The sequence below is a fragment of the Manihot esculenta genome, chromosome 17 (assembly GCF_001659605.2).
Source record: "Manihot esculenta cultivar AM560-2 chromosome 17, M.esculenta_v8, whole genome shotgun sequence".
NCBI lineage: Eukaryota > Viridiplantae > Streptophyta > Magnoliopsida > Malpighiales > Euphorbiaceae > Manihot > Manihot esculenta.
The window spans coordinates 32,712,547-32,957,591 of NC_035177.2; the positions used below are offsets into that span (position 1 = coordinate 32,712,547).

Below are 245,045 nucleotides of genomic sequence, written 5' to 3' on the forward strand. Positions count from 1 at the left end.
CTGTATCTACCTCATATATTCAAGTCACTGATTCCAAAAGAAGTGTAGTGAAATTTGCTTTGAGAGGTAAAGAGAAAAGCCAATCTTAAATTTAATTCACAAAAACAAGAAATTCAATCAATTTCATTAGTTACTTAGTTGTGTGCCTACGACAGCTTAAGAAAGAAATCAAATCTCAACTGTTTTCTACCAAGTCTATCCTTGCCACATTCTAAAAATGGCAATGGACTTTGAGGGATTTTTCTTCTTTGGAGTACAGTTTTTTATTTTACATGCAACATAAGCAACAAAATTCCAAGCACATACCGTTGGAGTTCTTCATCACGCACTCACTCAGAAGTTGTGGTGGTAAGAATAAAAGCATTTCCATTTCAAGTCTCTGTATTTTGTTTAAGGAATTGGAGATCCTTCATTTGCAACTTTACAGCTTCTTTTGGCAAGTTCTTTGGCTCTGGAACCTTGACTTCATCAGTACCTTCAGCCACTTTCTTCGCCTTGTCTTTGACAATTCTTTGTATTTCTGGCTGCTCAACCGATGGAAAAACAGCACTCAGCATGAGACACAGCAATTCCTCATCTTCCTTTTCTATAGGATTCCTCCCGAAGCAGCAAACATAAATTGCTTCAAGTGCCTTCTCAGCTCGTACATCCATGGGGATGCTGGGGGTTTCAATATTTAATTTTGCTCGTTTCTAAAACATGAAATCATTATCAGCAAGACTCTAGCCAATAACAACATTCAACCTAAGACTTAAGAGTAAATCAAAATACCAAGCATAACTAAAGCCCAGAACCTCATTCATGAAGAACTAATTCACAGCCATGATTATGTGCTCCACTAGTAAGAAGGAAAATCCAAGTCTATCAATAGGCATGAGTTCTATGACTTACAAAACTAGATGGTACTGAATACTTTATCAGCCCTTAATCAATGCACTTCAGGCTGTAGCATACATTCTGTCCACTAATTTGTATGCTTTAACACAATCTTAAGTGCAGTTGCATTTATGGTCATCGTACTGGGATATATGCTTGTATCACCAGCATTTGACAATCTAAATACACGGCAAGAACTGAATGCAACTAATTCCTTAGGTTTCCATAAATCCTGCGGTTCACTGATTGTTATTTTAGAACCCTGATTGCAGAGAGAGAAAGGTTAAGACAGTAAGATTATCTATGAACAGCCACTCTTGAATTCATTGCAGATCAAACTTTTAGCCTTAACTTGGCTTACACAATTGCCTCCTTTAGTTGCTAAGAAATTTGTTACTCCAATCCTACATCCAATTAGAAAGTCTAAGAAATTTGTTAGTATGCTTTCCTACGCTTTGCAGATGATAGAACTTTTACTTCATGAGGCCTCAATCTTATAAGTAGGTTCACGTATGAAATCAAAACACATGAAATAAATGAATACAATTTGAGTTAGAAACTAAATCTTGGTAGATCACATGAAGCTGCTCCTGTAATTGAAATCTCATTGTGAGAAGAAAGTTAGCACTTTCAGATGCCATTCGAAGGAAGAATTGAATTGTTTGCCATCTTGAATTCATGGAAGTCAAAAACAAGAGAAACTAAACAGGATTATGAAAGATTTCCAACCTCTTTTGCCTCATTCATCAATGAAATGAAATTCTCCTCTTCAAATTCAATATCATTTGATATCCGAAGCCTTGCTACCCCCTCTAAAATCTCTTCAGATTTGAGAAGACCAGCACCAACAGCTGCTAGCCAACAGCACAATAGAACATACAAAGGATCCCCTGCCTACCCAGAAACAAAATTTCAAGAACTTAATTCCAAACTAGCAGACATTAAAATAACAAATACAATCAACAAAATTACAATAAAAGCAGAAACATAATTCAGCAACTCAAGGATAACTACAACTTAACCCTCCAAATAGTGATAATAAATTTGATTGTACATAGAAGCTTCGGCCATCAATGGCACAATCAACGAGTCATACAGTTTTAATCCCAACTAAATTGTATTGTAACACAAGAAATCAGACTTACTTTGCCTCGCCGATCCTGGAACTCATAAAAAGCTCTAGAATCATTGACAGTGCACTTCTTGCCCACTCTCCTCCTAAACTCTGCGAAATCAATGGTATCAGCACCAACACCGCCTTCATCGCTGAAAATTCTAGCTATAAGGCCAACTACAGGTAGAGAACCAATGACTTTGTTGGCAAAACTGGAAATGGAGTTGGGTTTCTCCATGTAAGCTGTAACAGAAACGAACCCATTATAGTTGTGCACTTTTTGTCTAGTGGGTCTTCTGCAATTAGTGTAGATTTGATGGAAATGGTGCAAAAATGGTGAAATTTGGTTGCAGGAAGTGAAGGTTTGGGGGTGGAGATATGGTGTCACAAGACTCACAACCACCATGGCTGTGAAATTTGGTAGTTTATGTATTATGAGATATTGGCCTTACATTTATATACGTTCTTATCCGCTGAGGAAACGTCATGTGCTTTTTTTTTTTTTTCCCCTTCTCCAAAAATCTTCATACATTGATTTAAAAAAAAAAAAAAAAACTTTCCATGGCCCCAATACACCAGCAAGAGAATATGGGCCTGCCTACACCCACAGTTTTCAATAGATAACAAAAAAAAGGAAAAAAAAAAAAAAAAAGGAACTCACTATTACATTCTATTTGGAACGAAGTTTTTAAGCTAATGAAATTTTTTTTAAGGTTTTTAAAATCTTGAACTATCCTATATCCACTAGTTTTATTCTCATTTAAAACAGGAAAATTATGAGAGAGAAAAATTATTATTATTAAAATAAAATTCTATCTTTTTTTTTCTTTGCTTTTTATAAATTTTGAGAGTTTTCTTGTTATTCTTAAAAATAACTAGCATTTTAGTTTATGCGTTTCATTTTTCTCTACCGGTGTATGTGTTTAAATGTTCACTAGATTCAATGAGCAATTTCAAATCAAGATTTAGAATTTTTTTGGTTCAAAATAGTTTAATTCTTAGGAATATATTTTCAGGAAAGTTATTTAATAGAAAAAATGATTTATATATGTTTAGTTGGTATGTTAAATTCCTGAAAAATAAAGATATATTCATGAAAAGTAAATATAAAAATAAAAAAATATTTATAAATTTTCATCTGTATACTCAATCATAAAAAGAAATTAAAAGGAAGGATAGAATGAAAAATAGAGGAAGTAACTTAAAATTACTTGGGTGTTGAATTGAGAAATTCACTTTCCTTATAAAGGGAATGAAAGAGAAAAACTTATAAAGGGAATGAAAGAGAAAAAGAATTTGTATACGGCTAGCTTGATATTATACAATTATTTAAGCATAAAAATAGATAAAAAATTATAATTATTAAAAAAATTAAGAATTTTGATGTGAAAAAAAATAATATGAGTCAATTTAATCCTAATAAAAGATTTCGAGGTAGAGTTTAAATATAAAACACCTTTAAAATTTAAGAAATTATTTCATTAATTGATTTATAAAAAAATTTATAATTTTTATATTAATTTTAATCGTTAAATATTATAAAAAATTTTAAAATATTTTTAATAAGAGAAAACTAATTAGTAATATTTTATATAGAAAAACTAATAATCTTTTTAAAATTACGGGGACTAAATAATAAAATAACTAACAATCATAATTACTAAATAAATAAATTAATAATTTTTTTAAAATTTTAAAAGTACTTTGACATATTTTTTAAAATTAAATGATTGATTAATGAATTTTTCATCATGGAGATTAAAAATTAAATATAGACTAACTCAGATTTTCTTGATCAAGTTGGTAGGAGTATTGTTTTTTTTTTTTTTTTTTTATTTCAGGCCTATACTATTTTTGGGAAGGCTTTGTCTTCTACTTTACAAATTGTTTTGTTTTACCTTTTGAAAAAGTCAAATTAGAGTAATATTGACATCTCGAACCGTATCACTACTTTTGATAGTTTATATTTCTGTAAGTAACAAATTACTGTGAGTTATGCCGTATTGTTTTCTCCTATGATTCTATTGTTGTTTGCATAAAATTTGATTTGTTTGATTTATATCGAAAGTCTTTTTTTTTATGTTTATTTTATATGTATGTTTGTTATATTTTTTGTAGTTGACCACCATCTTGTTAACAGTAATTGATTGTGTCCGTTTAATATTTTATAATAGTAGTAGGTATATGCCTCATAGGAATCGATGTTACGACAATACTAACAAAACATGTATTTTTAAATGTACCAATTTAGAGTGGATGGTTTGATCATGTAGATTTAAGTATGTTATTGATGGCTAGTATCAATTTTTTTCATAACCTTATTGCGTTCAATCGGTGATATAGCAATAGTGATGGATACGTGGCTCCATTTTGAATTGAATGGTTTAATTTTGTGCGTGTAGGTGTATAATTTGATTTGGTATGATCAAATTTGAATTGGACTTTTGGCTTATATATTTACCTTGTACTTTTTATGTTTTACCTGTTTAGTATGGGTCTCCGCAAAGTAATATTGCAGTTTAAGAAAGCTCAAAATTTGTGAAAGAAATATTGTGGTTTAAAAAAGAATATGATTGACTTGACAACAGAATCACGATGTAACTGTTTGCAGTACCGACCATGGACTGCGCAGATGCATAGATAAGAGAGGCTGAGGACTTGGGAGTCGTTTATCCATGTGCCCACATGCCTCGTCTCCATCTCAAATTTTCTTTTTTACTTAGATTCTTGCTTTGATTTTTGACGTACTTGTCTTAATCTATAAATCCCATAAACTAATTTAAGATTTATCTATTCATTTATAATAGTTTTTAAATTTATAAATACAGTTTATAAATTAAAAAAATAAATTAAAATTTTAATTTTTTATTTTGATATTTATAAATATTAAATTTATACATTATTTAAAATAAATTATTTATTATATTATTTTTATTTAATTTAAAAATATTATCATATATTTTATTTAACATTCTTTTAATAATTTTAATAATAAATATGTAACAGCCCGGCCCTTTCACCGGCACTGTCATCGTTCACGGCTCAGGGCTATCCTTCGCCTGGCCTCGTGCCACCTCGGGCTTTCCACTGGCGTCGTGAACAGCTTTTAACATCCATTCACCCTCACAGGTTCCTGGCAGGATTTGTCCCCTTGGTTCTTGCATCGCATCTTTTCCCAAGTGGATTTGGCCCAAATTTCCCTTTGGAAATTAGGTCGCCTCCCCACTACTCGAACCCTTGACCTCCCATTTTAAGGGAATAGTCTGGTGAGAGTGAATACCAATTGTTCCATCACCAGACTATTCCCTTAAAGTGGGAGGTCAATGGTTCGAGTAGTGGGAGGCGACCTAATTTCCAAAGGGAAATTTGGGCCAAATCCACTTGGGGAAGGATGCGATGCAAGAACCCAAGGGGACAAATCCTGCCAGGAACCCGTGAGGGTGAATGGATGTTAAAAGCTGTTCACGACGCCAGTGGAAAGCCCGAGGTGGCACGAGGTCAGGCGAGGGATAGTCCTGAGCCGTGAACGGTGACAGTGCCGGTGAAAGGGCCGGGCTGTTACAAAATATATTTAAAAATTAATTATTGACATATTTTTTATCAAACAAATTATATTATATTACATTACTCCAACTCACACCAAACTAGTAAATCCATCCAAACTAGTAAATTCATCGACTGATACAACTGTGAATTCGATGGTAATAAATATTTTAAAAAAAATTTAGCTATTGTATTAGTAACATTATTTACTTGATGGAAAATCTACTGAAGTGAAATATGTGGGATGCAATAGCAAATATCAAAAGTAAATGTAATCGAAACCATGGTTTTATGTAATACCCGGCTAGACTCCGGTATCGGAATTCCTACCGTCCGGTGGAATTTCGGGTGTCGGAGACCTCTAGAAGGGTAAAACCATGTTTTCATGAAATGTTTTAATGTTTTTGATGATTTTAAGTAAAGAGAAAATGAGTTTTTGAATGAAAACACCCTTGGAGGAAACTCAGGTTCGGCCGCCGAAACTCAAAGTTCGGCCGCCGAACATGCATGCTTTTCGGGTGAGCCTTAGGCTCCCGAAGGCATAAGTGAGGGAAGCCCAGGTTCGGCCGCCGAACCTCAAGTTCAGCCGCCGAACATGGCATGCATGCGGGGGCACGTTCGGCTCCCGAATGTGGCCTGGCCAGCCACTATAAAAGAGCCCCTTAGCCGAAATGGGCGAGCTTTCTCCTCATTTTCGGCCAAGGTGAGCCCTTCCGCCGTTCCTCACCAATCCTTGAGTTTCTCCTTCAAATCTTTCGAGATTTTCACAAGTTTTTGCTTTGTTTTGAAGATTTTCGAGTTTAAAGCAAGTTTTGGAGCTTTGAGGTTCAAGAACTCAAAAATCTCCCACCTCCGAGTTTAGGACGTCTCTCTCTCGATCTTCAAGAGGTAAGAGCCGATCTTAAACTCATTTCATGTTTAAAGTAAGTTTTATGCAAGATCTATGGGGTAGAATGCATGTTTAGCTCATAGTTAGGTTTTTGAGTTAATGTTATGTTTTGAGCAATGTATGTTGGATTTGTGTTGTTGTTGTGTGTTGTAGTTGGGGTTTAAGTTAGTTTGAAGCCCCTAGGAGCCAATGTATGTATATTTGCATGTTTTGAATGAGCTAAATGCATGATTGGAAGTTTTGGAGGCAAATGTGCATAAAGGAGCCAAGTTTCTGCCCTTTGGCAGAAACCAGGTTCGGCAGCCGAAGGAACTTTCGGCCGCCGAACATGGCTTGGGAGGCAGGCCTTTCGGCTGCCGAAGTTGCCCCCGAAAAGAGACTTTTGTCTCTGTCTGGGACTTTCGGCCGCCGAAGGTGCCGCCGAACCTGCCTGGGTTTCGGCTCTGGAGGGACTTTCGGCCGCCGAAGGTGCCGCCGAACCTGCCCTGTTCTGCCTTCCTTTGCATGTTTTTGCATGATTGTTTTGAGGTGTTTTAGGGGATTTTTGGGGGATGTTTGTAGAGTTATGTTCTAGTTGTTTGGTCCCTCATTTGAGTCCACCTGTGTAGGTTCGGACCCGAGGAACCGAGGACCCCAGCAGTGAGTTAGCTGCATCAGTCTTTGTCAGAGCTAGCCAGAGGTGAGTAGAATAAATCTTATGTTTTTAAAGCAAATGAATTATACAGTTGAGCATGTTCATGCATCATGAATGCCATGTGATGAAATAGGTTGTTTGCATTAGAATCCATGAATATGTTGCATTGCATTTATGATGTTGATGTGGATTGGTTATTGGATGACCCTTTAGTCCTCATATGATACGATGATGCTACGGCATGGTATGGTATGGAAGTCCAGGTTGTACCCATTCTACGTCCCTGGCACTATGTAAGAGAAAGACCAGGTTGTACCCATTCTACGTCCCTGGCACATTGGTATGCATGATATGTTATGATTAAGAGAAAGACCGGTTGTACCCATTCTACGTCCCGGCACTTTGGAATGTAGAGGACTATTGGTGACAATACCATCCGAGATGTGATTTGTTGTGATGTATTGCATTACATGATGGCATGAGATTTAAATGTTTTCTATTATTCTGCTCACTGGGCTCTAGTAGCTCACCCCTTTTCCCTAATCCCCCAGGATTGCAGGTACGGGCTAGACAGAGAAGTCAAGAAGAGTAAAGTCTTGTAATTGTAATAGTTAGAAAGTGGACATGAAAAATTGTAAAGTTGAATAGTCATGTTATGTATAATGATATTGAGGATTTGAAGTTGTGCTTGACCCTATAGATGTTGTTATCCCTTTTAATACATGGTCTTAGACATTTACTGATGATTATGTTTAACCAACTCAACTTATGATGTATCGCCCATGGGGCATTTATGAGATCCCACAGAGGGGTCAAGTTTATGATTATGGTTATGTTCAGTGCATGCACAGGTTGAGTTTGGCGTATGATAGAATGTATGAAAGAAAAATTTTAATTTTTATGTATGTTGTTGATCATGTATGGGATTAAACAGGTTTACAGGTTACATGTCAGGCTTGCTACGGGTCCCGGCGGCCTTAAGCCGATCTGGATCCTAGCGCCGGTAGCGGTCCGATTTTTGGGTCGTTACAGAATGATATCAGAGCCCTAGGTTCATATGGTCGGACCTAGAGTGTCGGGCTCATAGAGGTTATAGAAGGTCAAGCACAATAGGAAGATCATGTCCACTAGGATAGGATGTGGAGTCCTGTCTTGTTTGATGATGTGAAATACCATGATTATATGCATGTGCGTTGATGATATGTGATGTATGTGATGAGGGTTCATGTGTGCCCACATGAACCATATGATGCTAATGTTTGCTTGTTATGTGCTGCCTTTCAGAAATCAGGATGAGAGGAACTCGTCGATCTGCACGATTGACTGGAGTGCCACCTGAGGATGAGGGCACGAGCGTCCGTCCTCCTACATTGCCTAGGGCAATGTCTAGTAGGTCTAACAGAGAAAGAGCAGTAAGAGACCCTAGAAGGTCTTTGGATCTGGGTAGAAGCAGATCAGTCAGAGGAACAGTTCAGGAAGGAATGTCAGAAGGCATGGGGGATGATATGGATGTAGAGCAGAGGAGGGATGGCAGTTTGGGAGTTAGTATGTCAGAAGAGGGAATGGGAGAGTCCCAAGGAGGCACTTAGGCCTCGGGATTTGTTCAGCCACCCCACTACCCACACTTCTCACAAAATCCCGGGTATTCGATGGGAGGTACATCGGATTACCCTAGCTTCACCCCTTATCCCACACAGATGCCATACCCACCCTACTACCCACCATATTCACAATACCCAATGTATCCACCTCCACCTTACTATCCAAATCCAGCAAACCCTACCTCAGAAAATGTTGCACCACCTCCTCCTCCAGCAGAATCAGCAGCCCCAGCTACTCAACCTCCTAGACCTAGCTCAGCCAGTGGGAGCAAGGTCAAGATGACCGACTACATGAAGTTGGGTGCTCCCCAGTATGAAAAAGGGGATGACCCATTTGTGTATCTTGAAAGGGTTAAGGTGATCACAGACGAGATTGGGGCTGATGACAGTAGAGCCATTCAGATGGCTGGGTTCACTCTTAAGTGTAAGAAGGCGCGAGAGTGGTTCAAGAATTATGTGAACCCGAGAGTAGACAGCATGTCTTGGGAGGAGTTTGCAAACGAGTTTGCAGGATGGGCGTTCCCAGATAGTTCAAGGGAGCTGAAGATGATAGAGTTTGAGCAGTTGAGGCAGACCGAGGATATGGGTGTAGAGGAGTTCACAGACAGATTCTTGGAGTTGTTGCCATTTGCAGGGCAAAACCTTGACACGGATCAGAAAAGATCAAGGAGGTATATCATGAAACTCCACTCTAGATATTCCTCCTTGATCCAGTTAGCAGATAGGGAGAGCTTCCACGCCATAGTGAATATGGCCCGGAAAATGGAGGCCAGTGCCATCGTTCAGGGAACAGTTAAGCAGTCAGTGGCACAGCCTTCTGGTTCCAAGACCCCAGGCTCTTCTTCTTTCAGTGCAACAGCTTCAGGTAGCAAAAAGTGGAGTAACACCACTAGGAAGCCCAAGAAAAACAAGTTTTGGAACAAGGTCAAGTCTAGTCTGGGACTAGGGAGTGGCTCAAGCTCTGGCGCGGATAATGCAGTTTGTGCAAAGTGTGGTAGGCTACACAGGGGAGTTTGTCGGGCTGGGACAGCAGCCTGCTTCAGATGCGGGCAAGAGGGACACATGGCTCGGGAGTGTCCTAGGACAGCTTTTGGAGCACAGTCTCAGCAGACAGCTTCAGGTAGTGTAGCTCAGCCAGCAGCTCCAGCCATGACTCAGGCTAGTGGCAGAGGCAGAGGGAGAGGGGCAGCCTCTTCTTCAGCGGGTTTCAGAGGTGAAGGTCCATCAGCTCCAGCACGGATCTTCACAATGACTCAGCAGGAGGCAGATGCATCTAACACTGTGGTGGCAGGTAATTTAGTCATTGGTTGTTCAGATGTGTATGCCTTGATGGACCCTGGTGCATCTCATTCTTTTATTGCTCCGAGAGCCGTTCAGAGGTTGGGGTTGATGATCTCTGAGTTAGAGTGTCCTCTCTGGGTCAGTGGACCTAAGTGTGATCCATCAGTGGCAGAGTCAGTCTGCCAGTGCAGTCCAGTCTTTGTTGAGGGAAGATGCTTGTCCGCCGACCTGGTGGTTCTAGATTTGACAAATTTTGACGTCATTCTAGGGATGGACTGGTTATCTACCCATGGTGCTACCTTGGACTGCAGGGACAAGGTAGTCAGGTTCAGAGGTCAGGATGGATCAGAGGTTGTCTTTAGGGGAGACAGGAGGGGTACACCTAGAGGTCTGATATCAGCTCTTCAGGCTCATAGGTTGCTTAGGAAGGGATGTCAGGGGTATTTGGCTCATGTGAGAGAGCTTAGCAGTCAGGTTAGAGAGCCCGCCTCGGTGCCAGTGGTTAGAGAGTTTCTAGACGTCTTCCCAGACGAGCTGCCAGGTTTACCACCTGCCAGGGAGATAGAGTTCGAGATAGAATTGATGCCTGGAACCCGACCGATCTCTATCCCTCCCTACAGGATGGCTCCAGCCGAGTTGAAGGAATTGAAAGAACAGTTGCAAGAGTTGGTAGAAAAGGGCTTCATCCGACCGAGCACCTCACCTTGGGGTGCACCAGTCTTGTTTGTCAGAAAGAAGGATGGATCCCTTAGGCTTTGTATCGACTACAGGCAGTTGAACAAAGTCACTACCAAGAATAAGTACCTGTTGCCTAGGATCGACGATCTATTCGACCAGCTAGCCGGAGCAGGTTGTTTCTCCAAAATAGATCTGAGATCGGGGTACCATCAGCTAAGGATAAGGGATAAGGATGTGCCGAAGACAGCCTTCAGGACCAGATATGGGCATTTTGAGTTCCTTGTAATGCCGTTCGGGTTAACCAACGCCCCTGCAACATTCATGGATCTCATGAACAGAGTGTTTAGCCAGTACCTGGATCACTTCGTTATTGTCTTCATAGATGATATCTTGGTGTATTCCAGGAGTGCAGAGGAGCATGCCCATCATCTGAGGTTGGTTCTGCAGACCTTGAGGGAACATGGCTTGTATGCCAAGTTCTCTAAGTGTGAGTTCTGGCTGAGGAGCATTTCGTTCTTGGGGCATGTAGTGTCAGAGAATGGGATTGAGGTGGACCCCAAGAAGACAGAAACTGTGGCTAACTGGCCTAGAACCACTTCAGTGACGGAGATCAGGAGTTTCTTGGGTTTGGCAGGTTACTACAGGAGGTTCGTTCAGGACTTCTCGAAAATAGCAGCTCCTCTGACCAGACTAACCAGGAAGAATCAGAAGTTTCTGTGGACCGACCAATGCGAAGAGAGTTTTGAAGAGCTTAAGAAGAGATTGACTTCAGCACCAGTGTTAGCTCTGCCAACTAGTGATGAGGACTTTACAGTCTTTTGTGATGCGTCCCGTGTGGGACTGGGTTGTGTGCTGATGCAGAATGAGAGGGTGATTGCTTATGTGTAACGACCCGAAAATCGGACCGCTACCGGCGCTAGGATCCAGATCGGCTTAAGGCCGCCGGGACCCGTAGCAAGCCTGACATATACCCTGTAAACCTGTATAATCCCATACATGATCCACAACATACATAAAAATTAAAACTTTTCTTTCCATGAACACCAACCAAACTCAACCTGTGCATAAACATTAACATAACATTGATCCCTCTGTGGGATCTCATCAGTGTCCCCAATGGGTGACATAGCATACGTTGAGTTGGTTTACATAAACATCATAAAAAAATCTCTAAGATCATGTATTAGAAGGGATACAACAATCTATGGTTAAGCACACCACTAACATCCATATACATCATCTCATTACATAACTATACTGTACTTTTACATTACAATTTGATCATGTCCATTGCTAGCTATTACATAAGCATGACTTCTTTACTCTATCCGGACTCCCGCACTATAGTGTACCTGCAAGCCTGGGGGTAAAGGGAGAGGGGTGAGCTAAAAGCCCAGTGAGCTGAACTATAAAACATTTTAACACTATGCTTTAATGAAATGCATCATAACACAGACAATTCACATAAAGGTTGGGTGAACTTGTCACCAATTAGTCCAAGCTAACATGGTGCCAGGCCGTAGCATGGGGTCCTGGTCTTCCTGTCATACATACATTACTTACCATTATTCCAGGGCCTCCTCTGGGCTCCTGGTCTTCGAGTCCACAATCGTGCCAGGCCGTAGAATGGGGTCCTGGTCTTCCTGTCATGGACTAATTGGGTCATCCAACATTCACCCACATCAACAACACATGATGCAATGCGGCATATTCGTGAAACTAATGCAATCACCCTATTGCATAATCATGATGCATGAAACATGATAAAACATTTAATTTAAAAGATTAAGTTTAGTTCCACTCACCTCTGGCTGACTCTGACAACACCGAAGCAGCTGACCTCACTGCTGGGGTCCTCGGTTCCTCGGGTCCGAACCTACACAGGTGGACTCAAATGAGGGACCAAACATACTTGAACATAACTCTAAAATACTCCCCAAAAACCCCCTAAAACATCCTGAAAACATCACATAAAAACATGCAAGAAATGGCTGAACAGGGCACTTTCGGCGGCAGGTTCGGCGGCCGAAAGTCCCTCCAGAGCCGAAAGTCAGGTAGGTTCGGCGGCACCTTCGGCGGCCGAACCTCCCAGACAGATCCGAAAGTCTTCTTTCGGGGGCAAGCTTCGGCAGCCGAATGCTGCCTCCACAAGGGGGTTCGGCGGCCGAAACTCCCTTCGGCGGCCGAACCTGGTTTCTGCCAGAAGGGCAGAAACTTGGTTCACATGAACCCCTTGCCTCCCAAAACCTCAAATCATGCATAAATCTCAACCAAAACATGCATACAAGTTCCTAGGGGTCTCAAACAGTCATATACCCCAACTACAACACTTCAAACACACACAATCAACACACATTGTTCAAAACATCAATATTAACCCATAACTCAACATATAACCTAACATGCATTTCTACCCATAGATCTTGCATAAAACTTATTTAAAAACACATAAGGAGCTTAAGATCGGCTCTTACCTCTTGAAGATCGAGAGGGAGACGACCTAAACTTGGAGATCCACGAAAATGAGCTCCTGAGTTCCCAAAGCTCCAAAACTTGGTTTAAATGCTCAAAACTTACAATGTGAGTTTAAAACTCAAGAAAAATGGAAGAGATTTGGAGGAAGAACACAAGAGTTGCAAAGGGAAGGTCGGAAGCTTGCTGTGGCCGAAAATGGGAGAAAACTCGCCCATTTCGGCTAAGTGCCCCTTTTATAGGTGGCTGGCCAGGCCACGTTCGGGGGCCGAATGCGCTTCCGCATCCATGCAATGTTCGGCGGCCGAACTTGACTTTCGGCGGCCGAAACTGGACTTCCCTAACTCATGCTTTCGGGGGCCTAACGTGCCTCCAAAACGCATGCATGTTCGGCGGCCGAACTTGACTTTCGGCGGCCGAACCTGGGTTTTCCTCCAAGGACTTTTCATGCAAAAACTCATTTAATTTCATACTTAAAATCATAAAACACATTAAAACATTTTTATAAAACATGATTCTACCCTTCTAGAGGTCTCCGGCATCCGAGATTCCACCGGACGGTAGGAATTCCGATACCGGAGTCTAGCCGGGTATTACATTATGCTTCTAGGCAGCTGAAGAAGCATGAGTTGAATTACCCCACGCATGACCTAGAGATGGCAGCAGTAATCTTTGCACTCAAGATGTGGAGGCACTACCTCTATGGGGTAAGATGTGAGATCTTTACAGATCATAAGAGCCTGCAGTACATCCTGAGTCAAAGAGATTTGAACTTGAGATAGAGGAGATGGGTAGAGCTGCTGAGTGACTATGATTGCAAGATTCAATATCATCCGGGTAAGGCGAATGTCATGGCAGACGCCCTAAGCCGGAAGTCACTAGGCAGTCTATCCCACATCACGACAGAGAGGAGATCAGTGGTGAAGGAGTTTTACAAGCTCATTGATGAAGGTTTACAGTTGGAGTTGTCTGGTACTGGTGCTTTAGTGGCCCAGATGAGAGTGACACCTGTGTTTCTGGAGCAGGTGGCTCAGAAACAGCATGAGGACCCAGAGTTAGTGAAGATTGCCAGGACTGTTCAGTCAGGCAAGGATAGTGAGTTCAGATTTGACAGTAAGGGGATCCTCCGCTATGGGAGTCGGTTGTGTGTACCAGATGACATAGGACTAAAAGGAGACATTATGAGGGAGGCTCATAATGCAAGATACAACGTTCACCCCGGAGCCACCAAGATGTATCAAGATTTGAAGAAGGTTTATTGGTGGCCAGCGATGAAAAAAAGAAGTGGCACAGTTTGTGTCCGCCTGCGAAGTATGTCAGAGGGTGAAGCTGGAACATCAGAAGCCGGCTGGAATGCTTAACCCGCTACCTATTCCAGAATGGAAATGGGAGAATATAGCTATGGACTTCGTAGTGGGGTTACCGGCGGCGTCCAACAGATTGGACTCCATATGGGTGATTGTGGACAGACTCACCAAATCTGCTCACTTCATCCCTGTCAGGAGTGGCTACTCTATGGACAAGTTGGCGCAGATATATGTGGATGAGATCGTTAGGCTGCATGGGGTTCCTGTTTCAATAGTGTCTGATAGAGGGCCCCAGTTCACCTCCAGGTTTTGGCGGAGTCTGCAGAATGCCATGGGTACCAGGTTGGATTTCAGTACTGCCTTCCACCCCCAGACGGACGGACAGTCCGAAAGGACCATCCAGACTATCGAGGATATGCTTAGAATGTGTGTGCTGGACTTTGGCGGTTCTTGGAGGCAGCATCTACCTTTGGTGGAGTTTGCCTACAATAACAGCCATCATGCTAGCATCGGGATGGCTCCATATGAAGCTTTGTACGGAAGGAAGTGCAGGTCACCTGTTTGCTGGGAGGAAGTTGGAGAGAAGGCCTTGGCAAGGCCTGAGCTAGTAGAGATCACCAGCAGGGTGGTACCCATAATCAGAGAGAGAATCAAGACTGCTGCAAGCAGACAGAAGAGTTATGCAGATGAGAGTGACACTTGTGTTTCTGGAGCAGGTGGCTCAGAAACAGCATGAGGACCCAGAGTTAGTGAAGATTGCCAGGACTATTCAGTCAGGCAAGGATAGTGAGTTCAGATTTGACAGTAAGGGGATCCTCCGCTATGGGAGTCGGTTGTGTGTACCAGATGACATAGGACTAAAAGGAGACATTATGAGGGAGGCTCATAATGCAAGATACAGCGTTCACCCCGGAGCCACCAAGATGTATCAAGATTTGAAGAAGGTTTATTGGTGGCCAGCGATGAAGAAAGAAGTGGCACAGTTTGTGTCCGCCTGCGAAGTATGTCAGAGGGTGAAGCTGGAACATCAGAAGCCGGCTGGAATGCTTAACCCGCTACCTATTCCAGAATGGAAATGGGAGAATATAGCTATGGACTTTGTAACGACCCGAAAATCGGACCGCTACCGGCGCTAGGATCCGGGTCGGCTTAAGGCCGCCAAGACCCGTAGCAAGCCTGACATACATCCTGAAAACCTGTTTAATCCCATACATGATCAACAACATACATAAAAATTTAAAACTTTTCTTTTATACACCCAACTCAACATGAGCATGCACTGTACATAGCCATAATCATAATCATGACCCCTCTGTGGGATCCCATCAATGCCCCAATGGGCGATACATCATAAGATGAGTTGGCTTACATGAACATTATAAAACATCTTTGATCATGTATTAAAAGGGATACCTCATACATAAAGTCAAGCACAATCTCTAATCCTCAATATCATTACATGACTGAAACTGTACTTTTACATAACATTAATACATTTATCATGTCCACACTATCTATTACATACACAAGACTTCATTACTCTTGTAAACCTCCTGGTCTACCCTGTACCTGCAATCCTGGGGAAAATTTGGGAGAGGGGTGAGCTACTAGAGCCCAGTGAGCAGAATAATAAAACATTTAAAAACATATGATAATATGGAATGCATCACATCACAGCTAATCACATCAAGGATGAACCTGTCACCAATAGCCCTCTACATGGTCCAGCTGTGCCAGAACGTAAATTGGGTCCTGGTCTTTCCCTTACATATCATAACATAACAGTGTCCAACTGTGCCAGAACGTAGAATGGGTCCTGGTCTTTCCCTTATATAGTGCCAGCGAACGTAGAATGGGTCCCACTGGTCTTACATTCCGTACCGTACATATCACATCGTCATATCATAGGTTGAGGGCTATGGATCATCCAACATTCATCCACATCAACATTTAAAATATGCAATGCAACATATTCGTGAATTCTACTGCAAGCAACCTAATTCATCACATGGCATTCATGATGCATGATCATGCTCAATCCTTGCAATTGATTTGCTTAAAAACATAAAGGGTTATTCCACTCACCTCTGGATAGCTCTGACCAGACACTGGGGCAACAGACTCACTGCTGGGGTCCTCGGTTCCTCGGGTCCGAACCTACACAGGTGGACTCAAATGAGGGACCAAACATACATGAACAAAACTCTAAACTATTCCCCAAAACCCCCTAAAACATCATGGAATAACCATAGAAAAACATGCAAGAAAGGGCTGGACAGGGCACTTTCGGCGGCAGGTTCGGCGGCCGAAAGTCCCTCCAGAGCCGAAAGTCAGGCAGGTTCGGCGGCACCTTCGGCGGCCGAAACTCCCAGACAGAGGCAAAACTCATGCATGTTCGGCGGCACTTTCGGCGGCCGAAACTCCCAGACAGAGACGAAAGTCTCCTTTCGGGGGCAAGCTTCGGCAGCCGAAGGCTGCCTCCACAAGCACGTTCGGCGGCCGAAAGTTCCTTCGGCTGCCGAACCTGGTTTCTCCCAGAATGGCAGAAACTCAGCTCCCTTATGCATTTATGCCTCCACTCTCATCCAAGCATGCATAAACCTATTCTACAACACTCATACACAAGCATACAAGTTCCTAGGGGCATCAACTAACTAAAACCCCATCTAAAACACATCAAACATACATTTGCAAGCCACATTGTTCAAAATCACATCAAAAACCCATAAGCTCAACATAAGCTACACATGCATTTTCTACCCCATGAACTTGCATAAAACTTGCTTAAAACATAAAGTAAGCTAGAGATCGACTCTTACCTCTTGAAGATCGAGGGTAGAGGCGATCTAACTTGGAGTTGGAAGAGATTTGAGTTCTTGAACCTCAAAGCTCTAAAACTTGCTCAAAACTCGGAAATCTTCAAAACAAGATGAAAACTAGTGAAAAACTCGAAAGATCTGAAGGAAAAGACTCAAGATCGGTGAGGGGGTGGCGGAGAACTCACCTTGGCCGGAAATGGGGAAAAAGCTCGCCCGTTTTCGGCTAAGGGACCTTTTTATAGTGGCTGGCCAGGCCACGTTCGGGGGCCGAACGTGCCTCCGCATGCATGCAATGTTCGACGGCCGAACTTGAGGTTCGGCGGCCGAACCTGGACTTTCCTCACTTATGTGTTCGGGGGCCTAAAGGCGCTCCCGAAGGCATGCACGTTCGGCGGCCGAACTTGAGGTTCGGCGGCCGAACCTGAGTTTTCCTTCAAGGTTGTTTTTATGCAAAAACTCATTTCCTCTTTACTTAAAATCATCAAAACCTTAAAACATTTTATGAAAACATGGTTCTACCCTACTAGAGGCTTCCGACATCCGAGATTCCACCGGACGGTAGGAATTCCGATACCGGAGTCTAGCCGGGTATTACATTCTCCCCCCCTTAAGAACATTCGTCCTCGAATGTTCCTCAACTAGCACATAGCATGGCATAAAACATAACATACATACATACATAGCACATAAACACATAGAGATCTAACCTTAAAAGAGATGAGGGTACTGCTGGAGCATAGACTCCCGTGTCTCCCAAGTGCATTCCTCCAAATTGTGGTGGTTCCACAGGACTTTCACCATCGGGATTTCCTTGTTTCTTAGCTTTCTGATCTGGGTGTCTATGATCCGTACTGACTGTTCAACATAGGTGAGATCCTCTCGGACCTCCACATCAGGCTCACTATGAACCTTGCTCGGATCTGACACAAACTTTCTCAACATTGAAACATGGAAAACTGGATGGATCCTTTCCATTGAAGCAGGTAAATCCAGCTTGTACGACACATTCCCAATCTTTTGCAAGATTTCAAAGGGTCCGATGTATCGTGGGGCTAGTTTACCTTTCTTCCCAAAGCGAACCACTCCCTTCATAGGAGACACCTTGAGCAATACGAGATCCCCCTCCTGAAACTCGACCTGCCTTCTACGGATGTCTGCATAACTCTTCTGTCTGTTTGCAGCAGTCTTGATCCTTTCTCTGATTATGGGTACTACCCTGCTGGTAATCTCTACTAGCTCAGGCCCTGCCAAGGCCTTTTCCCCAACTTCTTCCCAGCAAACAAGTGACCTGCACTTCCTCCCATACAAAGCTTCATATGGAGCCATCCCGATGCTAGCATGATGGCTGTTATTGTAGGCAAACTCCACCAAAGGTAGATGCTGCCTCCAAGAACTGCCAAAGTCCAGCACACACATCCTGAGCATATCCTCTATGGTCTGGATGGTCCTTTCTGACTGTCCGTCCGTCTGTGGATGGAAAGCAGTGCTAAAATCCAACCTGGTACCCATGGCGTTCTGCAGACTCCGCCAAAATTTGGAGGTCAACTGGGGCCCTCTATCTGACACTATCGAAACAGGAACCCCATGCAACCTGACGATCTCATCAACATACACCTGCGCCAACTTGTCCACAGAATATCCACTCCTGACAGGGATGAAGTGAGCAGATTTGGTGAGTCTGTCCACAATCACCCATATGGAGTCCAATCTGTTGGACGCCGCCGGTAACCCCACTACGAAGTCCATAGCTATATTTTCCATTTCCATTCTGGAATAGGTAGCGGGTTAAGCATTCCAGCCGGCTTCTGATGTTCCAGCTTCACCCTCTGACACACTTCGCAGGCTGACACAAACTGTGCCACTTCTTTCTTCATAGCTGGCCACCAATAAACCTTCTTTAGATCTTGATACATCTTGGTGGCTCCGGGGTGAACGCTGTATCTTGCATTATGAGCCTCTCTCATAATGTCTCCTTTTAGCCCTATGTCGTCTGGTACACATAGTCTGCTCCCATAGCGGAGGATCCCCTTGCTGTCGAATCTGAACTCACTATCATTGCCTGACTGAACAGTCCTGGCAATCTTCACTAACTCCGGGTCCTCATGTTGTTTCTGAGCCACCTGCTCCAGAAACACGGGTGCCACTCTCATCTGGGCCACCAAGGCACCTGTACCAGACAACTCCATCTGTAGACCTTTCTCAATGAGCTTGTAAAACTCCTTCACCACTGGCCTCCTCTCTGCCGATATGTGGGATAAACTGCCGAGTGATTTCCGGCTTAAGGCGTCTGCCACAACGTTCGCTTTACCCGGATGGTACAGAATCTTGCAATCATAGTCACTCAGCAGCTCCACCCATCTTCTCTGTCTCAGGTTCAAATCTCTTTGACTCAGGATGTACTGTAGGCTCTTATGATCCGTGAAGATCTCACATTTAACCCCATAGAGATAGTGCCTCCACATCTTGAGTGCGAAGATTACTGCTGCCATCCCCAGGTCATGTGTGGGGTAATTCAACTCATGCTTCTTCAACTGCCTAGAAGCATAAGCAATCACCCTCTCATTCTGCATTAGTACGCAACCCAGTCCCACACGGGACGCATCACAAAAGACTGTAAAGTCTTCATCACTGGATGGCAAAGCTAATACTGGTGCTGAAGTCAACCTCTTCTTAAGCTCTTCAAAACTCTCTTCGCACTGGTCGGTCCACACAAACTTCTGATTCTTCCTGGTTAGTCTGGTCAGAGGAGTTGCAATCTTCGAGAAGTCCTGAACGAACCTCCTGTAGTAACCTGCCAAACCCAAGAAACTCCTGATTTCTGTCACTGAAGTGGGTCTAGGCCAGTTAGCCACAGCTTCTACCTTCTTGGGGTCTACCTCTATTCCATTCTCTGACACAACATGCCCCAAGAATGAAATGCTCCTCAGCCAGAATTCACACTTAGAGAACTTGGCATACAAGCCATGTTCCCTCAAGGTCTGCAGAACCGACCTCAGATGATAGGCATGCTCCTCTGCATTCCTAGAATACACTAAGATATCATCTATGAAGACAATAACAAAGTGATCCAGGTATTGGCTAAACACTCTGTTCATGAGATCCATGAATGCTGCAGGGGCGTTGGTTAACCCGAACGGCATTACAAGGAACTCAAAATGCCCATATCTGGTCCTGAAAGCTGTCTTTGGCACGTCTTCTTCTCTTATCCTCAGCTGATGGTACCCAGATCTCAGATCTATTTTGGAGAAACAACCCGCTCCGGCTAGCTGGTCGAATAGATCTTCGATCCTTGGCAGAGGGTACCTATTCTTGGTAGTGACTTTGTTCAACTGCCTGTAGTCGATACAAAGTCCAAGGGATCCATCCTTCTTTCTCACAAACAAGACCGGAGCACCCCAAGGTGAGGTACTCTGTCGGATGAAGCCCTTTCTACCAGCTCCTGCAATTGCTCTTTCAACTCCTTCAACTCGGCTGGGGCCATCCTGTAGGGAGGGATAGAGATCGGTCTAGTTCCAGGCATCAACTCTATCTCGAACTCTATCTCCCTAGCAGGTGGTAAACCTGGAAGCTCGTCTGGAAAAACATCCTGAAATTCTCTGACAACTGGCACTGAGGCTGGCTCCCTGACCTGACTGTCTAGCTCTCTCACATGAGCCAAATACCCCTGACATCCCTTCCTAAGCAACCTGTGAGCCTGAAGAGCTGATATCAGACCTCTAGGTGTGCCCTTCTTGTCTCTTCTGAAGACGACCTCTGACCCGTTCTGATCTCTGAACTTGACTACCTTGTCTCTGCAGTCCAAGGTAGCACCATGGGTAGATAGCCAATCCATCCCTAGAATGACGTCGAAGTCTGTCAAATCTAGAACCACAAGGTCGGCGGAGAGGCATCTTCCCTCAACAAAAACTCGACTGCACTGGCAGACTGACACTGCCACTGACGGGTCACACTTGGGTCCACTGACCCATAGGGGACACTCTAACCCAGAGACTATTAGACCCAACCTCTCGACGGCTCTCGGAGCAATAAATGAATGAGATGCACCCGGGTCCATTAATGCATACACATCAGAACACCCAATGACGAGATTACCTGACACCACGGTGTTGGATATGTTAGCCTCCTGCTGAGTCATGGTGAAGATCCTGGCTGGAGCTGATGGACCTTCACCTCGGGAACCAGAAGAAGAGGCTGCCCCTCTCCCTCTACCTCTGCCACTGCCCTGAGTTGTGGCTGGAGTTGCTGGCTGTGCCACACTACCAGAAGCTGTCTGCTGGGGTTGGCCCATAAAAGGTGCTCTAGGACACTCCCGAGCCATGTATCCCTCCTGTCCACATCTAAAACATGTATTAGTCCCAGCTCGACACACTCCCCTGTGCGGCCTCCCACACCTTTGGCATTCTGTACCATCTGAGCCTGAGCTCGAGCCACCGCCAAATCCCAGACCGGACTTCAGCTTATTCCAAAACTTATTCTTCTTCGGCTTCTTGGTGGTGTTATCCCACCTCTTCTTACTTGAGCTCTGAGAAGAGAGACCTGGCCCTCCTCTGCCTGGGGTCTTAACCCCTGAAGACTGGGTCACTGACTGCTTCACTGACCCCTCAACTATGGCACTCGCCTCCATCCTTCGAGCCATATCCACCACAGTGTGGAAACCTTCTCTCTCAACTGACTGAATCAACGAGGAGTACCTAGAATGCAGCTTCATAACATATCTCTTGGCTTTCTTCGTATCTGTATCTAGAGCTTGCCCTGAAAAAGGCAATAGCTCCAAGAATTTATCCGTGAACTCCTCTACACTCATGTGCTCTGTCTGCCTCAGTTGCTCAAACTCAATCATTTTCAGTTCTCTGGAACTGTCTGGAAAAGCCCATCCAGCGAACTCATTCGCAAATTCCTCCCATGTCATGCCGTCTAGTCTCGGGTCCACAAAACACTTGAACTATTCCCGTGCCTTCTTGCACTTTAAAGTGAACCCTGCCATCTGAATGGCCCTGCTGTCATTTGCCCCTAGCTCATCAGTTATTGTCTTCACCACTCTCAGGTACTCAAAGGGGTCATCCCCTGACTTGTATTTGGGAGCATCCAGCTTAAGGTAATCTGTCATCTTTACTTTGCTCCCATCGACTGAGCTAGGTCTAGGAGGTTGAGTAACTGGGGCTGCTGGTTCTGTGGGTGGTGGAAGTGGGGGTGCAGCATTCCCCGAGGTGGGGTTTGCCGGGTTAGGATAGAAGGGTGAGGGTGGATAAGCTGGGTATTGTGTATAAGGTGGATAGAAAGGTGGATAAGGCATGTAGGTAGGGTAGGGGTTAAAGCTGGAGTAATCCGATGTGCCTCCCATCGGATACCCTGAACCCTGTGGAAAGGGTGGATAATGGGGTGGAAAACCATACCCCGAGGCCTGAACGCCTCCCTGAGACTCCCCTGTCCCTTCTTCCTCCATGCTCACATCCAGGTTCCCATCCCTCCTCTGATCCTCTCCCATAACCTCCCTCACATCTGAAGAACTTCTTCCTCTATCAGTCCCCCTTCTACTAGCATCAAAAGACCTTCTAGGGTCCCTCGACACTCTTTCTCTGTTGGCTCTACAAGACATTGCCCTAGGCAATGTAGGAGGACGGGCGCTCGTGCCCTCATCCTCAGGTGGTACTCTAGTCAATCTTGCCGATCGACGGGTTCCTCTCATCCTGTTTTCTGAAAAAGCAGTACACATCATACAAACATTAGCATCATATGGTTCATGTGGGCACACATGAACCCTCATCACATATACATCATTCATATCATAGCATCAATGCACATGTATATAATCATGGCATTTCACATCATCATACAAGACAGGACTCCACATCCTATCCTAGTGGACATGATCTTCCTATTGTGCTTGACCTTCTAGAACATCTATGAGCCCGACACTCTAGGTCCGATCCTATGAACCTAGGGCTCTGATACCATTCTGTAACGACCCGAAAATCGGACCGCTACCGGCGCTAGGATCCGGGTCGGCTTAAGGCCGCCAAGACCCGTAGCAAGCCTGACATACATCCTGAAAACCTGTTTAATCCCATACATGATCAACAACATACATAAAAATTTAAAAATTTTCTTTTATACACCCAACTCAACCTGAGCATGCACTGTACATAGCCATAATCATAATCATGACCCCTCTGTGGGATCCCATCAATGCCCCAATGGGCGTGATCAAGCATAAATTAGCCGCATTTTTATTATCCTTTTTATTGCTTATTTACACATTTTTTAGTTTAATTTATGGTTTTTATCTTGTTTTTACAGAAAAGGAAGAAATTGAAAAATTGGAGAAAAAGTGCAGAAAATTGACAGAAAAGTGATTGGGTCAGTGATTTGCCCAAAACACTCAAATCACCGGGCAAATCACTTTGACAGCAGAAACCTGGAGGCAACAGGCAGAAGTGATATGGGCAGTGATTTGCCCAAGACACTCGAAGACACTGGCCAAATCACTCGCAGAAGACAGAGAGCAGAAAACTGGACTGACTCACAGAAAAGTGATTGGGTCAGTGATTTGCCCAATCACTTGAAGAAACTGGTCAAATCACCGGGCAAATCACTTTGACAGCAGAAACTGACAGCAGAGCGGGAAATTGGACAGAAAACAGAAATCCGAATTTTCAGATGTCCAAATCCAACCCAATCACTACCAACATAAAACCAAGAGCCACGAAAGAGCTTCTCATCCAAGGAATTCCAATTGCAATTAAATTCAACATCAAAAGAGGAGTCAAACACCAAATCAAAAAGGGATTTCAAAACCCTAGATAGATAGAATTCTTCAGCTATAAAAGGAGAGCCTCCAAACCAGCAAAGGATCATCTGGTCAGCAACTCAACACCATCTCTCAGTACCAGAAACTCTGCAGAAATTCTCTTTTCTTCTTTTCATCTTTTCTTTGTGTATTTTGTCCACCATGAGTGGCTAATTTCCTTCCTTTTCTAGTTGAAGTTGAGAATATTCAGATTTGTGATGAATTGGGAGGTTTAATACTCCATTGTTGAACTCTTGTTTGTTTCAATATTTATGCAAACTGATCTTTTCCATAATTATTACTTTACTTTTAGAATCAATAAGGGCCCATTGCTTTTAAATTGCTTAAGTAATATTGTTTGAATGATTTAGGTCCGTAATTGATTAGGTTGTTCAAATACACATTTAATCAAGTTGCATAATCTAAACTTGACCACGCGGTTGGCAAGGATAGAATTGGGTTTTTCTAAGTCTTAATGCAGTCAATAGTTGTTCGATGCTACAATGCCCCAATGACGTTCCTTGGCAACTTGTTGATTAGTGTTTGATTAGTGAACGTTTCCTAATCAAACTAGAACTAAGGAAGAATTTGGATTGTGAGAAGCGTCTTCCACAACCAAAACTGATTTATTGAAATCAAATAGGAGTCTTTAATAATCAATGATCAATTCTGAACAAACTGAATTAGACTCACACTTCAGCTAGAATCTCTTTCTCATTGAAATTCTCATCTATTTAAATTATTGCTTTCTTTTGCTATTTAATTTTAATCATCAAATCAAAACCCCCCTCTTTTAATTACTTGTTATTTACTTGACCTAGTCATTATTAGGAAAATCATTGGTGTCAATTCCCTGTGGTTCGACCCTATTGCCACTATCTACAAGTTTATTGTTGATTGTTTAATAGGTTTATTTTTTACGGTTTCGACAACCGCCTATCAGGGCGATACATCATAAGATGAGTTGGCTTACATGAACATTATAAAACATCTTTGATCATGTATTAAAAGGGATACCTCATACATAAAGTCAAGCACAATCTCTAATCCTCAATATCATTACATGACTGAAACTGTACTTTTACATAACATTAATACATTTATCATGTCCACACTATCTATTACATACACAAGACTTCATTACTCTTGTAAACCTCCTGGTCTACCCTGTACCTGCAATCCTGGGGAAAATTTGGGAGAGGGGTGAGCTACTAGAGCCCAGTGAGCAGAATAATAAAACATTTAAAAACATATGATAACATGGAATGCATCACATCACAGCTAATCACATCAAGGATGAACCTGTCACCAATAGCCCTCTACATGGTCCAACTGTGCCAGAACGTAGAATGGGTCCTGGTCTTTCCCTTACATATCATAACATAATAGTGTCCAACTGTGCCAGAACGTAGAATGGGTCCTGGTCTTTCCCTTACATAGTGCCAGCGAACGTAGAATGGGTCCCACTGGTCTTACATTCCGTACCGTACATATCACATTGTCATATCATAGGTCGAGGGCTATGGATCATCCAACATTCATCCACATCAACATTTAAAATATGCAATGCAACATATTCGTGAATTCTAATGCAAGCAACCTAATTCATCACATGGAATTCATGATGCATGATCATGCTCAATCCTTGCAATTGATTTGCTTAAAAACATAAAAGGGTTATTCCACTCACCTCTGGATAGCTCTGACCAGACACTGGGGCAACAGACTCACTGCTGGGGTCCTCGGTTCCTCGGGTCCGAACCTACACAGGTGGACTCAAATGAGGGACCAAACATACATGAACAAAACTCTAAACTATTCCCCAAAACCCCCTAAAACATCATGGAATAATCATAGAAAAACATGCAAGAAAGGGCTGGACAGGGCACTTTCGGCGGCAGGTTCGGCGGCCGAAAGTCCCTCCAGAGCCGAAAGTCAGGCAGGTTCGGCGGCACCTTCGGCGGTCGAAACTCCCAGACAGAGGCGAAACTCATGCATGTTCGGCGGCACTTTCGGCGGCCGAAACTCCCAGACAGAGACGAAAGTCTCCTTTCGGGGGCAAGCTTCGGCAGCCGAAGGCTGCCTCCACAAGCACGTTCGGCGGCCGAAAGTTCCTTCGGCTACCGAACCTGGTTTCTCCCAGAATGGCAGAAACTCAGCTCCCTTATGCATTTATGCCTCCACTCTCATCCAAGCATGCATAAACCTATTCTACAACACTCATACACAAGCATACAAGTTCCTAGGGGCATCAACTAACTAAAACCCCATCTAAAACACATCAAACTTACATTTGCAAGCCACATTGTTCAAAATCACATCAAAAACCCATAAGCTCAACATAAGCTACACATGCATTTTCTACCCCATGAACTTGCATAAAACTTGCTTAAAACATAAAGTAAGCTAGAGATCGACTCTTACCTCTTGAAGATCGAGGGTAGAGGCGATCTAACTTGGAGTTGGAAGAGATTTGAGTTCTTGAACCTCAAAGCTCCAAAACTTGCTCAAAACTCGAAAATCTTCAAAACAAGATGAAAACTAGTGAAAAACTCGAAAGATCTGAAGGAAAAGACTCAAGATCGGTGAGGGGGTGGCGGAGAACTCACCTTGGCTGGAAATAGGGAAAAAGCTCGCCCGTTTTCGGCTAAGGGACCCTTTTATAGTGGCTGGCCAGGCCACGTTCGGGGGCCGAACATGCCTCCGCATGCATGCCATGTTCGGCGGCCGAACTTGAGGTTCGACGGCCGAACCTTGACTTTCCTCACTTATGCTTTCGGGGGCCTAAAGGCGCTCCCGAAGGCATGCACGTTCGGCGGCCGAACCTGAGTTTTCCTTCAAGGTTGTTTTTATGCAAAAACTCATTTCCTCTTTACTTAAAATCATCAAAACCTTAAAACATTTTATGAAAACATGGTTCTACCCTACTAGAGGCTTCCGACATCCGAGATTTCACCGGACGATAGGAATTCCGATACCGGAGTCTAGCCGGGTATTACAGTTTACAGTTGGAGTTGTCTGGTACCGGTGCTTTAGTGGCCCAGATGAGAGTGACACCTGTGTTTCTGGAGCAGGTGGCTCAGAAACAGCATGAGGACCCAGAGTTAGTGAAGATTGCCAGGACTGTTCAGTCAGGCAAGGATAGTGAGTTCAGATGTGACAGTAAGGGGATCCTCCGCTATGGGAGTCGGTTGTGTGTACCAGATGACATAGGACTAAAAGGAGACATTATGAGGGAGGCTCATAATGCAAGATACAGCGTTCACCCCGGAGCCACCAAGATGTATCAAGATTTGAAGAAGGTTTATTGGTTGCCAGCGATGAAGAAAGAAGTGGCACAGTTTGTGTCCGCCTGCGAAGTATGTCAGAGGCTGAAGCTGGAACATCAGAAGCCGGCTGGAATGCTTAACCCGCTACCTATTCCAGAATGGAAATGGGAGAATATAGCTATGGACTTCGTAGTGGGGTTACCGGCGGCGTCCAATAGATTGGACTCCATATGGGTGATTGTGGACAGACTCACCAAATCTGCTCACTTCATCCTTGTCAGGAGTGGCTACTCTGTGGACAAGTTGGCGCAGGTATATGTGGATGAGATCATCAGGCTGCATGGGGTTCTTGTCTCAATAGTGTCAGATAGAGGGCCCCAGTTCACCTCCAGGTTTTGGCGGAGTCTGCAGAATGCCATGGGTACCAGGTTGGATTTCAGTACTGCCTTCCACCCCCAGACGGACGGACAGTCCGAAAGGACCATCCAGACTATCGAGGATATGCTTAGAATGTGTGTGCTGGACTTTGGCGGTTCTTGGAGGTAGCATCTACCTTTGGTGGAGTTTGCCTACAATAACAGCCATCATGCTAGCATCGGGATGGCTCCATATGAAGCTTTGTACGGAAGGAAGTGCAGGTCACCTGTTTGCTGGGAGGAAGTTGGAGAGAAGGCCTTGGCAGGGCCTGAGCTAGTAGAGATCACCAGCAGGGTGGTACCCATAATCAGAGAGAGAATCAAGACTGCTGCAAGCAGACAGAAGAGTTATGCAGACATCCGCAGAAGACAGGTAGAGTTTCAGGAGGGGGATCTAGTATTGCTCAAGGTGTCTCCAATGAAAGGAGTGGTTCGGTTCGGAAGGAAAGGTAAACTGGCTCCACGGTACATCGGACCCTTTGAAATCTTACAGAAGATTGGGAATGTGTCGTACAAGCTAGATTTGCCTGCTTCAATGGCAAGAATCCATCCGGTTTTCCATGTTTCAATGTTGAGGAAATTTGTGTCAGATCCGGGCAAGGTTCTTAGTGAGCCTGATGTGGAGATCCAAGAGGATCTCACCTATGTTGAGCAGCCAGTGCGGATAATAGACACCCAGATCAGAAAGCTAAGAAACAAGGAAATCCCGATGGTGAAAGTCCTTTGGAACCACCACAATTTGGAAGAATGCACTTGGGAGACACGGGAGTCCATGCTCCAGCAATACCCTTATCTTTTCTAAGGTTAGTTCTTATATGTTTCATGTGTGTTATGTGTATGTTGTGATGACTCTATGCATGTGCTAGTTGAGGAACATTCGGGGACGAATGTTCTTAAGGGGGGGAGAATGTAATACCCGGCTAGACTCCGGTATCGGAATTCCTACCGTCCGGTGGAATTTCGGGTGTCGGAGACCTCTAAAAGGGTAAAACCATGTTTTCATGAAATGTTTTAATGTTTTTGATGATTTTAAGTAAAGATGAAATGAGTTTTTGAATGAAAACACCCTTGGAGGAAACTCAGGTTCGGCCGCCGAAACTCAAAGTTCGGCCGCCGAACATGCATGCTTTTCGGGTGAGCCTTAGGCCCCCGAAGGCATAAGTGAGGGAAGCCCAGGTTCGGCCGCCGAACCTCAAGTTCGGCCGCCGAACATGGCATGCATGCGGGGGCACGTTCGGCTCCCGAATGTGGCCTGGCCAGCCACTATAAAAGAGCCCCTTAACCGAAATGGGCGAGCTTTCTCCCCATTTTCGGCCAAGGTGAGCCCTTCCGCCGTTCCTCACCAATCCTTGAGTTTCTCCTTCAAATCTTTCGAGATTTTCACAAGTTTTTGCTTTGTTTTGAAGATTTTCGAGTTTAAAGCAAGTTTTGGAGCTTTGAGGTTCAAGAACTCAAAAATCTCCCACCTCCGAGTTTAGGACGTCTCTCTCTCGATCTTCAAGAGGTAAGAGCCGATCTTAAGCTCATTTCATGTTTAAAGTAAGTTTTATGCAAGATCTATGGGGTAGAATGCATGTTTTGCTCATAGTTAGGTTTTTGAGTTAATGTTATGTTTTGAGCAATGTATGTTGGATTTGTGTTGTTGTTGTGTGTTGTAGTTGGGGTTTAAGTTAGTTTGAAGCCCCTAGGAGCCAATGTATGTATATTTGCATGTTTTGAATGAGCTAAATGCATGATTGGAAGTTTTGGAGGCAAATGTGCATAAAGGAGCCAAGTTTCTGCCCTTTGGCAGAAACCAGGTTCGGCAGCCGAAGGAACTTTCGGCCGCCGAACATGGCTTGGGAGGCAGGCCTTTCGGCTGCCGAAGTTGCCCCCGAAAAGAGACTTTCGTCTCTGTCTGGGACTTTCGGCCGCCGAACCTGCCTGGGTTTCGGCTCTGGAGGGACTTTCGGCCGCCGAAGGTGCCGCCGAACCTGCCCTGTTCTGCCTTCCTTTGCATGTTTTTGCATGATTGTTTTGAGGTGTTTTAGGGGATTTTTGGGGGATGTTTGTAGAGTTATGTTCTAGTTGTTTGGTCCCTCATTTGAGTCCACCTGTGTAGGTTCGGACCCGAGGAACCGAGGACCCCAGCAGTGAGTTAGTTGCATCAGTCTTTGTCAGAGCTAGCCAGAGGTGAGTAGAATAAATCTTATGTTTTTAAAGCAAATGAATTATACAGTTGAGCATGTTCATGCATCATGAATGTCATGTGATGAAATAGGTTGTTTGCATTAGAATCCACGAATATGTTGCATTGCATTTATGATGTTGATGTGGATTGGTTATTGGATGACCCTTTAGTCCTCATATGATACGATGATGCTACGGCATGGTATGGTATGGAAGTCCAGGTTGTACCCATTCTACGTCCCTGGCACTATGTAAGAGAAAGACCAGGTTGTACCCATTCTACGTCCCTGGCACATTGGTATGCATGATATGTTATGATTAAGAGAAAGACCGGTTGTACCCATTCTACGTCCCGGCACTTTGGAATATAGAGGACTATTGGTGACAATACCATCCGAGATGTGATTTGTTGTGATGTGTTGCATTACATGATGGCATGAGATTTAAATGTTTTCTATTATTCTGCTCACTGGGCTCTAGTAGCTCACCCCTTTTCCCTAATCCCCCAGGATTGCAGGTACGGGCTAGACAGAGAAGTCAAGAAGAGTAAAGTCTTGTAATTGTAATAGTTAGAAAGTGGACATGAAAAATTGTAAAGTTGAATAGTCATGTTATGTATAATGATATTGAGGATTTGAAGTTGTGCTTGACCCTATAGATGTTGTTATCCCTTTTAATACATGATCTTAGACGTTTACTGATGATTATGTTTAACCAACTCAACTTATGATGTATCGCCCATGGGGCATTTATGAGATCCCACAGAGGGGTCAAGTTTATGATTATGGTTATGTTCAGTGCATGCACAGGTTGAGTTTGGCGTATGATAGAATGTATGAAAGAAAAGTTTTAATTTTTATGTATGTTGTTGATCATGTATGGGATTAAACAGGTTTACAGGTTACATGTCAGGCTTGCTACGGGTCCCGGCGGCCTTAAGCCGATCTGGATCCTAGCGCCGGTAGCGGTCCGATTTTCGGGTCGTTACAACTACAAATGGCAAATTGTGAGAGCAAACATTCTATATGCTGAAAGTCCAAGTTAAGTGAATCGCTGCTAGCATAACACGTGCTTCCCCACCAGAACTAAGGAACACCAAACTCGCATAACAATACTATGCACAATCCTACCTGAACTATCTGAAGCCACTACAGTAATAGCAGCAGGCGAAAATTGATTCTTTTATACTACATCACAATTAAGTTTCATACATCCTACAGCGAGAGAACACCAAGTTGCTAGTGAACAAGGCCTAGATGGATGAGGGGGAGGATCAACAAAAACACAACTCTGTTGTAACAGGCCAAAATTAATGGAGATACAATGTGACGTAGGGACTTAATCGAGCTTTATAAGTTAAAAAACACTCTTATTTCTTTCCTTCCAGATATGCCATAAGGTAAGTGTAACTAAAGTGATACCTCGGGCCTTTCGTGTCCAACTGAAATCTTATGAGTAATGTCTCCCACCATATTGTAACACCAGGAAATCCCACAAGATCAGACTTATAACCACATGGATCAATATGCCAGACCGCACGAGTATGTGGACATCAAAAGAAAATATGTCCTAATGTTTTAGACGAAGACTGACAGATATAACATTCAGAGTCATGTAATATATCTGTTATAAATACTCAAAGCGAGTAAGAGAGAGAAAGAAGAAAGTGAAGAGTAGAGAAAGAAGGAAGAGAAAGGACTTTCATCGAAAACAAGGAGAAGTGATGAATACTCTTTGGGAAGAAAATGATTGAAAGAAGAAAGTGAATTTGATTATGAAAGTCTCAACTAAGGTTATTGGTTGGATATAAGGTGTTTTTGGGTTGATGAAGAAAGTGGATTTATTGGTTACCATACATTAAGTATTGCCTATTAGTCATATTTTTTTTTAATTTTCATTATCTCTTGCTGGTGTGAGTTTCAGCCGCTGATTTTCGTGGTTTCTTGGTACCACACTATTGCTTCAGTACGGATTTTAGTACAATAGACTCCATGACATTGTTTTAGCAAGGGTTGGTTTCAGATGATGTCATGGTGGGTGGTCAAAGCTTGTGAGTCAGTCTTGGGATAGGCAGCGTTCAAGTGGTATACGTCAGTCTTTTCTCTTTGCTGCACATGGTTTGCTATTTCGTATTCCTTGATACAAATTGTTGGTCTTTTATCTCTTTCACCTTTCCCCTTTTTCTTTTCCTTTCGCTTTTCGTGAGAATTACAGTACCAATCTCTTGCATTTTGTACCATGACTTCCTTCATTTGGAATTATCAAGGCATTGGTCAATCCTTCATAGTAAACCTCTCAAAGAATTTTTATATAAATATAGACCAACTATATTCTTCCTCATAGAGTCTAAGAATCAGCGTACATACATGCAACGTTTACAACATCAATGTGGATATCCCTTTTCTATTTTTGTGGATCTGGTGAGAACTGCTGGGGTTTGTCACTGTGGTGGAATGACTTACTTTTGTTGGAACCATGATTTCTTTCCCAACATTTTGTAGATTGTCATGTAAAACTAGTTAATATAAACTTGCAATGAAAGATGACTTTTGTATATGGCTACCCTAATAGAAGCAACAGGGCTTTTTTATGGAATGATTTACTATGTCTTTGAGGCTCTCATGACATTCCATGGTGTTGTATTGATAATTTTAATGCGGTATGGTGCCAATAAGACAAACTTGGTGGCAACAAGGTCCCATTTTCTCAAGTAATGGGTTTTAATAATTTTATTCAATCATGTGCTCTAATGGAGTTAGAATGGAAAGGTTCTGCTTATACTTGGTTTAATAAGCGCTTTGGCAATTCAATAGCGTCTTAATCGTGCTTTAGTCTCTATTGAGTAGTTGGAATGCTTTTCTCGAGCTTAGATTATTCATGAATCCATGCTTGAATCAGACCATTGTCCTCTACTTCTATTGCTTGATTCTTCTCCTAGCAACAATAAGTTTTTATTTTGCTTTGAATAAAAGTGATTACAACATTCTCAGTTTGCAAATTGATAAGTTGCAAAACTCACCACTTTTTCCATATTAAATTTCATGATTTGCTACGACTTTGATGAAAATAATTGATTTTTACTTGGAATTTGATTTTGGACAGGTTTTTATCAGAATTGAGGAAAGAAACAAATGTGCTTCAGAATGCCTGGATGGTTCTATGTCGTGGTTCACCTATGCTCTCCTTTATGCGTCACCTGCAGTCTTATTGATCCACACTTAGTTGTTGGCATCGAGTTGCTTTTATGGGTGATATTGGGAGAACGCATCATCTTCAACAACAACTAGAAGATTTTCACACTACTCCTTTTGATTCTTCAAATGCAAATCTAGAGAATCTATTGGTGACCCTGCTTCATGATCTTTGGCAGCGAGATGAAGTGCATTAGAGGTAGCGTTTTCATGTGCAATGGCTTCAAGAAGGGGATCACAATACTCGTTTCTTTCATATATCAGCAATTCAATAAAGACAACACAATCACATTGATCGTCTTCAATTGGCTTCAGGATGCTGGGTGGAAAGTGATAATGATATTCAAAATCTAATTCAAAATTTTTTTTGAGATCTTTATCAGGCAAGGCCATTGCAGGGCTGTGATCAGGTTGTGTCTCTGATTCCTACTTTTGTCGTATTAATGCTTAATGAGGCTTTGTTGGCGCATCTTTCTATGATGAGGTAAAGGCGACAGTTTTTCAATTAGGTGCTAATAGAGCTCCAAGTCCTAATGGATTCTCTAGCTTATTTTATCAGCATAATTGGGACTTGATGGGTCCATCTTTGTGCAATGCTGTTCGCAGTTTCTATGAGAATGGTTTCTTGTTAAAGGAGCTAAATAGAACTAGTATTATTTTGATTTCGAGATGTCATAATCCGATTAACATTCACCAATTTTTCCCTATCAGTTTATACAACTTTGTTTATAAAGTCATTTTCAAGACTATAGTTAATCGATTGAAGCCATGGATGCATTCTTTAATTCCTAATGGTCGGAGTGTTTTTATTCCTATTTAGGCTATTTAGGATAATATTGTGATTGCTCATGAGGTTTTTCATTACTTAAAGACTTCTTCTAGTCTCCTGCACTCTATGGGTCTCAAATTGGATATGTATAAAGCATACAATCATGTTGATTGGGGTTTTTTATATTTAGTCTTGTACTGTGAGTTTTTCTATTCTAGTTAATGGTGTTCCTATTCTTTTTCGCTCTTCTAGAAGACCTAAGCAAGGGGATCCTATTTTCCCGTATCTTTTCTTGTTTGTTTGTCAAGCGCTTTCCTACTTACGCTCTCTCGGCATGTTCCATCATTGATATTTTATTTACAGATGATACTCTTTTGTTTACTCGTGCAATAAGACAGGAGGTAGATAATTTGTTGTATATCCTTCAGTCTTATGCTATGACTTCAGATCAATCGATTAATCTACATAAGTCTCATATTTTGTTTAGTAAACACACACATTCTAGTCTTAAACATGAGCTTCTTTATAAGTTTCACATGCAAGAATTGCTACATTCCAATCGCTATTTGGGTCTACTTGTGCTCTTAAGACGTTCTAAATAGCAGGCATTATCGATTGTGGAGGCTAGGATCTGCTAAAAAACTCAGGCCTGAAAACAGAAACTTATATCACCAGCAGGTCGTGCTATAATGGTTAGCTCAATTTTTATATACTATTCCCAATTACTCAATGACTATTTTTTAGTATCTCAAATAATTTTCAACAAAACTTAATAGTCTACCATCAAATTTTTGGTGGGCGGAGATGAGGAAGTTAGAAAAATTCATAGGATAAATTGGTAAAAATTCTATCAATCAAAGTTTTATGGCAAATTAGGGTTCAAAGATTTTAAAATTTTCAATCTTGCGATTTTTCTATAATTCCTTTCGTTTATGAGCAAAAGTTTTAAAAAGATTATATTTTTTATGATATTTTTTCTGACAGTTCGGGTGATAGGCACCAAAACTCGTGGATTTGATAAAGTTTATTAGCTGCAACATTAGTTCTTGAAATAGAGACTTACTTGAATATTGGAATAATAGAAATACTTTTATTTGGTTGAAGCCGTGAATACCCAGATTGGATGATTTTAAATTGCATTTGTTCAATTGATATTACACCCAAATACATTGAAGAGCATATGGTCCTTTTAGGTTCCTCTCAAATTGAAAAATTTCCTTTCGTTTCTTTTGCTTAAAAATATATAATTAATTAAAATTTTACGAGGTTACAAAGACTCAAATAATTTACAAGTATTTAGCTAATTTTCACATGTTCAGCCAAATATTCTCTTACTCGTCAACCATAAGGGTGGAGAGAGACGATGGCTTGATTATATATTTGTATTTTAATATTTTTCATCATAATTAAAATTGAGTCCGTATAAAACATGGATTTAGCCTTATTTTATTCCATCATTGTAATGGTAATGATAATGTACATAACATCACCATCATCATCTGAATACCATCGCCATCACAAGTATATAGAAATAGCTACGCGTTGAGGAGAAGAAACAGCAGCATCCCACTTGAAAGTCTAAAATGCTTGTGTACCGCCATTAGTCTACTACAACAGAAACAGAACCCATAAGTCCACAGGTAGTTACTCTTTGTCTTCTTTGTCCTCTGTAATTGTACAACACCCACAGACACATTTGCGCCCAGAAAGGAAGTCTTTTGCTTATTGTTTGCACTAGAAAAGGAAACTTTTCACAAAGAGATGAAGGAGAAGAGTGAAAATGGTGGCGGATATGTGAGAGCAGATCAGATAGATCTGAAGAGCTTGGATGAGCAGCTTCAGAGACATCTAAGTAGAGCATGGACTATGGAGAAGAACAAGAAAGATGGAGAAGAAGGAGAAGCAGCAGTGCAAAGACAGCTAAACGACACCGTAACAAGGCAAGAATGGGAGATTTGCCCATCTAAGCTCATCATCAAAGGTGTTATAGCTCGTGGCACCTTTGGCACCGTTCACCGTGGCATTTATGACGGCCAAGATGTTGCTGGTATGTTCTCACGCTATTCCTTTGGGATTTTTTTTCCCTTTGTTTTCCAATTTACCCATTTGTGAATTGTTCATCTTTTCGTGCACACACATCGATTATGCATGCAACATCTTGCTTATTTCAATTTTGTTTTTTTACTGATATATGGAAACCCATTTTGGGAGCAAAGATGTTCTATGAAATGCCACATAGATTTGCATTTGTCATGATGTTAGAAATTTGAACCTTGGCTCTTTTGGGCTTTACCATGATCAGTTTTACCATTAATTGAACTTCCTAAGGCATAGTTTTGCTTGTGTTTTTCTAATATTAAAAAACTGCATTGCTTTACTGTTTCTCAAAGATAATAAGAACCTTGCAGTTATACAATTGTTAATGTTTATCTTTATATAATTTCTTTACATTTTCTCTAGTCACTGAGTGGTTTTTCCTAGTTTTTCTTCATTCCTTTCTTAAAATTTCTGTTCAGAATTTCTATCTAGCAGGTGCTGAGCGGTAAGGATGGAAAATTTATTTATGTTAGCTATCTCATAGTTGGGGAAGTAAAAGATATGATAATTTTCTCCTCAAAAAATTAAGCCTAAATAATTACTTAGTTGAAGCGAGTTTTTCATGCATAAAGGAAAAGGTTTCCTTTAAAAAATTATTTTCTTCAGCTGATGATTACTGTTTTATGTTTATAAATCATGAAGTAGTTGGTGATTGACCCTTATTGATCTAGCCTTGCAAAATCTGTGATTTCACGAGATTGATGAGTTGGAAGTTAGCTGCAGCAAAGCCAGAGATGCTTTTCTTTTTATCTCAACTTTCATTTGTCCAATCTAATCACTTAATTGCTCTCATATTTGCATGTCACTTTCTGGAAATAACAATTTTGGGAAGTGAGAAAAGTCGCCTGAAATGATATTGACTCATCTCCTGTGTATCTATCTATAAGCTTCCAAGTGGATGCTCATCTCAACCCCCAAAAATAAGCCTTCCACATTTTTTTTGGGATAATACAATCTAATCGCCACACTAATGTTTTAATTGCTTACTTTTAAGTTTATGTACGTTCTGTGGTTTTTCGTTTAGTAATCAGCATAATCTAATTTCTAAAAAAATGTTACTTCTTATGAATTGTAGTTTCTTTTAGCTATGTAAATATTATTTCTCTCTTTGCAACAAAATGAATCTGGAATCGATCCTAAACCCCGTTTCCCTGTTTTATATTTTTCGATATCTAGTGTAGATTAAATTTTTGTTTCTTTCTCAATCTCAGTTAAACTTCTTGATTGGGGGGAGGAGGGTCACAGTTCAGCAGCTGAAATAGCTTCACTTATAGCAGCTTTTACACAAGAAGTTGCTGTGTGGCACAAGCTCGATCATCCTAATGTAACTAAGGTAAAATTTGATGTTATGACTATTCTTTTCTCTCCTTCATGTGATGTCTCATCATTTTTACTCAACAAGATTTCAAATTTAGAAGTTAAAATGACTATAGCATACACATTTTCCAAGCCATAACTTTTGTACTATCTTACAACTTTCCTTGAGTGTTAGAAGATGCATGTGAACAGTCACCTTTAAGCTGTTATGCTATGAAATAATTAAAAGATGCAACTTTTTCTATCATTTATTGTCTCAAGGTTAACATTTACTATTGCTTTTCATGGGGGAAATGAACATATAATTTTTATACAGATAAAGTACTACCTCCGTTCTATAATATCTGTTATTTAAGGTTTATTCACCCAAACCAATAAGACTAATTAATAGCATTAATTTTAAAAAAGTTTATAATAATTTATTTAAAATACCCATTAGATGGTAATGCTTTTTCATATATAAATATTAATTAACTTGAAGGCTAGTAAGAATATATATGGAAAATAAAAATTAATGTTACCTTGAAATTCTCAAAGTGACAGATAATTTTGGACAAAAAAATTCTTTAAAACGACAATTATTGTGGGACGGAGATAGTATCAAATAATCTAGTAATTTCCTCGTTTAGTACTTGTGAGACTGCTTGTATACTTAATTTGGTATTTCTGCAGAAAATATTAAAAATATTAACTGATCTTTTTACTGGTCTTTATGTTGAGGAGTGAAACAACATTGAATTTAAATATTGCACAATTTCCATGTGACATCTCTAAAAGTGGAGTTCCTGTTAAATTTTGTCCTATGTTTCCTATAAGTTAGCATTTAGCATCTTCAATATGTTGAACTTTATGTTTCAGTGTTCAGCTCTCAATCTTATCTTCTTGTTAGTAATTATGACATATCCTTTTCCAGTTTATCGGGGCGACAATGGGATCATCAGAGTTGAACATACAAACTGAGAATGGTCATATCAACATGCCAAGTAATGTTTGTTGTGTTGTTGTTGAATATTGTCCTGGGGGTGCTTTGAAATCTTACCTCATAAAGAACAGGAGAAGGAAGCTGGCATTTAAAGTGGTTATTCAATTGGCACTAGATCTTGCACGAGGGTCAAATTCTCATGCCCCATCTGTATTTTATGTGATTTTCAAATCTGCTCAATTTAAAACTTATTTTCGTGAATGTTTCCAATTTTGTCTTTGAAATTGAAATACAATATAACTTGAGCATATTGAAAATGCTGTCTGGATTTATTGTAGGTTGAGCTATCTCCATTCTAAGAAGATTGTCCACAGAGATGTTAAAACAGAAAATATGCTTCTGGACAAGACACGTACAGTGAAAATAGCCGACTTTGGTGTTGCTCGGCTGGAAGCATCAAATCCTAATGACATGACTGGAGAGACTGGAACACTTGGATACATGGCACCTGAGGTATGCAACTTATGAATTGCTTTGCCAGCAGCATGCACGGCACTCAAAGAGGATAGTATGATGTTGTCACTTATTTTGGTAGTTGCTAAAAATTGATAGTCTCAGCAGCGTCTGCAGCATATTGCCTGTGAAGTTTGACATTTATCTTAATTTTCATGGATGCTTCATATTACATTGACACCAAATATTTCCTGAATGAAAACTAATGTTTCATCAGGCTACTTTCAAAAACAATAGGAAAAGAAAAGACATGCAGATTCAAACTCTACAGGAATTTTTAAGAAACTTTTAAGATGCCATTTGGTTTCCTGTAAGCTTTGAGCACATCTTTTTGTTGTTTTGCTGTGTGTAACTTGTAGTTGCAACAGGTTCTCAATGGCAGCCCATATAATCGAAAATGTGATGTCTATAGTTTTGGAATTTGCCTGTGGGAGATATACTGTTGTGACATGCCATATCCAGACCTCAGTTTCTCAGAAGTGACATCTGCTGTTGTCCGACAGGTAAAGGAGTATTTCAACTGTTGTTCTTTTGTAGCAGAAAACAAAATGGCAGTAATAACTATACTTGCCATAATCATTATAACATCCATTTTCTGTGACAAGAAGCTAAAAGAAAGAAAACAAACTTGTATGTGAAACATCAGAATCTGAGGCCAGAAATACCCCGTTGTTGTCCAAGCTCTCTCGCCAACGTAATGAAACGATGCTGGGATGCAAATCCTGACAAGCGGCCTGAGATGGAGGAAGTTGTGTCCATGTTAGCGGCAATCAACACCTCCAAGGGTGGAGGTATGATCCCTGTTGATGAAGCTCAAGGTTGTCTCTGTTTCCGCAGGCACCGAGGGCCGTAAATGCTGTTTCCAGGATTGTGGAGGCAGTGGGTTCTAAGGTTGGAATTGGTATCTTATTCATTCAAGGACACATGGGGTTTAAAAGCCTGTGTTCATAGTAAAGCTGCGGAGGCTATAGGCTAAGAGGAGCCCTGCAGCGACTGTTTCTTTATGGACAAAGCATCCTGTAAAGCCCTTCCTTCTTAATACCTTGTTCTTACTCTGTTTATGCTCTTATTTGACAGGCCATGAATAGGATGAAGTGGGCCAACAGACAACCTTTTCTGTAGGATGAGCCTTAATATTAAATTAATCTAATCATCATATTAATGCTTACAAGTAGAGACATGAACAGTTGAATTGTGGGAAAACTCTTACTGAGATGTGGTGCTGGCCAATGTCTGCACCTTCTTGAGTAAGAACCTTTTTTTCTAAAGGTTTTGTTAAATTTGGATCAGTCTAATTCAATCTAAAAGCCAGTTGAAGAGAGAAGAGTGGATTTAAGACTTTTGTAGAGACAAATTACTCCTATTGTATTGTAAACTAACGTGAGATTTTAATACACTTTTTAGGTTTAGGATTAAATTGGAGCATGGATAATTTAGATTAAGTTTAAATCGCTCTAAAAAGTCGAAAGGGTGTCCAATACCTTATAAAGGGTAAACTAATATGAAATTCAATAGGTCTCTCCGCTACTTGATAGTTTAGTAATGGAGACTATTTGTGATATCTTCGAGTAGTTTCAGTACTTTATCCTTGATTGAAAGAGCATATCCTAACAATGAGCCTGTGTTCTTAATGGGTGGTCCAGATTTTTTTTTTTTTTTTTTGGGATCTATGTCAATCGGTACTCATATTTAGGATTCAAATTGCAGGACTAACCCCAGACGCAGTACTAGACTAATCCAATGAAGGGTTGATGGGTTGAGCGTCGAATGGTAGAAACTGGACCAACTCAAACATGAATTTCATACGTCATTCGGGAATAAATTCTTTAAAAAATTGTTATTTTATGAACTAATTTATACACTAAAATTTAGATAAATTATATAACAAAGAAAAAATCTCTTATGGCTTCGCTACTTGACCTTCTTTCTATTGTTTAGGAGTGGTCGTGTAGTAACAACCACAAAATTAGATGAAAAATAATTCTTACCTGCATCAAACTTTACTTCCATCTAATAAGATTTTATTATTTTAAATTTAGTCGTAGTTATGATGTTATATATTGAATACGCGTAAAAATTACTCTAAGACAGCAGATCATATCTCTTTGCGTTTGAGATGCAAAGCAATATCATGTACCACCTTTTTTCAGAGGCCATCATGACTCGGGTCTTAACGACAATGCAATTGACGAAGAGAATCTAGAGGTTGCCATTGTCTATGGAATTCTTGTTTATGTTTAGTCATTTTAAAAGAGGAGTACTTTAAGATATATGGTATCTTATGCCAGATTTGATCGGTGCCTTTTGTTTTTGTGGCACTCCATCACTGCCAGAAGGCTGGAAAATAAAAATCTTCTTTCCTCCATTGCTCTCGATAGATTCAACTCATTGAGAGTATTATGGGGGTGTGAATTTGTTAAATGGAAGGAGGTTTGAAGATGTTGAATACAAATATATGGGAAATTATAATATATTCTATAATTTCTCGTAGAGACGTTGCTTACTTTGTGACTTTTGCTGTTGCTCGCTCTTACCATTAATAATTATGCCAAAACAAACAAAAATTTAATACATTCAGAAAGCTTGAAGTCGTTGAGTTGAATTATCCTTAACAGAATAAGGCCTAAATATAGTGGTAGCCCAAATTTTTTCTTGCGAATCAGGCACAACAAAATCAAGGTGCACGGGGAAACAAGTAATAAAGAAACCTTGAAATCAAAGATGATGAAGGACTTGAAGCACCCATCATCGAATGATCCATCCAGTTATTTGTCTAACATAGACAACAAAATGGAGAAAATTGTTTAGTAGTTAAAAATTATTAAGTGAGTTCCATAATAAATATAATATAACTTATACCTTAATAACATATAAAAATTATAATATTATTTTAATTAAAAAACGAATCCTATCAAAAAATATTCTCGTGTTTCTCCAAAATTTGATAAGGCAAAAGAGCTGCTTTTTTTTTTAGTTGGCATACCTGCTTAAAGGGGCATTTCTATATCTGTAATAGAACATCTGAAACCTCTTCCTCTCCTCTCTCCTTCTCCGCAACTCTTACAAAATAAGCCTTCACTCAATAATTTCTTACATTTAATTTAAGCTTAGAAAGGTCTTCACTAGAAATATTTCAGTAGACCACTAGTCCATTTTCTCCCTTTTGTAGATTTTCATTTTTAAATTACACATTGTTGAACTCATATAATGGATAAAGAGAAAAATTCATCATCATAGTTGAAAACAAAAGTAAAGGGAAAAAAATCTACGATATGAAAAGACAAAAAAGAAATAACAAATGACAAGAAACAAGAAACATTTAAAAAATAAATAAATAGAATATGTAAAAAGAACTTAATAATAAATAAATAAATAGAATATGTAAAAAGAACTTAATAAGTGCGTACGCCATAACCTCTCAAAAGTAATTGTGATAGATTAGAAACTCACCAACAGATTGCATTCAAGAGATTATAAAGTAAACAATTTGTGAGAAACAAGAATGTTTAATAAAAATTAATATTTATAATACTCGTTAATATTAATATAAAAAAACCTCTCAAAATATTAAATATGGTAACTTATTTATAGACGACATTCAAAATATTACAGAGTAATAAATTTAAAACTAATAAAATTAGAGAAATATAAATTTGAAAATACTAACAAAATCTAATAAAAATAGAAAAAGAAAAGACAGATAATCAAATAAAAAAACAAAATCTTCCCAATTTTTAGTAATCTTTCATGATTGTTGACCCGTCAAACTTCATCTTCATGAATAAGTTGGGATCAATTTGTAAAATAATTATTCATTTTTATGGTTGCTATTCTAAATATATCTCTACTTTGGAGAATTTTGATACTCAAACATACCAATTTGACTATTTAATTTATATGGTGTAGAGGATAAACTCCATTATTGTGCTGTTATTATTTAGTTATTATTTAAACTTATCATGTGTTGTATTGTTGTGATTCTATTTTACTTATTTTTATTAGTTTGTTACTATATATATTTTATATAAGTCTTGACTTATCGCCATTTTAATATAACACACTGTTCATCGAACTCTACATGATATCAGAGACATACTAATCTAATCATAGCCGCTACTTCAAATATGCTCAAAATCTCTTTGTTACTTCTCTTCATTCTTTTTCAATCAAGCTCACTAGTGAAAACTATCTTATTTGGAAAACTCATGTCTTACCTCTTATTAACTATCAAAATTCTCAGGTACACCTCCAAAAATAATACCTGATCTCAGTAAAACTACAAAAATCATTTCTAATCCTGATTATCTATCCTGGTTTCAGAAAGATCAAATGCTTCTTTGTTGGCTTCTCTCCTCCCTCTCTTAGGAGGTATTTTCCTATGTTACCGGTATGAAATCCTCTTATGAGGTTTGGAGTGCTCTTGCCAATGGCTTTGCCTCCATATCCCATAATAGGAATCTTCAATTGAATATTGAGTTGCAAGAATTGAAAAAGAATGATCTTTCAGTCTCACAATACTTACAATGTGCCAAATCCCTTGTTGATGAATTGGCTTCGGTTGGTCGTACCATGAACCCTGCTGAATTTAATGCTATTATGTATCGAAACATAGGAAGTAAATATCATAGTATCATTACTTCTCTCAACATACGCCTTAAGCCTGTTTCCTTTAATGAATTGCATACTCACCTCCTTGCTAATGAAATTTTACTTAAAAGTAGCCTATGATATTTACTTAAAAGTACCCTATGACATGAAAGATAATGTAATGTAAAGTATTGTGTAATGATGTATATTGAGGTTTAGTATTGTGCTTGACCCTAGTATGTATAGTTAATCCCTTTGCACATGATCTATGAAATGTTTTTAGTATGTCTTATGTAAACCAAGCTTAATGTATGATATGTTACCCCATTGGAGCATTTGATGAGGGCTTCAGTGTGGGGTTTTATGTTTATGAGTTTATGCATGCACAGATTAAGCTTGGTGAATGAAAGAAAAAGTTTAAAGTTTTATGTATATGTATGATCATGCATGGGATTTAACAGGTATACAGGAGGTATATTAGGCTTGCTACGAGTCCCGGCGGCCTTAAACCGATCTAGATCCTAGTGCCGGTAGTGGTCCAGTTTTTGGGTCGTTACATCTATACTCATTAACAAAATAGGATTATCGAGCGAAAAAATAGACATATTGGTCTTTAGGCTACTCTTTGTCGTTCGGCACCCTAGAAGATAGTGTTCTTCTATTAGGTGAATCAATGATATTTTTAGGGGTATGGAACTCCTGGTGACATTACCAGCAACTCTCGTTTTAGACATCGAGTCTCTCAAAAGCCAGAAAAACTTAAAGGAGCTTTACATGCCATCCGACTATCCCTCTAGCTCAGATTTAGTCCCTTCCCTAGCTGTTACTTATGGTTCCTTGTGAAAAAAGAGAAATGAATAATACTTAAGATATATCAATCATAAGTCAATCCTATACAAGAGAGGCTATTCACACTAAGCCTATATCACGTGCAATGCACGGTTCAAAAAAGAAAATAACACAAGGGTCCTTAAAGAATTCAAGCTAAAATAATATAGTCCTAACAATAAACATTTACAAAATAACACTTAAAACAATACAACTCAGTTAATCAGGTCGTCAGGTCGGTCATCATCCACCTGGTTTTGACTGGAGACATGTGCAGTGCACAGGAAGCTTTTCTAAAGTTGCTCTCGAATAATATGGCAGTCAATGTCTATATGATTAGTCCTTTTATGAAAAATAAGATTTGCTGCAATTTGGAGAGCTGCTTTGTTGTCGCAGTGAAGCTGGACTGGAAAATCAAGTGGAATATGAAAATCTTGCAAAATATTGAAATCTAAAGTAATTCACAAATAGTAGCAGCCATGGCTCTATACTGAGCCTCAGCAGAGGACTTAGATACTGTTGACTATTTTTTGGTTTTTTAGGGAACCAATGAGGAACTAAGAAAGATGCCACACCCTGTAAGACATTTTCTAGAGAAATAATAGGATGTCCAATCTGAATCACAATATATTGTGATTTGAAAATTGCATTGAATAGGAAAATAGAGACCAGTAGTAATAGTAGCTTTCAAGTATCTCAAAACATGCATAGCTGCCTCCTCATGAGGCTTTCTTAGAGCAAATACAAACTAACTCAAATGCTGGGCAACATAATTTATGTCAGGCCTAGTGAGATTAACATATAAGAGTCTGCTAATCAATTTTCAATATACATCAGGCTCAGATAGTGGGTCACCAAGATCAAGTGATAAATGCAACCCTCTAGGTAAAGGAAAAGATACTGGTTTATAATACAATATACCAGCATCTTTCAATAAATCTGTAATAAATTTAGATTGACTAAGAACCTTGGCCTGATCAGACCTGGCTACTTCAAGTCCCAGAAAATATTGAGATGCTCCAAGTCCTTTATGGTGAATTTATCATATAAAGCAGTTTTAATATGAGAGACATCATTAATTGAAGTATCAGTAATGATAACATCATCTACATAAACCAAGAGAGTCGTGAAAGAATCTGTAGAAGTTTTGACAAACAAACAGTGATCATGGCAGGATTGTGAAAATCCCAAAGATATGAAAAAACCAATAAACTCTATATTCCATTGTCTTAAGGCTTGTTTCAAGCCATAAAGGGATTTTTTAAGTAGAAAAACTTGTCCACGAAGGGCCTCATGATAACTTTGAGGGGATAACATGTAAACCTGCTCATTTAAATAACCATGAAGGAAAGCATTGTTAATATCAAGTTGAAAAATAGGCCATTATTTTGTAGCGGCTAAGGCAATAAGAATTCTGACAGTGGTAGGTTTGGCAACAAGTGCAAACCTGTTTTTATAATCCAAATCCCCATTTTGATTATAACCTTTGGCAACTAAACGTGTCTTATATGTTTTAATCCCACTATTGAATTTCTATTTTATTTTATAAACCCATTTACTCCCAATAGCCTTTTTTCCTTTAAATAAATAAGTAATTACCCAGATACCATTCCTTTCTAGAGCTAGCAGCTCTTGCTGCATAGCTGTAACCCACTGAGCATCAAGTGATGCTATGCATAAGTGGATGGCTCAAGGATAGTAGCCATATTATGGACAAAAGATTGATGTTATGGGTTAAAACAATATTTAAAGTGGGCCGTGATAGCAAAACTAACAAAGTCTTGTAGCCAATCATGTTTATTTCTAACTCTAATGGACCTCTTGACCTGTACAGGAGAATGTGACTGTGATATATGAGAAGGTGAGGTGGATTAAATACTTTGATTTCTTGCTATGATAGGATTAGAGATATTAGTTAATTTATCATCTATGTCAGGTTCAGAAATAGAAAAAGGAAGCACAAAAGAAGATTATATGATTTTAGTGTTTGCATAAGGAAATATGTCCTCACATAAAAGAATATCCCTACTAACCAGGATGATGCCAATCTGTAAATCATATAGCTTATATGCTTTATGTATCCCTGCATACCCTATCATAACAACCTTAATTGATCTTGAGTCAAATTTATTTTTATGGGGACCAATTTAAGTTGCAAACATAGGCAACCAAACTTTTTTAGGTGAGTGTAATCAGGTTTTCTTCTAAAAAGTCTTTTACAAGGACTTTTCCAATTAAAACCTGCTATAGGCATTTTGTTTATAAGATAAATGGCAGTCAAAACACATGTGTAACGACCCCGAAATGGACCGTCACCGGCGCTAGGATTCAGGTCGGCTTAAGGCCGCCAGAACCCGTAGCAAGCCTGCTATACTCTCTGTGTACCTGTAAAACTCATACATGATCATACATTTTCTGTGAAAATAAGACTCTGACCCAAGGCTTAACCTGTGCATGCACTATCTCTGTACTCTGTACTCATGTACTCTGTACTCTGTATCCCTGACTAGAGCTTGCTCTAGATGGGTTCACTCATACCTGTTAAGCCTGGTTTGTACATACAGGAGAAACATATATACAGATACAGATCATGTACAAAACATACATCACTAGGTCAAGCAACAACTATTACATCTCTTTAATGTCCACTCTAAGCTATTACAGATCTCTTTACTTTTCCTGTACTCTGCTGGACTGTCCCTGTACACTGTACACTGAACCTGCAAAACTGGGGTTAAGGGAGTGGGATGAGCTCTATAGCCCAGTGAGTAGAATAATAAAATCAGTCATAACATATGATCTCATGGAATGCGTCATAACACAGACAAGCCACATCAAGAGTAAACCTGTCACCACATAGCCTCAGTAACTTCCGTGCCAGGGCGTAGAATCGAGCACCTGGTCTTCCTGTCATATATGTATATGTGTATACAACCTCTGTACTTACCATTGCCAGGGCGTAGTCAAAGGCTCCTGGTCTTTACTATACCTGCCAGGGCGTAGTCAAAGGCTCCTGGTCTTAACTCAGAGACTATTGGATCATTCAGCATTTACTCACACCAACAATTAACAATGCAATAAATACCATTAATAACCTAAGCATGCATCTCCTTCCTTTATCCCCATAAAACCTTCAGAAAACATAGAACAAGGTCCAGATCTTCCCTTACCTCTGTAAACAGATGCACGTACTAAACAAGGGAACTTCTCTTCGTCAAACTCTCAAAACCTCAAAAACGTAGCTTGAGAGAACTCAACTTTCAACACCTTTGCAAACACCTCAACCTTCTGTGTGATCAACCAAAACATGTACAGATGAGTCATAAGAGACGTGGCCTATTCCATGGCAAGAATCTAAGGCCAACATCTGTCAAAAGACATGACTCAGCTGGCTGGCCAGCTCACCTTCGGCTGCCCAATCGCATGCAAAACCATGCAACATTCGGGGGCCGAACTTACACTTCGGAAGCCAAACCTTGAGCACTTTCGGCGGCCGAACTTACCTTCGGCGGCCGAACTTGGCTCATCTGCCTTAGGTCATGTCAACTCAAAACTCACTTCCATTAATCTGAACACATCAACACAAATCACACTACTTAGTAAAACATAAATAGAATTCCGACACCCCGGATTCCACCAGACAACAGGAATTCCGGTGCCGGACTCTAGCCGGGTATTACAACATGCAGACCAAAAGCTTTTTGGCAAATTGCCTTGAAGACTCAAGGCCCTTCCAGCATGAAGGAGATGTCTATGTTTCCTCTCCACCACTCCATTCTGTTGTGGAGTATAAGGACAAGATCTTTGGTGAATAATGCTATTATTTTCAAATAGTTTCTAGCATTCTTTGCTTAAAAATTCATGACCATTATTCGTTCTTATAATTTTAACTCTAGTATTAAACTGAGTTCTTATTAACTTTAAGAATTTAGACAAGGAATGTGTGTTTTTACCTTAAAAATTGCATCATATAGGTTTAAGTAGCCCTAGTATGATAATATATAATAATAAGGAAGTACCTTGCTCCAGTAAATGATTCCTCTTTATAAGGCTCCCAAATGTCCACATGGATTAAATCAAAAGATTTTGAACTTATATTACGACTCATAGGCAAAGGAAGCCTGGGTTGTTTTTCTAAATGGTAAAGTTTACACTATAAATATTCTGAACTACTATAGTTGACCCCACTTATATGTCTTAGTTTATCAACAGAAATGTGTCCAAGTCTCTCATGAACATCCATAAGACTAAGCATGCTAACAGATTTATATGTAACAATCTCAAGGATTTATTTATTGATATTGCAAACAAAAAGCATAGTATTTGCAAAGCATTGAATAGAAGGAACAATATGTAGCATGCTAGACAAAGTATTATGAACCTTAGTAACATCAAAGTTCCTGTGATTCATCTTATATAAACCACCATCTTCTTTTCCTACAGCAATCACTCTCTTAGTTAGAGGGTCTCGTATGATATGATGATGAGAGTGAAAAAACAGAATGATTGAGTGATCCTTAATAAGCTTACTTACAGACAATAAGTTACAGTTAAACTCTGAAATGTACAACACATCTCTCAAAACAATAGAATCACATAAAGGAATGGAACCAGAATGTGTAACCTTTGCTACATTTCCATTTGGTAAGTAAATAGATATAGGACTTGAAAGTTTAGTCAAGCAATTAAACATATATTTATTTGGTGATATATGATCAATGGTACCAGTGTCTAATATCCAAGTGATGTTATAATGCATTCTATTATACCAATGATTAGAGTTATGATTACCAGCAAGGGTATATGAGGCCGAGTTGAGACTCCCATCTGATTTTGAATTCAAGTTCACTGTAGTGTCTGTTAAAGCTGCCTTTCCTTTCACTAGTCTTGAGACCTCTTGTTGAAGAGTGTTCAAAGCTGCACTAATCTCATCAATCCTATTAGTGTTATGTTTCATGTCAATAGGACTATCCTTCTCATGCTCATGACCTTCAGACATAGCCACAAGTCTCTAGCCAATATTTCTACCTTTATCCTGCCTTGCAGATTGTCTTGCATCCTTGGTTTTGTTCTTAAACTAATTAGGATACCCTATTAGTTTGAGGCAAGCATCTCTAACATGACCATCCATCTTACAATAGCTGCAATGTCTCTTATTGGGATCATATTTCTTTTGTTTGCCTTGTTGTGATTGTCCCTATGTCTAATTAAATAACACTAAGGTTTCAACAGATTCTGGATTTCTTTTACCCATTACCTCCTTTTGAGATTCATGTTTGAGGGTATTGCCTTGTTTTTAGATGGCAAGGGATCAAAACTAAAATTTGATCTCTCACAGAATCAAAATTCTCATTCAGTCCCATCAAAAACTGCATAAGTCTATTCCTATTGTTCATATCATCAATGGCCTTGGACGCTCTATAAGAATATGGTCTTTTCAGATGGGTGAAGTAAACTGAAATGGGAGAATTTTCTTGAGAAATGAGGGAGATCTGTCTATGTAATTCATAGATGTGAGAATCATTACTCTCCCCAAACCTCTTTATAATCTCACACCATAATTCTCTCGAAGAAATCATATATATGAAACCATCTACGAGATTCTTCGAGATCGATATCGAGTTCAAGATCTAAGATGTAACCATATAGTCACATCTCTCCACTGTTCATAGAACTCATTATCTTTATTTGGCATCAGAATGATGCCATTGATAAAACCTAACTTCTGTTTGGCTACTAACGATATTCACATAGCTTTATTCCAAGATCTGAAGTTTCTACTCCTATCAAAGAAGCTCAGACCAGAATCATACCTAAATGATTAAATGACTGTAAGCAGAACGACATGTTACTTATCTATTCCTGATCTGGACACCTTAGTTTCTATGTAGGCACTGGATATGTCATTCCTCCGTTTTTTTAAGATCTGGCTAAACAGATTGAGAGAAAAATGTCGCAGCTTTCGCTGAACCCTAACCCTAGAAATTCGCCCGCTCTGGTTCCATGTGAAGAAAGAGAAATGAATAGTACTTCAAATATATTGATCATAAATCAGTCCTATATAAGAGAGGCCATTTATACTAAGCCTATCTACGTGCAATGTACAGTCTATAAAAGAAAATAACACAAGAGTCCATCAAGAATTCAAGCTAAACTAATCTGGTCCTAACAAAGTATATTTACAAAATAGCACTTAAAATAATACAATTAAGTTAATCAGGTTGTTAAGTTGATCATTAGACATATTCTTCTACATTCCTTTTTTATTCTAGCCGTTCAAATGTTAAATTCTATAGCTCAAGTTTGCTGTTGCATGTCTTTGATTCCTCCTTCTACTCTTCAATTTGCGCTCAAAAGCTTTTGGTGCTTCAATGGATAGGAGATATGGACAGTTTTCGCTACTTTCAACTCCTTCTTGTGCTTGTTTTTAGTTATTCCTAAAGTTTTTTCAGCTAGTTAGCTTAGTGAGAAGGGGCGACAATGACAACAGAGAGCAATGTTGTTATGTCCATACCCTAGGATTTGTGTCTTGGGCCTTAGACTTTGTATGTTTTGGTTTGGATTTCAAAGTTTTTTTTTAGACTTTGATAAGGCTTATTTGTGCCTATTTTAATAGATTTTTTTATCTTTTATAAAATAATTTAATATTTTTATATTTTAAATTATTTTATAAAATATAAAAAGATAACTAGAATAATTATTTTTTTGACGATGAAGAATAATAATTTGAAATGTGGCGACTTTAAGCACTTTATTAAACTAAGTGGAAAGATGAAACCATTTTGAGGCTAAGCTTAGCTCTCTCTCAAATAGACAGATAGTCATAATATTCAGAGCATTAGCTAAAAGGAAAAAAGAGAAAGAAACACTGTATCTTATTCTTCCTTTCCCTCTCTGTCTTTTAACAACCACGCATTCCACATTTCATATCTCCATGCCTTTCAATTTGTTCCTCACTTCCCCCACTACCTTATTCCCAAAAAAAAATATATATATATATAAACTCCACTACCTTATTTGTATCATTTATTAAAATTTTATATTTCAATTTAAATTTATCTTGAATTATCATTAAAAAGTCAAATATAATTACTATTTATCAAGATTTTAGAATGTAAATTATACTTTTTTTAGTTTATTTAGTAGTATTTATTAGGAGTTTAGAGTATAAATTGCACCCTTTTTAGTTTGTTTAGTATTATTTGACTTTTTAATGATAATATAAAATAAATTTAAATTAAAATATAAAATTTAATACATACTTTTGACCTGATATATAGCTTAGATTGTCCTTCTAGCCAAATTGATTTAATTATCATTTTCTTTTTTTTAAAAACAATTATTTATTAATTTACGAATATATCTCAATTTAGTAGACAACAACAGAGTATAAATTTTTATTAATTTTCTAATACACACTTATTAAATATGTATTGAAAATTTAAAAAAAAGGTTTATTAGTTTAAAAATCATTTAACAATATAAATTATTTGTTGAATTTCAATGCAACGATATATATAAATAAAGCGTACATTAAAAAAAGTGTAAATAAAAATTTATATTAATTATATTTTTTAATTCATATTAAAATAAAAATAAATATGTTCTTAGAACTAGGACCGAGCAGTATTCGGTTCAAATCGAAAAAACCGATCGAACCGAATCGATTTGAAAATTTAGTTCGGTTTTTTATATATTTCGGTTCGGTTTTTAATTTTAAAAATTTCGGTTATTTCGATTCGGTTCGGTTTTGATCAGAAAAAAACCGAAAAAATCGAACCGAACCGATTAGTGAAAAATAATATGTTTTTTCAATAATATAGAGAAATTAAATCATATTAAAATTAAAATATTTTAATTAAATTTTAAAATACTAAAAATAAAATGTAAAAAATAAAAAAATTATTAAAAATCGAAACCGATTAAACCGAACCGAATCGAACCGAATCAGATCGGTTCGATTCGATTCGGTTTCTGACCAAAATCGGTTCGATTCAGTTTTCATAAACATATAAATTTCGGTTTTCGATTTATTCGGTTCGATTTGGTTTTACACCGAACCGACCGAATGCTCACCCCTACTTAGAACTCCAAAAAGAATTAGAATGACTGTTCATATTTATTGAGAAATACTAAATAAACGATTATATGAATTGGGATTTTGAGTAGAAAAATTTTATTGATCCGTAAAAATTAGCCTAATTTTGGGAAATGTGATCGATCATATTTCTTTGGAAACTGGGAATAACGCCATAGACTAAAAGATGGAGCCCAAACCAAAAAGCTTACTCCTAATCATCCAAATAAAAGGGGAGTTGTAAATAATGTATATAGTGACTCATTTATCTATTACAAAACCTTTTTTATATTTTATTTATTTTTCTATTTGATTTATTTATTATTTATACTCTTATTTTAAAATTTACTTTCCTTTTCTTTTTTATCTATTCTAAATTATATATGATTTTATAAAATGGTATTTATTTGTTAGTTCTCATATACTCTTGTTTAACATGCATTTAAAAAATATAATTTATTAAAAGTGAGTAATATTTGATTTAAATTAAAAAAATCGATCGAATTAAATTAATTTAAAATTTTAGTTTGATTTTTTATTTATTTTGATTAAGCTTAATTTTAATAAAAAAAACAAAAAATTAAATCGACTGATTAATGATAATAATATATTATTTTTAATGATACAGAAAAATTAGATCATAATTAAAATTAAAATATTTTAATTAAATTTTAAAATATTAAAAATAAATTATAAAAAATAATAAATCTATTAGAAAATTCAACCAATCGAATCGAATCGAACTGAATTAAATCAATTTAATTTGATTTGATTTCTATCTAAAATCAATTCGATTTAATTTGATTTTAAATCGAACTTACCAAATCGTTAATCTATGATTTATTAGTTACATAAATAGTTTATATAAAATAAAATATTTAATTAATTTTATATTAACTATATTTACATAACTGATATAAAATTAGAATTATTAAACTTATATTTACGAAACTCTCTATGAAAGTATTAATTATTAAAATATTATTTATTTTTCAAGTGTCATATTAAAAAAATTCCTTTATTTTCCATAACTTTACCCTTATCTATTATTAATTTAAATACATTTTATCTCTCAATCAATTATTAATTTTTAAAAATTAAAAACATAAGCAATACTGCAATTTACTTTTTTTTTTTATAACAGGCACTACAATTGTTACTAGTTAATTATTAATATTTTTTTTATAAAAATAAAATTATTTTATTTTTTTCTATTTTTTGTTGCACGCATATCCACTCAAGCCACTAAGCAGTAATGTCACAATTTTATTAAGCATCCTAATATGCCTAGCTTTTCCAAAAAGTTACAAAGACTAGAACAAAGGTAAAGCTGAAAATTTCCATTTCGTATATAGTCACAAGATACCACCATAGGCCATAGCTGGCCTCGTACCTTGCCTTGGCACCCAAGAAAATAAATTCAAAATCTTTCTTAAAGTAAATATTCTTCTTCTTTTTCTGAAAATATTCAATATTATTAATAAAAAATATGTCCTAAATAACAAGGCATTTGGCTATCTTATAAGAGTCAAGCATTGGGAAAAAATCACCTAAACTATCACAATATTTTTTTTAAGTAAATAGTAGGATTCTCCTTGTCCGTACCAATTCTGAATCGACTGTCTAATATTTCGGATCCCTCAGCCGGCTCACAACAATCCTTTTTGTTGCTCTATTGATAATAAAAAATAATATAAATTTATAAATGAGTGTTAAAATGAGTGATTTAATATTTTTAAAAAATTAAAAATTTAATTACTATGAATGAAATAAATATTCATTTTCCTCTTTAATAGTCCGATTCACAAATAAAATGATCCTAATTTTATATAAACTTTATAAGCACTTTACCACTAATATAAAATCCAAAAAAACCAACCATTAGCAAGTTTAACTATACACTATAAAAGAATTGAAAATGTAGTTAAAGAGTTTTTATTGATAAATAATCGGTAATACCAACCATTAGCAAGTTTAACTATACACTAAAAAAATTGAAAATGTAGTTAAATAGATTTTATTGATAAATAATCAGTAACTTCATGGTTGAAAAATGATCAATAATTTATTTTAATAATTATTTTTTTATAATTTAATTGGTAAATTTTATTATTATTATTTATTTTTTTAGTGATATATTATTAATTTTTTTATTTTTATTTATAACGTAGTGGTCTTAGTAGACATTTCTTTTTAAAAAAAAGAACATTACTAATTCAAATGAATGTGGTGGAGAATCTGCTACAAATTTTAAAAAATAAAGATATGATGATCTGACAAGGTTTTACACTGAAAGTGGAAAGAAGATTATTCTAATTAATATGCCCAAAGATGATTGGAAAAAGATGAGTGCATGTAATATAATATAATAAAAGTGTGTGGTGGGAGAGAGAGAGAGAGAGAGAAGGCCAAGAGATGTTTGTTTCCTTGATTCCAATTTTTCTTTGAATGAGAAGTGATGCTTAGCCAAAAAGAATAAAAACATTGATTTAAAATCTTCTCTCTCAAAAAAATATTCTTCAGAGCTTCTTATCTTTTGGGAAGAAACTCAAACTTAAACCCATCCCTTCTTCAGATGGCAAAGTCCATTTCTTAAAATTAATTAATTAATTATTTTTTTGTATTTTTTATGGATGATGATACATATTCCCACATTGGCAACCATTGGTGGCCAACTGGCCAACACATGAAAAGTGGATATAATATATATTTACAATTGAAACTTAGATCTCCAATTTTAATGATGTACGATTTTTTTTTTGAGAAAATTCAAAGGACAATTCATTAATTTTTTAGCACTTCAAGGTTTAGTCTGGTGGAAACTGCATCCTGTAACCTTGAAAGATCTAAGGTTTGACTCCCCCAATCCCCTATTTCAAAAAAAAAAATCATTAATTTTTTAATTTAAAAAAAATATATTAAAACATACTTCACATTTTAAAAAATTTACTAATTAATTTTTTTATAATTTTTCATTAAATATTTTATTATTTAGTTTTTATAATTTTACAAAAATAATAATAATTCTTAATTTTTTTCAAAATAATAGATAATTTTAGATAAAATAATTTTTAAAATGAAACATAAAATTAAATGGATAATGGCTTTTTAATATAACAATTAAAAGTATTGAAATAAAATTTTAGTTAACAAAATAATTTCCTATTATAGTGTATTTAAAAAAATTAGCAAATTTATTATTTTAATTATATTTTTAATCTATGTAAAATTGAAACACATCTTGTATTTAATAATCATATAAATATAAATGATATGAATTTGCAGAATGAAAGTGATGTAGTATAAAAGTTTTATATTAGTTATATAAAAATAAATTGCAGTATAAAAGTGATGTAACACAACAATCATACAAAGTTAGTTATGAGTTCTCATCATAAAATTGGGTCACGCGGTAAAAATCTAATTAGGCAATATGTTTATGGAAAGAAAGACCCGGACACCATAGCCCTTAGTTCTTTATTGAGGCTCACCCTCTCCTCGACAGGGTGAGACTATACAGAAAGTTATCGTTAGAGAGTACAATCTAGTAGATTTCCATTACACCTATAATTGCGGGATCCCATATCTACTAACTAGTGCTAATGGGATTTTCAATAGATTTGGTAACCAATTCCATATGCTTACAGTATAAAAGCTTATGAGCATAGAGATAAATGTACGATTCTTACACAATTATTCTTGAGTTTAAAACCTCTTATTATACTCGCCCTTTTCTTTTTTTTACTGACTTGAGCGCCGGAGTGGCTGTTATAGGTGCCAATCACCTCGCTTTCTTTTTCTTGCAGATTGACCAATCACAACACAACTCCGTTTCAGTCACATCATTTGGTTCCATTTTCAGGATACTCCATTGGATTATCTTTGTTCAATTAATCTTAGAAATCTGTCTTTTATTTTCTCCTAAAAAGAAATCTTTTTCCTTTTCCATTCTCTAAAATGGCTGACAATTCACAAGCTGTTGCTAAGACTGCTGCCAACAAGGGCGTAATCATTTTCTCCACTCTTGGTAGTGGACAAAACACACCCTCAATGGTCAGTGAGGTTGATTTGAGTAATGTAAATAATAAGCAGATGCTCCAATACATAAAAAGACTACGAGCCACTCTTGAGTAGTATAAAGTTCGAGAGAAAGCCTCCTTCATGGCTCATAGGATAAGGGAGGAAGTTTATATCGACACCCCAATGACTCAGACAGAGGCAATCCAAACACAGTCCAAGAGGAAGGCCAAGCTGGAGGAAGAGAATTCGTCAGACGAGACTTCAAAGGATGCTAACTGGAAGCTAATACAGACTGTGTAAAGGTACTAGAAAGAGTAAGAGGAAGACTATGGGCTAGATGATGCCTCACCTTAGAAGAGATCTTAGCAGAGACTTTTCTTACCAAGTTTAAACTTTCATGTTTGGACAAATATGATGGAATAACAGATTCCAAGAGTCAGCTGGAGATCTTTAGAACAACAATGCAGCTTTAAGATGTCAACGATTTTATGTTGTGCCTAGCTTTTTTCATCAACACTCACAAGTTTGGCTCAAAACTAATACCGACATCTGAGCCAAGGTTCAATTTAAAACTTTACAAAATTTGCTATATTGTTTAAATCTAGGTTTATTACTTGTATATCTCTTAAAAAGTCTTCTGACTTGCAAAAGATCCGCTAAGTAGCGGGCGAGTCTTTAAAAAGTTTTATCTCACGGTATAATGCAGAAGCAATATAGTTGGAGGAATTAAATAATGAGATAGCATGTGAAGCATTGAAGAAAGAAACATGCAATATTAAGTTTATGAATTCTCTAATCAAGAACCCAGCTGCTACATACCAACAGCTAATGGACAAAACCCAAAAGTATATCAAGCTGAATGATGAGGTCCAAGTGTTGAGAGGACAAGTAGCTAGGCCAGATTAAGACTCAATAGTCAAATAAGCAAAGCTATGAAAGTGAAAGGATTTATCCAATGTCATAGAATAGGAGTGACCGAGGTAAATTTAGAAACTATACTCCATTAAATAACTCACGAATACACATACTTATGTGGATAAGGAAAAAGGGCAAAGAGATCAAATGGCCCGCCCAGCTTAATTCAGACAAAACAGGCATACGAGACAAAAAAAGGTATTACCGATTTCATGAAGATCATGGGCACACTATAGAAGAATGCAGGCAACTGAAGGATGAGATTGAAAGACTCATTAGAGATGGAACCCTGAGGAGGTTCACTATAAAAGATAGAGATGGAACCCTGAGGAGGTTTACTATAAAAGATAGAGATGGAACCCTGAGGAGGTTCACTATAAAAGATAGAGAAGAAAAGAGGACAGAACCTGAGGTAAAAGCGCGGCTGAATTTTGATAAAAATGAACCCATAGGGGTAATTCATGTAATTGTAAGAGGACCAAGCTACAAAAAGAGCTACAGAGATAGAATGTCATAGATATTGAGCTCTTGAATCCAACCTCGAGTCTTTAAGTAAAGAGTATGGTAAAAATGAGAATACCGAGACTAGTAAGTTGGATGAGAACTGAAAGGGACCCTAAGGTTCCCGAGATTATTCGTTCTCACGCTTATGAGTTGGTCGAGTAAGATGGCAGAGTCATTTTTTACTCTGGAGAAGTTTGTAATTTATGGAAATATGGGTGTTCTTTTGCTAGAGAATGTTGGGAGAGTTTTGGAGTTCAGCTCGGGTCTATTTTGTGTAATAGCCTTGTTGAGTTGGTTGTTTATCTCTTTCAATTGTCGGATAGTATGAAGAATCATGTGGTGTGTATTTTGTGATTTTTATGTTTTTTTTTTCATAATGTTCGAATCTTTTGATCTCAGAATCATACATCATTTGATTTGATTAGACATGTTGATTCTTTTTTTAAGTAATTGGGAGCAAGCTCAAAAAGTTCCTTAAAGAATTATGACTCAATAAGTTAGATAATGGAGAAAACCAGAGGGGACCACTTGAAGTGTAATATAGATGCTTATGTATTGCATAATGTGAGTAAAACGTCGTATGGAACAATTGTTTAGAATTCTCAAAAGATGTTTGTAGCAGGTCTGACTAGTTATTTTGAGTATATTGTAGATTTCACTTTAGCAAAAACTGTATGATTGTGGGAAGTGTTATCTTGGCTGAAAGATCAAAATTGAACCCTTGTTGATATTAAGATGGATTCTAAGTTTTGTTTTTCTACACTGCAGTCAATGGAGGTTATTGCACACATATTCTCTTATTAAAACTAGATTGGAATATGAGTTGGATTCGGCGAAAAACTAATATGACTGCTCATAGCTTTGTTAAAATAGTTGTATTATATGCTAGTCATCTATTTTGGTTTGAGCCTCCGAACTCTATTTTTGATATAATTCAATCTGAGATATGTAATTAATATGATATGCTAAATTTTAAAAAAAATAGCCAAATGTATACTTACACATTTATATTTTAATATTTTTATGTATCAGTAATTCAACTTTAATTGTTATCTAATAGATATATGAATTTTAAAAAAAATTATTTTTAAACTCAACTCCATCAAAATATATAATTTTTAAATTGTGTTTAAAAGTAATTTTTTTTAAAGTTTAAGTGTTTAAAAAATAATAATTATTTTAAATTTAAGTATTTAATAATAATAGTTTTTAAACTTTAGTTGTTTATTAGATCAAAATTAAAATTGAAATATATAATAAATAAAAATATTAAAATTCAGGTGTTCAAACATACCTTTAGCAAAAAATTAATTATTTTATGGTTAATAAATTTTACATAATTTAAATGAAAAAAATAATATTTTTATTATAAATCATGATAAAAATCTTAATTGTATAAAGATCATGTGAGATAACAATAAATTAAAATTCAACTGTAAAAAATAGTAAATAAAATTTTAATTATAAATTTAAAATAAAATAGTATATAGGAAATAAAAATTAATGTATATGTGGATTCCTAATATCTATTATTTTGATAGACAAACAGATTCAGAGAACGAGTATTGAAAGCTCTGATGAATTGACGATGATTATATTTTTTTAATCAAAATCTATTTAGACCCACTTAATTTATATTTGAAAGTGATCAATTAGATTTAAGCCATTACCTAAATTACTCTCCAAGAAAAATCTCAAATTTAACTTCCGTCAGATATGATTGTACTATAAAAATTATGTTTGAAAATAACTTTTTGAAAATAAGATATGATATGTTTCGCGCTTAACTAAAAAATTTTAAAATCACACCTTATTTACCATAATTTAAAAATTTTTCAATCTAACTCACCTACCTGTTTTCAAGAATAATGATTTGAGATTGAAAATCAGCAGAGGAGGACACTTAATAATAATTCAATTTTTAAAAAAATTAATTGATTTAATTAAAGATAAATATTAAAAATAAATAAAAATTAATAAATCGAAACATAGAGTTCAAAGAAATTAAAGTAATTTAATGAGGCAAAAATAATGATTTTTGTAAATTAAAAAATATTTTAAATTTAAATTAAATCAAAATATTTTTAATAGCTGTGACATTCTTATGATACATCTATTAGATTGGACATTAATATCTTTTTGCAGATGTATCAAATACGAATAAATATATAGTTGATTAATAAATTTTATTTATTATAAGTGTTTTATCAATTTAATTTATCGCAATTATCGGCCCAGGCCTAGCCCATAATAAAAAAAAAAAGAAAAAAAAGGGAAGCATTAAAAGCTGGTTTCGGGAAGGTCCCGAAACCACAGTAACCCTCCTCCTTCTCCACGACGGAACAGAGCAGCCCTCTGTTATAAAAAAAAAAAAAAAAATTCCTTCTCTTTTAACCAAATCTCCTCCCCTCAACCCATAAACTTCTAAAATCCTTCAGCTAGATCCTGATTAAACCTATATTCTGCTTAAAATTTCAATAATTTCTGCCAGAAGCTTCAAAATTTGTTTATATGTATAAATATCAGAAAAAGTTCTGTCAGTTTTTCGAGTCATATCAGTCTCTACAGTTTGGAGATTGGGTGTGACAGCATTTTTATTTATAGTTTCAGAAATATATAAAAAAATGACTGATCGATAAAAAGTCAATATTTAATTTTAATTTTTTAGATCGTATCGAATCTGTATCGAAATAAATTTTAGTCAATTTAAAAATATCGATCAAATTATACACAAATATTTTATACTTTTTATATCTTATAAAATAACTATCTATATTCCTCGAGAATTCCATCAAAAGCAAATTGCCGAGAACAAAAAATCAATTTTAAAATATTAGAATCAATGTATATTACTGTAAGCGGATGTTACACGGTCAAACATTGTCCCTAATTACAGTGCGATTAAAGGAGTATTAAAATCCTTTCATACACTGAGGGGTTGATGGTGGATGCACGTCAGTTTTTTTTTTTTTTTTTAATTAAAAAAAAAAAGTCTACTATCTAAGTGGCCACATTGATTGTGGGTTGCTTGCTTGTGCAAAGCTCTTGAAGGGTCAGTTTTGATTATTTTAATTTAATTTGATGGAAACATTAATTATTTATTATTAATTAAATGGTCCACATCCCATAAAAATATTATACCAAATAAAGTATATAATATAATTAAGTTCAATCTATTTTAGCTTAGCTGTTATTTGTTTTATATTCATATTATAAAATTGAAATATATATTTTGAATATGCTTTAATTTTCAATAATAAATAAATAGATATTATTATATGTGTCATATAAAAAATAGACTCATTAATTTTCCCTTATAACTTTTTTTTCTAAAATAATAATTTATTTATTAGCTTAGAAATATACCTAATAAATTAAACATTTAAACTAAAATTTTCAATTCCATTCAATTTGTTCGGCTATGCTCTTAAAACTCCGTTAAAGCTGTATACGTCCATTCTCACCCTCGGCGCACGTTAGTGAACCTCACACTAAAGTCCAACTACGCCAAAAATCACCAAAAACACCTTGCTTTTTTAAATAAAAAAATCCATTATAAAAGGGCATTTCCGTCATCCAGAGTGCCCCCCACCAATATAAAATGCCATCGACTTGAATTGTTGGACTTTTATTTGCAAAAACCACCTCCATGCAACACCACCTACTTTAAACATCTCTAGCTTTCTTTCTCTCCGGAATCCAAAACTTTCCGGTGATTACTTTACTCGAGTGTTCAGTCATTTAGTGGTCACATCACCATTTCTATGGAGATTTGATGAATTTTCTTGGACCATTATTGTTAATTCCTTTTAGCTCTCTCTTTCTCTCGGTAAGGAAAAACTGATCTAGCTGGGGAATTTTGATCTTGGCATGATGGGATTTTGCATCTGTCCACTGGAGACTCCGGCGAGGTTGCTTTGGACTACCAGCTTCTTTCGCCACAAACTGATGCTTTTCTAATTTACCTTGTATACCTACATATATAACCTATATATAAACACACGCAAGCGTTCTGTTAGTTTTCTTTTGTGTCCCACTCACCGGTGAAATTTCGATTGCAAAAGTTGCCGGCAAGCATTCCGATAGTGAAGATGGAGTCTGGACGGCTTTTCTTTAATCCCTCTGGTTGCAGCGGGAACATGTTATTCCTTGGGAATCTCGATCCTGTTTTCCGAGGTAAATAATAGTATATCCCTTCTAATATCTTACTGTTTGGTTACTGAGAATCGAAAGGAAAGGAAAGGAAAGGAAAAGAAAAGGATATGGTTGACTTTTTTTTCCTTTTGTTCTTTGTTAAAAGTTTAGTGGAAGGTGTAATTAAACTGTGGTCTCAAGTTTGATAAAAACAAATTAAAGTTTTATTAAGCTGATTTTAATAATTAATTAACGTACTTGTTTTAATTTATGATGATGTAAATAGGTCCAAGATCATCAATGTTGAACCTGGAAGATACCTCCAGGAAGAGACCATTTTTCATGAGCTCGCCGGAGGACTTGTTCGACGAAGAATATTATGAAGAACAGTTGCCGGAGAAGAAGCGCCGCCTCACTCAGGAGCAGGTAAAATTAATACTATGTGCCAAGAGTTGAGAATAATACTCCATTCCACACAAAAGTAGATCTACTTTATCCTCTTCAAATTTATCTCTCTTTTTTTTTTTAGATAGCTTGTTTATTAGTTTATAAATTAGTAAAAGTTTATTAGATTTGAAAATAATTTAATAAGAGAATATATTGAATTCTTTTGGGATTTGGCATATCCATGGATGCTTCTACTGAAATATCCAATCTTATAGCCTTATCAGAATCAAATTCCCTTTCATTTCTTGTGAAGGGGAAGTCTCTCCAGAGTTTCTTCAAAGAATCAAAATGATACTAAAACCTAAATGTATATATTAAATTAAATAATAATACTATTACTGTTCTTTATTCCTTAATTTTTATTTTTTATTTTTCACCTAGATAGCTAGTTCAAAGATCAATACGAAATGAGATGCCAAACATCGGGGGAATTTTCTTTCTTTCTTTCTTTCTTATTTTTTTAAATGTAATGAATCAAAAAGGGTAGTAAAGCTATTGGAAGTTGATGTGTAATATAATTAAAATGGTTGGTTTTGAAGGTGGATCTGCTGGAGAAGAGTTTTGAGGCAGAGAACAAGCTGGAGCCTGATCGAAAGACTCAGCTGGCCAAGAAGCTGGGATTACAGCCCAGGCAAGTGGCTGTGTGGTTCCAGAACCGCAGGGCTCGATGGAAGACCAAGCAACTTGAGAGAGACTATGATCTTCTCAAAGCTTCTTATGATTCCCTTCTCTCTGATTACGATGCTGCTGTTAAGCAAAATGAAAGGCTTAAATCTGAGGTATATATACCTTTTGCTTTCACATCTCTTTTAAAGAATACATAAGATTCATGTCTACATCCAAAGATTGAAATTCAACATATTACAGTACAATTTAATGCAATTCGATAAACCAAAAGAATAGTTAGTTGGTAATTTTCTTTCAAATGTTAGAATGTGTAATCGAAAACAACTCATTTAGTTGTTTAAAAGAATAAAAAAGTGGTGATGAGATCGCGGATGTCTTTCTCATTGCATAACTCCAAATCAATTTGGAGTCCTATCGCATAAAGGTGGGTCATTCATTGAGATTCTGTCACAATAAAATAAAAAAAAAAAACACCTGTGTCTCAAACTCAGATCTCTCTAGTATGTGTCTCAAACTCGAGATCTCTCTAAGTCTGAATATGATATTCAATACCATTGACTAAAGTTTCATGGAGAAAAATGTAATCTTCACTAGTTGCTTTCTCCAAATATGCATATGGACCCTTTCTTTTCATAAAGGGAAAGATCAACAGCAAAATTTTGGATGAAACTGCAGGTCGTTTCTTTGACTGAGAAGCTGGAAGCCAAAGACATGACCGGAGAACCGCAGCAAAAATCCGACTCCCTTACGGCAGATATAGCCAGCGGATTTAGCCCTCAAATGGGTGTGAAGGCTGAGGACCACCTGAGTTCAGGAAGCACTAGAAGTGCAGTGGTGGATGAAGGCAGTCCACAGCTTTTGGACAGTGAGGATTCATTCTTTGAGAATAATAACTGTGGAGAATGTATAATCGGAGGCCCTGTTGATTTTCTGCAATCAGAAGAGGATGATGGAGGGAGCGATGACGGCCGAAGCTACTTCTCCGATGTGTTTGTGACGGCCGGAGAGCAGCAGGAGGATGAACAGCCCTTGGAATGGTGGGTGTGGTCATAACAAGGAGCTTCATTAAACTTCACATTTTAATATTGCACCGAGATAGTTGTAATGCTATATTTCCAGGAGCTGCCAACTTGGAATACATTATTATATACAGTATGGGTGAGAACTGAGAAGGATTAAATTAATGAATAAAAATTTCAGGTGTTGAATTATTCAGGTGACCATCAAGTGTATGATCAAGCAGAAAATTTCTATAAGATGTTAAATATTCAAGCTCATGGGTAGTTGAAATTTCCAGAGAAAATGGAAAATTTCTATTAGATAATTGCAAGAGATCAGGAAAATAGCCATGGTGGACCTCAAGTGTCCACTCACCTACAACACTTCACATGTGGCATTATGTGCTTCAACCTCCACATCACAAACCACTTATAATTTGTAATTTTAATTTATTACATATAAATTTGTCCTGTTCTGTTATTCCCACTATCCCACTTTCTCTCTCTTTCTTGTCTTTTCCTTCCATCACCCTGTCATAGCTGATGTATCCCCTCTTTGACAAATTCTCCATTATAAGAAAATTTTATATAAATTCGATCCATTACATATTCAAGCGAATTTTATCTGATTTTTTAATTAAAAATATTTAAAAAATTCAGTTATGGTGAATAGTGAACCGAATATAAATAAATATTTTTTCATATATATGTTATATATATAACCAAATACAACATTAGAGGAACCAATGACAGCTTTGCAATATAAGAACTATTAGTAAGATGGATGAACATGATTAGGACACAGAATTTTTGTATTCGATTTCCAGAAAAATTAATCTTAGGAAAGGAAAATATAGAGAGGAAATATAATATCAATGGCGAAACTGAATTTTTCTTCTCATATTTAGATATGGAGTTAAAAATATGGGAGGAAAATTGTTTTGAAACGATTAAATTATCACTGCATCCCTATATTTTTAAGAAGGGACTATAAAAATATGGTTTATATTAGCCATTTTAAATATTTTTCTCCTATTTTCTTTTTAAATTGGAGAGAAAATAATAGGGATTTATATTTGTTATTTTACTCTCTATTTTGCTTTCCTCAATTTTCCCTCAAACCAAACATGATAAAGGAGAAAAATGTTGATTTTTTTTCTTTAGAAAAAAATCTTACATGGTCCATCTCCATATATATATATATATATATATATATATATATATATATATATATATATATATATATAGGTTGAATATTTCTTAAATTGTGATGTGATACAGATGACTGCTGGATTTTCTCACCCCGGTCTGGGGTCAGACCCACGACACCAGCCCATCATCTAGAGGCTCTCAAGTCTCATCACATGCATCAAGTCCGGTCCATTCAGTCTGGAGATCGGACTCCCATCAATCTCCTCAATCAGATCGGCCTAGCCCTTTGGGCCCGATGAATAAAATCCTCTCTGGGTCCAGCCCATATCATATCATCCGGTCCGGTCCAGAATCAGGAAGAAGACCTACTCATCCTTCACTTGGGACCACCCGTACGCGCGTCCGGGAGAATCAGGGGCTGTTACGTATGGGGCAGCGATTTGATTTCCTCGTACGTCCATATCAACGTGACAGGGACAAGTGGCCCAATGACATACATTCTATTACACGTCACTAGAGGACAAAAGAAAACATATAAAAGGAGAAATATTCTCCTCTAGGTCTAAACTTTTTCCAGTTTTACAGAACCCATTGTAAAATCCTATTTTCTGGATCTCAGATCATAAATTGGCGCCGTCTGTGGGAACGAAGGAGATCTTTTCATCACCGGAGTTCCACTCTAAATAAGCCCACTGAGATCCACAATGGCTAACCACAACGAAAACAACGTCATTCCAAATGACCTGAGCTCTGCCCAAGAGGGGCAGCAGTTCCCCTTTTCCAGTCCCACAACTCCAAACAATCAACCACTCATTCCTTTCAACCCCTTGCCAAGCTTGGCAGGGAATGCTTCTGCCGCTACCTTGTCCAACCAGGACCTCCAAACCATCGCCCTCCAACTACAAAACACCGCCCACTGGCTGAGGCAGATGATGCAACAACGGGGCCTTAACACCCCAGCAAACGTATTGCCAGTGGTAGAAGAGCCCCAGACCAATGAACCTCAACCTACCCACAACCATCCCCAAACAGTTAGCCATGAAACTGGAGAAAGGGAGAGAAGAGCTGGGGAAGAGAAAGAACCGGAGGCCAGGGTTCTTGGAAGGAGAATGAGAGAGATGATTGAGAACGATGGGGCCGACAGTTATTCTGCCGAAACAACCAAGTGGACGAGAAGCGAAGCGGAAGAGGAGGAATACCGTCAGAAGAAGAAACCCAGGCATGAAGATGGGAGTGTAGACCAAAAGCTGCAAAAGATGAGAGAACAGCTCTTGGCTGAGCTAGAAACGAGGGAGCAGAACCAGACTCTCTTGCCCACCTCTTCACCCTTCTCGAAGTGGGTGCAGCAGGAGACTGTTCCCAAGAAGTTTATGATGCCGCCTATGGCCGCGTACGACGGAGCGGAGAACCCCCGGGAGCACGTCTTGAACTATAAGACTTTCATGGAGCTGCAGACCCTTTCAGATGCCTTGATGTGCAAGGTATTCCCTACGACGCTCTCGGGGCCAGCACGGGCGTGGTTCAACAGCCTTGAGGCCGGAAGTATCAGCAGCTTTGAAGATCTGGCCACTCGCTTCATCAGCCGATTTATCGCCGGGGTGCCCGCAGATAGGAAGACGAGCTACCTGGAGATGATCAGGCAGAAGAGAGATGAATCGCTCAAGGAGTACGTCGCCCGTTTCAATACGGAGGCCTTACAGATCCCCGAGCTCGATGAGGGAAGGGCGGTGGAAGCCATGCAGAAGGGGACGACCTCTGCCGAGTTCTTTGGCTCATTAAGCAGGAAGCCTCCGACCTCACTGGCCGAGCTGATGAAGCGGGCTGAAAAATACATAAGGCAGGATGATGCCTTGGTGACAAGCAGGTTCGCCAGGGGAGCGACAGATAAGGAGAAAGCACCAGAGGAGGGGAGGTCGGAGAAGTACGAGAAAAAGCATGGCAAGAGGCCTGAGCCTTCCAGATAACCCTGGGAGCGAAGGGACCAAAGACCTCTCCCTCCTCGGGTCTCAGAACAGAGGTCACTCCCTCTGTGGGTTCCAGAGAAACCGACCCCTCTTAATGCCTCTAAAGCCAAAGTGTTCATGGCCATCCAGGATAAGGAGTTCCTCCAATGGCCCAGGCCGATGAAAACGGGAGCAAACCAGCGAGATCCTGATAAATATTGTCAGTACCATCGCACGCACGGCCACGATACTAATAACTGCTTCCAGTTGATTGCTGAGTCGAGAGGCTGATAAAGAGGGGACACATCAAGAACTTTATAAAGAAACCGGAAGAACAAAGGCCTCAGCCGAACCCAGCAGGGCAGACACTCAAGAGAATGGGAGCAAGGCCATTGAATGACGGGTCCAGTGGAACCATCAACATGATCGTTGGAGGAACAAAAGGTTGAACAAGCTGGAGAGGTACTTTCCTTAGAATATTTGTGAAAAGAAATTCTTGTATTATGAAAACATGAAATAACACCGTCTTATAATAATGCAATGGTTATCTCTATTATTGTGAGTATTAACTCTCTCAGGAAAAGAAAAGAACAGATATCAGAAGACCTCCTTGAGACAGAGAGACCTCCTGGAGGTAGAAGACCAGGATCTCGTCAGATCTCCTGGAGCAAAAATAGCCGGCGGGATCCCCAAGATCTCCCTGGAGCAAAAACGGCCAGGATCTCGTAAGATCTCCTGGAGCAAAAACGGCCAGGATCTCATAAGATCTCCTGGAGCAAAAACGGCCAGGATCTCGTCAGATCTCCTGCAGCAAAAACAGCCGGCGGGATCCCCAAGATCTCCTCGGAACAAAAACGGCTAGGATCTCGTAAGATCTCCTGGAGCAAAAACGGCCGGCGGGATCCCCAAGATCTCTCCGGAGCAAAAACGGCCAGGATCTCGTCAGATCTCCTAGAGCAAAAACGGCCGGCGAGATCCCCAAGATCTCCTCGGAGCAAAAACGGCCAGGATCTCGTAAGATCTCCTAGAGCAAAAACGGCCAGTGTAACGACCCGAAAATCGGACCGCTACCGGCGCTAGGATCCAGATCGGCTTAAGGCCGCCGGGACCCGTAGCAAGCCTAACATCTAACCTGTAAACCTGTATAATCCCATACATGATCAACAACATACATAAAAAAAATTAAAACTTTTCTTTCCATTCATACACCAACTCAACCTGCGCATGCACTATACATAACATAATCATAACATTGATCCCTCTGTGGGATCTCATCAGTGCCCCCAATGGGTGACATAACATATGCTGAGTTGGTTTACATAAACATCATAAAAATCTCTAAGATCATGTATAAAAAGGGATAGCAACAATCTATAGTCAAGCACACCTCTAACATCCATAAACATCATCTCATTACGTATCTAAACTGTACTTTTACATTACATCAAAATTATTTATCATGTCCACACTAACTAATACATAACCCAAACTTCATTACTCTATCCGGACTCCTGCTCTATCCTGTACCTGCAAGCCTGGGGTAAAAGGGAGAGGGGTGAGCTAAAAGCCCAGTGAGTAGAACTATAAAACATATTAACACTATGCTCCATGAAATGCATCATAACACAGACAATTCACATAAGGGTTGGGTGAACTTGTCACCAATTAGTCCAAGCTAACTCTGTGCCAGGCCGTAGCATGGGGTCCTGGTCTTCCTGTCATAACATACATTACTTACCATTGCCCCAGGGCCTCCTCTGGGCTCCTGGTCTTCGAGTCCTATAACCATGCCAGGCCGTAAAATGGGGTCCTGGTCTTTCCTTACTCTGTGCCAGGCCGTAGAATGGGGTCCTGGTCTTCCTGTCATGGACTAATTGGGTCATCCAATATTCACCCACATCAACAACAATCGATGCAATGCGGCATATTCGTGAAAACTAATGCAATCATCCTATTGCATAATCATGATGCATGAAACATGATAAAACATTTAACTTCTCAATTTAAAAGATTAAGCTTGGTTCCACTCACCTCTGGCTGACTCTGACAACACCGAAGCAGCTAAACTCACTGCTGGGGTCCTCGATTTCTCGGGTCCGAACCTACACAGGTGGACTCAAATGAGGGACCAAACACACCTGAACATAACTATAAACTACTCCCCAAAAACCCCCCTAAAACATCATGAAACAACCATAGAAAAACATGCAAAGAAGGCCTGGACAGGGCACTTTCGGCGGCAGGTTCGGCGGCCGAAAGTCCCTCCAGAGCCGAAAGTCAGACAGGTTCGGCGGCACTTTCGGCGGCCGAAACTGCCAGACAGAGACGAAAGTCTCCTTTCGGGGGCAGGCTTCGGCAGCTGAAAGGCTTGCCTCCCTAGCCATGTTCGGCGGCCGAAAGTCCTTCGGCTGCCGAACCTGGTTTCTGCCAAAGGGCAGAAACTTGGCTCCTCCTGCCCATTTCGCCTCCAAACCTTCCAAACATGCATCAAACCTATTCTACAACATACAAACACAAGCATACATGTTCCTAGGGGCCTTAAACCATCATAAACCCCATCTACAACACATCAAGCATTCACATTGATCATGAACATACATTTTTACCCATAACCATAACCTAAACATGCATTCTAACCCATAGATCTACTTAAAACTTACTTTAAACATGCAATGAGCTTAAGATCGGCTCTTACCTCTTGAAGATCGAGAGGGAGACGACCTAAAACTCGGAGGTGAGAGAGATTGGGTTCTTGAACCTCCAAGCTCCAAAACTTTGCTCAAAAGCTCAAATCTTCAAAACAAAGTTAAAACAAGTGAAAATCTTGAAAGGTCTAGAGGAAAAACATCAAAGATTGGTGAGGAACGGCGGAGAGCTCACCTTGGCCGAAAATGGGGAAAAAGCTCGCCCGTTTTCGGCTAAGGGACCCTTTTATAGTGGCTGGCCAGGCCACGTTCGGGGGCCGAATGTGCCTCCGCATGCATGCCATGTTCGGCGGCCGAACTTGAGGTTCGGCGGCCGAACCTGGACTTCCCTTACTTATGCCTTCGGGGGCCTAAGGCACACCCGAAATGTATGCATGTTCGGCGGCCGAACTTTGAGTTTCAGCGGCCGAACCTGAGTTTTCCTCCAATGTTGTTTTCATGCAAAAACTCATTTTCTTTTTACTTAAAACCATGAAAAACATTAAAACATTTTATGAAAACATGATTCTACCCTACTAGAGGCTTCCGACATTCGAGATTCCACCGGACGGTAGGAATTTCGATATCGGAGTCTAGCTGGGTATTACATTCTCCCCCCCTTAAGAACATTCGTCCCCGAATGTTCCTCAACTAGTACATGCATAGAATCATCACATCATACACATAAGACACATAGAGACTAACCTTAAAAGAGATGAGGATATTGCCGGAGCATAGACTCCCGTGTCTCCCAAGTGCACTCTTCCAGATTGTGGTGGTTCCAAAGGACCTTCACCATCGGGATTTCCTTGTTCCTTAGCTTCCTGATCTGGGTGTCTAGGATCCGTACTGGCTGCTCAACATAGGTGAGATCCTCTTGGATCTCCACATCAGGCTCACTAAGAACCTTGCTCGGATCAGACACGAACTTCCTCAACATTGAAACATGGAAAACCGGATGGATTCTTTCCATTGAAGCAGGTAAATCCAGCTTGTACGACACATTCCCAATCTTTTGCAAGACTTCAAAGGGTCCGATGTATCGTGGAGCTAGTTTATCTTTCTTTCCGAACCGAACCACTCCTTTCATTGGAGACACCTTGAGCAATACCAGATCCCCCTCCTGAAACTCCACTTGCCTTCTGCGGATGTCTGCATAACTCTTCTGTCTGCTTGCAGCAGTCTTGATCCTTTCTCTGATTATGGGTACCACTCTGCTGGTGATTTCTACTAGCTCAGGCCCTGCTAGGGCCTTTTCTCCAATTTCTTCCCAGCAAACAGGTGATCTGCACTTCCTTCCATATAAAGCTTCATATGGAGCCATCCCGATGCTAGCATGATGGCTGTTATTGTAGGCAAACTCCACCAAAGGTAGATGCTGCCTCCAAGAACCGCCAAAGTCCAGCACACACATTCATAGCATATCTTCTATGGTCTGGATGGTCCTCTCTGACTGTCCGTCTGTCTGTGGATGGAAAGCAGTGCTAAAATCCAACCTGGTACCCATGGCATCCTGCAGACTCCGCCAAAACCTGGAGGTGAACTGGGGCCCTCTATCTGACACTATAGAAACAGGAACCCCATACAGTCTTACAATCTCATCAACATACACCTGCGCCAACTTGTCCACAGAATAGCCACTCCTGACAGGGATGAAGTGAGCAGATTTGGTGAGTCTGTCCACAATCACCCATATGGAGTCCAATCTGTTGGACGTCGCCGGTAACCCCACTACGAAGTCCATAGCTATATTCTCCCATTTCCACTCTGGAATAGGTAGCGGGTTAAGCATTCCAGCCGGCTTCTGATGTTCCAGCTTCACCCTCTGACACACTTCGCAGGCTGACACAAACTGTGCCACTTCTCTCTTCATAGCTGGCCACCAATAAGCCTTTTTCAAATCTTGATACATCTTGGTGGCTCCGGGGTGAACGCTGTATCTTGCATTATGAGCCTCTCTCATAATGTCTCCTTTTAGCCCTATGTCATCTGGTACACATAAACGACTCCCATAGCGGAGGATCCCCTTGTTGTCGAATTTGAACTCGCTGTCTTTGCCCGACTGAACAGTCCTGGCAATCTTTACTAACTCTGGGTCCTCATGCTGTTTCTGAGCCACTTGCTCCAGAAACACAGGTGTCACTCTCATCTGGGCCACTAAAGCACCTGTACCAGACAACTCCAACTGTAGACCTTCGTCAAAGAGCTTGTAAAACTCCTTCACCACCGGTCTCCTCTCTGCCGTGATGTGGGATAGACTGCCTAGTGACTTCCGGCTTAGGGCGTCTGCCACGACATTCGCCTTACCCGGATGATACTGAATCTTGCAATCATAGTCACTCAGTAGTTCTACCCATCTCCTCTGTCTCAAGTTCAAATCTCTTTGACTCAGGATGTACTGCAGGCTTTTATGATCTGTGAAGATCTCACATTTTACCCCATAGAGGTAGTGCCTCAACATCTTGAGTGCAAAGATTACTGCTGCCATCTCAAGGTCATGTGTGGGGTAATTCAACTCATGCTTCTTTAGCTGCCTAGAAGCATAAGCAATCACCCTCTCATTCTGCATTAGTACACAACCCAGTCCCACACGGGACGCATCACAAAAGACTGTAAAGTCTGCATCACTAGATGACAGAGCTAACACTGGTGCTGAAGTCAACCTCTTCTTAAGCTCTTCAAAACTCTCTTCGCACTGGTCAGTCCACATGAACTTCTGATTCTTCCTGGTCAGTCTGGTCAGAAGAGCTGCTATTTTCGAGAAGTCCTGAACGAACCTCCTATAGTAACCTGCCAAACCCAAGAAACTCCTAATCTCCGTCACTGAAGTGGGTCTAGGCCAGTTAGCCACAGCTTCTACCTTCTTGGGGTCCACCTCTATCCCGTTCTCTGACACTACATGCCCCAAGAATGAAATGCTCCTCAGCCAGAACTCACACTTGGAGAACTTGGCATACAAGCCATGTTCCCTCAAGGTCTGTAGAACCAACCTCAGATGATGGGCATGCTCCTCTACATTCCTGGAATACACTAGGATATCATCTATGAAGACGATAACAAAATGATCCAAGTACTGGCTAAACACTCTGTTCATGAGATCCATGAATGCTGCAGGGGCGTTGGTTAACCCGAACGGCATCACAAGGAACTCAAAATGCCCATATCTGGTCCTGAAAGCTGTCTTTGGCACATCTTCTTCTCTGATCCTCAGCTGATGATACCCAGATCTCAGATCTATTTTGGAGAAACATCCCGCTCCTGCTAGCTGATCGAATAGATCGTCGATCCTTGGCAATGGGTACTTGTTCTTGGTAGTGACCTTGTTCAACTGCCTGTAGTCGATACAAAGTCTAAGGGATCCATCCTTCTTTCTCACAAACAAAACTGGAGCACCCCAGGGTGAGGTACTCGGTCGGATGAAGCCCTTGTCTACCAGCTCCTGTAACTACTCCTTCAACTCTTTCAATTCTGCTGGCGCCATCCTGTAGGGAGGGATAGAGATCGGTCGGGTTCCAGGCATCAGTTCTATCTCGAACTCTATCTCCCTAGCAGGTGGTAAACCTGGCAGCTCGTCTGGGAACACATCTAAGAACTCTCTAACCACTGGCACCGAGGCGGGCTCTCTAACCTGACTGCTAAGCTCTCTTACATGAGCCAAATACCCCTGACATCCCCTCCTGAGCAACCTACGAGCCTGAAGAGCTTATATCAGACCTCTTGGTGTACCCCTCCTGTCTCCTCTGAAGACAACCTCAGACCCATCCTGACCTCTGAACCTGACTACCTTGTCCCTGCAGTCCAAGGTAGCACCATGGGTAGATAACCAGTCCATCCCTAGAATGACGTCAAAATCTGTCAAATCTAGAACCACTAGGTCGACGGACAAGCATCTTCCCTCAACAAACACAGGACTACACTGGCAGACTGACTCTGCCACTGATGGGTCACACTTGGGTCCACTGACCCAGAGAGGACACTCTAACCCAGAAGTCATCAGACCCAACCTCTCGACGGCTCTCGGAGCAATAAAAGAATGAGATGCACCAGGGTCCATCAAAGCATACACATCTGAACAACCAATGACTAAGTTACCTGCCACCACGGTGTTAGATGCATCTGCCTCCTGCTGTGTCATTGTGAAGATCCGTGCTGGAGCTGATGGACCTTCACCTCTGAAACCCGCTGAAGAAGAGGCTGCCCCTCTCCCTCTGCCTCTGCCACTGGCCTGAGTCATGGCTGGAGCTGCTGGCTGTGCTACACTGCCTGAAGCTGTCTGCTGGGGCTGAGCCATCGGGACTGCTCTTGGACATTCTCGAGCCATATGCCCCTCCTGACCACATCTAAAACAGGCGTTCGTCCCAAACCGACATACTCCCTTGTGTGGCTTACCACACCTCGCACAGACTGCATTATCTGCACCAGAGCTTGAGCCACTCCCAAATCCCAGACTGGACTTGACTTTGCTCCAAAACTTGTTCTTCTTACCCTTGGGTTTACCCCATCTCTTACTGCCTGAAGCTGCTGCACTCAGGGTAGAGGGATCTAACTTTCCCCCACCCGGAGTTTTAGGACCAGAAGACTGTGCCACTGTCTGCTTAACTGTCCCCTGAATGATGGCACTGGCCTCCATTTTCCTGGCCATATCTACTATGGCATGGAAGCTCTCCCTGTCCACTGACTGAATCAAGGAGGAATACCTGGAGTGAAGTTTCATGACACACCTCCTTGACTTCTTCGAATCTGTATCCAAACTCTGCCCAGCAAAAGGCAACAGCTCCAAGAATCTGTCGGTGTACTCCTCTACACTCATATCCTCTGTCTACCTCAACTGTTCAAACTCTATCATCTTCAGCTCCCTTGAACTATCGGGAAAAGCCCATCCTGCAAACTCGTTTGCAAACTCTTCCCAAGACAAGCTTTCCACCCTCGGGCTCACATAACTCTTAAACCACTCTCGGGCTTTCTTGCATTTCAATGTGAACCCAGCCATCTGAATGGCTCTACTGTCATCTGCCCCTAACTCCTCTGTAATAGTCTTGACCCTCTCAAGATACACAAACGGGTCATCACCTGACTCAAATTGGGGAGCACCCAGCTTCATGTATTCAGTCATCTTGACCTTGCTCCCACTGGCTGAGCTAGGTCTCGAAGGTTGAGTAACTGGGGCTGCTGGTTCTGTAGGTGGTGGAGGTGGTGTAACATTTTCTGAGGCAGGGTTTGCTGGATTTGGATAGTAAGGTGGGGGTGGATACATTGGGTATTGTGAATATGGTGGGTAGTATGGTGGGTATGGCATCTGTGTGGGATAAGGGGTGAAGCTAGGGTAATCCGATGTGCCTCCCATCGAATACCCAGGGTTTTGTGAGAAAGGTGGGTAGTAAGGTGGCTGAACAAATCCCGAGGCCTAAGTGCCTCCTTGGGATTCTCCCATTCCCTCTTCTGACATGCTAACTCCCAAACTGCCATCCCTCCTCTGCTCTACATCCATATCATCCCCCATACCTTCTGACGCTCCTCCCTGAACTGTTCCTCTGACTGATCTGCTCCTACCCAGATCCAGAGACCTTCTAGGGTCTCTTACTGCTCTTTCTCTGCTAGACCTACTAGACATTGCCCTAGGCAATGCTGGAGGACGGGCGCTCGTGCCCTCATCCTCAGGTGGTACTCCAGTCAATCTTGCTGATCGACGAGTTCCTCTCATCCTGTTTTCTGAAAAACAGTGCACATCACATAAACATTAGCATCATATGGTTCATGTGGGCACACATGAACCAGCATCACACATCATAGCATATCATTAATGCACATGCATATAATCATGGCATTTCTCATCATCATGCAAGACAGGACTCCACATCCTATCCTAGTGGACATGATCTTCCTATTGTGCTTGACCTTCTAACACAACTATGAGCCCGACACTTCTAGGTCCGACCATATGAACCTAGGGCTCTGATACCATTCTGTAACGACCCGAAAATCGGACCGCTACCGGCGCTAAGATCCAGATCGGCTTAAGGCCGCCGGGACCCGTAGCAAGCCTGACATCTAACTTGTAAACCTGTATAATCCCATACATGATCAACAACATACATAAAAAAAATTAAAACTTTTCTTTCCATTCATACACCAACTCAACCTGCGCATGCACTATACATAACATAATCATAACATTGATCCCTCTGTGGGATCTCATCAGTGCCCCCAATGGGTGACATAACATATGCTGAGTTGGTTTACATAAACATCATAAAAATCTCTAAGATCATGTATAAAAAGGGATAACAACAATCTATGGTCAAGCACACCTCTAACATCCATAAACATCATCTCATTACGTATCTAAACTGTACTTTTACATTACATCAAAATTATTTATCATGTCCACACTAACTAATACATAACCCAAACTTCATTACTCTATCCGGACTCCTGCTCTATCCTGTACCTGCAAGCCTGTGGTAAAAGGGAGAGGGTGAGCTAAAAGCCCAGTGAGTAGAACTATAAAACATATTAACACTATGCTCCATGAAATGCATCATAATACAGACAATTCACATAAGGGTTGGGTGAACTTGTCACCAATTAGTCCAAGCTAACTCTGTGCCAGGCCGTAGCATGGGGTTCTGGTCTTCCTGTCATAACATACATTACTTACCATTGCCCCAGGGCCTCCTCTGGGCTCCTGGTCTTCGAGTCCTATAACCATGCCAGGCCGTAGAATGGGGTCCTGGTCTTTCCTTACTTTGTGCCAGGCCGTAGAATGGGGTCCTGGTCTTCCTGTCATGGACTAATTGGGTCATCCAATATTCACCCACATCAACAACAATCGATGCAATGCGGCATATTCGTGAAAACTAATGCAATCATCCTATTGCATAATCATGATGCATGAAACATGATAAAACATTTAACTTCTCAATTTAAAAGATTAAGCTTGGTTCCACTCACCTCTGGCTGACTCTGACAACACCGAAGCAGCTGAACTCACTGCTGGGGTCCTCGGTTCCTCGGGTCCGAACCTACACAGGTGGACTCAAATGAGGGACCAAACACACCTGAACATAACTATAAACTACTCCCCCAAAACCCCTAAAACATCATGAAACAACCATAGAAAAACATGCAAAGAAGGCCTGGACAGGGCACTTTCGGCGGCAAGTTCGGCGGCCGAAAGTCCCTCCAGAGCCGAAAGTCAGACAGGTTCGGCGGCACTTTCGGCGGCCGAAACTGCCAGACAGAGACGAAAGTCTCCTTTCGGGGGCAGGCTTCGGCAGCCGAAAGGCTTGCCTCCCCAGCCATGTTCGGCGGCCGAAAGTCCTTCGGCTGCCGAACCTGGTTTCTGCCAAAGGGCAGAAACTTGGCTCCTCTTGCCCATTTCGCCTCCAAACCTTCCAAACATGCATCAAACCTATTCTACAATATACAAACACAAGCATACATGTTCCTAGGGGCCTCAAACCATCATAAACCCCATCTACAACACATCAAGCATTCACATTGATCATGAACATACATTTTTACCCATAAACATAACCATAACCTAAACATGCATTCTAACCCATAGATCTACTTAAAACTTACTTTAAACATGCAATGAGCTTAAGATCGGCTCTTACCTCTTGAAGATCGAGAGGGAGACGACCTAAAACTCGGAGGTGGGAGAGATTGGGTTCTTGAACCTCCAAGCTCCAAAACTTTGCTCAAAAGCTCAAATCTTCAAAACAAAGTTAAAACAAGTGAAAATCTTGAAAGGTCTAGAGGAAAAACATCAAAGATTGGTGAGGAACGGCGGAGAGCTCACCTTGGCCGAAAATGGGGAAAAAGCTCGCCCATTTTCGGCTAAGGGACCCTTTTATAGTGGCTGGCCAGGCCACGTTCGGGGGCCGAATGTAACTCCGCATGCATGCCATGTTCGGCGGCCGAACTTGAGGTTCGGCGGCCGAACCTGGACTTCCCTCACTTATGCCTTCGGGGGCCTAAGGCACACCCGAAATGCATCCATGTTCGGCGGCCGAACTTTGAGTTTCGGCGGCCGAACCTAAGTTTTCCTCCAATGCTGTTTTCATGCAAAAACTCATTTTCTTTTTACTTAAAACCATGAAAAACATTAAAACATTTTATGAAAACATGATTCTATCCTACTAGAGGCTTCCGACATTCGAGATTCCACCAGACGGTAGGAATTCTGATACCGGAGTCTAGCTGGGTATTACAGCCAGGATCTTGTCAGATCTCCTGGAGCAAAAATGGCCAGGATCTCGTAAGATCTCCTGAAGCAAAAACGGCCGACGGGATCTCCAAGGTCTCCCCGGAGCAAAAAATGGCCAGGAGGCCTGAAACACAGCCCGTATAAGGCTCGTCAAGAAAACAAGAAATTAAGTATTGACTTCACAGTGAGGAAGATGAAATTCCGAACTCCCGAGCTCGTCACACAAATAGCGCAAAAGCTGTAGCACAAAAGCCTAAGCAAAGGACAAAAATCCGAGCTCCCTAATCCGCCGAATGGACGACAAAAGCAAGAGATCCGGCCCACAGCTCGGATTAACTCACAGTAAACAAACACTCAGCAAAAATGACCCTGAAAAAAAAAAAAAAACACTCCCCATCCCAGTGGAGCATACAGCCCAGACCGCACCTACTGACAAAGGATCACCTCAAGAGGGACCAGATATCCGAGCTCATTACCAGACAGAGAGGTAAAATCGTCTAAAATAAAGCAGCGCCATTCCAAATGAAGTCTAGGGATTTACCCCTCACCACTCATGTAATAAATGTTGAGGAGGTAAAGGGGGCAACTTGAGGAGAAATCCAAGGGCATGAGCAGATGAGACCCCAGCTTCAGCTCTTATCAAATCAGAATTAAAGGCAAAAAGGCCAGCCCTGCTCATCACCTTAAAGGTACATGATCTGACTTATTATTATTATTAAACAAAGGTTGTATGCCCGAGCTCATAGTAACGAAGTAATAAGAGAAAAATAAGGATGTCCTTACAAGAATCATAAAAATTCGTAGATCGAGAGTCCAGCCCACTGTTAAAAATAGAGCTCACGGGTACGGCTAGTCCAGCTCGGAAAGAGCTTACAGATAAGAATGCCTTAGTAAAATAGATAAATTTATAAGTCAGAGACTAAGTCTCTTACTAAGTTTTCAGCCCTGATTAACTAAGGGGCAAGAAATGAAAGACGATGTAGTCAATTCCTTACAAGATTTATTAAACACCTCCTAAATGTTTTATTCGCCAATCTTCAAAATTAAACAAATTAGATTGATTAGACAGAATAAGTAGCCCGGTGAGGAAGTAAGAACAGCTCAAATATGAATAAAGCCAGAGAAATAAATAACAAAATAACTCAAAATACTAAACACAAAAATTAAATTTCATTAAAAGGAAAAGTAATTACAACCTACTTTACAGTCTGCTCTACTGAAGGAAAAACAGTCCTTAAAGGACTTACATGTCTAGGGGTATGAACATCTACATTACCTTCTGTACTATCTACATTTACATTATCTACATTACTGTCTATGGGAGGCCCAACACCTTCTGGCTCAGACCCCCCAATGCCCACAAAAGGCACGACCTCTAGCCCCCGAGACCCAGCATCTCCATCTCCCAGCTCGGCGCCTGCCTCAGAAGGCCCAGCTGCAGTACGAGGAGCTCCTTTGGGCAAAGGTCTATCATCCTCCCCATAAAGCACCTCCTCGCCATCAGAGTCTTCCTCGGCAGCTCGGAGTTCAGCCAACGGAGTAGAGGGGGCGTATCTGGCTGTCCTTAGGCCCCGATTGTACCCAGAGACGAACATGCGGAAGCCCTTATTCCATACGGCAATTTTCATTTCATCAGAGCCTTTGAATTTCGCAAGTCGCTTCTCACAGACCTCAGCTATCTTGGCTTTAAATTCAGAAGAACTTCTATAATCCTGGAGGTGAGCTTCACAGGCCTGCTGGATCTCCTTCTTCAGCTCGGGGGACTCCTTATACTCCTTTAGACACTTCTCGACCTCCAGCTGGACCCTGTCCTCAGCCAATTTGACCTCTTCAAGCAGAGCTAAGCACCTCATCTCTAGGGCTTTGACTTGTTGGCAGAGTTGCTGATTCTGAAGTTTGGACTCCTCTGCCGCCAAAGTCAAGCCCTTAACACTATTAGCTTGCTTGCTCAGCTCCTGCTTCAAGACCACAACCCGAGCTACGGCTTCACTCTTTTGAGCCAGCACGGCATCGAATTTTACCTTCAGCTGCTCATGCTGGCGCTGGACCTCCTCCTTCTGGCTCACGGCCTCGTCCCTCTCATGCAGAGCATCCATTGCGGAGGACAGATGCTTTAGAACTTCCTCACAACGGACCTCTGCTGCAACTGCCCTCTCGTCAGACTCTTTAAGAACCCTCCGGGCGTGAGATAACTCTGCCTCTAGGGACTTGGCATGCTCATGGGCTGCGGCCAGATTACCCCGGGCATCACTGGTGGTAGACAGATTTTCCTCTAAACGGGCCTCCTCAACCCGGCGATCCACAGACTCCTGGAGAGAGTGGTCACGAGCGTCCACCTCCATGAAGAGGCCCATCACCTAGCGCAAAAAGAAAAAGCTGTCATAACAAAGAAACAAAGAAAATTAGAATACGAGCAGAAACCAGAACGAACGACTTACCATCAGGAGCATCTCCCTGATCGTATCTCCCAGCTCCCCCCGAGGTCGAGAACGGAACGCTGCCTGCTCCCTGGTAGAACTAGCTAGAAGACCAGTGAGAGCAAGCAAGTGTGGGTCTGAAGCCTCTGTGGCGCCACCAAACATTCGCTCCTTGATAATTTCAGCGACAACACTTGCGGGAGACTGGTGGGTGATGTCCTCTGCGTTCAAAATGTCGTTGTCAGGAGCAGACAACAAGGGTATCACAGGAACATCCTTCTTCTTCTCAAGAGGAGGGAGAGCTGGAGCTGATCCCTTGGAAGCCCTGGATTTCTTCCGAGCAGGAGCTGGGATCGACACTTCGGAGAGGGCAGGACGCTTGTCCCCAGCCTTCTCTGTGACACCTCCATTACTGGCAAGGCCAGATCCAACCTCATCAGGAGCAGGGGCATCTCCGGTAGGGGCCTCCTCAACATCTTCGTCTACAAGAATAACCTCTTTTCTTTTTCCTGGAGCTTCCTCTTCAGTAATGGAGACCTCAAGTCCCACAGCAGAAGCATCCACAGGAGGAAGGATAGGGTCCGTCCTCATCAGCCCGGTTTCCTCAGCCACTTCAGAAATAACTCTTGGAGCCTCTTCCGTCCTCTCACTAGAAGAGCGTCGAGGCTGGGGGGCTTGAGAAGACTGGTGAGCCGAGCTCGATCTGCTGCGGATAGAGGGCCGAGACGACTTGCTACGTCGGGAACTCGGTCTAGGAGCCTGAGAAGATGCTGGGGGAGGAGGAGGTCGAGTAACCGACCTGGAAGAAATAGCCTCGGCTACTCTTTGAGTAGCCTCCTTCACAGATTGCCCAGCTAAGAGAGCATCCAGAGCAGCGTCCATGCTCTCCCGGGACAGTATAAGGTTCTTCGGAGGCTTGATCTGGTCCATTTTCACGTCGGAAGCTGCAAAAGTCCAAAATCAATACAAAGTAAGATAACAAGCCATACAGATTACAAAGGCAAAATGACACAGCTAAGTGGAGTAAAGTACCCGCGTCTCTAATATCACGAAGATTAGACATAAACATACACTTCTCGACATCATACTTCTTTTCAACAGAAGTCAGTCGAATAAACCCGACCTGCTCAGTAAGGCTCAGCTGGGGCAGGTCATTGCAGTTCAGTGAAACATCCTCCCAGGAGAGTTCTAGGTCCCAGATGAGCCCGAACTCCTTCTTGAGCTTCACTACTGCAAAGCCCTCCATCCAGCCCTTTATTGAGTCTTTATGACCCGAAAAGATTGAAAGCCCCCCCGAGGGGAAAAATAATAAAAAACCTGGATTGCTCTGACTAATCAGAAGAAATAAACAAATAAATGCACCGTAGGTGTGAACCCCCAGCTCAGACATACAGATTCAAAGGAGGACATGAACAGAATGGAATTGGAAACTAGCATCCGACGAGTTATCCTGAAGTACCGGAAGACCTCGGTAAAGAAAGGAGAAAAGGGGAAGGTTAAGCCAAACTCCCTCTGTTTAGCGAAAAAGACCAGGCTAAGATCCTTTTGGGGATCGATTAGGTCGGAGGGAGGAGGATCAGGAAGAACGATCCTCTCGTTCGGGTAGGGGGCCCGAATACGAAAGAGAGGGGTATCTAAATACTCCCTAGAGAAGAAATTTTTTAGGGCAGATGGAGTGACATTAGACTCTACTCTAAGAACGTCGGGAAGTTTTGGGCTATCCATGGAAGGACAAAGAGGAGAGCGTACCTTGAAAGTGGCTGGGGCAGAAGGACGATGTAGGCAAATCGCGCAGAAGATAGAAGAGAGCAAAGGTTTTGAGAAGACAGAGAGAATTTGAAATTTGAAACAGTGATGAGACGAAGAGATGTTCTGAGTAGACTTGTCCTTTAGGCTGCACGGTCATTATTACTCTCGGTATTTACCCCCTCATCAGCCAGACAATAACTGATGAGAGGGTAAAGGGGCAATTGATGATCGCTGGATTTCCTCACCCCGGTCTGGGGCCAGGCCCACGACACCAGCCCATCATCTAGAGGCCCTCAAGCCTCATCACATGTATCAAGTCCGGTCCACTCAGTCTGGAGATCGGACTCCCATCAATCTCCTCAATCAGGCCGGCCTAGCCCTTTGGGCCCGATGAATAAAATCCTCTCTGGGTCCAGCCCATATCATATCATCCGGTCCGGCCCAGAATCAAGAAGAAGACCTACTCATCCTTCACTTGGGACCACCCGTACGCGCGTCCGGGAGAATCAGGGGCCGTTACGCATGGGGTAGCGATTTGATTTCCTCGTACGTCCATATCAACGTGACAGGTACAGGTGGCCCAATGACATACATTATGTTACACGTCACTAGCGGACAAAAGAAAACATATAAAAGGAGAAATACTCTCCTCTAGACCTAAACTTTTTTCAGTTTTACAGAATCCATTGTAAAACCCTATTTTCTAGATCTCAGATCATCAGATACTTTTAAAATTATTATTTTTATTATAAATAAAATTATATTTATTAAAAAAGTCAAAATCCAAGACAATATAAAACAACTTAATCTTACAGAGTCCGGCTAGTCCAAAAGAAAGAAAACAAATACAAAACCCAAACTAACAGCTCGGCCCACAACAGGGAATGTCTATATCCAACAACCCATTCATGGGTAGAGATCCAAAAAGGGATCCGATTATCAAAGTTGAGAATTTGGCATCCATAACGTCTCACGGCCGCTTTCTGTCTTAGGACATTGATAATGGGGCAAGAGAGAAAATCAATATGAGGTCGGAAACTATTTTCTCTGAAAAAGTATCTCTAAGAAGAAAAGGTATAGAAAGCAAGGAGTAGTATTAGAATAAACCAAGAGCCAATGAGTAAAGGAAGAGAACACAAATGACAATACCGGGCAAAGTTGAGCCGAGGTGTAATTACGGTCAGCATACAGAACTCTTTTACATCTTTGATTCTTGAGATATTGAATGACCGATAAATCCACCGGTAACGTTCCAAGTGATATGTGTTACTGAAAAGAGAAAAATCTCTCTTCAGCCCAAAATTATATGTCTTTTGAATAAGAGACAAAACATTAAAAATACTACTAATTGAAAATATTGAGACACAAAACAATAAAGGTCCTATTAATTACAAATATATATGGAAAGTTAAAATTTCTTTAATTTCATCTGCTAATTTTTAGCTGTGAATTTTCAAATATTATTTTATTTTTTAATCATATATTATTTAGCAGGGAGAATATTTTTATTTAAAAAATAAAAAGAAATATTGAAGATGTTGAATCCACTATTTACCTATGAATCACTGATTCCTAAATTGATGGAACTTAACTGGATAGGATTAGATTTAGATTATTTCTCTAATTAAGTTAGGGTATTTCAAAAAAAAAAATTAAATAAAGTTTCTAAGCTTTCCAAATCTAAATAAATCATTACCTCATAAAATATTATTTTTAGTAATAATTTCTTTTACAATTTTACATATTATTTTTTTAGAAAATTAAATAAAATATAAAATTCAAGAATAAAAAATTAATTAATTGTAAAAAAAATTATTGTTAAAAATAAAATTTATTGACTCAAAAAATTATTTTAAAGTTTCATTTGATAAAAAAAATTAAATTGAAATTTGTTAAAATTTTTGATAAAAAAATGTTGAGAGGCTTATTTATTTATTTATTTTTATTGTATTTCAATTATACTTTCAGAAAATTAATTTTTTTTTGTTAAGGGTATGGAGAATTGAGGTATTCAATACACTTACCGTCTTATGAGGCTAGAAAATTAAAATTATTAAATAAAGGTTATTTTTTATTTTTTTAAATATTTAAATTATTTGTAATTAATTTCATTAATAGTCTTAATTTGTCATAAAATAAAGTTTTGTATTTCAAAGTTCAAACCTCTCCTTTTCATCGCGCTGGAGCGTCATTTCAAAAATCAAACAGTGGCAGTCTCGATATTAACTAAAAATCCAAGGGTAATAATCACTAAGACTTAAAATAAAATTAAATCCTAAAAAACAGCGGAGACGGGGACGGTCAATCACGTGTGAGTATCACGTGGTTGCCGGCCTAGGTCGGGAATTATCAGTCTCGCAGCGACGTCGTTTCGTTTGCTACTGAGGTCTCTCTCTTCTCCTTTCTGTCGCCAGTTACCCATTTCCATCCAATTTTCTCACTCTACTGTTCTCGTTTCTCTCTCTAAAAATCTTATAAGTCTCCCCATTTTCACTCTCCCACAAACAACACTGCCGACGACTGCTTCACCGATCCTTTGCTCTCTCTCGCTCTCTCTCGCTCTTCTTTGGTACATACTCTCTATCTCTACTTTGTTTTTATACTGTGTGTATTTGGAATTATCTGTTAAAATTTCTATTTCAGCTTTCAGAAACCTGATCTGTATGGAGAGATCTTGCTATTTGATGAGATTTTTCTTTCTGCATTTCTTTTTCCTTTTCCCATTTGTTTGGCTTTTTTAAGCGAATTAGTAGAATATAGATCGTTGTTTTGGTTAGTTTTTTTTTTTTTTTCTTTCCCCTTTGTTTCTTGAAGTGATTTGCTTAATCAATTGAGCTGCGCCGTTTTAATTTCAGTGTGGATTTGACTAAAGGTTGTTAATTTCGGGGTTACCATTTCTGACATATAAATAATAATTGGGGGAAAAAGAGAAAAGAGCTAGGATCAGGTCTTATATTTTGGCTGTAGTAACTCATGCTTGGGGTTTGAAAATGTAGTCACTTTTTTTGTTACCCTTTTTTGGATTGATTGAGTTTGCAGTTTTTTGGACAATTTTGATCTGCATCTGTAAACTTATTATAATGTATGTGTAGTAGTTAGTAATTGATGCTGGCGTGCTTGATTTGAAGTTAAAAGGGAAGTTTGGTGTCGGTGTTTCAGCATGAATGGCTAAAAGGATTTTTCTTCTTGGTTTCTTCTAGTATTTGAGGTTGAGAAGAATAGAAAAGAGGACTGGTGGTTGTGGCTATGATATATTGTTATCATATTTTTTGCAAGTCTTGGCTAAATTTTTGCTAAATACGTTTTAAACCCTGCAGTGTATTGAACAGATAAGGGAACTGATGATTTTGTGACTTAAAATTAAGGGGCATTTGATTTTTCAATTATTGTTGCTTCATGCACCACAAGGATATCTGTACTAGTGATGGGATAATGATTGGAAAAAAAAAAAAAGGAAGTGCTTCAGAAACTTTTTTGTTTTTACTTGGGTGGTTATAACTTTATGCTGGCCAATTTATGTGTTCAGTACATCTCATGTGACAGACTTTGCTGAAACACTTTTTTCTGTTTCAGGCTTTTGTCCCAACAATGATGTCGGGGAATGCTCTTAGAGACCTAAATACACTACCTGGTTCTGAGAGGAAGAATGAAACCTCTGGTAAAGGAAATTTTGCCAAACCTTACTGTGAGAACAGTGATAAAAATGTCGAAAAATGGGAGAGAAATAACTCTGCCTTATTGGTTTCAACAACTGTTAATGGAGATGGAACTGCAAATTCTGGAGCGGAGATTGGTAATGCAGAGATGGAATATATCGAGTCTGAGAATTTGAGTGATGTAGAAGATGTTGATACCAGTGTAAAGGTTAGTATGTTGGACTTAACATTTTAGATGTCATATTTTTTTTTGTTTCTGAGGCACCTATAGCCCTTCATTTCTTTTTATGTGCATTTATTTCTTGTTCAATGTTTCAGACACTCTTGGCTGGACTAGACTCTAAAGATTGGGTTGTGGTTTGTGAATCACTGAACAATGTACGTCGGTTATCCATATTTCACAAGGAAGCATTGCTGGATATGCTGTGAGTCTCAAAATTATTACTTGATCTAATTAATAGGGCACTGGTGTTCAAACAAATTTATCCCTCCTTTTTCTTCTCAATAATGGATCCTTTCTTATGATCAAATGCAACAAACAGGGGGGATGTGATACCACTCATTGTCAAGTCATTGAAGAATCCAAGAAGTGCAGTTTGTAAAACTGCAATTATGACTTCTGCTGACTTTTTCAGTGCTTATAATGATCAGTTAATTGATTCATTGGATCCTCTGGTACTTTCTTTCAACAATAGTTTCTACCTCATTTTTTTGAGTTAGTCCTTTTTTACATTGTTTTTGCCCCATTTGAACTGATGTGTTTCTCATTTTTTCTAAAAAATGTGGTTTCATGATGCAGCTTGTGCAACTTCTCCTTAAATCTTCACAAGATAAACGATTTGTATGTGAGGCAGCTGAGAGAGCTCTGGTGGCAATGACTACTTGGGTTTCCCCTATACTGTTGTTACCAAAATTACAGCCATATTTTAAAAATAGGAATCCTCGAATTCGAGCTAAGGCGTCAATGTGTTTTTCTCGAAGTGTACCACGACTGGTAGGAAGATGAATTTTAATGGGATCATGTCCTTTTCAGTTTGATTATTGATGTTAATTGGTAGTTTCATTCCTTCTCTTTTTCCTCGCCTCCATAATGAGAGTACATCTTAAACCTTCCATTATTTCAACTGCCTTTCCTCTTTGCATTTCTAATTTCTTATGATATTTCTTCCTTTGATGTTGCCAATAAGATACCAACTTATCTATTGTGACTTGAGAATTTGACAGTACTGTATTGTTTATTTGACATTTTTAAACAAATCATGTTTTTTAGAGTTCTTAATCGGCATCCAGGTATTATTATTTTACTATTTTGATTAGAGCTGCTATTCCTTGTCTGTCTCTGATGATACCAGCAACCATATTGCATACGGCTAGTATTTTGGCAATTAAGATGCATAACCGACTTCATGCTTTTACATGTACATTTGTCCTTTCTGCTGTGAGAAGAAATGATTGCTCCTTAATCATGTGTAGGCATTGTGGAAAAGAAAAGGTTTCCATCTAAGGATTTGTTTGGATTCGTATACTTGCACTATATTTAAATTGGATTGCTTTTATTTAGTTGCCTTTATGTGCACTTGTTTGGTTGTTCCTCATTTATGCCCTTGATCATTTAATCATGTTTGTATCAACAGGGTGTTGAAGGGATTAAATCATATGGGATTGACAAATTGATCCTAGTAGCTTCGTCACAGCTCAGTGACCAACTTCCTGAATCCAGGGAGGCTGCTAGAGCTCTCCTTTTGGAGCTGCAAACTGTGTATGAGAAGTCACATGACCTCACACCAAAAGTATCTGAGCATTCAGAGCTGAGTTCTTGGGAGCATTTCTGTCAGTCAAAGCTCTCCCCTTTAAGTGCACAAGCCGTGCTTCGTGTAACCAATATCGCTCGGGAGGGTCTTGTTCTGGGTTCCTGACGGAAGTTATATAGAGCATATTTGAGTTTTAGTGAGTACGGTCTTTCTTTTACTCGCATATATGATCTCCAGTGAGCCAGAGTTTATAATTTGCTTTTGATTTTGGTTCATCAATATTGTCCTGTAAATACCATGAAACATTGAGATGTCTGAATTGCGGTCGAACAGGTAGTTGAATTGGATTATTCTTTGCAGATGGGTTACTGTTGACCATTAATTTCTTTAATACAGCTACGAATTTGTGCAGATTAGTTCTAAAAATTATTGCAATGCATTTTTCCTTCTTTGCCCTGATTTATCCATTTAGCCAAGAGAAATGAGAAAAAAAAAAAAAAAAAAGAAAAATGTAGTAAGGATGAAATCCTACAACCTAATCCGTTATTTGAAATTGAGATGTGGCTTTTGATATCTGATTAATGATGAGCATGTTAATTTCAGAGATGTTTCTACTTTGAACGTGTTCTGTTACTTTTCTAGGAAGTTCTTTTGACTTTTCCTATTTTCAGGTTTTTCTTTCTCAAGTTCTATTTTCAGTTTCAGTGCCCGTGAAGTGCTTGTTTTAATTTGTAAAGTGGTAAGATGTTTGGAAAATATGCGTCCGTTTGTTTGCGAAAGTAATTTAAATAAAATAAATTATTTTTAATTATTTAGTTTTAATTTAGAAAATAGAAGAATTTAATATAAATTATAATAATCAAAAGTAGAAAATAATTTAATTTTTTAAAACAAAAGTAAGTATTTTTTTAAAAATATGATTTAATTTTTTATATTTTTCATTGATAATTTTATTGAGTGTTCTAAATATTATAAAATTTTATAAATATTTTACATGAGTTTTTTAGGTTATAGATACTAAAAAAAATGAGCTATTCATTTGGTTACTTATAAACATAGTGTTTACTGTTTATAAGTTGATTTGGTTAATTGTTTTATCATATTATTCTATTTAATTTTAAAATATATTTGTCATTTTAATAATACCTATATCTATAAGCACTGCAACACCATACTTAATATATTTTTATTAATTTTAATAACCAATATGTTCATAAACTATTTATTATTTAAAATTATTAAAAGGGATCTGATGGGATAATTAAAAATAAAGATGACAAAATGGTTGAACTAGAAAAGCTGTAAAATGATATTGTTTAAGTAGATTTAAAGGAAGTGATGAAAGAATAAGCAAGATTTGAAAGTATAACAATGGTGGGTAAGATGTGATTAAGATGCTAATTATGGTGGGTAAGACAAAGATGGTTGGATCCACTTGTTTTTAATTCCATCTCACCTTCTCAATTAATAGCTTTCTCATCAAATTAAAGGACACGTGTCTAATTTCCATTGGGCCTCTCTCTTTTTTTTTTTTTTAAAGGCTTTGACCAAATCTCTAGAACAGATTTTATATTTAGAATAAAACTATTTGCTTCAAAGATTGTTTTATTATTTAGGGTAATTTATAATTTAGTTTTTAAATTTAATAAAACTCATTATCATTTTATTAAATTTATTGTTAATAAAAAGTTAACTCAAATTAAAAGATTAAATTATTATAAATATTATTAAAATTAAAAAAACAAATAATTATAAAAAATAAAATGTAAAAGGCTAATTAAATCGTTATATTCTAATATTAAATTTTATCATATTAAAATTTTAAAAATTAAATAATTTTTTATTAAAATAATAGAGATTAAACCGTATATTCTGTTAAATTTTAGAGATCACATAATAAATTATCTAATTATTTATATTTATTTTTTTATTTGAAAAATAAGTTAAAATGTCCTTAAAACATTTATGTTACATTTGATTAATATGTAATGCAATATAATATAATTAAATTTTCTATTAAATTACAATAAAAATTTTGATTATATTATATTAGATTATGGTGTGTTTGTTCTGTTTATAAAATAGTTTTTTACCTAATTTTTTTAGCCCATTTGATAATCTAAATGAATTAAATTATCATTTTGCTTATGAGTTATTATATTATTATTATTATTAATTTATTTCCTTTCCTCTCATTTTCCCTAGTTTTCATTTCTCTCCTTTTCCTCCCTTCCCTCCATTCCTAGTTTTTGTCTTTCTCTCAGTCTTCCTTCTCATTTCCTTTTTCTTTTTCTAGTACATTAGCAAACTCCATCAACATCAATACTAATACAATAAATTCAATAAGAAAAATAAAAATTACATTGATTTTGTTTTGAAGGATGATTAATTGGAATTTATCAATGGCAAAGAGAAAGATAAAAATAAAAGAGAGGACTAGATTGAAAGAGAGAAAGAGAGAAAGATAAAGGAGAGAGAAAAAATAAAATTGAATTGGGAGGGGATAATGAGATGAAAAATGCACAAAACTATTTGTTGAAATAATCTTATAATATTAGACAAATGCACTTTTAATTGCACTATTCGATAAAGGAAGAGAAAAAAATATAAGAATTTTAATATGGTCCGACTGTAATGTCCATATAAACTGTAATGTTTATATTTAAAAAGTTTTAGTTAACTGTATATTTCATTAATTATAAAAATATATTTATATAAGGATTTTAGAGACAAAATAAGAAAAGAATTATAACACTAATAAATGACTAATATAATCATATACAAAATAGACTTATTCCTCTTCACCCTCCCTCAAGTGCAACTAATGTAGCATATACGTTCAACTTATCTCATAACTCACAAAACTGAGGCTTGAGCAATGATTTAGTTAACACATCAGCCACTTGATCATGAGAAGAAATGTGGCGAACTTGCAACAACCTTTATTTAATCCAATCACGAACAAAATGAAAGTCAATCTCCATGTGCTTGATGCGGGTGTGTAGAACTGGATTAGCTGTGATATAAGTAGTGCTAATATTATAACACCAAAGGACTAGAGTAGAGGAAATAGGCAAGTGAAGTTCTTTGAAAAAATTCTAAACCCAAAGTAACTCGGATATCACCGTTGCTAAGGCTCTATATTCAGCCTCAGTGGACGATCGAGAAACTAAACACTGCTTCTTCAAAGACCAATAAATCAACGCAACACAAATCCATAAAAGATGGCATAACTTGTGGTGGACTTGTGATCATCCACATCACCTGCCCAATCAGCATCACAATAGCCATGTAGAGTATGAGTGGTGTGAGAAGGAAAGAAGAGCCAGTTTGTGCCAACAACGTTCACGCTAATTAGAAATAAGTTTCCAAGTGCCATTAGAAATAAGAGCATAATACTCCTTGGACATGGTCTCACGCTAATTAGCATGCTTGACAGCTTGAGCATAAGTAGTATGCTCCAAAGCAAAAGACACAAAAGCATTGAAGGACTAGATATGCTTTGGCTTGAGATTACTAGTTTGTGCTCTTGTCACCATGGGATGAGTACGACTAGATGGGGAAGAAGGTTGGCTCTTAGCAGGAACAGAGCCACGGTCAGAATAAGTGGATGCATCAAATTCAACAAGTAAACCAAGGCCTTTGCCATAAGAAGCAGGTGTAAATGACTTAGAAGGCAGAGAGGACGATGGCAAGGATGTGTGGAGAGAAGATGGAGTAGTATCTGAAGTGAGAGGAGGTGATGCTGATTATGGTATATTAGCCATGGGCATAGGTATGTTAGTTGTAGGCATGGGTATGTTAGCCGTGGGCACGGGTAAAGTAGGTGTGGGCACATGTAAGTCAGGCATGGGCACGAATAAGGCAGGCATGGACACGAGTAAGGGAAAACTGATTATCAATGAGAAGTTAGCCATGGATTTGGAAGTGGAAGTCACATTACGTTAAAAAGGGAAAACAACTTCATAAAAAAGAACATGACAGGAGATAAAAAAAAATTATTCAAGGAATGATCAAAGCACTTATAACCCTTATGAGTACGACTATAACTCAAGAAAACACATGGTTTTGATTGAGGTTTTAATTTAATCTTTAATTTAGTCTTTAAACAAGCAAAGATACGAAGAATACTATAATCAGGCTTGGTGGTAAACAAAACCTCATAGGGAGTGAGATGATTCAACCGCAAAGTTAGCAAGCAGTTAATGAGATAGACAGCAGTGTCAAAGGCATTGGTCCAAAAGTGGGTAGGAACAGGAGAATGATATAATAATGCATGATCAGTTTCAGAAATATGGCAATGTTTTTGTTCAGCACAACCATTTTGTTCCCGTGTGTAAGGGCAGGAAATGTGCTGAGTAATGCCATGTGTGTGCACATAAGAAGTTAAGGCTTGAAATTCTGCATCCCAATCAACCTGAAATTGTTGAATTGACCGACAAAAATACTTTTCAACTAGAGTACAAAATTGATGAAAAATATCCAACACATCATATTTTTATTTGAGAAAATAGATCAAAGTATACTTACTAAAATAATTAAAGAACACCACATAATAATGAAAACTATTAATAGATATAATATGAGTAGGGCCCCAAACATCTAAACAAATTAAGTCCAAAGGACCAGTAGTATGAAAACCTAAAATTGAAAAAGGTAAGTTATGAATTTTGCTGATAGCACAAGCCTAACATCGACTTTTATTAAACTCAGAAACAACACTAGAAGACATTATTTTCTTAACAGTAACAAAAGAGGCATGTCCAAACGTGCATGCCATGTTTCTAAAGAAGCAATTTTAGAATAGAAAGAAGTCTTTAACAAAACACTAAAAGGCGACTGAAGAGAAGGTTGTATCCGAGCAAGAGAGGACTTCTCGGCAATAGGGAGAACATAGAGACCAGCTTCATTCAGGCCTTGATAGAGTATAGCCTTCGTTGCCAAATCCTTCACAAGAAATAAGTCAGGAAAGAATTCCATACAAACATTGTTAGATTTCATAAAAAAACTAATTGATAATAAATTTTGTGTAGTGATGGGCACGTGTAAGATATTATCCAAAAGAAAACAATGATTAGAAATAGACAAATTAGGCTTTTCAATATAAGAGATAGGTAAATGAGAGCCATTACTAAGTGTCACTTCTTCAGGTCCTTGATATTTATAATGAATAGCAAGGTTATCAAGATTGGTAGTAAGGTGGTGCGAGGTTCCACTATCCATAATCCATGACTGATTTTGTTGAGGGATAGTGCAAGCTAAATTGAAAACAAGACGAGTAATACAATTGTAATTATCTGCCTTTGAAAAAGGACACACCCGCAACACATGACCCATACCTCTACAATTATAACATGTTATACTTGAGGCATCCACTAAACTTGGCTGGATTGCAGTGGTATATGCTGGCGGAATAGGTAAATGTGGTAGAGCAGAGGAGGAAAAATAAGGACCAGAAGTAGAAGAAGAGACTAGACCTCTGCCGTACCCACCATTTTGTCCGCAACCTCTGTCGTGCCCACGGGTAAAGGGCTGAGGTTGACCATAAAAATCTGTAAGAGCGATAACAGTAGGCTTATCTAATTGTAATTGGTGTTCCTCATTAAGAAGCATACCATACAATGTTTTATAAGAAATATCCTCTTGTTGTGCTTCAAGAGCTTATGTAAAGGGTCGATATGTAGGTCCAAGACCGACTTTAATGAATTCGATCAAATCATCATTTGAAATAGAATGTTGTAATGCAACAAGTTTATCAGAATATCATAAAAGGTTTTAGTTAACCGTATATTTCATTAATCACAAAAGTGTATTTATACAAGGATTTTAGAGACAAAGTAGGAAAAAAATTGTAACACTAATAAATGACTAATACAATCCTATACAAAATAAACTTATTCCCCTTTAGTATTCATGGTAAGATAGAGATGAAGTTTTAGAGATATATATAATCTCTCAGAACCCTCAAAACACTAATGCTAGTGTGCAAGGCAGAAAAAATTCAATCATTTATACCTCTCTATTCATCAACATTGATTCTCATTTTTTTATCTAATTTAGGTTGTAGTGCGTGAAATTTTTTAAGTCGAATCACAATTCGCTCCATAAAAAAATATATATCTAAAAGTCAAGCCACATAATTAACTATTCTTCTCCTTGGCTTGAATTATCTTTAGCATCAACAATCATCTTATAAACTCTATCTTGCTAAAATACCCTTACAAGGGCACTACTAAGTACCATTGATACTAACCAAATCAAGGAAATTCCTAAACTTGTTAATAGGAATGCTTAGATCATCATATCTATCAGATTATATGTGTAGAGATATTATGCGTAACTATTGTATCCTATAATACGTCTCAAATAGTGTTTGATATCAATATATTTTATTCTTTCATAGTACATTTGATTTTTATGAGACGAATTACACTCTGACTGAAACAGTCCGGCCCAAATAACTTTTGGACCTACTTTTCTCTTTGCCCAAAATGGTTAACCCAAGTTATTTAATAGTTTCGTGTTAGCTATTATATACAATTCGGAATTGCCGTAATTTTTCGATGTGGGACGCGGTGCAAACAGGCAGCTGTTTCTTACACTCTCCCCTGCTAAATTTGTGACGTCCTCGTCGCAACTGAATCGAATACAATTGCTAATCAGGACCGGACCCTTGGATATTGTGGTTCGCTAGTACCTCGGGCGACTTCACCTCGTCTCTCACGGGTAGCCATTTCCTCGCAAGTCCACTAGCTCCGCACAATTTGTTTGACCCAGGGTGAGCTCTGATACCAATTGAAACAGACAGGCCCAAATAACTTTTGGACCCACTTTCCCCTTAGCCCAAAATGGTTAACCCAAGTTATTTAATTGTTTCGTGTTAACTATTATATATAATTTGAAATTGCAGTAATTTTCCGGTGTGGGATGCGGTGCAAATAGGTAGCTCAAGCAGGCAACTGTTTTTTACACTGAATATCATGAAGTAGTATCAATTTGTTCTGTATCAATCCAAGGTCATTTACCAAACTCTGTAACCATTAAACTTCTTTTACCGCTTTTGTTAGAGTTATGTATTCAACCTCTGTAGTAGATAAAATAAACACTATTAATATATCATGTAGGGTCTAATTATAAAGAATAAAAAATGTCATTTAGGCTGTCATTTATACACAATCACACTTTTCCTAAATTTATCTTTCGATTTGAATAAAATTTCTTCAAAATTTGAATTTTTAATTTGAGGTGTCAAAATCATAACTTTAGGATTAAAACACAAAAATGCGCATAAAGGTGGAAATTTTTAGTGAAGGCCTTTATTTTATTGTAAATGAAGATAGTTATTTTGTGTTGTTAGCACTATAAGGACAAAGTATAAATAAAGCTTAGTATTGTTGATACGACGTCGACCTAATGAAGTTAGTAACTTTTTATGCCGCTTGTAATTTTGTTCATAAGTGCAAAGTGTTGAAATAGACGCACTTAGTTTCCCCAAAGATGCTCAAGCATTGAATGCAATAAGCGTGAAAAGTATGAAAGCATATGTAAAAAGTTAAAGAAAGTGGAAGGAGGGAAGAAAATGGATGGAGATAAAAGTTATTATCTATTAATTATTATTTTAAAAATTTTAAAATAGTATTAATTATTAATAAATTTTAAAATTTATTAATAAAAAAATGATTTATTCTTTTGAAAAGAGAGTTATATTTTATTAATATCTATATATATATAAATTTATTAATAAATTTTATTTTTTAAATTAAATTAAATAATAAAAAATAAATTATTTTATTAGAAAATATTTTTTAAATATAAATTATTTTCATGGAAAAACGGAGGCTAATTTTTAAAAAAAATCCAAATTTTATGTGTGTGGGGCAGTGTACTGAAAATAATTAGTTTAACAGTGTTGTGCAATTTAAATGGGAGGAATTGTTGCAACTTAACATAAACATTATTACCAGTTGTCCTGTCATTAAATTCGTGTATGTCGTTGTCTGGGAAGCTGTGTGGGATTATTTAGTGATAAATAAAATATTATAATTCTATAATTTTTATAAGATATTTCAATTTAATAGAAAAGCGTAATATTTTCAAATTTTTTTTATAAATTTTTAGACATAGCAAGGGGGAAAATCTCTGCTCATATTACATCTCTGCCATTAAAAAATATATATATATAATCATTTAGTTTGGGAAGAAAAGAAATAAAGCATGTTGCTGTAATTTCAAACTGCATATTAATATTATTCATGTTGAAAACACCACACCATTCATTTTGCGATTACAAGGGCAAAAAGGAGAAAGCCTCTCTATCACTCTTTATATATATATATATATATAACTTTAAAAAAATTAATTAATAATTTAAAAGCCAATAAAATTATCAAAAATTATAAAAAACTAAATTTATTTAAAATTTAACTCAATAAAAATTTAATTTATTTTTTAAATAAATTAATTTTAATTTTAATTTTTAATGAATAAACTAAAACTTTATTTTAATTTATTTTCTAAATAGATTAATTTAGATTCTAATTTTTAATAAATAAACTAAAATTATACGAATTTATTGATGTTTAATTTTTTTTTTCAATTATTATGTTTAATTCATTAGGTGTTATGAATTTAATTACGTATTTAATAGATTGTAGTTCGTGAATATATTTATTTAATTAAAATTATTTAATTTTAATTTATTATTTACAATATAAAATTTATTAGAGATTTATCTATATCCTATTTAAAATTTAATTTAATAAAATTTCAATTTATATTTGAATTAGACTAAATTTAATTTTATTAATATTCGATTGGATTATGAAAAAGATAATCTCAAACATATTTTGACAATCTAACCCCAACTTGGGTAGGCTAAGTTGGTTTACACCTTAGAAAAGCACATAGGAACTCTTACTCTTGCAATCATATTGTTGTCTCCACCTATGAATTCTTGTTCTTTCTTACCCACTCCATCATAAAAGATTAACCAAACCCCTAATCAGAATCGTCAAATATTCCTTTGAACCAATCGTAATTCTTTCATAAAATATGTACAACACATATCCCATCTTCTTTTTATTACCATAATCTCCAAATCTTTCTCCTCCAGATTCCAGATCCACCAGCTTAAAGATTCTGTTTTGAGAAGGTTAATAATTTCTGGGCTAGTCTGAGATTCTGGGGTTGGGGATGAGAATCAAAAGCTCAACACAAGGAAGATTGTAATGAGCAGCAAGGATATTGGGCTAGCAACAGAGATTATAATCATGGCTATTGTCATATCTGTGATACTATTATTTGTGGGAATTGGGTTGTTGGTTTTAATACATGCTTGTGTTGTTGGAAGAAGTTTCAGAAACAATTCTGCAGCTGAGAGAGGAAGCCCTGAGAGAAGAATCAATATGTCTCAAGATGATCTGGAGAAGCTTCCAAGCTATGATTTTATAGCAAAAAGCAAAGGAAGTAGCCCAGTTGATTGTGCAGTTTGCTTGGAAAACTTCAAGGTTGGTGAAAAGTGCAGGCTGTTGCCAATCTGCAAGCACAGTTTCCATGCTCATTGTGTAGATGAATGGCTTGTGAAGATACCCATCTGCCCAATTTGCAGAACCAGTGCTGCTGATTCAAAAAAATCAAGACCAGGGCATGCAATTGGAGAAGAGAGTAGCCATTTTAGTGATACAAGCATTGACATGAGAGGGAGTCTCACAACAGACAGTAGCCATTTCAGTGATGTGAGCTTTGAATTCAGGGAAGGCCAGGCTCAGGTATCATCAGCAATCATTAGCAATGAAACTCCATTGGAGTTGAGGCAAAGCCAGGGAGAAAGTATCCAATCAACAACTAATACTCCATCTTCATCACTTGATTCCACTTCTGAATCTGCTCTATGATATTTTTGGAATACTAATTTTAAAATAATATACTTTTTCATAAGTGGGATTTTATTATAGCTTTTTGTTCTTGTTCCTTGTTTTTATTGTATCAGAATGGAACCTTGTTTTGTGTTTGGTAGATGTAAGTTGATGGGTTGCTGTTCTTTTCATTGTAATGAAGGTACAGTATGGTTGGTTGAAGGCTGCTTGATATTTCTTGGTAAAGATTGGATAATGATGAAGTTGTCATCTCCTTATTTCTTCCTTTACAAGATCTTGTTTTCATACTCAATTGAAGCTAAGGAGTTCACTACAAGAAATATTGAAATCAGCCATAAAAAATTTTATCTCAAAAATAATATGTAATTGTTATATATTACTGTTATAAAATTATAATTATCGATATTTTATAATAAAGTTATGATTGATATTAAAAAAATTAAAATAATAATAAATATTACTGTTAAAAAGGATATTTTACCATTAATCATAATTTTTATCATTATTATATTTTTTATATATCACTAATTCTCGTATGTTAGTCAATATAATTATAAAATTAAAATCAATATAAAAATTTATATTTTGTTACTAATTATAATATTTATTATTGTTCCATACTAAGCTATACTAAAAAAAAATTGAAAAACTCATTTTTCATATTTGATTGTATGAGAAAATATGAGAAAATATAAAAGAAAAGAAGCTTTAGAAATTTTTTTTATTGATTTAGAATGAAATAAAAATAATATTATAATGCAAATCTAATAAACTAAAAAAATAAATAAAAATGAATAGGTATAATTTTTTATAATTAATTATTTAAATTTATAAATTTTATATTTAAAGTATAAATATCAAGGTCACATTCATTTTAAAAAATATATATTTAAATGGAGTTTTATTCATTCCATGTATCTCAATCATAAAATGGAAAAAAGATAAACACACAAATAAAAATGAATCCTAAAAGAATTATTAGATAATTAAAAATATGGTTGTTTTCAAGAAAAAAAAAAATTGATGAGGGGGCTGAGGTAATCCTGGGCTATCTTCATCATAATGGAACCACATATTAAGTACAATTCAACTCAACCAATGGGATTTCGAAACTTCTAGTGGGCCCTAACCGGTGCATAATCAATTTTTAATGCCACTTTAACTAAAATCATATTTAAATTTATTTATCTTTATAATTTTTTTATATATATTATTTTATTTTTAAAATTCAATATTTTAATATTTATAATTTCATTTTGATATTGAAAGCCCATCAATTTATATTTAAATATAATATATTCTTTTAACACTCACCTACCTAATCTGATTAGGTAATAAATAAATCTGAGTAAACTCCCTTGATTTCCGTTTTATTTAAAAAAATGTGTTCTTTTATTCAACAATAATATTTGAGTAAATATGGAACAAATATATAATTTTATTGATTCTTTTAAATAGATAATATAATTTTATTTCATTATTTTTAATAAAATAAAATTAATTTTTACACAAAATATAATTCATGCAATCATTTTAAAACTCTATTTAAATTTTCATTAGAAAAATTCAATTTAATTTTTTAAAAAATAAATAAAATCATAGAAGATTGCACATGATAATAATAATAATAATAGTAATAAAACTACCAAAATAGGGCATAAGCCACATAATGTTGTAAATAATGACATGGGCTATGGATTTATTATGGACTAAAAATCTGCCGGTTATGTCCTCGTCAGTAACTTAGCAACGGATTCATATAACTGTTAGTTAAAGTTAGCAATAGAGTTAACGATGAAGAAGTTGCATCAATAGTTGCGATATAGTAATTTTCATTGTAGTGACATTAATAATCTTGTTGTTATCTTTACTAATTTGATTTTTTATTTGTTATGTTATGGCTATAAAATTATCAAAGCAATCTGTCAATGCATAAATCAATTTCAATATTTTAACCAACATATTTAAAATGTATATATTAATAAAATTAAAAATATTTCATATAATTATTCAACGTTTATAAAAGTCTTATCATTTTGCACAATATATTAATATGTACTGATAAATTAAGATTTAGTAGGGTCGCCAGATACTGACACCTAGACTAATGTTTGATTTGATGGGTAGACCTGATTAATTTTATGAGGATTGAATACCTTTGAGATTTCATATATGTCCCTCTATACTCGATCTTAAGGAGACCCTTCCGACGTTCAAGTAAAATCTTAGGACTTTTTGAGTGATATCTTAATGGAAAGTGATACACAATTGAAATAAGAAAATTGAAAATAGAAAGAGAAAGAGAAAGCTATGGAGAGAAAAAGAGAGGTTGCTTCTAAGAATATGTGTAAGAGTGTGAGAGGGAGAGAGATTCACCCTCCCTTCTTTGAGTTAGATCAATGGTATATACACCAATTGATCATTCTGATAACCCTTGTATTATATATCATCGGACTAGATAAGGTTATCCTCTTATAAGTGTATCAGACGACTTATTAATGATGGACAATTGGTTAATAAATGTGGAGCCAGCTAATCCATGCCAATTTTTATCGTGGGCATCACGTCAATCTATTTTTTCACACACGCATTTATGACTTTGATGATGTACCAAAAGGACATCCAATGTATAGGAGGTCGACATCCTTCCCTAGTCTCATTAGGTCGTGCTTGGCTCATCCGATCTGTACCACAATGGGGTTCCCTTGGTCACTCAAGTTTGTAGTGTTCATATTTAACTCCTGTTTGTGGCACAAGTTTTAAAGAGATCTACTCATCTATTTCAGACTTTGGTAAGGTCAGAGGTATTGGTGGTTTGATCCTCATACCTCATAGGTTGGGCTTTCTATTGTCTAGTCAGACGGGATGGTAAGGCTGACATGACTCTTTTGAATCCTGTATACATGAGTCATGATCCTAATGAGACATGTTATTTATATGTCATTAGATGTCCTTTCACTTATTCAAGGGTTATTTATGATGGTTGGAGGAGCGAATTTAATCTTACAAGCTGTTACAGATAGTTTTCGACGCATTTCCCTCCAAGAAACACACCTTCACTGTCATCGGTTCTCAAACAGGCGCCATTAAATGAAGGTAATGATTATCAGGGGGTTTTCGAAGAATCGTCACCCGAGATCCTTTAAGGAAATTTGAATTTTGAATTCTTCGGCCTATAAAAGCATTCTCCTGAATGCTTTAGTATACTTTGGCATTTTAACTTTGTCTTTCTGCTTCAAACTCTCTCCTTCTTTTATTTTCTTTACTGGGATTCTCTGCTATAGGTACATCTCTTTCTGCCATGACTCCTATTGAGTTTCCTCTAGTCGAGAGGCTCCCTTCTAATGTTACTTCTAGCGACTTTTGTCGGGCTATTTGTAAAGAACTTTTATCTGACCCTTCTTATTATATTCGAGCTCCTTGCTCTACCGAGCAGATCTCACTCTTTTCTTCTCCTCCTCCTGCTGGTCTTGAGGATGCTCAAAACGGGAAGAATATAGTTTTCTTCCTGAAACAGTTTGAGTACGGGCTGTCTTTTCCTCTTTCTCATTTTTTCATTGGGTTTTTAGGTTTTATAGGGTCTCTCCTAGGATGTTAACTCCTACTTCTGTCTTGTTCATGAGAGCCTTTGAGGCAGTGTGTTGGGACTGGGATTTTAGGCCATCTGTCAGCCTATTCAGGTCTTTCTTTAGGATTACTAAATCGAATAATGGATTTTGGAGTTTCAGTGGTCAGATAGATTTTTCCTTTTTTATTGATCATAAAGACTCCACTCATCACTGGATAGAGAGTTTTGCCATTGTCCATTTAAGGGGAGGGTAGGAGTGGGGTTTTGATACTTCTTAGACAGACGTTAATCCCTCTTGCAATGCGTTTCCTAGTTTTTCAGAGTGGGACCAGCTATACTTTGCTGGGCTAGCCTCTCTTTCCTTCAAATATGACATTTTCAAGTGTCTTGAGCTCCCTCCTGGGAATGATTGTTGTGCTGCTGATACTTATTGCTTTGATTTTTGTCTTTCTAGTTCTCTTTTTCTTGATTGAGACTTATTTTTTGGGTTTTGCAGCTTTTGTCATTCCAATGGGAGAGACTTCAATGCCCAGAAATTTCACATTGTCTAGGGATTCTATCAAGTAGGCAATCGAGCAGTTCACTCGACGAAAGACTATTGAGGTCGTTCACAAGGCGTTGGGACTTGACTCTCATCAAAAGGAAGACATGCTTCCATTGGCGATTGTGGGACTACATTCTAAAGGGGTCACTAAAAAGGGAGCTATTGGGTCTATAGACGAAGTAGGTGCCTTAGAGACTGCTCAGAACAACTCTTATAGTTCCACTGGGACCTCCTGCTGCCTAGTGCTCCCATCCAATCACTCCTCAGAGGAGGAGGAAGGAGCTAATCTTGTTAGGAAAAACTCTTGAGTTTCATCTTAAAGGTCTGACCCTTCTCCTCCTCAGAAGAAAAGGAGAAAGTTAGTCAAGGAGAGCCAACTGCGTGGGCCTCAAGCCGGGGAGGCCACCTCGGGTGATCATAGGAGAGGTGCTCCTAATATGGTAAAGGGAGGTAAGGAGGGCTTGTCTGCTAGTGTCAGCATAAAGTTGCCCCAAGCTCTTATTCCTCACGAGTCAATGGTCGCTTATACTCTAAATCAAGAGTCAACGCTTACTTCTATTGCGGAGCTTTTTCGTAACCACATTTTTTTGTCTTCTCCGGGTATCTTCGATCCTCGGCTCCTAGGGACCTTTTGCTATCTGGTCAAGTCCACTGCTCAGTCAAAAGCTAGCAGCTAGAAGCCTATTGAAAAGCTTTTTGCTGATTCCAAAAGACAAGTTCTCCTGGTATCTTCTTTATTTGTCTGTTTTCTTGGCTTTTATTTTTATTATCATGCTAATTGTTTATTTATGTTTGTAGGTCCTCATTACCCTTGTCGAGTTCAAAGAAAAGATGAAGGGTGCCCAAGAGGTTGCTCGTGCTGAAGTTGAGAGGGTTAAGTAAGAGAAGGCTGCTTGTGTTGTCGCATTGCTAAAAGGGGAACATGAGGCTGAGGTGAGTAGATTGAATGAATTACTTGACCATATTCACCTTCAGAATGACTGGGTTGCTCAATTAGAGAGCCAATTAGTTGAAGAGCGGTATGAGGTGACAGCTCAGTTGTCCTATGTCCAAGTTGATGCGGAGTTGAAAATTGAAGGTTTGCTCTCACGGACTATTCATCTTGAGGGTGAGCTTGTGAAGATATTCGAAGATTTAAAGCAGGCTTATCATCACTTGGAAAGGTCTCGGGAGGATGCTCGCACTAGGGGTGAGCATTCGGTCGGTTCGGTTCAAAATCGAATCGAACCGAATAAACCAAAAACCGAAATTTTAGTGTTTATAAAAATTGAACCGAACCGATTTTGGTCAGAAACCAAATTGAACCGAACCGGTCTGATTCGGTTTGATCGATTTCGATTTTTAATAATTTTTTATTTTTTACACTTTATTTTTAATATTTTAAAATTTAATTAAAATATTTTAATCTTAATATGATTTAATTTCTCTATATTATTGAAAAAATATATTATTATCACGGTTTGGTTCAGTTTTTTCAGTTTTTTTCTGATCAAAACCGAACCGAACCGAAATAACCGAAATTTCTGAAATTAAAAATCGAACCGAACCGAAATGTATAAAAAACCGAACCAAATTTTTAAATCGATTCGTTTCGATCGGTTTTTTCGGTTTGAACCGAATACTGCTCACCTCTAGCTCGCACTAGTGAGGGTATAAAGAACCAGTATAAGCTGGAAGTGATCAAGCTTTCTACTCATTGCAAAGAGTATGAGGTAGCTATAGTGGATATGGGTAAGAAACATAAGGCATCGTCAAGACTATATATCAAAAATATTTGCAGTTTGATGAGCACAAGTCCAAGATTGTCAATTTTGCCATTCATTTTTATGCCAGCGCCTATAATTTGATGCTAAAGGCTGAGTGTGATGAGCCAAGCAAGCCTCTTAGTACTTTTCGACTGGCTAAGTGCAATTCTGGTGGTGAGGACGTACAGTATGGCTATGACGATTTGCCAATTGAGAAGCCTGGTAAACTCCTATCTTGATGACCTCTTCCTTCAAGACTCCCGTCTCTTCTTTTGAAGGTGCCCTAGAGAAAGATAATGATCCAGCTGGTTAGATGATTGTCAATTCTACTGGTTTAGAGGTTGTAAATGTCCAAATTTCTACTTTGAGAGATATTATTATTGCAGACTCGACTGTTGAGGCTGCTCGTGCCATCTCTAGGTTAAGCCTAATTTGACTGGTGAACTTGCTTCCTTTGAGAAAGATCAAGAGTAATTATTTATAAATATGTGGTGGGTTTATTTTTGTCTTGTCTTTATTAGTGCATATTTTTCTTGTAACTCGCAAAATTTTTTTATTAATGAAGAATTTAAATTTTATTTTTTGATTGTTATTTAATTGCTTATAATATTTATTTTTTTATTTTTATTGAATTTTAATTTCTTATTGAACATATTCAGCTCTATCGTTTATACAAAATCTTTATGCCTCATTAAATTGATAAGTTATTTATAGCATATTAAAATAACGATATTTAAAATTCAGATAGCAACAAACTAACTATTTAATACAGATCATAATAAAAACTTTTATAAATCAGTATGGAATAAAGTGTATCTACTGCTCAATAACCGTCAAATAATTTATAATTTACTAAACAATATACTCTTATTTATTATTGTCATACACTTACTTTATATTTTTTTCATATTATTATCCGTTAATTATATATTTTTATTATTTAAATATAATATTATCAAAATTAAAAAACTATTAAAATACTTTTTATAATTTTACGAATATTTTTATTTTAGTATTAATTGAACTTTAATAAATTAAATAATTTTGTTTAAATTTTAAACGTATTATTTATCTAAACCTTATTTCATCTTTCCAATTTTACTATTTGTATATTTTCACCTATCCCTCACACACACACACACACGTATTACTACTATTTACATATTTTCTTTATTTAAGTAGTAAATTATTATTTTTATTCACTAATTTTAATTTATAATATTTGTCATATTTTAATACTATATTATTTTTAAATTTAGATTATAATTATTAATTTTATTAACTAAATTAACAATAATAATTAAACAAATTACTTAATATTATAAGTATGTAAAAGAAAGTATAAGTATGTGGGTATTTTGAAGAAAAATCAATTTATGAGGGTATCTCCTGGGTTTCATCATAAGGGGGCCACCTACCGTTATATTTCAACTGAGATACCACTGGGATTTTGAGAACGTCTATTGGGCCCAAATCAAATCTCTATTATAGTAAACGAGTAATTTCTCAGCCAATTAATTAAAATTATTTAATTAAAATCAGGTAGATTTTATATTTAAATTTATGTTAATAATTTTTTAAGTTTGTAAATTTCCTAGTTTAAGTAAAAAATTTTAATAGAAAATAGTATAATTTGGAGTAAATTATACTTTAAAATTTTATACTTAATTGTTTTTAGAGATTTTTACACTTTCTCAAAAGTACTACTTTTTAAATTTACTTAATTTCAAGAAATTTATAAAATATTTTATAATATATAAATCCACTATTATAATTTTATTTTATTTTATTTTATTTTTAAAAAATTTTATAAAATATTTTTAATATATTTAAAATGATTATAATTGAAAAATTAATAAAAAAATTATATTTTTAAATATATGTGAAAAATAAAGTAAATAAAAATTATGAGATGAAAAGAGTAATATTTTTAAAAAATTATATATAATATATTTTTAATATTATTATTGTTTAAATATTAACATTATTATTTTATGTTAAAATTTTAAAATTATTTATTATTTTAAAATAAATATAAAAATATTTTAATTTTATATAAAAATAATCATTTTTATTTGAAATAGAATCAAAATAAAAAATCAAAATCAAAGTGTAGCGAATCGTACTAAAATTATTTAAAATTAAACAGAAATTAAAATTAAAATTTAATTTTAAATCTAGTTTGTAAAATTATATAAAACAAATTGAAAAGTTAATTTGGATTCCGATTTAATTCGGATTTTTAGTTAAAATTATAGCAAAATGAATCTTGTTAGAATTTTATGACCATGATGACAATTTATTGACTCGGTTTTGCTATTCTGTCTAGAAATTTCTTTTTTAAATGTATAAGTTAATTTGTATATTTAATTAATAAAAATTAAAATATTATATTAATATGTAAATTTTATTTTTTTTATAAGATTTACGTATCCAATTTAGATTGAATGAGCTTACACACCTAAAAGCATGCAAAAATTTCCTCCAATAACGTGTTCTCCAATGCCGACGAAATGGAGCCTCAAGTCAAGACACAGTAACAAGCCATTATTGAGTGAGAATTTTCATCTTGAGTCAGTTTCACATGTATAATGTGACAGAGAAATTCTTGTACATACTTTCATATATATATATATTTATTTAATATAAAAATAATATATTATTTAAAATTAAAAATAATATTATTTAAAATATAATAAAATTTATATATTAATATAATATTTTAATTTTTGTAAAGTTTGACGGTAAATAACTAAATCACAAACATAAATAATTAGACTTTTAAGTGATAATCTTATTGAAACTAAACTTGGCCTTTAATAGTCTTACAAGTACTAGAGAAAAGATAACAAACCATAAATCAAATAGAACTGTTACTCATAAAATCTATAACTAAAAGATTTAACGGTCAAAAAAATATATTTTTATTCAACCATCCTTGACTAAATCAAACACCTCTAACACTTCCTCTCTTGAATTTATTTTTCTTTGTCCAGAATTACTTCAAATATGCAGCACTTTACATGCCAAATTTTTTATGCAATATCTGAAATGCTTTCAACTCGAGAGATTTTATCGATAAATCAGTAAGTTGATTTTTAGTACCACAAAACAACAAATTAACAGTTCCTTTTTAGTAAGATCTCTAAGAAAATGAAATCTTACTCTTATGTGTTTGGAGCCACCATATAAAACTAGATTGTTGGACAGCTTAATAGTTGAAGCATTATCACACATTAGCTTTGTTCCTTCTGTTTGTGAATAACCAATCTCTTTGAGTATCCTCCTCATCCAAATGGCTTGGCACGCACACGCTACAACATCAACAAACTCTGCATCTATAGTCAATAAAGTGACTATAGACTGCTTTCGAGATGACCAAGCTATTGCTCCACCACTCATCATAAACACGTAGGCACCTAAAGTAATCTTGCTATCTTTCATGTCACATGCATAGTCACTATCACTAAAACCAACCAAATCACTAACTCCTCCCTTCATGTAGAACACACCATAATTCATAGTACTTTTCAAATACCTTAAGACCCTTTTTGCTACTACAAAGCGACATTGTGTAGGAGATGCCATAAAATGACTAATTAGACTCACAACAAACATGAGATCAGGACAAGTGGTTGTGAGATACATCAGATTTCCCACTATTTGTTTGTACAAAGTTGCATCCACTTCTATGCCATTTTCATCTTTGCCAATCTTTTGACCTGGAATAATTGGATTACATGTAGCATTGTAATTTTCTATCTCAAATCGTTTTAAGACCTCAGCTGCATACTTCATTTGACATATAAAAATCTGATCCTAAGTCAGTCATATCAAACTCATTCTTCATAGAACATTTGAATTCTTTTAATAATTCTTCATCATCTCCAGTAAATAAAAGATCATCAACATAAATACTCACAATAAGAATTTTACCTCTCTTCTTCTTAATAAAGAGTGTTTGCTCACTGGAACTACGTTCAAATCCTTCTTTGATGAAGTACGACTCTATTCGACTAAACCAAGTCCTAAGTGCTTGTTTTAATCTGTTCACTTCCCTTTTTCTCATAGCCTTTCGATTGTTCTACGAAAACATCTTCATTTCAACTCCCCATGTGGAGATGTCGATTTGACATCTAATTGATGGAGTTTCCAGCCTTTTTGAGCCTTAAAAACTATGATCATCCTCAAAATATCCATTATGGCCATAGGTGCAAATACTTCAGTGTAATCAATTCTATGCTCTTGTGTGTAGCCTTTCACCACCAATCTCGCCTTGTATTTATCAACTTCTCCAAGTTCATTGAGCTTAGTTTTATAAATCCACTTTACTCCAGTTTTCTCAGCACCAGTAGAGAGAACTACCAAGCGCCATGTTTGATTTTTTTTTTTCAATGGATATGATTTCTTCATCCATGGCCAATCTCCATTTTAGCCTTTTGACAGCTTTCTCGAAATTTATAGGATCCGAAACCATAAAAAATGCCATATTTGCTTCTTCATCCTCTTCAGACAAACCTTTACCGGAAACATAATTTGCTGACCACACAAGTGGACGTCGATTTCTGCCCTCTCTTATAGCCAAATCTAGTGTGACCACTCCTGGAGAATTAATTTCAGCATTTGTTTCACTTTCTAAAATAGCAGCTGGTTCCTCTGTAATTTCTCTGCCATCTACGTTCTTTTCAATATCAATAATATATCCCTAGTCTAATTCTGTTTCATCTTCAAAATTTTTCCAATCTCATTTATGATCTTCTTCGAAACCACATCAGGATCAAGCATTCTATACCCTTTCAATTCGCTACTAACACCAAATAGACACAACAACTTACACTTTTATCTTCAAATTTTTTTCTTTTTGCATCTGGAATGTGAACATGCCCTACACATTCAAAAACTCAAAAATAATCAATTGTCAGTTTCTCTCTACTCCAAGCCTCTTCTGGTGTCATATCTTTTACTGCAAGTGGAAGTGATCAATTCAAGAGGTGAATTGTCTACCGAACTGCTTCTGGCCAGAAACTCTTAGATACTTTCTTCTCTATTAGCATAGCTCTTACCAAGTTCATCACTATACGATTTTTGTGTTTGGCTACTCTATTTTGCTGTGGAGTATAAGCAGTGATCAGTTGCCTCTTCACTCCATGCTCCTCATCTTATTGGAGACCGTCATCACTCGTGCAAAATAATCAGAGATGGTTTCATCATTCTTCATTTCTAAAACCTCAAACTCTCTTCTTAATACATTAAGAAGTGATTTCTTCACTTTTTTATTTTCACTAAACCTTTGTTTCATTGAATCCCAAACAATTTTGGATGTGCGTCGGTCCAAGATTTGTTCAAAAATAGTGCGATCAATTGCCTGGAAAAGGTAATGTTTGACTTGATGATCTTTAGTTCTAGCATCATCAAGTTGTGCTTGTTGTGCCTCAGTAAGGTTTGTCCCTTCTATTGGTTCCAAAAAAATGTTTTCCACCAAGCTCCATAGACCCTTTACTCAGAGCAAATTTTTCATCAATCCACTCCGATGATCATAGTGAAAATCGAAGTGAGGAATCTTTGTTAAAGATTTGTCATCATTCATACTCTCAATCTGTGTTTACTCTCTATGTTCATTCTGTCTGTTTGATCACTAGAAGATTACGACTTCCTTTTCTACAAAGCCCAGCGGAGGCTCTGATATCAATTATGAAGTTTAACAGTGAATAACTAAATCACAAACATAAACAATTGAGCTTTTAAGTGATAATCTTATTGAAACCGAACTTGACTTTTAGCAGCTTTACAAGTACAGAAGGAAAGATAACAAACCATAAATCACATAAAAGATAAAATCTATAACTAAAAGATCTAACCGTCTCAAAAGAAACATAACTTTATTCAATTGTCCTTCACTAAATCAAACAACTCTAATAATTTTAAATAATTAAATGTAAATCCATACCAAAATTTTCCGGCTACACAACACAATTCCAGCAACAATGCACATGCAATCACAATCGCACAGCACAAAAGGAAATAAGTGACCCATGAAAAAAAAAATCAATTACAATCGGTAATATTTTCATAATTAAAAATTATGATTTTACATTATTATCCAAATTTTTAAAAATTATATGGATTATAAATATTTTTACAATTATAAATACACAATTATATTTTAACTATTTGCGATTAAAAAATTTAGACGCTATAAATAAATAATCTATACTTTCATAACCATTATTTTGGTCACTTTTTTTTTATAAATAATAAGTTCAACATATATATTTAAATTTGTTTGAATTTCATAATTTACACAATCCAAACATATAATTATTAATTGTATATAATATAAAGCAAGAAAATACTAAACATAATAAAAATATTTCCATAAATATATATAGCATTTACAAAATAATTATTATCAATATTTGCTCAAAATACAACCAATCCCATACAAAATCATAAAAACAAAATATACTAGTCAATCGTCATTTGTTACTGAGACACGTCCATGGGCGTAAGACTGTTTAGCCTATATACTAGTCAATTAAATTGGAGGTGGGAAGAAGTCTCTTGTCACAATTGGTTTGTCCTTTATCCTCCTATATATTAATAATTAATTTCTTTAATATCTACTATTAAATTTGGATAAGGTCTAATTCATCCCAAATATTAGCTCAAATGTGAAGAGTGCCTATGATCCATACAACCGATATGGGATTCAACACACCCCCTCACGCTCAGAATTTTTACTGGTGCGTGACACATTTATGGGGCGCCCAACATCGAACGGAGAGGCTGTGATACCATTTGAGTCAGGCCTAACTCACCCCAAAAGTTAGCTCAAAAGGGAGGAGTACCTATGACCCATATAAGGGGTACATTATCCCTTTCCAAAACCGATGTGAGATTCAACATCTAAAGTTAAAAATAGTGAAAATTCAATTAGTTTTGATTAAAATTAATAAATTAAAAATAAAATTTAAATATTTATAAAAATTAAATTAAATTAAATAAAATTTAAATAAAAATTAATTTAAATCAAATTAATTTAATTTAATTTAATTGATTAAATTTTTTATTTTTATTTAATAATATATTATTATTATTAAGTGATTTGATTTAATTTTATTAATTTTTTAATTAAAATTAAATTGAATTAAAATAATTAAAATATTTAAAAATAAAAATTAAATTGAATTAAAAAAATAAAAAATTAAATTAAAATTTTAAATTAATTTAATTTGATTGATTTTTTTATTTAAAATATTGTTAATGTAAATTTACATCCATTAATTTTTATTGATGTATTATTTATTGATAGTACATATATAAACATTGTTTTCCAAAAAAGAAAATTTGTGGATTAGAGAGCTCATCGACTCATGATCACTCGCTGCCTGATACGGAAGAATTCAAAGCAATGTTAACCACGTATACCTAGCAAGCCAGCAACGTTAACCACGAATTCAAAGTTTTAACCTCGAATTCAAAGCAATATAGTTTTTTTTTTTTTCTGAATAATGAATTTATAAGATTAGAGAGGTCTCAAATTTTATTTTTTAATTCCTTATTCTCATTTTAAAAGAAAAATCTCACAAATCATAAGTAAACTATAAATAGCAAAAGAAATTTATAATCTCTATATAAAATTTGAATTTTTAAATTGTTGAAATTATATGGGAATTACGTGCTTTTAATTTAGTGATTACCTAACTTTTAAGTTGAAAGTTGATAAAATTTTGTTCAATTCTAGAAAGAGGAAGCTGGAATGAACTTTCCCACCGCATCGTGTGACTACAGGTTTACAATATATATATTTTATAATAGATACAAAAGAATATCTTAAACCATAGAAAGAGAGAAGATACGCTATTTGTTTGAACTAATCAATGTTCATATAAAAAATATATAAAATAAATGAATTTTTAAAATCTAATTAATTAATTAAGAATAAATAAACTGTAAATAAAATAATTATCGAATGCATTTAGATAAATTCTTCATGCATTTAAATATTAAACATACAAATCAATTTATATATTTGAGTACCGGTAAGAATTTTATTAATTTTTTAATTATATTTATATTGAATATATTAAATTTTATTAAGTATTAAAAAATATTTTAAGAAATTTTTTAAAAGTAAAATAAAATAAAATTATAATACTTAATTTATATATATTATAGCGTAAAAAAAATATAGAATAATTTTAAGAAAAAAAAAAATTTGTGGACCGAGTGTAAAATTTCTTTCTATAAATGCCATTTCTAAGACTTTCTCGAGATATCATAACCTTTTCTTCATTAAAGCTATATTGTCGATTATGGAGGACTCCAAGCAACAATATCACGTGGTTATATTCCCTTTCATGTCCAAAGGCCACACCATCCCACTCCTACACTTGGCCCACCTTCTCCTCCGCCGTGGCATCGCCGTTACTGTCTTTACTACTCCGGCCAACCATCCTTTCACTGCTAAATTTCTTTCCAATACCACTGCCTCTATTATTGATATTCCTTTCCCTGAAAACGTGCCTGAAATTCCTTCAGGCATCGAAAGCACAGACAAACTACCCTCCATATCAGTGTTTCATCAGTTTGCTCTTGCCACTGAACGCATGCAGCCGGACTTTGAACGGGCACTAGAAAGTTTCCCGGTCGTCAACTTCATGGTGTTTGATGGCTTTCTCTGGTGGGTTGCAGATTCTGCTGCGAAGTTTGGTATTCAAAGGTTGTTCTTTCTTGGTATGTCCAATTACGCCTCTTGCGTGTCTAGAGCAGTGGCAGAGAGTAAGGTCTTGTTTGGGCCTCAGTTAGATGACGAGTTAATCAATGTGAGTAAGTTTCCATGGATTAACGTCACAAAAAATGATTTTGAGTCACCGTTCAGAGACCCTGAACCAAAAGGTCCCCCATTTGAGCTCCTGCTGAAGTCAATGATAGCAGCATCAATAAGTAACGGCTTTATATCCAATAGCTTCTACGAACTGGAGCCTGTTTTCGTCGATTACTTGAACAACCGCAGTAAGCAAAAGACTTGGTGTGTTGGGCCCTTGTGCCTAGCCAGTACACCAAGAGTTGAAACTGAACTCCTCAACGAACCGAGTTGGATTCAGTGGCTTGATCAAAAGCTAAAGCAAGGAAGCTCAGTCTTATACGTAGCTTTTGGGTCTCAGGCGGAGATATCAGCAGAGCAGCTCAAGGAGATAACAATTGCGTTGGAAGAATCCAGAGTAAACTTCTTGTGGGTTATAAGGAAACAAGAATCAGAATTGGGAGAAGGGTTTGAAGAGAGGGTGAAGGAAAGAGGAATTGTAGTGAGAGAATGGGTGGACCAAATGGAGATATTGATGCACCCAAGTATACAAGGGTTCTTGAGCCACTGTGGATGGAACTCGGTGTTAGAGAGCATATGTGCAGGAGTGCCAATTCTTGCATGGCCCATGATGGCGGAGCAGCACATAAACGCGAGAATGGTGAGGGAGGAGATAAAAATAGGTTTAAGAGTAGAAACCTGTAATGGGTCAGTGAGAGGGTTCGTGAAATGGGAAGGTTTAGAGAAGATGGTGAAGGAGTTGATGGAAGGAGAGATGGGGAAGAAGGTAAGAAACAAGGTGAGTGAATTTGCAGAGATGGCTAAGAAAGCTATGAAGGAAGGGACAGGCTCATCCTGGCGCACGTTAGACATGCTCCTTGAGGAGTTTTGTCGTGCAAAGATGACCTGAATGAAAGAAAACTCTTCCAGACTCTGTTTAATTATATGCATCCAAAACAAAATGATATGAAAGATTAAATTAGGTTTGATTTACATGTGTATGCAGTTGATATATAGCTGGTTTGTGTCTTCAAATCACCAAAAACTGGACACCCCTTCCCTTTTAATGAATACACTTTTTCTTCCTCATCCTACCATGAAACCCCATATTATAATAATACAAGGATAGATTCGATTAAGTGTGAGTTTAAAATAATTGCAAATTTAAATATTTTTCAAAGTAATTATATATTATTAAATAATTAAAAAAATTAAAAATTTAATATAATAATAAATATGTCTAAATAAATATAAAAAATCTTAAATTTTATCGATTCCGTTTCAAAAGAAAAATTTAGAAAAAAGAAAATGTAATCATATCATTCTAAGACTAAGACGCATAAGCCTGGCTCAGGAAAGAAGTATCGGACAAAAACAGAAAGAAAGAAAAAATGAGTATCAAAGTTGCATTTGATCTCGTCAACATTTTTTATAATTAGTATTATATATTTATGTGCATGTAGGAAGAAAAATACAAATAACCTCTCAATTGTTTCATGAAAGATATTTTTAGTTAAAGAAGTAGTAAAAGGGAAAGGAAAGAGAAGAAGAAGAGAGCAAGGGGGAAGAAGGAGGTTTTGGTTTTTTTCATTCTAATTTTATCCCTCGTTGTCGTTTTTTGGTTTTGGTTCTTTCTGCTGATTGCTTAGTTTCTGTTTTTGGCATTTTTCTCTGCGCAGAAATTTTTTTCTTTGTTTTGCATTCTTTTTTTTTTTTTTGTTTTCGTCTCTATCCTTTCCGGCTCGCCCTCGCTGGGGACGAGATGGTTGTCTTTTGTTGCTTTGTGGGTTTGTGTTCAGGTCGGCACGGATCTGCGAGGGAGTTATTTGCTGGAACCGGAGGGTGCTCTGATCTTTATCGGAAACTTGAGGAAGGGCTTCTGATTGCATCTCGACGGCATATTGGGACCGCACTGATGTGTCCAGTGGTATTGCTCCCGTTGGCTGTTTCCGGCTAGGCTTTACCGCGACTCTCTGGTTGTGTTTGATTGGAGTTTTGATGATTGTTCTTGGGGTCTCTGTTCTTGCATGTCTTCTTTGCTTCTGTTTCTGCTTGTTTTGTTGTGATTGCTTTGTGTTTGGCTCTGTTTCTCGATTGTTCGTGATTCGCTTGCCATGCTTTGTGATGCTGTGGTGTGCGACAGTGCTGCGGTGATGGAGTCGGTGTTTGCTTGCGCTGGTGGTGTCTATAGAGTCAGTGTAGGGTCTTCTTCTGGGTTGCTGTTGATTTGATTTTGTCGTCTTTTAGATTTGGGTTTGTTTCGGTTGTCTTTTGATCTACTTTTTTTATTTGTTTCTTTCAGTGTGGGCCCCAGAATAATTTATGTATCCTCCCTTAGCTCTTTTCCAAGCTTTATAAAATACAAACTCTATTATATTAATTAAAAAAAAATTTTAATATTTTTTACATGGCATTTGAGATTCTGGTCAAAAGAAACATTAAACTATTTAAAAAAAATGATTTTGTCTTTTAATATATTTTATATAAAAAATTTCTATATTAAAATTTTTTAATAAATTTTATGTTTTTTAAATTAAATTAAATAATAAAAATAAATTTTATGCTTTTTTATCAAAACTCAATTATTATTATTATTAGAATAATATTTAAATCGTTTGATTTTATATTTTTAATTAATAATTTATGTAAAAATTATTTTTAATTAATAATTTTTATTTTTTTAAAATAAAATATATCAAAAAAAATTTATAAATATTATGATAGAAATGATATATTTTTATATTTAATTATTTATTTCTAAGGATGACATTTATCTTTTCTAGGCTTGATGTTGAGATTTCCCCTCTGACGCATTCAATCTTGAGCATGGGAGTCCCTTTTATGTCTTAGAAAGGTTGAAGAGAAGGTGGGTAATGAGTATCCAACAAACTCAAAATCATTGATATTAATTTCTAAATTTTCTCAAATTTTATAATATATTTTAATAGATTCAGTCTGATTTGGTACTAAAAAAATATACCATTGCCATTCTATTAAATATATGCTTATAATATAAATATTATTTAAATTTTTGCAATGATCAATCAATCATTTTGGGTATATGGTACTTTGAAGCTCGAAAGTTAGCCATATTATAGTTTCAATTACTAAAATAACTAATCATTTTGCACTATACCAAAATTGATATATTGAGATTTAAAATATTATTTTTAAAAAATATATTTATTTATTTAAAGACAAATAAATATTTATCTTATTTAATTATTGTTCTTTAAATATAATTAATGAATTTAATTTTTAAAGAAAAATATTATTAGAGGCAAATGTATTTATCTGTAAAAGTAATTTGTTGAAACAAAAATATAACTTAAATGAATTATTGTAAACTTATGTAAGAATATAGTTTTTTTTTAATATTTTTTTAAAGTTAAAACCAATTGAATTTTTTTTCATTCTAAATATAAAAATTATTAAAAAAGAAATCACTTAAATTAAATTTTTACTAAATTTTTAATTCTAAACAGATAAAAAAAATGAAGGATAAGAAAGAATGCTGTCTAAATGTCCTTGTAATAATACCTAAATTTTAATAATCGTAACGATTAGATATAAATTAATCATGATGTGCTGTCAAAAAAAAAAGTCAGAAATAGTTGTCTTTATTGCTATTTAACTATATTCTAAAATTTCGTAAAGTTATAAAATTATTTTTATATTAGGTTTAGAAATGGATTAAAGGCAGCTAAATAAATTAATTAAATTGAATTTTTATAAAATATTTTATTTTAAATCGAATAATATGTTTATAAATAATAAAATTTTTAAAAATTTAAAAATTAAAAACAAATTAAAATTACATTGTTATCCGTTTAAAATCCTTAATTTTCTAAATTGTTTGGCTTAAAAAACTTTGAATTTAAAGATGGTTTCTTATGTTCATACGTAAAGAGTTTAATGACCGCAGAGTTTCACCACCTCAGTATGAAATCAAGCCCACAATGATAGCGCTAACACAAGATTCACGAAATTTCTCAAGCGGACCGGGGCCAGACCATTCGATCTCGAGATCGGATTTTCTTTAAGCCTCAGTCTCTTCATTCCAAGTTCGGCCATGAGACTCAGTAGAAGAGGGGACAATCGGCCCAGTCTCCTAACAGTCCTGTTTATATGCGTGTCGAAAAGAATTAAATGACCGTTTAACATGGAATAGATGTCTGACGCTTTCGTACGTACGTATCCGTATGTCAGGTAGACCAGTAGTTACAAGTCCATTAGACGTCACTAGCAGATAAAAGAAAAATAAATAAAAGGAGATGAACATTCTCTTCCCAAATCAAACTTGGTAAATTCTACTTTTTCTGGATTTCAGACATCAGAGTTTATTTTAATTTTAATTTTATTATAATATAATTATTGTTTAATTTTTTAAATAATATTTTTATATTGATTTTAGTCACATACATATTTTTATTAGTAGTTTAGTAATAATATTCTTAGTGATTATATTTTATAATATACTTACATTATTTTTTGGTTTATTTACTTTTATTAGAAACTTTATTTTAATAATATTAGTAACAATATTTTTAATAGATTTTTTATTAGTAATTTTTTTATTTGTACTTCTTTAAAAAATTATTTTTGAATGATCTAATCATCGTTAGAAACTGAAAATTCGGTTTTTGCTTTATTGTATAGTTTCATAGTTGATATTTATTTTTGTTTTCAATTTTCTGTAATAGCTTTATTATTATTATTATTATTATTATTATTTTGGGGGTGAATTCAACGTTGTTTCGGTCTTCTCCCTTTTTATTTTTTAAAAAAGAACTTGTGATTCATCTCACTGGCCTATCTGTTCTTAGGAATTTAATCTCTTCAATTTCGATTTTAATTAATAATTAAAATGATAATTTATTAATAAAATAAAAATTTTAACACTAAATTATTTATCATTTAAAAAATACAAAAAATACTATGAGTTTATTAGTTTTTTATTTTATATTTTATAAATTAATTTATATTAAAATAAAATTTTATAATATTATATTATTAATAAATAATTAAAATCTCTGAATACTATTAAAAAATAATAATATAAAAATATATTATGAGATATTATATTAATAATTATAATATTTAGATATTAAATAAGGGGTTTTATTTTAAAATAAAATAAAATTTTAAAATTTTGTTTATTATTTTTTATTTATTTTTAATAAAAAATAAAAAAATTATTTTATTGATAAAGAAAAAAATATTTTAATAAATTTTTAAAAATATAAGAATTGATTTGATAATAATAATAATAATAATATTTAAAGATTAAATTGTAATTTTTTTAAATAAAAGTTATTAATAAAAAATATATTTAAATATGCATAATATTAATTAAATTCGGAATATTTTCCGCGTGCTAAGCAGAATATAAAGACTTAGTTTGCTAAACCTACAATAACCAACCAACTAGATGGCGACTAATGCATCTTGTGATTTCCAACACCATGTCATTTTGTTCCCCTTTATGTCCAAAGGCCACGCCATCCCCATTCTCCACCTAGCCCGCCTCCTGCTCCGCCGCTGCATTGCAGTCACCATCTTCACTACTCCGGCAAACTACCCTTTCATTGCTAAGTCTCTTACTGCCACCACCGCCGCCCGTATCATTGTGCTACAGTTTCCTCACAATGTCCGTGGAATACCTTGTGGCGTTGAGAGCACCGATAAGCTTCCATCCATGTCTCTTTTTCCTTCATTTGCCCTTGCCACTAAGCTCTTGCAACCAGAATTTGAGCGCGCCGTTGAGACTCTTCACCATGTTAATTTCATGGTATCTGATGGTTTCCTGTGGTGGACTTTAGAGTCTGCGAAGAAGTTTGGGTTTCCAAGGTTGGTGTTCTATGGTATGTGTAATTACTCTATCTGCGTGTCAAGAGCTGTGCGTGAGGATGGGCTTCTTTTTGATCCACAGTCTTTAGCTGAAGAGATGATCACAGTGACTCGGTTTCCATGGATTAAGGTAACTAGAAGGGACTTTGAGCAACCCTTCGCAGAAGCTGAGCAAAAAGCTAAATTCGAGTTCATGAAGGATACAGTGGCAGCATCAAAAAGTAGTTATGGTTATATAGTCAATAGCTTCTATGAGCTTGAAACAGTTTTTGTTGATTTCTTCAACCTTCATAGTGGACCAAAGGCGTGGTGTGTTGGCCCCCTTTGCTTAGCTGAGCCACTGAAGAGCACTGATTCTTCAGCTCATGAGAAACCCACTTGGTTTCAATGGTTAGATAAAAAACTGGAGCAGAAAAGATCAGTTCTCTATGTTGCGTTTGGGACTCAAGCAGAGATTTCACCAGACCAACTCAGAGAGATAGCAATTGGGTTGGAGAATTCAAAGGCAAACTTCTTTTGGGTGATGAGAAACAAAGAATCAGAATTAGGTGATGGATTTGAAGAGAGGATTAAAGACAGAGGAATAGTAGTAAGTGATTGGGTTGATCAAAGGGAGATATTGGAGCATCAGAGTGTAAAAGGGTTTCTGAGCCATTGTGGATGGAACTCAGTCTTGGAAAGCATATGCGCCGGAGTGCCAATTCTTGCATGGCCGATGATGGCGGAGCAACCATTGAATGCAAGAATGGTGGTGGAGGAAATAAAAGTAGGTTTAAGAGTAGAGACATGTGGAGGTCTTGTGAAGAGGGAGGAGTTGACGAAGATTGTGACGGAGTTGATGGAGGGGGAAAGGGGAAAAGAGGTGATGAAGAAGGTGAAGGAATATGCAGAGCAGGCCAGGAAGGCAGTGGAGGAAGGAATTGGGTCTTCCTGGCGCACGTTAGACATGCTCATAGATGAGACGTGCAGAAAATAGCATCAAATCGGACAATATACAATGGTGTACGTTGAAGATTCTGTCTGTATTAAAGTTTGTGGTGGTCATTTTCGCATATATTTTATAGTATAGAGGAAAACGAAATTTTATTTAGCATAAGCAGTCTTTCTGTGTTACAAGCATCCAATGATATGTGGGAACAATTGCCGACTGAAGCACGCTTCTGGAAAGAAGATTTAAGACTTCTTTTTCTTGTATTATTAATTATTACATTTAAGAGTTTTAAGATGGAATAATACTGATTCTTTTTTTTAATTAAAAATTTTGAAATTGAATTTTAATATAAAAAAGTTTAAATTTGATTTGATAGTTCAGGGCACCAATACAAATCATCAATAGTTCCATCTACAGAGAGCATTAATGATTTGGTCATTGTATTGTTTGATTTTATTAGAATTTAACTTTTAAATTTTAATTTTAAGTGTATATTTTCTATTTGCTTAATTTTGATTTTATTAGAATTTAACTTTTAATTTTTTAATTTTGAGTATATACTTTCTATTTGCTTAATTTTGAGTATTTAATTTGATTTGAAAATATTATTTATTGATATTGTTGATTTGTATTTTGATTTTAAGTTATTAATAAAAAGCTAGAAGATTTTTCAGTTTTACTATAAATGGCACTCAGGCTTCATATTCAGTTTTATTGTAATGAGTGAGATATTTGTTATTGCCATGGCTATGGCATAGTCATGGCTTGAAAGGGTTCACTGAGAAAGAAGCTATTGCAATAGATTTTGGTAAAAAGTTAGATATTGTTGTTCTGATGGATTTGCTTTTTCAAAGATATTTAGTATTATGTTATTGTTTCTGTGATGGATTTTGGCAATATGTTATCATTAGAACTCTGGTAGTTTTCTACTGACCGGTGATTTTGATTTAGTGGACGAAATTGACTAATGGTTGCAATGGTAATTTTAAATTTTAAAAAGTTTCTTCTTTAACTAAATTTTTAACAAAAAAAAAGTTAAAAATAAATTGAAGAACTGTATAGTTAACAAATATAAAATAAGGAATGTTTTAATTAATTTTTAAAAATATGAGAATAAATTTATACATAATAATAATACCTAAAAATCAAATTATAAATATTCTTATATTTAATTATAATTTTATTAATAAAATATTTTTTTTGAATCAAATAAAATATTATTTATAAGCATTGTTTTATAATTTTATTAATAGTATTAATTCTATAATCATTATTTATTAAAATAAGTTTTATTTATTATTTTTAAGCCAAAAAGTTATTATTATTTTTTATTTATATAATTAATTAATAATATAAAAGAATTTTTTATTTTATTACAGTTAATTTATTTATTACTAATAACCGATCTAATATTTCTGATTTCAGTTATATTCAAATTTTTTTTTTAATTTTAATTCAATTTGAGAATCGATAAAATTTTGACTAGTTAGTATTTTAACCCTATATATAACTTGTTGACCTTCTCTGGAATGTAAAAATGGTTTCATTCTCATATTTATTTATAATATAAAATTATAATTATTAGTAGAAAAATTTACTATCTAATCTCAATAATTTAATAAAATTAACTATTTAATTTTTTTATTTGCAATCTAAAAAAATAAGGACTAAATAATTATTATTTTAAAATTATAAAGACTAAATGATTATATCTTAAAATTATAAATCTAATTAGAAATAAAAACATTTTAATCATTTCTAATGGCAAATGCAGGAATTTTATTCAAAGAGATCCATTCTAAAATTACTTATTAACAAAAAGTTTAAATCAGTAGACTATTTACTAATTAAATAAAATTTGAAAGACTACATAATAATTTTACCCCTAATTTTTCTAAATTTATATTAATTTTCACGTCTAAAGTAATACTATTTGGACAAAAATTTTAAACAAACAAATTGTTAAATTAATTTAATAAGATATTAAAGATTATATTCTAATTTATTATTAGCTTTTCTGAATTCAAGTAAATTTTCACGTCAAAAATTGTAACTAATTGAAAATTTCTTAATTTATTATATAAGAATTAAAGTTGACTGTAAATATAAATTATTGAATTTTTCATAAAAAAAATGTTTTTATATTTTTATATTTATAAAAAACAAAATTTATAACTATGTTCCTCTAGAATATATTTAATGGAATAATAACTTTGAAAATATGTACCGTGTTAAAATGAGAAATCCGTTTATTTTTTTTGTATAGATTTAAAAATAAAAAATAAAAACCCTAAATGCAGGAGAAATGGGTTGGATTCTATTTTATCTAGAAGACTATTAAGTGAAATACACACTTGGATATTTAATTTTTAAGAATTGAATTAATCAATTTTTAATTTCAAAGAAACAAAGTTAATCTTTTTAATTATGTTTAAATACCTTGTCATTTAAGTTGAATAACTTTTTATTTTCTATTTTTTAGATAAAATGACATTTTAATATCTTATCTTTGGTTTTCTTATAAATTAAAATCTACTTTTATCTAAAAATATATTGACTAAAATATTATTTAAACATACAATATTTTAATGATAAGGAAGTAATAAAATTAAAGAGTTAAATTGTAATTTATGTTTAAAATAAAGAAAAAATATTTAATTGTAAATTTTATTAAAAATTAAGTGCCTAATGTAATTTACATTTTAAGACTATACTTCTATTTTTTGAAAATTTCGGAGAGAACAATTAATTTTTAAAAATTTTAGAGGGATCCCAACCTTTTCAAAATTTTGAAGTAGGCTCAAATTTCTTTTGAAATTACAGGGCCAGGGCGCTTTGCCCTTGCTATGGCTCCGTCATTACACGTGGCTTACTTAAATAAATAGAATAACTAAATAGTTAATAATTTAAAAAATCTAAAAAATTTCACTATTATAAAGACTAAAACCTGGTCCAACAAGAATTGGGGTATTCTATGGACCCATATCATGGACCCGTCGTGGTGGTGGTCGATTGTAAGCAATAGTGGTGGAGGGATCATCAGGTCAAGGGCGCTATGCGGACTAGAACTAAGAATACAAAAGGTCATTCTCGATTCTACTCACTGGGCATTGTGAATTGAATTAACTACGAGAGTTTATAAGAAATCACTTATGAAATTAGCAAGTTTACAACACCAGCAACATATTGAATCAATCTATAGCATAAAAAAAAAAAAAACCTCCATTGATGTCGAACGAGTCAATTTTGGGATTCTCAGTGGCAGCCTTGGGTTTCTTTTCCATTATCTGAAGTTCTTAAAAATCTCTTCCAAAAAAAAGAAATGGGAATGAGCTTCAATTAAGCTGTTAATAGCACAAAAAGCTATCGATGGAGGAATGCAATAACAAGGAGAACTAAGCAGAGAAAATTTACACTCGATCCACACGAAATGAGAAGAAACCGGAATCGCCTATTCGCAAACCTGTATCAGCCAAGAGACCAAAGGAAGAAGGTTTCTTGTGGTTCCATGTTAGCGAGATTGCCTATTTCAATTTATATAGTGAGGGAGCATTGGCCAAACGACCCGCCCAATTTTTTACAGCCCGTTCAGTGCCACAGAGGCAAATATTAGAAAAGCCTCAATGCTCCTCAAGAAATTTAACTTACTTTTAATTTTTTTATAAATTAATTTAAGAGTTTCAATTTGAATTGAATTTTTTACACAAAAATAAAAAAATTTGAACTACATTTTTTTTTATTTCGTAGTTTAACTTAAAATTTTAGAAGTTCAGGTCTATTTATTTATGAAAAAAAATATTCAGGTAAATGAAAACATTGAGGCTGTCAATTGAAGAACTACAAGACAAAGAAAGCAGCCTGATTATCTAGCGGATTATGAAGTTCAAATGAATCAATTTTCTGTTCCATCTTATTTCTTCATGGAAGATTCATCTGAACTGAAATCCTACAGTGAAATCAAAGGGATTCCTGAGTGGGAAGAAGCAATGCAAGAAGAAATTTCAGCCTTAAGCAAAAACTGCATATGGGAGCTTGTATCAAAATCAAAGGATGCTGAATTAGTCACCTGTAAATGGGTTTACAGATTAAAAGAAAAAGGCTGATGGTAAAATTAATAGATTCAAAGCTCGTCTTGTAGCTCGTGGGTTCTCTAAAAAATATGGTCAAGAATATGACGAGACATTCAGCCCCAATAAAAAATAAATAAATATTTTCCTCATAGAAAACTCTGATAATCTTGATTTATGTTATAATAATCTGCAGTCTACATGATTATGAGTCAAAAGTAATAGGATTTTTTATTTGGAGCTCTAGTGCCGAGCATTATCCTGCTAAGCAGTTCCTCTCGACTCCTAGTCTGTGTTTGGGCTTGAGAATTTTTTCACTTTCAGACTCAAAGCCGCTAGCATTTATTTAATAGGGGTGAGCATTCGGTCGGTTCGGTTCAAAACCGAACCGAACAGAATAAACCGAAAATCGAAATTTTAGATTTTATGAAAACCGAACCGAACCGATTTTGGTCAGAAACCGAATCGAACCGAACCGGTCTGATTCGATTCGGTTCGGTTTGATCGGTTTCGATTTTTAATATTTTTTTAATTTTTTACACTTTAGTGTTTTAAAATTTAATTAAAATATTTTAATTTTAATATAATTTAATTTCTCTATAAAACATATTATTATTCCTAATCGGTTCGGTTCGGTTTTTTCGGTTTTTTTTTTATCAAAACCGAACCGAACCGAAATAACCAAAATTTCTGAAATTTAAAATCGAACCGAACCGAAATGTATAAAAAACCGAACCAAATTTTTAAATCGATTCGATTCGGTCGGTTTTTTCGGTTCGAACCGAATTCTGCTCACCCCTAGCTAGCATAGAATAAATTAACGAATATTATTGAAAAAAAGATATGTTCAACCTGCAAAATTATAACTTACTATGTTTCTGCATTGGCCGGCAACATAGAGAGAGAGACAGACAGACAAGTGTGGCCGACGATTTATTTTCTTGATTTGACGATGCAGCCAAAACCCATTTTTCTAATCGTTGTTTATAATCATATTTATGCTAAATAACAACATCAACAACTACGAACTTTCTTTCCTCTAACTCTGTAATATGTTTTTAGTGCAAACAGTTCGTGGGGTTTGTCTTAAGTGAGACATGTTCTTCTTTCCGACCCAAAGCCTGTTTTCTTTAAACATTCTCTGTGCTGTAGTAGTCTTACATGCAATGGTTAAGCTTCTCAGTTTACACAGGACTCATGTCTGCATGTTCATTATGATGATTACTGTTAAAATTTCAGTTTCTCAGCCTTCTCCAAGTGTCTGCAGCCTTGATTTGCCGTCTTCATTGCCTGATTCTGACACAACTTGCACAGGGAGAGATTGGGGTGGGTTCCTGTCAGAAAATTGTTGTGGATCATCATTTCCTGCTTACCTCTTTGCTCTGAGTCAGAGGGCAAATCGAACAGGACTCATATTCCTGAATTCTGATGAGCAAAGGAGTTGCCTGGCAAAAATGGAGAAATCTGAACCGGATGTTTTGAGTTGTGGGATTGACAAGCTTACAAGTGGAGGTGGAGGCTGTTCTGACATCTCTGTTGCTAATGCTACACATAGGTTAGGTAGAAATCTGAAAAGTTTAACTCAAAATTGCAAATTTGAAGGTTCTGAAGAAGAGTTTGATCAATTCTGCATTTCCTGTGTAAGGAGTTGGCAGGAAATTGGACAGGAGCATTCCATTTCCTCCAATGGAACTGATGTCTGCAGATTTGCAGTGCTGATATCACTAACAAGTACTAGGATCCATGATGAATCTTATATCCATAGAGTTTACAAATGCCTGGAGAATCAAAAGAATCAAAATAACAACATTGGTGATATTGGTAAGTAGCTTAGATGAAACTCAAATTGTTCCACAGGATCATGATTTTCGATTTCATTTAAGATTTGCTTCAATTTGTCAGATGCAGCAGAATCTGCAGAACCAGAAGTCAAAAAGAAGCACAAAATTAGTACAGGTATTTCAGTTTCAGTCTTACATTTTAGGGTAAATTATTATCAAGTCCTTTAGTTTTTATGAAATTAACTATTTTGTCCCTATTTCAAAATTACTCAATTAAAACTTGCCTTATATTTTATAAAATCCAACTCTTTAGTATTTATGTTAAAAAAATCCATTAGCTGCCTCAAATTATTTAAACTATTTAGTCTCTGTAGTTTTAAATATTCATACTATTTAGTCTCTCTGATCAAAACTAAAATAAATTGACTAATAGTTTCTTTGACAAAAAGACTAAATAGTTTGATTTACAAAATATAGGAGATGTTTTCATTAACTGATTTTGAAATAAGAATAAACCAGTTAATTTTTTAAAAACCTAGGGACTGAAAAGTAATTCTCCCTATATTTTAAATTAGCAAATATCCTCAAGCTCCAAGGAATGTCTGATGTTCTTTCTGACCATGGACCATTATTTACCTGGAAACAGGCATCTGGATCCTAACTGGGTGCTTCATTGTTGCTGCTGTGATACTTATAACTATTGCCACCAAGTTTTCCAGAAGATGTCATAAATCAAAAAAGCCACTCAAAAACAATGGTTAGACCCAAAAAAATTTCATTCCCAGATGAACAATAATGCCTTTTGCATGAAAATATTCTCATTCTGCAAATTCAATTGGCAGCCTTTATGAACCTGCAACTAAAGGAGTCTTCTTTTCCAAAATTTCCACTGAAGGAGGTGTATTATGCCACAAGTAATCTAAGTGACAATAATCTCATTGGTGAAGGAACTGCAGGTGAGCTTCAAAATGCAACATAGGCTCATTACCTTAATATCTTCCTTTAACAAAGGATCTGCAGAAAATTTGCTCATACTATCATTACGAATCAGGAGAACCCACACTGCTATATTTTAGGGTTTATACAACGGTTCCGTAACAGTAATTATAAAATTGTTTCCTTAAATACTACTAAGCCAACAGTTTGACAGTAATTTAAAATTGTTATAAAGAAAATTCAATTTTTCACTACAAATAATAATATATTTTAATAAATATTTTATTTTATATTTAATAAAATTATAATTTTAGTCGTGCAAAAATACAAATAAACTACTAAAGCAGACGCAGCGGATTTCAAACTATTACTGTTGATTTATAGTTATAATTTAAATATATAAGGCAATAAAAACCAACCTTTTTTGTAGTAGTGCCAATAAAATCAAGAGTGTAAATGATCCCGTCTTTCATCACAGCCACCATTAGAGAATGTTACACAGCCGTAATGAAGGAGGTAGTGAGTAATATTAGTAGAAAGTATCACTGAACAAGTCTTCTTAATGTGGCAGGAAAGGTATATAAAGGAATACTGTCAAATAATCAGCATGTTGCAATTAAGCACATCATCAATGATGGAAATGCAGAAACTGTTGTCCGGGAAGTCACGAGCTTATCACACATAACGCATCCGAACCTTGTGGCTTTGCTGGGTTACTGTATAAGAGAAGATGAGTGTTTCCTTATCTATGAGTTTTGTCCTAATGGAAATCTATCTGAGTGGATATTTGGTATTCCCTTCTGCATATCAATTTTTTGCTCTAGTTTCTGGTTTATTCAATCAGTTCTGATTAATGGAAATTTGCTTAACAACAGGGAAGGATAAGTTTCTATCTTGGATTCAACGGCTTGAGATTGCAGTTGACAGTGCTCGCGGTCTGCAGTTTCTCCATTCATACTCAGAAGGCTGCATTGTTCACCGCGATATCAAGGTCTGTCTCAAGAATCTAATTCTCGTCCTGGTTCATCACCATGCAGTATCTCCTATAATTGTGACAAGCATGGTGTTTAGTTTTTTTTAGAACATTTCTCCTGGATACACAAATTCTACGAAATGTTAGCTTTTTCGTGTTCGTGTGGAGTGCTAAAACTACTTGATCTGCACTAAAGTAACTTCTGCAGATTGGATAGAACCTAGCAAGTCAGCCTTATCTAGAAACTATGCCCACATTTATATCCCTTAGAAGTTGATAAATAAATAACATCTTGAAAGAACATACTCGAGTTCATAATGGTTCGTGCAAGCAGATCTATTTGCATACTATGCTCTGCATGGTTAGATTTTTGCCTTAACTCAGCAAGCACTCTTCAGACAGTTTCACCCAGAAAATTAAGAGCTCTCTATTTTCTGACAGCTCCAAACATTTTTCCGTTTTGCAGCCAACGAACATTCTCCTAGGTCCAAATTTTGATGCAAAGCTCTCAGACTTTGGGTTGTCTAAGGTAATCAACCAGGGTGAGACCTATGCAAGCTCAGAAGTAAGAGGAACATTCGGTTACGTCGATCCTGAATACAAAAGTAACCGCCAAGTCAATTCGTCCGGCGATGTTTACAGCTTTGGCATAGTACTTCTGCAAATCCTCTCAGGGAGGAAGGTTATAAATATGAATCTGAATAAACCAATGCCATTGGATAAAATGGTCAGGACCATCATTCATCATTGTTTCTTCATTCTAGATTAATTTTTGAACAATGCTTTTAATTTGTTTCTGCTTCCCAGGCAAAATGCCTTACTAGAGGAGGCAGCATAATAGACTTTGCAGATCCTAAGCTGGATGGAGAGTACTCAGCAGAAGCTTTTGTTCTTACATTTGAACTGGCACTGTCATGCACTGCACTTCAACAACAACGACCATCGATGGATCGGGTTGTTGCGCAATTAGAAGAAGCCCTTAATGCATCAACAAGGGCAAAAGCCTCTACTCCTGAAGCTACACCTATTCGGCTATTGATTTCGTAGTGGAAGTTTCTTTAAATTTTCAGATACTTGTAAGAATGCTTTGTAAAAGCATTCAAGTAGTTTATCTGTTACAATAAACTTGACGGATAAGGCGATTTTTTATAGTTTATCCATCAATTTTTTATAGTTCTACATCTACGAACCAACCTTGTATATTAAACAAATCGTTTTTTTCGCTCAGTGCCAGCAATTCTACTATTATTAGTGAACAGTAATGGAATATTTGGATCAGCTAAAAGCCTAAAACATAGTACTATTCTCTTCTTGTGGATAGTCCCACAACTACAGTTGATTCAAAATTTCATTCTTCCATGAATATAACTGTTTGAATGCATTACTATAGTGTCAAAGCGCACTGCTTCGAAAAGTGCGCTGGGTTTAAATGAATACTCAGATCTCAGACTTAAAATGGATGATAATAAGCTGAGGCTTGCAGAATTGAAGTTAGTGCTCTGCCCCTGAGATGCTGAAAGATATTACCAGAGATACATGGTTTTGGAATCAAATGGACAGACATGATAGATGTGAAGAGACTAACACTAAATCATTATAACAGGATCAGCAAATCAAGAAAATACACCATGGCAATCAACCATAACGAAGGCAACAAATCAGCCTGCAAAGGAAAAAGAACTTCGGCAGAACATTTAAGCTGAAGACAAGATATTGACATTTAAAACACTAATTTGCTTTATTAAATAGAATGTCAAGCTTTATGACATGGATGTTCATCTTAAATGATGTGAAATAGAAAGCTAGAAGTAAGAAGATATTACAACCATGCTGGGTTTTTCAAAGCAAACACAACAGCCTTAGTCTGCAAGTAGTTGCTGAGGCTGTAAATGCCCTTTTCTCTGCCCAGGCCGCTCATCTTGTATCCACCAAAAGGAATTGCAGCATCAAAAATATCATAGCAGTTAATCCATACTGATCCAACTCGTAATGCACGAGTTAAGAAGTTGGCAGTGTCTATGTTCTGAGTGAAAACTCCAGCTGCCAGTCCATAGCGAGAAGCATTTGCCCTTCTAACCACTTCGTCAAGATCCCTATCACATGAATTAACCATTAACCAAGGTTGGTTAAAAGGAAATAAAACTCTCATGATTCAAAAGCACAGTCACAGTATAATTCAGGTTTTGGGGGTTTTTCCAATTATATATTATGACTTTGAGTAGCCCATTTCTATGTTTGCCTTACATTTCAACAAAATGATAGCATGAACATATGAAAGCCTGAACTCGAAAAGCTTCTGAAACAATATCACTAACTTATGAACCGAATAAATAAAACCAGAAGCATAAGATACAATTACAAAAACATGCTAAGTTCAAGATGCATTAGACTATTAGCCTGACAATTTATGGCTTACTTGTACTTTAAGATGGACTGTACTGGGCCAAAGATCTCATCCTGTGCTATCAACATGTCATCCTGATTACCAAGGGTCAAAATCATATTAGTTGTATTGTTCAGCTGTTAATTGCTGCATCAGAAAGGATAAAAACAGTACCTTAACGTTTGAAAAAACAGTTGGCTGAAGATAATAGCCCTTAGAGCCACATCTATCACCCCCAATTTCAAGCGTAGCACCACTTTCAATACCAGACCTTATATACGAAAGGATCTTCTGAAATTGTTGCTCATCAATCTAAATTATTGACAGAGATAGATAACAGTATAAGTATCATTATCTCAGACATGATGAAATATTCGGCACTTGTCAAGGCATATGTTAGGACATGATTGTCAAATGCAACAATAAAAAGGGATTTTTTTAGAGGAAAACAAAAATAGACTGCAAGTGGAAATCATAAAATGAATAAATTATGAGAAATAAGAACTTGTTGATTCTTTTTCCTTCGAACAAATTTTTATTTTGGCTCTTAACAGGTAGGATGGTATTTGGCAGGAATTGAGAATCATGAGGTAATGTGATATGGTGGGAGTATTGGTTACCTGAGGACCTTGTTGAACCCCCTTCTGAAAAGGATCTCCAACTACACGTTTTGAAGCACAGGCCTTTGCTTTCTCTACAAATTCATCATACACGCGTTCATGTACAAAAGTTCGAGACCCAGCACAACAACATTGACCCTGCAAAGTATAACTATTAGTACCAAGGTACAACAAAATATCGTTCACGACGCCTGGCTATTAATTCTATAGTTGTCGATGCACGAAACCTGGTTAAAGAACAAGGCCAAATGTGCAAGCTCTGCAGCTTGATCAACGTCAGCATCCTCACACACAATAAAAGGAGATTTTCCTCCAAGTTCTAAAGTCACTGACTTGAGATTACTCTTTGCAGCCATTTCAAGTATTTTCTGACCAGTCCTAGTTGATCCAGTGAACGCAAGCTGTGAAGAGAGTTAAAGCCTGTCATCATGCAGTAGTAGCCCACTTATGCAGGTAACGGAAGGGAAGTACTAAAAGGCAGTATTGTTTTTAAGCAATTTTGCATAATGGGATCGCAAGTAACTCAGATATGATTGATTACCAATCATTGATCTTGAGGTTGAGTCAAATTATGTTAAAATATTTAAGGAAGAGCTCTAGTCAACTCAGTGTTTGATTCATAAAAGTAATTCGATGTTTGAAAATCACCTTGTCGACATCCATGTGATTACAGAGAGCTTCACCAGCAGGAATACAGCCAGGGACCACACTTACAACCCCAGGAGGAAGCCCAGCCTGTATTACAAAATAAATTTAACTACTGATTGACAACTTTGAAAAGTATCTGGATGTGAGTACAAATAACTATGGGAGAACAATATAAGATATGTTCTGGGGATATATGCTTATGACAAGACATTTTACGTTAAAAATTATCATATGGAACATATTTCACCTCATACAGCAGGCTTGTCACATATAGAGCAGATAATGGTGTTTGCGATGCTGTCTTCAGGACAACCGTATTAGCACATGCTAATGCAGGGCCGATTTTCCAAGAATACATTAGAAGAGGAAAATTCCATGGAATGATCTGTCCTGCAACACCAATAGGTTCATGCAAGGTCTGCACATGGTGTGGTCCATCACCTGGAATTGTGAGACCATGAATCTTGTCTGCCCAACCTAGAGTACATCAAAGGAGTCTTAGAATGCTAAACCCCTTCAAAAAAATGGGAATTATAAACACATATAAGCATATAAGAAGTTGATATAGATTTATATTTTCCACCTACCAGCATAATATCGGATCTTACGTACCAACATTGGTACTTCAACATTTGCAACTTGGTCATAAGGCTTTCCACTATCCCATGTTTCAAGTGCTGAAACTTTATCCAAGTTTTTTTCAATCAAATCAGCAAATCGCAACAGGATGCATGATCGTTCCTGAATATGTTTAAAAGCTAAATATCAGGCAAAAGTTTCTACATAACATAAATCCCCAACATTCAATATCTCCTTCCTATTGATCCAATGAAATGCTAGAGGCATGAACAGCCAATATGTCACATTCTTACATAAGCAGTCATTCTCGGCCATGGTCCTTCATCAAATGCTTTGCGAGCAGCTGAAACTGCCCGGTTTATGTCTTCAGTATCAGCTTCAGCGACATAGGCTATTACGTTTCCTGTCCTAGGATCCAATGTTGAATATGTTTTCCCTGAACACACAGAAATTTTCACAAATAAGTTTCATGCATTGATTTCACTAAAACAACTATTTTCATCAGGATGCTCATTAAACTCCTTAACAGCTAGAAGATTTATAATCAATATATCAAAGGATATTTAGGAGACCAACCTGATGCTGCATCAACGAATTTCCCATCAATTAGAAGCTGGTTGTACTCTATCTTAACAGAAGGATTGATGGGTTTCTCAATTGAAGCAGATGTAGTAAACCTATTGATGCCTCTTCCCCAGACGGAACATAGACCTGAAAATCAAGATTACCCAATTTCTCAGTGAATATTCCATCTGAGAAACAAGAATTCTGCATATACTCCAACAATTAAAGACAATGTATATCAGTTTTTCAATATGGCAAATTCAAATCCCCAAGACTCTGTTTGATAGTAAAATTAGCATTCAATTTGCTTCAACTAGAGAGGGATAGAAAGCAGCCATCTTTACAAAATAACAATGCATGTAAGAAAATCCCATGGGATCATGATCACAGATGTAGATTTTGAAGACATGAATATGCATGCATATACACACTTTTACACGTAATAGTCACATGATGGCTATTGCCAATGGCAGATCAAAGCAATAACACATAGAGACATGAGAGGACGAAGAAGAGGTTACCGAAAGAACTTGAAGAAGAAGAAGTAAAGGGGGAAGAGAGGGAGAGAAGAAATGAGAGCTTTCGAGAAGCCATGATTATACTGTCACACAGAGGATGTGCTTGAAGATTTATATCTTAACCTCTTTTATCTTTTTTTTAGGAGACTGCTTCTATTTATAATATACTTATATACTTAATTTACAATAATATTTCATCCCTTCCATCAAAAAATAATTTTTTTATTAACTTTTTAATTATATTATTTTTAAAATCATTAAATTTTATTAAATATTAAAAATATTTTTAAAAAATAAAAATAAAATAAAATTATAATAATTAATTTATATTTTATTACAGTATAAAAAAATCAACATTAATTTTAACATAATTAAAAAATAAAAAAATAAAATTTAATACAATTCATCCTTACTTTTTTTAATCATAAATAAATTTAGTTTTTATAATTTTAATATTTATAATTTCTTTAATTACAGATTAAAAGTAAAAAATAAAATTAAAAACAAAAATAAAAATGAAAAAGGCATCATCCAAATTATTCGGAATGTAAGTAATTTTGGTTTTGTTTCCCCTTTTCTGTCCACAAGATAACGTCCCCTCTCTTTTTTCCTTCTCGGTCTCCCCCCTCTAATTGTATAGATTACGCAGATGACTATTTCAACCAATCTCCTCAGGATTAGGAACCCAAATCCTGCTTTTGCCCCAACGCCCCCCGGGGATTCCTTGTCCTACCAATCCATAATATACTAGAATTTAAATAAATTTATTCTAAATTCAATTAAAAATTATTTTTCTGTCAAAATAAATAAATAAGAACATAATCTGATTAAAAATATAAACTACTTTGTAAATTAATAAAATTTGAAATAAATATGTTAAATTCATGAAATTAGAAAAGAAATATATAAATAAGCATGCTCAATCCAAGTGATGCCCCACTTGATTGTTGAGATAAAATATGGATTAAGTTGACAAATAAGATATATGGAAATAAATTAAGTATTTTGAACCATCTTTCCTAATTAAGATATTATTTTATTCATGGATATAGATACTAAAATGAACCAAATTAATTTCTATTAAAGAAATGGGAGAATTCCTCTTTTCTATGGTAACTCAAATTCCATTTAAAAAGATTAAAAATCAAATACCATTACACAAGAATACACTCACCTGTTTTTAGCTAGAAATGCCTTGGATTTGTATTCTATACTAGCACCAACGGCAGTAATAATGCAATTTTTTTTAATAAATTACCCTTTATGTTCAAAATTTTAGTTTATTTCGGTAATTATATTTTTAAAATTTAATATTTAAATATTTTTATAATCAGTTTATCCAAATTAAAAATTATTCTATTTTTAATTCTATTAGTCAATGAGTCAAGACGAGAACAAACATTTTAAATATCTAAAAAAAATATTTATATGAATACATAAATTACTGTTAATACGGATGAAATACTATAATTTGAATAAATTATATTTTATTTCCTGATATTTTCATGTAATTAACAGATTAATTTTTATATTTTTAAAATTAAAATTTTAAATTTCTTCGTATTTAATACATTTAAAATTATAATTATCCTATTTATTATATACATTAATTTAAAATTAATGGCTAATCAAACTTTTAAAAATATAATTTTTTTCTTAAAATACTTTTTATAAAATTTTATAATATGCTCAAAACTGTTTTGGGTGTTTCACTCTGAGCCTGGTGCTCCCTATTTTATAATCTTTCGGCACTTCACTCTGAATAGCGCTTTCTTAAGAAGCGCCAAGTTCTCCCTATAAAATTCCCACTCCGACCCTTAATCCTCCCTTCCCTTATTCAAATTAATTAAAAAAGCGTCAAATTCTCCCTATAAAATTCCCACTCCGGTCCTCAATCCTCCCTCTTCCATTCTACCTCCCTCTCCTCATTCTAATTAAATTTTCTAACTCTCTCATTTATTTTAATCTCACAATTTCATATTCAATTTTCTAAAGTAAATTATTTAGTTGAATAATATTTAACTAAGTAATACAATTATTGTCTTATATTTTAATTAATTTTTTACTATATTTAGAAGTAATTAATTTTTATATTAGCTAATTTTTTTTAATAAAATTTTATTATTTTTTTATTAACGGATAACAACTATTTATATCATACCCAAAATATTAAGAGATAAGTTTACAAAAATAGAGTTAAAAAAATATGAAAAAAAGTATACGAGTTAAGAATAGAAAGCCGCAGAAATTTATTTCAACACGCTTAATGATTGAATTATTATTTGAAATAAATTATTTGTTTTAGTTATAATGTACGAGACAAATAAATGATTGATGCATTACTCGAAACAGTCCCACTAAGTTATTTTAAAATTTTAAGCACTATTTAGATAAAATTTGAGGCAAAATTCAAAATAAAAAATAATTTTAATTTATTAATTACTTATTTTTGTATATATGAAAATTTGCATCGTATATGTAAAATAGCCTTTTCCTATAAAAAAAAATATTCTAAAAGAGAAAAATAAAAATTAAAAAGTACGTAATGAGTAAAACTAGTATAATTTTGATAATAATATTATTTTTATAGGTGAAGGAGGCTGTAGAAATTATGAGTTAAATATTTTTTTATTATTTAGAGCAAAGGAGGGGAATAATATACATTTTGGCTAAATTAGATTTGGGAAATACAAGAAAAGAAAATAAAAAAAAATTAAATATATTATTGAGTTAAAAAATTAGAACTTGTTATATATAATCTTTTTATTGTGCCTTCTATTATACTCTTTTATTTATGTTTATAAAATAATTAATATTATAAGTTAATAAAAATTTTGTATATTAATTAAAAATAATTTTTAGTAAGTTAACTAAATTTTTTTAATTTTTAGTTATTTATTTAAATATATTATAAAATAAAAAAGATTTTCATTTAAATAATTTAATAAGTTAATAAGTTAATGAATTTTTTTAATTTTATAATAATTAAAATAAAATAAAAAATATTTTGTAGATAAAATGTTTAAATTTTTTATGGTAATTATAAATAATATTAGAAGTTGACAAAATTTATTTTTATTTATTTATTTGAATTTTGAAATAAAAATATTTAGTAGATAAAATATTTAAAATTTTTATATATTAATTATAAAAAATATAAAATTTTAGAGTCTACGCTGTGCCACTTATACTCTTCACGGCAAAGAATCTGCTATGAAAAGTGATAGAGAATCTCTACCATAAGTAGAAGACCAAGCATGGCAATACTCATAGTGACACCAAGTTTGCCATGAAGAGACTTTTTCATGGCAAAAATAATTATTTTTCACCTTTTAAATTTATGTCCGTACAAAATAATAAATTTTACCTTTTTACATTATTTTATCTATACAGTTTATATGTGAGTCATACTTTAATGATGTGGTAGATAATATATTAGATTATTGTCAAAAAAAATAATTATGGCGATCGGTTGCCACTTATTTATTTTCATATTATAGATTGGCATCACCTTGATAGAGTACTGCGACAGTTTGGATTAACTCAATCTATTCCACCATCACGTCAAACAAATGATATGTATAGAATAAAATTAATATTTTTAGCTACAATTGGATGACCGAACATCAACACAGAGTTGCTATTTGGAAATCTAGGCACCAACGAATAGCTGGCAATATTCTTCTAACTCAACTTTTACATTTCATTCACAATATATAGAATGGTATAGACGGATTACACGTCAATGCGCATCTTAAAAGGTGCATCAATTGGAGCACTAATAACATTATATTTCTTTATTTATTATAAAAATTATTAAAATATTTATATCTTTTTATTATTATCTTAATAAATATATTTTATAAAAGGATGGTTTGAAAAACTGCTATTTACGAACGAGTGAAGTTCGTTACCGGACCATGGATAAGATTGAAAGTATAGTTAATTTAATGTTTGATCACATTTTTCAAATACCACCTCTATGACTAGTCTCACCTTTTCAAATTCCAACCAATTCCAGATGATGTACATGACGCGCTCTTAGCCTTTAGGAACACTCTAAGATATTGTCGTCAAAGTATCAAGCTTTTAAGGGAGATGAAGATTCCACGACCTAAACCAAATCTCTTATGTGACGCAAATACAATCACTAATTATATTCCATCCATATGACTCATACATAGAATTGAGCCAATCTTCACTCATGCCCAATTATGGAGATGATTATTATTAGAATCAGAATGGACGCCAGGACATTCTTCTACACCTTATCAGTCATTTACTCCAACTCTTTACAATTACGATCAAACTGAAGGAGAAGACATGGCTAGCATGTCATTCGACTTCTTCTCTCTTATACATACACATATTCTATCAAAGTCTATTTTTCTTGTATTTCCCGACAATCACCGGATAATCTCTCGAGTCAACTTAACTTATTTTCTTTAGATTTTTCTGAGTTGTTTTCTTCAACCCCTTATTAGGGATTTTGGCTTTGCAATTAAGGATCTAGTTGTTGGAGAGAGTTCAAGTTATCGATCTCAATTTTCTGATTTAAATCTATTTATAGCAGACGATGATATTAAAAATTTTGAGAAGAATTAATGGGATTTGCAATTAAGGATCTAGTTGTTGGAGAGAGTTCAAGTTATCGATCTCAATTTTCTGATTTAAATTTATTTATAGCAGACGATGATATTAAAAATTTTGAGAAGAATTAATGGGATTTGCAATTATTAAAAATTTTGAGAAGAATTAATGGGAGTCATCATTTAATGAATGTTGTTACAATACAAGGTGCTCTTAAGAGAGGAGACCACGACAGTGTATTACGAATGGTAACCTATATGGTCATCCTTGAAGGTCATCTAGAATATTTTTATTATTAATTTTACATAATCAAATTTAATTATTCTTACTATTATTATTATTTTTTAAATTAAATTTAATAAAATTATTATTTTGATTATTATTCTCATTATAAATATTTACTCAAAAGTGAATGAAAAGTTATGAGATAATTGATAAATTAAAAAAATTAAATTATAAATAAAATAAATAAAATACTTTTAATAAAATCTTTTCAATATTTTAAAAGTTTTTGTTAAATTAAAATTTTAATAAATATAAATAACTCATGGACTTATGGTTAATAATATATTAAAACTTGTGGGATGTTAGTAAATTTTAAAACTTGTGGGATGTTAGTAAATTTTAAGTTTAATAACAATTAAAAATATTAAAGTTGTAAATTTATATTTAAAAATTTTATAAAATCAATTATAAAATTTATAAGAGGTGGCTGATAGTCGATAAGCTTGGAGCTTATCTAATAAGCGCTAGGCTTACTTTAAGAAAAAACAAAAAACACAAATCAATTTGGCGCTCTTACGAAGAGCGAGCACTAGGGCGCGCCAAGTAGGAAATTTGCACGCACGACGATCAAGTCCCCAATTGATAAACACTTTTCTCTTGACTCTAAATTGACAAAATTTCTTCTCAATCTCAAATTGGCAAGAAGTCCTTTTTTTTTTTTCTCTCTCTCACCACCGCCACCATCTCTATTAGAAAAATTCTTAAGTGAATCCAATAAATATCAAAGTTGGATTCCATCTATTTTTCATAGAAGGATCCATTTGTCCAGTGTCGAGGACTGAATCTAGACAAATATTTCATATCTATTGAATTAGGAAATGCAACTATCAATGCTAGTCTATACATACATATGAATTAGAATAAATATTATACAAGTTCCTAACGATTTTTCTCATTAGTTCATCTTTACAATTTCATCTTCTTCTTATTATTATAATTATTATTTTATTTTACTAACTAAACATCTTCTTTGTGTACAGAGAAATCAGGCTCAACAGGTTTAAACAACTGGGGCATCTTTAATCTGGAAGCAGAATCAACCTGGTCTTTCTGTTGAGTCCCTCTTCTAGTATTTGCAGCAAATTTTGAAGCCAAAATTGTGGCTCCTAGATGCTGAACATTGTTTGCGTCGTCAGTTGATAACCTCTCATTACTTTCGTTCTCATAATCTCCATCTGCTAGCTCATTATAGTAGTAGTACTCTTCCTCTGGGATTGAAATATAAGCGAGGCTCTCTCGTGCAGCCAACTCTTTTGCCATCTTTCTTTTCTGATACCTTCTATAAATAGATTGAATCAAGCAAGCTGCCCATGTCCTCCACTGATGAGAATAGTACCTAAAGGCATGCTGTAGCTTCTTGCTTTGAAGTCTCTTGAATTGTTGTGCAACAAATTTAAGGTCTTCAGCTTGAAGGGCAAAAGCTTCGACTTCAGAAAGAGCTCTGACAGTCCGAGTTGAAGAAGGAAGGTTTGCACTAGGATTGGGCATTAGGGCCCATGTCAATAATTCCTCACCGCAGAAGTCACCAGGTCTAAGGGTGATAGAGTTAAAGAATCCAGATCTTCCTCCATCAGTCGTTGAGCTCTCCAATTGTCCTCTAATTATAAACAGCATCTCATTTACGGGATCACCTTCTTGAAATATGTAGGTTCCCTGAGTACTCAAAGAAGACACAAGGCGTTCACATATGGCATCAAGTAGCTGTTCATCCATTTGTGAGAAGAATTGGACCTGTGAAATGGAAGAATGAAAATATGGATTTAAGAACGATTTTTAGAAAATAAAAGACAATCTATCCGTGCTGCCTGGTCTCTAATAATCCTTGGTATTTAAATAAATCACTACTTCTTATCCATATTAAAATATATTTTGTATTTCACAAAATTGAAATTTTTAATTTTTTTATCAAAAAAGTTATTAGTCAATTTATTTTAATTTTAGTCATATCAAATTATATGAATATTTAAAATTACAAGACTAAATAATAAGTTTAATTAAAATAATATAAATTAAATAATATAAATATTCAAGACAATATAAATATTTAAGGCGGTTAACCTATTTGAGATAGAGGAAATAAAATGTTGGATTTTGCAAAATTTAAAAACTTTAAATAGGGACTGATTAATAAATTTTTTAAGAATTCACGGATTTAATAGTAATTATCCTATAAACTAACCCAGAGAATAATGTCATGTCAAAGTTCAGAATGAGGACTACATACGAAGTTGCCATGTATTTGTCACAATTGAAACCTCAATGGGGCTCGGGCAGCAATATGATATGCCTCTCAATTGCAAAGAAGCAAGTTTTAGGTTGACAAACATGCATCTTTGCACTTATGGAGATGTCAATTATCATGAGAAATATTTGCAGATGATTCACGCAGCTATGTCAGGTGGATTATTCTTTAAATACTAAATCGCCAATAGAAAAAGAAACAGGGAGATAACATACACGACGAACAAGGTTCAGACGTAAATGTTGCTGAATTTCTCGTCGAAGATCCAATGGCAATGAACGCAATATAGACTCTTCATGAACACCTCTTGTAGCAAGCCATTTGTACTGAACAAACCGACGTACACGTTCCTGCAAATCTGGAGGTAATTGGCGATGCCTCATCCACTCCTCTGTATCTCTTCGCTTAATCCTCCACTCTTCAACTCTCACCGTCATAGATTGCAAATTAGTCTTCATGAAAGGGAACCAAAAAATAATTATCAATTCCATTATACGCAACCATTTTCATTTGTAACAGTAATCTATCAGCAAAAATATTTAGATACTCAAAAACATATCAAAAAACAAATTGCGGTTATTGTCCTTGTAGTGAAGAAAAATGAATAATTGAACACAAGAACCCTTAAAAACTTGAACTAATCTTAGAACCTTTATAAGCTGGAAACTAACCTTCTCTGAAAATGTAATAAAAATCTTCACATAGACAAATGAAGAAATTCAAAGCTTCTATTATTCTTTTCTGCTTTTCATTGGCAGCACAAATAAATTATAAAGATCTTCTTGAATAACTTCAAACCATAATAGCATGTAACATAAAATTGAACTGATGTGGAGTAAAGCCAGAATTTTTAAATAAAGTTCCATACATTCTCCTAAAACATGCCAGCTTCATTGCTATTATAATTATGAGAGAAATCCAGTGGTGCACTCTTTTTTATGGTTGAACAATGGCATTTGGACTAGGGTTGTGTATGATTTGTGAGGGTTCCGAATCAAACTGAAAATCATATCCAACTATACTGAAATTCAAAAAAAAATTGATATTATAGAAATTGGACCGTACAAAATCAAACTTATTTAAGTATTTAATTTTGATTTTAGTTCTTTATTCGGTACCATATAAAATCGAATCGATCTATACAAAAGAACCAATTTTATTTATATACAATTCTTAATGATTTTAATGATATTATAATTTTATTATAAAGTTTAATGATATGTTTTATATATTGGATAATTTCCATATAATCTTATACATGCAATAAACTATATGAAATAAAAATTATATTTTTTCACCAAAATTGTATGGTCCTATATAAAGAATTCAAATTTAATTTTATTTAAATAAAATATAATAGAAAACTATAAATAAGTAGAGGTATAAACCAATTAAGCTGAGCTATTGGAAACTCGAGTTCATTGCATAGGTGTATATATACATATACTCTTTTCAACTACTTTTATATTTAATATTATCTAATTATTTATATAATTTAAATATGCATGTTCTCTCTAATTATTAAATAGTTATTAATAATATCGTAAAGTAACTGTATATTCTAAATAATGATTAAAAATTTCTAACTATATAATTTAGCTAAATTAGTTAGTTAAAGTATGTTCAATCTAAATGCATCTCCTTATTAATAGGGTCTATAATAATAGAATATAAATTTATAAAATCATCCATGAGTGTATAAATTATTTTATAGTTTTTAATTATATGAGTAAATTATATATGTTTTTGGATATTAATTGCATATTAGTTACAATATAATATTTTGTTGACATTAATATTATTTTATTGTTTTAAATAACATTGTTATTATTTCTATTTTTATTTTGATTTTAAAATAAACATAATTGTAATTTTATATACAATAACTAAAATTAAAATTAAAATTAAAACTCAAATTAAAATTAAAATAGAACCTAAATAAAAAATAAAACCAAATCGAAATTTGGTTTCTAAGTTCGATTCTTAAAAATTGAATAACCAAAAGTTTGGTTCTGGTTCTGGTTCCAGTTCATAGCTAGAACTGTACCAAAACTGCAATATGAAAACCTTCAGTTGATTGAATCAATCACAGAAACAGGCTACATAGAACATTTGAATACAGCTTTGTCAAAAGCCATTATGTGACTGCTACCTTTCTTAATTGAAGAGCATTCTAGACAAATTCAGTCATCCAGATGCCCACACACTTCACAATCATATTCTCGGTGATCTAGTGCTAAAAAGTGTTAAGAGTGACAGATATCTATCAGAGATTGTAGAAGAAATGGAGAAGAACTAGAAGAGTAAGAAGAGGAAGAATAGACTGAGAGAGAAAGAGCTGTATTATTCTAGCTAATTGCTAATTCTGAAATGAATTTCAAGGTTAACTATCCTGAGATTTATAGCTGATCTTAGTTACTAACTGACAAGTGAGCTACAGCTATAATAGACAATTATAACAGAATCAGCTGCTCTTGTAGCACACCAGCTTCCCACCAACTATTCTCTTCTAGAACTTACTTCCTTCCAGAACTTTCACTGCTATTCTCTTTATACTTTATTCCTATATTTCTCTATTACATGTAACATAAGTCATTGAAATAGAGGGTTATTGATGGGCCTCTCCATATTATCACCAAGTCCCCTGGAATCCACTAGCCATTACATGGATGGCATAAAATAGAATGGAAGAGCAACTCCCTAGCTGTTCAACCATTTCCATGTTTTTTAATTTCCTCATCATGGAATACACATGGGATCCATCGGAGGAATAATCATTCAGGATGAACATTCAAAGATATATGTTTCTCGATAACAGACATGTTTTTCCAACAGCACCTTCTCGTATTCCTGTGGTCCTTGATCCGATACCAATTGATTCATTCCATACAATCATTTTAATACCTTAGCGTTTGCATTAATAAATTCCTGAAACAATTTTAAATATATATATAATTGGGGTCTTTATGGTATTGTTGTTAAGAAAAGCACTTCTAAGTTCTAAATATGAGTTGAGTTAAAGATTATTAAAGAAAACAATTTACAATTAAATTCAATAAGCTTTAGTCATAAAAATACTAAAGTAATGAAGCAACTTTGTCTAAACTGTTTTTTCAAGAACATCTAAAATGGTTTTTTTGTGCTAATGGCAGAAAATCATACATTTGATTCTTGTCACCAGGGGGACTTAAAATTTTCAAATTCATACTCAAAGGTACATCCAGAAACTCAAATGAGTGAGAGAGAGGGAGAGATGCAAACCATCGATCATTTAATATTTCAGGTGCTAATTACTTTTCTATTTCTTGTAGATGCGCGTGGCAAACAAGTCCATACATGACTACCGAGTACTACAGTAACATAATAATTAAATTAAGGTTGTACCAGCATATACCTGCATGTTGCCAATCAACTGTGCTGAAAGAACTAAACCAAGAATACATGTAACTATGCAGAAAATGTTCTCACCAAGAAATGTGCTTGTCTCCAAAGTTTGTGCATATGAACTGCCAAGAGAATAAGAAAGATGTTTTAACATGAATAAGAAAAACAAAATCATAAGAACAATTAGCAAGTAGCATGCAATTATCACTTATGAGGATTAAAAAATGATTGAATAAGTGGAACTTTTACATGGGAGTAAATTTGCCAAGGATAATCTACAGTAGGATGTTTACACAAATAATTTTGACTCATTAGCAATTTCCATACAATAGCAAACTTGCATTATTGAAATTAAAACTCCATATTTAAACTTCGTAATCTTTTGGATTTGAAATTAAAACTAAGCAGCGTGATTTTGCAAGTAATAAATCTTAATTCATGTGAATGACCATCAGCTCTAACAATGTCACGGAAAATAAGATATAGAATTCTCAATCCTTAATGCATTCTGTGAGCAGAAGACTCCTATTTTCTGTTTTCTTGACAGAGTAGCGGATACAAATCTCAAGGGATACAATTAACTACGAGTCGCCAAATCTAATTCATGTATACGAATACTAGATCTATTCAAGATCTATATTGAACTACTCTTTTGTTCATATATTAAAATTAAACTTGCTATAACTGTCCCTTGCTTACTCTCAAATTTTAATGCCTGACTGGCAACCTATATAACCTTAGATCGTAAATAATCTTATATAACCTCCTAACCTCATCCGGTGCATTTGACTTATGAAGCATCCCATGGTAGCAGAAGTATCAAAGCAGCATTACCACAGAGGAAGTTAAAATATATGGTAAACTGTGTAGGTGCATGTAGGACTACTTGCAACTAAGTGAGATATCTAGCATAAAAATAAACTTAGAAAGTTAACAATTGAGAATTTATTTCAAAGTATAGTTGTTTACAAAATTATTAAGGCCAAATTTATATACAGAACAAGTTATCAACTACACAGCAAAATGGCAGTTTCTGAATCTCATACCTTAAATTTCTTAAGCCCCACCAAAGACAATACAAGTACTTATGAATAAACGGTGAGGTAGCAACATCATTTGTAAAAGCACCAGCAAATATTCCAAAATGAAATAAAATGTTGCTGTCTTTTGGGTCACAATTAGCAGCAACACTAGTGACATTCCGCCAGTATTGACGTTCAAATCTTCCCAAACTGCTACAATCTAGAAAAGGCTTAATGCAACCTATAGTTCCTGACTTATCCTCCTTGAGACACTCTGACTTCCAGCAGTAGAATTGCCGCGCCAGCGACAACAGGTACCATGAAGCTCCTAAAGTCTGCTATGCAGTAAATATTGATAACCATTTAGGTTTTAGTAAATAAACAAGGAGAGTAAGCTTAAGAGAAAAAAGGGGTGACCTGATGCTTACATGACTGGCAAGCATGTAAAGGAGGAGATTGTAACCAGCTCCTGCCCAAGCAGTTTTGGCAACAAAGCCAGTAGTTTTTACAATACGTTGATGCAAAGGGAAGATAAGAAAAATTCTGGGAATATATTGAATAAGAACCATGAGAGAAAGTGCATTATTGGCATGATCAGCACTGTTATCTCTTGTGGCTGGAATGACTATCCAAACGACAATCTGCAAGGAAAAGTTCTAAAATCAGTTAAACCTGAAAATTGTAAAGTATCATTTGTAGAGTTGAAACAAGATTCGATAAAGCCTTTTCTCTAATCTCTGCTAACTGCGAACCGTTTAAAGCTAACAACAATATGCCCTAGTAAAGCATTTAATCCAAGACAATAACCACACCATCCTGATCTCCAAAAGAAAAATAAAGAAAATAAAGGGGAAAAATATCTAAATTCCATCAATTCAAAAGGAGTACATATCTCATGGCTACTAATCTGCACTTTGAAAAATTTTAATTTTACATCAATTGAGCCCTGATTAATTTTCCATATCCGTATTCTTCAATTACAAATTACAGCTGATTCTTTGTCTCAATCGTCAGTCCCGTTCTGATTAGGCCAATCAAATCTTAATATTCTCAAATTAAGCTTACCTGAGGAAGCGGAAGCGTAGCTGCCAGATCGATAACGAAATCGGACTTGAGATAACGCCTGGCAATTTCCCTAGCGTCCATGACGAGTTCACCCCGTCCAAAAATCCTAGAATTCGGAGCAACAAAAGCTGTACGGAACTTCATGAGCATGTGCAGCAAGAAGAACATGTCAGCAATGGACCTAAAAAAGGTGATCAGGACAGCGAGATGATTGTCGTTGCTCAAACAGACGCCGTCCGTACCGACATAGGGGAGGAAGAAAAAGAGAGGATCGATGAAGAGAGCAATAATGGAGGTTATGAGGAAGACATAGTTCCAATAGTTGACAATGTCGCTGTCCGGATCGAGGATCTGGTAGCGCCATAGAATATGGAGAGGGTGATCGTCTGCTGCGACGCTTGAGGCAGAGAACGACTGACTGACGAGGTTTTCGCCGAGGCGCTGGAACTGGCGGAACTGGGAACCTGGGTAGGATATGAGTCTATTCATCTTCCATGACGGAGTTGGGGGCGGAATTAGGATTCCGAGGGAAGAAGAAAGAGAAGCAAAGCAACTCGAAGGAAACGAAAATGATAATTCGGAGGTGAAGAAACAGGAGAAAAATCGTTGGAGAGAGAGAGAGAGGGAGGATGAGGAGGAGGAAGCAGGGTTGAATGATGGTGGTTATGGTTTCGCGCGAAAGTGGAGAACTGACGTGGTTTCCGGAGAGAAGTTAGGGACGCGGGAAAAAATAAATAAATTAAAAAAGTATTTAAATTTATATTTTATTTTTTATTTTTTAATAACTTTATTATATTATAATAATTTTATAATATATTTATTTTCAATAATCAAATATATTTTAATTTAGAGTTTTTAATTATAAACGGGCTATTGTAGAAAATACAATAAACACTTTATTTAAATAAATTAAAAGAAAATACTTAAGTAGATACGGTCTATATTAATTCAAAATCACATCAAAATACATTTTATATGAACAGATGTACTTATTGGATTCATAATGATAAAAAAAATAATTAAAAATATATAAAGCACATCATATAATAAAATATTTCTCTTTATTTAAGGAGGTATATAAAAAATTCTATTTGCTCAAAAAATTTAAATTTTATGGATTTTCATATTTAAATTTAAATTTTTTATTTTTAAATTTATTATAATTATAATAATTTTTTAAATTAATTTTAATCATATTTAAATTAATTCACATGACATACTATTATTTTTATTATATAAATAATTTTAATTAAATTTTAATTAAAATCTTAAATTTCTAATTACTTAAAATTTTCAATTAATTTTTTTATTTAAATATGAGAGAATTTAATTATATAATTTAAGAATTTTATATAATTAGAGTTTAGAATTTTAATTAAAATTTAATTTTAGTTAATTAAATTATTTATGTAGTAAAAATAATAATATATAATGTATCGTAAGTTAATTTAAATATGATTAAAATTAATTTAAAAAATTATTATAAGATAGAGATTTTTTTATTTAAAATTAAAAATTTAATCTATAAATATAAAAAACTGTAAAATTATTGTTTTTTTAATAAATAGGCCAAACAAAAATTATTTATGTTATTTGATTTTAGTATATGTTCATAAACAAAAATTATGGAAAAAATTTCATCAACAATTGGAGATTGTCACATGGACTAATATAAATATTGTACTTTTCTACCCATGGCAACGTGTTGTGAGAATTTAGAAGAATAGATTAAAATTAAGATTTCACAGTTCTGAAATATTATATCTTTTTTTATTTTTTTTTGTTCAATATGAACTTTTATTTCTAGATAGACCATATAGTCAAATTAGATAAATCTTATGAACTGAACAAATTTAACTTGCATATTAATATTTATATCCTTACTTAACGCTGTCTTATTAGTTAACAAGAGAAAACTCGTCAGGAGCGTTTGTAGTCCAACGGTTAGGATAATTGCCTTCCAAGCAATAGACCCGGGTTCGACTCCCGGCAAACGCAAGCTTTTTCTTTTTATTTTTTGGCCAACGCTGTTGCTTGTTGACGTTCATGGGCCTCTTCGTTTTGCAGATACATCAGCTCCGCTTAATCATAATTGAAGTCGTCATCAGAATTGTTAGTAGTAATGCTTTCTTTTATTATTTGTTTTTATTTTAGCCAAATTTTGTTGAAAAATAGTTTCACACGCCGTGACGTTGTAATATTTACACTTAATAAGGTGAACATAACATTTATATTAAAAAAATAAATACAATATTTATATTTAAAGAATAAAAGTATTTACTGATGTGTATTTACACTTAATGAAAGCGAAATTTAAAGATATTTAACAATTTAATAAGTTTAAATTTAATATAATTTAATCAAAATTAATAATAATTAATTTCTTAATTTTTTTTAAATATGAAATTAAATTTAGCCGTATATGAAAAATAAGCTCACATTTAATCTATTTTCATTTAAAAATTAAAATTTTGACGCCAGCCCTTACTTCAATTAGATCCTTCATTATTCATATAATCTCATTGAAGAAGATATGAAATTCCTGAAATGGATAATTAAAAATTATTTAATTAAGTCAAATAACCTTAATTTTTTCTATTTAATTATGAGAATTTTCCTTTTTTTTTTCCTCAAACTAACGAGTTTACTATAATAGTAAACACATTATATTTCAGAAATTAGTTAAGTGTTACAGTAAACACATTATATTTCAGAAATTAGTTAAGTGTTTCATGCCGACGGCCACCGGAGAAGAAAGCCGATCCATAATGTTTTTATTCTAATATTGTTATGAAACTACTATAAATTCTATATTATTATAGTGCCAAATTCACTTACCGTCAATATCTCTAGTTGAAATCAACCATAACAGGCACTCCGCCTACAACACCTTCAAATCCAATAAATGAACTCACCAGAAAACAAATCGAACCCAAATATCAAACGGCACAAAACTATACATTCAGATCGAAGAGAACAACCGAAATCATGGCTGCCTCAAATTCCCTACTTTATTTTTTTTTTCCTTTTCTTTATTCATCACAAAGAATTCAATAAAACGGAATTGTACATTTTAAGATTCCAAAATTATATATATATATATATATATAAAAAAAAAACAAAGGACTAAGTCACAAAATAATCAATCAAACATTAATTAGTAGTGGGAAGTGGTCACCCACCAAAATAAATAAGTAAATAAAAATTAAAAGAAAGCATGATTTATACAAAGCCAATTGAGTCTATCAGTCACTGCCACCTTCTTCTGCTTCTGTTTCTAAAAGCCACTTGTATTCTTCCTCTCCACATTAATGGCTTCTGTCATAATCACTCTTCTCCTCTTATCTCATCTTTGCTCTGACTTATAATTATTATTTTAGTTTCTGTCAAGGACTTGGCTGTTTATATATATATATATATATGTGATAATTAATGAAATTTCTATTTTAAAGAAAAATATTCAATTTTTTAGAAAGTCTTTTATTATATTTTAAATTTTTCATAATATTTTTAAATGTTTTATGCATAAATTTACAAATATTTTTTATTTTAACATTGTAACTTAAATGGTTTTTTTATGAAAAAAAAAGTCTTTTTAAAAAAATTTCCATGAAAAACAGTTATTATATAAAATTTATTTAAAAAAAAAAAAACAAGCTTAAGTAACTTTTTGCTTATGGAGTTTCTTTCCTGTGTGTGCATATTCACGTACACATCGGAGTGATCAGTATTCGATTCAAAATTGAAAAAATCGATTGAACCAAATCAATTTGAAAATTTAATTCAGTTTTTTATATATTTTGATTCGGTTCAGTTTTTAATTTCAGAAATTTAAGTTTGGTTCGGTTTTGATTAGAAAAAAATTAAAAAAATTGAACCGAACCGATTAGTGATAATAATATATTTTTTCAATAATATAAAGAAATTAAATCATATTAAGATTAAAATATTTTAATTAAATTTTAAAATATTAAAAAAGTGTAAAAAATAAAAAAATTATTAAAAATCGAAACCGGTCAAATCAAACCAAATCGAATCGAATCAAACTGATTCGGTTCGATTCAATTTCTGATCAAAATCAATTCGATTTTCATAAACACTAAAATTTTAATTTTTGATTTATTCAGTTCGGTTCAATTTTAAACCGAACCGACCGAATGCTCACCCTACCGGCACACATAAACCTGACTAAGGTGGGAATGGGACAAGAACCAATAACTTAAATTGAACTAAAATCAGATAGACATCAATTATTAATTTTAATTATCATCGAATTAATTTGACAAAAATCAAATCTGAAACCGGCAAGTTCAATTTCAAGTGAAAATTAAAAATTTTCATTTAAAGGAAAAGAAAAGATATATATTTTTTAAGAAATCATTGTTTTTTGTCAACTTAATTGAAGTAGGATTAAAATTGGAATAGCAAATTTAACATAAAAAATAATTTAAATAAATTCTTATAAAATTTTTTAAGAATTTAACTTTTTTAAATGAAATCTTTTCATTTTAAATAAGAGAATTATTAGAAAAAAAATTAATTAAATTGAATTTTTATAAATTTTTTAATTTAAAAAAAAGTTAAAAGTTTATAGAAATTAATTCAAGTTGATACTTTCCATTAACCGAAACCAGTGGTTTTAGATTAGTTTAAGATTTTGTTTGTTTAATAAATTTTTTTTTTTTAAGAGAATGCTTTTTATATTTTTTGATATTTAAAATATACATAAAAATTAATTAATGAAAATATTTTTTATATTTTAAAAATCATATCAAAATTTCTACATATAAATTTATTTATATATTTTATTTTTAAATTAAAATTAAATAATGTAAAATAAATCATTCTATTAGAAAATATTTTTTATAAAAAATATTTTTAAATATAAAATATTTTTCATAAATGACCGGAGCTAAAAATTAAAATTTATCTAATTGCAATCTGTTTATTTCAAAAAAATATTTTTTTTTATCTTTTTTCTTACATTTGAAATATTTAAGAAAATATTTTTCTAATCAAACTTAAAATTAAGTTATTTTAAAAGAAAATATTTTTTCTCAAAAGAATTTTTTTAAAACAAAATAATACTGCTACAAATAAATTTATTAATATTTTTTATTTTTCAAATTATAATAAAGTAATGAAAGATAAATTATGTTGGTTAGAAACTAATATGTTGTACATAACACTTTTCACAAAAAAACTATTTTTAAAATATAATTTCTTCTACAAATAAAATAGAGACTTAATTAAATATAAAAAGACTGACACGTGTTCAAAAGGTGGTAAATTACTTAAGAGCCGAAGACGGATTGCATGGGTCCATAGATTGGTCTATACATTAATGAGCAACAAGACAATGACAAATATTTAGTTCATATAAGGTCATCTAACATTCTCAATTTAAGGAAATGTTTGATAGATTTTAAATATTCTTATTGAATCATGAGAATTTTGAGTTGGAAACCATAATTATGAAATTCAATGATTTATTTTTTTTATTTATCTTAAATTATATGCCATTTTTAATTTTAATATTCCCTTATTTAATATAAAAATAAATTAAAATTAATTAGTCCTGGGAATTAGAAAATCTATGAGAAATTAGAAGTAAGCTTATATTTAGAGAGGAAATATTAATTTAAATTTGCATTTAGTTTGAAATGGGCAAACTAAAATGATATGTAAAAAACTGAAATTTATTTTTTAAGTTGATAAATTAATTTGAATTTTAAAAATAAATAAAATAATTTAATTTTAAATAATTTATAATTCAAAATAATATATAATTTAATGTAGCTTCTGTTATAGACAATTAAACCCACTTTAACTATCCTTAAGTTTCCGCTATATCTATTCTTTACATGGAAATTTTGTGCTATAAATACTGATGTAATATTATTTTAAAATGTCTTATTTAACTATTTAAAATAATTTATTTAATTATTTAATATTCATCCAGTCATAAATGAGACAACAACAAAGTTTATCCTGTTATAAATGAGTCAATTAAAAAATTTATCCAATTATAAATAATTTTAAAAAATATACATTATGATTTGAATATTTATAAATCTAACTATTATATAATATATATTATATAATTTAGAATGTGGACAACCGTCTAAATATAAATATTAATCGGAACTAATTAAATATATAAAAGATATGTTGAATTAATTTAGAAGATAATTACAATATATTAAATTGATATGCTATTAATTATGAGTTTGGCTTGAATATTCTAATCTATGTTGATTATGGCTATAAGTTGGTATGGTTGAGGTGAAATGGCATGATTTGGAAAAACATGAGGGAGGCTGCAACGGTGAGTTGTGGTGCAAAGGAGATTGAACCATAGGAGAAAGGCGGTTATTCTAGACTTTTTTATAAATAATTCTAGAAATTGCTTTAAGTTTGTTAAAAAAATGTTGACCTGTGTGTGAATTGTAAGTATGAAGAAAAGAAAAGAAAATCTAAAGTATCCCTTAATTTCTTATCAAAATCTAAATAAAATCAATTCAATTTTTTTAAACAAATAAATCTCCAAAATTTACCTTTAGGGTAAAATAAATTATAATTTAATAAAATATTAATTTTTAATAATAAAATATTATTTTTAGTTTAAAATATTAAATTTTAATATTTTAATTAAAATAAAAATTAAAAAAATATATAAAAATAGTAAATAATTCTAATATAATAAAAATGATATTTTATTATTAAAAAATAATATTTTATTAGATTATAACTTAATTGACATAAAAATAAATTTAATAATTTATTTGATAAAAAAATTGAATTGAGCTTCGATTAAAAGTTGAAGTGCTAATTTAAACACTTACTAAGAAAAAATCATTAACAAAAATACTGCCTTTTTAATTAGCCTGATTTGATTTTACCATTCCAATTTCATGCTTATCTATGGAAATCTTGTTAATTATCACTAGCTTCAGTTATGAATATCACTATCAATTTCTCTCCTTAACTTTTTTTTTTTTTTTAAAGCAAATTTCTCTCCTTAACTTTAAAATTAGTTATGCATAATTAATTCATTTTTGTTGTTATTTTTATCCAAAATTGGTAATAAATATTTTTTATTTTTATTAAATTTAAATATATTAATACATTAAATATATTAATAGAAATTAAATAAATATAAAAATATAAAATTAAATATATATATTAACCTATTATATATTAAATTAGTATGTCATTTATTTATTTATTTGTATTATATGATTATGCATTGTTAGCCATTGTGGTGTAGTGCTGTGAAAATGGCTATGTCAGATTTTCTGAGTCTTCCTTTTCCTGTGGTCCATGGTTCACTATAAAGAAGCAGAATAGTGCATTGCTCGGTTAACAGACCTCTCTCTCTCTCTCTTCTCTCTCCCTGTGTTTGTATCCTTTCTCTATCAGAGTAAGCCAAAGATGCTCTATCTAGAATCAAGAACAACCCAAAAACCATACCTAACATCATCATCTCTCTCTCTCTAAAACACAGCCATAATATTATATAGATTCTATATCTGCAATTTCAAGAGTTATTCTGTAGAATAATATTCTTTTGTTGTGTTTCATTTTTCTTCTTGGTTTTTATACATATAATTGGCGGGTCACTTTCATTGAGACTTCCATTGGACCTTAAAATTGTTATTATTATTTTTTCTGGTAATTAATCTTTTTTTATTTGTTTTTGCTTCGACTTGCTTGAACTGGGGAGGGTGTTAATTCATATGGGTACTTGTTATTTTGCTTCAAAAATGGAACTTCACTAGCTTCTGAAAAGATTAGAGCAGCCTGTAATGGATCTTGAAGGCGTGCTTCACGACAGCCCAATCAAGGTACGACATGTGGCTGTTGTTAATTGTTTGCTCAGGTTTTTTGTTCATGTTCTTCTTTCTGTCTTTTGCAGAGAGATTCATGGAAGACTGTGTTAACTTTGGCGTATCAGAGTTTAGGTGTTGTTTATGGAGATTTGAGCACTTCTCCATTGTATGTTTACAAAAGCACTTTCGCAGAGGACATTCAGCATTCGGAGACCAACGAGGAGATTTTTGGGGTCTTGTCTTTCGTATTTTGGACATTGACGCTAATCCCACTTGTTAAATATGTGTTTATTGTGCTTAGAGCCGATGATAATGGTGAAGGTGGCACTTTTGCTTTGTATTCATTGCTTTGCCGCCATGCCAGGGTTAGCTCCTTACCCAATTGCCAGCTCGCAGATGAGGAGCTATCAGAATACAAGAAAGATGGGTCTGTGACTGTGTCCAGTGACAAGAGGGTTCATGGGTCTAGTCTGAAATCAACTTTGGAGAAGTGTAGAGTATTGCAAAGGGTATTGCTTGTTTTGGCTTTGATTGGGACTTGTATGGTGTTTGGAGACGGAGTCCTTACTCCTGCAATTTCTGGTATTTGTTGTTATGGTTTTTGGGTTTAATTTAATATTTAAAAATTTTAAATTTTAAATATGAGAATTCTTTGGTTCTTTTCTATTCTGCAGTTTTTTCAGCTGTGTCTGGGCTGGAGCTATCAATGTCAAAAGAGCAGCATCAGTGTAAGTTCCTGATATTGAGGCCACTTACTTTATTACATACCAAGAATAACTGCTCTTTTTGGAACTTTAGATGATGATTTATTCATATATAGAAGAAACTAGTGTATAATTTGAACTGCAACTGTGACTTTTAGTCATTTCTGTCTTCATTCAGTATTTGTATCCATAAGCAAATGTGTAAATCTGTTCGTTTCGGTTTTTTCGGTTTTTTTTTTACAGAATTTACCAAACTTATACATTCATTAATGGTCATACTGAATAAATTCTCATATTCTATATGGCTGGTTTTCTCGGTTGGCCTGCCTTAAAAATCTTAGGACCACTTTTCTGGTTTCTTTTTATATGTCATGAAGACGAGTAACCAAGGGAAGCAGATCACTGTTAGAGATTAGTACCTTAGTGGAAGCAGATTACTCTCAGAGATTAGTACCTTAACTTTAACGTAACATCCTAAAAATTGCATGAAACTTTGAAATTTTCAAAGCTTTATGTCTGCCTCACTTTGTAAGGGGCAGATGTGAAACTGAGGAAAAAGAAAACAAATTCTAATAGCTGCATGAATTATTGTGGGTCCCTGCATAGTATAATCAAGACAAACCTCCTGTTTTAATCAAACTCATATCATTATCAAGCTAATGAAAATGTAATTATTTTTTAAGCATGGAAGATCAAGTTGATAACATCATTGTTTTTATATGAAGTTAGCGTGCAATGAAGGGCCAAGAAAAGAAGCCCACAAGATTAGAAGATTAAGGATATAAAGATACGCCTTTTAAAAATAGTGTAGGTTCAGTTTGGATAAGGTAATCAATAGGGGAAACCATTATAGAATAATCTGCAATTAGCTTAATTCATGTATGATCAAATTCTCTGATGGTGTCAAATAGAGTTGGTAGTAAGACTGCACACCCTCCATGAGATATGCATAATCATAAAAATAGTCCCATCAAACCTTAGCCCTCTGGTTGTTTTGAAAGCATTGTAGAGTGGATATGAAATCATCATTATTTTTAATATGACTTAATGCAACTGGTTTGGTCCAGTCCTTTCTTTTAACTATGGATTTCTGAGGACATACCTAATAAACTCATAATCCCATTTTCTGGAATTTGAACTAGTGGTTTCCCGTCAAGAGTGCTTTTTCATTAATTGTGCTGACCCTACATCCTTTAATTGGAAGATTTTGCAATTTGTGGGGAACAAGCAGCCACTATGGTTTATATTGCTTTACCAATTTAACTTTAAAAGGTCAATTGATGATGTAATACGCTTTCACTATGCATACTGCTCACTGATCTTGCTTTGCTCTATTTCTTCTAGAATCCCCTTGGAGTATGATATTTTCATTTATATGTCTTTTTTCCTGGGTGTATGTATGCTACTGACAGATCTAACTTGCTACTATGCTTATTTACTTCAAGACATTTCTGCACTTCACATTCAAAACATTCTTTAATTTTCTTCCTGTTTCCCTGAATTATATTCAGCTTTCGTTAGCTCATTAATTATGCCAATACTTCAAGGTTAATGAGGCATTTAATTCAAGAGAGCAATATATATTTCCTTTATAAATAGGCATCGACTTAGTACGAGCTTGGTATTATAGAGTTTATTGATTCTGCAGATGTTGAACTCCCAGTTGTTTGTGCTATACTTGTATTTTTGTTTGCCCTCCAACATTATGGAACCCACCGGGTAGGGTTCCTCTTCGCACCTGTTGTGATTACATGGCTATTATGCATAAGTGCTATTGGCGTGTACAATATTTGGCAGTGGAATCCCCATGTTTACCAAGCACTGTCCCCATACTACATGTACAAGTTTTTGAAGAAGACCCAGAAGGGAGGTTGGATGTCCTTGGGTGGGATTTTGCTATGCATAACAGGTACAAGCTCATGTGACTATGTCCTCTACTATTTATCTAGTGTGTTAAATATCCCATATTCTGTGTCTTTCTAATGCAGAGTTTTTATATCTTATAGGCTCAGAAGCTATGTTTGCTGATCTTGGGCACTTCTCACAGTTGTCAATCAAGGTGACTGATCCAATTGTTGTATCTTAGTTTCAAGCAATTACATGTAGAAACATCGCAAAAACGTTTTCTAAAATCAATTGCATAGAATAGCTATCTCCGTATGCGTTCCAATAAAGATGTTGATGCTTGTTCTTCTGATCTGCAATAATTTAACTTGCACATTAATCAAGTAAACATCTTTTCGTGAGGATAGGCATCTTTAGGTACAGGATGTAACGTGTAGTCAAATTCCTGTAGCTAGTAATTTTGAGTGGACGTATCCCTTATTGCAGTAGTGAAAAAGGCACTGGCATGATTAAGTAAGGGGAGTACTATTGAATTCAAAAAGAAAATTTCTCAACTGAAATAGACGATGCCCACTACTTTCGCCTTTCATAATAGGCGTTAATAGCATAGTTGTCAAATCGAGATTTGAATCAAGAATCGAAATCTTTACTTTATGAATCGAGAATCAAATTGAATAAAATCCTAAGATTTAATAAAAAATTCTAAAAATTAATTAAAAATAATATATATTCTAAAAAAAAGTAAAAAAAATCTTGTAATGACATGTTTTGATAAATATATAACTCTCATTTATGTAATTAGAAATATTCTTTATAATAGAATAATGTGTGTTTTCTATGTTATATAAGTTTATGTTATAAATTATGAACTTTGAAATTTCGGACAATATTTATCATTATACATATGCTAAAACTCTCATCTAAATTTGATCAAATAATTAAATAGTAAAAAGAGATAGTATCATAACTTGACAATAATAATTAGTTAAGAATATTAACTAAAAAGAAAAAGGGAAAAGAAAGAAGAGGGAGAGGGAAAAGAATGAGTAGTGGTAAAAATTGCCAAAGGAAGGTTTTATGAACACTTTTTATGGCAAAGATAAATGAGACCTTAAATTTTAAAAATATAAGGTGTAACAAATCTTTTATAAATAGTTGATTGAATCAGTTGAAGACTCGGTCAATTCATATTAATTCACTTGATTTACTATTGATTCTTTCAATTTAGTCACAATTCATGTGCATTTGCAATTTACCTTATATATTTGAATTGCTAGGATATAGAATTAAATCGAGAATCATAATATTCAAATAAAAAATCCTAAGATTGAGGTACATTTAAGATTAGCCCTATAGATTTGAATCGAGAATCGTAAGATTCTGACAACTGGGATTAATAGTATCTCATATGCAGCTGATTTACCTGCTTGGTAAAGTTGTCTCACTTATGTTACTCATATTAGTATATGTATTTTTGTTAAAGAAATAATTTCTCATGCAGAACTCATGACAATTTGCAACTCCTCTAACATAACTTCACTTTCTGCAGATTGCTTTCACCTTTGCTGTTTACCCTTCCTTGATCCTTGCATATATGGGACAAGCTGCTTATCTTTCCAAGCATCATACCATTGAAAGTGACTATAGGATTGGTTTCTATGTATCTGTACCTGGTAAGTTTTCAGTGTCATTGTTTTTGAAAGGGCACTCCACTCAATCTTCCTAAACTATAATGCAGCCAACAGTATTCTCATTGTTTCAGAGAAAATAAGATGGCCAGTTCTGGCAATAGCCATTCTTGCGGCAGTGGTAGGAAGTCAAGCCATCATTACTGGAACTTTTTCAATAATCAAACAGTGTTCAGCTCTTGGTTGCTTTCCAAAAGTCAAAATTGTTCATACCTCATCGAAAATACACGGACAGATTTACATCCCAGAGGTCAACTGGATATTAATGCTGTTATGTTTGGCTGTTACCATTGGTTTCAGAAACACTAAACACATGGCAAATGCAGCAGGTATCATTCACATACTCATCTTCTAAAAATCTTTGAAACTGGTTGAAATAATGAATGGAAATCTCTGATCATAGCTGCACTTACAGCATTGTTTTCTAAACTCTGACAGGTTTAGCTGTTATAACTGTAATGCTGGTAACAACCTGCCTAATGTCTCTGGTCATGGTCTTATGCTGGCACAAAAATGTCTTTCTAGCAATTTGTTTTATATTCTTCTTTGGCTCCATTGAAGCTCTCTACTTCTCAGCATCCCTTATCAAGTTCCTTGAAGGGGCGTGGGTAACTGTTGCCCTGTCATTTATCTTCCTAGTTGTCATGTATGTTTGGCACTATGGAACGCTCAAGAAATATGAAGCTGACCTTCAAAATAAGGTCTCAATCAACTGGCTCCTCAGTGTAGGTCCCACTCTTGGGATCGTAAGAGTTCCAGGAATTGGCCTCATACGTACCGAGCTCGTCACTGGGATCCCAGCTATATTCTTTCACTTTGTTACCAACCTTCCTGCTTTCCACCAGGTAGTAGTCTTCCTCTGCATAAAATCTGTACCAGTGCCTCATGTTAGGCCAGAGGAAAGGTTCCTGGTGGGAAGAGTCGGTCCAAAGGAGTACCGATTGTACAGATGCATAGCACGATATGGTTACCGCGACGTTCACAAGGACGACGTGGAGTTTGAGAAAGATCTTGTTTGCAGTATTGCAGAATTTATCAGGTCAGAAAAGGCTGAATATAATATCGGAATAGAAGATTTCGAAGAGGATGGAAAATTGACAGTTGTTGGGACTTTATCATCAAATTTCCAAGGTGTTAAACTGTGTGAAGATGAAGCATATTCTTCTGAAATGATAGGCTCTTCAGAGATGAGGGAGATAGAGTCCCCCAAAAGGAGACGAAAGAGAGTGAGGTTTGTTGTGCCAGAGAGTCCACAGATTGACATGGATGTGCAGGAGGAGTTACAGGAATTAATGGAAGCAAGAGAAACAGGAATGGCATTTATACTGGGGCATTCATATGTGAGGACAAAGAGAGGATCAAGTTGGATGAAGAAAATAGTGATTAATTATGGGTATGATTTCTTGAGAAAAAATTCTAGGGGACCAACTTATGCTTTGAGCATGCCTCATGCATCAACGCTAGAGGTAGGGATGGTCTACTTTGTCTAGTTTAGTAATGGTCTGCATCTGGTCTATTATTAACCAAAAAGTAAGTGGATTTTTCATAAAAAAATAAAACAAGTCCATTTACTTGTATCTTGTGAGCCGGACGCAGACAAAAGTTTCTTGTAGATTAGCAATCAAAAACATTTTGCAACCTTTCTGGGTATTGTATAGCTGAGTTTGTTGTTTTTCCTAATACCATCTAATCTGGTATTTTTTATCAGTAGAGCTCCTAGGCATGCAAATCAAGGCAACCTAGAGTCGCAGATATATGGGATTTATAGAGAAATAATTGAATATACTTGAAATCATGATTTAAATTATTAGAGATTTCCTAGTTGGTTCAAGAGATGGCTTTGTGACGATATTCCTATAAAAATGGGCAGGCAGATGAGCATGAACAGTTCGGCCTTTGCTTTTAATGTATGGCATAGGCCTTCTTGTAATGGGCCTGGTTGGATTCGCAGGTCTCGACTCGTTGGAATATCTTTTCCTATAATTAATTGCTAATTAGATAAGGAAATTTCTATTTGTACTTGATTTTGCTTTATTATAAAAAATAAATTAACATTATATATTTTTGTACTGTAAATTTACAGAAAGTTTGATTTTTCAAATATATAAATATATATTTATATTAAATTAGTAATAATGTTATTAATTAAAAATGTTTTATTCTGTTATTTATTAAATAAATTTTATCTTTTATATTTTAAAGCGTTATTTTTTAAAATATATATCATTTTATAAATTTGAAAAAATTAACATAAACTATAAAATTTTGTAAAGTTTGATTAGTTTTTAATAATAAAATAAGTACTACCTTATTTTTAATAAAGTAATTATAGACAAAGTTACTGACTTAATTAATTTAAGTTGGTGCTGAACAAATTATTTTTAAAAAGGTTAAATTACATGAGAGTTTCTATTGTTAGTTAGGCTTCATCCGTTTCGTATAAAATATTTTTTAGTTTTTTAACATTTTAAGTAATTATAAAATTTAATCAACAAAAAAATATATTTTTATAAAAAAAATTAAATTACTTTCAAAAAATAATATTTTTCAACCTTTAAAAATTTTATTAACATCTTTATATATAAATTTATTAATATATTTTATTTTTAAATTAAAATTACAATGAAACATAAATTATATTATCAAAAAATATTTTTTAAAAAAATACATAAAATAGTTTTATGATATAATTATTTTTTATAAATAAATAACGGTTTTAAATTAAACAGTCTAGTGGTAAGTTTATTCGAGTAAATAGATATCAGATTTTACTTTTTAATTTTTAATTTTTATTTAAAAAAAAAAATTAAAATGAATTAAGCTTACTTTATTGCAAAACTAGATTAAGGGAATGAGTTGTGAAAAGTGGCAAATTACGCATCCACATTATTTATTTTAGTTTTTTTAATAAAATAATTGAGAAGTGAGACTTCAACTTAGTTTATCATATCTATACACCTTATCCATTCAAATAGGCGAAACTAGGCAATATTATTTATTTTATTTAAAAAAAATTATTATTTAATTTATGAGAAAATTTATTAATTAATTGTTTGATTTTAAAAAATATATTAAAATATTTTTAATATTTTAAAAAATTTATTAATTAATTTTTTTATTAATTTAACTATAAATATTTTATTATTTAGTCTTTATAATTTTAAAAAATTATTAGTTGGTATTTCAAATTTTTAAAAATTTAATTAATTAATCTCTATATATCATAAATATTTTATATTTTTTTTATAATATTTAACGGTTAAAATTAATAAAAAAATTAATTAGTAAATTTTTTAAAATATTAACAGTATTTTAATATATTTTTTTAAAATAAAAAAATTAATTAGTAAATTTTTTTATACTATTCAAATTATATAATAATTTTTTGATATAATTTAGTTTTTTTAAATTTTAACGTAACTTAATTCTATTGGTTTGGTTCAATCAATAGGGCATGCTTCATTATCCTTAAAACATTTAGTAAATTTAAAAATAAATAAATTGAATAATAATTTCTAATATGGACAAAGATTTTACTTTTTGACTATTTGAAAAACTAATTGAATTGATTAAATGTATTGTTTATATTGAAAATTACATTAACAACTCTCCATCTTAAACTATGTAGATTCAATATGATAAAACGAAAAAAATTTATTAATTAACTTTTTAATTTTAAAAAATATATTAAAATATTTTTACTATTTCAAAAATTTTTCTAATTAATTCATCTATTAATTTTAACCGTTAAATATTATAAAAAAATTTATAATATTCCTAATACGGAGAGTTTTAACCGTTAAATATTATAAAAAAATTTAAAATATTCCTAATACGGAGAGTTTAATTAGTAAATTTTTTAAAAATATGAGAAATTAATTAATAAAGTTTTTTAAAATTATAGAAATTAAATAATAAAATACTTAATAAAAAAATAACAAAAAAAATTAATTAATAAATTTTTTAAAACGTTAAAAATATTTTAATGCATATTTTAAAAAAAATCAAAAGACTAATTAATAAATTTTATAAGAATTAAATAATAATTTTTTGTATACATAAAACTTGTTTTTATCATTGAACGTTGTTATATATTAAAATTGTGTCATATTCAAAACTCAATAATTAATCAAAACTAAGATTTAAACTGCTTTGTTATAATTATATTAAGAGTTAAAACATTACAATAAATATTACAACTAATAGTAAAAAAAATTACAGTGATATGAATTTATTATTATAAAAAATTAATATATAATTATTAGTGATTATATATAAAAAATATAACAATAATGATATTTATAAATATTAATAAAAAATTCTTCTATAATAATAATATTTATGGATTATAATTTTATTACGAAATATATATTACCATAATTTTATAACTGTAATGCACAATAATTTTATATTGCTATCATTAATTTATAGTAGCAAATTTTAAATTTTTTACTTCAAAAATTTTTGCTACTAACTTAAACATTTCTTATAATAAAACTGCATAATATAATTAAATTAATAGGAAAAATAAAAAGTTATAATTAATTTAATTTTATTGTTGAATGTATATTTATATATCCAAGTAGTTTATCAAGGCATATAAAATAATTTATATACTTAACCATCATATAGCAATATCTATATTTATAAAATATCTGTTATATGTTTTTACTATTTTAATTAATTATATATAAATTTTTTAAAAAATTATTATTTAATTTCTATGATATAAAGAAATTTACTATTTAGTCTTTTAATTTTAAAAAATATATTTGAAAAAATCTATTAATTAGTCCTTTTTTAATTTTATCATTAAATATTGTATTATTTAGTCTCTATAATTTTTTAAAAAAATTTAATAATTGATCCATCATATTTTTATAAAATTTACATATGAAGGTTATTTTAAATTTTTTGTAATAGTTAATAATTAAAATTAATGGTAAAATTAATTAATAAATTTTTTAAAATATTAAAAATATTTTAATATATTAAAAAAAAAACAGAAGAATCAACGAGTTAAATAGTAACTTTTTTAAAATTTTTAAGAAGATAATCATTTTTTTATGCAAGGCACTTGTCCCAAGGAAAAGGAGACGAAATGGAAGATATTATTGTAAATGTAGAGATGGCCAAAGCTTGTAGGCTTCTTTGTCATCTATTTTTCCATGAAGCTTGAAAGATACTGTGGGCAATGCATGGCGGACGGCACAGCCCTCAATAACTCTTTGGACTACGTTGAGATAGAGAGAGATCCAATGCCAATGAACCTCTTTTTCTTTTCTTTTTCATAAACCCAAAAAAATATAAAATTCATTCACAATCTCTTCATTTTTCATTTATAATGACAAATAGAGAAAATTATTATTAGCGATTTAATCTCTTCTGTTAATTATAGGAAATAAATACTTATTATTTTAAATTTGTAGAATTTAAATAGTTATATTTTAAAGTTAAAAATATTAAATTAAAAATAAGAATATTATAATTATTTTATACATACTGACACTTAAGTAAAGAAATATTTAATAATTTAAAAAGATATAAATTATATAATATATTTTTTTAAAGTAAAAAAATTAAATAGTTAATTTTATTAAGTTACAAGGACTAAATATCAGCATGTAAAAAAAAAAGTTAATATTGAATAATGATATAATCTAATTTTATTATTGTAATAATAATAATAATAATAATCTTTTGATATAATGCAATTTTCAACATTGGCATGAGTTCCCAAGTCTAAAAGTGCAATCTTGATGATGATAATGATCATGAAGTTGAAGAAAAGAAATATAAGGAAAAAATTAAAAAAAAAAGCAAAAATTACAGATTAATATGAGTAATGATTGTGATTAGGCAGCGTGAGCAAAACGTTTGAAGCTAAATCCCTCTTTTTTCGTAAAAGAGAAAATTCAAAGGAAAAAGTATAACAATAATTTTCTAAATATTTTAAATATTAAAAAATATATATATATTTTTAAAAAGCAGAGTCTAGATTTTTTTTTTTTTTTTTTGGGAAAACTATCATATAATAGTTAGGATTTGAGGTGTAAACTAATATCATTTTTTCATAAATTTATTTTAATTTTTAATAAAAATAATAAATCTAAATTAAGGTTTTAAAAATAATGTAAAATTGCATTATACTGCTAATTAACAATCTGGTTAAGTACATTTCGAAAATTTATATCAAGATACTTTAAAATTTTTTTAAAAACAAATTGAAATTTTTTATAATTGAATTCTTAACCTTATACATTAGGAAATAGTATTTAATTAATGAAGTATTAATCGAATAATCATTTTGGCTCGTTAATTCTAAAAAAATTTATAAATTTATAGTCGGATGAGCGCCATAATTTTTATGAATACGGAAGTTTTGAGTATAAATTTATAATCGACTTTTTAATAAACGGTTTAAAATTAATTCATAAATTTTAAAAATTAAACAGAACTATATTGTCTATTGATTTATGATGTTTGTTGAATAAATTTGTAATGTTTTGATATGTTTTATTTATTTTGATTTCGATTGTCTGATATCTAAAATTTACTGATTTGATTAATTTAAATTCTGTATTAAGTAGATCATTAAAGTATAAAATATTCCTCTTAAATTTTAAAGTTTAAATTTAAAATTTTTGAAAGCTGGATTCGCGCCATTCTATTTCACTTTTCCCTGTATATTAATAAATTCAATTGTTATATTAATTTTTACTTAAAATAACAATAATTCTTATCGAGAGACCAATCACAAGAGTGAAATTTCATCTGTGAAAAATATTTTTAAAAAAATTATGTTTTATTGTTTATTATAATATTAAAAAAATAAAAAATGTTAAAAATTAAATTATACAAATTTCAGTAGCGTTAATAAAATTTTTAAAATTTAAAATGTGAAAAATTTTATAATACAAAATTCATTAAGTTAGATTCCCATATAAACCTTAGTATGCTATTGGACATATAATTATTATAATGAATATTTTTATTAAAAATAATTTAATTTTCTTTAGATCAGAAGAATAATTTTTATTGAATAATTATCTGAATGTTAAAATATTAAAAGTATAAAAAGTGTTTTTTTTAATAAACAGAGCTGCTTATTAATTAAATTTCTTATAATTTATTCAAAATTTAATTAGATAAAAATTTAATTTGATTTGATTTATTTAAAATTAAATTTAAATTTAAACTCATTTATTAAATGAACTAATTTTAAATTTATAAATATTTAATTTATTAATATTTGTGAGTCTGTTTATTTATAAATAAGTAAACTATAAAAAAATTTATTAGTTAGTATTTTAATTTTAAAAAATATATTAAAATATTATTAAAATTTTAAAAATTTTACTAATTAATTTTTTTAATTTATTTTAACTATTAAATATTATAAAAAAATTTAAAATTGCCTAATTTTTTTTAAAAAAAATTTTAAAAACGTTTGAATGTATTTTACTTATATTCAACTTGTGAGCTATTACTTCTAAAGTTTAATAATTAATTAAAAAAAATTATTCCATTTAATCGACTTTTTTTAAAAAAACTAAATAGAATTGAATAAAATATTTATTTTAAAAAAATCAAACTAAATTATTAAAAAAAATTAAAAATAAAAATTTAAGTTAAATTGATTAGGTAAATTTTTGGGTTTGAATGAATTTCCCCTAATTCTTATCGAAACAGTATATTTTCATGAAAAAATTACTAATGATTATGATATGTGAAAATTTATTATTTAGTTTTTTTATTTTAAAAAAATATGTTTTTAATATTTTTAAAAATATATTAATTATTTTTTTTATATTTTTAATTTTAAGTGTTGCAAATAAAAATATTTTCGATATAAAAATATTAGTCAGTAAACTTATTGATAATTTAATATATTTTTAAAAATAATAAATTAATCACTAAATAATTTCTTATACCAAAAGAGTTAAATAATAAACATTAAAATAATTAATAATTTTTTAAAAAATTTTAAAAATATTTTAATATTTTTTAAAATTAAAAAGCAATTAATAATTTTTTTCATATTATAATAATTAAATAATAATTTTTAAAATCAAATTATAATTTTGAAAATAATTTGATGTAATCAATAAAGTTAGGGTAGATGCTGGCTTTTTTTTTAAAAAAAAAAAAAATCTGTATACTTAAAAGGTTGAATTCTTAATTCTATAATTATAGAAAATAATTATGATATCATTGAATTAGAGTTGATAGATTATATTTATTATTTTTACACAAAATTACCTGTAAAAAATAAAAAAAATGTAAAAGTTATTCTCTCTGAAGCCTCAAATACCCATAAATTAAGAAAATGTTTTTCACTAATTATGATGTAAAAGAAGAAAGGAAAAGTGACAAACTAGAACAGTGGGGCCTTCTTCTCAACTGGGTATATAATAATGCAAAGCTTAAATCTTCACATTTGATCAATCTCTCCTTCTTTCAGCTACATCAATTGAGAAACAAAGAAACCAACAATGTGCAAGAATTGGGTTGTTTTTGCATTCATCTTTCTAGTCCTCCTCAGCGGCTTCTCTTCAGCTTCAGCCACACCACCTGCAAGTAAGCATAAGCTCACATTTAACTCTTTTTCCTTCTTTTTCTCGGCATTTTTGCTCACTTCTCTGCTTCTATTCACTTATTTTGTTTCATTTCTTTGTTGCATTTAAACGTATATGCAGAAATCGTAAGTGGGGTTGTCTCCAATGTCGTCTCTGTACTTGTTAAGTGGCTCTTGTCACTCAAATCCAACAGTAAAACAGGTAGACTTAGGACATTCTTAAAACCCTCATTTTGTTATTTTTCCTCTGTTTTTGAGGTTGTTTATATGTAATGGAGCTTATGGATATGTATTATTTCAGCTGTCTCTAGCCGTTCGATGGTGAAATTTGAAAGTGGATATACAGTTGAGACAGTGTTTGATGGAAGTAAGCTTGGGATTGAGCCATATTCTGTTGAGTTATCTCCCAGTGGAGAGCTACTGGTTTTGGATTCTGAAAATAGTAACATTTACAAGATTTCAACACCATTATCTAGATGTAAGTTGATTTTTGCCATGGTTGCTTTCAGAGATGTTCTTGATTGAACTTTGTTAAAAATGTATACAGTAAAATCTCAAGGTACTTAGCTTCATAGTTGGGATTTCTTTTCGTTGATTACTTTTCTTTTCTAATCAGGTGGCTGATTCCAAATTTATGATCTAAAGGGTAGAGAAATAAAGAAAATTCCATGTGTTTGATATGCTTTTGTTAGCCACAAGTCTCCACTTTTTGAAGTACATTAGTGCTTTTAGTTTTGTTTCTGACTAACCAATTCTATCTTTTTGGAGATCTTCACCCTTTTTTTTTTCAATTATGAAGCCCTACATTCTCACTTGACTGAGCAACCTTGCTAATCACTCTTAGTCCTTTACCTTCTTTTTGCATAAATCTTAAACTTCAAGATTAGTATGTAATTCTAGTTTCTTCAAGAAGCTTAAGGCTGTAATTAGTTTCAACAATGAGATCCCAATACCACTTTTTGCTTTTCAAGGTTAATGATTCTTTGTTCAACTTTCAAAATAATAGGTTAGATTCTTTTTGTTTTCCTCAGACAACTGATAAATATCCAGATGCTCAGATTCTTCCTCTTTGATCTTTTGCTTTTTCTTGGAGGATCTCAATCAAATCATGTGGTAGAGGTGGAACATATAATTTTTTATTATTTACTGAGATGGCTTGATGAAATGCAGATAGCCGGCCCAAGCTGATCGCTGGATCTTCTGAAGGGTACTCGGGACATGTAGATGGGAGACTAAGAGAAGCAAGAATGAACCACCCGAAAGGTCTTACGGTGGATGACCGAGGAAACATATATATAGCAGACACAATGAACATGGCTATCAGAAAGATAAGTGATGAAGGTATCTTCATGGATCTGAGTATATAGGAACTTTTGTTTTCACTGACTTTGCTTTTTGGAAATTTTATCAGCTATTCTAACAACTTAATCTATCATTATGCAGGGGTTACAACTATTGCAGGTGGAAAATGGACTCGTGGAGGTGGTCATGTTGATGTTCCAAGTAAAGATGTGAAGTTTTCAAATGATTTTGATGTGGTTTATATTGGAAGTATCTGCTCTCTTTTGGTTATAGATCGAGGAAACCAGGCGATTCGAGAGATTCAACTCCATGATGAAGATTGTAGCTATCAATATGATGGTAGTTTCCATTTAGGTATAACTAAATTTGCCTAACTTTCATCCACAGTTTATGCTTTGTTTCATATGATCATGAAATCTATATAATATGTCTCGGTCATTGCAGGAATAGCAGTGCTTGTTGCTGCTGCATTCTTCGGCTACATGCTAGCATTGCTGCAGCGTCGGGTTCAAGCATTGTTTTCTTCCAATGATGTAAGCAAATACTTCTTCTAGTCAATTTGATAAGTAAAGGCAATGCCAATTCTCCTGTTTTGTCGAGAATGTACAGAAGATCAGACAATTTTGATTTATGAAATTATTCCACTTAAAATGAGGGATTTTTTTTTCTGAATTCTTGTGATCAAAGAAGCATGTTGTTATTACCTTATTCTTTCTAAAGCTTACGATTATTTACATTCTCAGTATCTTCCCACAATGTGATAGTCAAAAGAGTTTCAATTGCCTTGTCTTTTTATTCTTTTGTAGGATTCAAGAGCTTATATAAAGAAAGGTACACCAATGCCACCATACCAAAGGCCTCCGAAATCAGTAAGGCCTCCGTTGATTCCAAATGAAGGTGAACTTGAGAAACCAGACGAGGGCTTTTTTGGTTCACTCGGGAGGCTTGTCCTCAACACTGGATCAACTGTAGGTGAAATATTGGGGGGATTATTTTCAGGCTTCAGAAGCAAGCCCCTTCACTACCAGTTTCAGCAGCAGTACCAGCACCATTTACAACATTCAAATGCATGGCCGATGCAAGAAAGTTTTGTGATTCCAGACGAAGATGAACCACCATCAATTGAAACCAGGACCCCTACACCAAAGAGAACCTATCCATTTATCACCAAGGACATGGAGAAGCACCAGCAATTCAAGCACAACCATAGTTACCATAGTGGATGGGATGCTGAGTATCACCAACAGAAAAAACAACAACAGCAACAGCAAATGCACATGCAAATGCAGATGCAGATGCAGATGCAGCGACACCAGCAGCAGCAGCAACAGCAGCATCATCATAGGCACTATACATCCAACCCCAAAACATACTATGAAAAAGGCTGCGAGACCAATGAGATTGTGTTTGGAGCTGTTCAAGAACAGGATGGTCGGCGTGAAGCTGTGGTGATAAAAGCTGTTGACTACGGAGATCCTAGATATAATCACCATAATATTCGACCTCGATTCAACTATGTTGGTTACGCTCATGGGTACTAATCATCTATTATATACATGACTAGAGGGGAAAACAAAAGAATATTTTCACCATTACGTTTGCCTTATGAAGATGAGCATGGAAAATACATCCAGGAAGAAGTCTTCTACTGTTTTTCTATATTTAATTTGTTTATTAATTTTTTAATCTCTTCCTTTTTACTGTTTCATTTCTCAGTAGAGCTGTTAGTACTGTATTACAAAGTTTGCTTGTAGTAGAAGAAATATGAAGAACATATCTTCTACAGTATGAAGATAGTCAGATAGCTAGCTATTAATGTTTATAGCTTTTATGGATGATTTTGGTTCTTAAAATAAGAATTAAAGCAGGGGTGTTCAAGTTCAGAAACCGCTCAAGTAAAAGCAAATCCGCTTTTGTAAAATACACACTGTGAACAAAGAACAGAAGCAAATCCGCTTTTGTAAAATACACACTGTGAACAAAGAACAGAACCATGTTCGATGAAATTAAATAAGCATAGGAATTCTGGCCTGAAAAATTCCTATCCTTATTTAATTTCATCAAACATAGTTCTATTATTTGTTTACAGTGTGTATTTTATGAAATGGATGGAGCAAATACTCCTCAGTGGACTGATTTGGTGCAAATAGTATTTAGTTTCAGATCAGTGGGCAGGAGATACTTGTGAATATATCAAAAAAGAAAAAGAAATAAGCATAAACGTAAAGTCTTGAATTGGGATGATCTTATGTAATGCAGAACTTAAGGGTGATGATGAGATGTTTTCACCAACATATTTGCATGTCCATAGGAATTGGGATGATCTTAGGAATTGGGATGATATTGCTTCCGGAGTTAAATTACCAAAAGACAATGTACAGAAATGTGACCTCCATCTGTAGATTATACAGCTATGCTAGTGCCAGAATCAAGGATGAATTGTATCGTAGCAAGCTCATCCGCAATCTTCTTTAAACAATGTTCTATTGACCTGTTAATATCAGAAGAAATCTTTTTAGCCCATGCGTGGATTATTGGATCCTAGTGGCACAACCACCTAGGAAGGATTTGGATCAAATTCAGAAATTTTTAAATACTGCAGATATTATAATATAAGTGTGAAAAACTTTCAAGCAGCTGGAATAGCTCAGTTGGTTAGAGAGTGTGGCTGTTAACCACAAGGTCGGAGGTTCAAGCCCTCCTTCTAGCGGTTTATTTATACTGTTACTGTTTTCTAATAAATGTTGCACTTTTTCAATTTAGAAAAAAAAAATCACTGATATGTAATAATATATGCTTATTTGCATACTTTTAATTTAATTACTTATAAACATGGTTTCCATCTACAGTATACAATTTTTTATGACTAAATTTTTGGAATAAAAACAGAAATTAATTATAAAATAATAACTTATTCACCAAAACATTATGTAATTGAATTTTAAAAAAAATACTATGAGTAAAAAATTATTGTTCTTGTCACGCTAAAAATAAAAGAAAACAAAAGAAATAGAATTGGAGAAAATTTTAAATTTACTTATGTGCATTACAAAAGAGTAAATTCCATTTTAGTTTTTATGGTTAAGTGAAATTTAAATATTAGTCTTTATATTTTTTAAAATCAGCTTTTTAGTCCTTCAAATTTTAGAAAATCAATAAAGCTCAATGTGAAAATGTGGTCAAGTCATTGTTGTTATATAAGCTCTATTTAAAATCAATGTAATGTACTCAAACTATACCCGGTTTGTTTGATAAAAAATATTTGAATAAATTATATTTTAGTATCTGAATTTTAATATAATTAATAGATAAATCTCTATATTTTTAAATTTAATTACTTAAATCATTTTATAATCAGTTCATTCAAATTAAAAGTCACTCCATAGTGTAGAAATGTCTTTATTATCTTTTTAAATAGATAAACTGCACGTAATCATTAAATTTTAATATAATTAATAGATTGATTCCTATATTTTAAAAAACGTACACTTGAATTCCTCTACAATTAATCTGTCCTCATCTATTATAATTTAAATATTTTTATCCTTCATTTTTTATTCGAAAGAACACTTAAGTCTCAATTAATTTTTATTTATAATATCTCATTATTTTAACACTTTCGTTCTTCAATTTTCATTCATTAAAATATTTCAATATTTACGATTTCAAAATTTTTAGAAAATACATACAACTTCAACTAGTAGTACCAAATAACCTTTAAATAGGTCGTCTATTTTTATAAAAAATATTTTAAGAAGATATTATACTTTTAAAAAAAATTTGACAATTTACTAATTTTGAATTAATATTTATAACGGATCGAAGAACTGTAATTTTAAACGGATTAAATATAAATGAATTTATGGATTTAGTTTTAAAAATATAAGAATTAATATATCAATTACGCTATAATTTAAAGATTTATACAATATAAAATTATTTATCTATATTAAAAAGAATTTAATTATTTATGAGAGTATTTTAGGTATTTAAAATTTTTATTCTCTTTTTTGACCAGTTTACAAATAGAATTATGAATAAATAACTTTTAATTTGGATAAATTAATTATATATAAAGATTTAAGTGTTTAATTTTAAAAATATATAGATGGAATCATTTTCACATTTTCTAATATTTAAAAATTTAATCAATAAATAATATTTTTTTAATTAAAAAAATAAATATTATAAAAAATTATATTTTTTTTTCAGTAAGTCGATGAAACGAAATGATTATTTTGTTAAGAAGCTATTAAGAAACATGAAACTTCTAATTAATGGTTAATTAATAGAAATTTATGTAGTGGAATGATTATTTTGTTAGATGAAAATTAAATTTAAATATTAATTTATTATTAAAAATTTAATAAAAAACTATTCTATGATTTTATCAAACATAAGTACTGTAAATTAACCATTTTTTAATATTAAATTGAAAATATATAAATATATAGTTTTAATACATGGGATGTTAAAGGTTGGCAATCTAAAATATATATAACTAACATTAATTTGTATTTCTTTGACTACCACTTCCCTATTCAATATTAATTATGCAAGATCCCACCTTCACTCAATATATATATTCTCTTTTTGAAAGGATTGGGTGGCAATTTTAGACATGATTTATAAACATGATACCAAAACTACATCTAAAATTAAGGGTTACAATTTAAAAATTAAGGATTACGGTTGTAACATGGATTAAAAAAATGTAAGAAATGTATATGGATTCATTTAGAAACTATAAAATAATTTGAATTAACTATTTTGAATTAAGTAGCCGAATTCAAAAGTTATTTGAATTAGTTTAATTTAAATTATTATAATAGTTAAATTTATTCGTGTTCGTGTCATCATTTATAAATTCGATTTGATAGATTTATAATAAATTTTTTTATTTGTGTCACATGTAGATTATGTTTTGTTATTCTTGTCACATGTAAATTTACGATGGACTGATTCATTTTGACCTATTAATTTATAAATATATAAATATTAATTTTTTTATAAATTATTTTTATTTTATTTATTAAAAATTTATTTCATATTATATTATTTTATAAATTTTTGTTAAAATATTAATTTATTAAATATTAAACTCTCACATTTTAATATTAAATAATTAAACTTTGTATTTTAATATATTATTAAATTTATCTAACGTTAAAAATAAATATGTAAATTTTACATAATATACTGTTTAAAAATATTAAATTTATATTAAAATAAGTAATATTGAATTGTTAAATTTATAAAATGGTATTAAATCGTGTTAATGGATTGGATTGTGTTTTGTCAAATCAACACAATTAAATAAATTATATTATATCGTGTAATACATATAATAAAATAATAATGTTAATTTTTAAATTTTTGACACAATTTATTAATCGTATTTGTATTTGTCAACCTTCAATTGTATCCATGTTAAATTTATATTGATACTAACATGATTTGCGAATTCCAATTCTAGATAAAAAGTCGTCCCTTGAAAATTTTAAAATTATTTAAACATATTTATGTAATTTTTTTTAAAATATAAAAAATTACTATTAAATTCTTGTATATTTAGAAAATTTACTAATTTACATACAAGTCATTATTTAATTTATCTTACATTGCTTTTGTTTTTTTTTTTTTCCTTTTTTTAAGATTCCTTTTATTTTAAAAATTAAATATAAAATTTTAATAATATTGTATTTATTAATTAAGTTATTATACACTTAATTCAGTAATTAATTTCATTAATTTATCTAATAATTATGTCAGAAAATGAGAATGTTGATGAAAGGTGAATTCATATAGAATTTGAACTAAATTTCATGTTTGGCAGCGTGGAAATTTGAAGTGCAAAAATTATACAGCAATAAGTTAAAGTAATCTAAATTGAACAGTACCATGAAGTGCATACGTGTGAAAGCAGTCCACAGGCACGAATTTTTTTCAAGGATCTATTTTAAAAAATTGTTGGAGAAAAAAAATTTAAATTAATAAATTATTTTATTAATTGAAAAATCTTTAATTATTATATTATAGTTCCTAGTAACTTTAATGAATTTTATTAATTGAAAATTTTATTTCATAACTGTCGATCCAAAATTTCTCATCCAAATTGTCAGGTAAATCAATTTAAACCGTCTTTATATAAAAGTTGACTTTATTTGATTTTATTTTTTTTTAAATGAAAATTGAAAGAGTGATTTAACTCTAAAATAATTGTCGATATATATATATTTTTATATTTTTAAAAATGATAGGTCTAAATTTGACCAGTTTATCAAAATATAATTATGAAATTAAGAATGATTATATATTATTCTCAATCATACTCAAATCCTGGTGGTTGGTTACTGATATCCATGCTAGATCCTAGGCTGATGCTGTTGCACTTCATTATACTGCCATGAGGTTTTTGTTTTTTTTTGTCTCTGTAAAGCTACTAGACAACTGGATTTTAGTCCAAAGTATGATTAAAAAGATATTTCTCATACTAGAGGGATTAGATAGTAAATTTCCCACTCACTTGGGGTGTAGAACTATCTTCTCAAACTTGCCGCTGCCATTGACAAATATCAAGTTTTAATTACTTAATGCGGATTAATTAAGGAGGAAAGAGAGAGGGGAGGGGGTAAGTTTTCAACATGACCACATGGGTAGAGGAAAAAACGTATTGACCCCACACAATTTGCTGCTACAGCCAAGATTTCAATCACAGGTCTCATTCAGAAGACTGAAAAATTATGTGATGGTGCTCTCATGGATCCCACCTTCACTACTGCCCCAACTGCCCAAACCCAAAACCTCAACAACAAGATTCAGAACACATAATCCCAAAATCACTATGCATCAATCCAGGAAGAAATCAAAGAACAAAGAACAAAGGATGACAAAAACAAAACATCAAAAACACCCATCATCCAATGATTCAAACGGGCGAATATGAACATTTGAGTGAGAAAATTTTTCTAATGCTTAGCAAATAAATGGAGATTATGAGAATATCCCATCTTATGCTTGTCTTGTTTACTATGAACAAAGGTTGACATTTAAAATGATTCCATGCAAAAGGTAACACTAATGAGAAGAAGCAAGTCAAGGATGAGTGAAAAGGATACAATTATCTTTTAGCATTTCAGAATTTACTTTCCAGCAGCATTTTTGTAGCTGGAAAATTAGACATTTCCATTCAGAAATCAAGATATCAAAGCATTCATATTGCCAACTTGCATTCCAATGTATGGAAACTTGTCCTCCACTCCAATAATTAAATTCTATGGATTAACCTTCTCTCGTGAATATCCAACAAACAAATGATTGCTAATGTGCTCAGAGCGTTGGCAAAATAATCAAATCTGTTCAAAAGGTCAATACATAATCAATGACATGTGTTCTTTTAGAGAACATAGGACATAATCATCATCCATCCAAATTCGAAATATAAAAGGACCAACCACAAGATCAATCTCCAGAACATTAAGGTCACCTACAGTTACCCTATTTGGTTAATCTATATAACAAGAAAAAGTCTCTTGAAATTTGGTTTTGAATCAACCAAATTTCAATATACAAGCAACACATCAACAATATACCACAACCAATCATCACGATATTTGAATTAGCATCCCAAAAAAATTATCAAAATGAAAAAGCATAACAAGATTTCATTAATGGATTAAAGACCAACAAGGACCATGAAATGAAATACCTTTCAATTTTCTTGTGTTCTAACCATCCATGGCAATTCCCTGTTAAGTGAAGAAGGCATATCCATCTGAGTATCTGAGGATCCCAAAAACTTGCCCTTTTTAGACCAAAGCCATATCTTAGATACAGAGAAGCTCTCACGTTTGGTTCCACTACTAATCTTCTTTCCCTCCAAATCCCCATCAACTGAAAGATCCCCATTTCGTTTTTCGAGCTTAGCATCACGGCCATGCTGGTCAGTGCCTAAGGGAACCCTGAGGTCTGAATCACCAAGCACATACTGATAAGAACCCATTGAAAAACATCTTCTTGCATCTAAATTACTGCTGCTAGTCTCTCCTCCTGCCTCCCCTGTTCCATCATTCGGCCTCCTGAATTTACCAAGTCTCACAGGTAAAACACCCTTTTCAACAACAGACTCTTCAATTTCCACAGTTTTTTGCCTAGAAGAGAACCCATTTTCTCCATTACTAGGGCATCCATCATATTCTCTTAAATCATAAAAATCAAACATTGGATTTTCGATGGAAAATCCAGGAGCAAAAAGAGTCCCTCTACAAAGAGGGCATGTGGAGTTAGATAACAGCCAAGTATCTATGCAATTGATGTGAAAAGCATGGCTGCACATAGGAAGCAATCTCAGCTTGTCTTTCTCAGAAAACTCGCATAAACAAACAGCACAATCAAATGGCTCTTTCAGACCTACAATCTCTCTGTACTGGAAAACAGGAAGAGCATCAATAAAGGCCTGATCCAGACCAGAATCGTGGAGATGGAAAAGCTGCTGTAGTTGTCTTTGAAGAGCATCTGGTCCAGAGACGTCAGGGTATCTATTAGATTGAGACGAAGCCGACGAAGATGGGTGTTTTATAAGGAACCTAACAAGCAAGTGGAGCAAACCAGAGATGAAAAACAGTACTGCAAGAATCACTATAATGAAAAGAACTGCAGCGCTAATTCTTGTACTAGAAGACGGCGGTGATGAAGATGAAGGGGTTGATCCTTTATGAAAATTAGTAGCATATGGAGACATTGAAGAAGGAGAAAGAGGCGGCGAATATGTCAAGTAACCATGTTTTTGCTTGATTTGATACTGAATCCATGACATCCTCATATGGGTATGCTCCATAAGCCATCTATTTTCTCTTCTCTCTGACATCCCACAGATCATATGGGAACACCCAGAAACCGTATATTCTCTTCCAGCACAAAGATCAAACACCAATCCGACTCATTTACATATCAACGATTCCTTCCACAGAATTAAAAACCCAATACAACCCACAATTCCTTTTTCCTTCCCCTTCACTCAAATTTGAGAGCTAAAATTTTTTACATGAGAGGGTAGTAATAGTAAGTGGGGTCTGGTTCTAACCTGATTCTTGAGAGAAAGAATCCACCATAAATGAATATTTTAAGCAAACACTTGAAAATGGAAGATACCCTTAAACCAGATAAATAAATCGTTCAGAGATAGAAGCAGAGATCTTCCATGAGTCATTTAAATAGCAAGAAAAGAAGAGGAAAGTGAAAAATAGAAATGGGTTTTATCTGATTCTCCCTCAAAAAGTCGCTCTCTTTCTCTGTCCGAAGTTTCTGGTGGAAGCGAAAGCGAAGACAGAAGAGTGGCAACAGCAGTAGTTTCCAAAGTGAGGTAAAGAATGCCAAAAAGAGGAACTGGAAGTGACCCCACGTGCCTGTGAAGTGCGTGAAAGTCACGTTGGTCAACCATAAGCGACAAAAGTGCAATTATACTATTTGAGTACTAATTTATCAAGTAAATCCCTAATTCCATCATACAAAATGACGAATTTCCCAAAAAAAAAAAAAAAAAATCAATATGTCAGTATTCTGTTCTATAAATGCAAATTTTTTTTATCAGTAAAATATTTACATTATAAGAATGCAAATGTAGCTTATAAATGTAGAAATTAACATTTTAAGCTAATTGAATATGATTTTTTCTTTTACTCTTTCAGATATTATGATTGTTATTATTGCTATTATAATTCTACGATTCTAATTATTTAATTTTTTATTTAAATTTATATATTAATAAACTTTTTTACTTATAGCTTATTTTATATATTTATTTATTAATTATTATTGTATTTAAAAGTGCGCATATAAAACTATATGTAATTAGTATAACTAAGTACATAACTTACCCTTTCATTTTTTTATAAAAAATTAATTTACCTCTTCAACTTATTTTTATTTTATTTACTTTATTTCAATTTTCAAATAATATATAGTTTTTTTTTCTTGTCAAAAAATAAATTGATAAATATTTTCCTCTTCCTGGTCCATGATAGATCTGGTTTTCTTATGGGTCCCTTCTTGCTGGGCTCCCTGATGGATCTCTCCATGTTCTTCCTGGTGAAAGGACCTGTAAATAAGAAAGAATGGTCAGGGGCCTACCGGGTGTGCCCCGGCAGAGGCCCTCCGACGCTCAAGTCAGATTTTATGGCTCAGAGTAGTATATTTAGGCAAGGGTTACAGTAAGAATAAAAATGGTGTCCAGGAAGGAAAAGGAAGAAGAAGAGATATCCCCCCTGCGTGGCTTCTACCGTGATATATATATCTGTCTCTCTGCCACAATGCTAGCTGTCTTCTGTCGCCTAGCTCCGTATGTACGGATGTGTCAGGCGCCTGCTCCATTCGTAATGGCCATTAATTCTCCTCTGATACGTATGATTCTCCTCTGATACGCATGCGGAAGGACCTACCAGCGGGGCATCTTGGTCATTTTCCCCTTTCCGGGCTGGGTTGAATGGTAGGGCTGAAGTTGAGCCTGGTGAGGGCCTGATTACTGGGCCGAGAGGTTTGGGCCGGCTTGATTGAGGGGTCTAGGCGGAGTCCGGCCCTGTGACTGAGCGGGCTGGACCTGACTCTCGAGGGGAATATTGAAGCCTTCGGATCATGGACTGTTTTCGTGGGCCTGGCCTTTAGGCCGGGGTGAAGAAATCCAGCAGTCATCAATTGCCCCTTTATCTCCTCAGCAGTTATTCCATGACTGGTGAGGGGATAAATTTTTAATTTCTATTCATGACCGTGTTGGTCTGAGAACTGCTCTTGTCAAAAGTACCATTTCTTTGCCTTTTTATTATTTTTGTCTCTTTACTTTGGTATTTGAATGTATGGCGTTATGGGAATGTGTGTTCGATGACAAATGATATTTCACCTCGGCATGTACCTCATCATTATTCACAATGTCTTCTGGTTTTGTCAACTTTACTTATTTGTTGGATCAGGCCGGCTCTACTGGGTCTTTGCTGGTTGAACCGATCCGGGCTAAGAGCTCGGAGTCTGGTTAAGCTTCTAACTTGCGAGTTTTTCTTATTCTCATGAGGGCATTTCTGTTTTTGGCTCGCGATCTCGTCATTGTCGCGAGCTCAGGAATATAATACCTTGTTCCTCTTGAGATATCCTTCCGGTAATCGGTGTGGTTTGAGCTGTAAGCTCCACTGGGATAGAGTACTCGTTCTTTTGTTTTTTTCCTGTTACGAGTTCATCCGAGCTGGGAGCTCGGTTCTTTGCTTTTCGTTTAGGCTTTTGTGCCTATAGCCTGTGACGGTGTCTATATCGCGAGCTCCGAAGTTCAGAATTTCACTTTCTTTACTTTGGTGCCCCGAGCTCTTTTGTGAAGTCGGACTTAATTTCTTACTTTCTTGTCGAGCCTTATTCGGGCTGTGTTTCAGTCTGACTGTTCATTTGTTTGGTTTTAACTTTTCTTTTATAGGCTTATAGCCTTGCCGGTCCAGATGTGGGGCCCCTCCAGGCTTCCGGGAAGGTCGACCTTGAATTGCAGGGGTCGGACTATCTGTTTTTGGATTTGACCGTCTTGCCTTCTTGATTCTTTATCTGAGCGTTTGGACTCTCGTGTATGTTTTTTGCCCCCGAGTATTTATGGGCTGTCTGCTCTCGAGCCTTTTGCGGGCTCTTTGTTGCCCGGACCTCTCTCTAGGTCAGCTGAATTGGTTTAGTGTGAGCAGTCAATTCTCGAGTTCGGTGCCTCTTATGATTGCCCCTGATTCTCTGTTTTGGCTTTGTATTTTGGTATGTAGTTTGCTTAGGAATCGCCTTGCCTTAATTTGGTCTGCCTATTGGGTTTACCAGTACTGCGCTCGTTTTCTTGAGATTGGCATGATGTTTTGGTACTTTTGGCTGTTGTGTGAGATCAAAGTCTCTCTACCTGATGACTTGAGCTCCTTTGGGAGGTCGGAGTTTAGCTTTTTCATTTATGGTCCCGTGCTCCAATCTTTTATGTGAGATCAGAACTATGTTCTTTATGAGTTGTTTTTGCTTGTTGCACCGGATGATCTTGATTCTGGCTATTTTTGCTCCGGGAGATCTTTGAGATCTTTGCTGGTCTTCTACCTCAGTGAGGTCTTCTGCCTCATTGAGGTCTTCTGCCACTTTGAGGTCTTCTGCCTCTTTGAGGTCTTCTGCCTCATTGAGGTCTTCTGCCTCATTGAGGTCTTCTGCCTCATTGAGGTCTTCTGCCTCATTGAGGTCTTCTGCCTCTTTAGAGGTCTTCTGCCTCATTGAGGTCTTCTGCCTCATTGAGGTCTTCTTTTGCTATGACCTCAATGAGGTCTTCTTTTGTCAAGACCTTATTGAGGTCTTCCTTGTCAAGACCTTATTGAGGTCTTCTCTTGTCAAGACCTTATTGAGGTCTTCCTTGTCAAGACCTTATTGAGGTCTTCTCTTGTCAGGACCTCAGTGAGGTCTTCTTTTGTCAAGACCTTATTGAGGTCTTCCTTGTCAAGACCTTATTGAGGTCTTCCTTTGCTAGGACCTCAGTGAGGTCTTCTTTTGTCAAAACCTTATTGAGGTCTTCCTTGTCAAGACCTTATTGAGGTCTTCTCTTGTCAAGACCTTATTGAGGTCTTCCTTGTCAAGACCTTATTGAGGTCTTCCTTTGCTAGGACCTCAGTGAGGTCTTCTTTTGTCAAGACCTTATTGAGGTCTTCTCTGTCAAGACCTTATTGAGGTCTTCTCTTGTCAGGACCTCAGTGAGGTCTTCTTTTGTCAAGACCTTATTGAGGTCTTCTTTTGTCAAGACCTTATTGAGGTCTTCCTTTGCTAGGACCTCAGTGAGGTCTTCTTATGTCAAGACCTTATTGAGGTCTTCCTTTGCTAGGACCTCAGTGAGGTCTTCTTTTGTCATGAGATCTTTGGGAATCCTGGTCTTTGTTGCTCCGGGAGATCTTGGAGATCTTCGCCGGCTATTTTTGTTTTGTTTTCCCGAGAGTTCTAAGGGATCTCGGTCTTCTTTATTTTCCTGGGAGTTCTAGGGGATCCCGGTCTTGTTTGGTTACCCGGGAGTTCTTAGGGGATCCCGGAGTCTTCTTTGGTTACCCGGGAGTTCTTAGGGGATCTCGGTCTTGTTTGGTTACCCGGGAGTTCTTAGGGGATCCCGGTCTTGTTTGTTTACCCGGGAGTTCTTAGGGGATCCCGGAGTCTTCTTTGGTTACCCGGGAGTTCTTAGGGGATCCCGGTCTTGTTTGGTTACCCGGGAGTTCCTAGGGGATCCCGGAGTCTTCTTTGTAATTCGGGCTCTATGGCCTTACTGTCGCTTCGTCATCTCAGCTGGTTTTGTGCCTAACTGAGGTCTTGTTTATTTTTCTGCAAAATAAGAGCTTGCACAGAGCACATATAACAAGGATGCTCGTTGTTAATTCAATGATATTCATCAATTAATAATATGTCGCACATGTCACTTGATTTCATTTTTCAGATGCATGCAGGTATTAACTCATGCAATTTTAGAGATGCAGCGAACAATACTTTTGCATGTGTATATCTCCAGGATTTTTCAATCTATAAAATATAAGCCACTATCAGGATATCCGAACTCATAGAGTCATAGAGGTATATTAAACTTAGTCTTACTATTTACATGCGAAGCATGCCATTTGGGTCCTGGAGCATATATATCATGGGCATTTAAAATAATAATTAAAGTTATGCTGTTATTGTTTTATTGATCTATTTATTTGCTGAGTAATATATTAATTATTTTACATTTATCTTGTTTTATTTTTATCTAAATATTATTAATTTTAAAAACTAAAATAGTAATTCTTCGTTCTATGGGATCGTACCTCTGTGTCCTCGAGGAACCATGATCGTGGGGTCAAAGCGTGATTGACGTCTGATCCGTTCTTCGGAAGTGGTCATGGCTGTAGAGGATTGTTCTCGGTTGGGATTTCCTAGCTGGGGCGGTCCCATGATTGTTTGACAGATATTACCATCATTGAATTTGGTGGTCAAATCTTTCAGACCACAAAACAAACCTTAGCCTTTGCGGGGCCCAAATTGCTCTTCTCCCAATTTTCGCAGTCAACTCACATGAGTCTTGGTTCTCTGTTCATCGACAGAGATCCGGAGTTGTTCTCTATCCTTCTCTCTCTCTCGAGAGCCGGGAATCTTCTACAATTTCCCTTCTTCCATGGCCACGACGTCATTTGGGACCCTGCCCCTAGCTCATGGCAGCAAAATAACTTCTTTCGATTGGGCCTTGCGCAGGAAGTCGACCATCCTTACCCAGTTCACGGCAATCGATTCTCTCTTGGCGATTTCGCCAACTCTTGCAGCCACGGGAGTCACTGATTTCTCAGGGATGCAAATTTATAAACATGGTCGGAAATAAATAGAGAGGCGACGACAGCGGTAACCCCAGTGCGGTGCATGTGAAGCCAATCCCTCTTAAGAATCCTGGCCGTAGGAATCGAGGGTGGGTCGAGAGGCGGAAGAGAGTTCTTATTAGCGGAGGACAGAAGGAGAGAGATCTCAGTGATGTCAAGCAAGACGAGGGTGTTGCTTGGGGGGCTGCTCAGAGAAGAGATGGGTGGTGATGAGAGAATGGTACTCCGGACATCAAATTCGAAGGACTCGTGCCCTGGAGCGCTGGTGACGCCGGTCATCCCAAGATCGATGGCGGCGAAATCGGCAGTCCCGACATTGTTCTTTTCCGTGCCGACCTACAAGGTCGGATTGCCACCTGGTCATGCCGCGCCGACCTACAAGGTCGGATTGCTACCTGGTCATGCCGCGCCGACCTACAAGGTCAGATTGCTACCTGGTCATGCCGACCTCACTTCTTGGAGCTCAACCAGACAGGCGACTTCCTCATCAGATCGATGCATCTTCTGTCCATTAGCCCATTTCCGCGCCGCGCCGACCTCACTTCTTGGAGCTCGATCAGACTAGCAACTTCCTCCTCAGGTCGGCGCGTCTTTGACAGCTCGAGCTCCTTCTACTATTGCCATTCCCACCATCCGACCTGCTTTTTTCTCACGGACTCCTCTTCTCTTTCTTTTTTTTTTTTTTTTTTTTTTTTTTTTACAGCAGACCTCAGGATTTCGACAAATACATATACTACTCACCCTCTTTTCTTTTTAACAGAAAATATTCACCAGACTTCAAAGGAAAAAACCAGCCATAGTAAAATCTAAAAAATATTAAAATAAATTATCTGAAAGACCATCAAAACATTCTTTAGCATAATGAACCTTTCTTTTCAGCTGGATTATCCGCTCAAACTTTCCCGGAACTTGTCTAGCTCTTGAGTGTCCAACCTAAGGGCTTGACCATACAGATTCTCCGATGCTTGAGGGGCGCTGCTCTGCAACCGAGTTGGATGGCCCTGAATCGTGTCTCATCCGACGTAATGCCTTATCCGACCTGAAATGTTAGCCAGACCTTGTCTATTTTTCATTTATTAATTTTCTCTCTAACTTGCTAACCTGATATTTTACAGCCGACCTCACAACTTCAACAAATATATATATACTTCTCATTCTTTTTTTTTTCTTTTATAAAAAAAAATTAAAATCTACACTCAGAGACAAGCATTTCGATCTGAAGTTTCACCTCGTCAGATCTCAAAGAAAAAGTTAGTAGTAATAAAATTCAATAAATGTTAAAATAAACAACGAGGGTAGGAAAATGAAGATTAAGAGACTGTCAAGATATTCTTACACCAGCTGGGTCTTTCCTTTCAGCTGGGTTACTGTAAATCTCCAGCTTTCTTTTTCGTGTAAGCTTTCTTTTTTGTATTGTCTCCCTGTCGCCCCGATGCTTTCCATCTGTCCTGAAATGCGACTCCAACCTCGACCACGAATCTAGTTTCGAACATGGATCCGACCTCCTTTTTTCTTACGGACTCCTCTTCTCTTTCTTTCACCTTCTTCTTCTCTCTTTTTTTTTTTTTTTTTTTTTATATATACAGCGGACCTCAGAATTTCAACAATACATATATTCCTCACCCCTTTTTTTTTTCTTTTACAGAAAATATTCACCAGACTTATGTGGATCTCAATGGGTGGATCTGAAAACTTTTGAGATAGTAAAATCTCTTTCGTGGAGGGCACATTCCCGGCCAAGCTTGGCGAGGGGTTAAAAGGAATGGGTGGTTGGTTGTTTGGAGTTGTAGGACTGGAAAATAAGAACCGCTGCCCCTCTTGGACAGAGCTCAGATTATTTGGAATGACGTTAAGGTTATTTTCTTAGTGGTTTGCCATTGTGGATCTCAGTGGGTTTTGAAAGTGAAAACTCCGGTGATGAAAAGATCTCCTTCGTTTCCCACAGACGGCGCCATTTGATAAATATTTTCCTCTTCCTGATCCATGATAGATCTGGTTTTCTTCTGGGTCCCTTCTTGCTGGGCTCCCTGATGGATCTCTCCATGTTCTTCCTGGTGAAAGGACCTGTAAATAAGAAAGAATGGTCAGGGGCCTACCGGGTGTGCCCCGGCAGAGGCCCTCCGACGCTCAAGTCAGATTTTATGGCTCAGAGTAGTATATTTAGGCAAGGGTTACAGTAAGAATAAAAATGGTGTCCAGGAAGGAAAAGGAAGAAGAAGAGATATCCCCCCTGCGTGGCTTCTACCGTGATATATATATCTGTCTCTCTGCCACAATGCTAGCTGTCTTCTGTCGCCTAGCTCCGTATGTACTGATGTGTCAGGCGCCTGCTCCATTCGTAACGGCCATTAATTCTCCTCTGATACGTATGATTCTCCTCTGATACGCATGCGAAAGGACCTACCAGCGGGGCATCTTGGTCATTTTCCCCTTTCCGGGCTGGGTTGAATGGTAGGGCTGAAGTTGAGCCTGGTGAGGGCCTGATTACTGGGCCGAGAGGTTTGGGCCGGCTTGATTGAGGGGTCTAGGCGGAGTCCAGCCCTGTGACTGAGCGGGCTGGACCTGACTCTCGAGGGGAATATTGAAACCTTCGGATCATGAACTGTTTTCGTGGGTCTGGCCTTTAGGCCGGGGTGAAGAAATCCAGCAGTCATCATAAATATTTTAAAAAATATGCTTAGAGAAAGCTGATAGAAGCCAAAAGAAAAATAAAGCCTAAAGGGCTCAACACATATACCAAATATAAGATTCAAGAAACCTAAAAGTCTAAGTTCACAATCCAACTCTAAAAAAGATCTTTTTCTTGATTATGAAACAACCAAATTTTCTAACTTCACCTAAACTGAATTGATTGGAATTATAAATTAACACTTAATTTTTTTTTTTATTTTTATATAATTGATTGATGAAAGTTTAATAAAATGAAATTAAATTTCAGAAAAAAAATTCATTTTTAATTAAAAAATGTCATATTCAAATCTTTTATAAACTAAAAAAAAAAGGGAAAGAAAACAATTTATAGGAAAATCAGACTTTGTAACGCTCTTATAATCCCCCACCTAGCTCCGGCCATCACCAACCACCACCATCAACGGTTGTTTTTTTTTTTTTTTTAAATTTGGTTTCAGCATGTGCGTTGTATTTGTAATATTCTTTAGTTTAATATTTACGATAAATTTTAATTTTATTTATTTATAAAAAATAATTTATATTTAAAAAGGATTTTTTCCTTGTAAAAGTCTTAGATAAAGTATTTGTGTAATGGGAGGATTTCATTATGAAATTCCTTTTTCAATGGGAGATAGTGGGTTTAGTCTACAAATTATGTTCTCAAATTCATCATGTTGTTCTCTACTACCTGCACTGCACCACTGTTCTTTCTTCAACTGGCTATTGCTTCCTATCCAAATTCATGCAACCACTTTATGCATTGACCACACCAATTCATTATGAATTTTGTTTAAAATATAAATTTTATTTAAATTAAAAGAAATTGAATATTTTTATTTCAAATAAGAAAATTAATAAAAAATACATAATTTAAATTCTGACAGGAGATATAAAATCGTTATAAAAAATGAATTAGAATAATATCTTAAATTCAAAATATATATATATATATAGGAAACTATATAGGCTGAACGTATTTATATACATTTTATTTGAAATAAAATAATATCTCTCACAAAATTAGCAACATCACATGAAGATCCGTAAATATATACTTTTTAATAAAAGATTATTATTTAAATTTATATAATTATAAAATTAAATAAAGTTTATTTACATTGGTGAACTCCTCTCAATGTCAGAAAACTCTACCAAATTAAGCATCGTTGATTGAAAAATGAAGCTAAAGTTGAGAAGAGTAGATGGAGTGCGGCTACATGAAGATCTTGTCTTATTACACATCACCTAGAGTAAAAAAAAAAAAAAAAACATCCTTAATGTTGTTGTTGTTGCTGTTTATGCAGTGCTGCCATCATGGCGAAAGGGCATTATGCAAGTCAATAAATAATTATACTTTTCTAAAATTCAAGTATTAAATGACTTTTTTGCAAAGATCGTGAAATTAATAAATAAAATTTTACAAAGTTTAGTTGAATACAAATAAAAATGAAAGTGTTAAGCGACTTTTAAAAAATTGGTATCTAAATAATGTATACAAAGAAATAATTATATTTTAATATTGATATAATTTGTAATAAGTGATTTAATTATTTATACGAGCTTTTATATATATATATATATATATATTCATTACTCTCCTCAAATTTAATATGATATTAGAAAAAGGTTGATTATTGATTTATTTTAGTATATATGGCAACATCAAACATGTAAAATCCTATATCAAATGGAAAAAAAAAAATTTAAAAGATTTAGAATAATTATTTTCGTCAATTTTGGCTCGACTATTACAATTGTTATTAGAATCACTTTAAATTCAAAAAATTATACGAAATTAGTGAGTTTATGAGAAAAGTGGAATGAAATAAAGTGGACTAAGATACTAGCGTGAAAAAAGAACATAGAGTAAATACTCTTCTAAAATACAAATAATTGTAAAATTCTAAATTAAAACATATGTATGGAATGAAACAAACTTTTCCTGTAACAAATAATCTTCTGTAATTTTCATATACCTCTTCCTACATAGATTTGAAGTATTCATCATTCATGGGTCATAAACTAAGGATCTTTCTTCTTCCTCCTTAATTGTGTTGATCATGACAGCAATTTGATTCATTGTAGGCCTAACCTCTGCAGTGTGGTTGACACATTTTATAGCAACCTGAAGCAAGTTCACCATCCTCTCTTCACTCGCACCTTCCGATATAAGAGCCTTGTCGAAAACCTCTACCGTCCATTCTTCTCGAACAACGGCATGAACCCATTTAGTCAAGTCTGTTCCATTATTCTGCACTAGCTTTCCAGTCAGTAATTCAAGCAGAATCATTCCGAAGCCGTAAACATCTAACTTGAAGGCATTATGAGCAGTAGCCTCAGGTTTTGGCATGATTTTGTAACCATTGACAGGTGAAGAATAGTCTTGATCATCAACAACCATAAGGCCATACTCACTTATGCAAGGTTCCATGTTCTTATTCAATAAGATGTTAGAGGATTTTAAATTCCCATGAGCAATCCCATCAGGTTGAAGCTCCTGATGCATAAAGGCCAATGCCTCGGCAATGGTAGCTGCAACACTGAGTCGGCTCATCCAGTCGAATGTTTGTCCCGTTTGAGTTCCTGAAGTACATACGTAGAATCTCAGAAACTCTTGACACGAGTTGTAATATATACGAAAGAGTTCTATTTTCATGCAAGACGCTATATATATATATATATATATATATATGCATATATATATAGGAAAATGCTGAAAGTCAGAAAGTTACCATGGAGAAACCTGGAGAGACTTCCATTCTGCTGGTATTCATAAACCAACAGCTTCTCTTGTCTGGAAGAATAAAAGGCAAGAGCTGGCAATATATTTGGGTGGTTTGCTTGGTAGATCTTCTGCATTCTCTGCTTAAATTCACTGCTTGAAATTGCCCAATTCCTAATCCTTTTGACAGCCAAAAACATTCCATTTTCACAGATAACCTTGTAGAGGCTTCCATGCTTTCCTCTTCCAAGCAACTCTGCAGGAGCCCTCAGCAAGTCGTCAAATCTCAAACCATTCACCACAGGACTTGTTAGAATTACCAGTGAAGTAGAAGCCATTGCACTTTCAGAAGAATTGACTGACAAATCTGATCTGCTCATCGCAGATTTATGATCACTTGAAACAGCTGTAGGCTTTTCTATATCATCATCTGCTGATGCAACCTTGTTAACTGAATCATCTTTTTCTTCTATCTTGTTTCTCTTAACCAGCTTATAAATGATGATACTGATGAAAACCAAGCCTAGTAAACCATAGCCTGAGTACATAAGAATCTCATCTTTTGAGACGCCTTTCGATTTCTTCCCGTCTTCACTTGTCGAATCGTCCTGATTATAACAATCTCTTTTCAACAGAGGCCCACATAATCCAGGATTGTCCATGAAGCTGCTTTCAGTGAATTGTCCAGTCACAACAGGAATAGGGCCAATGAAATCATTGAAGGAAACATTGAACCTTACAAAATTCGAAAGATCAAAACTGGGTAGCTCACCAGTAAGTTCATTATACTGAGCAAGGAATGTTGTGAGAAATGGTATCTGCGATAAATTAGGCAAGTTACCAGAGAACTCATTGTCTGAAATATCCAGTCTTTGCAGAGCCCTAAGCTTGGCTAAAGCATCAGGAAGATTTCCATGAAATCTGTTCCGGCCCAGAAGCAAGTAAACGAGATTTCTGCAGTTCGAAATCTCAGCTGGGAGTTCTCCAACAATACTGTTCTGGTCAAGCTTAATATGGATAAGAGATTTAGCAAGAGGTGGCACATTGCAAAGAGAAGCAGCATCAAAAACTCCAGAAAGATTGGTCTGGCTGAGATATATCCTTCTTACAAAGGTTTTGGTCTGCCTATCACAGATCACACCCTTCCAGTTATCTTTGCAGGGATCAGTGTCATTAGTCCAACCGAAACTTGGATTCGGTTGCCCGCCATTCAGTTTTGCAAGAAAGTTGATAAGTGATCTCTTGACCACCTCCTCCACTTCAGAATTTGTCGCGTGGAGGAGGAGACAGAATGAAATGAAGAGTACCCAAATTGGGATTTGCTTCATTCTGGACGTACAAAGCTTTGATGGAAACAGAAGCGCAACATAACTTTTTTGAGCTTGAGAGGGGTAGTAATATGTGAGGACTTCAGAATGGAGGAAATCCCAATGTTCAAGTGATTCTAGAATTAGTTAGTTATAATGCAAACTCGGCTGATTTCTGATTTCACAATGGCATTTGTCATCTTGTAGAACAGATTGCCGCTGTGTTCTAAGCCACTTGGCTCCAATTAAAACCGAAAACAAGGTTGCCGGCAGCCAGAAAGATTGATTTTCATGTCATTTTCAATTATGAGAGACATGAAAGTGCTTCTTCCTTGTAATTGTAATGTGTCATTACTGTTTACTGCTCTGCCTGTGGTACAAATCAGGCTATACACATTGGATAATCAAAACTAAGCATGGTTTGCATATGCAAGTAACTCCGTTAGATTGAATCATACAATGCGAAGTCCTTGTCGGTTGTAACGTCAATGATTATTACCCGGTCCATTTTCTGAGCTGTTAAGAATTTGAGTAATCTTACTCTGGACTATTATAGCAAAGATGCAAAAATATGCTACAAAGATTCATCAAATTGAAATTGGATGGGATTCTTGTTAAATTTAGGAGATCCTTACCCTGGGTAACGCATCTATATGAACAAATTTCAAGGAATTTATCAACCTTGCCTAATGGTTTCATCATTATCATCATCTTGTATAGCCTGCATAGGGTTCTTCTAATCATGACCCTTCATTTTAATCACCATTAAAAATCATTCAGCTTTTCATCAAAGTAACAAACAGACCGTACTCTGTAAATGTCGTGAAGTAATTCACAGTATGATATTGCAGACAGCTTCACATAGAAGAGAACTAAATATAAAATCTCCACTATTTATTGATTTCCTTGTTTCAAATTTTAACTACACTTGATGTCCTTGCTAAAGTGCACTTTGTTATACATGGAAGTATCATTATTTGGTCTCTACCTAATCTTCACCAATTTACAAGCAATTGAATAAATCGCCAACTAGTAACTAAATGGTAATGAAATGGACAGGAAATTGTGAAAGAGACTGCCTAAATTAAATTCGAAGGACCATAATCAGGGATCTGCATCACCAGCAACATTGTCATCACTTGATGTTCTTTCTCCATCACTAACATCCTCTTCACTGATGTCTTCGTTGCTCTCTTCTGAGAGAGTATTGCTGATATTTTCCTTTTTTGCATACCGTTCACAGTACTCTGACATCATAAACATGCATCAGGTAAGAAGTAAAAAACGCTAACAAGCAAGGTTAGCCATAATTATAAGAATTAGTAATTTCCGGGAACTCCATTCCAAACGATATAAGTCATGCAATTGAGAAGATGATATATTAAAGTTGCCAGCATAATGAATTAAACTCAGCTATTTGATAAGGCAGCCAACTAAATTGTTAAAGACCTTCTAGGAATGCTAGACAGAAAAAAGGGCACTATATGTCATTAATGGACTATGAATGAAAATAAAATGAAGCAAATATGGTCTCACCCTTCACTTTCTCTTCATACTGTTTCTTATCTTTCATCATCAGGGATGCTGCGTCACCATTAAGTGGGTCTGAAGGGTTTGGATAAAGCAGCAGCTGTGGAAGGAAAACCTCAAATATATTTAAAAGATCTGCAGACAGAGAAAGCATTGACAAGATAAAGTTAAGAATCATCCAGTGAGACAAAGTAAATGGAAAATCAAAGGCACAAACAAAATCTAAATTAATATCATAAAACTTCAATCTTAATGAAAGGTTTGGAAGAAAAAGGTCTGGACCATTACTATGTTAATAGCTTTAGGACAGGGAGAAACTTCATCATACTGCTTCTTTTATTATTTTCAGAAAGAAACAAAAAGGGATGCAAAGCTCAGGACAGATAACCATGGATTTAAATTGCAGTCAGGGTAATGGAAACAGGCCTATAACTGTCACAATATAATGGCAACAGACTATTGCTGCACAATTTTATTTTTTTGAAAATCTGCAAAGTTTTTCAAATGGATAGATACTTTGAAGTATAACAAAATCTAAAGATATGAAACTAAATAATAAACAAAAATATATGAAATAAAGATATTAAATCCATCAACCTTGCATAAACATATATTTCTTCAACAAATAAGCCAAAAGACTAAAAACAAAGGAAATAACTCATCCTTTGCAAAATTTGGGTGTAGATTGCTCTCCTTCAATTCAAATAAAGTTACATAATTTATTTAAAACCATGCAGATGATAAAATATCCTCTTATCCCCTAAATTGACCCCCTTGAGAAAAGCTTATGCTTGCCAAAGAAAATGCAATCTATCATTTTTCCATCCACATTTATAAGAATTGCTTGTATCACCTCTACCTCACAAGCAAGTAACAAGTTTTCAGCAAAAAACAGACAAAGGAGGCTTATGGCAGGGTTACATGTTAGACTAGCCAATAAATTCTGGATTATATTAAAATGACTAGTTTATGGTAGACGTGCATGCAATAAACTGAAAGCAGAAACATAATAGGAGTAAAATTCTGGACTTATAAAATGAATGTTGTGTCCCAGTCTATGTGCATCAGTATGGATTTGCACGTTGCAATATTTGAGGTCTAATTATCCCCAGGAGACACCACTATTCTAAAAAAAGGTTAGATATGTTTAGTCAATATTACATGTTAAAGAAAGAATATTAAATTACCAAACATTGGACTCCATGATTGGTTGATGACATCCAAGCATACAGAACCAGACCTGCAAATTACATAAGCAAATCAACCATAAAGAATTTTTTGCTGGATAAAAAAGAGATGAACGCTCAGCATTCCAACATTTTTTAGTTGTATCCTTTGGGGGAAAAGGACACTTGGCACTTGGTGAAAATTTGACTTTCAAAATACTCCTGTTTTCCTTTCTCTTTCCCAGTAAGCAAGCAGTATTAAGAAACAGCCAACTAGAGGTGGAACCAAGTTTGATAAATTTCAAACTATACCAAGTAGCCAATATGTTCTTTATTTTGTGATTAGTAAAACTAACTAACAAAAATTCAACCCTTGGCCGGGCTAAGTGTCCAAGAAAGCTTACATCTCATCAACATTAGGGTGAAATATTTTATTCAGAAACCCTATGGAAGGAGATTTGTATGGGTAAGCATCTGGTAGCTCCACATGGATTTTCCAAACACCACCTTCATAAAGGCCTACAGCCAAAAAGATGACATAAAACTTGGTGACAGACAAAAAAATCTCATATAACAAAGTCTATTTCAAAGTATACTAGAGATTAAGAAAGGGAAAGTATATATAAGAAAGAACTTTTTGTAGCATTTTCAGGCACAACTCATGCAAAAATTCAGTATGCGACAGTCCCCAAATCTTGTCATCATTAATTTTTATACCTTGCATGCATATTTGTGCACATGTATGAATTTAATCAAATATTTCACTTCGAAGATAGTAGTTGCATGGAAAAAGAAAGTTTAAATTACTTTCTTTTGGCCCATGGAATTCCACATTGAATTCATTAATCCCATCATTGATTGGCTCCACGGTGTAGTCACTCATCATCCTACAAAACAGAACAACAGCAAGGCAGAAACATTACTATAATGGCTACAATGTATAAAAGAATTTGAATATCAATAACAGCAGTGAGAAAATACAAAATAAAAGGTATCTAAAGTTTTAAAAGGCAAGAAAGAAAATAAAAGCACCATTATCATAGGAAATATACAATAATATAGTTTTAAACATCATGGAGGAGAAAAAGAAACTAAAGATTGCATTTTCATGATACTAATTAGCCTTCCAGCTAGCAAACAATAATATCAAAGAGCAATGGAAACGGTAGCAGCGACAAATATGTTACAGTAAGAGCACTTACAATTTCATGACATCCATATCTCTTCTCTTGCTTGGAGAAGACATTTTTTCATTTAATAAATATTCCTTGGTTCTGAGCCTGCCACTTAAAAACTATAGTTTAGTATAACTCAAAATAAATTCCTACAGAAAATAACACAAATTTCCTTTCCCACCAAGTAAATAAAGACTTGTTTGTCTACTAAACTTCAAATTTTCAGTACCTGATGAATTTTCATCAGCTGCAGAAAACTTCAAAACCAGTTCCTTTTTCTTGTCTATTTATAATAATGTTTTCAGTAGTTGTAAAAAGAAATTTAATTCCACTAAGATACATCAATCATTGACAGAAAAAACAGTTGAGCATGGTGATGTGCAATAATAACTTATATAATTCCCTAGGCAACTGGGCAGTTAAGCAGACTAAAGAAGAGACAACCCTACTCATCATGCAGCAGTTTAGCACAAGAATAATCAGATTAATAACTGCCATCCAAACTCCTCCTCATCAAAGTATTCATAAGTATCAAGATGATGGGTATTCCCCCACTTTTGTTCTGTTCTTATTGTAGCCATAAATAACTCATAAGTAACTCAAATTATTATGGAAAAGCTGGTTATAGTATAAAGCTTATCTATGTAATGGCATCAACAACAGATCTAAATCATCATCATCATCATCATCCACAATGTTTTCCTAATTGTCAACAAATCACTCTCACAAACTTGCTTTCTGGTAGCATATGAAATTTTTTTAGGAAATGTCAATCTCCAAATTGAAGTTAATGCATATACTTTTCTTGTTCCATACAAATCTCTTCTCATTCATCTAAAGCAACCTGATCATGTTCACGAAAGACCCAAAAAAATCCAATCAATTACCAAAAGGGCAGATGCTGCCCCAAAATTGGCAAAACAAACGCATGGATTTTAAGATCTAAGTCTACAACAATCAATTAAACCCCAATTAATAAATCACTGAGAACAGAATCAACAATTATAGATAGAAAAAATATAAATACAGGGAAAGAGCTAACCGAAATTTGAAGTTTGAATTTTTGAGCGAGTTTTCTAAGATTCTCTGTGATTCAAAAACTTCTCTCTGTGTTTAGGTTTTATATTTATATATATATATATATTGAAAGTGGAAAGATCAAAAGGGCAGCAGATCATAGATAGAAAGAAAACAAAACTTGAGAGAGACGAAAATGGAGGTAAGCACGTGCATCTGTTTGTGGCACGTGATGCGAATTTATCCTCTTTCTTTTGATTGTCTGTGGAAGTTGTGGCGGGTTTGGCTCCTCTCCACCGATACCCCGTTCCCTTCTGTTCTACCTTTTTTCTTTTTCTTTTTAATTTCTTTTAAAATTAATTTTAATATACTAGTATTAAATTAAATATTAATATTATTTTAATAAATATATTACCTTATATATTAGAAATTATTTTTTAAATATTTAATTAACTTGTCCAATTTGATCCTAAATTTAAATGAATAATACTTAATTTTTAGTGGAAGATTTTTCTCAAAATTTAACTATAAATTATTATTATGAATAAGGTAAATTTCTTATCAATATTTTTAGATAGTTATTTTTTTATAGAAATATATATATATATATATATATATATATATTATTAATTTATTATTTTTAAAAAGGCAAAACATTGAAACTTTATCATTTTAATTTTCTTGTCAGCAGAGTTTTATTGTGTGTTACTAATTAATGACTATCACGTAAAAAGAAAACGTTTAAATTTTAATATATTAATTTATATATTAGAAATTTATTTTTTAAATATTTAATTAACTGGTCCAGTTTATTTTAAATTTGGATTAATATTATTTAATTTTTAATCGAAAATTTTTCCCATAGTAATAATTTAAAAGGATTCGTTATTATCAGTTCTAGTCTAATTAATTAAAATGTTTTTATATTTTCAAAATTACATAAAAATATTCCTATAATTTAATGTTGTTAATTCAAAACAACATCCATTAGATTTTATTGCTTTTTACTATTAATTTTTTGGTTAAAGGGTGAAAAGACTAATTTTTATATCTGAAGTACTCTTTTTCTAATAAATAAAACTCACTCTCTTTATTCTCTCACATCTATGTGCTTCTCTTTTTTTTTTTTTTTTTTCTCTATCTGATGTATGAAGGAAAGGCTATGACATAGAGATCCTCTCTTTCCATATCTTTTTGTTTTTTGCATGGAAAAATTAGGTTATAGTATCACTAATATAGTTGAAAAACGTAAGTAAAAACCAATTAAACTGAGTAGGGTCCTAACTTATCGCATCTTTTTTTTTTTTTTTGCAGATGATCTGGCCATCTTCTCATAAGCCTCCAATTCCCAAGCCAAAGTAATTAATGAAGTGCTTAAAAGATTTTGCCTAAGCATTGGAGAAAAAATAAATCGCACCAAGACGCGACTCTTCTCCTCCAATAACGAGGAAGGATATCAATACAAGATTAAGGGTGCAGATTACAGAAGACCTCGGAAAGTATTTGAAAGTTCCTCTCATTCACTCAAGAACTAATATGCATAGGTTTTAGTACATCATTAACAAAGTTCAGAGCAAACTAGCGAGTTAGGAAACTAATAGATTATCCCTTGTGGGATGCATTACCCTCGCTCAATCGATTTTATCAGCCATTCTCATATATATCATGCATTCTATATTCCTTCCTAATATGGTTTGTTAAGATAGTGACAAGATTTGTGGACAGTTCATTTAGAGGAGTTCCAATGGTAATATGAAAGTGTCTCTTACACCCTGAAAATATATAACGAGGCTGAAGGATCTGGGAGGGCTGGGTTTTAGAAGCTTCAGGATTATGAATGACTCTTTTATGCTAAGATCGCCTGGGAGTGAGCAAGAACCAACAAGATTTATGGGCTAGAGTGCTAAGGGCTAAATATAAGATCGCTGAAAATGACATCCCATGGCTACGTTTAAATAGGGTCTCTATTGGTCAATTAGTAATGGCTGCACCACCCGCTTCTGGACCTACTCGAGGCTTCCCCAAGGAGGCAAAATGCTGGATTTTGTAACAAATCCTATCCCTGAGGACATGTTGGTGGATGACAGCTGAAACACACCCCCCCACACTTACCTTTTCACGTTCAGCAAGTTTCCTTCGGTTGGTGCATAGCTCTTTGAGAAACTTGGCATACATTGGAATTTGCTTTACGGCATCAAGTAGGGGTATGTTGATTTCCACTTTGCGAAGTGTCTCCAATATCTCTTTTTCCTCTTTCTCTTTTTGGGACCTTGCAAATCTCTTTGGGAAGGGAGGAGGTACCTTGAATTTCTCCATAAGTTGTTGTTTCTGCCTTTGACTGGATTCTGCCTGGTCTGTTGATTTGGGCAGATCACTCTCTGCCTTCTCTGGTGATTTGGGCAAATCACTGCTGGACAGCTTAGTTTGCCCAGCGATCGGGTCAGTTTCTACTAGTGAATTGGGCAAATCACTGCCCTGATCACTTTCTGGCAGAATTTCTTCCATGGCCTGTTTTTGCACTTTTTTAGCCTTGCTGTCTTGCAACTCCTTTCCACTCCTCAATGTGATGGCACTAGCATTTTGCCTTGGATTTATCTCAGTTTGGGAGGGTAGCTTCCCTTGAGACTCATATTTGCTCATTGAAGTGGCCATTTGGCTCACTTGTTTTTCAAGATTTTGCACCGTATTTGCTAAATTCTTCACAATCTCCTCAAGAGGTGCATTGGAGTTCTGAGGTGCAGCTTGAGCTTGATTCCTTTGCTGGTAGCTTGGATATTGATTTCCCCTTGCATAACTGAAATTCGGATGGTCCCTCCAACCTGGATTATAAGTATTTGCATAGGGATCATACCTTCTTTGCCCATTGAAGCCTCCAACAGCATTGACTTGCTGGTCCTCCTCTTGAAGGGAAGGACATAGATCAGTTGGGTGGTTGTTGGCACATATTCCACATGTCTTGGGCTGCTGAATCTGCTGGACTTGTTGGGTTTGACCCACAACAAGGCTACGGATAGCATTGGTGAGTTCAGAAATTTGGGATGCTAAAATGGATGTACTCACCTCATTTACATTCCTTGATGGCAGCTCTTGGTCTCCAAATTGTTGAGAAGCTGCAGCCATGGAGGAAATTAAGTCCCTCATCTCTCGAGGTGATTTTTTTTCAATTGTTCCTCCTCAGGCTGCGTCAATAAACTTTCTTTCTGAGGGTAGCAATCCTCCATAGAAGTACTCAATGAGAGATTGGTCAGAAATATCATGCCAAGGGCAGCTTGTGCACAACTTTTTGAACCTCTCCCAGTACTCATACAAGCCTTCAGAGTGCTTTTGCTTTATGCCACTTATTTCTCGACGGATGCCTATGGCTTTTGAGGTTGGGAAGAATTTTCTCAAGAATGCTCTTACCATATCAGCCCATGATGTGATGGATCCGGGTGGCAAGTAGAATAGCCACTCTTTGGCATAGTCTTCAAGGGAAAAAGGGAAGGCTCTAAGCTTGATATCTTCATCTGGAATGCCTTGGGGTCTCATGGTTGAGCACACAACGTGGAATGCCTTCAAATGCTTGTGAGGATCTTCATTTTCTAGGCCTCTGAATTTAGGAAGGAGATGAATTAGACCTGTCCTTAGCTCGAATGGTGCTGTCAATAGGGGATATTCAATGCATAAGGGTGCTTGATCTCCTGCTGGTTCAGCTAACTCTCCGAGAGTTCTTTCCCGTGGCTGAGGTGCTTGAATGGGCATGTTTTCAGCTTGTATTTCAGCTTCTACATGTGCAGCAGGTGGTGCTGCCATTGCTGGATTTTCTGCCATAACCAGAAATTCAGTTTCTGGTGTAAATTCTGCTGTAGCAGGTGCGGTGGTGGAAGTTTCTGCTGGTGCAGAAATTTCTTCAGCAGGGGCAGTAGGTGGTCTGTGAGGTGGAGTTGTTGATGAAGATGGCTTTGAGGCTTGGTTCCTCAAATTTGCTTGCTTCCTTAAGCTCTTGGCGGTTTTCTCAATCTCCGGATCGTAAAGAAGAGTGTCTTTACGGCCAGACCTGGTCATAAAGGGAAAATACGTTAGTTTTAATCAACTCCCCGGCAACGGCGCCAATTTTTGATAAGCGGTTGTCGAAGCCGTCAAAAATAAACCTATTATCAATCAACAAATAAATTTGCAGATAGTGGCAATAGGGTCGAACCACAGGGAATTGACACCAAGTATCTTCCTAATAATGACTAAGGCAAGTAATAACAAATAAGTAAAAGAGGGGGGTTTGTTTTGATGAGTTAAAATCTAAAAGCAAAAGAGAACAATAATTTAAATAAGTGAGAATATCAATAGGAAAGAGATTCTAGCTGAAGTGTGAGCCTAATTTAGTTTGTTCAGAATTGATCATTGATTATTAAAGACTCCTATTTGATTTCAATAAATCAGTTTTGGTTGTGGAAGACGCTTCTCACAATCCAAATTCCTCCTTAGTTCTAGTTTGATTAGGAAACGTTCGCTAATCAAACACTGATCAACAAGTTGCCAAGGAACGTCCTTGGGGCATTTAGCATCGAACAACCGTTGATCGCATTAAGACTTAGAGAAACCCAATTCTATCCTTGCCAACCGCGTGGTCAAGGCTAGGTTATGCAACTGATTATATTTATGTTCAAACAATTTAAGCAATTACGGACCTGAATCATTCAAACAATTTATCACTTAAGCAATTTAAAAGCAATGGGCCCTTATTGATTCTAAAAGCAAAGTAATAATTATGGAAAAGATCAGATTGCATAAATATTGAAACAAACAAGAGTTCAACAATGGAGTATTAAACCTCCCAATTCATCACAAATCTGAATATTCTCAACTTCAACTAGAAAAGAATGAATTTAGCCATTCATGGTGACTAAAATACACAAAAGATGAAAAGAAAGGAGAAAGAAAGAAGCTGCAGAGTTTCTGGCGAGAGGAGAAGATGCTGAGTAGCTGATCAGAAGATGCCCCTTGCTGGTTTGGAGGTTGCTCTTTTATAGCTGAAGAATTCCATTCTTCTAGGGTTTTGAAATCCCTTTTTAATTTGGCTTGTGATTCCTCTTTTGATGTTGAATTTAATTGCAACTCGAATTCCTCAAGTAAGAGACTCTTGCGTGGCTCTTGGAATTGTTTTGGTAGTGATTGAGTTGGATTTGGACTTCTGAAAACTCAAAATTCGATTTCCTGAACAATTTCCCGCTCTGCTGTATTTTTTGCTGTCATTGTGATCGGGGTAGTGATTTGGGCAAATCACTGGTCCAATCACTTTCTGCAAGTCTGTGCTATCTCTGCTAGTGATCTGGGCAGTTTCTGCGAGTGGTTTGGGCAAATCACTAACCCAATCACTTTTCCTGTTGCCTCCAGGTTTCTGCTTCAGCTTGATTTGGGCAGTGATTTGGGCAAATCACTGATCCAATCACTTTTCTGTCATTTTTCTCCATCTTTTCAATTTCTTCCTTTTCTACAAAACCATAACAAAAACACAATTTAAGCTAGGAAAATGTGTAAATAAACAGTAAATAATATATTAAAAACATGGTTAAATTATGCTTGATCAAATACCCCCACACCTAGCTTTTTGCTTGTCCTCAAGCAAACAATAACTTAGCTAATCAAGCCCCCCTTTTCTTTTGATCCTAAATACCACTTAATCGGCCCCCCCTAGACTCCTAAACTGAAGTATCACAGTATATAGTACATGCACCAAGGTCATCCTCTCCTTTCCTTGTTTCCCTTCACCTACCATGGTCAAGAGAAAGGTTTATGGGTCAATCATGCTTATTCCTTTATGTTAGTTTTAATGCAACCCCTAGGAGTGACTTGCCCCCTTTTTTTCTTCTCTCTTTCTTTTTATTTTTATTTTTATTTTCAGCAGCACTTATTCTTATCCTTGCCTGAAGAAGTCACTAACCTTTTTACGCGATTGTGTACATGGGTGATACACCCCCGGTTACTCAGTTAGTCACTTCTCCAAGTGGCTACTTGCTCTGTTCATAGTCTAGACCATCGAAACTTGTTTGCTTGAAAAAATCACTGCCCTTTTTACGCGATTGTGTACATGGGTGATACACCCCCGGTTACTCAGTCAGTCACTTCTCCAAGTGGCTATTAGGCTCAGTGCATAGTCTTAGACCATTGGAACAGGTTTATGATTTGTGCTTTGTGCTGGTTTTTCATGATAGTTTGGGCAAATCAGCTCATAGGGAGTTACACTAACTTTTTGTTTGCATGTATTTATATTTTTATTTCCCTTGACCATAGCAAATTTAAGGATTCAGTTCAAGAGAAAAAACTCCCTAAGTGAAGGTAACATACTGTGAATGATTCAATTTAGGCTTAATGGGGTGGCAAATCAATGGGGTCATGAGATAAGGAAGCTCTTTTAGCCTTGTTATCTATGTTGAGTAGAGCAATTAGCTAAGACAAAATTCTGTGTGTGTGTGCAAGAGGTGTGAAACAAAATTCTGGTGTGTGCAAAAAGGGGTAAAAATAATGCAAAAAGAAACAAAAAAGGAACAAAAAGAAACAAATCGATGATGGAATCAATGCAAAATTAACCTAACAATACCCCCACACCTATGGCAAACATTGTCCTCAATGTATAAGCATATATATATAAAGAATGAATGAGGAAAGGGAAAGGGATTTCCTGGCCTGTGGGTGGTTTGGCCAGTGATTTGGGCAAATCACTGGACAAATCACTGTCTGTCACGGTGCTGGGGCAGAAAATGGTCTACCAGCAGGTCCAATAGGTGCTCCATCCGTTGCATTCGGTCCTCAATTCTAGTGAGACGAGCCTCTATTGTCTGGTTGGGGGCTTCGTCTTCAGGTGGCTGATGGGCATCCTGCTGGGGGGCTGCTGGGGGTGCTTCCTGTGCTGGTGCTGGTTCCTGCCCTGTTTCCTGAGTTGTCCCATCTGCTAGGGCAGCGATGGAGGCTGGTTGTTGGGTGGTTGTAACGACCCGAAAATCGGACCGCTACCGGCGCTAGGATCCAGATCGGCTTAAGGCCGCCGGGACCCGTAGCAAGCCTGACATGTAACCTGTAAACCTGTTTAATCCCATACATGATCAACAAACATACATAAAAATTTAAAACTTTTCTTTCATACATTCTATCATACACCAAACTCAACCTGTGCATGCACTGAACATAGCCATAATCATGAACTTGACCCCTCAGTGGGATCTCATCAATGCCCCCAATGGGTGGCATAACAAGGGTTGAGTTGGCTAAACATAGTCATCAATAAACATTAAGATCATGTATCAAAAAGGTATTACAATATACAATGGTCAAGCACACTTCTAACCTTAATATCGTTACATTACATATCTATACATCATTATACAATCTGTCATGTCCACATTCTAACTATTACATGCATAAGACTTCATTACTCTTCTTGACTTCTCTGTCTAACCCGTACCTGCAAACCTGGGGAATTTGGGAGAGGGGTGAGCTACTAGAGCCCAGTGAGCAGAATAATAAAACATTTAAAACATATGATAACATGAAATGCATCACATCACAACTAATCATATCAAGGATGAATTTGTCACCATTTAGCCCTCTACATATTCCAATCATGCCAGGGGCGTAGTGCAGGCCACACCTGGTCTTTCCCTTATACATAACATAACATAACATACATAATCCATGGTGCCGGGGGCGTAGTGCAGGCCATGTCCGGTCTTTCTCTTACATAGTGCCAGGGGCGTAGTGCAGGCCACATCTGGACTTCCATATCATATCATCATGTCATAACATATGAGGGCTAATGGATCATTCAACATTCATCCACATCAACAACATATTATGCAATGCAACATATTCGTGATTTCTAATGCAAACAACCTAGAATATCACATGGCATCCGTGATGCATGAACATGCTCAAAACTGATTTATTTATTTAAAAGCATAAGAGTCATTCCACTCACCTCTGGCTAGCTCTGACACTGACTGAAGCAGCTGACTCACTGCTGAGGTCCTCGGTTCCTCGGGTCCAAACCTACACAGGTGGACTCAAATGAGGGACCAACATACTAGAACATAATTCTAAAACATCCCCCAAAACCCCCCTAAAACACCTCAAAACAATCATGCAAAAATATGCAAAGGAAGGCTGGACAGGGCAGGTTCGGCGGCACCTTCGGCGGCCGAAAGTCCCTCCAGAGCCGAAACCCAGGCAGGTTCGGCGGCCGAAAGTCCCAGACAGAGACGAAAGTCTCTTTTCGAGGGCAACTTCGGCAGCCGAAAGGCCTGCCTCCCCAGCCATGTTCGGCGGCCGAAAGTTCCTTCGGCTGCCGAACCTGGTTTCTGCCAAAGGGCAGAAACTTGGCTCCTTTATGCACATTTGCCTCCCAAATCTTTCAATCATGCATATAGTTCAACCAAAACATGCATACAAGCTCCTAGGGGTCTCAAACTACCTTAAACCCCAACTACAACACATCAAACACACATTACAAGCCACATTGCTCAAAAACTCATCAAAACCCATAAACTCAACATAAACTTACTCATGCATTTTCTACCCCAAGAACTCCATAAAACTTACTTAAAACGTCATATAAGCTAGAGATCGACTCTTACCTCTTGAAGATCGAGAGTAGAGGCGACCAAACTTGGAGTTGGGAGAGATTTGAGTTCTTGAACCTCAAAGCTCCAAAACTTTGCTCAAAAGCTCAAATCTTCAAAACAAAGTTAAAACAAATGAAAAACTTGAAAGATCTAGAGGAAAAACATCAAAGATCGGTGAGGGATGGCGGAGAGCTCACCTTGGCCGAAAAATGGGGAAAAAGCTCGCCCGTTTTCGGCTAAGGGACCCTTTTATAGTGGCTGTCCAGGCCACGTTCGGGGGCCGAATGTGCCTCCGCATGTAAGCCATGTTCGGCGGCCGAACCTGGACTCCCCTCACTTATGCCTTCGGGGGCCTAAGGCTCACCTGAAATGCATGCATGTTCGGCGGCCGAACTTTGAGGTTCGGCGGCCGAACCTGGATTTTCCTCCAAAGTTGTTTTCATTCAAAAACTCATTTCCTCTTTACTTAAAATCGTCAAAAACATTAAGACATTTCACGAAAACATGGTTTTACCCTTCTAGAGGTCTCCGACATCCGAGATTCCACCGGACGGTAGGAATTCTGATACCGGAGTCTAGCCGGGTATTACAGTGGTGGTATTGTTGGCTTTCTTTCTTCTGAAGACACGCTCGTGGCGTGGTGTTACTGGACCTGCAGGTGCAATGGAAAAAATATCCCCCACTTTGCAAAGCAACCCCATGTCATCTAATGTGCGTAGGTCTAAGGGGGTTGTTTTGGGGGTGGGGGAAAGGTCAGTATGTGCTGGGTGCAATAATTTGAGGTTCACTGCAATAGCAGTGATCAAAGGGCCAAAAATCAGAGGCCTGTGGTATTGAATGATGTTGGATATTTGGGTGGCAACGCAATATCCAAGATGGATTTTTCTGTGAGTGTGCATGCACCAAAGAATATATAACTCAGTTTTGGTCAGGATGTTAGAAGCATCCTTCCTCCCAGAAAATGTATAAGCCAGAAATCTGTGGATGTATTTCAGACTGGGGTTGCTGAGGTATAAGTCCTTGGACCTGGTGGGTGAGTATGTGTCTGGGGGATTATCACTTAACTCCAAGTATGCAGAACTTGGGTTGAACTCAGCAGGGAAGTCCCAAGTGGACTGGGGGCATTCACAGCCCATGGCATTGCTAAATTCCTGCAGGGACAAGCGAAATCGCTGTCCCAATAATCTGAACCCCACTGTGCTTTGTGTGTGCAGGTTGTGCATGGCAGGTCTGTTAAAATAAAATGTGGTGAAGAACTCTTGTGTGAGTTCAAGGAATGAGGGCATGCGAAGGAAGAAGAATTTTTCCCAACCAACAGCAGAAATGAGGGAGCATACCTGATTCTGGAGTCTCAGTGCGCGAAGGGTGCCATGATGGATGTACTTACCTGGATGATATGGAAGAGATGATATTTTGGCGAGCCCGGTCTGCTCAGAAATTTTGTTGAATTTCAGGGCCTGAGTGATGTGATCAGGGCATGTTGGTCTGGGCAGATCGCTGGGCAAATCGCTCGGCATATCACTGGGCGCATCAGTTGGCAAGTCAGAGGGCAAGTCAGTGGGCGTATCAGTGGGCAAATCGCTGGGCATAGCGCTTGGCACATTACTGGGCATAGTGCTGGGCGTATCTGGGCGCACCACTTTTTTTGTGTCCTGCGGGATGTATGGAAATGGCAGTCTCTGTGTCTTGTTCTGGGTGTGACGGTGAGGGTGGTGACGGCGTTCTTGGCCGTTTCTTTCCATGGCCGGAAGAAGTGGTGGCTTCTGGTGGCGTTTCGCCTGCAGGGTTTGCTGTCGGGGCTATTGGGGATGTGGATGCTGGAGGTGGTGTCGGCGTCCTTGGCCGTTTCTTTTGCCGGCGATATGTCTGGACGGCCGGTGAGTCGGTGTGTCCTGATGCTGTTCCCGTAGCCGGTGGCGTTTCGGTGCTGGTGTGGACTGGTGGTGCGTCCCATGTTTCGTCATCACTGTCAGAGGGATTGGGTGGTCTCGGTAGCCCTAATTTCTTCCACATGAATGGTCCGCCGGTGGCCTTCCTCTTGATTCGGACCATGGTGGTCTTGAGTTCGCCGGTGGGTGAGTGGTGGTTGGAGAAGAAAATCTTGAAGAAGAAGAGATGAAAACAGTAAATTGAGTAAAAAGTAAAAAAATAAGAGAAAATATACTTAAGAGTGATTTGGGTAGGTGAACTGCCTTGATCATTTAATGTTGGCTCTTTGGATTCTTGACAGGGTGATTTGAGCAGTGATTTGGGCAAATCACTGCCCCGATCACTTTCTTCCTTGCTGTTGCTTGGCTGGTACTGTTCACGTGACTGTTCACGCCTTTCCTGATGATGTGCTTGATTTGGTGATTTGGCTTGTAATTTGGTCAAATCACCTGGGCAAATCACTTCTTTGGTGCAACTGCCTGATTGATCGTGTTTTGTTCCTGTCGATGTGGCCTGTCGATTTGGGCAAATCACTGCCCCAATCACTTGATACTACTCTACAGTCAGGTGATATGCCCAGTGATTTGGGCAAATCACTCCGGTGATTTGGGCAAATCACCACATCTGGGCTGCCTCCCAGTAGAACCTTGTTTTCTGTCTTGGGCTGGACTTCAGTGTCTTGCTCAGCAGTCTTGGGAAGGGGGATCCAAGGGAACCTCCTCCACAACATGAATAGTAAAACCTTCATAGAATCTCTTCAAACGATGCCCATTAACTTTGAAAACTTTGCTTGTTTGTGGGCTCCGTATGTCAACAGCTCCATGTGGATAGACATGCTCAACCAAGAATGGCCCAATCCACCTAGACCGAAGCTTTCCAGGGAATAATTTGAACCTGGAATCAAAAAGCAAAACCTTATCACCAACCTGGAAGTGTTTTCTGGAGATGTTTTTGTCATGGAAGGCTTTGGTCCTTGCTTTATAATCCAATGAGGCTTCATATGCATCACGCCGAATCTCCTCAAGCTCTTGGATTTGCAATTTCCTGTGAACTCCAGCCTCTTTTTCATCAAGATTGCAGCTCTTCACAGCCCAATAGGCTTTGTGTTCAAGTTCCACAGGTAGATGGCATGCTTTCCCATAAATCAGCCTATATGGAGACATTCCAATTGGAGTTTTATATGCTGTTCTATATGCCCATAAGGCATCATTTAGGCGCACACTCCAGTCCTTGCGATTTGGGCAGACCGTTTTCTCCAAAATTGACTTGATCTCCCTATTTGACACTTCAGCCAGCCCATTTGTTTGAGGATGATAGGCGGTAGAGGTTCTATGGATGACATGGTGCTTCTTTAGGAGAGTTTCTACCACCTTGTTGCAAAAATGGGTGCCTCGGTCACTGATTATGGCCTTGGGCAGTCCAAATCTTGAGAAAATGTGGGATTTTACAAAATCACACACTGTTTTTGCATCATCAGCCCTTGTTGCTTTGGCCTCAATCCACTTGGACACATAATCTACAGCAAGAAGTATGTAGGTATTGCCCAAGGAAGGTGGGAATGGTCCCATGAAGTCAATGTCCCATATGTCAAAGATTTCACACACCATGATGGGGGCTTGAGGCATTTTACTTCCATTGCTATGGTTTCCCGTTTGTTGGCATCTTGCACATGACCTACAAAATAAATAAGCATCTCTAAATATGTTAGGCCAAAATAACCCACTTTCAAGAACTTTCAAGGTTGTCTTGCGTGGCCCAAAGTGACCTCCACAGCTGTAAGAGTGGCAGAAAGTTAGGACAGAAGTGATCTCATGGTTTGGGATGCATCTCCTTATGACTTGGTCTGCACAATGCTTCCATAGGTAAGGCTCATCCCACACATAATACCTTGCCTCTTTCTTGATCTTGTCTCTCATATGTTTGGGCAAATCAGTGGGCAAATCACCTATGGCAAGGTAATTAACAATATCAGCATACCATGGTTCCTCTTCTTGGACAGCAAAGAGGTGCTCATCAGGGAAGGTCTCATTGATGGGGCATGTCTCCATCTCGTTCAGAATTCTGCTGAGGTGATCAGCCACAAGGTTCTCCTTTCCTTTCTTGTCGCGGATTTCCAAGTCAAATTCTTGCAACAGCAATATCCATCGCACCAGCCTAGGTTTGGACTCCTTTTTCTTGATTAAATACCTTAGTGCAGCATGATCTGAGTATATAATCACCTTTGTCCCAAGTAGATAGGACCGAAACTTCTCCAATGCAAACACAACAACCAGCAATTCTTTTTCCGTGGTTGAATAATTGCATTATGCAGCATCTAGGGTGCGTGAAGCATAGTGAATAACATGAGGAGAGTTACCTTTACGTTGTCCCAATACTGCACCTACAGCAAAGTTGCTGGCATCACACATGATCTCAAATGGAAGAGTCCAATCAGGTGGCTGGATGACTGGGGCAGAAATCAGCAGTGATTTGATCAAATCAAAAGCTGATTTGCAGCTGCCATCAAAGTTGAATGGTACCTCCTGCTGTAACAACATGCATAAAGGCTGAGTTATTTTGGAAAAATCCTTGATGAACCTCCTATAAAAACCAGCATGTCCAAGGAATGATCTAATCTCCCTAATGCTGGTTGGGTAGGGCAGATTTTTGATGGTGTCAATTTTGGCTTTGTCCACCTCAATCCCTTTTGCTGAAACAATATGGCCTAAGATTAAGCCATGGCTGACCATGAAGTGGCACTTCTCATAGTTGAGAACCAAGTTTGTCTCTAAACACCTTTGAAGTATCTTCTCTAAGTTGGCTAGGCTTTCATTGAATGAGTTGCCATACACCGTAAAGTCATCCATGAAGACTTCAATGATTTTCTCCACATAGTCAGAAAAAATGCTCATCATGCACCTTTGGAAAGTGGCTGGTGCATTGCAAAGACCGAAGGGCATCCTCCTAAATGCGAAGGTGCCAAATGGGCAAGTGAAAGTGGTCTTCTCTTGATCTTCAGGTGCAACGGGGATTTGATAAAATCCCAAATATCCATCGAAGAGGCAGTAATGACTTTTTCCAGCAAGTCTCTCAAGCATTTGGTCCATGAAGGGCAAGGGAAAATGGTCCTTCCTTGTGACTGTGTTGAGCTTCCTGTAGTCCATGCAAACTCTCCACCCATTTTGCACACGAGTGGGTACTAGCTCTCCTTCAGAATTAGGGACAATGGTAATCCCGGTCTTCTTTGGTACCACATGGACGGGACTCACCCACTTACTGTCAGAAATGGGGTAGATTACCCCAATGTCTAGGAGCTTCACTATCTCCTTCTTCACAACCTCCATCATTGGTGGATTCAGCCTTCTTTGTGCCTCACGAACAGGTTTGCACTCATCCTCCATAAGTATCCGATGCATGCATGTTGAGGGTGAGATACCCTTTATGTCCTCCAATGTCCACCCAATTGCCTTCTTGTGCTTCCTCAACACATCCAGGAGCTTTTCCTCTTCTTCTTGGCTGAGCTGGTTGGAAATAATTACTGGAAGTGTATTTCCAGCTCCCAAGTAGGCATATTTGAGGTGGCTAGGCAAGGGTTTCAGTTCTGGTGTAACTGCTGTCTGCTGGTTTTCTGTCTGCTTGTTGTCTGATTTGCCCAGTGATTTGGGCAAATCACTGGTCAAATCACTTTCTGTTAAGTCTGTCTGCTCACTGATTTGGGCAGATTGTCTGGGTGATTTGGGCAGATCGCTGGGCAAATCACCTGTAACCAGCTGTGAACAGTACTCCATCTGGTCTGTCTTGGTGTTGCTGTCCACTTCTTCTCTCCTGCAAAGACCTTCATAAAGTAAGTTTTCTTGATCAAAATCAAAAATTTCTTGGCTTAAATTATCAATTATATCAAGGCCATAAACAGGAGAAACATCATTGGGGAATTTCATGGCATCATAAACATTAAATTTTATAACTTCCCCTTCAAACTCCATGGTCAATGTGCCATCATGCACATCAATTTTTGTTCTTGCTGTGCTCAAGAATGGTCTCCCAAGTAAGATATCAGAGGTGGTGTTGCTCTTATCTTCCTCCATGTCAATGACGTAAAAATCAGCTGGGAAGACTAGTTGGTCCACTTGTACTAACACATCTTCAAGCACTCCTTTAGGGTAGACAATGGATCGGTCAGCCAATTGGATTATGATGCTGGTGCCCTTGAGTGTACCTGCATTCAACAAGTTAAAAATAGAAAGGGGTATGACATTAATTGAGGCTCCAAGGTCACACATGGCCTTCTTTATTCCCACATTGCCTATCTTGCATGAAACTGCAAACATCCCTCTATCCTTGCATTTGACTGGAAGTTTCCTTTGGATGACAGCTGAAACACACTCCCCCACACTTACCTTTTCACGTTCAGCAAGTTTCCTTCGGTTGGTGCATAGCTCTTTGAGAAACTTGGCATACCTTGGAATTTGCTTTACGGCATCAAGTAGGGGTATGTTGATTTCCACTTTGCGAAGTGTCTCCAATATCTCTTTTTCCTCTTTCTCTTTTTGGGACCTTGCAAATCTCTTTGGGAAGGGAGGAGGTACCTTGAATTTCTCCATAAGTTGCTGTTTCTACCTTTGACTGGATTCTGCCTGGTCTGTTGATTTGGGCAGATCACTCTCTGCCTTCTCTGGTGATTTGGGCAAATCACTGCTGGACAGCTCAGTTTGCCCAGCGATCGGGTCAGTTTCTACTAGTGAATTGGGCAAATCACTGCCCTGATCACTTTCTGGCAGAATTTCTTCCATGGCCTGTTTTTGCACTTTTTTAGCCTTGCTGTCTTGCAACTCCTTTCCACTCCTCAATGTGATGGCACTAGCATTTTGCCTTGGATTTATCTCAGTTTGGGAGGGTAGCTTCCCTTGAGACTCATATTTGCTCATTGAAGTGGCCATTTGGCTCACTTGTTTTTCAAGATTTTGCACCGTATTTGCTAAATTCTTCACAATCTCCTCAAGAGGTGCATTGGAGTTCTGAGGTGCAGCTTGAGCTTGATTCCTTTGCTGGTAGCTTGGATATTGATTTCCCCTTGCATAACTGAAATTCGGATGGTCCCTCCAACCTGGATTATAAGTATTTGCATAGGGATCATACCTTCTTTGCCCATTGAAGCCTCCAACAGCATTGACTTGCTGGTCCTCCTCTTGAAGGGAAGGACATAGATCAGTTGGGTGGTTGTTGGCACATATTCCACATGTCTTGGGCTGCTGAATCTGCTGGACTTGTTGGGTTTGACCCACAACAAGGCTACGGACAGCATTGGTGAGTTCAGAAATTTGGGATGCTAAAATGGATGTACTCACCTCATTTACATTCCTTGATGGCAGCTCTTGGTCTCCAAATTGTTGAGAAGCTGCAGCCATGGAGGAAATTAAGTCCCTCATCTCTCGAGGTGATTTTTTTTCAATTGTTCCTCCACAGGCTGCGTCAATAAACTTTCTTTCTGAGGGTAGCAATCCTCTATAGAAGTACTCAATGAGAGATTGGTCAAAAATATCATGCCGAGGGCAGCTTGTGCACAACTTTTTGAACCTCTCCCAGTACTCATACAAGCCTTCAGAGTGCTTTTGCTTTATGCCACTTATTTCTCGACGGATGCCTATGGCTTTTGAGGTTGGGAAGAATTTTCTCAAGAATGCTCTTACCATATCAGCCCATGATGTGATGGGTCCGGGTGGCAAGTAGAATAGCCACTCTTTGGCATAGTCTTCAAGGGAAAAAGGGAAGGCTCTAAGCTTGATATCTTCTTCTGGAATGCCTTGGGGTCTCATGGTTGAGCACACAACATGGAATGCCTTCAAATGCTTGTGAGGATCTTCATTTTCTAGGCCTCTGAATTTAGGAAGGAGATGAATTAGACCTGTCCTTAGCTCGAATGGTGCTGTCAATAGGGGATATTCAATGCATAAGGGTGCTTGATCTCCTGCTGGTTCAGCTAACTCTCCGAGAGTTCTTTCCCGTGGCTGAGGTGCTTGAATGGGCACGTTTTCAGCTTGTATTTCAGCTTCTACATGTGCAGCAGGTGGTGCTGCCATTGCTGGATTTTCTGCCATAACTAGAAATTTAGTTTCTGGTGTAAATTCTGCTGTAGCAGGTGCGGTGGTGGAAGTTTCTGCTGGTGCAGAAATTTCTTCAGCAGGGGCAGTAGGTGGTCTGTGAGGTGGAGTTGTTGATGAAGATGGCTTTGAGCCTTGGTTCCTCAAATTTGCTTGCTTCCTTAAGCTCTTGGCAGCTTTCTCAATCTCCGGATCGTAAAGAAGAGTGTCTTTACGGCCAGACCTGGTCATAAAGGGAAAATACGTTAGTTTTAATCAATTCCCCGGCAACGGCGCCAATTTTTGATAAGCGGTTGTCGAAGCCGTCAAAAATAAACCTATTATCAATCAACAAATAAATTTGCAGATAGTGGCAATAGGGTCGAACCACAGGGAATTGACACCAAGTATCTTCCTAATAATGACTAAGGCAAGTAATAACAAATAAGTAAAAGAGGGGGGTTTGTTTTGATGAGTTAAAATCTAAAAGCAAAAGAGAACAATAATTTAAATAAGTGAGAATATCAATGGGAAAGAGATTCTAGCTGAAGTGTGAGCCTAATTCAGTTTGTTCAGAATTGATCATTGATTATTAAAAACTCCTATTTGATTTCAATAAATCAGTTTTGGTTGTGGAAGACGCTTCTCACAATCCAAATTCCTCCTTAGTTCTAGTTTGATTAGGAAACATTTGCTAATCAAACACTGATCAACAAGTTGCCAAGGAACGTCCTTGGGGCATTTAGCATCGAACAACCGTTGATCGCATTAAGACTTAGAGAAACCCAATTCTATCCTTGCCAACCGCGTGGTCAAGGCTAGGTTATGCAATTGATTATATTTATGTTCAAACAATTTAAGCAATTACGGACCTGAATCATTCAAACAATTTATCACTTAAGCAATTTAAAAGCAATGTGCCCTTATTGATTCTAAAAGCAAAGTAATAATTATGGAAAAGATCAGATTGCATAAATATTGAAACAAACAAGAGTTCAACAATGGAGTATTAAACCTCCCAATTCATCACAAATCTGAATATTCTCAACTTCAACTAGAAAAGAATGAATTTAGCCACTCATGGTGACTAAAATACACAAAAGATGAAAAGAAAGGAGAAAGAAAGAAGCTGCAGAGTTTCTGGTGAGAGGAGAAGATGCTGAGTAGTTGATCAGAAGATGCCCCTTGCTGGTTTGGAGGTTGCTCTTTTATAGCTGAAGAATTCCATCCTTCTAGGGTTTTGAAATCCCTTTTTAATTTGGCTTGTGATTTCTCTTTTGATGTTGAATTTAATTGCAACTCGAATTCCTCAAGTGAGAGACTCTTTCGTGGCTCTTGGAATTGTTTTGGTAGTGATTGTGTTGGATTTGGACTTCTGAAAACTCAAAATTCGGTTTCCTGAACAATTTCCCGCTCTGCTGTATTTTCTGCTGTCATTGTGATCGGGGTAGTGATTTGGGCAAATCACTGGTCCAATCACTTTCTGCAAGTCTGTGCTATCTCTGCTAGTGATCTGGGCAGTTTCTGCGAGTGATTTGGGCAAATCACTGACCCAATCACTTTTCCTGTTGCCTCCAGGTTTCTGCTTCAGCTTGATTTGGGCAGTGATTTGGGCAAATCACTGATCCAATCACTTTTCTGTCATTTTTCTCCATCTTTTCAATTTCTTCCTTTTCTACAAAACCATAACAAAAACACAATTTAAGCTAGGAAAATGTGTAAATAAACAGTAAATAATATATTAAAAACATGGTTAAATTATGCTTGATCACCTTCGAGCTCAAACAACTTCTCAATCAAAGCCGCATATAAGTTCTTGGCCAATCTAGAGGACATGCAAACACACACTAGATGGAAAGCCATATGGAAGTGGAAAGGGCTGCAGAGAATAAAAACTTTCCTATGGATTGTACTGACCAACCAAGAACAAGTTAGGTGACACCTAAGCGCATCCAACATGTACAGTATTTGCAACAGGGAAGTAGAATCCCCTATGCATGCTTTGCGTGATTGCAACTTAGCTAAATCCTTGTGGACTAAATTTCTCTTTGTGGAAGCAGGAACCAAACTTTTTGACACACAACTTCAAGTGAAGGACTGGATAATGCGCAACATTGAAAGCAATCAAGTGCAAGTCAAAGAAATCAACTGGCGTCTCTTGTTCAGTGTCATTTGCTAAAAAATCTAGTCATGGAACAATGACAATATTTTCAGAGGAAGCAATGTCTAACCATACCAATGATGTTCAATCATCATGGCCACAGTGAAGGAGTTCCAAGCTGCTATATCCAAAGTGCCAAGCCTCTTGGTGGAGGACAGTGACAACATTACATGCATGGTTTGGAAGCCACTAGAAGTAGGCAGCCTAAAAATCAACAAGGATGGGTCTTGGAGAAGAGCTTCTCGAAGAGGGTTTGGAGGTGGCCTCGTCAGAGACTCCAAAGATGACTGGATTCAAGGCTTCATAGCATCCTTTAGACACACAAGAATTATGAGAGCAAAAGTGTGGGCTATCTTTGAAGGATTGAAATTGGGCCAAACTCTACCGGCTAAGAAAATTATTCTGGAAACAAATTCAGTGGAAGATTTAGAGATCATCACTAGCAAAGTGCAAATATCAGCTGAGCTTGAATAAGTGACACATGCTATTCGTTGGAGTCACAATAGTAGTAAACATGTAATGATTTGCCATATACACAGAATGGCCAATAAAGGAGCTAATTGGTTGGCCAGGACAACCCACTCAAAACCAGTTGCTTTCCAGTTGATCAAGGACATGCTAGAAGGCCTGGAACATATTCAGAGTCAAGATCCTAGTTGCTTTAGTTAAGCTATAGGCTCTTCCCTTACTTACCAAAAAAAAAAGAAGGGGTCACCAGCATAAAACATTTTCTCATCAAGCAATTTTAGATCTACAAAAAAAAAAAGTAACCCAAAAGCCATATACACCATCCCATGAAGGAGAAGAGACAGACCACCACTTGGGAGGCAAAAGGAAGCAAAGTCCTTCTTGTGCAACGATAATAAAAGCTAACGAAAAGTAACACTAGCTTTAGGAACTTATAAGAACCTAGGAGTGTGGTTAATTTATGAATCTATGCCTTCAATAAGAAGGCCAACTAAATGGGAAAATTCTGAATATGTCTATTATATTAATCATGATACTTAGATTAGATAGAATCCATGGAATAATGCTTTCTCTGTAAGGAAACCTAGAGATCACTGCAATCCAAAAATTACGCAGTGAAAAAATAAAAGATCTATGTTTTCCCTTTCAAGATCCGAGTGCTTCGTTTAATTCGAAAGGAATGACAAAAAAACTAACCTTTTAGACTTGACGAAAAGAAATTGTTCCGGACTAACTGTGCTGCTTCTGAAACGGACATCCACAATAGTATCCACATGAACGTTTCCGTCGGGAGTGCTAGTTCTCTCAACGGATGGGTTAGCTATGTGCTCCCAATCTGCAATCCAGAAAAATGATCACCAAAAAACCTTCTCTAACACAAAGGTATTTTATGATCACTTATTTTTCTCCGTTTTTCCACACTTCTTTTCGTAAAAGAGTTGTGTTTTTTTTTCTAACTATCACAATCTCGCAGATACAAATATATTTAGGTGATAAGTCTTTTTCAAAAGAAAATGAAAAAAATCCTATTTATCTTATAATAACAAATAATTAATATTAATAATAATAACATCTTCATTATTATTAATTAAACTAACATACTCTTAGTTCATTAATATGACATAGCACATCAATAACGTTTTTTTATGTGTGACCCAATAGGCTTACATTAATTGGTAATAAGCCCAGTCTAACAAGACCCATAAATCATAAGCGGTCTTTAGGAAGAAGTAATGACTATCCCATTAATATGAGGATCGATAGTCCGATAAAGCCAAATAAACATAACATGTATTAATCCCTTTGTCACACAATATCTAGTTTGAACATAAGTTATAGTCAATATCAAAATTATAATTTCTCGATCTCTAAGTAGACTGATAAAATCAAATGATATTGATTACATTATCAATTTATTTGAATACGGTCATGCATTTCTCAGTCTCATTTATCGAGGAGCTCAAAAGATATCTCTCTCAAAGAGAGGGACAATGTAATACCTGGCTAGAGTCCGGCATCGGAATTCTACTTTTCGGTGGAATCCAGGATGTCGGAATCCTCTAAAAGGGTAAGAGTTATGGTTTTGTAAAGGATTTTAGTATGTTTTAATGTTTTAAGTGTAAAAGGAAATGAGTTTTTGAAAGAAAAGAGCCAAGGAAGAAATGCAAGGTTCGGCCGCCGAAGGTGAAGTTCGGCCGCCGAACATGCATGAGTTTTGGTTTCACGTTAGGCTGCCGAAGGTGGTCTGGCCATCCACCTATAAAAGGCCCTAGGTCGGTGAATGGATAAGATTTTCTTTCCATTCACAGACAGAGGTGAGACCATAATCTTCCTTGGGTGATTTTCATGTTTTCTTCACATCTTGCAAAGTTTTGATGGGTTTTATGTTGTTTTGAAGCTTTTGAGCAAATCAACCAAAAGTTTTGAAGTTGGAGACTTTGAGGGAGAGTTTCTCCATATCTCCACGTTGGGATCGTTTATCTTCTTGTTTGTAAGAGGTAAGTGAAGATCCTGAACTTCTTTTCATGTTTTATGAAGGTTTTATGAAGTTTTTGGGTAGAGATGCATGTGTAGGGTTTTGAGGTTTTGGTTGATTTGTGGTCAAAGCATGCTTATATGTTTAGTTGTGTTGTTTGTTGGGGTTTTCAGTTAGTTTTGGACCCCTTTGTGCCTATACTTGCGTATATGCAGGTTGTGGAATTGTGGTTTGCATGTTTGAGTGGAGATTGGGTACGTTTGCATGAAGCAGAACAAGTTTCTGCCTTACTGGAGAAATCTAGTTTCGGCCGCCGAACATGCTAAGGAGGTGGTTTCAGCTGCCTAAGCTTGCCCAAGCTTGCCCCCAAAAGTTTGGACTTTCGGCTCTGGAGGAGGGTTTCGGCCGCCGAAGGTTAGGGACTTTCGTCTCTGGAGAGGACTTTCGGCAGCCGAAGTGCCGCCGAAAGTGCTTGAGGTTCGGCTCTGGAAGAGACTTTCGGCCGCCGAACCTACCGCCGAAAGTGCCCTGTCCAACCTTCTTTTGCATGTTTTTCTTGATTCTTTTAGGAGGTTCTAGGGGGGTTTTAGGGAGTATTCTAGATTTGTTCTTGCGTTAGTTTGGTCCCTCATTTGAGTCCATCTGTGTAGGAACGGACCAGAGGAACCAAAGAGGTCAGCAGTGGGCACTGCTTCAGAGTCAGCTCAGAGTCAGCCAGAGGTGAGTGGAAGTAAACTTAATGTTTTAAATTGAGAAATTAAATTCTTTGAGCATGTTCCATGCATCATGATATGTAATAGGTTGAGTGCACTAGAATACACTAATGTGACGCATTGCATTATTCTATGCTTGTACGGATCGGATATAGTTTTGGATTCACTAGCCCTTCGAGTAAAGTCCTGAGGAGCCCTGAGAGGGCCGGGCACAGAGCACCATAGGGTGCGTAGAGAAGTCCTGAGTAGCTCCTTCGCGGGCCGGGCACAGAACAGAGGGAATTTTGAATCTGTCCGTCTGAGATGGGTGATTTACTTGTGATGTGATGCATTCCATGTGAGCATGTTTTATTAACATGTTTTATCTATTCTACTCACTGGGCTAGTATAGCTCATCCCTCTCCTTTAACCCCAGTCTTGCAAGATCAGAGTCAGAGGGAAGTCAGCAGAGTACAGGAAGAGTAAAGAAGTGTTGTAATAGCATAGTGTGGACATGTAATATTGTAAAGAAATGGTTTAGTCCTTTATAGTGTAGAGTCTTGTGCTTGACCCATGTTGTAAATCCTTTTTGTATACATGGCCTATTTATGTGCTGTGAATATTTTTATCAGTATGTTGAAACAACCAGGCTTAACAGAGAGTTGAACCCGTCTAGAGCAAGCTCTAGTAAGGGGTTTTATAGTACAGAGATAGTGCATGCACAGGTTGAGCCTTGGTTCAGAGCATTAGTTTTATGTTTTTACAAAAAATGTATGATCATGTATGGGATTTTACAGGTACACAGAGAGTATAGCAGGCTTGCTACGGGTCCTGGCGACCTTAAGTCGACCTGGATCCTAGCGCCGGTAGCGGTCCGATTTTCGGGTCGTTACAGATTGGTATCAGAGCCCTAGGTTCATATGGTCGGACCTAGATAGAGAGTGTCGAGCTCATAGAGGTTATAGTAGGTCAAGCACAATAGGAAAGCATGTCCACTAGGATAGGATGTTGAGTCCTGTCTATTTGCTGAGATGAAATGCCATGAGTTATGCATGTGCATTATTGTTATGTGATGTTTATATGCTGATGTGTGCTGTTATGTATTGTTTTCCAGAAAGTTAAGATGAGAGAAACTCGTCGAACTGCATGATTGACTGGAGTCCCACCAGTGAATGAGGGTTCAGATGCTCGTCCTCCTGCGTTGCCAAGGGCAAGGTCTCAGAGATCAAGCAGGGAGGGTACGTCAAGGGACCCTAGAAGGTCTTTTGACGAGAGCAGAAGAGGAACAGAGAGAGGAGGAAGGTCAGAGGAAGTGAGGGAGGCTATGGATGTGGATCAGCCAAGAGAGGAAAGCATGGGTATGGGCAGGTCTGAAGAGGGTATGGGAGAGTCTCAGGGAGGCGCTCAGGCCTCGGGGTTTGGTTATCCACCCCATTATTCACCCTTTCCACAGGGCCCAGGGTATCTGATGGGAGGTATGTCGGATTACTCTAGCTTTACCCCATATCCTACCTACATGCCTTACATGCCTTATACTCCTTTTTACCCACCATATCCCATGTGTAATACCCGGCTAGACTCCGGTATCGGAATTCCTACCGTCCGATGGAATCTCGGATGTCGGAGACCTCTAGAAGGGTAAAACCATGTTTTCATGAAATGTTTTAATGTTTTTGATGATTTTAAGTAAAGAGGAAATGAGTTTTTGAATAAAAATAACCTTGGAGGAAAGCTCAGGTTCGGCCGCCGAAACTCAAAGTTCGGCCGCCGAACATGCGTGCATTTCGGGTGTGCCTTAGGCCCCCGAAGGCATAAGTGAGGGAAGTCCAAGTTCGGCCGCCGAACATAGCATGCATGCGGAGGCACGTTCAGCCCCCGAACGTGGCCTGGCCAGCCACTATAAAAGGGTCCCTTAGCCGAAAACGGGCGAGTTTTCTCCCCATTGTCGGCCAAGGTGAGCTCTCCGCCGTTCCTCACCAATCTTGAGTCTTTTCCTTTAGATCTTTCAAGATTTTCACAAGTTTTTACTTTCTTTTGAAGATTTTCAAGTTTTGAGCAAGTTTTGAACTTGGAGACCCAAGGAGCTAAATCTCTCCCAACTCCAAGTTAGATCGCCTCTACTCTCGATCTTCAAGAGGTAAGAGTCGATCTCTAGCTTACATTATGTTTTAAACAAGTTTTATGCAAGTTCATGGGGTAGAAAATGCATGAGTAAGCTTATGTTGAGTTTATGGGTTTTTGATGAGTTTTTGAGAAATGTGGCTTGTAATGTGTGTTTGATGTGTTGTAGTTGGGGTTTAAGGTAGTTTGAGACCCCTAGGAACTTGTATGCATGTTTTGGTTGAGCTAAATGCATGATGGTTTGAGTTTGGAGGCATTTGTGCATGTTTGAACCAAGTTTCTGCCCTTTGGGAGAAACCAGGTTCGGCAGCCGAAGGGACTTTCGGCCGCCGAACCCTTTTGTGGAGGCAGCCTTCGGCTGCCGAAGCTTGCCCCCGAAAGGAGACTTTCGTCTCTGTCTGGGAGTTTCGGCCGCCGAAAGTGCCGCCGAACATGCATGAGTTTCGCCTCTGTCTGGGAGTTTCGGCCGCCAAACCTGCCGCCGAAAGTGCCCTGTCCAGCCTTCCTTTGCATGTTCTTGCATGGATGTTTTGAGATGTTTTAGGGGGTTTTTGGGGGATGTTTTTAGAGTTATGTTCTAGTTGTTTGGTCCCTCATTTGAGTCCACCTGTGTAGGTTCGGACCCGAGGAACCGAGGACCTCAGCAATGAGTCAGCTGCTTCAGTCAGTGTCAGAGCTAGCCAGAGGTGAGTGGAATAACTCTTATGCTTTTAAGTAAATAAATCAGTTTTGAGCATGTTCATGCATCACGGATGCCATGTGATACTTTAGGTTGTTTGCATTAGAAATCACGAATATGTTGCATTGCATAATATGTTGTTGATGTGGATGAATGTTGAATGATCCATTAGCCCTTATATGTTATGACATGATGATATGGTATGAAAGTCCAGGTGTGGCCTGCACTACGCCCCTGGCACTATGTAAGAGAAAGACCGGATGTGGCCTGCACTACGCCCCCGGCACCATGGATTATGTATGTTATGTTATGTATAAGAGAAAGACCAGGTGTGGCCTGCACTACGCCCCTGGCATGATTGGAATATGTAGAGGGCTAAATGGTGACAAGTTCATCCTTGATATGATTAGTTGTGATGTGATGCATTCCATGATAGCATGTGTTTTAAATGCTTTATGATTCTGCTCACTGGGCTCTAGTAGCTCAGCCCTCTCCCAATTTTCCCCAGGTTTGCAGGTATGGGTTAGACAGAGAAGTCAAGAAGAGTAAAGTCATATGTATGTAATAGTTAGAATGTGGACATGACAGATTGTATAATGATGTATAGATATGTAATGTAATGATATTAAGGTTAGAAGTGTGCTTGACCATAGTATATTGTAATCCCTTTTCGATACATGATCTTAATGTTTATTGATGTCTATGTTTAGCCAACTCAACACTTGTTATGCCACCCATTGGGGGGGGCATTGATGAGATCCCACAGAGGGGTCAAGTTTATGATTATGGCAATGTTCAGTGCATGCACAGGTTGAGTTTGGTGTATGATAGAATGTATGAAAGAAAAGTTTTAATTTTTATGTATGATTGTTGATCATGTATGGGATCAAACAGGTTTACAGGTTGCATGTCAGGCTTGCTACGGGTCCCAGCGGCCTTAAGCCGATCTGGATCCTAGCGCCGGTCGCGGTCCGATTTTTGGGTCGTTACAGAATGGTATTAGAGCCCTAGGTTCATATGGTCGGACCTAGAGTGTCGGGCTCATAGATGTTATAGAAGGTCAAACACAATAGGAAGATCATGTCCACTAGGATAGGATGTGGAGTCTTGTCTTGTATGATGATGTGAAATGCCATGATTATATACATGTGCATTAATGCTATGATATGTATGTGATGCGGGTTCATGTGTGCCCACATGAACCATATGATGCTAACGTTTATGTGATGTGTACTGTTTTTCAGAAAACAGGATGAGAGGAACTTGTCGATCAGCAAGATTGACTGGAGTACCACTTGAGGATGAGGGCACGAGCGCCCGTCCTCCAGCATTGCCTAGGGCAATGTCTAGTAGGTCTAGCAGAGAAAGAGCAGTAAGAGACCCTAGAAGGTCTTTGGATCTGGGTAGAAGCAGATCAGTCAGAGGAACAGTTCAGGGAGGAGCGTCAGAGGACATGGGGGATGATATGGATGTAGAGCAGAGGAGGGATGGCAGTCTGGGAGTTAGCATGTCAGAAGAAGGAATGGGAGAATCCCAAGGAGGCACTCAGGCCTCGGGATTTGTTCAGCCACCTTACTACCCACCCTTCTCACAAAACCCTGGGTATTCGATGGGAGGCACATCGGACTACCATAGCTTTAGCCCTTATCCCACACAGATGCCATACCCACCTTATTATCCACCATATTCACAATACCCAATGTATCCACCCCCACCTTACTATCCAAATCCAGCAAACCCTACCTCAGAAAATGTTGCACCACCTCCACCACCTACAGAACCAGCAGCCCCAGTTGCTCAACCTTCTAGACCTAGCTCAGCCAGTGGGAGCAAGGTCAAGATGACCGACTACATGAAGTTGGGTGCTCCCTAGTATGAAAAAGGGGATGACCCGTTTGTGTATCTTGAGAGGGTCAAGGTGATCATAGATGAGATTGGGGCTGACGATAGTAGAGCCATTCAGATGGCTGGGTTCACACTTAAGTGCAAGAAGGCACGAGAATGGTTCAAAAATTATGTGAACCCGAAAGTGGATAGCATGTCTTGGGAGGAGTTTGCAAACGAGTTTGCAGGATGGGCTTTCCCAGATAGTTCAAGGGAGCTGAAGATGATAGAGTTTGAGCAGTTGAGGCAGACTGATGAGATGGGTGTAGACGAGTTCACATACAGATTTTTGGAGTTGTTGCCATTTGCAGGGCAAAACCTTGACTCAGACCAGAAAAGGTCAAGGAGGTATATCATGAAACTCCACTCCAGATATTCCTCCTTGATCCAGTCAGCAGATAGGGAGAGCTTCCATGCCATAGTGGATATGGCCCGGAAAATGGAGGCCAGTGCCATCGTTCAAGGGACAGTTAAACAGTCAGTGGCACAACCTTCTGGTTCTAAGACCCCAGGCTCTTCTTCAATGAGTGCAGCAGCTTCAGGTAGCAAGAAGTAGGACAGAGGTCCCAGGAAGTCTAAGAAGAACAAGTTCTGGAACAAGGTTAAGTCCAGTCTGGGACTAGGGAGTGGCTCAAGCTCTGGTGCGGATAATGCAGTTTGTGCAAGGTGTGGTAAGCCACACAGGGGAGTATGTCGGTTCGGGACGACAGCCTGTTACAGATGTGGTCAGGAGGGGCATATGTCTCGAGAATGTCCAAGAGCAGCCCCGATGGCACAGTCCCAGCAGACAGCTTCAGGTAGTGTAGCTCAGCCAGCAGCTCCAGCCGCGACTCAGGCCAGTGGCAGAGGGAGAGGGAGAGGGGCAGCCTCTTCTTCAGCGGGTTTCAGAGGTGAAGGTCCATCAGCTCCAGCACGGATCTTCACGATGACTCAGCAGGAGGCAGATGCATCTAACACCGTGGTGGCAGGTAACTTAGTCATTGGTTGTTCAGATGTGTATGCCTTGATGGACCCTGGTGCATCTCATTCTTTTATTGCTCCGAGAGCCGTTCAGAGGTTGGGGTTGATGATCTCTGGGTTAGAGTGTCCTCTCTGGGTCAGTGGACCCAAGTGTGATCCATCAGTGGCAGAGTCAGTCTGCCAGTGCAGTCCAGTCTTTGTTGAGGGAAGATGCCTTTCCGCCGACCTTGTGGTTCTAGACTTGACAGATTTTGACGTCATTCTAGGGATGGACTGGTTATCTACCCATGTTGCTACCTTGGACTGCAGGGACAAGGTAGTCAGGTTCAGAGGTCAGGATGGGTCAGAGGTAGTCTTCAGAGGAGACAAGAGGGGTACACCTAGAGGTCTGATATCAGCTCTTCAGGCTCATAGGTTGCTTAGGAAGGGATGTCAGGGGTATTTGGCTCATGTGAGAGAGCTTAGCAGTCAAGTTAGAGAGCCCGCCTCGGTGCCAGTGGTTAGAGAGTTTCTAGACGTCTTCCCAGACGAGTTGCCAGGTTTACCACCTGCTAGGGAGATAGAGTTTGAGATAGAATTGATGCCTGGAACCTGACCGATCTCTATCCCTCCCTACAGGATGGCTCCAGCGGAGTTGAAGGAATTGAAAGAACAGTTGCAAGAGCTGGTAGACAAGGGCTTCATCCGACCGAGTACCTCACCCTGGGATGCTCCAGTCTTGTTTGTCAGAAAGAAGAATGGATCCCTTAGACTTTGTATCGACTACAGGCAGTTGAACAAAGTCACTACCAAGAACAAGTACCCTTTGCCAAGGATCGACGATCTATTCGACCAGCTAGCAGGAGCGGGTTGTTTCTCCAAAATAGATCTGAGATCTGGGTACCATCAGCTGAGGATCAGAGATGAGGATGTGCCAAAGACGGCTTTCAGGACCAGATATGGGCATTTTGAGTTCCTTGTAATGCCGTTCGGGTTAACTAACGCCCCTGCAGCATTCATGGACCTCATGAACAGAGTGTTTAGTCAATACCTGGATCACTTTGTTATTGTCTTCATAGATGATATCTTAGTGTATTCCAGGAGTGCAGAGGAGCATGCCCATCATCTGAGGTTGGTTCTGCAGACCTTGAGGGAACATGGCTTGTATGCCAAGTTCTCTAAGTGTGAGTTCTGGCTGAGGAACATTTCTTTCTTGGGGCATGTAGTGTCAGAGAATGGGATAGAGGTGGACCCCAAGAAGACAGAAACTGTGGCTAACTGGCCTAGACCCACTTCAGTGACGGAGATCAGGAGTTTCTTGGGTTTGGCAGGTTACTACAGGAGGTTCGTTCAGGACTTCTCGAAAATAGCAGCTCCTCTGACCAGACTAACCAAGAAAAATCAGAAGTTTGTGTGGACCGACCAGTGCGAAGAGAGTTTTGAAGAGCTTACGAAGAGGTTGACTTCAGCACCAGTTTTAGCTCTGCCATCTAGTGATGAGGACTTTACAATCTTTTGTGATGCATCCCGTGTGGGACTGGGTTGTGTACTGATGCAGAATGAAAGGGTGATTGCTTATGCTTCTAGACAGCTAAAGAAGCATGAGTTGAATTACCCCACACATGACCTTGAGATGGCAGCAGTAATCTTTGCACTCAAGATGTGGAGGCACTACCTCTATGGGGTAAAATGTGAGATCTTTACAGATCATAAGAGCCTGCAGTACATCCTGAGTCAAAGAGATTTGAATTTGAGACAGAGGAGATGGGTAAAGCTGCTGAGTGACTATGATTGCAAGATTCAGTATCATCCGGGTAAGGCGAATGTCATGGAAGACGCCCTAAGCCGGAAGTCACTAGGCAGTCTATCCCACATCACGACAGAGAGGAGACCAGTGGTGAAGGAGTTTTACAAGCTCATTGATGAAGGTCTACAGTTGGAGTTGTCTGGTACAGGTGCTTTGGAGCCCAGATGAGAGTGACACCTGTGTTTCTGGAGCAAGTGGCTCAGAAACAGCATGAGGACCCAGAGTTAGTGAAGATTGCCAGGACTGTTCAGTCAGGCAAAGACAGTGAGTTTAGATTTGACAATAAGGGGATCCTCCGCTATGGGAGTCGATTGTGTGTACCAGATGACATAGGGCTAAAAGGAGACATTATGAGGGAGGCTCATAATGCAAGATACAGCGTTCACCTCGGAGCCACCAAGATGTATCAAGATTTGAAGAAAGTTTATTGGTGGCCAGCGATGAAGAAAGAAGTGGCACAGTTTGTGTCAGCCTGCGAAGTGTGTCAGAGGGTGAAGCTGGAACATCAGAAGCCGGCTGGAATGCTTAACCCGCTACCTATTCCAGAGTGGAAATGGGAGAATATAGCTATGGACTTCGTAGTGGGGTTACCGGCAGCGTCCAACAGAGTGGACTCCATATGGGTGATTGTGGACAGACTCACCAAATCTGCTCACTTCATCCCTGTCAGGAGTGGCTACTCTGTGGACAAGTTGGCGCAGGTATATGTGGATGAGATCGTCAGACTGCATGGGGTTCCTGTTTCGATAGTGTCGGATAGAGGGCCCCAGTTCACCTCCAGGTTTTGGCGGAGTCTGCAGAATGCCATGGGTACCAGGTTGGATTTCAGTACTGCCTTCCACCCCCAGACGGACGGACAGTCCGAAAGGACCATCCAGACTATCGAGGATATGCTTAGAATGTGTGTGCTGGACTTTGGCGGTTCTTGGAGGCAGCATCTACCTTTGGTGGAGTTTGCCTACAATAACAGCCATCATGCTAGCATCGGGATGGCTCCATATGAAGCTTTGTACGGAAGGAAGTGCAGGTCACCTGTTTGCTGCGAGGAAGTTGGAGAGAAGGCCTTAGTAGGGCCTGAGCTAGTAGAGATTACCAGCAGGGTGGTAGCCATAATCAGAGAGAGAATCAAGACTGCTGCAAGCAGACAGAAGAGTTATGCAGACATCCGCAGAAGACAGGTAAAGTTTCAGGAGGGGGATCTGGTATTGCTCAAGGTGTCTCCAATGAAAGGAGTGGTTCGCTTTGGGAAGAAAGGTAAACTAGCCCCACGATACATCGGACCCTTTGAAATCTTGCAGAAGATTGGGAATGTGTCGTACAAGCTAGATTTGCCTGCTTCAATGGCAAGAATCCATCCGGTTTTCCATGTTTCAATGTTGAGGAAATTTGTATCAGATCCAGGCAAGGTTCTTAGTGAGCCTGATGTGGAGATCCAAGAGGATCTCACCTATGTTGAGCAGCCAGTGCGGATCATAGACACCCAGATCAGAAAGCTGAGAAACAAGGAAATCCCGATGGTGAAAGTCCTATGGAACCACCACAATATGGAAGAGTGCACCTGGGAGACACGGGAGTCCATGCTCCAGCAATACCCTTATATTTTCTGAGGTTAGTTCCCTGTGAGTTTTATGTGCTTTGCATGTTTGATATGTGTATGCCATGCTATGTGTTAGTTGAGGAACATTCGGGGACGAATGTTCTTAAGGGGGGGAGAATGTAATACCCGGCTAGACTCCGGTATAGGAATTCCTACCGTCCGGTGGAATCTCGGATGTCGGAGACCTCTAGAAGGGTAAAACCATGTTTTCATGAAATGTTTTAATGTTTTTTATGATTTTAAGTAAAGAGGAAATGAGTTTTTGAATAAAAACAACCTTGGAGGAAAGCTCAGGTTCGGCCGCCGAAACTCAAAGTTCGGCCGCCGAACATGCGTGCATTTCGGGTGTGCCTTAGGCCCCCGAAGGCAAAAGTGAGGGAAGTCCAGGTTCGGCCGCCGAACCTCAAGTTCGGCCGCCGAACATGGAATGCATGCGGAGGCACGTTCGGCCCCCGAACGTGGCCTGGCCAGCCACTATAAAAGGGTCCCTTAGCCGAAAACGGGCGAGTTTTCTCCCCATGGTCGGCCAAGGTGAGCTCTCCGCCGTTCCTCACCAATCTTGAGTCTTTTCCTTCAGATCTTTCAAGATTTTCACAAGTTTTTACTTTCTTTTGAAGATTTTCAAGTTTTGAGCAAGTTTTGAACTTGGAGACCCAAGGAGCTAAATCTCTCCCAACTCCAAGTTAGATCGCCTCTACTCTCGATCTTCAAGAGGTAAGAGTCGATCTCTAGCTTACATTATGTTTTAAACAAGTTTTATGCAAGTTCATGGGGTAGAAAATGCATGAGTAAGCTTATGTTGAGTGTAATACCCGGCTAGATTACGGCATCGGAATCCCTACCTTCCGGCGGAAACTCCGTTGGAATATGGAATTTTGATGACGCCAGAGTCTTCTAGAGGGGTAAAATGTGATTTCTAAAATGACTTTTACTGATTTCATGGTTTTAAATGAAAAAGATCTGAGTTTTGAAAAGAAAAGACCAAGGAGGTTTTTGCCAGGTTCGGCCGCCGAAAGCGAAGTTCGGCCGCCAAACATGAGTTGGTTTTGGGAGCACTTTCGGCCTCCGAAAGCTATGTTTGAACAAACCAGGTTCGGCCGCCGAACCTCAAGTTCGGCCGCCGAACATGGGGGTGTTTTGCATGCACGTTAGGCCGCTGAAGGAGGTTTGGCTGGCCACCTATAAAAGCCCCTCAGATTGAAAATGGGCGAGTTTTCTCCCCATTCTCGAGCTCAGGTGTGTTCATGTCCTCCTCCAGTCATTTTCATGCTTTTTCTTCAAATCCTTCACGTTTTATAAGCTACATGGTTGTTTTGAAGAGTTTTAAAGCTTGGATCAAGGTTTGGAGAGCTTGGAGACTTTAAGAGTTTGGGTTCTCCACATCTCAAGCTTTGGGTCGCACCAACCCTCGATCTTCAAGAGGTAAGTGTAGATCTATGTTTCCTTTACATTTTAAAGAAGTTTTAAGCAAGTTTGAAGATGTTTTGATGGTTGAGTATGGGTAGATATGCATGTTAGGGTTTATGTGGGTTTTATGCCCAATGTATGTTTATGTGATGTGATTGAGCTAGTTTATGCATGTGGGAGAGTGTATGCATGATTGGGAGAGAGCAAGTGAGATTTTGGGATGTTTTGGTGGTTTTGGCCTATGTGGGTCATAAACTACCTATGTATGCTTTTAATGTTGTTTTTGGAGTTTAATCTAGTTGTTAAGCTCCTTTAAGCATGACTAAGGGTTTATGCTTGGTTTTGAGAAGTTTAGGCATGTTTTAAGAGGTTGGAGGCTTGTTTTGAGAGGTTGGGAGGCTTGTATGCACAAGGGCTGAGTTCTGAAAGAACTCAGGTTCGGCCGCCGAAGGTGGTTTCGGCCGCCGAACCTGCCTATGGTTGCATGGATTGGCCGCCAAACCTTGCCTCCGAAAGTTGTGTTTCGGAGCTGGAGCAGACTTTCGGCCGCCGAAAGTGTCTGACTTTCGTCTCTGGAGAGAGGGTTCGGCCGCCGAACATGCCCCCGAACCTGCATGACTTTCGTCTCTGGAAGGGACCTTCGGCCGCCGAAAGTGCCGCCGAAAGTGCCCTGTCCAGCCCATTCATGGGTGTTTTCTATGATTGTTTTAAGGATGTTTTAGGGGGTTTTTGGGGAGTTGTTTATGTATTGTTTAGAGTATGTTTGGCACCTCACTGGAGTCCATCTATGTAGGATCGGACCCAAGGAACCAAGGTGTTTAGCAGTGTTAGCTGCATCAGAGTCGGTCCAGAGCTGGTCAAGGTGAGTAGAACATAACCCTTTTTAATATTAAAGAAATTTAATGTTCTAAGCATGTTCATGCATCATGAATACCATGATTATGAAATAGGTTGTTTGCATTAGAGTTCACGAATATGTTGCATTGCATAATACAGTGATGATGATGTGGATGAATATTGGATGATCCATTAGCCCTTAGTATGATGTGATATGATATAATATGACATGATATGACATGTATGGCATGATATGAGATGAAAGACCAGGTGTGGCCGTATCGCCCCTGGCATAGAGTAAGGAAGACCAGGTGTGGCCGTATCGCCCCTAGCATAGAGTATGGAAGACCAGGTGTGGCCGTATCGCCCCTGGCATAGAGTTATGTGAAGTCCAGGCGTGGCCGTATCGCCCCTGGCATAGAGCATTGTTGGACTTGTTATGAGATGATATCTAGATGTAGAGGGCTAATGGTGACGAATTCATCCTTGATGTGTATTGTTTGTGATGTGATGCATGTCATGAAAGCATATGATATAATAAACTGTTTTTCTCTTTAGTTCTGCTCACTGGGCTTTTTAGCTCACCCCTCTCCCCTAACCCCAGCTTTGCAGGGTCAGAGATAGTCAGGAGATCAGCAGGTTATGTCCATGGTCATGTTTATGTAATAGTTTAGTAGTGGACATGATGTATTGTAAAGATATGTAACGAGATGTAAAATGTTATTATGTAATATAATAGTTAGAGTTGTGCTTTGCCCTAGAAGTGAGGTTAATCCCTTTGTACATGGTCCTTATGTATGTTGTATTATGAGACAGGAGAAGCCAAGCTTAATGTATGTTGCCCCACGAGAGTAGAAGATGAAAACTCCAGTGTAGGGGTTTATGTTTATGAGTTGTGCATGCACAGGTTAAGCTTGGTGTTTGAAAAAAAGAAAAAAGTTTACAGTTTTATGTTTTAAAGTTTTTATGTTTATGTTTGATCATGTATGGGATTATACCAAATGTACAGGATGTATGTTAGGCTTGCTACGGGTCCCGGCGACCTTAAGTCGATCTGGATCCTAGCGCCGGTAGCGGTCCGATTTTCGGATCGTTACAGAATGGTGTCAGAGCCCTAGGTTCACATGGTCGGACCTATAGTGTGTCGGGCTCATAGAGGTTATAGAAGGGCAAGCACAATAGGAGAAATCATGTCCACTAGGATAGGATGTGGAGTCCTGTTTTGTATGATGATGTGAAATGCCATGCTGATATGCATGTGCATTAATGTTATGCTATGTATGTAATGTATGCGAGGTAGGTTCATGTGTTTCCACATGAACCGTATGATGCTAATGTTTATGTGATATGTTATGCTTTCAGAAGTCGAGATGAGAGGAACTCGTCGATCCGTAAGATTGACTGGAGCTCCGCCAGAGAATGAGGGCATGGATGCCCATCCCCCTGCTCTGCATGCAGAGGGCAAGATCTTGTAGAACAGGCAGAGAAGGTACATCAAGGGACCCTAGAAGGTCTTTTGATGCAAGTCGGAGGAGATCAGTTCATGGTGGTATGTCAGCGGATGCGATGGGAACAGAGGAGGATAACCAGAGAAGAGATAGTAGTTTGGGCATGAGTATGTCAGAAGAGGATATGGGAGAGTCCCAAGGAGGCACTCAGGCCTCGGGTTTTGTTCCGCCACAGTATACACCCTATCCTCAGGGGCCAGGGTATCCGATGGGAAACGCGTCGGATTTCTCTAGCTATAACCCATACCCCACCTTTATGCCCTACCCTCCCTTTTACCCACCATACCCACAGTACCCCATATTTCCACCCTCACCCTATTATCCAGGTCCAGCAAACCCTAACCTAGGGAATGCTGCACCTCCTCCTCCACCAGCAAAGCCATTTGTCCCTGATGCCTAAACACCCAAACCTAGCTCATCAGTTGGGGGTAAGGTAAAGATGACGGACTATCTGAAGTTGGATGCCCCCAAGTTTGAAACAGGTGATGACCCTTTTGAATACCTCAGAACGGTGAAGATGATAACTGATGAATTGAGAGCAAGTGACAGTAGAGCCATTCAGATGGCAGGGTTCACATTGAAATGCAAGAAGGCGAGGGAATGGTTCAAAAACTATGTGGACCCAAGGTTGGAAAGCTTATCCTGGGAACAGTTTGCAAATGAGTTTGCTGGATGGGCTTTTCCAGGTAGTTCCAGAGAATTGAAGATGATTGAGTTTGAGCAGCTAAGGCATACGGAAGAGATGAGTGTAGATGGGTTTACAGACAGGTTCCTGGAGCTGTTGCCGTTTGCAGGACAAGGTCTTGACACGGACTTGAAGAAGTCTAGGAGGTATGTTATGAAGCTTCACTCCAGGTATTCCTCGTTGGTTCAATCAGCAGAAAGGGAGAGCTTCCATGCTATAGTGGATATGGCACGGAGAATGGAGGCTAGTGCCATCATCCAAGGAACAGTTAAGCAGTCTGTGGCACAGTCTTCGGGTCTCCAAATCCCGGGGACGGGTGATGCTAATCTCTCCTCTCTGGGCGAGGATGTCAGGAAAAGTAAGAAGGGAGACAGAGGTCTCAGAAGGTCAAAGAAGAATAAGTTTTGGCACCGGATAAAGTCTGGTCTGGGATTAGGAGGAGGCTCGAGCTCTGGCACAGAGGTTGCAGAGTGTGCAAGGTGCGGTAGGCCGCACAAGGGAGTTTGTCGGGTTGGGACTACAGCATGTTACAGATGCGGCCAGGAGGGACACATAGCTCGGGAGTGTCCTAAGGCAGCTTTTATGGTACCATCCCATCAGACAACTCCAGGCAGTATGGCACAGCCATCAGCTCCAGCCATGTTTCAGGGTAGTGGTCGAGGCAGAGGAAGGGGTGCGACCCCTTCTTCAGCAGGTTCCCTAGGTGAAGGTCCATCAGTTCCAGCTCGGATCTTCTCCATGACGCAGCAAGAAGCCAACACATCGGACATGATGGTGACAGGTAATCTCACTCTCTTATGTTCGATGTGTATGCTTTTGTGAACCCTGATGTGTTTCTCTTTCCTTATGGTTTCGAGAGCCGTAGATAGGTTGGGTTGATAGCTCGTGGGTTAGGGTATTCCCTTTGGGTCAGTGGACCCAAGTGTGATCCATCAGTGGCAGAGTCAGCCTGCCGGTATAGTTCAGAGTATGTGTGAGTGGATGCCTTCCAGCTGGCCTAGCGATTCTAGATTTGACTATTTGACGTCATTTCTAGGGTTGGATTGGTTCTTCTACTAGTGGTGCTACCTGAGTCGGTAGAGACAAGGTAGTTAGGTTCAGTGGTCAGGATGGATCAGAGGTAGTCCTTAGAGGGGGACGGAGTAGGGATACCTAGAAGTTCGTTATCAGCCCTGCAGGCTCATAGGTTGGCCAGGAGAGGTTGTCAGGGGTTTCCAGCTCGTACAGGAGAGTTAGTAGTCATGTCAGGGAGCCCGCCTCAGTACCAGTAGTGAGTTCTTAGATGTTTTCCCAGACGAGCTGCTAGGTGTACCTTCGGTTAGGGAGATAGAATTTGAAATGAAAGTGATGATAGAGACCAGGCCCGTCTCTACCCCTCCCTACAGGATGGCACCTGCAGAATTAAAGTAGTAGGAAGAGCATGTTGTAAGAATAGGTAGTTAAGGGTTTTCATCCGACTGAGCACTTCGCCTTGGGGTGTTCCAGAGTTGTTATGAGAATGAAGGATGGATCCCTAGGACTTTGTATCAACTGCAAGCGTTGAACAAAGTCACTACCCAGAATGAGTATTTGTTACCTTGGCTCGACGATCTATTTTAAACCAGCTAGCAGGAGCTGGTTGCCTTTCCAAGATAGATCTGAAGTCCAGGTACCATCAGTTAATATCAAGGAAGGAGATGTACAGAGAATAGTGTTTAGAACCAGATATGGGCACTATGAGCTTCTAGGAATGTCGTTCGGGTTAATGAACGCCCCTACAGCATTCACGGACCTCATAAGCAGAGTTTTAGTCGATTTCTGGATCACTCCGTTATTGTCTTCATTGACGGTACCTCGATGAGTCCCAGAAATACAGAAGAGAATGCCCATTATCTGAAATCAGGATTGCCGATCCTGAGAGAACGTGGCTTGGATGCCCAGTTCTCCCAATGTGAGTTCCGGTCAAGGAGCATATCTTTCTTGGGTCATGATATGTCGGAAAAAGGAAGTGTGGTAGACCCGAGAAAGTTGAAGTTGTAGCTGACTAGCCCAGGCCCCTTTGTAGTGATATAGATTAAGAGCTTTTCGGGTTGGGCAGGTTACCTACTGGAGGTTCATATAGAACTTCTTTCGAGTTGCCACTCCTATGGCCAGATGGGTCAAGAAGAATTAGAGAGTTGTGTGGTCTACTAAGTGTGAAGAGGGCTTGGAAGAGCCGAAGAAAATGTTGATGTCAGCACCAGTGGTGGCTCTGTCCGCCAATAATGAAGATGTCACAGTGTCCTGTGATGCGTCCCGTGTGGGACTAGATTGTGTGTTAATGTAAAGTGGCAGGATGATTGCTTATGCTTCTAGGTAGCTGAAGAAGCATGAGTTGAATCATCTTACACATGATCTAGAGATGGCAATGGAAATCCTTGCACTCAAGATGTGGAGGCGATACCTGTATAAGGTATGAGGACAGATCCTTACAGATCGAAAGAGCTTGCACTACACCTTGAGTCAAGGGAGAAGAATGAGAATAATCAGAACTGCTGTAGGTCAGCAGAAGAGTTATGAAGTTGTCCACAAGAGGCATGTGGAGTACCAGAAGAGAGAAGAGTTTTGTCGGAGCGTGCAGCGGAATCATGTTGAGGTTCTCGAGGAAGTTGAGGTTGCTGGAGGTGTCTCCTAAAGAGAGGGTGATTCGTTATGGGCAAAAAGGTAAATTAGCTCTTAGATACATCGGACCCTTCGAGATCCTGTAAAGGATCGGGAATGTACCCTACGAGTTAGATTTACCTACTCCGATGGAGGAAATCCATTTGGTTTCCATGTTCCCAAGTTATGAGAATTCGTGTCGGATCCGAGTGAGGTTCTTAGGAACCAGAGGTGGAGATCGCAGGGAATCCCACCTATGTTGAGCAGTTAGTGCGGATCATGGACACACAAGTCAGGAAGTTGAGGAACACGGAATCCTGATGGTGAAAGCCTTGGAATCACCGTTTAATGGAAAAAGTATGCCTAGGAGACCCGGGAGTTCGTACTCCAGCTAGTATCTGTGTCTCTCTTTGGAGAGAGATTTTAGGCTTTGCTTGCTTGTTTGCTTGCTTGGTTATGTATACTTGATGCTATGTTTTTAGCATGTTTGTTGTTTGAACATTCGAGGACGAATGTTCTTAAAGGGGGGAAGAATGTAATACCCGGCTAGATTACGGCATCGGAATCCCTACCTTCCGGCGGAAACTCCGTTGGAATATGGAATTTTGATGATGCCAGAGTCTTCTAGAGGGGTAAAATGTGATTTCTAAAATGACTTTTACTGATTTCATGGTTTTAAATGAAAAAGATTTGAGTTTTGAAAAGAAAAGACCAAGGAGATTTTTGCCAGGTTCGGCCGCCGAAAGCGAAGTTCGGCCGCCGAACATGAGTTGGTTTTGGGAGCACTTTCGGCCTCCGAAAGCTATGTTTGAACAAACCAGGTTCGACCGCCGAACCTCAAGTTCGGCCGCCGAACATGGGGGTGTTTTGCATGCACGTTAGGCCGCCGAAGGAGGTTTGGCTGGCCACCTATAAAAGCCCCTCAGATCGAAAATGGGCGAGTTTTCTCCCCATTCTCGAGCTCAGGTGTGTTCATGCCCTCCTCCAGTCATTTTCATGCTTTTTCTTCAAATCCTTCACGTTTTATAAGCTACATGGTTGTTTTGAAGAGTTTTAAAGCTTGGATCAAGGTTTGGAGAGCTTGGAGACTTTAAGAGTTTGGGTTCTCCACATCTCAAGCTTTGGGTCGCACCAACCCTCGATCTTCAAGAGGTAAGTGTAGATCTATGTTTCCTTTACATTTTAAAGAAGTTTTAAGCAAGTTTGAAGATGTTTTAATGGTTGAGTATGGGTAGATATGCATGTTAGAGTTTATGTGGGTTTTATGCCCAATGTATGTTTATGTGATGTGATTGAGCTAGTTTATGCATGTGGGAGAGTGTATGCATGATTGGGAGAGAGCAAGTGAGATTTTGGGATGTTTTGGTGGTTTTGGCCTATGTGGGTCATAAACTACCTATGTATGCTTTTAATGTTGTTTTTGGAGTTTAATCTAGTTGTTAAGCTCCTTTAAGCATGACTAAGGGTTTATGCTTGGTTTTGAGAAGTTTAGGCATGTTTTAAGAGGTTGGAGGCTTGTTTTGAGAGGTTGGGAGGCTTGTATGCACAAGGGCTGAGTTCTGAAAGAACTCAGGTTCGGCCGCCGAAGGTGGTTTCGGCCGCCGAACCTGCCTATGGTTGCATGGATTGGTCGCCAAACCTTGCCTCCGAAAGTTGTGTTTCGGAGCTGGAGCAGACTTTCGGCCGCCGAAGGTGATGTTCGGCCGCCGAAAGTGTCTGACTTTCGTCTCTGGAGAGAGGGTTCGGCCGCCGAACGTGCCCTCGAACCTGCATGACTTTCGTCTCTGGAAGGGACCTTCGGCCGCCGAAAGTGCCGCCCAAAGTGCCCTGTCCAGCCCATTAATGGGTGTTTTCTATGATTGTTTTAAGGATGTTTTAGGGGGTTTTTGGGGAGTTGTTTATGTATTGTTTAGAGTATGTTTGGCACCTCACTGGAGTCCATCTATGTAGGATCGGACCCGAGGAACCAAGGTGTTTAGCAGTGTTAGCTGCATCAGAATCGGTCCAGAGCTGGTCAAGGTGAGTAGAACATAACCCTTTTTAATATTAAAGAAATTTAATGTTCTAAGCATGTTCATGCATCATGAATACCATGATTATGAAATAGGTTGTTTGCATTAGAGTTCACGAATATGTTGCATTGCATAATACAGTGATGATATGTGAATGAATATTGGATGATCCATTAGCCCTTAGTATGATGTGATATGATATAATATGATATGATATGACATTTATGGCATGATATGAGATGAAAGACCAGGTGTGGCCGTATCGCCCCTGGCATAGAGTAAGGAAGACTAGGTGTGGCCGTATCGCCCCTGGCATAGAGCATTGTTGGACTTGTTATGAGATGATATCTAGATGTAGAGGGCTAATGGTGACGAATTCATCCTTGATGTGTATTGTTTGTGATGTGATGCATGTCATGAAAGCATATGATATAATAAACTGTTTTTCTCTTTAGTTTTGCTCACTGGGCTTTTTAGCTCACCCCTCTCCCCTAACCCCAGCTTTGCAGGGTCAGAGATAGTCAGGAGATCAGCAGGTTATGTCCATGGTCATGTTTATGTAATAGTTTAGTAGTGGACATGATGTATTGTAAAGATATGTAACGAGATGTAAAATGTTATTATGTAATATAATAGTTAGAGTTGTGCTTTGCCCTAGAAGTGAGGTTAATCCCTTTGTACATGGTCCTTATGTATGTTGTATTATGAGACAGGAGAAGCCAAGCTTAATGTATGTTGCCCCACGAGAGTAGACGATGAAAACTCCAGTGTAGGGGTTTATGTTTATGAGTTGTGCATGCACAGGTTAAGCTTGGTGTTTGAAAGAAAGAAAAAAGTTTACAGTTTTATGTTTTAAAGTTTTTATGTTTATGTTTGATCATGTATGGGATTATACCAAATGTACAGGATGTATGTTAGGCTTGCTACGGGTCCCGGCGACCTTAAGTCGATCTGGATCCTAGCGCCGGTAGCAGTCCGATTTTCGGGTCGTTACATTGAGTTTATGGGTTTTTGATGAGTTTTTGAGCAATGTGGCTTGTAATGTGTGTTTGATGTGTTGTAGTTGGGGTTTGAGGTAGTTTGAGACCCCTAGGAACTTGTATGCATGTTTTGGTTGAGCTAAATGCATGATGGTTTGAGTTTGGAGGCATTTGTGCATGTTTGAACCAAGTTTCTGCCCTTTGGGAGAAACCAGGTTCGACAGCCGAAGGGACTTTCGGCCGCCGAACCCTCTTGTGGAGGCAGCCTTCGGCTGCCGAAGCTTGCCCCTGAAAGGAGACTTTCGTCTCTGTCTGGGAGTTTCGGCTGCCGAAAGTGCCGCCGAACATGCATGAATTTCGCCTCTGTCTGGGAGTTTCGGCCGCCGAAGGTGCCGCCGAACCTGCCTGACTTTCGGCTCTGGAGGGACTTTCGGCCGCCGAACCTGCCGCCGAAAGTGCCCTGTCCAGCCTTCCTTTGCATGTTCTTGCATGGATGTTTTGAGATGTTTTTGGGGGTTTTTGGGGGAGGTTTTTAGAGTTATGTTCTAGTTGTTTGGTCCCTCATTTGAGTCCACCTGTGTAGGTTCGGACCCGAGGAACCGAGGACCTCAGCAGTGAGTCAGCTGCTTCAGTCAGTGTCAGAGCTAGCCAGAGGTGAGTGGAATAACTCTTATGCTTTTAAGTAAATAAATCAGTTTTGAGCATGTTCATGCATCACGGATGCCATGTGATACTTTAGGTTGTTTGCATTAGAAATCACGAATATGTTGCATTGCATAATATGTTGTTGATGTGGATGAATGTTGAATGATCCATTAGCCCTCATATGTTATGACATGATGATATGGTATGGAAGACCAGGTGTGGCCTGCACTACGCCCCTGGCACTATGTAAGAGAAAGACCGGATGTGGCCTGCACTATGCCCCCGGCACCATGGATTATGTATGTTATGTTATGTATAAAAGAAAGACCAGGTGTGGCTTGCACTACGCCCCTGGCATGATTGGAATATGTAGAGGGCTAAATGGTGACAAGTTCATCCTTGATATGATTAGTTGTGATGTGATGCATTCCATGATAGCATGTGTTTTAAATGCTTTATGATTCTGCTCACTGGGCTCTAGTAGCTCACCCCTCTCCCAATTTCCCCCAGGTTTGCAGGTACGGGTTAGACAGAGAAGTCAAGAAGAGTAAAGTCATATGTATGTAATAGTTAGAATGTGGACATGACACATTGTATAATGATGTATAGATATGTAATGTAATGATATTAAGGTTAGAAGTGTGCTTGACCATAGTATATTGTAATCCCTTTTCGATACATGATCTTAATGTTTATTGATGTCTATGTTTAGCCAACTCAACACTTGTTATGCCACCCATTGGGGGGGGCATTGATGAGATCCCACAGAGGGGTCAAGTTTATGATTATGGCAATGTTCAGTGCATGCACATGTTGAGTTTGGTGTATGATAGAATGTATGAAAGAAAAGTTTTAATTTTTATGTATGATTGTTGATCATGTATGGGATTAAATAGGTTTACAGGTTGCATGTCAGGCTTGCTACGGGTCCCGGCGGCCTTAAGCCGATCTGGATCCTAGCACCGGTTGCAGTCCGATTTTCGGGTCGTTACACCATGTATCCACCCACACCTTTCCATCCCAGTACAGCATACCCAAAGCCAAGTTCAACACCTTCTGCTCCACCACTAGAACCAGAACCAGTAGCCCCAGTTGTCCAAGTACCTCAACCTAGCTCAGCTGAGGGAAGCAAAGTGAAAATGACAGGGTGATTGCTTATGCTTCTAGACAGCTGAAGAAGCACGAGTTGAATTACCCCACCCATGACCTAGAAATGACAGCAGTTATATTTGCACTCAAGATGTGGAGGCATTACCTTTATGGGGTTAAATGCGAGATCTTCACAGATCACAAGAGTTTACAGTACATCTTGAGTCAGAAAGAGCTGCATTTGAGGCAGAGAAGGTGGGTAGAACTGCTTAGTGACTATGATTGCAGGATCCAGTATCATCCGGGTAAGGCGAATGTTGTGGCAGACGCCCTAAGCTGGAAATCACTTGGTAGTTTGTCCCATATAGCAGCAGAGCGAAGACCAGTGGTGATGGAGTTTTATAAGCTCCTCGACGAAGGGCTACAGCTAGAGTTGTCTGGTATAGGTGCATTGATAGCATAGATGAGAGTGACACCAGTGTTTCTGGAGCAGGTGGCTCAGAAACAGCATAAGGACCCTGAGTTAGTTAAAATTGCCAGGACTGTTCAGTCAGGCAACAGTGCAAAGTTTAGATTTGACAGCAAAGAGATCCTTCGCTTTAGGCATCGACTATGTGTACCAGATGACAGAAGTTTAAAGGGAGAAATTATGAGGGAAGCTCATAATGCAAGGTACAGTGTTCACCCTGGAGCCACCAAGATGTATCAGGAACTAAAAAGGGTGTATTGGTGGCCAGCTATGAAGAAAGAAGTGGCACGGTTTGTGTCCGCCTGTGAGGTTTGCCAGAGGGTGAAACTGGAACATCAGAAGCCGACTGGAATGCTTAACCCACTGCCGATTCCAGAGTGGAAATGGGAGAACATAGCTATGGATTTTGTAGTGGGCTTACCGGCAGTGTCCAACAGGTTAGACTCCATATGGGTGATTGTGGATAGACTCACGAAATCTGCTCATTTCATCCCTGTGAGGAGTACTTATTCTGTGGACAAGTTAGCACAGGTTTATTTGGAGGAGATAGTAAGGTTGCATGGAGTCCCAGTGTCTATAGTGTCAGACAGAGGACCTCAGTTCACCTCCAGATTTTGGCGGAGTCTGCAAAGTGCTATGGGTACAAGGTTGGATTTCAGCACAGCTTTCCATCCACAGACTGATGGACAGTCAGAGAGGACCATCCAGACCATAGAGAATATGCTCAGAATGTATGTGTTAGACTTTGGCGGTTCTTGGATGCAGCATTTCCCTTTGGTGGAGTTTGCCTACAACAACAGCCATCATGCTAGCATAGGGATGGCCCCTTATGAAGCTTTGTATGGGAGGAAGTGCAGATCACCTGTTTGCTGGGAAGAAGTAGGAGAGGCGGCTCTTGCAGGGCCGGAGTTAGTTGCAATCACCAGCAGAATGGTGCCCATGATCAGAGAGAGAATCAGGACTGCTCAGAGCAGACAGAAAAGCTATGCAGATATCTGCAGGAAGCAGTTAGAGTTTTAGGAGGGTGATATGGTATTGCTAAAGGTGTCTCCAATGAAAGGAGTGGTTCGCTTTGGGAAAAAGGGTAAGCTAGCCCCACGATATATTGGACCCTTTGAGATCTTGCAGAAGATCGGGAATGTGTCGTACAAGCTGGATTTACCTACTTCTATGGAAAGAATTCACCCGGTTTTCCATGTTTCTATGCTTCGAAAGTTCGTGTCAGATCCGAGTAAGGTTCTTAGTGAGCCTGATGTAGAGATCCTTGGAGATCTCACTTATATAGAGCAGCCAGTACGGATCCTAGACACGCAGATCAGAAAGCTAAGGAACAAGGAAATTCCAATGGTGAAAGTCCTTTGGAACCACCACAATCTAGAAGAGTGCACCTGGGAGACACGGGAGTCTATGCTTCAGCAATATCTATATCTGTTTTAAGGTTAGGTTTTTCTCCTTTTTCTGTGTTTCATTGTTTGTGGAACATTCAGGGACGAATGTTCTTAAGGGTGGGAGAATGTAATACCCGGCTAGAGTCCGGCATTGGAATTCTACTTTCCGATGGAATCCAGGATGTCAGAATCCTCTAAAAGGGTAAGAGTTATGGTTTTGTAAAGGATTTTAGTATGTTTTAATGTTTTAAGTGTAAAAGGAAATGAGTTTTTGAAAGAAAAGAGCCAAGGAAGAAATGCAAGGTTCGGCCGCTGAACATGCATGAGTTTTGGTTTCACGTTAGGCCACTGAAGGTGGTCTGGCCAGCCACCTATAAAAGGCCCTAGGTCGGTGAATGGATAAGATTTCTTTCCATTCACAGACAGAGGTGAGACCATGATCTTCCTTGGGTGATTTTCATGTTTTCTTCACATCTTGCAAAGTTTTGATGGGTTTTATGTTGTTTTGAAGCTTTTAAGCAAATCAACCAAAAGTTTTAAAGTTGGAGACTTTGAGGAAGAGTTTCTCCATATCTCCACGTTGGGATCGTTTATCTTCTTGTGTGTAAGAGGTAAGTGAAGATCCTGAACTTCTTTTCATGTTTTATGAAGGTTTTATGAAGTTTTTGGGTAGAGATGCATGTGTAGGGTAAGTTGAGGTTTTGGTTGATTTGTAGTCAAAGCATGCTTATGTGTTTAGTTGTGTTGTTTATTGGGGTTTTCAGTTAGTTTTGGACCCCTTTGTGCCTATACTTGCGTATATGCAGGTTATGGAATTGTGGTTTGCATGTTTGAGTGGAGATTGGGTACGTTTGCATGAAGCAGAATAAGTTTCTGCCTTACTGGAGAAATCTAGTTTCGGCCGCCGAACATGCTAAGGAGGTGGTTTCGGCTGCCTAAGCTTGCCCAAGCTTGCCCCCGAAAGTTTGGACTTTCGGCTCTGGAGGAGGGTTTCGGCCGCCGAAGGTACCGCCGAAGGTTAGGGACTTTCGTCTCTGGAGAGGACTTTCGGCAGCCGAAGTGCCGCTGAAAGTGCTTGAGGTTCGGCTCTGGAAGAGACTTTCGGCCGCCGAACCTGCCACCAAAAGTGCCCTGTCCAGCCTTCTTTTGCATGTTTTTCTTGATTCTTTTAGGAGGTTCTAGGGGGGTTTTGGGGAGTATTCTAGAGTTGTTCTTGCGTTAGTTTGGTCCCTCATTTGAGTCCATCTATGTAGGAACGGACCAGAGGAACCAAAGAGGTCAGCAGTGAGCACTGCTTCAGAGTCAGCTCAGAGTCAGCCAGAGGTGAGTGGAAGTAAACTTAATGTTTTAAATTGAGAAATTAAATGCTTTGAGCATGTTCCATGCATCATGATATGTAATAGGTTGAGTGCACTAGAATACACTAATGTGACGCATTGCATTATTCTATGCTTGTACGGATCGGACATAGTTTTGGATTCACTAGTCCTTCGAGTAAAGTCCTGAGGAGCCCTGAGAGGGCCGGGCATAGAGCACCATAGGGTGCGTAGAGAAGTCCTGAGTAGCTCCTTCGCGGGCCGGGCACAGAACAGAGGGAATTTTGAATCTGTCCGTCTGAGATGGGTGATTTACTTGTGATGTGATGCATTCCATGTGAGCATGTTTTATTAACATGTTTTATCTATTCTACTCACTGGGCTAGTATAGCTCATCCCTCTCCTTTAACCCCAGTCTTGCAGGATCAGAGTCAGAGGGAAGTCAGCAGAGTACAGGAAGAGTAAAGAAGTGTTGTAATAGCATAGTGTGGACATGTAATATTGTAAAGAAATGGTTTAGTCATGTATAGTGTAGAGTATTGTGCTTGACCCATGTTGTAAATCCTTTTTGTATACATGGTCTATTTATGTGCTGTGAATATTTTTATCAGTATGTTGAAACAACCAGGCTTAACAGAGAGTTGAACCCGTCTAGAGCAAGCTCTAGTAAGGGGTTTTATAGTACAGAGATAGTGCATGCACAGGTTGACCCTTGGTTCAGAGCATTAGTTTTATGTTTTTACAGAAAATTTATGATCATGTATGGGATTTTACAGGTACACAGAGAGTATAGCAGGCTTGCTACGGGTTCTGGCGACCTTAAGTCGACCTGGATCCTAGCGCCGATAGCGGTCCAATTTTCGGGTCGTTACAGATAAATTCTATCTTGATTATTCAATATCCTCTATATAATTTCTATTATGCTCAATCATAATCTTTATGATTATCAGATTGAAGACAATGTTTAGTTATGTAAAAACATAACAGTCCTTATGTTGGAAACTATGACAATCTCAAGTCAAAGGATTAAAATATAACTATCTTGATATTCACTTATGACAATAACCCATGTAGTGATCTTAATGTGGGTACATCCAATACTTTGTTCTCTAACAAGTATCTATGATTATTGATTTATATCAATATACACATAATCATCTCATGATTATCAATCAATAATCATACTAGTCATATTTTATTATTATCATCATAATAATAAGTAACCAGAGATATTAATCATTATTATATAACATGCAAACAAATAATAATAATAATAAAACATCTTGTATGAATTAACAAAATGACATACAAAAAGGTCCAAGATAATGACTTAGGGCAAATACACTAACATCTTCTCCCCAATAACTGCATCCCACCAATGCTACTAACATATGGCAATTGAAAAAAAAGCACCTTGCACCTGTCAAGTTAATGGATCATCATCATCATTGGGGAAGGAAGTTAGGGGACATATAATTAGTAGTCAATTTGCTTTTTTATTATCCTTTATGTTCATAATTAGATACACAACATATTTATTCCATAAACCCAGATTTTATAACCTAAACACTATAAAAGGAGATTAAGTGTGGACTTTTCTTTTAAAATCCAAATCTAAAGTCTCCTATATAGTGCCTCAATTTCACAAATTTATTCAAATTCAATTCAATGCCAATATCAAACAGATAAAAACTGCTAATGGAATAAAGTTTAATCTGGATTCTTTCTTTGCTTCCACTGGTATTTTGCATCAAAGAAGTTGTATCTACACTCCATAGCAAAACGGAGTGGTTGAAAGGAAGCATAACATTTACTTAATGTTGCTAGGGCTCTATTGTTTCATTCATACTTACCTATATAGTTTTGGGGTCTAGCTATTTTAATAGCCACTTATTTGATTAATAAGATTCCCTTGCCGAATTATTAGGGAAGATGCCTTATGAATTGCTCTTTGGTAAGGCTCTTACATATGGCAGTTTGAGATCTTTTGGTTGTTTGGCTTTTACTTCTAATCTAATTGCTCACATAATAAAGTTTGAGTCTAGAATAAGGAGGTGTATTTTCATTGGATATCTTGTTGGCACTGAAGGATATAAATTGTATGACATGGATTCTCACACCACTCTTGTATCAAGAGATATTGTTTTCTATGAACACATTTTTCCATTACATAATAACCAATTCTATATTTTTGATGACTCAGTAGATGCTTCTAATCTTGTGTTGCCAATAATTTCCCATAAAAAAGTTGCAGGTTAGGATTTTGATTTCTCTCACAACTGAACTAATCCTCTACATTCAACTGTTCAATCTCCACCTACTGAGCCTATTCCTATTGAATCTCAACCTGCTGAATTTTTTTCCTGTGCTTCCTCAGTTTCATGTTTAAGTTTTAAGGAAAATTTCTAGATCATCAAGGCTTCCTACCTATCTTCAAGACTATCACCTTCAGTTACAAACAAATTACAATCAACCTTCATCCTCTTGTGTTACTGCACATCCTATTCAAGGTTACATTTCGTATCATTGATTGTCACCTTCCTACAAATCATTCATTCTCAACATGTCTGCCACTTTTGAGCCCCATACTTATCAACAGGCAGTTCAATTTACACACTGGAAGAAAGTAATGCAATGTGAGCCTGATGCCTTGAAATCAAATAAGACTTGGATAATTACTCATTTACCTAAAGGAGAAAAATCAGTGGGTTGTAAGTGGATTTATAAAGTAAAATTCAAAGTAGATGGCACTATTAAGAGGTATAAGGCCAGGCTAGTGGCAAAGGAATATATTCAAATAGTTGGTTTTAACTTCCAAGAGACTTTCAGCCCTATGGCCAAGCATACTACAATTAGGGCATTCTTAGCTCTTGCTTCAATACAGAAATAGCACCTAGCTCAACTGGATATCAACAATGCATTCCTCAATGGGAAACTGTAATACCCGGCTAGACTCCGGTATCGGAATTCCTACCGTCCGGTGGAATCTCGGATGTCGGAAGTCTCTAGTAGGGTAGAATCATGATTTCATAAAATGTTTTAAGGTATTTCATGGTTTTAAGTATGAAAATTTAATGAGTTTTTGCATGAAAAGTCTTTGGAGGAAAACCCAGGTTCGGCCGCCGAAAGTCAAGTTCGGCCGCCGAACATGCATGCGTTTTTTGAGGCACGTTAGGCCCCCGAAAGCATGAGCGAGGGAAGTTCAGGTTCGGCCGCCGAAAGTCAAGTTCGGCCGCCGAACATGGCATGCATGCGGAGGCAAGTTCGGCCCCCGAACGTGGCCTGGCCAGCCACTATAAAAGGGGCACTTAGCCGAAATGGGCGAGCTTTCTCCCATTTTCGGCCACAGCTAGCTTCCGACCTCCCTCTTCCAAATCTAGTGTTCTTCCTTCAAATCCCCACCATTTTTCTTGAGTTTTAAGCTTGCATTGAAGGTTTTGAACTTTTGAAACGAGTTTTGGAGCTTTGGGAACTCAGGAGCTCATTTTCGTGGATCTCCAAGTTTAGGTCGTCTCCCTCTCGATCTTCAAGAGGTAAGAGCCGATCTTAAGCTCCTTATATGTTTTAAGTAAGTTTTAAGTTGTTTTATGAGTAGAGATGCATGTTTAGGCTTATTGATGAGTTTATGGGTTTTGATGTTTTGATGAACAATGTGTGTTGATTTTGTGAGTTTGAAGTGTTGTGGTTGGGGTATTTGATAGTTTGAGACCCCTAGGTGTGATATATGGTGTTTATGCATGTTTTAGAACAAGTTTATGCATGATTTGAGAGTTGGGAGGCAAATGTGCATAAAGGAGCCGAGTTTCTGCCCTTTGGCAGAAACCAGGTTCGGCAGCCGAAGGCACTTTCGGCCGCCGAACATGGCTGGGGAGGCAGGCCTTTCGGCTGCCGAAGTTGCCCCCGAAAAGAGACTTTCGTCTCTGTCTGGGACTTTCGGCCGCCGAAGGTGCCGCCGAACATGCATGAGTTTCGCCTCTGTCTGGGAGTTTCGGCCGCCGAAGGTGCCGCCGAAAGTGCCCTGTCCAACCATTTCTTGCATGTTTTTATGTGATGTTTTCATGATGTTTTAAGGGGTTTTTGGGGAGTATATTAGGGTTATGTTCATGTATGTTTGGTCCCTCATTGGAGTCCACCTGTGTAGGTTCGGACCCGAGGAACCGAGGACCCCAGCAGTGAGCCGGCTGCTACAGAGTTTGTCAGAGCTAGCCAGAGGTGAGTGGAATAAACTTTAAGTTTTAAAATAAACGAAATATGAATTTTGAGCATGATCCATGCATCATGAATGCCATGAGATATAGTAGGTTGCTTGCATTAGTATTCACGAATATGCTGCATTGCATTTATGATGTTGATGTGGATTGGTCATTGGATGATCCTTAGTCCTCATATGATATGATGATGCTACGGCATGAGATATGGTATGGAAGTCCAGGTTGTACCCATTCTACATCCCTGGCACGATGTAAGAGGAAGTCCAGGTTGTACCCATTCTACGTCCCTGGCACAGTTGGACTGTATGATATGTTATGTTAAGGGAAAGACCGGTTGTACCCATTCTACGTCCCGGCACAGTTGGACTATGTAGAGGACTATTGGTGACAATACCATCCGAGATGTGATTTGTTGTGATGTGTTGCATTACATAATGGCATGAAATTTTAAATATATGTTTTCTCTATTCTGCTCACTGGGCTTTGTAGCTCACCCCTCTCCCCTAACCCCAGATGTGCAGGTACAGGGTAGACCAGGAGGTTAGCCAGAGATATGAAGAGTGTATGTAATAGTTAGTCTGTGGACATGACAGTTGTATTATGATAGTTATGTTATGTGTAATGATATTGAGGATTAGATATTGTGCTTGACATTATGTATTGAGGTATCCCTTTTATTACATGATCAAAATGTTTTATTATGTTATGGAAGCCAACTCATCTCATGATGTATTTGCCCTTTGAGGCATTGTTGAGGTCCCACAGAGGGATCATAATTATGATTATGACTATGTACAGTATATGTTCAGGTTGAGTTGGATGTTTGAAGGAAAGGTTTTGAATTTTTATGTATTTTCTTGATCATGTATGGGATTAAACAGGTTTACAGGTTATATGTCAGGCTTGCTACGGGTCCCGGCGGCCTTAAGTCGACCCGGATCCTAGCGCCGGTAGCGGTCCGATTTTCGGGTCATTACAGAAACTACATGAAAAAGTCTATATGGATTTGCCTTTAGGCTATCAGCTTAAGGGGGAGTATCAAGATAATTCTAGTTCTAGCAATAAAGTGGTCTGTAAATTGCAAAAATCCCTCTATGAATTAAAGAAGGCTTCAAGGCAATGGAACATTAAGTTCACTGAATGCCTCTTGCAAGATGGATTCATTCAGTCAAATGCATATTACTCTCTATTCACCAAGCACACTGATCTTGGGTTTATTGCAGTTTTAGTGTATGTGGATGACATTATCATTAGAAGTGAAAATAAAGACTTGATTGATCAATTTAAAGCTTCTTTAAGTTCTCACTTTAAGTTGAAGGACCTAGGTAATCTTCAATATTTTCTTGGCTTAGAAATTGCTAGGCCTTCTCAAGGCATTGTGATCTCTCAAAGGAAGTTTGTACTAGAACTACTAGAAGAGTATGGAGTTCTTGGGCTAAACCTAGCTCAATACCTATTGAAGTCAACTCAAAATTAGTACACAGTGATAATGATGCTCTAAAAGATCCCACTATGTATAGATAGTTAGTTGGGAAACTTATGTACATTACTTTAACAAGGCCAGACCAAGCCTATATATGGAGTGTATATATTATCTCAGTTTATGGACAAACCTACCCAACTCCACCTTGATGCTGCATACAGAATATTGAGGTACTTGAAAGGCACACTAGGACAGGGGTTATTCTTATCTTCATCTTATGATCTCAAACTCGTTGCTTACTCAGACAGTGGCTGGGCAGGATGTCAAGAAATAAGAAGGTCACTGATAGGTTTCTATGTCTTTCTTGGAAGTTCATTAATAAGTTAGAAGTCTAAAAAATAACCTATAGTATTTAGAAGCTAGCACAGGCACAATATAGATTTATGGCTACCACAGTGGCAGAAGTGTTGTAGTTAATCTCTTAACTCGCTGACCTAGATGTGCAAATTCCTAAACCTGTGACTTTATTCTTAGACAGTATGGCTGTCATTCACATTTCCAAAAATCCAGTGATGTATGAAAGAACTAAGCACATTGAAATAGACTGTCATTTTATCAGAGAGAAGGTTTTACTTGATGAAAGTCAGTCTCAATACTCAAAACTAAGCAACAAGTTGCAGACATATTTATTAAAGCTCTTCATCCTACACAGTTCAAATTGTTACCGAGCAAGTTGAATATTAATAATATATATGTCCAACTTGAAGGGAGTGTCATAATAAAGAGTAATTACTTTGTATTTTCTTCATATTTATTGTTAGTATAGCTCTTTATATAGTTACTTTCCAGTTAGTTGGTTAGTTAACGTCTTATTAGTATTGTTAGCTGGTTTGTTAGCTACTGCCAGCTCAACTATTATGTGTATATAAAGAATTGTTCCTTTATGCATAATAATATACAAGAGAGATTCTTTTTACTCATTCACACTATGCGACAAATAGAAAATAAAAATTATAGAGAAGAATGAAGAAATGAGACAAAAGGAAGAAAAATAGTTTGATAAAAGAGAAAAAAAAGAAGAATAATTAGAAAAAAATAGATTAATAGAAAATAATAGAAAAGAAAAATTATAAAGAAAAAGAAAGAAGATGATAGGAAAAAAGAAAATGGGAGAAATTAATATAAATGAAAACTATAGAGAAAAATGAAGAAAATGAGAGAAAAGAGAAAAACACGATGGAAGAAAATAAAATGAATAAAGTAATAGAAAGAAAAATTATAAAGAAAAATGGAAAAAAAATAAGAGAAGATAGAAGAGAA

The 245,045-nt window shown here is 36.4% G+C and overlaps 18 protein-coding genes and 2 non-coding genes across 23 annotated transcripts; 12 read left to right on the plus strand and 8 right to left on the minus strand.

The window, feature by feature from the left end:
* Positions 1–67: 67 nt before the first annotated feature.
* Positions 68–2,427, minus strand: LOC110604448 (photosystem I assembly factor PSA3, chloroplastic). Its single transcript, XM_021742606.2, has 3 exons — positions 2,022–2,427; positions 1,606–1,770; positions 68–692 (listed from the first exon to the last, which is right to left on the minus strand). Exons 1-3 carry the CDS (start codon positions 2,394–2,396, stop codon positions 372–374), a joined length of 861 nt encoding a protein of 286 aa, XP_021598298.1. The 5' UTR covers positions 2,397–2,427; the 3' UTR covers positions 68–371.
* Positions 2,428–35,325: 32,898 nt separating this feature from the next.
* Positions 35,326–39,984, plus strand: LOC110604747 (serine/threonine-protein kinase STY13). Of its 2 annotated transcripts, none has more exons than XM_021743038.2 (6): positions 35,326–35,862; positions 37,124–37,245; positions 38,143–38,339; positions 38,490–38,664; positions 39,033–39,167; positions 39,273–39,453. In XM_021743038.2, the coding sequence occupies exons 1-6, from the start codon at positions 35,577–35,579 to the stop codon at positions 39,300–39,302; spliced, it is 945 nt and encodes a 314-aa protein (XP_021598730.1). In that variant the 5' UTR covers positions 35,326–35,576; the 3' UTR covers positions 39,303–39,453. The 2 variants fall into 2 exon arrangements, with proteins under 2 accessions (XP_021598730.1, XP_021598729.1); XM_021743037.2 differs by having other exon boundaries at positions 35,334–35,862; positions 39,311–39,984.
* Positions 39,985–61,208: 21,224 nt separating this feature from the next.
* LOC110604532 (homeobox-leucine zipper protein HAT5) lies at positions 61,209–64,014 on the plus strand. The gene is made up of 4 exons (XM_021742731.2): positions 61,209–61,771; positions 62,016–62,155; positions 62,716–62,955; positions 63,479–64,014. The coding sequence occupies exons 1-4, from the start codon at positions 61,687–61,689 to the stop codon at positions 63,854–63,856; spliced, it is 843 nt and encodes a 280-aa protein (XP_021598423.1). The 5' UTR covers positions 61,209–61,686; the 3' UTR covers positions 63,857–64,014.
* Positions 64,015–78,988: 14,974 nt separating this feature from the next.
* Positions 78,989–82,922, minus strand: LOC122722256. Its single transcript, XM_043952458.1, has 4 exons — positions 82,823–82,922; positions 80,587–81,153; positions 80,231–80,430; positions 78,989–80,128 (listed from the first exon to the last, which is right to left on the minus strand). Exons 1-4 carry the CDS (start codon positions 82,920–82,922, stop codon positions 78,989–78,991), a joined length of 2,007 nt encoding a protein of 668 aa, XP_043808393.1.
* A 1,417-nt stretch (positions 82,923–84,339) lies between these two features.
* Positions 84,340–87,776, plus strand: LOC110605582. The gene is made up of 6 exons (XM_021744205.2): positions 84,340–84,527; positions 85,532–85,822; positions 85,933–86,039; positions 86,157–86,289; positions 86,414–86,608; positions 87,249–87,776. Exons 2-6 carry the CDS (start codon positions 85,547–85,549, stop codon positions 87,528–87,530), a joined length of 993 nt encoding a protein of 330 aa, XP_021599897.1. The 5' UTR covers positions 84,340–84,527; positions 85,532–85,546; the 3' UTR covers positions 87,531–87,776.
* Positions 87,777–96,262: 8,486 nt separating this feature from the next.
* LOC110605053 (RING-H2 finger protein ATL74) lies at positions 96,263–97,510 on the plus strand. The gene has a single exon (XM_021743354.2). The coding sequence runs from the start codon at positions 96,593–96,595 to the stop codon at positions 97,256–97,258; it is 666 nt and encodes a 221-aa protein (XP_021599046.1). The 5' UTR covers positions 96,263–96,592; the 3' UTR covers positions 97,259–97,510.
* An 8,412-nt stretch (positions 97,511–105,922) lies between these two features.
* LOC122722257 (secreted RxLR effector protein 161-like) lies at positions 105,923–106,895 on the minus strand. Its single transcript, XM_043952459.1, has 2 exons — positions 106,263–106,895; positions 105,923–105,931 (listed from the first exon to the last, which is right to left on the minus strand). Exons 1-2 carry the CDS (start codon positions 106,893–106,895, stop codon positions 105,923–105,925), a joined length of 642 nt encoding a protein of 213 aa, XP_043808394.1.
* Positions 106,896–111,326: 4,431 nt separating this feature from the next.
* Positions 111,327–112,992, plus strand: LOC110604599 (UDP-glycosyltransferase 90A1). The gene has a single exon (XM_021742840.2). The coding sequence runs from the start codon at positions 111,413–111,415 to the stop codon at positions 112,811–112,813; it is 1,401 nt and encodes a 466-aa protein (XP_021598532.1). The 5' UTR covers positions 111,327–111,412; the 3' UTR covers positions 112,814–112,992.
* A 4,342-nt stretch (positions 112,993–117,334) lies between these two features.
* LOC110604549 (UDP-glycosyltransferase 90A1) lies at positions 117,335–119,010 on the plus strand. The gene has a single exon (XM_021742758.2). The coding sequence runs from the start codon at positions 117,335–117,337 to the stop codon at positions 118,727–118,729; it is 1,395 nt and encodes a 464-aa protein (XP_021598450.1). The 3' UTR covers positions 118,730–119,010.
* A 4,776-nt stretch (positions 119,011–123,786) lies between these two features.
* Positions 123,787–127,724, plus strand: LOC110604975 (probable serine/threonine-protein kinase PBL22). Of its 2 annotated transcripts, XM_043952809.1 has the most exons (8): positions 123,787–124,572; positions 124,654–124,707; positions 125,179–125,289; positions 125,375–125,488; positions 126,040–126,258; positions 126,344–126,459; positions 126,908–127,168; positions 127,249–127,724. In XM_043952809.1, the coding sequence occupies exons 1-8, from the start codon at positions 123,849–123,851 to the stop codon at positions 127,486–127,488; spliced, it is 1,839 nt and encodes a 612-aa protein (XP_043808744.1). In that variant the 5' UTR covers positions 123,787–123,848; the 3' UTR covers positions 127,489–127,724. The 2 variants fall into 2 exon arrangements, with proteins under 2 accessions (XP_043808744.1, XP_043808745.1); XM_043952810.1 differs by lacking the exons at positions 125,179–125,289; positions 125,375–125,488.
* A 430-nt stretch (positions 127,725–128,154) lies between these two features.
* Positions 128,155–131,882, minus strand: LOC110605062 (aldehyde dehydrogenase family 2 member B7, mitochondrial). The gene is made up of 11 exons (XM_021743366.2): positions 131,757–131,882; positions 131,248–131,382; positions 130,965–131,107; positions 130,680–130,833; positions 130,340–130,569; positions 130,093–130,179; positions 129,672–129,845; positions 129,445–129,582; positions 128,999–129,136; positions 128,858–128,919; positions 128,155–128,534 (listed from the first exon to the last, which is right to left on the minus strand). Exons 1-11 carry the CDS (start codon positions 131,827–131,829, stop codon positions 128,261–128,263), a joined length of 1,608 nt encoding a protein of 535 aa, XP_021599058.1. The 5' UTR covers positions 131,830–131,882; the 3' UTR covers positions 128,155–128,260.
* Positions 131,883–137,433: 5,551 nt separating this feature from the next.
* Positions 137,434–145,040, minus strand: LOC110605052 (cyclic nucleotide-gated ion channel 18). Its single transcript, XM_021743353.2, has 6 exons — positions 144,342–145,040; positions 143,705–143,917; positions 143,301–143,611; positions 142,265–142,376; positions 139,086–139,322; positions 137,434–138,359 (listed from the first exon to the last, which is right to left on the minus strand). The coding sequence occupies exons 1-6, from the start codon at positions 144,828–144,830 to the stop codon at positions 137,586–137,588; spliced, it is 2,136 nt and encodes a 711-aa protein (XP_021599045.1). The 5' UTR covers positions 144,831–145,040; the 3' UTR covers positions 137,434–137,585.
* Positions 145,041–146,267: 1,227 nt separating this feature from the next.
* TRNAG-UCC lies at positions 146,268–146,339 on the plus strand. The gene has a single exon. It is a non-coding gene; the product is annotated as a tRNA-Gly (tRNA).
* Positions 146,340–151,697: 5,358 nt separating this feature from the next.
* LOC110605167 (potassium transporter 8) lies at positions 151,698–158,117 on the plus strand. The gene is made up of 8 exons (XM_021743523.2): positions 151,698–152,188; positions 152,260–152,755; positions 152,848–152,901; positions 154,526–154,786; positions 154,884–154,936; positions 156,272–156,395; positions 156,485–156,739; positions 156,849–158,117. The coding sequence occupies exons 1-8, from the start codon at positions 152,150–152,152 to the stop codon at positions 157,898–157,900; spliced, it is 2,334 nt and encodes a 777-aa protein (XP_021599215.1). The 5' UTR covers positions 151,698–152,149; the 3' UTR covers positions 157,901–158,117.
* A 6,724-nt stretch (positions 158,118–164,841) lies between these two features.
* LOC110605022 lies at positions 164,842–168,112 on the plus strand. Its single transcript, XM_021743313.2, has 7 exons — positions 164,842–164,990; positions 165,110–165,190; positions 165,290–165,466; positions 166,159–166,329; positions 166,432–166,644; positions 166,735–166,823; positions 167,097–168,112. Exons 1-7 carry the CDS (start codon positions 164,906–164,908, stop codon positions 167,829–167,831), a joined length of 1,551 nt encoding a protein of 516 aa, XP_021599005.1. The 5' UTR covers positions 164,842–164,905; the 3' UTR covers positions 167,832–168,112.
* Positions 168,113–168,926: 814 nt separating this feature from the next.
* On the plus strand, positions 168,927–169,000 carry TRNAN-GUU. The gene has a single exon. It is a non-coding gene; the product is annotated as a tRNA-Asn (tRNA).
* A 3,702-nt stretch (positions 169,001–172,702) lies between these two features.
* Positions 172,703–175,638, minus strand: LOC110604458 (RING-H2 finger protein ATL46). Its single transcript, XM_021742626.2, has 2 exons — positions 173,999–175,638; positions 172,703–173,645 (listed from the first exon to the last, which is right to left on the minus strand). The coding sequence occupies exon 1, from the start codon at positions 175,166–175,168 to the stop codon at positions 174,002–174,004; it is 1,167 nt and encodes a 388-aa protein (XP_021598318.1). The 5' UTR covers positions 175,169–175,638; the 3' UTR covers positions 172,703–173,645; positions 173,999–174,001.
* A 9,563-nt stretch (positions 175,639–185,201) lies between these two features.
* Positions 185,202–188,094, minus strand: LOC110604590 (probable inactive receptor kinase At2g26730). The gene is made up of 2 exons (XM_021742828.2): positions 186,053–188,094; positions 185,202–185,903 (listed from the first exon to the last, which is right to left on the minus strand). Exons 1-2 carry the CDS (start codon positions 187,368–187,370, stop codon positions 185,329–185,331), a joined length of 1,893 nt encoding a protein of 630 aa, XP_021598520.1. The 5' UTR covers positions 187,371–188,094; the 3' UTR covers positions 185,202–185,328.
* Positions 188,095–188,222: 128 nt separating this feature from the next.
* Positions 188,223–192,542, minus strand: LOC110604535 (ubiquitin-conjugating enzyme E2-23 kDa). 2 transcript variants are annotated; one of them, XM_021742738.2, is made up of 7 exons: positions 192,263–192,542; positions 191,248–191,325; positions 190,853–190,932; positions 190,450–190,564; positions 190,067–190,119; positions 188,886–189,014; positions 188,223–188,596 (listed from the first exon to the last, which is right to left on the minus strand). In XM_021742738.2, exons 2-7 carry the CDS (start codon positions 191,289–191,291, stop codon positions 188,454–188,456), a joined length of 564 nt encoding a protein of 187 aa, XP_021598430.1. In that variant the 5' UTR covers positions 191,292–191,325; positions 192,263–192,542; the 3' UTR covers positions 188,223–188,453. The 2 variants fall into 2 exon arrangements, with proteins under 2 accessions (XP_021598430.1, XP_021598431.1); XM_021742739.2 differs by having other exon boundaries at positions 191,248–191,331.
* An 18,228-nt stretch (positions 192,543–210,770) lies between these two features.
* On the plus strand, positions 210,771–211,448 carry LOC110608310. The gene is made up of 2 exons (XM_021747532.1): positions 210,771–210,966; positions 211,078–211,448. The coding sequence occupies exons 1-2, from the start codon at positions 210,771–210,773 to the stop codon at positions 211,446–211,448; spliced, it is 567 nt and encodes a 188-aa protein (XP_021603224.1).
* Positions 211,449–245,045: the final 33,597 nt, after the last annotated feature.

Bases quoted from the DNA above. Each gene is read 5' to 3' on its own strand.
- LOC110604448 (XM_021742606.2), bottom strand. From the start codon at position 2,396: ATGGTGGTTGTGAGTCTTGTGACACCATATCTCCACCCCCAAACCTTC. The intron at 1,771-2,021 runs GTAAGTCTGATT...GTTTCTGGGTAG, and splicing joins TCCAGGATCGGCGAGGCAAA to GCAGGGGATCCTTTGTATGT. The intron at 693-1,605 runs GTTGGAAATCTT...TTCATGTTTTAG, and splicing joins TGATGAATGAGGCAAAAGAG to AAACGAGCAAAATTAAATAT.
- LOC110604747 (XM_021743037.2), top strand. From the start codon at position 35,577: ATGAAGGAGAAGAGTGAAAATGGTGGCGGATATGTGAGAGCAGATCAG. The intron at 37,246-38,142 runs GTAAAATTTGAT...ATCCTTTTCCAG, and splicing joins ATCATCCTAATGTAACTAAG to TTTATCGGGGCGACAATGGG. The intron at 38,665-39,032 runs GTATGCAACTTA...TAGTTGCAACAG, and splicing joins TTGGATACATGGCACCTGAG to GTTCTCAATGGCAGCCCATA.
- LOC110604532 (XM_021742731.2), top strand. From the start codon at position 61,687: ATGGAGTCTGGACGGCTTTTCTTTAATCCCTCTGGTTGCAGCGGGAAC. The intron at 62,156-62,715 runs GTAAAATTAATA...TTGGTTTTGAAG, and splicing joins GCCGCCTCACTCAGGAGCAG to GTGGATCTGCTGGAGAAGAG. The intron at 62,956-63,478 runs GTATATATACCT...ATGAAACTGCAG, and splicing joins ATGAAAGGCTTAAATCTGAG to GTCGTTTCTTTGACTGAGAA.
- LOC122722256 (XM_043952458.1), bottom strand. From the start codon at position 82,922: ATGGATGCCAAATTCTCAACTTTGATAATCGGATCCCTTTTTGGATCT. The intron at 80,431-80,586 runs GTCCTGCCCTCT...TTTTGAACGCAG, and splicing joins AGAGAAGGCTGGGGACAAGC to AGGACATCACCCACCAGTCT. The intron at 80,129-80,230 runs GTAAGTCGTTCG...CTCTTCATGGAG, and splicing joins TCAGGGAGATGCTCCTGATG to GTGGACGCTCGTGACCACTC.
- LOC110605582 (XM_021744205.2), top strand. From the start codon at position 85,547: ATGATGTCGGGGAATGCTCTTAGAGACCTAAATACACTACCTGGTTCT. The intron at 85,823-85,932 runs GTTAGTATGTTG...TCAATGTTTCAG, and splicing joins ATGTTGATACCAGTGTAAAG to ACACTCTTGGCTGGACTAGA. The intron at 86,290-86,413 runs GTACTTTCTTTC...TTCATGATGCAG, and splicing joins TTGATTCATTGGATCCTCTG to CTTGTGCAACTTCTCCTTAA.
- LOC110605053 (XM_021743354.2), top strand. From the start codon at position 96,593: ATGAGCAGCAAGGATATTGGGCTAGCAACAGAGATTATAATCATGGCT.
- LOC122722257 (XM_043952459.1), bottom strand. From the start codon at position 106,895: ATGAAGTATGCAGCTGAGGTCTTAAAACGATTTGAGATAGAAAATTAC.
- LOC110604599 (XM_021742840.2), top strand. From the start codon at position 111,413: ATGGAGGACTCCAAGCAACAATATCACGTGGTTATATTCCCTTTCATG.
- LOC110604549 (XM_021742758.2), top strand. From the start codon at position 117,335: ATGGCGACTAATGCATCTTGTGATTTCCAACACCATGTCATTTTGTTC.
- LOC110604975 (XM_043952809.1), top strand. From the start codon at position 123,849: ATGTTCTTCTTTCCGACCCAAAGCCTGTTTTCTTTAAACATTCTCTGT. The intron at 125,290-125,374 runs GTTAGACCCAAA...TTCAATTGGCAG, and splicing joins AAAGCCACTCAAAAACAATG to CCTTTATGAACCTGCAACTA. The intron at 127,169-127,248 runs GTCAGGACCATC...TCTGCTTCCCAG, and splicing joins CAATGCCATTGGATAAAATG to GCAAAATGCCTTACTAGAGG.
- LOC110605062 (XM_021743366.2), bottom strand. From the start codon at position 131,829: ATGGCTTCTCGAAAGCTCTCATTTCTTCTCTCCCTCTCTTCCCCCTTT. The intron at 130,834-130,964 runs GTAAGAATGTGA...AAACATATTCAG, and splicing joins GGCCGAGAATGACTGCTTAT to GAACGATCATGCATCCTGTT. The intron at 129,846-130,092 runs GTGATTTTCAAA...CTCTCTTCACAG, and splicing joins ATCACATGGATGTCGACAAG to CTTGCGTTCACTGGATCAAC.
- LOC110605052 (XM_021743353.2), bottom strand. From the start codon at position 144,830: ATGAATAGACTCATATCCTACCCAGGTTCCCAGTTCCGCCAGTTCCAG. The intron at 143,918-144,341 runs GTAAGCTTAATT...TTTTCCTTGCAG, and splicing joins CTACGCTTCCGCTTCCTCAG to ATTGTCGTTTGGATAGTCAT. The intron at 138,360-139,085 runs GTATGTTATCTC...TCCATTTCACAG, and splicing joins GTCTGAACCTTGTTCGTCGT to GTCCAATTCTTCTCACAAAT.
- LOC110605167 (XM_021743523.2), top strand. From the start codon at position 152,150: ATGGATCTTGAAGGCGTGCTTCACGACAGCCCAATCAAG. The intron at 152,756-152,847 runs GTATTTGTTGTT...TCTATTCTGCAG, and splicing joins CCTTACTCCTGCAATTTCTG to TTTTTTCAGCTGTGTCTGGG. The intron at 156,396-156,484 runs GTAAGTTTTCAG...TCATTGTTTCAG, and splicing joins TTTCTATGTATCTGTACCTG to AGAAAATAAGATGGCCAGTT.
- LOC110605022 (XM_021743313.2), top strand. From the start codon at position 164,906: ATGTGCAAGAATTGGGTTGTTTTTGCATTCATCTTTCTAGTCCTCCTC. The intron at 165,191-165,289 runs GTAGACTTAGGA...GTATTATTTCAG, and splicing joins CAAATCCAACAGTAAAACAG to CTGTCTCTAGCCGTTCGATG. The intron at 166,645-166,734 runs GTATAACTAAAT...CGGTCATTGCAG, and splicing joins TGATGGTAGTTTCCATTTAG to GAATAGCAGTGCTTGTTGCT.
- LOC110604458 (XM_021742626.2), bottom strand. From the start codon at position 175,168: ATGATCTGTGGGATGTCAGAGAGAAGAGAAAATAGATGGCTTATGGAG.
- LOC110604590 (XM_021742828.2), bottom strand. From the start codon at position 187,370: ATGAAGCAAATCCCAATTTGGGTACTCTTCATTTCATTCTGTCTCCTC. The intron at 185,904-186,052 runs GTAACTTTCTGA...TATGTACTTCAG, and splicing joins TCTCTCCAGGTTTCTCCATG to GAACTCAAACGGGACAAACA.
- LOC110604535 (XM_021742738.2), bottom strand. From the start codon at position 191,291: ATGTCTTCTCCAAGCAAGAGAAGAGATATGGATGTCATGAAATT. The intron at 190,565-190,852 runs GTAATTTAAACT...TTTTGGCTGTAG, and splicing joins ATTCCATGGGCCAAAAGAAA to GCCTTTATGAAGGTGGTGTT. The intron at 190,120-190,449 runs GTAAGCTTTCTT...TGTAATTTGCAG, and splicing joins CACCCTAATGTTGATGAGAT to GTCTGGTTCTGTATGCTTGG.
- LOC110608310 (XM_021747532.1), top strand. From the start codon at position 210,771: ATGTACAGTATTTGCAACAGGGAAGTAGAATCCCCTATGCATGCTTTG. The intron at 210,967-211,077 runs GTCTCTTGTTCA...TCATGGCCACAG, and splicing joins AGTCAAAGAAATCAACTGGC to TGAAGGAGTTCCAAGCTGCT.